Source organism: Carcharhinus amblyrhynchos, chromosome 6 (genome assembly GCF_965287045.1).
Source record: "Carcharhinus amblyrhynchos chromosome 6, sCarAmb.v2.hapA, whole genome shotgun sequence".
Classification (NCBI taxonomy): domain Eukaryota; kingdom Metazoa; phylum Chordata; class Chondrichthyes; order Carcharhiniformes; family Carcharhinidae; genus Carcharhinus; species Carcharhinus amblyrhynchos.
In genome coordinates, this window is record NC_137329.1 from 38,182,696 (window position 1) to 38,471,053 (window position 288,358).

The following is a 288,358-nucleotide window of genomic DNA, read 5'->3' on the forward strand; positions in this document are numbered from 1 at the left end:
CACATTTACACAAGTGAGAAAATGGAATGATCCTGCGCTATCAGAAATGATGGGCATGGTTTTACAAATAAAGACTTCAGGACTAATACCTAGCCTGAAACCCTAATATTCCAGGAGAATGGAGCTATTAGTTCAGTCAGGGCGTCTTCTATGAGGGCTCAGAGTGATTATTCTGCCACCATTGAGGAAACAGGTGTAAATGCAGCTACAGGAAGGTCACTGCAGAGTTGTAGGGAAATAGCAATAATTTTTTTATCCTGGCCCAGACTTGGTGTTGAGATTGAAGTAACAGTTAGAACATTTTCTTCCTGTGCAAAAGTAAGAAACCGACAGGTTTCTTACTTTTTTCTTTTTTGTCTTTTTTTCTGACATTTAGCACCCCTTCATCCATTGGAATGGCCTGAAGAGACTTGGCACTGAATGCATGCGAATTTTGCAGGATCTTTTATCTGTCCTGGTGTTTCATTTCCTTTATTTACATTAGCAATAATAGCATTCAGCAGCAGCCACCTGTAATGCAGTACAGCTGCCCTTTTAACAGGAACAAATCATCTTTAAGAACAGAAGGCGAGCTGCATCACATGCTCTTGGTATGCAATGCTTGGCTTACTAACAGCCACCAGTGCCTGACTCACTCAGCATTGTCAGGTGAATGATTTGGCAGCACTAAATTTGGGCATTGCCTACATCCATTTCAATCCTCAAGATTCAAGATTGTGCCAGAGAGTGGTGACTTCTTGCAAGCTGTGCCCAGCGTACCCTCTAATTCTATCTTTAAGCCTCTTTCTATGCTTTTTAAACTCTTTTCTACATTCTAGCTATGACTGTAACACTACATTCTGCACTGTCTCCTTTCCTTCTTTATGAATGGTATGCTTTGTCTGTACAGCTTGCAAGAAACTATATTTTTCACTGTTTACTAATACATGTGACAATGATACTCAAATCAAAAATCTTGGAAAGTACAGGGAAGTCTTGAGTGGAATCAAAGCAGAAAGGAAAGTAGTCAGTAAAGATTTTTGAGTTTAAAGAGTAAGGGTTTACAAAATCCAATGTTATATTAATAGTATTTGTTTTTATTTAATCCTTGTTTCATAAGAGACTTGGTTTAAAATATCAAATCTTGTGGTGTAGTTCTATCAGCTGATAATTAGGAGTTCAAATTTCTTTTATGGTTAGTAGTCTCCCTTGAGATCATAACACTTTTTCTACCATTTCTTTAGCTCTTCTTTCTTTCTCTCCTCTGGGTGTGAAATGATGACATGGAATAGTGCAGTATTAGCCACAGCACATAGTTTTATGGATAGGAATCAAACTACTTGTCTAGTTTTTCACTGATCGCGCTCTGATTTCAAGAAAGCAAAGCAATTATACTTTGCCGCCTTGGAGAGAGACGTAACGGCACTCTAACATCAAAATAAAACATTGTACTTGACATGCTTTATGACCTTATAAAATAGCATATCCTCTAATTTAAAGTGAAAAATACCGATGTGATCCATCGTGCATTTATAAAAATTGTAAAAAAAATCTTTGTCACCCATCTGGCATCATGGTTCCTGTGTCACATCTCAGATGTCACCTACAACGTGCAAATTATGTACCAACTATACATCACATTTGGTCAATTTCTTATTCATGAGATAGATCAGAATTCGACAGATGTGAATTTAAATGAGAAAAGTAGTCAGTTAAACCTCCAATCAGGAATCTTTACACAAAGATCTAACAGAAACACACCTAGAAATCAAAAGATAGTAAAGAGAAGGACGTACTTGAACAACCTTCTGGAATTCTTTAAGGAGCACCAGGAAGAGTGGACAAGAGAAATATACCAGATAAAATGCATGAGAATTTCAAAAGGTCTTTAATAAGGTACTGAATGATAACTAGTAATTCAGGTCAGAACTCGTGAGGTCAGGGGGCAAGTAGAAGAATGGATAACAACTGGTTACAAAACAGAAAGCAGGGAATAAAGGATTAAAGGCAGTCACTTAGACTGGTGGAATACAAGAATTTGTGTTCCACAGAGATCAATGTTGCAACCATTGCTGTTTATCACACACATGAATGACTTGGGCTCGGGAATCAGAAATCCATGATTAAAATTAACACCAAATCACGGGTTTAGTTATTATAGAGGAAAACTATGACAAAATACACAAAGACATTAACGACTTTCAAAATGGATGCCTAAATTGGAAATTTAGCCATGGTAGCGCAGGGAGGTGGGTTCAATTCCGGCCTCAGGTGACTATTTGTGTGGAGTTTGCACATTCTCCCCCATGTCTGCCTGGGTTTCCTCTGGGTCCTCCGGTTTCATCCCACAGTCCAAAGACATGCAGGTTAGGGGGATTGGCCATTCTAAGTTGCCCCTTAGTGTCCCAAGCTGTGTAGGTTAGAGAGTTTAGTGGGGTAAATACTTAGGATAACAGGGAACAGGTCTGGGTGGGATTTCCCCTTAGTGTCAGGGGGATTACGTAGACTTACAAGGACAGGGCAGTCAAGCCTGGGGGTGAGGAAGGGAGTTGGACGTGGCCATGGTGGGAGGGGTGGGGGGCTGGGAGGAGGGTGGTCAGTAGTCAGACATGGCAGCCAGGTAGGGGTCAGCAGTCGGCTGTGGGTTTGGGTGGAGGATTGGCAGTCAGGCCATGGTGTGGTGGGAGGTCGGGGGTCAGACCTTGGGGAAGGAAGGTGATGTCAAGTGCCGGCCTGGAGAGGGGAGGAGATTAGTTTCTATGGGAAAGGTAGTCGGGGTTGAGGGATTATGGTCATGTGGGAATCCTGTGGGAGAAAGAGGTAGTCGGGGGAAGTGGGTGGAAATCCTGTGGGGGTATGGATAGTTGGGGTAGGGGGTATCAAAGTGGGGGTGTCATGAGTACTGTTGGTAGGGATGTGAGGGAGAGAGTCCAGAGAGGGGTAGGGAGTCCTGATGGGGGGATGTGGAGAAGGAGAGACTCCAGGGAAGGGTATGGGACTCCTTGGAGTGAGGGGGCGGGATTGGTATAGATTTACAAGAATTATCCAGAAGTAGAAGTGGTTTTAGTTCCTCTAGCTTTTTCTAAGTAACTATTCATATAAGACAGCCAGAGGTTTATGATTTAAATCACATTTTGGCGAGTTCCCAGTGTAGGGCAATTATACTTCCTGGGTAATTGCCATGCAATTCTTCCTGAGAATGTCTGGAGCATGGGAAGAGAATGTTCCCCATTGCATCATTGCAATATCCTTGAGTTAGACTGTCCTGTAGCTCAGAAGTAATGGCCCTAGGATATAAATCATAGTTCTGGTCTCTGCATTATATGTGGGATACAGAATCAATTGAAAAAATGCAATGAAAATTTACAAGGAGGGCGACTAAGGGACCTATTTTACCGTTTTAATTCTAAGTGCTGGGCAGACTGGAAACCGGGAGCGTTTCAGATCCGATTTTTAGACCCGTTCTCAGGTGCCCCCATATGCACTCTGCCTGCAAAAATATCAGCGAGTCAGAATTGTGCTGCACAAGCCTGTGGGTGGGGCTTAACGCGCCCAAAACCCTACAGCTCCGACTGGCATCTCCAACTGCGCGTGCGCAGAAAAAAATGATAGAAAGCTACTTTCCTGCCACATCCCTCCCGGGTCAGATAATGCCTCCCCCTGGTTCCCACAGACATTGCCCAACCCCCACAATATTACTGACCCCCTCTTTCTCCCATCAATCTCAGGCAGATTGACCCCCCCCCCCCCCACCGCCACTGATCTCGGCAGAGTGGCAGTGGACACCCCATTTCCCCCGCACTGATCTCAGGCAGAGTGGCAGTGGACACCCCATTCCCACCGCACTGATCTCAGGCAGAGTGGCAGTGGACACCCCATTCCCACCGCACTGATCTCAGGCAGAGTGGCAGTGGACACCCCATTTCCCCCGCACTGATCTCAGGCAGAGTGGCAGTGGACACCCCATTCCCACCGCACTGATCTCAGGCAGAGTGGCAGTGGACACCCCATTCCCACCGCACTGATCTCAGGCAGTGTGGCAGTGGACACCCCATTCCCCCCGCACTGATCTCAGGCAGAGTGGCAGTGGACACCCCATTCCCCCCGCACTGATCTCAGGCAGAGTGGCAGTGGACACCCCATTCCCCCCGCACTGATCTCAGGCAGAGTGGCAGTGGACACCCCATTCCCCCCGCACTGATCTCAGGCAGAGTGGCAGTGGACACCACATTCCCCCCGCACTGATCTCAGGCAGAGTGGCAGTGGACACTCCATTCCCCCCAACTGATCTCAGGCAGAGTGACAGCGGTCATCCCATTCCCCCCACACTGATCTCAGGCAGAATAGCAGTGGACACCCTATTCCCCCCGCACTGATCTCAGTGGAGTGTCCCAGGGGTCGGTGCTGGGGCCTCAGCTATTCACCATTTATATAGATGATCTGGAGGAGGGAACCGAGTGTATGGTGTCGAAATTTGCTGATGACACCAAGGTTCGTGGAACGGCAAATTGTGCGGAGGGTGTGGAGAGTCTGCAGAAGGATCTAGATAGGCTGGGCGAATGGGCCCGGAAATGGCAAATGGAATTTAATGTTGGCAAATGTGAGGTTGTCCACTTTGGTAGGAATAATGGGAGGAAGGACTATTACTTGCGTGGCAAAAAACTGCAGCAGGCGACGGTGCAGAGGGACCTCGGGGTCCTTGTGCAAGAGTCGCAAAAGCCCAGCCTGCAGGTGCAGCAGGTGGTCAGGAAGGCGAATGGGATGCTGGCCTTCATAGCGAGGGGGATTGAATATAAAAGTAGGGAGGTCTTGCTGCAGCTGTATAGGGCATTGGTGAGGCCGCAGCTGGAGTACTGTGTGCAGTTTTGGTCGCCGCACTTACGCAAGGATATTTTGGCCTTGGAGGGAGTGCAGAGGAGGTTTACTAGGCTGATGCCGGAGTTGAGGGGGTTGAACTATGAGGAGAGGCTGAATAAACTAGGCTTGTACTCGTTAGAGTTTAGAAGAATGAGGGGAGATCTCATTGAGACGTATGAGATGATGAAAGGGATGGATAGGATAGAGGTGGAGAGGCTCTTCCCGCTCAAAAAGGACAGTAGGACTAGAGGGCACAGCCTCAGGATAAAGGGGGGGCGGTTTAGAACGGAGTTGAGGAGGAACTTCTTCACTCAAAGGGTGGTGAATCTCTGGAATTCTCTGCCCGTTGAAGTGGTGGAGGCTGCCTCACTAAATATATTTAAGATGTGGGTTGATAGGTTTTTGATAGGCAAGGGGATTAAGGGTTATGGGGAGAGGGCGGGAAAGTGGAACTGAGCCACGACAGATCAGCCATGATCTTATTGAATGGCGGGGCAGGCTCGAAGGGCTAGATGGCCTACTCCTGCTCCTATTTCTTATGTTCTTATGACACCCTGTTCCCCCCGCACTGATCTCAGGCAGAATGGCAGCGGAGCCCCTCACCAATGTCAAGCAGACTGGCACCAGACCCACCTCCTCCCTCCCCCTACCGATCTCAAGCAGAGAGCTGTCAGATGCTCGGCCCTTACCTCCTCACTAACTGGATTGCCCGTTTGGATTTATGTGGAGCATGTCTGCTTCGTGCCAATTCTGGACGGGTGAATACAGTGATAAAGGGGGAAGTGCCAGTAAAGTTGGGCATGCAGCCCATTAAGTCAATCTAAATGAATGCAAATTTTAATACATGCCCGACTTTACCAAGTCTTCGCGCCTAACATGCATGCCCAACTTTACCAAGTTTTTGCACCCAAATCGGACGCAACACAATGATAAAATTAGGCCTTAAGAGTGAACAAATGGCAAGAAAAATTCATAGGCTTAGGATTTTTCTCTTGAAGATTGAAAGATGACTTGACAGAATTCTTTAAGATTATGAAGGGGTTCAAAAAGGGAGCTTTCTACTTGTGGGGGTGGGGCAACTCCAAAACCAGGACTAATATATACAAAAATTGATACTAATAACTTCAGTAAGGAATTCAGGAGACACTTCTTTTCCCAGAGCAGAATTTAAACCAGTACAGGTGGAAGAGAACATATATTGATATGGTGAGGTGAAATGAGGTGGGAGAATGCCAGCATAGACCTGTTGCACTCGATAGCCTATTTCTGTGCTAAAAGAACCTTTGTTACTTTGACGCACAGCTTACTTTGACTTAATTGAGGCATACAAGATGATCAGAGGATTAGATAGCGTGGACAATGAGAGCCTTTTTCCTCGGATGGTAATGGCTAACATGAGGGGACATAGCTTTAAATTGAGGGGTGATAAATATAGAATGGATGTCAGAGATAGGTTCTTTACTCAGAGGGTAGTAAGGGTGTGAATGCCCTGCCTGCAGCAATAGTGGACTCGCCAACTTTAAGAGCGTTCAAATGGTCAGTGGATAGGCATATGGATAATATTGGAATAGTTTAGGTTAGAGGGTCATTAGATTGGTTCCACTGGTCGGCGCAACATTGAGGGCCGAAGGGCCTGTACTGCGCTGTAATGTTCTATGTTCTAGCTCATTATATGATTGTGATGACACACATGCATCAGGCAGTTGCAGAACATGTGAGTTTTTTTGTTGTATGCAAGTATGGAAAAAGGAATAAAGAAGCAATTTCTGGTAAGATTGGGATAAAAAGGGCACCATGCTACCTTGTGAGCATGGATGGTAAGCAATTCCAAAACATTGTAGGAGAAAGGTCAGTGAGTGTTGTGAATATAATTGCCACAACATATTCATTGAAAGTGCTTGAACCCTGAACACAATTTATATCTTTATTTTGCTGAATCTTACCCGCACCTAAACCTTGGAGCTCACCATGTGTCAAAACTTGTAGTTATCTCCTGCATGCTGAGCACGATTGCCAGGATGAGGGGCAGCCCCTGCAACTAGCTATGTGATCAGCTGAGGAGCAGGAGGAGGAGGAAGTGGAGGATGAGTAGGAAGTAAGGAGGCAACCTCGACAGCCCTTTTCTGCCAGGGCCATCCATGAAGAAATAATTCACATACCATACCAGTAAGCACATTTTACTTCCCCTCTGCCCACTGACTATCACAGCATCCATTTGGCCACAATGCTAAAATAGAAACTATCCCAAAATAAACAATCCGACCTATTTTATAAATGAAGTCATGTTTTATTGGGTACAAGCAGAAACTAAATATTCTTGTGTATTCTCTTCATGCCTGTCTTCCATGTCCTTTGCCTGCCCTGTTGCTCCTATGCAGTATTACCCCAATGGCTGCAGCATAGCTAATGGAAGGCTGTTGGTTTTCAGTGGAACAGACTGCGGATGACCTTGGAAGACAGCTTTGAACAGGGTTTTGTCTCGGAGGCCCAACTGCAGATGGAACCATCTCAGTGAGGGCAGCAGCAGCTTAGAGTGGGTAAATGACAGGCCTGGAGTTCTGTCATCCTGAGATTTGTGTTCCATGGAGCCATTTCCCAGAGGTGCTTCAGCAATCCCCGTAATTTGTTCTATAGCTATGACACCCTGAAAGCTGGAAATTCCTTTCGCAGAATCCCTTTCACAGAATCCCTACAATGCAGAAGGAGGCCATTCAGCCCATTCAGCCTGCACCGACAACAATCCCACCAAGACCCTATCCCTGTAACCCCAGATATTTACCCTGCTAATCCTCCTGACACTAAAGGTCAATTTTAGCACAGTCAATCAACATAACCTGCACATCTTTGGACTGTGGGTGGAAACCAGAGCACCTTGAGGAAGCACATGCCTTTTTTTAAAGGGGACGGCAGCCTAAGATCATTTGAAACACTGGAACCTACTGTTATGATGGCAGTAATCCGAGCTGGCATGGCATCAAACTGATGTTTCATGACACCAGCCTAAGGCCAGAATGTTATGGCCATTCACCGTGGCAGATTTTCCCATCCTGTTGCAGGTGAATGGTGATTTGGCTGGCACCAAATTCTCCGATTTGGCTGTAGCATGAATGGCCAGTAAAATCATGCCCTAAGTTTCCAGTGCAGCACTCAGACATTGGGTAGTTAATATTTGTATTGCAGTGAAAGTTGTGACATAGGCCATCAGGTGCTGCATTCTGCTTAGATGCATAAATGTGCTGATGGAATTGGTTAGTAGTTACAAGGTGGAAAGCATGGGCCCCAAGCTGTGCTAGTGCTTGAATCCTCTGTGCTCCTTAACATTAACTGCAGACTTTCTGGCAGGCTTCCCAATGCATTTTGTCGTGCATATCTATCAGCATTCCTCTGTAGGCTGACCCTTCAAAGTCCTCATCTGAGTCTTCTTAGCCTAATCTGTGTACTATGTCACCATCCAACCACATGTGCTATCCTTGTCCCCTGCCCTGGCTGCAATGCACTCAGACATGAAACTCACCACGTGCAGATCCTACCCCTAAATTCCTCTCTAAAATACATGCACAGTCAGTTGTGGAATTATTAACAGAGCTATATTTTCATCATCACTGTCTTCTTGGTGCTCCCCCACTGTATGATCAGATTTTATCTCTTGTCTTCTGTAATGCTGTGTTGCTGAGTCCTCACTTTCTTTGGTCTTGGTGAACAATTCTGTATTCAGCTGTAATTCACAAGATACAGAGAGACTAAGGTGGGGGTTTTCTGGCCCTGCCGTGATAGGACCACCATGTGAAATGCCATGGGCCAGCCAGGGGATGGGGGCAAAAAATCCCAACACAGAAAGTCTGAAAGGAAAAAGGTACAAAGTAAGGTTATGGCACAGGATGTGGGAGAAAGTAAGAGACACAGGCTTATACCATATGCTGCTTGTAAATCAAAAGAAATTGAAGAGGGAATGAGGAATGTGAGAAAGGATGAAGTAGAAATGGGATGTAAAAATTAAGCATGAGGGTTCCATCTTGTGAGATGTGGGTGTGAAGTTTACAGTAATACTAACTGTGCAGAGGTATTGTGTTGTGAGGCATATAAATGTTAGGTCTGAGCTGTGATTAATAGAGATTATTGGTCGGTGAGTTGAGGATTAGCTGAGGCTAGTGGTGCAGTTGGTAGAATATGTCATTTGAAGATGTATTCACTGACTTTGGCCACTCCTGTGAAGTCATTGTGATATTGCATGTCCTAGGAACTTTAATCTAGGAACTCAATGGCTATCTGCTCCCACTACCTTTCGATAATGTAACTGGTGCACCTTCTCTCCTAGATTTTCTTTGCTCTTTTTCACCTCCTCTATCAAGGTCTCTAATACAATATCTGATAATCATGGAATTTGCTCAGTTCCATGTTACATCATTCCTTTCTCAGGACAGATTTACTTCCTACATGACTTCCAGGACCTACTCCAGCTAAAATGCACCTCCCCTTTAAGAAGTGCAGGCTAGTTTTAAGTGGTTCTAGGAAGTTATGATTTTGGCTCTGGGCTGGTTGCACAGAGAAAGCATGATAATGAAATGGCTACATGAAGTTGGCAAGCTGCCAACATTTCAATCACCAGGCTCAGGTTAATTGAGCATTGCAGTCCATGCATCCATTTAAAGGGCTACCCAATTTAGCCTCCCATGATCAAAGATGATTTGAATGGCTTTTTGTGTTGGGATTTTCTGCCTCCACCCTCTGGCTGGCCCAAGGCATTTCTCACGGTGGCCCCATCACGGCAGGACCAGAAAATCCCCACCTTAGTCTCTCTGTATCTTGTGAATTACAGCTGAATACAGAATTGTTCACTAAGAGCGAAGAAAGTGAGGACTCAGTAACACAGCATTACAGGAGACAATCTGACAATCAAGTAATGTAATTGCTTAAAGAATGAAGATAAAGGAGTGAGACCTTTTTTCATACATTTGCAGGACATGCACATTTATTGCCCATCCATGGATATCCTTTAGAAGACAGTGGTGAGTTTTCTTTTTGAATTGCTACAGCCCATGTAATGTAGGAACAGCTACAATGCAGTCAAATAGGGAATTCTATAATTTTGATCCAGCAATGATAACCCAACAGTGATATTCTCTGTTTCGAAATCAGGATACTTTGTGACTTGAAAGGAACTTAAAGGAAAGTCTTGTTCCTATGCACCTGTTACCTTGGTCTTTCTCAGTGGTGGAAGTTGTGGGTTTGAAAGGTACTGTTGATGGAAGCTTGGCAGGCTGCTGCCGTGTTAGTTGAGATGATATACACAGTCACATTGTATTGGTGATGGTCAGCAAGAATGTTCAAGTGCATGAGGGGTGCCAACTAAGCGAACTGCAGTGGAGGATCTTTAAGGAGATCTTTCTTGGTGCTCAACGGAAATTTATTCCGATGGTCAAAAAGGATAGTAGGAGGAGAGGTAATAAGCCGTGGATAACGAAGGAGGTGAAGGAAAGTGTTAAACTAAAAGCAGAGGAATTTAGAGTAGCTAAGAGTAGTGGGCGAGAAGGGGATTGGGAGAGGTTTAAATGTCAACAAAGATTGACAAAGAAGTTGATAAAGAAGGGTAGGACAAACTATGAAGCTGGGCTAGCGCTTAATATAAAAAAGGATAGCAAGAGTTTTTATAAATATATAAAAAGGAAGAGGCTGGCTAGGGTGAATGTTGGTCCTTTAGAGGATGAGAAAGGGGGCCTAGTGGTAGGGGATGGGGATATGGCTAAGGTATTGAATAACTTTTTTGTTTCTGTCTTCACGGAGGAGGACGTGAATAATTTGCCGGGTGTTAGCGATGGAAAGGTGGTAGGACTGGAGGGTCTTAATGACATTACTGTTACTAGAGAGGCGGTGCTCGACAGACTGGAGGGGCTGATTGTGGACAAGTCCCCAGGACCGGATGGAATGCATCCGAGGGTTCTGAAAGAAATGGCGGAGGTGATAGTGGATGCCTTGGTGGTTATTTTCCAGACGTCGCTGGATTCCGGGGAAGTGCCGGATGATTGGAAAACGGCTAATGTTACGCCGTTGTTTAAGAAGGGTGCCAGGCAAAAGGCGGGGAATTATAGGCCGGTTAGTTTAACGTCTGTAGTAGGTAAAATGTTAGAATCTGTCATTAAGGAGGAAATTGCGAGGCATCTTGAAGGGAATTGCTTGATAGAGCAGACGCAGCATGGTTTCATTAAAGGGAAGTCGTGTCTGATAAATTTACTGGAGTTCTATGAGGATGTGTCTAGGGCGGTGGATAGAGGAGAGCCGGTGGATGTGGTCTTTCTGGATTTTCAGAAGGCGTTTGACAAAGTACCTCACAAGAGGTTATTGCGGAAGGTTGAGGGACATGGAGTTGGGGGTAGGGTGTTAGCGTGGATAGAGGATTGGTTGTCAAATAGGAGGCAGAGAGTGGGGGTCAACGGGTGCTATTCGGATTGGCGGATGGTGACTAGTGGAGTGCCCCAGGGGTCGGTGCTGGGGCCTCAGCTTTTTACCATTTATATAGATGATCTGGAGGAGGGAACCGAGTGTAGGGTGTCGAAATTTGCTGATGGCACCAAGATTGGGGGAACGGCAAATTGCGCGGAGGGCGTGGAGAGTCTACAGAAGGATCTAGATAGGCTGGGCGAATGGGCCAGGAAATGGCAAATGGAATTTAATGTTGGCAAGTGTGAGGTGGTCCACTTTGGTAGGAAGAACGGGGCGAAAAACTGCAACAGGCGACGGTGCAGAGGGACCTCGGGGTCCTTGTGCAAGAGTCGCAAAAACCCAGCTTGCAGGTGCAGCAGGTGGTCAGGAAGGCGAATGGGATGCTGGCCTTCATAGCGAGGGGGATTGAATATAAAAGTAGGGAGGTCTTGCTGCAGCTGTATAGGGCATTGGTGAGGCCGCAGCTGGAGTACTGTGTGCAGTTTTGGGCGCCGCACCTGCGCAAAGATATTTTGGCCTTGGAGGGAGTGCAGAGGAGGTTTACTAGGCTGATACCGGAGTTGAGGGGGTTGAGCTATGAGGAGAGGCTGAATAAACTGGGCTTGTACTTGTTAGAGTTTAGAAGAATGAGGGGAGATCTCATTGAGACGTATAAGATGATGAATGGGATGGATAGGATAGAGGTGGAAAGACTCTTCCCGCTCAAAAAAAACAGTAGGACTAGGGGGCACAGCCTCAAGATAAAAGGGGGGCGGTTTAGAACGGAGTTGAGGAGGAACTTCTTCACTCAAAGGGTGGTGAATCTCTGGAATTCTCTGCCCGTTGAAGTGGTGGAGGCTGCCTTGCTAAATATTTTTAAGACGCGGGTTGATGGGTTTTTGATAGGAGAGGGGATTAAGGGTTATGGGGAGAGGGCGGGAAAGTGGAACTGAGCAGCGACAGATCAGCCATGATCTTATTGAATGGCAGGGCAGGCTCGAAGGGCTGGATGGCCTACTCCTGCTCCTATTTCTTATGTTCTTATGTTCTTATGTTCTTATGCTTTGTTCTGAATGTTGTCAAGTTGCTTGAATGATGGAGCTTTGCTCATTCAGGGAAGTGAGCAGTGTTATATCTCACTCCTAACTTGTGCCTTGTGGGTGATGAAAAAGCTTTGGGGAGTGAGGAGATGAGTCAGAAACTGCAGCCTTAAACCTGCTTCTGTGGCCACTGTAATTGTAGCTGGTACAATTATGTCTTTGGTCAATTGTGACAACCAACATGCTGATGGTGGGGGACTCAGTAACATTAATGCTGCTGAATTATCAAGAAGAGATGGTTGTATTTGCTTTTGTTTCAGATGGTCATAGCCTGATACTTGTGTAGTGTGAATGTTACTTGCCATATAGGGGGTGGCATGGTGGCACAGCAGTTAGCACTGCTGTCTCTCATCACCAGGGACCTGGGTTCAATTCTGGCCTCAGGTGACTGTCTATGTAGAGTTTGCTCGTTCTCCCCATCTCTGCGTGTGTTTCCTCCAGGCTCACCAGTTTCCCAGGTGCACCAGTTTCTTCCCACAATCCAAAAATGTGCAGGTTAGGTGGATTGACCATGCTAAATTACCCCCTAGTGTACTATGATGTGTAGGTTAAGGAGATAAGTGGGATAAATGTGTGCGGTTCTGGGGTTAGTGCAGAGGGATGGGCCTAGGTAAGATGCTCTGTCGAACAGTTGATACAGTCTGCATGGACCAAATGTCCTCCTTCTGCACTGTGGGATTCTTTGTTCTATTCTATATCAACCCAAACTTGTATGTTGTCCAGGTCTTGATAGAAGTGAATCAAGCTGCATTATAAGAACATAAGAACATAAGAAATAGGAGCAGGAGTAGGCCATCCAGCCCTTCGAGTTATCGCAAATGGAACTGATCACTGTGTAATGATCAAACATCTCCACTCCTGATTTTATAAAGGAGGGAAGGGCATTAGTAAAGCAGCTGGAGATTGGGCCTAGAACACTATCCTGAGAAATCCCTGCACTGATGTTGTGGGGCTGAGATGATTGATCTGCAACATTTATCTTCCTTTGTATCAGGTCTGACTCCAACCAGGGAAGAGCTTTCCCTCTGATCCCCATTGACTTCAATTTTACTGGTGCTCCTTGTTGCAATTTTCAGTCAAATAGTTGGGGGGGGTGGAGGGAGTGGGTAGTACAAGTATAGTGGTTTTGCTAATTGACTGGTAATCCAGAGGCCTGGACTAATAATCCAGAGAGGTGGGTCCAAATCTCACCATGGCAGCTGAGGAATTCACATTTAATTAATGAAATAATTCTGGAAGTTAAAAGCTAGCATCAATAATGGTGACCATGGACCAACCAGATTGTCATAAAGGAAAACTACCTGGTTCAATAATGTCCTCCAGGGAAGGAAATTTGGTGCCCTTATCTGTTCTGACCTGTAAGTGACTCCAGGCCTGCAGAAATATGATTGACACTTAACTGCCCAGGAAGTGAGTTGTATTCAAGAAGAAGGCCTTACCTATTCCCGAACAAATAGTGTTGGGCAATAAGTGCTTGTCAATGACACCAACAACATGTAAATTAATTTTTAAAATGCCCACCTCAAATATTGCTGATGCCAATATGCATTTGTCTTCTTGCTGTCAGGGAATGTTGTCTCCTGGTACCAGTTATCTGCTACTTCGCCACTAGAAAATACTGCAGAAGCAGAATGCAGAGGGGCAGTAAAAGGGTTACTGATGCACACACAGTATATCAGGGGACTCTTCACTTCCATTCAGCATCCAGTCAAGGACTTGTCCTTCAAATCTAAATTAGAATCCCTAAAATCATTCCCATCCTAAGCCAACTGAGTTGTAGCAGTAATCGCTGTACTGTAGAAAAATATTGAGGGATAAACACCTCAATACAAAAGTGGCACTCTTTATAGCGTCAGAAACAAATTCTGGGAGCAAAATATCACAAAATGTCAATGTTTCTTCAACCTCACAGTTTTAACAGTCCAGATTTTGCAGGCCAACCTTCTGTGTAATTTTGGACATTTAGTTGATGAAGCATCGAATGGCTCTCCTCTTTTCCCTCTCCCCATTCACTATGAGAAGATTTTTGTTTTGGATAAGGATCTTTGCCATTTTAATGTGTACTTAACAATTTACATGCTGTGATCATAAAGAACTAGTCAGACAGGTTTTTTTGAGTTTAACAAAAGAAGTCACAGTCTTAAAGTTCACACACAAATAAAATAAATAAAAGAAACCCACAATTCATTGCTTGGAGTATCTGCTGGCTACATGTGAATTGGTGGTCTCATTTTCAGTGTCAAGGCAGTTTGATGCTGTAGCTGGGCTTCTTGTCCTTTTGCAGATTCTTCTGGGGAATTGAATTCTTTCTTTAAAGAAATCCCTACTTATGCAGAATGGTGGAATTTTCTCAGAAAAACTCTAAGTGTCGAATGGTGAGAAAACAAGAGGTTTTCTCACTCGGTTGTCTAGTGAGGTAAGTGTAGTAATTTAAGGCACTCTGTGCAAGACAGACGCCATAATGTAAGTCCTGCCAGTAAGGAGGGTGGAGTCTATTCACATGGGAAGCCAGCTGCGGACTGCTATATGCGCTACTGCACAGGCACCCCAATTTCGCAGGGGCCCTCAATGTCCTCCAGTGTCAGTGGTGAGGCCATCACATGGATCAGCTATGATTCTCATCGGAGAGGACTTCTACTGGCGAGGTAGGAAAGGTAAGTGAGCCCAAGCTCACTAATTATATTAAAATAAATTAATAAATATTTAAATCAGCCTTGTGCCCTTCCCAGGCATGAGCCGATTTCACTGGTAGAATGGGGCCAGCAATATTGGGAGAGGCGAGAAATCAGGCGCTGACTGTGGCAAGTTTTGCAGACTTGCCATCTCCCCTCCATAGAATTGGAAATATATAGTAATGTAAATTGGAAATAATTTTAGACTGTCTCAAAAAAAATGTTTTTTTAGAGGTCCAATTTATGTTTCTAGTCAACTAATTAAAACAATATTTGATATAAACACACCTTCATAACAATATGTACTCAGTTAATATTGACAAAGCCAGCAGTGGGAATGGAGTTTAATTGAAGAACAGGAAATCTGACATGAGATCTGATTCGCAGTTAAAACTTGCAAGTGAAATGCAGCATGCTTAGATACTTGCGCACCTTCCATTTCCCTGCTCATCTCCTTTGTCATGCTGTAAAGTATCAAAAGTATCAGAACAAAAAAGATAAAGCTCAATCACTCTCACTGATCTGCCTCTGACTTTAATAAATTTTCCGGACTTCATTTTGTAAAATTTTCTTGACTACATTTCTGGGAACTCACCAACACACCCTGCAGCAGCTTACAGACTCAGGAAGCATTGTCTCCAAGAATGAAAAAAAAATCAATAAGGATATTTGCCTTGATCCTCTGTCCCTTGATTCATGTGGCTGCCATAACTAAAAGTCCTTTCTTTTGGATTGCTCTTTTGTCCAGTAACATTGATATTTGTCCTATACATAATCAAATGATGTGTACTGTTACTGAACCAATAAGAACATAAACATAAGAACATAAGAAATAGGAGCAGGAGTAGGCCATTTAGCCCTTCGAGCCTGCCCCACCATTCAATAAGATCATGGCTGATCTGAAGTGGATCAGTTCCACTTTCCCGCTTTCTCCCCATAACCCTTAATTCCCCTGTCTATCAAAAACCTATCTACCCGTGACTTAAATATATTTAGCGAGGTAGCCTCCACCACTTCAACGGGCAGAGAATTCCAGAGATTCACCACCCTTTGAGTGAAGAAGTTCGTCCTCAACTCTGATCTAAGCTGCGCCACCCTTAACTTGAGACTGTGTCCTCTAGTCCTGCTATCCTTTCTAAGCGGGAAGAATCTCTCTACCTCTACCCTATCCATCCCCTTCATTATCTTATATGTCTCTATAAGATCCCCCCTCATCCTTCTAAACTCCAACGAGCACAGACCCAGTCCATTTAGTCTCTCTTCATAGCCCAACCCCCTCATCTCCGGTATATGCCTGGTGAACCTCCTGTGCACTCCCTCCAAGGCCAATATATCCTTGCGCAAGTGCGGCAACCAAAACTGCACACAGTACTCCAGCTGCGGTCTCACCAGTATCCTGTACAGTTGCAGCAAGACCTCCCTGCTTTTATATTCTATCCCCCTCACTATAAAGGTCAACATTCCATTCGCCTTCTTGATCACCTGCTGCACTTGCAGGCTGGGTTTTTGCGGCCCGTGCACAAGGACCCCCAGGTCCCTCTGCACTGTAGGATGCTGCAGCTTTTCACCTTTTAAATAATAATCCCTCCTACTATTATTTCTGCCAAAGTGGATAACCTCACACTTGCTAACATTGTACTCCATCTGCCAGGTTCTCGCCCACTCGCTCAGCCTATCCAGATCTCTCTGCAGACTTTCCACACCCTCCACGCAACTTGCTTTTCCACTCATCTTCGTGTCATCAGCAAATTTCGTCACCCTACACTCAGCCCCCTCCTCCAGATCATCTATATAAATGGTAAATAGTTGAGACCCCAGCACCGATCCCTGCGGCACTCCACTAGTCACCAACCACCAACCGGAATAGCACCCATTGATACCAACTCTCTGCTTCCTATTAGACAGTCAATCTTCTATCCGCGCTAACACCTTACCCCCAACTCCGTGCACCCAAACCTTCTGTAGCAACTTTTTATGAGGCACCTTATCAAATGCCTTTTGGAAATTTGCAATAATAATGCATATATCTGACATAGAACATCACAGATTATTACCTCTTTTAAATTTGTCCTCACATTTTGGGGAATGTGATGGAATATTCTCCACTTGCCTAAATGAGTGCAACTCCAACAACACTGTGGAGGAGATGGCGGCACAGTAGTAGTGTCACAGGTCTAGTAACCCTAGGACCTAGCCTAATGCACTAGGGACAAGTGTTCAAATTCCACCATGGCAGCTGGTAGAATTTAATTCAATCAATAAATTTAGAAATTGAAAGCTAGTCTCTGTAATGGTGACGATGATAGCTGTTATAGTGGCCATGAAGGATATGGGGGATCATCAATAGACCTGCTTGTGGGCTTTGTGGAGTATGAGTTTCCCTATTAAGTCCAATGAGAAACAAGCAGCAGGAGGTTAAAACCTATGCTCACAGCTTGGACTGGGATATTGTAGGTCTGGCGCTAAAGACTTATGTTGCTGTAAACTGCGGATGTGACTTTTTCTTTATGTTAAATAAAGCAGTATGACACTAGAAGACTAGCCTTTGACAGGGTTATTCCACTGGCAACAAGAGTAGACCGGACTATTTTTTATCTCCTCCTGGCAACCTTCACTGTTGAGCCTGAACAGCCTTCTTCTCTGGTAAGAAACAAAATGCCTCTCCTCAGTAAACATGAATCCTATGACGTAAATGGAGAAAACTGGGCCCAATATACAGAAGGCATGTGTTTCTTCTTCTGGACAAATTAAATTGTGGGAGATGAAAAACAGAAAGCAATCTTACTGACAACATGTGGGGCCTTGACATTCAGTGTGAATAAAAGCCTGACCTACCCACCCTGATCTCATAGACCCGGTTAAAAACCATTATGGTTCAAAGAAAAGCAGTTGAGGCTACCCCATTGAATGTTTCTAAGGCAAGGGTAGATGAATTTTTGAACAGTAAAGGAATTAAACGTTATGATGAGCAGGTGGGTAAGTGAAGCTGAGTCCACAAAAAGATCAGCCATGATTTTATTGAACGGCTGAGCAGTATCGAGGGGTCAGATCACCTACTCATGCTCCTAGTTCTTATGTTCTTATGTAAAGACCTCTGTAATACTCCAGAGATATTGCTTCAATACAACAGAGACAACCACTGGGGAGCCTGTTACCAGATTTTTGGCTAGATTATGAAAATTGACAGAATATTGTGAACTCAATTCATCCCTGAACAAAATGTTGTGTGGAATAAACAACTTAATAATACAAAAACAGAATATTGGCAGAATCTGATTTGAACTAAAAGAAAGCTATTGAAATACCTTTATCATTGGAAAATGCAGAAAAAGGGGCTCAAGAACTACAAGGAAAAATAATATTCTCCAGTTAGAGAGAGGGGCCTCAAATAACAGCAACCATTCCTCAACTGAGGGCATCTGTTCAAGTACAATCTCTGAGTTTCTATTGCAATACTAGAGCTCAGCTTGTGTCATCAGGCAATCAGTTATAAATATGGTGGGGAACATATTCTGGAAGGTTATAAATGCCAGGTAATAGACTGTTGTAGGCACAGCCAAATGGCTCAGCCAAGGCACGGTTACAGGAGCAGACAAAATGTGTGTTACTCTGGGAAGGGGCCAAGACCAATACCAGCTCATATCTTACAAGTACATCCACTGCCAGAACAAGAAACATGCAACTAAACCACATTATTAGGACCAAGGTCATCCCAATAATGGTGGAATAGTTAATGGACACCCATTAAAAATGGAGGTGGACATGGGAGCTGAAGATTCCATCATGGGCAGCTGACATATGATTATTTTCAAGCCTGTATTCAACTTCTGACTTAGAGCACACAAAGGCCCACTAGCCACTTCCAGGAGGAGACCACCGAGAATCTGGGGCACTACAGCGACCCCAGTGACCTACGGATAACAATCAACCTGACTCCTACTCGTTATTGTGTGTGACATGGACCAAGTCTAATGGGGAGAGATTGCTCCAGCAACTGCTTGGAGATCATCTGGCGAGGTGTGGGAGGGCTGAATGAAATCATCAGCAGACACCCTGAAGTTTTTCAGGAAGGACTTGGGAAAATAAGAGGCTCCCAAGTCAAAATTTATGTTGACCCAGATGCCACACCTAAGTATTATAGAGCAATACCTGTTCCTTACTCTCTACTCAAAAAACTGGAGACTGAACTCAGATATCTGGAAGACCTAGGTAGAACCAGGCCCTTGCGGTTCACAGAGTGTGCCATGCCCATTGTTGTTGTCCTTACGCCAGAAAAGTCGGTCCTCATATGTGGAGATTATAAGTTAGTGATGAATCGAGTCTCTAAGTTGGATGGATACCCATGCCCAGGATCAGGAATCTGCATGACAAATTAATAAGTGGCCAAGTGTTCACTAAGCTGGATATGAGCCATCTGTATCTTCACTTTGAATGAGATGAGGCATCCTGGAAGTATGTTATGATCAATACGCTCAAAGACTTATATGATTGTACTCGTTTGCCCTTCGGGGTCTCATCAGCATGTGCTATATTCTAATGGATGATGGAAAACATGCTCCAGGGGTACCCAAAATGGCAGTATATACCGAGAAGATAACCTGGTCACGGGGATATGAGAAAAAGAACACTTGGCAAACCTGGAAGAGGTCTTGGGGAGATTTTTGAGAGCTGGGGTGTGTGTAAAGAGGGAAAAATATATCTTCCAGGCAACTGAAGTGACCTACTTGGATTATTGGTAGATGTGAAAGGGTTCCATCCGATAGAAGACAAAATAAAGTCCATTAAGGAGGCACCGATTCCAAAATGTACCACAGAGTTAAAATCTTTTCCTGGATTAATAAACTGCTATGGGAAATACATCCTGTACTTAGCCATCTTACTGATGCCTTTGCACACCCTGCTGCAGATGTATCAAAAATGGTCTTGGGAGGTTCATCAGGCAGAGGCCTTTAATAAGTCTAAATAACAATCTGTTGGCCCATTTTGACCTAAAGAAGAAATTCGTCTTGATGTGTGATGTTTCTCCTTACAGGATTGGAGTGGTACTTTTACATTACTGGAAAAATATGCACATGCATCCAGGATCCTCTCAGATGCTGAGTGAAGGTACTCACAAATTGAGAAATAGGGATTGGTGGTCATTTTTGGTGTAAAAAAGTTCCATCAATACATCTATGGCAGATGCTTCATAATAATGACCAACCGCAAACACTTACTAGGGTTTTTTAAAGAGAATAAGGCCATCCCTTCTAGCGCCTCCACCTGGATACAGAGTTGAGCCCTGTTACTTGCAGCTTGTGAACCTTTTAGAACACCGCTCTGGAACCTGAATAGCAAATGTCAATGTGTCGAGCTGCCTTCCACTCCCCATAAGTTCAGCTGCTCTGCCAACATTGGAGTAAGTCGAAATGACTTTGAAATTTTTTAGAGACCCTACTGGTGTGCACAAAATAAATTAGGATTTGGACACAAATAGATCCAACCTTATCCAAAATAAAGCAAATGATGCAGAATGGTGGCTTCCAAAGATGTTCGCCACATGAGATGAAGCCTTATTTGACTAACAAAGACTAGCTAGGGGCTGAGGACAGTATAATTCTCTGGAGATCTTGAGCAGTTGCCCCTTATCCAGGGCAGTACTCGATACTTCTGAAACCATATAATGGCCACCCTAGGATATCAAAAATGAAAATGTTGGCCAGGAGCTACTTCTGGTGGCCTAGCCTTGTCTTGGACATTACAGACCTGGTAAGACAGTGTGACGTATGCCAGGAGAACTAAAAGCTCCCTCCCTCAGCCTCTTTGCACCCATAGCAGTGGCTTGGCAGGCCAGGATGCGGGTGCACATGGACTTTGCTGGGCCTTTTATGGGCTCCATGTTTTTGATCCTGATAGATGCACACTCAAAATGGTTAGAGATGCATCACATGAGCTCCACTATTACCCATGCTGTGATCAAGAGCTATGGCAAAGTTTCTGTGCACACAGGGTCCAGAAATCCTGGTGTTCAACAATGGCACTGCCTTCAGCAGTAGTGAATTCCAAAACTTCATGCTTTCCAATGGCATCAAACATTTCAAATCAGCACCCTTTGTTGAATGGGCTGGCCAAATGGGCAGCGCAAACATTTAAAATTAGCATCAAAAAACAACCAGGAGCATTTATAGAGATCACATTGGCACATTTTTTATTTAATTATAGAATCACCCAGCATACAATGACAGAAGTCACTCCAGTGGAACTGTTAATGAGACATCTCTTCATACCATAAAAATCTACCATTCCCAAGCTTGGGTGGAGGCTGGAGACCAGACAAGAGGATCAGAAAATAAATTATGACTCCATAAGAGCGGAGAGGACATTTGGGATGAGTGATCAGGTTTACGGGAAGAGCTTTGGGGGTAGTTTCAGCTAGCTCCCTGGGAGCAAAATGCAAAAAATGGGGCAAGTGTCCTATAAGAAGCAAGTCCAGGGTAGCACAGTGCAACAGCTCAAAGCTGACCTGGTGTTCATTCCATTGGACAATAAAGAAACAGAATCAGAGATGGAAGCTGAAGAAGCAGGAGTCCTGGGTGAGACAAACTCCAAAGAGTAACCTGCGTCAGTGACTCTTGGGCACTCCCTCCAGAAACAAAGGTCACCATTCCCAGCTGACCTTAGACAGGTCACTAAGCAACAGAAAGAACTCCTTTGCAGTGAGGTTACTGGAGGAGCTATGAGTCTGAGAGAGGAGGGATGTTATGGTGGCCACAAAGGACATGGAGGTATTATCAATTTATCTCCCTGTGAACGTTGTAGAGTATGAGTTTCCCTATTAAGAGAGCAGTAGCTCTCCCAGTGAGAAGTGAGCAGTGGGAGTTTAAAAGCCACATTCACAGCCTGGACCAGGGAATTGTAGAACCAGAGCTTAGCACTTGTGTTGCTGTAAACCATGGGTGTGGTCTTTTCTTTATGTAAAGTAAAACAATGTGATCCCTGAAGACTGGCCCTGGCTATCATCAATTGTTGTAAAAAAAACCCCTCTGGTTCACTAATATCCTTTTAGGAAGGAAATTTGGCATTCTTCCCTGGTCTTGCCTACTTGTGACTCTAGACGTACAACATTGTGGTTGAGACTTAACTGCCCTTGAAATGGCCTAGCCATTGAATCACTTGATTCAAGGCAATTAGGGATGGGCAACAATTACTGGACTTGCCAGAGATGCCCACATTTCATGAAAGAATAAAGAAAAATGCTGGCCTTGCCACCGATGCTCCTATCCCAAAAATGGACGGCAAATTTCACTCTAATTACTGCACAAATACTTAAGCAAGGCAATGTCACTTCTTGCTTTTCTGTGGTCGACAAAAGCATCAACTTCCTGCAACATTTCACCACGGTATTTCCGCCAGCTTTGCCTGAGTACAGGTCAAAGGCATTGCAGCTGAAACTTACTCAGTGACCCTTTAAACAACCCGAGGACACAGCCAATCTTGCTTTCTAAAGCTTTTTGTTTCTGGAGTGAATAAGGAGGATATTATCTGCACATTCATTAATGAATTTGATATTTTGTTGCATCAGCCTGTTGCTTTAGAAACATAGAAGATAAGAGGAGGCCATTTGGCCCTTCGAGCCTGCTCCACCATTCATTACAATCATGGCTCATCGCCCAACTCAACAGCCTAATCCTGCTTTCTCCCCATAAGCTTTGATCCCATTCACTGCAAGTGCTATTTCCAGCCACCTCTTGAATACATTCAATGTTTTGGCATCAACGACTTCCTGTGGTAATGAATTCCACACACTCACCACTCTTCGGGTGAAGAAATGTCTCCTCACCTCTGACTTAAATGGTCTACCCTGAATTTTCAGACCATGACCCCCTGGTTCTGGGGTCATGCACACTCAGCAACTTATAATGCACACAGGGGATGTACCTGTGAGTGCCAGTATGCACTGATCACATGGGAACACCCACTGACACCTCATCCACTACAAATCTTCAGGCAGACACTACGCAAATGAGTTTTGCACTCATACTTTTTAAGGCCTGAAATAAACAAGATAAAAGCTGCTGCTCTTATCTGGCAAAATCAGCTCCCAGTAATCAATGAAACATCTGCACTTTCATCTTTCCTCAGAAATGATGAGGTTTCTTTCGTATGAAATTTCTTTTTAGAAATATCCTGTTACTAAATCTAAATAATCTTCTCATCAAGGACAGTGGTTACGAACTCCAAGTGCTGACAGACTTCAGAGTTTTCTTGCATGCACAGACCAGGTGTGGGGTTTATGTATAATTCCGTGTACTAAATTCTTTGGGCTGAGGACAGGTCCAGTGCACCTGTGCAAAAACAAAACGAAGTGTGAAAATCTGGATGATGTGACTGGGAGCGGGGAGTGCCATTGTAGAGAATTGTCCCAGGCAGGGGACAGGGAGAGGTCCCAAAGGGAGAGTCCCAGCCAAATTGAAAAAAAGAGGAGCACCGAAAGAGGCTCTAAACAAAAAAGGGTTGCGGTTAGCAGACTTTAAGTGGTGAGGGCTCAGGAGGAGATTAAAGGAGGTGCACCCAAAGTGCTGCTTTGAATATTTGGCCCTAGGACCATGTCTGAGCTATCTCCCATACTTCTCCTTTCACCCCTTCCCTTCCCTCCCAGAACCAGGAGTGGTTCCCCCTTGTCCTCACTTTCCATCTCTCCAGCTTACACAATTTTCGCCAACTCCAAAATGATGCCACCACCAAACACATCTTCCCCTCATGACCCCTGTCAGCATTCTGCAGGGACCGTTCCCTCTGGAACATCCTGGTCCATTCCTCTGTCATGCCCAGCGCCTCACATATGCTACCACCCACAGCACCTTCACATGCAATTGTAGAAGATGTGACACATTCCCCTTTGCCTCCTCCCTGCTCACCATCCTGGGGCCCAAGGAGGACCCTTGTCAGGTGAAGCAGTGCTTCATGTGCACCTCCTTTAATCTGGTCTATTGCATTCGCTGCTCCCATTGCGGTCTACTCTACATTGGAGAGACCAAAGGCAGGCTGGGTGACCACTTTGCAGAACACATTTGGTCTGTCCGCAAGCAGAACCCAGAACCTCCTGTTACTTACCATTTCAACACAGCACCCTGCTCTCCTATCCACATGTCCATCCTTGGCCTGTTGCAATGTTCCAGTGAAGCCCAATGCAAACTGGAGGAAAGGCCCCTGATCTTCCGATTAGGCACTTTACTGCCTTCCGGGTGGAATATTAACTTCAACAACTTCAGAGCATGAAATCTCTCCTACGCCTCCACTCCATTTATTTTATTTTATTTCATTTCTTCTTATCTTATTAATTTATTTTTATTATTTTATATTACTTTTAATTTTCATTACTTTGATCCTCTCATTGCCCACTTCATAAAAATCTCCCCCCCGCCCCCACCTCCTGCCACTCCGCTAGGGCCATGTGTCACATGCCCCACATTATCTGCGCCTTTATTCTGCCATTTATACCATCTGATCTCTTAATGGATGTTATCCCTTCTTAGCCATGATGATTCCCTTTGTCCTTTGTCAATTATAGTGCCCCCCATCCCACCCTTACAGTATAAATCTCATCCTATTTTCTTTGTCTTCAACTCTAATGAATGGTCTTGACATGTTGACTCTATTCTCTCTCCACAGATGCTGTCATACTGCTGAGATTATCTAGCATTTTCTGTTTTAGTTTCAGATTCCAGCATTCACAGTAATTTGCATTTATATGATATTGAACATAACCTCCATGCACCTATTTACAAAGCCCAAGATCTCATATGCTGCATTTGTCAATCTGCCCTGCTACCTTGAATGATTTGCGCACAGATATCCACCCAGGTCCTTCTATTCCTGCACCCTTTTAAAATTGTACCCATTATTTTGTATTACCTCTCCCTGCTCTTTCTACCAAACTGAATCACATCACACTTCTCTACATTAAATTTTATCTGCCACTTGTCCAACCATTCCACCATTCTATCCGTGTTCTTTTGAAGTTTAACACCGTTCTCCTCACAGTTCACAATACTTCAGCAAGCTTTGAAATTATGCCCAGTATGCCAGAGTCTCAGTCAGAAGAGCAGGGGTTCAACACTTTTCCCTGGGGAATACCCTGTAAATCTATCTCCATTCCAAAATAAGCTGTTCACAACTACCCTTTATTTCCTGTCACTCAGCCAATCTTGTATCCATATCCCTTTTATTCCACAAGCTCTAACTTTGCTCACATGTCTGTGGTGTGGCTCTTTATTAATAGGGAAAGATTGTACAGGTGGGAGAAAGAGCAGAACAATGGGAGTAATTGGATAACTCAAAAATCTGGAAGAGATATGATGGACTTAATAATCTCCTTTTTGCCTTCTAATTCTATATATCACCACACTTACATTAATGCAAAACGTTTGTATGTGTGTACTGTTATTAAAGTAGCAATATAATAGTTGGGTGATATTCTAAGTGCACAAATCAAGATGTGCATGATCATCTTCAAAAGATCTAGGCATTGCTTGGTAGTGCAGTTGATGTAATTTAAATGGATTTTAGCAAAGGCTTTGACAAGGGAAACTGATAAAGAAAATAAAAGTACATGGGATCCAGGATAACATGGCAAGATGAATCTAAAACTGGCTTAGTGGTAGGGGACAGAGGGTAGTGATAGAAGGCTGTTTGTGTGACAGAGGACAGTGCACAGTGGCTAGATCCCTTATTGTTTGTGACATATGTAAATGATGAAAGTGAGAATGTGGGGGTGGGGGATGATAAGAAAGTTTGCAGATGACAAGGGAGACTGATAAAGAAAATAAAAGTACATGGGATCCAGGATAACATGGCAAGGTGGATCTAAAACTGGCTTAGTGGTAGGATGATGTGGGTATGCCGGCGTTGGACTGGCGTAAACACAGTAAAAAGTCTGATGTTAAAAAACCTGGTGTTGTCAGACTTTTTAGTGGTAGGAGACAGAGGGTAGTGATAGAAGGCTGTTTGTATGACAGAGGACAGTGTCCAGTGGCGAGATCCGTTATTGTTTGTGACATATGTAAACATTTGTTGTTAGTCCCTAACTGTCCTTGAAATGGTGCTGAGCTGCCATCGATGTGCTCTAGGTACACGCACAATGCTGTTAGATAGCGAGTTCTAGGATTTTGATTTAGTAATAATGAAGAAATTGAATCATAGTCATAGGCCTTGATTTTACTGGCACGCCCACCCCAGAATCGAAGCAGGTGAGGCTCTCAAAATGGCATTATCCGTTGGCCTTGGGCATGATCTTCTGAATCTCGGGTGGGCATGCCGGTAAAATTCTGGCCATAGAGTTATATAGTACAGAAGAGGCCCTTTGGCCCATCGACAACACTAAACCTACATTAATCACACTTTCCAGCACTTGGCCCATAGCCTTGTATGTTACGACATTTCAAATGTTCATCCACGTACTTTTTAAAGGTCGAGTTTTTTCACATCTACCACCCTCTCAGGCAGCGCATTCTAGATTCCCACCACCCTCTGGGTGAAAAAACATTTCCTCAGATCCCCTTAAATCGCCTGCCCCTCATCTTAAAATTTTTCCCCCTCTTTGTTGAGCCTTCAACTAAGAAGAACAGCTGCTTCCTATCCACCTTATCCAGACCCTCTTAATCTTATATCCCTCAATCAGGCGCCCCTAAAGAAAACAACCTGAGCCTATCCAGCCTCTCTTCATAGCACAAATGCTCCATCCCAGACAACATCCTGGTGAATCTCCTCTGCACCCTCGCCAGTGTAATCACATCCTTCCGAAATTGAAGCGACCAGAACTGAATATAGTTGTGGCCGAACCAAAGTTTTGAACATCTCCAACATAACTTCCTTGCCCTTATAAATCTATGCCAGAACTGAGAAAGGCAAGTGTCCTGTATGCCTTCTTAACCACCATATTAACCTGTCCTGCTGCCTTTAAGGATCTGTAGATAAACACTCCTGGATTCCTCTGTTCCTCAGAGCTTCCAAATGTCCTGCCATTCATTGAGTATTTCTTTGTTTTGTTAATCCTTCCAAAATACATCTCCTCACATTTTTCAAAGGTTAGGTTCCATATGCCACCGATCTGTCCACCTGACCAAACTATCTACATCTTCCTGCAACTTAAGATCTTCTTTCTCATTGTTAACTACCCTGAGAATCTTCATGTCATCTGCAAACTCTCTTATCATCCCCCACCCCCACATTCTCACTTTCATCATTTACATATGTCACAAACAATAAGGGATCTAGCCACTGGACACTGTCCTCTGTCATACAAACAGCCTTCTATCACTACCCTCTGTCTCCTACCACTAAGCCAGTTTTAGATCCATCTTGCCATGTTATCCTGGATCCCATGTACTTTTATTTTCTTTATCAGTCTCCCTTGTTAAAACCTTTGCTAAAATCCATTTAAATTACATCAACTGCACTACCCTCATCTACACACCCAATTATCTCCTTGAAAAATTCAATCAAATTTGTTAGTCATGACTGCCCTCTAACGAAGCCGTGCTGACTATCCCTTGCTTTTCCAAGTGGAGATTATTTTCCTCCCACAGAATTTCTTCAATAGTTTTCCCATCATTGATGAGATTTGTAATTCCCTAGTTTATCTCGATCACCCATCTTGAAAAGTGGAACCACAATAGCTGTCTTCCAATCCTCTGGCACCACCCTGTGGGCAGAGAAGAATGAAAAGTTTGGGTTTCCTTTCTTGCCTCCCACAGCAGTCTGAGGTACAACTCATCCAGACCTGGGGATTTGTCCACTTGTTGGGCCCCACTCTTTCCCTGGTTAACCTCTTTCTCTTAATATACTTATAAAATATTTTGGGATTCTCCCTAATCATATCCACCAATGTTTTCTCATGCCTCCTCTTTGCTTTCCTAATCGCTTTCTTAAGTTCCCCGCTGCACCAATAAGGCCTGCACTTATTTGCTCCCTTTGTATCTGCTAAAAGCCTCTCTTTTCTTTCTTAGCCAGTCCTGAATATTCCTAGATATCCAGGGTTCTCTGGGCTTGTTGCTCCTACATTTCACCCCTAAGGGAACATGCTGGGTCTATACTCTCCCCATTTTCTTTTTGAATGCTCTCCACTCCAACCACTACTCTGTTGTCCCACAGGAAGCTTTTCCTAATCTACTCTGACCAGAGCCTGCCTTATTTTAATAAAAGCTGCCTTCCCCTAATCCAAAACCAGTTTTTGCAGAAAATCCTTTTCCTTTTCCATAACAAACTTAAATTGTACTGTGTTGTGGTCGCTATTACTAAAATTCTCCACTTCTGCCACATCGAATGACTTCATTCCTCAGAATTAGATCCAGCATTGTGCTGTCCCTTGTTGGACCTTCTACAGATTGACATACAAAGCTCTCCTGAATACATTTCAAGAAATCCAGCCCCTCTAACTCCTTAACACCATGACTTTCCCAATTAATGTTGGGGAAATTGAAATCCCCTAATATATCAATATATAAATGGTAGTCTAAATTTTCATTATGCTCTAACGTAGACACAGTCCTGATGACATTTTGTGTTATGTACCAGAGGCTTGACAATCTTGGACTGCATGAAAATATAAGAAACTAAAAACCGGGAATGATGCTAAATTAAGAGTAGACACACTGTTGCCTATTTTATTACTCTTTCAAAATCTAGTAATTAAATCCTCATTTGTTGCTAAGAGATTGCTTAAAGAAGCGTTTTACCTCTGCTCCATCAGTTCACCCCCATCCTGTGTTGTCCTGTTTAGAATGTAGTTATAATGTAGGAGTAAATACTTCTGGGAGGAGGATTCCCCATCATCCATAGAAATTCATAGAAACCCTACAATACAGAAAGAGGCCATTCAGCCCATCAAGTCTGCACTGACCACAATCCCACCCAGGCTCTACCCCCATATCCATACATACTTTACCCATTAATCCTCTAACCAGTGCATCTACGGTCAATTTAGCATGGCCAATCAACCTAATCACACATCTTTGATCTGCGGTAGGAAACCCACGCAGACAAAAGGAGAACGTGCAAACTCCACACAGACAGCAACCCAAGCTGGGAATTGAACCCAGGACCCTGGAGCTGTGTAGCAGCAGTGCTAACCGCTGTGCTACCGTGCCGCCCAGCCACTGTAGATTTGGTAGAAAAAATCCGTTGAAATCCCAGAGAAACAGCACAAAGGGCTTTTACCATTAAAGGCCTTTATAGAAACTCAATTCTTTGACTTAAGAGCTTCTGGAAATCATTTCTCTGAAGGTATTGCTGTCACTTTTTTTTTTGCTATTGTGGTTTCTTACTTATTAAATGAATTTTTTACATTTTAGGCTCTAAATTCTCTGCGCACAACACAATTTGTATCACAGCTTCTGGGGAAAGGGAAGACAAACGAGTTCTTGAGTTAAGTCTGCAGGGAATTTCTGCACCATGCAATAGCTTTCTCTGAAAAATTCAGATCAATAATTCAATCTACATTTTTCCTGAGCTGCTGGTAGATGTCTGATTGACAAAACCTGGAGATACCAGCATAAAAGGAGCATATGCCATTTATGGTATACTATGGATCGGCACAAGAGAAGTCAGAACAGTAAGGTTGTAATAGATACAGCATTGGATTGTTTTATAAATGTAGTGATTTATTTGTAGCTACTTTCCTAACATCAGTTGACTGATCTGTGGTTCATTTTCCTCAGAGAATCAGTATCGCGCCTCCAATTTTACCATTGTTACAGTTACACTACTTACTGATTTGATTTAATTTGCTTTATTACTGTCACATGTATTGGTGCAGAAAAAAGTGTTGTTTCTTGCGTGTTATACAGACAAAGCATATCATTCATAGTGAAGGAAAGGGGATGATGCAGATTGCAGTGTTACAGTTATAGCTTGGACATAGAGAAAGATTAACCTAATATAAGGTATGTCCATTCAAAGGTATGATGGAACAGGGAAGTCTTGAGTTGGTTGGTATGTGACCTCAGATTTCTGTATCTTTTAGCTGACAGAAGAAGGTGGAAGAGAATATGTCCAGGATACATGGGGTCCTTTATTATTCTGAGGTCGTGAGAAGTGTAGACAGAGTCAATGGATGGGAGGCCGATTTGTGTGATGAACTGGGTTTCATTCACAGTCCTTTGTAGTTTCTTGTGGTCTTGGTCGGAACAGGAGCCATACCTGAGATATATCCAGAAAGAATACTTTCCATGGTGCATCTGTAAAAGTTGTTGAGAATTGTAGCAGACAAGATGTATTTCCTTAGCCTTCAGAGAAAGTAGAGGTGTTGGTGGGTTTTCTTAACTATAGCGTCGGCATGGAGGGACCAAGACAAGTTGTTGGTGATCTGGATGTCTAGAAACTTGAAGCTCTCTACCATTTCCATTTCTTCCATGTTGGTATAGTTAGGGGCATGTGCTTCACTGCGCTTCCTGAAGTCAATGACTATCTGTATACAGCTGTAATGAAAGAAAGGCAAAACTTACATTTAAACAACACCTTTCATGATGTCCTAAATTCCTTTACAGCCAATGAAAAGCTTTTACGTTGTAGTCATTGGTATAATGTAGGCAATGTTATCAAATGGCAATACAGGCTAAAGGGGCTGAATGTCTTACCCTTTCTCTTAATATGTTAAATATTTTGGATGGGTGAGATGAGCTGGGATAGATGACCTTTGTCATTCATAATTATCTTGTGAATAGAGTGGAATCATAGTTGGAATTCTGTTTATTTTGTTATGAACAGGTTTTGTGTGGTGGAATTGCCAGTACAGGAGTGGGCAATGGTCTCATAGTGAATCAGTAACCTGTTTTACTCTACACATGATTCTAAGCTTCTTTTCCATTGACTTTAATCTTATCCCTTTGTACATCTACTTATTCTCCAACTCTATCTTGGTGCTTTCATGAGTTTTTGACAAATGAAATATTGTGTTGTGTAGTAGTTATGGAAAATATATTGTAGTGAAAAGCAGCAATCAGCAAAGTCTTCAAATGACAAACACCAAAGGCCCATAATTTTTCTCCCTGGCCCTGGGCATAGGTAAGGCTGCACCTAAAGCACTGCGTGAAGTTTTGATCTCCTCACTTGAGGAGGAATTTATTTGCATTGGAAGCAGTTCAGAGGAAGTTTTTGAGTCTGATTCCTGGGATGAAGGAGCATCTTACGAGTTAAGGTTCAGAAAAGTGAGCCAATACTCGTTGGCATTTATTAGAATGAGAATGTAATCTTATTGAAACATACAAGATTCTGAGAGGGCTTGACAGGGAAGGTGCTGAGAGGATGTTTCCCCTCATGCAGGAATCTAGCACTTGGGGGCACAGTTTAAGTTAGAGGTGTGGAGGAATTTCTTCTCTCAGAGTATTGTTAGTCTTTGGGATTCCCTTCCACAGAAAGCGGTGGAGGTTGGGTCATTGAATATATTCAAGGCTGAGTTAGACATTTTATGGATCTACAAAGGAGTCAAGGGTTCTGCAGGGTAGGCAGGAAAATGGAGTTAAGGCCACAGTGAGATCAGCCATTATCTTATTAAATGGTAGAGAAGCTTTAATGGGTTGAATGGCCTACTCCTGCTCTTATTTGTTATGATTTTATGGTCACTTGAATGTTGTTCAGGTCTGGTTGCATAGGGGCAATGTAGTATCTACGTTGACAACAGTACTAAACACTGTGCAATCTTCAGCAAGCTTCCTCACTTATGGCATTAAGTTAAAGTGGGTTTATTAATGAAGTAGTTGGAGATGGTTGAGTTGAAAACATTGCCCTTAGGAGCTCCTGCAGAGATGTCCTAGGGCTCAAGTGATTGGCCTCAGCAACCACAACCACATCTTCCATTGTGCTAGGTATGACTCCAGCAGTGTAAAGTCCCTCATCCCCCTCATCGATTCCATTGACTTCAATTTTACTAGCTGGTTGTAAATGTTTCAGCATTGTCATCATTGAGAATGGGGATCTTTGCAGAGCCTACTCCTCTGTTGGTTGCTTGTGTTAAACCAGAGAAATGTGTCAGGATCATAAATGCAGTTTATGACATTTGCACTGCTGCCCAAGGCCAGTAGTTGTGGGTTAATATCAGCCTAAACTCATTGAAAATGTAACCTGGATACTTTTGCCCTGCAGGACACTACACTACACTTACAGCACAGAATGTCACTGGATGGAAGTGTAAAATGGAGAATTAGATAGTATAATCAGGACAACTTATTTGCATTGCTTATGGTTTTCCAGTTGTCATATATTTTAAAAAATTAGGGATGCCAAATTTGCACATTGACCTTTTATAGTCAAGCTGGTTGATACTCAACTTGACATGCAACAGAGTCAGTTTCCTGTTTTCAAAGGAAATTGAACAAATTTTACATCAAATTCTGCCATCTAGTGGTTTCATTCTGTCAGCAATATTCTGTAAAATGGTATCTTTTCCAGTCTTAAACCTTACTTAATGCACAGAAACTATTTTTCATACTTAATACATTTTTTATGTAATGCATAGGTTGGCCCTAATGCACTTCCTTCATAATAGGCAAGATACATCGAAAAATATTTGCACGTATATTTGTTATAGCTCTTTCTCCTTAATTTGTTGCTAAAAATGTCAATGGATCAAAACTGAATATGGGCATGTTATGCTTTATTTAACTCATAAGGCAGCATTACAGATGACACCTGTAATAAAACCAATAAATTAACAGTTAAATATTTGTTCAGTATATTCTTAAATAAGCATGGGTTTCCCCTGCATTCCCCTCCCACAAAGATGTGTGGGTTAGGTGCACTTGCCATGCTAAATTGCCCCTTGGTGTCCAGAGATATGGTGGTTAGAGAGATTAATGGGATAAATATGTGGGGTTATGGGGATAGGGCCTGGGTAGGATTGCTGTTGGTGCACACTTAATGGGCCGAATGGTCTCTTTCTGCACTGTAGGGATTCTGTTCTATTCTAAGTTAACTAAATTCTAAATCAGAGAATGCCTAATATCTTCCTTATAAAGTAAAGTCACCATGGTCACTGATGACCAAAGGCTGCTCTCCTATGAGAGTTAGCTGATGGTGATTTAACCTGAGGATCACCGCAACTCTGGCAAGGTTGAGAAGGCGGGGCCTTCATGAATAACCTCGGTTGGTACAGTGAATTGAACTAATGCTGTTGGCATCACTCTGCATCACAAGCCAGCCGTCCAACCAACAGAGCTAACTGACTTTGCTTTATACCCCATGTTTGTATTAACTACATTTTCCTGAATGACAAATACGTAAAAATGAAAAATAACAATAAAGAATTGAGGAAAACTATGATTAAAAAATGAAATTGGGATAGAATAAAGGGGATTGTTAAGTGCAGCTGTCTGAAGGAGTGTTTTGCAATGTGTATTAGCATATCAATGGGAAAAACAAGTGTCTACCTATGTGACCAGGGGAAAAATAATGATGTATAGAATAGGTGACTTCAAAGTGGAGAGATAAGGGAACTGGCACTTATAATGCCAAAAGCCAGATCCATGGGTGGGTAACATCAAAGGGAACATTTATATATCCAAAGCCAGATAAATGGGGAAAGGGTCACAGTAGAATCATAGCCACAACCAGCTATAGAAAGCAGGCTCTCCCAAAAACAAGCCATTGCTAAAAGGCTGCTGTTTAAAATCCAAAACTTGAACAGAGAAGATTATTCCTTTTCTCAGACTGAAGACAGCTTTCCCAAACATGGACAAATAACTTGTGCGTGGTAACTACCTGCTGGATTGAATTCATACGAGTAATATAATGGAACAGAAACAGAAAATGCTGGAAAATCTCAGCAGGTCTGTAGAGAGAGAGAGCAGAGCTAATATTTCAAGTCTGGATGGCTTTTCATCGGAGCTGGAAAGTATTGGATGTTGTTTGGGAAATAGGGGCATTTCTCAGACCTCAGGAAATGTAGGTAGTTAGAAACAAAGGGGAAACTTCATGAGATATTATGTGTATTGCCATCAGTGTAGTTAAGTGTACTGTTGTCATATATTATAGTCTTGTCATATTCTTTTGAGCTAATAAACATTCCTTATTAATTGCTCACAAAATGACTGGACTGTTCCTCACTCGTTTGCATATGTTTTGTCATATTATAACAAATTGAAAATATACACCACTATGAACCATTGTTCCAAGTTACACTTCTGGGTTTTGGGATACTCTTGCGTTTAACATCAGTGTAGTTTAAAACACAATCATTTTCCTCAGATTTTAGAACAGATTGGAACTATATTCAATATGTTACCTCTGTTGATAATCCATACTATTTGAGTCACGTTGTAGGATATTTGTCAGCAGATTTGGGGTTGGGGCATGAAACATGAAGTAGGAGTGGAGTAGAGGAACTTTTTATTTTATTATTTACAGTACATGTCTTGGGGTCAGGGAGGAGATGAGCTCATAGATGAGTGGGTCTTGAAGCTGCTGTCATGAATGTGAAATAAACAAATCCAATTGATATTACATCAGTGGTCTTGAGATTACAATTGATTAATGAAAATAAATTTGTGGCGAGGGAGAGCAACAACAGAAAGATTTTGTGATCTTGTGAAATGGTTCCTGTGGATCATCAAGTTGCTAGAAAATGACATTGGATTTATTTGTATCGCTGTAATCCATTGGTTTTTTACTAGTCTCGATGATCAGTTTGTTTCCCTTTTAAGAAAATCATGGATTGCTATTGAACAGCTGCTTTTTTCTGAGCCACACTGAGGGGCCCGTTTTATGAGAAAAATTCTAAGTGCCTAGCTAGTGTGAAAACAGGAACCTTTCAGATCTGTTTTTATGGGCAAGTCCAAATTGCATTTTTTATGAATTTAGAGAAGGAAAGAATGGACTAGATGATTTCTAGCAAATAGATGGAAGAATGGGACTTAACTTGCAATGGCAGAGAGAACCATGGTGCATGCGCAATGGCAATCAGCAAAGAGCTGACAGGTCTGAGAAAGATCTGTCAGGCCTCTGTTGCTGCAGCTGGCCTCAATGAACGCCCCCCTCCAGCTATCCTGGGGGCCCGCTGCCGATCGCTAGCTGCCCCTGCCCGGAAATGTTGCCCAACCACTGCATAGGCTAATTGTTCTTGCCCCTGCCTCCAGACCAATCACAACCCCCTCTCCACTGGCTGTATTGCAGAGTGGCAGAGGGGCCTCCTCCCCCTAATGCAGAGTGGGAATGGACCCCCCTCAACTTCCCCCCATGATCATGCTGCAGAGTGGTAGCATCCCTCCCCAAACGATCACAATGCAGGGTGGCAGCAAGTACCCTCTACTCTCCCAATCAGCCTCACCCATTCAGGTCCTGCCCCAGCCTGGCCCTGCCATTTCAGGCCCCTCCCCTGTAGACTCTGCCCACTCAGGCTCTGTTCTGCCTGGCATTGCACAACAGGCAGTGCCAGGGTGCCTAGTGGGCAGTGAAAGGGTGCCAGACTGGCACTGCCCAAGTGGCATCCCCCTTACCTTCAACTCCTGGGATCTTCAATGGCCTCCACTTCTACCAGTGAGGCTATCATGGTGGTCCCCATTCGTGGGAACCATATGTGATCCTCGTCGGAGAGAACCTCTCCTGAAAAAGCCACAAAAGCAAATGAGCCCGGATGATTGCATCCCAGGCTCATTAATTCTATTCAAATGAAGATTTAAATATATTTAAATATATATTCAGCCCCTTGCCAGAAATAGATGGGAGGCTGAATGCACTGGATATCCGATGCTGGTAAGATCGCGAGAGGCGACCACCTGATTTCTTGCCTCTTGTACGATTTTGCCAGCTTGCCCCGCAACATTGCCCCCAAGAAAGACAAGGCAGATTCTGTTATATGGTGAAGCAATGAAGGCAGTACTGAGAGAAGGCTTATAATACAAATCCCACAGGAAAGCCATAAACCAAAACATCCAAATCTACTGAATGATCTCAAAATGAAGAAATTATCAACAAGATTATACATTCTGTAGCTTTTACTTCAACGTGAATCAGAACCAATGCAAATTACACTTGAATTAACATGTAAATTATACTTTAAATAAAAGGGTAACTTTTATTTTAAATAGTCAATACAACAAAGACACATAGTTTGTAAAGAGAAGCACCTGCAACACCTCACAAAAATCTGGCATCATGTGCAATCTCAGTCTTTCCTTATGGGATTGTATTGAAATCCTGCTCACAGAGCAGTATTTCCGTTGTTTCTTTTATTTTATTTCCATTCTCTCGATGTATTTTAGAAAGAAGCAGCTGTCCATTTCCAATCCTGTGGTATGTCAATCTCTCACTTTCCCACACAATTGCCTCAACCATTACACATGTCTACGATCCAATCAGATCATGACAGTTGTGATGATGTAATTCTCCAGGGTTTCTTTTCAATCAGCCAACCAGTAACAACCCAGTTCATGGTTTGGCCATTTCTGATGAAACACCCAGCTCTTAAGTGTCTCTAAGCTGTTCACAGTGCTTTTACGATTCAATTCCTTTTAGTTCTGTCATTTATCGCTTCCCCTAGAGTTTCAGCAATTCCATTTTTCTTCATATTACCAAAGAGAAAACAGACCTTCGGGTAGTGGTTGTTCTATTGTTGATTTTAGTTGTTTGTTGTAGCAGAAGTCTGAAAATGTGAAATCTTATTGTTTGGTTCTGTGGGAAATTAATCTGTTTTTAAATTATTTATGGGCCTTAAAGTCTCTTCAGGCTTTGTAACACAACTGTATGGACATTTTCAGTGATATTCCCTTGCTGTTGGTATTGGGTTCACTGTTCTTTTGCTATCCATTAATGATTTTTATTAAGGAATGAGACTGGTACCATTGATATCAACTAACATTGACCTTGCACCAGAAATCTCAATCGCACACCCAGCTCCATCAACCCTGTAAAGTCCTTCTTACCGCATCGGGATGTTTATGGCAAAATTAGGAGAGCTGTCTCACTGGCTAGTCAAGCAACAGCTTAACATAGTCATTCTTATGGAATCATACCTTACAGATGTCCAAGATGCCCGCATCACCATCCCTGGTTATATCCTGTCCCACTGGCAGCAGAGACTCACCAGAATGGTGGAACAGTGGTATGCAGTTAGGAGGGTTTTGCTGTAGGAGTCCTCAGAATTGATTCTGAACTGCATGATGTTTCATGGCATTGAGTCAAAACATGGGCAAAGAAATCTTCTGCTGATGACTACCGACCTCACCACCCTCTCACCCCACTTGATGAATAAATACTCCTCCATGTTGAACACCACTTGAAGGAAGCACTGGAGCAGAAAGTACTCTGGGAGGGGAATTCAATGTTCATCACCAAGTATGACTTGGTAGCATTCCTACTGACAGAATAAGAGCAAATTACTGCAAATGCTGGAATCTGAAACCAAAAGAAAAAATGCTGGAAAATCTCAGCAGGTCTGGCAACATCTGTAAGGAGATAAAAGAGTTGACGTTTCGAGTCCAGATGACCCTTTGTCAAATCTTTATTTGTATCTGTAAATGATACAATTTGCTGCTGCTGTGTGGTGGTGGCAGGGACAGTGAATGTTTATGGTGTAGGTTGGGGTACTGATCAAGTGGCTTGCTTTGTTCTGTTGGGAATTGAATTAAAGCTATGTTGGAGCTGTACTTATCCAAGCAAGTGGAGAATATTTCATTGCATGCCTGACCTGTGCCTTGAGATGGTGAACAGGTTTTGGGGAGTTAGGAGATAAATTACTCATTGCAGAATTCTCAGCCTCCGATCTACTCTTGCAGCCACAGTATTTAAATAGAAAATTCAATTATATTTCTGGTCAATGGTAAGCGATGATTAGATTGCCTCTTGTTGGGCATGGTAATTGCCCAGCACTTGTGTAGTTTGAATATTATTTGCCAGTTATCAGTCTATGACTAAATATTGTCCAGTTCTTGCTGTATTTGAGTTTTCAACTACTTCAGTACCTGAGGAGTTGCAAATGACACTGAACACTGTGCAATCATCAATTAACATCCGTACTTCTGAACTAAAGGAGGTAGGAAGGCCATTGATAAAGGCCATTGATGAAGTAGTGGGAGATGGCTGGGCCCATGGCACTGCCATGAAGAACTCCTGCAGTATTGCCCTGGGGCTGAGATTGATTGACCTCTAAGAAATGCAACCATCTTCCTTTGTGCTAGATATGACTCCAAACAATGGAGAGTCCTATTGACTTCAGTTTTGTTAGGGCTCCTTAATTCCACACTGGCCCAATGCTGCCTTGATGTCAAGGGCAATTAGTCTCACCTCACCTCTGGAATTCAGTTCTTTAGTCCATGTTTGGAATAAGGCTATATTGGGTTTGGAGACAAGTAGCCCTGGCAGAGTACAAATTGAGCAATGATGGGCAGATTGTTCTCAGATAATGTTGCTTGATAGCTTCATCACTGACACCTTTTATCAAATTGCTGATGATTGAAAATAGACAGATGGTCTGGTAATTGGTAGGATTGTCTTTTTCTACTTTTTGTGGAGCGGACTTGCTTTGGTAATTTCCTGCAGTAGGGTAGATGTCACTTTATAGTTATATTGGTACAGTTTAGCACAGGATGTGACTACTTCTGCATCACAAACCTTCAGATCAGTCAGGATGTTGTCAGGATCCACAATCTTTGCTAAATCACAGCAAGCAGAAGACCATTAGGGTAATGGTATTGAGTTCTCTCTGGTGAAGGATCAAAGTTATGGAGAGATTGCAAAAGCTAGGGTTGTCTCCTTACAGCAGACAAAGTTGTGGAGATTTGAGGGAGGTGTCCAAAATCATGAAAGATGATAAATAAGGAGAAAACTTTTAATTTGACAGATGGGTCAATAGCCTGAGGTTGACAGTTTAGTCACAGAATGGTTACACCACAGTAGGAGATCACTTTGGTCCATTATGTCTGATGCAGCCCCTCAGTGAGAAACTCACCTCACCCCACTCCAACTTTCTCCATAGGCCAGCAATTTTTAATTTTTTTTCTCTAAGTTTGAAAGCTATGATTGAATTTGCCTTCATCACGCTTTTAGACGGTGCATTCCAGATCTTAAACACTTGCTGTGTAAAAAGGTGTTGTACCTGTTAATTCTCAGATACTTTTGACCAGTTTGCTTACTCCAAGGTTTTACCCCGGTGCCCTTATTTGCAAGATGGACAAAGGACAAACAAAAGGAAAGATTCAACAAGTTTATTAATAATACTGTTAACCCTTAAATTACCCACATAAAACAAGAAGATACCCCACATTCAAGTATACTGCCCGCAATGATGGTTTAATTAAAACTGCAGGCTCGATTCTCTGAGTCCCTCTGGCCCATCATCATGAAGCTGAGTCTTGATGGCAGCTTCTCCCTTCCTTCCTTCTCTGGTCAGTCTTCCGAATGGTCAAGGCCACCTCCCTCGTTGAGTCTTCGCTGCTGGTGTCTGAAAATGTGTCCCTTTATTCCCCTGCCTGCCTGCCTTTCCAGAAACTTCTCTGGCTTATGGCCAATGAGGTCCCAGGAGGGGGTTCCAATACCCAGTGGGTTTCTTGATGTCTGCTTGACAGGACACCAGGGTCCGCCCCCCAGGGGTCCATCTCTATGCTGTTGCTTACATGTAACCTGTTATCAGATAAGCCAACTGCAGGAACTCTTGGTGACAGCAAGTCTGGCCCGATCTGGGCTTCTAACAATAGACTGGTGCACTTCAATGGGGTGTAATGGTCTCCTACTAAATATCAGTAGGGTGCAATAATCTTTGATGGGTGATTGATAGATCAGGCCCAGACATGTTTGTATATTTGTACAATTGGCCTGCCCAAGGTTTGACTGTGTTTGATTTTAATATGCCCAACTCTTTAATTTACGATACCCAATTTTTTCAGCCTTAAAACTAGGCCCTGTTTATATTACATTCCCTCCTCTTGATCCAGGGAGTGTCAGCAAACCGGATCACACAATTCTCACCAAACCATCTCAGCAAGCAAGTACCCTGAATCTGGGGTTGATAGTATCATCCCTAACCCACAATAGTACCAACAAATTTAAATGAAGTAAAATAATTTAAAAATTCATCAATTAGGTACATACAAAACAAAACAATAAACAGTGCAAAATGATGAGTGACCGTACATATTAAATATAGATGGGAGAGTATCAAGGCTCTTGATTGTAGAGCCTCTCCCAATGTCAGATGGCCCTGGCCGAGTCCAAGTTTTGCAGAAATTCCTTCTTCCATTGGGTGAATTTGAATGTGAGGATGGTTAGGTACACTACCATAAGTAGGATTCCTATTTCTGCCAGGTATGACAGAATGTGGACCCATGGGTGGATTTGGACTTTTAAACCCCAATCCCAGAGGTCCTCCCACCATGTAGTCACACTAATTTCACTAATGTTCTTTTCTATTTCCCCTGTTTGTTGCACCACTTTGACAAAGGTCTTGTGTGCTGTGATCAATTGTGTCCAAATTTGTTGAAGGTTCTCGGCGAGAAGTGTTATCCCGGTATCAAATTTTTCAAAATAGTCTCCCAAGCTTTGTCTCAATTTCTTGCTAGCATTTATTAGTATTTTCTCTCTTCTGTGTATGTCTATCATCTCAATTAATCCTATCCTAGGAGGAATCTGTGGTTTAAAGCAAGAGGTAGTATTGTGGATGTTACAAATGGCTGTCCCATACTGGTCATTTTCTAGTGAGGTTGTAATACAATATTTTCCCTCTGCCCTGTAAGCCACCCGGGTGACATCTCTTTCCAAATTTCGGATTTCCAATGTACAATTTAGGTCAGTGGTTGTTCTGAATCCACACAGTGCATGTTCATTTTCATACACTGGATATGGACACACAACCATTTTGATTGTGTTCACATTTCTCCAGACCGGTGCCTATGAGCTTCCCTCCTTTCTCAACCACATATGATAGAGTCCCCTGGTATCCCACCCACATCCCTCCTTTAATGATCCCTGTATTTTTGGCTTCAAAAAGTCTCAATCTGACCTTATCTTTTAAAATTACTGGGATCCCCAACACCATTCCTAGTGCAGGCCCCGGGGTTCCTCTACAAATATTGTTAGACCAGATCTTAGTCAGTTGCCATAATTGGCAGTTAGTGACATTGGGATGTCTTTTTCCCCGGTACAGGTATTCAATCTGTTCATCACTGTTCCAGGACGGAACTTTCCCCCGCTAACCTGATTGAGATTCTCTCTTAACTGCTCAACCATCCATTGCCCATAGATGCTACGTAGGATTTGGTTCCGTTGCCTGGCATCATCTTCCACCCTCTCTCCGGCGATCTGATTAATAGTTTGGGCATGTCCTTCTAATACAGTAACCATAATGCTACTAGCCCTGTTCTCAGCCAAATCTCCCTCGGCATCTTGCTGAGGATTTTCATTTAAGCTGTCCAAGGTCTGTTTAACTTGTCAGAGCTTATTATCCAAATCAGCCAGATCCAGTGCATTAATGGTGGATACCCCTGCTCCATATGTAGTCGCGAGATCATTTAGGATTTCCCTCCTTTTGCGCCCCTTTGACCTGGGTGTCTCTTACCCCGCGTGTGTCCCAGTTTTTCAGCTTAGCAGCCTCTGGGTCAAGTGGAGTATAATTTTCTAAGTGGGGAGGGACACCAGTCTGGTAATTGTGTTCCGGCTAAATCCACCACTACTGGTACTAATTCATAGTGTGTGTTGTCAAATAACATTTTTCCTTTATGTTTTAGTATCAACCCATTTTGGGGCCCTGGAGTGGATTCGGGACAAGTGGGGATGGGTGTGCTAACAGATGGTCTTAACCCATTCTTAATTTTGTAGTACGTATACTCGTTCTGAATAATCTTACTGGGGCACTTCTTTCCTAACTCCAGCCCTTTTTCTGGACCATGGGCTAGACAGGCTAGCTCCACGCACCCATGGTTAGTGTACACCCACCAAATGTATGACCACCGGGTCATTCTTAGGGAGCAGTAAGCAGAGCTCCCGTTATCTTTCCTGTACACCACTCTTTGGTTATTCCACCCATAGGTCATACTCTTATTGGGTGTACCTATAGGATGCCACCCTCACATTTGCCTGCATCTGGTGGGATGAACAACATATATCCAGGTATCGTTGGCTGCTCTTCTGGTCTTTGGTTGATGTGATGTCTGTGGTTCGGTCTGAGACGAGGAGTCCCAGAGAAGGATGTAGTTTATTCTGGGAGAGATCAATTAATAATTCTTATTAATACCTGATTCTCTTTTCGATTTCATTACAAGAATGTCGTATGACCCTCCTTTCTTAAGAAAAAATAATGAAATAAGTAAATGAATTATAAAGGCCCAATAGAGTCATACAAAGACTTGGTCGGCAATCAACGTTTAATGGGGTAAGGAGTTTACAGAGCGTGAAAATAAAATGTTGGTATATGGTATGTGTCTTTGTTGTTGGAGGACTATGGCACAATATAACATTAGATTCTTCATCCCACAACCAAATGTGTGTTGGAAGATTATGGTGTAGTATAACATGGGCAGATAAGAAGCCCTTTTCAATCGGAGGTGTGGAGTGGATGGATAAAGCTAGTTACAATCTGGACTGTGATGTCCTGGTTCTTCCTTAGTGAAGGGAACATATGTGGATAGGCTTTGGCTGCCAGGTACTCACTGCATTACCACCTCTGGTAGTGAGTGCCGGATCAAACAATTCTGGGAGTCCCGGTACCAGGGGCACCATAGGGGGTAAGGTTTGTGGGTTCCCCATCCTTTTCGTTGGGGTCCACTGGGCTGGGGTTTTATTCCTGAAGCCTTGTAAATTGGGGCGGGAGCCAAAGATACGTGTGCTGGTCCTGAGGATACTGGTTGGGGGTTGATAGCCTGGGGTACAGGTTGTAGATCGTAGTTTAAGTCCAGTGCTTTGGGGTAAGGGTTGGGGGCTCCTTGTGACTCAAAGACTCCTTCCAGGGTGACATGGTATTGATGAAAATTTTGCTGGAGCCGAATGCCTTCATTTGGTTAACATAAGAACATAAGAACATAAGAAATAGGAGCAGGAGTAGGCCATCCAGCCCTTCGAGCCTGCCCCGCCATTCAATAAGATCATGGCTGATCTGTCGCTGCTCAGTTCCACTTTCCCGCCCTCTCCCCATAACCCTTAATCCCCTCTCCTATCAAAAACCCATCAATCCGTGTCTTAAAAATATTTAGCGAGGCAGCCTCCACCACTTCAACGGGCAGAGAATTCCAGAGATTCACCACCCTTTGAGTGACGAAGTTCCTCCTCAACTCTGTTCTAAACCGCCCCCCTTTTATCTTGAGGCTGTGCCCCCTAGTCCTATTGTCTTTTTTGAGCGGGAAGAGTCTTTCCACCTCTATCCTATCCATCCCATTCATCATCTTATACGTCTCAATGAGATCTCCTCTCATTCTTCTAAACTCTAACGAGTACAAGCCCAGTTTATTCAGCCTCTCCTCATAGCTCAACCCCCTCAACTCCGGTATCAGCCTAGTAAACCTCCTCTGCACTCCCTCCAAGGCCAAAATATCTTTGCGCAGGTGCGGCGCCCAAAAATGCACACAGTACTCCAGTTGCGGCCTCACCAATGCCCTATACAGCTGCAGCAAGACCTCCCTACTTTTATATTCAATCCCCTTCGCTATGAAGGCCAGCATCCCATTCGCCTTCCTGACCACCTGCTGCACCTGCAAGCTGGGTTTTTGCGACTCATGCACAAGGACCCCGAGGTCCCTCTGCACCGTCGCCTGCTGCAGTTTTTCGCCTCGTAAGTAATAGTCCTTCCTACCATTCTTCCTACCAAAGTGGACCACCTCACACTTGCCAACATTAAATTCCATTTGCCATTTCCTGGCCCATTCGCCCAGCCTATCTAGATCCTTCTGCAGACTCTCCACACCCTCCGCACAATTTGCCGTTCCCCCAATCTTGGTGTCATCAGCAAATTTCGACACTCTACACTCGGTTCCCTCCTCCAGATCATCTATATAAATGGTAAAAAGCTGAGGCCCCAGCACCGACCCCTGGGGCACTCCACTAGTCACCATCTGCCAATCCGAATAGCACCCGTTGACCCCCACTCTCTGCCTCCTATTTGACAACCAATCTTCTATCCACGCTAACACCTTACCCCCAACTCCATGTCCCTCGACCTTCTGCAATAACCTCTTGTGAGGCACTTTGTCAAACGCTTTCTGAAAATCTAGAAAGACCACATCCACCGGCTCTCCTCTATCCACTGCCCTAGACACATCCTCATAGAACTCCAGTAAATTTGTCAGACACGACTTCCCTTTAATGAAACCGTGCTGCGTCTGCTCTATCAAGCAATTCCCTTCAAGATGCCTCGCAATTTCCTCCTTGATGACAGATTCTAACATTTTACCTACCACAGATGTTAAACTAACCGGCCTATAATTCCCCGCCTTTTGCCTGGCACCCTTCTTAAACAACGGCGTAACATTAGCCGTTTTCCAATCATCCGGCACTTCCCCGGAATCCAGCGACGTTTGGAAAATAACCACCAAGGCATCCACTATCACCTCCGCCATTTCTTTCAGAACCCTCGGATGCATTCCATCCGGTCCTGGGGACTTGTCCACAATCAGCCCCTCCAGTCTGTCGAGCACCGCCTTTCTAGTAACAGTAATGTCATTAAGACCCTCCAGTCCTACCACCTTTCTATCGCTAACACCCGGCAAATTATTCACGTCCTCCTCCGTGAAGACAGAAACAAAAAAATTATTCAATACCTTAGCCATATCCCCATCCCCTACCACTAGGTCCCCTTTCTCATCCTCTAAAGGACCAACATTCACCCTAGCCAGCCTCTTCCTTTTTATATATTTATAAAAACTCTTGCTATCCTTTTTTATATTAAGCGCTAGCCCAGCTTCACAGTTTCTCCTACCCTTCCTTATCAACTTCTTTGTCAATCTTTGTTGACATTTAAACCTCTCCCAATCCTCTTCTCGCCCACTACTCTTAGCTACTCTAAATTCCTCCGCTTTTAGTTTAACACTTTCCTTCACCTCCTTTGTTATCCACGGCTTATTACCTCTCCTCCTACTATCCTTTTTGACCATCGGAATAAATTTCCGTTGAGCACCAAGAAAGATCTCCTTAAAGATCCTCCACTGCTCCTTAACAGACCCTCCCTCCAACGCGCTCTCCCAGTCCACATTCGCCAATTAACATGATACCACCTGGCCTACCATGACCTTGTATACCAAGGGGCTGGCCTTATCTACCACTCGATAGGGTCTGGTATATTTGGGGGACAAGAACATTCCTGGCTGGAAGACTTTGAGCATTATCTGTTGCCAACCTCACATGCAATGGGTTTTACCTTACCATTAAAATAGACCTTATGTTGCTGCCTCCGTTTGTCTACCTTAATGGCTACAGCCTGTTGTGCTGCCTGTATATTTTCTAGGATGGCTCTCATGGCATTTTCATGGGTGAGGGCTATGACTTCAGGCCCGGACACATCCAGCCCGAGTATTCAATTCCTCTCATAGGCTGCCCAGTCATGAGGACGTGGAGGGTGAATCCAGTGGAACTAGATGTGGAATTGCGCACTATCATTAATGTGAAGGGGAGGACTTTGTTCCAGGAGTGATTGTTCTGCTGAATGGTCTTACAGATCTTACTTGAGGGTACGGTTCATCCTGTCCACTGCGCCACTAGACTGGGGTTGTTAAGCACTGTGGAATTGCTGCTGTATCGCCAACAATTCCATTATGCATTGCATTACCTGGGCAGTGAAGTGAGTGCCCTGGTTCGAGTTGATGCTGCGTGGAAGGCCCCACCCCTAGTGAATATGCGCTGCACTAGGATGTCAGCCGTGACCTTGGCTGTGTTACTGCGGGTTGGAAAAGCTTCCACCCATTTATTAAAAGTGTCTACGATGACCTGGATGTATTTGTAACCTCCCACACCGGGCTGTAGGAGACCAATTCGGTCAATCTGGAGATTTGTCCAGGAACTTTCCACAGGGCGAGTATGCCTCAGTTCCCCTTTGGGGGCATATTTATCAGGATTGTTCTGTGCACAGATAATACAATTATCAATGTAATGCCGCACATCCTGTTGTAGGTTTGGCCACCAGCACAATCCTTTGATTCGCTCACTTGTGGTTTCTGCCTCTTGATGGTTCTGGACATCGTGGTTCTGAAAAATGATTTGTTTATGGTCCCTGGTTGGGACCACATATAAGCTGTCCTTAAGGACAAGCCCATTCTGTACTGATATTGCGTCTCGCCATTTTTCAAAGGAGATGGGGTTTGCCCTTTCCTGAATTTGTTTCAGGTCCTGGTCACTGCTCTGTGCTTGTTTTAGGTCTTCAATCTTGGTCTGGCTAACAGTCACAGCTTCGATTCGCTCTGTAAGTATCGGTTGCCAAAATTCCCCCTCTCTAGCACCCTGTTTGGCTAATTCATCCACCCTTATGTTCCCAAGTGCAGAGATGCAGTGGTAGCTTTACTTTAATTATGCCATACTCCCCGTCTTGGGCAGCCTGGAAAATAAATCTTAAGTGGGGCTGATGGTAGAGGTTTCCCATCTGCTGATATGAATACCCTGGCTTCCCATTGGGGCATGAAGTCTTTAAACTATTGCAGACATACAAACTCTCGGAGTGTATGTCTGCGGGTGTGGGGAACAAGTCAGGATGGCTGACTGCATATGCTATCGCTGCCAGTTCTGTAACTTGTGTGCTGAAAGTTTTAAGGCTATCTCCCTCAGGGGCTTGCCTTATCAAATGTCTTTTGGAAGTCTATGCACAACACAGCAACTGCAGAGAATTATATCATCATTAACCCTCTCTGATAGCTCATCAAAAAGCTCAAGCAAGTTAGTTAAACGTGCCCATAACAAATCTTTTGCAATTCTCCATTTCTCTGGACCATCCTGTATCTAAGAAAAATTGGATTATTATGGCCAGACCCTTCACAAATTCTACTTTTAGTTCACTCAGGATCCTTGGATACATTTCATTTGGTCCTGGTAATGTATCAATTTTAAGCACAGCCAACCTTTCTAATCCATCATCTTTATCAGTTTTTACCCAGGTGGTGTCTCAACTACCTCCTCTTTCACAATGACTTTGCCAGCGTTGTTCTCTTTGATAAAGGAATGCAAAGTACTAATTTAATGCCTCAGCTTTGTCCCTTATTCAAATCCCTTTCTCGATCTTCAATTGGCCCTTTTTGCTATTTACATGCCAATAGAAGACCTTTGGATTCTCTTACATCAGTTGCCAGTCTTCTCAAACTTTGCTTCTGTTTGTTACTGAGCCTTCAATAGTCAGCTTGGTTATAATAGCATTATCCACCTGACATCATTCATGTAAACCGACCTAGATTTTGGACTTTTATTTAATAAGATTTCATGTTCTTGATTAACTTGATCATTTTATCTTAAAGATCATTTTATTTTAGCAGAAAAGGAGCTATGTTAACGTTGCTAACCTTTTACCACAAGTTTACCTCATACAGTACAATGAATTAGTCACCAACTGGCAATAAATGATTGGATTAGAAGGAAGTACCTCAACCTTGTAATTGAAGGATGAGTAATTAATCAAATAATAAGAGATGGGTTATATTTATTATTTGTATTTTCATAGAATCTCTACAGTGCAAAAAGGGGTAATTGAGTCTGCGCCGACAACAATCACACCCGGGCCCCGTTCCCACTACTCCACCAATCTCTTTAACGTTTGCATCCCAGGACACTAAGGAGCAATTTAACAGGGCCAATCAACCTAACCTGCACATCTTTGGAGAAACCGGAGACCCAGAGGAAACCCAGAGGACGTGCAAACTCCACACAGACAGTGCCTCAAGCCGGGAATTGAACCCAGGTCCCTGGAGACGTAAGGCAGCAGTGTTAACCACTGTGCCGCCCCTTTTCTAATGATATTCCTGAGTTTGGATTTAATTTAAAAGTAATGGATCTGAAGCTGTGAGAAAGAAATTTACACTATCCAATATTGGCCTGTCAAGAACTCACTGACCTTGACTGGCTCAGTGTTAGTCCGATGACTGGGATGTTTGTGACGGCATTAAGTTAAAGAGTGCATCCTGAAGCAACCTTAAATATAAGGCAATGTGCCCATTAGGCAGAACCACTGAAATTAACCCTTTCAACATTACTGAACAATTAACCATTTCCAACAACATAGGCTAAGGTTGGGTGACATGTTTTTTCAGGTAAAAAGAGGAGTTATGGGAACCATTTTGTTGTGTATACCAAGTGAAGAGGGACATATTACTGACAGTATAGAGATCATTTTAGTTGTACTGGATCAGGGACAGAGGCAAATTTCTGTCACCTTGGTGTTAGAATCCTAGCTAATGTTACTGCTGAACAAGTCAGATTCCAGAGTCCAGCTTGATAAATCCTAACTTTCTTTAAATCGACGAAACTTACTGGACAAATTCACAGGAGTCTGCTGATGAACGTTTAACACAAAGAATAAAACATTTATTAAACAAACAAAAAATTACACCACATGAAAAGGTTAGAAAGATCTCAATACAAGTTCTATAATATGAATCAAATATTCACTATTCCTTCACCGCAGTTATATCTTTACATCAGTGATGGGCAACCTAGGCTGGTAAATGATTTATGAATGGCCCTCTTTCACCTTAGGGGCCTTATATTTAATATTTTACAATGATCAGTTCTGGTGTTCTTTCGTTCGTTCCCCGAGCCGGCAGCCGGGGTGACTGGAGTCCTTTTTACCCTTTCCTTTTCTCGGGGCCTTTTGGCTGAGTATATTGCATATATGTAGAGATACACCATTATTCAATTGGAAACATTTACAAACTATCCTTATACAGACTTAAGCTTACAGACTTAAACTTATTCAAAACTGAAGCTAGATTCGGAACGTGTAATCCGATTGAAAGTTGGACTTGTTCACCAACCATAACTCCCATGAATAAGATTAAGATTAAATACATTTAATGCATACCAAATATTTCAAAAGATTTGGAAAATGCTTAATCATTTATATATTAATAGAACTTTTATCAACTTCAAAAACAAAATACTTTGTTTCAACTTGGACACATGGCTTTCAGTCAATGTTGTGTGCTATCAGCATGCACCTCATTTCACTTACTCTTGCTTTACATGCATATCAGTCATGTCATACCGACAGGAAATAAACTGCACGGATGACAATCAGCGAAATGTGGTAATGTTGCATATGGGCAGCAGTCAACAAAACTGTCATGGGGCACACTCAGAATTCAGATAGATAGCATGTGGCCCCTGGACAGCAGGTTACCCACCATTTTACAGACACATATAAATTCAGAAAGATAAAACCATATACCATAAATCTATCTTGTATTCTTACATCCAAGGTAAGTATGTGGTACAGGTTAACCAACTGGCCAACTGTGGCAAACACCACACTCCAAAGTAAATGGCAAATGCAACCAAAGCAGATTCTATGGATTGCTCAACGACCCATCCAGACACTTGTCACATCATGTGCCAACTGGTCACACAGTCCACGTGGAGTTTGCAAGTTTTCCCCGTCTGCATGGGTTTCCACCGGGTGTTCTGGTTTCCTCGCAGGAGTCCAAGGATGCGCAGGTTAATGTGGGTTGGCCGTGCTAAATTGCCCCTTAGTGTCCAACGATATGTACATTAGGGGCATTAGCTCAGTAAATACATGGGGCTATGTGGATAGAGTGGGGGGTGGGGGGTGGAGGGGTGGAGTGGTGGAGTGGGGGGGAAAGATGCTCTGTTGGAAAGTTGGTAGACTTGATGGGCTGAATAGCCACCTTTTGTATTGTAGGGATTATATGTATTGCAAACAAAGATTTCCAATGTCCAAATGTTGGTGGCACTTGAACAGCTTAAACAAGGATCCACTTCCAGGGTTTAATCTCACTGCCTGAGTTTCCTTTCCTCTGAATCTTCAAGGACACTCCATCTTTCACAATTTCAGATTCTCATCAATGTCAAACAGAACACCAGTGCTCCAAAGAGCTTGGAGCAAGGAGTCACCATCCTTCAGTTATCTGCTCTGACTTACAGGGCTTTTCTCAAGCCTGCTTTGCTTCAAATCTGCTCTTTGCAAGTTAAAGTTAAAGGTTCTTTAACTTAGAACCTTTTTATTCTGCTCTTGTCATTTATCTTGGCTCAATGGTATCTATCTCTATGGAGTAGGGAATGAGACGAATTGGATAACTTTGTCGATTGATCTCCCTCTGATCCTATAACTTTATTAATATAGCTGCATAGGAATAAAAAACTATTACGACAGAGATGTGATTCTTAGAATGCAAAAACGGGTAGATTTATAAATTTGCAAGAGGCAGGCTTGTTTACAAAACACACCCACAAAGACACGGCATCTTTAAAGCCTATTCGAAATTTGAAAATCGGTTATTTATAACGCTCTCCTGTTTCATTTGCTCTCTGGTCGACGAATTGGTTACATTTGGAAGGCTTCCGTCACTTCTCTTTTGAAATATCACACTTTTTCCCTCCCCCCACAACCCTGCCTCAACCGGAATAAACTCACAGCGAACGATTTCCTGACTGACATTTTACTCCACCTCCTCCTCAGCACTCACCACCCACCTCCCCGCGCCGCCATATTAGCCGACAGAGGAAACGCTGAAGGGGGAGGGAGGGGGGTCGCTTCTTCGTCGAGGACGCGGTAGACGTCAACGCTGCTACCCGCCGATTGGTCACCTTTCTCGAGGGGGGGGCGTGGTTTTTTTGTCAGCGGAGCCCTTCTGGTTTCCTGTTTTGGGGGGACCTGGCGGGGAGGGGAGGAGGAAGGCGGATCCAATACTTGGGGGGGGGGGGGGAAATGATTGACAAGTCCGGCGCAAAGGTTGCTGGGATTGTCAAAACAAGCCGCATCCGTCCGCTCGAAGGCTTGAACCCACACAAGAGGCGAAGCAGCCATCTTGAAAAGTCAGGCTTGTTGCTGTTCTTTCCCGCCGAGCTTTCGGCAATACACACACATCCATTTTTTAAAACTAAAGTAAATACTTTACAGCCACCGTTCTCATTTCAGATTACTCGCAACAAATACCTTCTCCCGTTTTAATAACTGCGCATAATAGATTTATGAAACCGCTGGGTACGTATCAGTATATTTTTTTCTCTCTCTGTTTTATTTCTCAGATGAGGAAGGAGTGAGTTTGTACTGCGGCCGGGCCCTCTTACTGTGTTCTATAACTGGCAGAGCGGGGGAGGGAGGGGGGTGGTGGGTGTTGTTGTTGTTGCTGTCCTACTAATGTTCCCAACCTCCCTGTTTCCTATTGGGAAACCCCAATATAGGCAGGAGCTTCCTTTATAAGTTGAACCCTTCAGTGTTTTATTTTTGGAAGTATCTTTCTGATTAGACGCGTCTAATATATTAGTCGGGAAGTGACAGATTGATTCATTTCTGAGTTTTCAGAGGGAAGGTTCAGGTTGTCAAAACACAGCCTGTTCTTGTGACAACAGTGCAGGGTTTGACACCACACAAATTTTACATCTGAGCAGCTACTTCTATTTTAATAAATGTCTTTACTTAGCCGTGTATTTTGTTTTGATTTTTAAGTTGCAGCCAACTGAAATGATTTGAATATTTTGGTTTTCTGGAATAACTAGTTTCGCATTTAGGAAATTGTCATTTTCCCGGCAAGTTTGTGTGTGCTGGTGTAAAATGCACCTCATTGGAAATTAAATTGTGGGCTGATCTAGATTTGCTGTGTCATGCTGCTAGTTTAAAGTTTACAGTTTGGAATTTTGAATGGAACCATGACTTGAGAAAATGTTTTCTTGCCTGGCCAACTGTTACCAATTCCTAACTTATATTTAATATTTTAAAATGATCAGTCCTGGAAGTATGGTGCATATCGAGAGAGACACCATTATTCAAATGAAAATATTTACAAACTATCCTTATACAGATTTAATCAGTAATTTATTCAAAACTGAAGCTAGATTAGGAATGCGTAATCAAATTGATCTTGTTGGAGAAAATAAGATCTGAAGCCTACAGTTGTTTTGTAGTAGAACATCATGATGATATTACTTGTTACAAGTTTCAGCTTGTAATAAAAGTATTTTAGGGAATAATGCATGGCTCCCAAATGTTTACAGTCTTGGAATCCATAGAATCCTACAGTGCAAAAGTAGGCCATTTGACTCATTGAGTCTGCACCAAACACAATCCCATCCAGGCCCTATCACCATAACCCCATGTATTTACCCTAGCTAGTCCCCCTGACACTAAGGGGAAATTTAGCATTGCCAATCCACGTTATGACTTTGGAGTGTGGAAGGAAACCAGAGCACCCAGAGGAAACCCACTCAGACTTTGTACAGACAGTGACCCAAGCCAGGAATCAAACCTGGGTCCTTTGCACTGTGAAGCAGCAGTGCTAGCCACCGTGCCGCACACTAAATTTAATGTGAGCTAAATCCTGGATTTTGACTGAGTATTTTATGCTGTATTTGCACTTTGAGTAAAATTCAGTACAAGATTAGCTAGAGCCGAAGCAATGCCAACTGTTCTGTGACCTATCCATAACAATATGGTCTAGTTAGATCACATGTCTGGTTTGTATGGCTCCTAGAATGAGGCCATTTGTACCATCAAGTCTGTGCTGGCTTGCTGTGATAGCATTTTTGCTCATCCCACTTCTATTCCATCTCCCTGTAGCTCTGCAATTTTTTTCCCTTCAGCTGCTTATTCAATTCCCTTTTGAAAATCATGATTGAATCCATTTCCACTATCCTTTCAGCTGTACATTCCAGATTGTATCCACTTGCTGTATTTTTTTTAAAGAGTAAGGTTTTCCTCATGAAAGTGGACCTGGTTCAGAACCCAGTGCGTTGGACTATATTTCCATGGGTTTACTGGAGTTTGACTTTCCAAATTCCTCTTTGTTCTCTTTGATACAAATAATAATTAATATGACAGGTTTTTGTCTAAGATACATTGAACCAGGTTAAAATTCATCGCTATAACCATCTTTAAATTGTGAGCAGACTGTAGGAATTATTTGATGTGTACTTTGGAATCTGAGTGGTTGCTATAATCTGACATTGCAATTATAGTTAATACTCTTATTAATGCTGGTGGGAGAGATATTGCAAGTGGATCAAACTTGAGCAAATTATTTAAGCACTACTATTATTGCCAGCTACAAAAATTAAGTATCAGGTCTTGCATCATAATTAATCTTAATATCGCTTGCCTCCTGTTGCCTTAACTATAGTGAAGCATAATGGTTGGAAGAGCATATTTCTACAAAATTTAACAAGAAAAACAATGTGAGCTTATGTTCCTCTTTTTAAATCAAAGATATTCTGATTATTCTGTTCTGACCTTCCATCATGCTTTATATTTCTCAGATTTCAACTTTAAACTGTGGATTGGTTACAAACAAATTAATGCTTTGACATGCTGACCTTAGAACTTGCAGCCTTATTATTGGAAATTAACATGTGTCTTATCTTGGTTCACAAACATCTGTGCATCTAAAATAATAGATTTTTCCAAATGTCTTGCTTAATTTCTATATTTGTGTTTAATGAGAAATATTTTTTAGGAAATATGCTTAAGTTTGTTTGCTTACTTCAAAAATGGAGTCTGAAAACATTGTAATGATCTGTAATTGCTGAGCCTTGCTACTTGCTGCATGTGCACATTTGGAATACCATAGGATTGTTTTAAACTAATACTGTTTAAATTTGGTTGTTTGGATTTCCAAAAAAGGTTAATTTATTATTTGATAGTTAATAAAATAGATTTTTAGCTTCTGTTCTAAAGTTAAGTTCCTGATCTTTACTGACAAACTCCTCTCGCACAAAATATTATTGGCCATGAGCTTGAATAAGTCAACTTTATTTTCAGCGCTTCATTACTCGAGAAAATTCTGCCTGTTGCTTTGTTTAAATCCATTTGTAGTGTGAAAATATTGATGTAAAGTTGTTTACACTGAATCAGTCGATTGGTTGCAATGTAGATCTGGTGAAGGACAGTATTTGCTGCACCGGTTAGTGGAAAGTTTATTGATTTTTTTTAAAAGTAAAACTTTTACCAGTAATAGGACACTTTTAAAACAGTCAAGATTTGTGTTTAGAAAGGTGACCTTAGAATAATTTTTCATACAAATTAGTGTTTTTACAATTTTTGTGTGGCATTTCAAAATTATTCCTAATCGTTGATTTCATATTCAACTTTGAAAGGTTTCACTTTTGTAGGGTTTGGTCTCCAAATCTAATCTGTATAGTAGAAGGATGGAAAATTGGAAAGTAACTAGTTATGTTACGCTTGTCTTATAATAATCTCTCTATTCTGAACCTTTACTTCTAAAGTTGGGTAAGGTGTACAACTTTGTGTGTTGATGAATATTTTACAGCACAGGGCAGGTGATCTGCACACTTTCCCAAAGAGGTATCAATTTTCTTTTAAAATATTCCTTCCATTGCTTTCTGTAGGTTCAAACAAAACTTTTTGTATCTCGTTTGTACTTTTGATCTCCAAGGAAACAGTCCTAACTTCTCTATTCTGTATATGAAACTGAAATTCCTTATCCCTGAAATCAATCATGACAATATAGATGGGCTGGTTAGATGAGCAGAACAATGGAAAGTGGAATCTAACCCTGAAAAGTGTGAGGTAACGCATTTTAGGAGGAATAACAAGGTAAGGGAATATACAATGAATGGTCAGACCAGAGGAAGTGTGGAAAATAGAGAGGGACCTTGGTGTGTATGTTCATAGATCTCTTAAGACAGCAGGACAGGTAGATAAGGTGGTTTAAAAAGCATATGGCATATTTGCCTTTAGTAACTGAGACATTGAATACATGGAGCAGTCTCAAGCGCTGCTTAGGTCATAGCTGGAGTACTATGTGCAGTTCCGGGCACCAACTAAAGGAAGGAAGTGATTGCACTAGAGAAAGTGCAGAAGATATTCACCCAGGATGCTGCCTGGGTTGCACTATTTTGGCTATCGAGAGACTGGATAGGCTGGGTAGTTTTCCTTGGAGAGGAGAAGGCTGAGGGGGGACCTGATAGAGGTGTATAAAATTGAGGAGCATAGTTGGGGTGAATAGAAAGGAATGTTTTCCCCTTAGCAGAGGGGGCATAGATTTAAGATAAAGAGCAGGAGGTTTATAGGAGAAGATAAATTGTATCACCCAGAGGTGGTGGGAACCTAGAATACTCTGAAAGGGTGGTAGAGGTGGGAAGCCTCCGAAAAGCAATCATTAACCACTACTCTCTGTTTCCTGTCATTTGGTCAATTTCACGTTGCTACTGTCCTTTTTTATTCCTTAAATTCTAACTTTGCTTTTAAGTTTGTTTATCAACTACTTTTGGAAGTCCATGTACAGCACATCAGCATTAACCTCATCAAACCCTTCTGGTACGTCTTCAACCAAAAATGATTAGTTAACCATGATTTGCCATTAGCAAATCCATGCTGGCTTGCCTAAACTATATTTGCCCAGTAATTTTTATCCCAGATTATAATTTCTACAAGCTTCCTTGCCACTAAGATTGACTGGTCTGTCATTGCAGGGCTTACCTTTACACCTTTTTTTGAATAAAGGTAAAACAGTTGCGATTCTCTTCATCTGGTGCCTTTGAACTTGAGGAAAGTGAAAAATTATGTCCAGTGTCTCTGCAATTTCCACCCTCGCTTCCCTTTAAAGCCTTGGATGTATCACGTTTGGCCTTGGTGCTTTATCAACTTTTAATTGAAGACAGTCAATCCAATAGCACTTCTGCACCAATTCTAAACCATTTGAGCATCTGAATTACCTCCTCTTTCACCATGACCTGTGCAACAGTATCTTCCTTGATAAAAGACTGATGCAAAGTATAAATTTAATATCTCAACTATGCTTCCAGCATCCGTGCATAAATCCCCTTTTTGGTCCCTGATTGGCACCACTTTTCCTTCTGCCATTCTCATGCTATTCATATGTCAGCAGAAGACTTTTGTTTTATCTTTTATGTTAGCTGCTAGTCTCTTCTCATACTTCATCTTTGCTTTGCTTATTTGCTGATTGACTTCACCTCTGAACCATCTATATTCTGCACAGTTCTTGGTTTTGTTATCACCTGACATCTGTCATTGGCACACTTCTTTCCGAATCTCTGACCCATCATCTGGATTTGTTTGCTGTACCTTTTTATCTTGATTGTGCTGGAACTATCTCCACTTTAGGGATAGCTCACGTTACAGTTTTGTCTGCCAACCTTTGATTCCACCTTACCTGAATCAGATCAATTCTTACCCATTGAAGTTGGTTTCCCCTCAGTTAATTAATACCCCATCCCCTTTTGAGTCAGGTTTCCATTATAGCCACAACATATATTTCCACATGACTGTACATCTGCAGCTCACTAATCTGCTTTATCCTCAGTTCTTGTATTTTATTTTGGTGCCAGGAATAGTCTGGAGATTACTACTTTGAGGTTCTGATTGTTAACTTCCTACCTAACCCCTAAATTTTGATTGCAGGACTTCAACCCTCTTTTTGACAATGTTGTTTGTACCAATGTGGACAACAACTGATAGCTATTTGCCATGCCTCCTCAAGGTGGTCTGCAACAGTTCAGTGACACGCTTGATCCTTGCACCAGGGAGGCCACATGCCATTATTAATTCCCATCTGCGGCTGTAGAAACATTTCGTTTCTCCAACTATTGACTCTCCAATAACTATTGTTCTTCCAATCTTCTTTATGCCCCTTTGTATAGCTAAGCCACTTGTGGTGCTAGTGATTTGGTTCTAGTTGCACTCCTGATATAACTATAATTTTCATTAGTATTTGAAGCTGAATTCTGGTTGGGAGCGAGATGTGTTCTAGGCCTGCCTCTTTCTTGACGACCTGGTGGTCACGTCATCCAGCATTTCCAAAGCGCTCAACGTCATGGATGTGCCACAATTACAGTAATAGCTGCTCAAGTTCCAAAATCTGAAGCTTGAACAACTACAATTGGTTTGGAGGCAAGGCTGGTGTTGACCATAAAATGTAATTTTTGTTTTTGTCATGCATTTACTCTCTCCCTGATGAGTGAGGAACTGGCATTAAAACCTTTTTTTTGTTTTCCCCTACATATATAGCAAAGGCAATAGAATTAGGACAGGGATGCGTGGAATAAGATAGTAATAAATTCTTCACCTTCAATGTTGACAAAATATGGTGAAGATCTTGATGCTGAGATTTATGATTTACTAAACTTTATCATTCAGAAGTAAATTGCATATCTTGAGAAATGAGCAGTAGGCAGATTGCAAGGACTGAGCATTGTTTCACACCTCTGCTGTCTAGCAATGGGAGTATGGATGGGTGTTTCCAGGGTAATCTCCCCAAATTTTAAAAGTGTCCCAATTGTTCAACAGTTGATGTTTTATTGTTCAGTAACCCTGAATTATAATTCCATGATGCCTATGAGCAGTATTAATTGGAGACATGGTAGCGTTATATCCACTTTGATATGGGCGACTAAAAATGACAGTGAAAGATGCATTTGTCCATCCAACTTGTCCTACGTGGTTGTGATTCCTACTGCATCATCAATAAATTCATCAGCTGTTAGAATCCTTGAAAAGGCAAAAAATATACACACAAATCCAGGCCAATTCACAGGGAAAAAATCTTTTGAAATTCCTCCTCAATCTATGTGAGCAGTTTAAAAATAGTCCAGAAGATCACAGCGTCTAATTTAGATTACAGGATAAATATCCCTTATCAAAAGTGCTGGCTGCCCCAACTAGAAACCAGTTCAGGTCTCTTTAAAGAATACAACAAATCGGGGAATTATAGTCATCCCTTACAACGTGATTTAGTATGAACATCTGCAGACAGAAAAACAGATTTAACATTTCAGTGATCTTTTGTCAGAGTTGTTCCTTTTTCACAGATATTGCCTGATCCGCTCAGTGTTTTCAATGTTTGCTGTTTTTATTTGAGCATTCTACCACCTTGGTTACAAAAGATGAGTAGATTTTTGCGCTGGTAGAAAATCTTAACTGCATGTAATAAATGCACTGAAAGCTTCTCTACAAACTTAAAAAAATGTTGAATGTTATTGGACAGAAATAGGCCCTTTTAGCATATCAAATGCTGTTGCTTGAGAGCAGAACAAAACTGTCTTTATTCTGTTTGTCTTCACCTTCACAATAAAGCAATGCCTACTTGTGTAATTTTCTTTCTTATTCTAGTCACTGTGGTCTTTGAGAAAAATGACATTTTTATGTCCATTGAGATCGTTGCATCTTCGTTTGTATAAATTCCTTGTATTTGACATAATTCCATTCATCTGGTTTTGTCTCAAATCCAAGCTCTGGAGTTGAAAATATGGTGCATTCATGTTTAAAGTTTATTTTATTTATTGGTGTCACAAGTAGCTTACATTAACACTGCAATGAAGTTACTATGAAAATTCCCTAATCGCCACACTCCGTTCGGATATACTGAGGGAGAATGTAGCATGGAGTTTCTGGTGCAGATGGAGGAGGAGAAAGTGGGTTCCCGGACATGCGTCCTTTGTTTGAATAGAGGGAAATACGGTAGGATGAGAGAAGAATTGGCGAATGTGGACTGGGAGAGCGCGTTGGAGGGAGGGTCTGTTGAGGAGCAGTGGAGGATCTTTAAGGAGATCTTTCTTGGTGCTCAACGGAAATTTATTCCGATGGTCAAAAAGGATAGTAGGAGGAGAGGTAATAAGCCGTGGATAACGAAGGAGGTGAAGGAAAGTGTTAAACTAAAAGCGGAGGAATTTAGAGTAGCTAAGAGTAGTGGGCGAGAAGAGGATTGGGAGAGGTTTAAATGTCAACAAAGATTGACAAAGAAGTTGATAAGGAAGGGTAGGAGAAACTATGAAGCTGGGCTAGCGCTTAATATAAAGAAGGATAGCAAGAGTTTTTATAAATATATAAAAAGGAAGAGGCTGGCTAGGGTGAATGTTGGTCCTTTAGAGGATGAGAAAGGGGACCTAGTGGTAGGGGATGGGGATATGGCTAAGGTATTGAATAACTTTTTTGTTTCTGTCTTCACGGAGGAGGACGTGAATAATTTGCTGGGTGTTAGCGATAGAAAGGTGGTAGGACTGGAGGGTCTTAATGACATTACTGTTACTAGAAAGGCGGTGCTCGACAGACTGGAGGGGCTGATTGTGGACAAGTCCTCAGGACCGGATGGAATGCATCCGAGGGTTCTGAAAGAAATGGCGGAGGTGATAGTGGATGCCTTGGTGGTTATTTTCCAAACGTCGCTGGATTCCGGGGAAGTGCCGGATGATTGGAAAACGGCTAATGTTACGCCGTTGTTTAAGAAGGGTGCCAGGCAAAAGGCGGGGAATTATAGGCCGGTTAGTTTAACGTCTGTGGTAGGTAAAATGTCAGAATCTGTCATTAAGGAGGAAATTGCAAGGCATATTGAAGGGAATTGCTTGATAGAGCAGACGCAGCACGGTTTCATTAAAGGGAAGTCGTGTCTGACAAATTTACTGGAGTTCTATGAGGACGTGTCTAGGGCGGTGGATAGAGGAGAGCCGGTGGATGTAGTCTTTCTAGATTTTCAGAAGGCGCTTGACAAAGTGCCTCACAAAAGGTTATTGCAGAAGGTCGAGGGACATGGAGTTGGGGGTAGGGTGTTAGTGTGGATAGAGGATTGGTTGTCAAATAGGAGGCAGAGAGTGGGGGTCAACGGGTGCTATTGGGATTGGCGGATGGTGACTAGTGGAGTGCCCCAGGGGTCGATGCTGGGGCCTCAGCTTTTTACCATTAATATAGATGATCTGGAGGAGGGAACCGAGTGTAGAGTGTCGAAATTTGCTGATGACACCAAGATTGGGGGAAAGGCAAATTGTGCGGAGGGTGTGGAGAGTCTGCAGAAGGATCTAGATAGGCTGGGCGAATGGGCCAGGAAATGGCAAATGGAATTTAATGTTGGCAAGTGTGAGGTGGTCCACTTTGGTAGGAAAAATGGTAGGAAGGACTATTACTTACGTGGCGAAAAACTGCAGCAGGCGACGGTGCAGAGGGACCTCGGGGTCCTTGTGCATGAGTCGCAAAAACCCAGCTTGCAGGTGCAGCAGGTGGTCAGGAACGCGAATGGGATGCTGGCCTTCATAGCGAGGGGGATTGAATATAAAAGTAGGGAGGTCTTGCTGCAGCTGTATAGGGCATTGGTGAGGCCGCAACTGGAGTACTGTGTGCATTTTTGGGCGCCGCACCTGCGCAAAGATATTTTGGCCTTGGAGGGAGTGCAGAGGAGGTTTACTAGGCTGATACCGGAGTTGAGGGGATTGAGCTATGAGGAGAGGCTGAATAAACTGGGCTTGTACTCGTTAGAGTTTAGAAGAATGAGGGGAGATCTCATTGAGATGTATAAGATGTTGAAAGGGATGGATAGGATAGAGGTGGAGAGACTCTTCCCGCTCAGAAAGGACAGTAGGACTAGGGGGCACAGCCTCAAGATAAAGGGGGAGCGGTTTAGAACGGAGTTGAGGAGGAACTTCTTCACTCAAAGGGTGGTGAATCTCTGGAATTCTCTGCCCGTTGAAGTGGTGGAGGCTGCCTCGCTAAATATATTTAAGACGCGGGTTGATGGGTTTTTGATAAGCGAGGGGATTAAGGGTTATGGGGAGAGGGCGGGAAAGTGGAACTGAGCAGCGACAGATCAGCCATGATCTTATTGAATGGCGGGGCAGGCTCGAAGGGCTGGATGGCCTACTCCTGCTCCTATTTCTTATGTTCTTATGTTCTTATGACCAATGCACCTAACCAGCACATCTTTCAGACTCTGGGAGGAAACCCATGCAGACATGGGGAAAACATGCAAACTCCACACAGACAGTGACCTAATCTGCAAATTGAACCAGGTCAATTTCTGAGGCAGCAGTGCTAACCACTGCCACCATGTTGCCCACGTACCATGTCACTGTGTTTTCTGCTTCTTCCTGAAGAAACGTTTTAATGGGAATTGTGGACTTAAAATGCAAAGTGTGCATGTGAGTTCATATTCTTTATCAAGTTTGACTGGATAATTTGTGACATTTATCTAGTATAGTATAGGACGGCACGGTGACACAATGGTTAGCACTGGTGTCTCACAGTGCCAAGGACCCAGATTCGATTCCTGGCTTAGATCACTGCCTGTGTGGAATTTGCACATTCTTCTGGTGTCTGTGTGGGTTTTCTCCAGGCACTCTGCTTTTCTCTCACCATCCAAAGATGTGCAGGTTAGGTGAATTGGCCATGCTAAATTCTCCGTCAGTATACGCGAAAAGGCACCGGAGTGTGACGGCTAGCGGATTTTTCATAATAACTGCATTGCAGTGTGAATATAAGCCTACTTGTGACTAATAAATAAACTTTATGCAAGGACTGATGAGTTGAATGGAGCTTATAACTTAGGCTAACAGGAAAAAAGCAGGTAAACATTTGATGAAATACTATAATCAATATAAATAATAATTACTTGGCTTTTGGACCTGTGCTGCATTTACAGTAAAGCCACAAGAAAGTGATTGAGGTTGGCAGAACTAGTTTTGAATAAGCTTAGAAAAAAAACTTGAAATACATAGTGATTTTTTTTGTTTTGTGAGTTAAGCTTTGAGGAAAATATGACACGCACATCTGCATGTCTTAAGGTCAAATTTTTATACTCATGTTTGGGTGTGGCACTTGTCCATTTTGGAAAATAAGCAGACTAAAGTGTGTGATTGCTTCATTTTCAATCTCCTTTTTGAATGTCCCCAACATGAAATCTGAGGTAGAGAAATAGTTGAATTTTGTTGATTTGTTTTTCTGGGAATTACTCATTCTGGCAAATTAGTCCTTTTGTATTTTTGGAACTAGTTACTTGCCCAGGCACTAATTTGTTTATTTTTTGCTTGCAGTGTCTTGTTTCATTAAATCTTATGGATTCATCTCCTTAACCTTGCTAGAACTGCCATTGTGAAACTGTGTTTCCAGAACAGGTGAGTTACCTCATTTTCCCTCCAATGTAGGACTGCAGTAACCTATATTTTTAAAAAGGAAATGATTTATGCATTTACTGAAGATTCTCTTTCTTGAAAATACTTGTACTCCAGTGCTCCCTTTAACCCAAAAAAAAGTGCCTGAAGGTGATTTGCTTTTAATGCAATCTTTCTGGTTTCCCACTTTACCTTTTATGTATACTCTTTGCCATTTTCATTGAATGCTTGATTCTCCAGGCGTTGAGTGGCAAGAATTGAAGTCTTGAAATCTGAATTGCTTTAGAAATCTTTGTTCTATTTTCAAATCTGGACTTTATAGAAAATAATGACACATTCTTGGCAAAATACAACTGATATAGAAAATAGAAAATGCAGGAAATACAAAGCAAGTCAAGTAGCATCTGTGGAGTTGAAAATAGAGTTAATGTTTCAAGGGGGCAACTTTTCATCAGAGCTGGAAAATGTAAGAGATGCATTGGGTATTAAGCAAGTACAGCACCAAGGAAAGGGATGGGTGGAGAGGCTGTGGTCAGAAGAGATTAAATGATAAAAATGATTGTGATACAAGTTTAAAGGAGATGGTAATGGGACAAGTGAAGCAACAAAAGATGGTTCCAGAGGTGTGAATGCTGAATTATCAGGAGCAGGTAGTGTAAAAAAACTGATGGGGGTGTGGAGAGGGCTGATCTGAAATCACTGAGAGTTGGGAAGGCTATGAAGTGCCTAAATTGAATGGTGAGGGGACTGTTCCTCACTTGGTGTTGAGCTTTGGAGGGAGTGCAGAGGAGGTTTACTAGGCTGATTCCGGAGTTGAGGGGGCTGAACTATGAGGAGAGGCTGAATAAACTAGGCTTGTACTTGTTAAAGTTTAGAAGAATGAGGGGAGATCTCATTGCGACATATAAGATGTTGAATGGGATGGATAGGATAGAGGTGGAGAGGCTCTTCCTGCTCAGAAAGGACAGTAGGACTAGAGGGCACAGCCTCAAGATAAAGGGGGGGGCGGTTTAGAACGGAGTTGAGGAGAAACTTCTTCACTCAAAGGGTGGTGAATCTCTGGAATTCTCTGCCTGTTGAAGTGGTGGAGGCTGCCTCGCTCAATATTTTTAAGACGCGGGTTGATAGGTTTTTGATAGGTAAGGGGATTAAGGGTTATGGGGAGAGGGCGGGAATGTGGAACTGAGCCACGACAGATCAGCCATGATCTTATTGAATAGCGGGGCAGGCTCGAAGGGCTAGATGGCCTACTCCTGCTCCTATTTCTTATGTTCTTATGAGCTTCAATGGAGCAATATTGGAGGCTGAACAGTGAGGGTGGGGTAGAGAAGTAAAAGTCAAACAGCTGGAATCTTGCGATTGTGCTTGCAGTCTGAGTGGGCATGTTCTGCAAAGCAGTCTCCAATATGGAATAGACTGCATCATGAGCAGCAAATACAGTATGCTGAGTCTTAATACTAATAATATGGAGTAGCAAGCCACAGGCTGAACAGTTTAATCCTTTTCATTCTTCACTTTGGAATGACTTACCACTGGAAGATCCTCCAGTTGATGGACATGTAACCTGACACATCTTAATCTCAGGTTGCATGCAACCTAAATACGAGAACATGCGGAACCAAGGAGCAAGCAGCTGGTTACAAAACAGTCATCAGACTAGAGGTTAAAGCATGGATAAGAAATTTCTGCCTTTGGTAGAATTGAGTTTTGATTATCAAATTCTGCTTTTTGAGGTGGTTTTCCCAACCTTTATCGCCTACTCCCTCCGTTGAAGTTGTGGGAGCGGTATATTTGAAATATATTGCACTTTAAAGAGTTTTCAAAAGAGCACAATGTGATTCTGAGCTTACTAATGCAACACAGAAAGGGAGGAAAGTCTGTACAATATGTTGACATGTTGCTTTGTTGGATCTCGCGCCACAGGGGTCAAACGTGGGATGTAAATGTCACAAAGTGCAAATTCTGGGGCCAGTTCCAAAACAGAATGTGGCCTCATGCATGAGGCAGATGGATGCGACATCCCTGAGCATGGCTGTTGACTGGGAGGGAAGTTCTGAATTGGTTAGGATTCTAGGCTATAATCCTTCCAGAAAGTGGTGCAAAGGTACAACTGTACAACTCTTATTTCCCTTTTTCTTCTGTTGATAGCGTTTGCTTTTCAAGTCAGATATGTCTCGGGCAAACTTCTTCTCCCTTTCCCCAACTACCCCTCTGTAGATAATGAATGGCGAGAACTCCTTTCCAGACTATTGTACAGTCTTGGCCTGAAAGTCTCTGCCTTGCTCTCTTGGACCAGTTCTTCTGAACTTTTGTGTGCCAAACTCATTTTCTTGGATATAAAGCACTGGGCAGTAGACCTTTTACTGTACTTATTCTCTAATCTTGGTATTCTGTAAAGCTACTTAGCTTTATTGACCAGCAAGGAAAGTTGAACATGACTGGATTGTTGAAAATTAGCATAAACAGTTGCCTTGACAGAAAGCATGAAATGTTCAACTTATAATTTTCTTCTGCTTTTCTGTTAAAATGAAGCAAAAATTTGAATTTTAAAAATGTTTAGAGATTGTTGCTACCACACTATTTTGGAGAAATCAGAAGGTTATAGAGATAAGGAGGGGTGGGATCATGAAGGAATTTTAAGCTAAGGTGAGAATTTTGAAATGGGGATGTTATGTAACCAGAAGCCAGTGTACATCAGCAAGTGCAGGGATGATAGGTGAACAGGCCTTGATGTGATTAAGGATACTGGCAGTTTGGGATGACCTGGATGAATAGTCAAATCTAAAGGCAACAGAAGTTGTGAATGATTATTTCAGCAGCAGATGAGCTGAGTCAGGGATCGAGATGGGCAGCGTTAGAAATAAAAATAGGTGAACTTAGTGATGACACAGACTTATGTTTGGAGGAAGTCCATCTTGGGGTCAGAACCATCTGGTGCAGCCTCAAAGATGGGTGAAATCAGTGGCTAAGAAGTGCAGTTTATCATGGAAACTGAAGATAATAGTTTTAGTCTTCCAATATTTAATTGGAGGAAATTTCTACTCATCCAGTATTGGATGTTAATTTGATTTATTATAGTCACATGTATTAGTATACAGTGAAAATTATTGTTTCTTGCATGCTATACAGACAAAGCATACTGTACGAAGAAAAGAAAAGGAGTGCAGAATGCAGTGTTACAGTCACAGCTAGGGTATAGAGAAAGATTAACTTAGTGCGCGTTAAGTCCATTCAAGAGTCTGATGGCAGCAAGGAAGAAGCTTATCTTGAGTTGGTTGGTACATGATCTCAGACTTTTGTATCTTTTCCCTTATGGATGAAGGTGGAAGAGAGTATGTCCGGGGTGCATTAGGTCCTTGATTATGCTTTTCTAAGGCAGCGGTAGATAGAGTCACTGGATGGGAGGCTGGTTTGTGTGATGGACTGGGCTATGTTCACAATCCTTTGTTGTTTCTTGCAGTCTTAGGGCAGGTACCATACTAAGCTATGATGCATCCAGCGAGGATGTTTTCTAGGGATGTTGAACAAGTGGTCTGTGAAGTTATAGACAGTGGATGGTTGAGAGCTGGGCATTGTCAGTGTACATGTAGATACTGACATGTTAATAATATACTACAATTGATGTTAAAAAAAACTCATTTATGTTTATGATTTATATCAGCCTTTGGAACTAGAGTATATTCAACTGTAAGAAGAGCTACAAAGTAAATAAAAAATGTTGGATCATGACCTGGAATTCCTCTATGGACACAATTGGAAAATTAGATCTGAAAATTCCTCCAAATGACTCCTTGTCGTAAAATAAGTACACACCTTTTCTGTTTTTACCATCCATCCTATTAAATATAGTTACTCAAATTGGCAAATGGTGGGAAATGGAAATTCATGACCATTGGGAGCGCTGTTCACCATTTAACATAAGTGGTTTGGATTCTGAAATTGATAGTACAATCTCAAAATTTGCTGCTGACCAAATGGAGAGTGCAATTAATAGGAGGATTAAGATAGAAGGAAACAAACTCGCAGAATAGATGTACAGTTGGAAAATGACTTTCAGTAACGAGGTCACATACTCCTTGGAAAATAAGTGATCAAACAGAATAGAGGTGCAGAAGGATTACGAGCAGTAGAAGTACAAATACACAAATCGCTGAAAATAGTGAGGCAGGTTAACGAAACCCTGAAAAGGCAAACTGAATTCATTTTTAGAAGAATAGAATTGAAAAACAGAGAAATTGTGTTAAATTCGAATAGAGCTTTACTTAGACCATATTTGGAGGGCTGTGAACAGTATAGTTTCAGTTGCTAAAGAAGAGACAAGACAAGATTTACAGGAATGGTACCTGATCCAAGAAGTTATATCTATCTGGAAAGATTGAACTGGCTGGGCTTTTCTGGAAAGAAAATACTCTTGAGGGATGACTTGATGGGAGGTTCTAATAGAAACTAGAAGCAGCCGTAGGCCATTCAGCCCTTTTGAGCCTGTTCTGCCATTCGTTTTGATGACAGCTGATCATCAAATTCAATATCCTGATTTTCCCCCCCACTTTCTCCCCTCCATCCATATCCCTTGGTCTCTTTAGCCCCAAGAACTATTTCTAATTTCTTCTTGAAGTCAGACAGTGTTTTCGCCTCAACTACATTCTGTGGTAGTGAATTCCACACATTCACCACCCTCTGGGTGAAGACATTTTTCCTTACCTCAGTTCTAAAAGGTTTACCCCTTATCCTCAAACTATGACTCCTAGTTCTGGACACCCCCACCATTAGGAACATTCATAGAAGCCCAACAGTGCAGAAGGAGGCCATTTGGCCCATCAAGTCTGCACTAACCACAATCCCACCCCAGGTTCTATCCTCTCAACCCCACACATTTACCCCGCTAATCCCTCTAACCTAAACATCCTGGGACACTATGGGCACTTTAGCATGGCTAATTAACATAATGTGCACCTCTTTGGACTGTGGGAGGGAACAGGAGCACCTGGAGGAGAATGTGCAAACTCCACGCAGACAGGTACCCTAGTCGAGAATTGAATCCAGGTCCCTGGAGTTGTGAGGCAGCAATGCTAACTACTGTACCACCCATCCTTTCTGAATCTACCCTGTCTAACCATGTTCGAATTTTATAAGTTTCTATGAGATCCTTCCCACCTCACTCTTTTAAACTCCACTGAATGTATTCCTGGCTGACTTAGTCTCTCATCATATGACAAACCTGCCATCCCAGGAATCAGCCTGGTAAACCTTTGCTGTACTCCCTCTGTAGCAAGGACATCCCTCCTCAGATAAGAACACCAAAACTGTACACACTACTCCAGATGTGGCCTCACCAACACCCTGTACAATTGCAGCAAAACATCCTTATCCCTATACTCAAATCCTCTTGCTGTGATGACCAACGTATCATTTGCCTTCTTTATTGCCAGCTGTACCTCTGTATTTTCAGCGACTGATGCTTGAGGACCAACGTATCATTGAGTATCCACGTCTCTCAATTTACACTCATTCAAGTAATAATCTCTTTCTACTGTAGCTACCAAAGTGAATAAGCTCGCATTTATCCACATACTGCATCCACCATACAGATGCCCACACATACAGCCCTCAACAGGTTCAACATTATGAAATGATTTAATGGGATTGATATAGAAAAGGCTGTTTCCTTTTGAGGAATATCAGAGCTAGAGGTTTTAAGTATACAATATTCACAAGTAATGCCAATAGGCAATTCAGGAGAAACATCTTCACCAGAAAGTGGTTAGAATATGGAACTTGTATACCAGATGGAGTAGTTGAGACTATTAACAGAGATGCATTTGAAGGAGAAGCTAAGTAAGCACGTAAGGGAGAAAGGATAGGTTCACGGGGTTAGATTAAGGCGGCTGGGAGAAAACTCATGTTGCACAAGTGCTGGCATTGATCAGTGAGGCTGAATGGCCTGTTGCGGTGCTGTAGGTACTTTGTCATATGTAATAAAATAAAACTGAAACCAGATTTTGCAATTTCTCATTCAACTTTGTATTTCTTGCCTGACAAAAGGCCAATTTATAATTCTGTGCATTTTAAGAACATAAGAACATAAGAAATAGGAGCAGGAGTAGGCCATCTAGCCCTTCGAGCCTGCCCCGCCATTCAATAAGATCATGGCTGATCTGTCGTGGCTCAGTTCCACTTTCCCGCCCTCTCCCCATAACCCTTAATCCCCTCTCTTATCAAGAACCCATCAACCCGCTTCTTAAAAATATTTAGCGAGGCAGCCTCCACCACTTCAACGGGCAGAGAATTCCAGAGATTCACCACCCTTTGAGTGAAGAAGTTCCTCCTCAACTCCGTTCTAAACCGCCTCCCCCTTATCTTGAGGCTGTGCCCCCGAGTCCTACTGTCTTTTTTGAGCGGGAAGAGTCTCTCCACCTCTATCCTATCCATCCCATTCATCATCTTATACGTCTCAATGAGATCTCCCCTCATTCTTCTAAACTCTAACGAGTACAAGCCTAGTTTATTCAGCCTCTCCTCATAGCTCAATCCCCTCAACTCCGGTATCAGCCTAGTAAACCTCCTCTGCACTCCCTCCAGGGCCAAAATATCCTTGCGCAGGTGCGGCGCCCAAAACTGCACACAGTACTCCAGTTGCGGCCTCACCAATGCCCTATACAGCTGCAGCAAGACCTCCCTACTTTTATATTCAATCCCCCTCGCTATGAAGGCCAGCATCCCATTCGCGTTCCTGACCACCTGCTGCACCTGCAAGCTGGGTTTTTGCGACTCATGCACAAGGACCCCGAGGTCCCTCTGCACCGTCGCCTGCTGCAGTTTTTCGCCACGTAAGTAATAGTCCTTCCTACCATTCTTCCTACCAAAGTGGACCACCTCACACTTGCCAACATTAAATTCCATTTGCCATTTCCTGGCCCATTCGCCCAGCCTATCTAGATCCTTCTGCAGACTCTCCACACCCTCCGCACAATTTGCCTTTCCCCCAATCTTGGTGTCATCAGCAAATTTTGACACCCTGCACTCGGTTCCCTCCTCCAGATCATCTATATAAATGGTAAATAGCTGAGGCCCCAGCACCGACCCCTGGGGCACCCCACTAGTCACCAACCGCCAATCCGAATAGCACCCATTGACCCCCACTCTCTGCCTCCTATTTGACAACCAATCCTCTATCCACGCTAACACCCTACCCCCAACTCCATGTCCCCTGACCTTCTGCAGTAACCTCTTGTGAGGTACCTTGTCAAACGCCTTCTGAAAATCCAGAAAGACCACATCCACCGGCTCTCCTCTATCCACCGCCCTAGACACATCCTCATAGAACTCCAGTAAATTTGTCAGACACGACTTCCCTTTAATGAAACCGTGTTGCGTCTGCCCTATCAAGCAATTCCCTTCAAGATGCCTCGCAATTTCCTCCTTAATGACGGATTCTAACATTTTACCTACCACAGACGTTAAACTAACCGGCCTATAATTCCCCGCCTTTTGCCTGGCACCCTTCTTAAACAACGGCGTAACATTAGCCGTTTTCCAATCTTCCGGCACTTCCCCGGAATCCAGCGACGTCTGGAAAATAACCACCAAGGCATCCACTATAACCTCCGCCATTTCTTTCAGAACCCTCGGATGCATTCCATCCGGTCCTGGCGACTTGTCCACAATCAGCCCCTCCAGTCTGTCGAGCACCACCTCTCTAGTAACAGTAATGTCATTAAGACCCTCCAGTCCTACCACCTTTCCATCGCTAACACCCGGCAAATTATTCACGTCCTCCTCCGTGAAGACAGAAACAAAAAAGTTATTCAAGACCTTAGCCATTTCCCCATCCCCTACCACTAGGTCCCCTTTCTCATCCTCTAAAGGACCAACGTTCACCCTAGCCAGCCTCTTCCTTTTTATATATTTATAAAAACTCTTGCTATCCTTTTTTATATTAAGTGCTAGCCCAGCTTCATAGCTTCTCCTACCCTCCTTTATCAACTTCTTTGTCAATCTTTGTTGACATTTAAACCTTTCCCAATCCTCTTCTCGCCCACTGCTCTTAGCTACTCTAAATTCCTCCGCTTTTAATTTAACACTTTCCTTCACCTCCTTCGTTATCCACGGCTTATTACCTCTCCTCCTACTGTCCTTTTTGACCATCGGAATAAATTTCTGCTGAACACCAAGAAAGATCTCCTTAAAGATCCTCCACTGCTCCTCAGCAGACCTACCTTCCAACGTGCTCCCCCAGTCCACATTCGCCAATTCTTCTCTCATCCTACCATACTCCCCTCTATTCAAACAAAGGACGCGTGTCCAGGAACCCACTTTCTCCTCCTCCATCTGCAACAGAAACTCCACCATGCAATGATCACTCTCTCCAAGAGGATCCTTCACCGCAAAGTCCCTAATTCTACCCAGCTCATTACATAGCACCAGATCCAAGATAGCTCGCTCCCTCGTCGGCTCCAACACACACTGTTCAAGGAAATTATCCCGGCAGCATTCCAAGAACAACTCCTCGAGCCCACCTCGTCCAACATGGGTCGACCAATCAATATGCAGATTGAAATCTCCCATAACTACTGCCGTCCCATTCCTGCACGCCGCACTTATTTGCGCGTTAACAGCCCGCCCCACCTCCAGATCATTATTTGGTGGCCTATAGACGACACCCACCAGCGTCTTCCTCCCTTTGCTGTTCCTAATCTCCACCCACAACGATTCCACTTTCTGCTCTTTGGCTCCGATATCATCCCTTGCTACCACCTTGATACTATCCTTAATCAGCAGAGCTACGCCACCCCCTCTTTCCTCCTGCCTATCCTTCCTAAACACTTGATATTTTGAACAATGTATGTCCTAATGGTCTGCTAACGAATGTTACCAAAGTTTGTTAGCGTTTTCTCATTTGGTTTGAAATCCAAGCGTGATGAAGGGTAAATTTTTATTCTAGTTATTCAATAATTAGTGCAAAAATATTCATGTATCTGGCTGGTTTTATTGGTGCATTCTTTGCAATCGGGTCACAATTGATTTCCGATCTTGTGGAATGGCCAATACCATTTTCTGGACAGCCAAGAATTTCTAAAATAGGCAACTGCAAAATCATGGTGTCCTTGGGACTTACAAAAGTGGAAGGTAATTTGCTTACAGCAAAGTTCCAGAAATTGCAACGATCAGACAATCTGTTTTACTGATTCTAATTGATTGATGAATATTGGCTGGAAGATCACAGAGCTCTGCTGCTTTCCTTTGAATAGTGCCATGACATCTTTTTCCACTGTATATGGAGAGTAGGGGATTTGTTTAAAATCTCGTACGGAAGATGGCACCTCCAGAAGCGCAGCACTCCTGTCCTGCACTGAAGTCTTAGCTTGGATTCATAGAATTCCTACGGTGCAGAGGGAGGCCATTTGCCCATTAAATCTGCACCGACTCAATATCTTACCCAGATCCACACTGAGTGAAATCCTTCTGTTCTCAGAATCGTTGTTTACCATTTATGCAATTGCAGGCATAAAGCTTTTAATCCAGTATAACCATTTGATGTATCCTCCAAGTTAATGAGTGGGGCTTTGAAATCCCATTCCAGTTTGAAGTTCTTCCAGGATGGAATTAATCGTGATAGCTTAGTCTCTAAAGTATTGGGTCCTTGCAAATGCAGTGAACTGATTTCATTACTTCCCCAAAATGTTTGTAACTATTAGCCTATCAAAGGAAGGTATCCTGATTTATAATTCTGTGAAGTAAGCTTCAAATTTGCTGTCAAAATAATGGCAAGACTGATGATGCTCACTGTTTATGGGTAAATGGTACAGTACAGCAGCTTCAAGCAAGGAACAGATGCATGGTTACATGTAAACACGTAGAAGGTGCTATCTGAACAAAGAACAACCCAGCACGGGAAACAGGCCCTTCGGCCCAACAAGCCCGCGCCGCCGCATCACCTTACACCTATTCTACCCTGCGTGTCTACGAATAGAACCCCTGACTTAGCCAGATTCAGGGGAGAATAGTGTCAATTTGGTAAAACCAATCAGCCTAAGAGCATATCTTTGGGGTGTGGGAGGAAACCGGAGCGCCCGGAGGAAACCCACGCATCCACAGGGAGAATGCACAAACTCCCACAGACACAGGCCCAAATCCATGTATCTGCACAGCTAGCAGTGCTAGTCACCGAGCTGTTGCGGCGCCCGTCCACCGGTCCAGGATCAAGCACACACACCGACACGAAGTACTAGGCCACTCCCGGAACCTCCAAGAGTAGCCCACGCACGACCCACCGTGTGCATGCCCCTCGTTTGACAACGAGGTGGACCTCCACCTGCGGAATAAAGACAAAAACGTTAATCACAAGCCTGCCTTTCCGGTGTCTCCCGAGGTTCTAACCCTTATTTAATAACCCCTACCATAACCCTCCATCCTCGTTTCACTCATGTGTCTATCTAACCGAACCTTAAACGAGTCCAACGTTCCCGCCTCCACCACCCTACTCGGTAGCGCGTTCCATACCCCCACAACTCTCTGCGTAAAGAACCTTCCTCTCATATCCAAATTATATCTCTCCCCCCTCACCCTTAAATCATGTCCTCTTGTATTTGTAACCAATCTAGGGAGCAGTCTCTCACTATTGACTCTGTCTATTCCCTTCAGTATCTTATATACCTCTATCATGTCCCCCCTCAATCTCCGTCTTTCCAAGGAGAACAGTCCCAGTTTCTCCAACCTTTCCTCGTAACCCAGTCCCTCCATGCCAGGCAACATCCTGGTAAACCTCCTCTGCACCCTTTCCAGAGCCTCCACGTCCTTCCGGTAGTAAGGTGACCAGAACTGGACGCAGTACTCCAAATGCGGTCTAACCAACGTTCTATACAACTGAAGCATTAGACGGCAGCTTTTATACTCTATACCCCTTCCTATAAAGGCTAGCATTCCATAAGCCTTCCTGACAACATTCTCCACTTGTGTCGCAACCTTCATGGATTTGTGAACCTGCACTCCCAGGTCCCTCTGTGTTTCTATACTCCTAATTTGTCTACCTTTAATCACATAACTCCTCTCTACATTATTCCTTCCAAAATGCATCACCTCGCATTTGTCAGGATTAAATTCCATCTGCCACCTATCTGCCCAATGCACCAACCTATCTATATCCTGTTGTATCACCTCACAATCCACTTCGGTACCCGCCAACCCTGCCATCTTGGTGTCATCAGCAAACTTGCTGATCACACCACCTACGCTCTCTTCCAAGTCATTTATGTAGACTACAAAGAGGAGAGGTCCCAGTACTGAGCCCTGCGGCACACCACTGGTCACTGGCCTCCAGCCGGACAAAGTCCCCTCCACAACTACCCTCTGTCTCCTATTACCCAGCCAGTTCTCAATCCACCTAGCTACCTGACCTCGTATCCCATGCGCCTTAACCTTTTCTACCAGCCTACCATGAGGGACTTTGTCAAACGCCTTACTGAAATCCATATAGATGACATCAACGGCTCTCCCATCGTCAACCGTTTTTGTCACCTCCTCAAAGAATTCCACCAGATTCGTAAGGCAAGACCTCCCTCTAACAAAGCCATGTTGCGTATCCCCAATCAGACCGCAACGCTCCAAATGCACATACATCCTACCCCTAAGTACTTTTTCCATTAATTTCCCTACCACCGATGTCAAACTCGCCGGCCTATAATTTCCAGGGTTATCCCTGCTACCTTTTTTGAACAGCGGTACCACATTTGCTACCCTCCAGTCTTCTGGGACCTCACCTGTGTCCAAAGAAGAGACAAAGATTTGCGCCAGAGGCCCAGCAATTTCATCTTTCATCTCCCTAAGCAGCCTGGGATAAATACCATCAGGCCCCGGAACTTTATCCGTCCTTACGCTACCTAAAAGCCCTAGCACTTCCTCCCTCGTAATAGATATTTCCTGCAGCTGATCCTCAGCTCCCTCTAACAGACCGCACGATTCCGAACCCCTCTCCTTCGTGAATACCGACGCAAAGCATTCATTCAGGAGCTCCCCCATTCCCTCCGACTCAATACGTATCTCCCCACTTTTGTCCCTAAGAGGACCAATTTTCCCTCTAACTACTCTCTTGCTCCTAATATAGGAATAAAATGCCTTCGGATTTTCCTTAATCCTACCAGCCAAAGCCATTTCATGCCCTCTCTTCGCCCTTCTAATTCCCCTTTTTAGCTCCCTCCTACTCTCTCTATATTCCTCCAGCGCACTCTCCGTACCCAGTCGTTTCGACCTAACATACGCCTCCCTCTTCTTCCTGACCAAGTCTTCAATACCCCCTGTAATCCACGGCTCTCTAATCCTACCTTTCCCATCCTTCCGCTTAACCGGAACATACCTCCCCTGCAGCCATTTCATTTTGCCCTTAAAAGCCTCCCACTTGCCAACCGTGGACTTGCCAGCTAACAGTCCCTCCCAATCAGTGTCCTGCAGCTCCCTCCTAATCCTGCCATAGTTCGCCTTTCCCCAGTTCAGCACACTCCCGTTCGGCCGGCACTCGTCCCTTTCCATTTTTATCCTAAAGTAGATGGACTTGTGGTCACTATTAGCCGCATGTTCGCCTACCTCTACCTCTCCCACCTGCCCCGGCTCATTACCCAACACTAAATCCAGTATAGCCCCTGCCCTAGTCGGACTAGTTACATACTGCTCTAGAGACCCTTCCAAAACACATTTCACAAACTCCTCTCCCTCCGTACCCCCAGCTCTAGGCCCCCTCCAATTCACTCCAGGAAGATTAAAGTCACCCACTACAACCACCCTATTCTTCCTGCACCTATCCAAAATGCCCCTGCAAATGCCTTCCTCCACTGACCTCGGGCTGTTGGGTGGCCTATAATACACCCCTAGCAACGTAATCTCTCCCTTTTTATTCCTCAACTCCACCCACAGTGACTCAATCCCTATCTCTTCTATATTGTCCTCCCTCTGCACTACTGTGATGCTTTCCTTGACTAACAGTGCCACCCCTCCACCTCTCTTCAACCCTCCTCTGTCACACCTAAAACACTTGTACCCAGGAACATTCAGCTGCCAGTCCTGCCCTTCCCTTAACCATGCCTCTGTTACAGCCACCACATCTAACTGCCTCACAAACATCAAGGCCCTAAGCTCATCCGTTTTCCCTGCCACACTCCTAGCATTGAAACAGACACAGTTCAACCCACAAGTGTCCCCCGGAACCCCCTTCTCCCTGATACTTTTCCTTTCACCCGACTCTCTTCCAGCCGCCTCCCCACCCCCCATCTGAGTGGCACTGCTTGGTCATTAACTTGATGTTTTGCAATTGATGTGAGTTTAATGTTGAATCCTATTTTAGTAATGAGACCTAAGTGAAAAATGACACCAGTTATCTAGCTTGAAGTATTAATGTTGCACTATATTTGTACTAATTACATGATATCCTTATAATTTACCTATCCTTGCCTTAAAAACATTCAATGAGGTAGCCTCAACTGCTTCACCTATAACAAAATGGCTGAAATTTTTAAAAATTCTTTGAGAAATGGGTGTCGTTGGCAAGGCCAGCATTTGTTGCCCAATCCTAGTGCTGGTTATTTTTCAGAAAGTATTAGTTTGGCTGTATCAAATTGGAGAATGTTTGAACTCCTTGGAGAGTTGTGATCAGGTCGGATGTCTTCTGCAGGGAGGGAGAAAAGGATTAAAAGTGCTTTATACTATATAAACGCATTGAACAAAAGGACATGGCTTTAATTTATATGTTACCATTTATATCTTCACATCTCATGCCTCATGAGTATTGCTTAAATAATTTAGAAGCGTTCAAAGATGGCAGCCAAAATGTGTACTGAATGACCTCACAAAAGTATGATAAGAAATTTGAAAACTGCAATCCTTAACTTTGGTGGAAAAGAAACACATTTTTGTAGATGCTGAACTTGTTTAAATACCTTTACTTTGCTCAATGTTATGGATGGTCTTGTTCCTTGGTGCAGATAGGCTGCTATCTGTAGCGTTGCTGGCAATGACATGTTTGCTAAATGCACCCCTACAGTTGATTGGAAGCAAATGCAACCTAGAATTGAAGAAAGTTAGAGCTGGAACAAGTGGTTACAAAGAGAATTATGGAATTATTCCCTGCAAAGTTATTTGTGGGTGAACTGAACCCTCACATTGACTCACTATTAATACACTTTCTTCCACCCCCGTGCCCCCAATTTAATAGTGTTTTATATCATTTTCATTTTCTTGCTTGCATTGTTTCTCATATTCTTCTCATTCCTTTCATTTGGTAACAGCTGAAGAGCAATTTTGAATCCCAAATTTTTTTTCCTCCAAAAATAGAACTACCAAACTTTCCTTAGCATCAGGAAAGCTTGAACGCAACAGAGCAGGTTTCATCATCAGATGAATATTATAGGCACATTTATGCCAGACATACATTAACTGATCCTGTAAAATTGTGAACTCATCATTTGATCACCAATCGCTTTGTAGTCATTGTTAAAATACTTCCAATTCCACTGTCACGTAAACCTTTGGTTCCCTGTTCACCGAGATTCGGTATGCCATATTCCTTGTCTCAGATTTTTTTCCACTTTTAGGTAGGTCTCTCAAGTGCACTCTGCATATATTAGAGATTGACCTTTATGTATGATCTTATCTTTTGTGATACATTAACCATTGAGCTACCAAGAGAAACTGATCACACCCTGTTTTCTGATGTAAATAGAACAGATTTTTTCTTGTTCAGCTATAGCTGCACTCCGAATGACCTTGCTTTTTTTTCTTTCAAATCAGTGCATCATGTTTTGGAAGTTTGATCTTCACACGTCGTCCCATATAGATACACTCCTGGAGAAGGAAGATGTGACCCTTACTGAACTAATGGATGAGGAAGATGTTTTGCAGGAATGTAAAGCTCAGAACCGCAAATTGTTGGACTTTCTGGTCCGACCACAGAGCATGGAAGATCTAGTCACGTATATCACCCAGGAACCCCCAGATGATATGGATGAGAAGATGAAATACAAGTAAGGAAGTGTTATTGTGGGCAATGACTTCCAAATGAAAGCTTCCATACAAGAGTGAAGTATGTTTTGCTTGACTTGATTTTTGAACATGGAGGTTTGCTAAGTGGCATTATCTGGAGGCTAGAAATAACTATTGCCTTTTAATTTTTTGTTAAAAATGGGAAATGTAAGGTGCTTATCCTATTGGGTATTTGTTTTAAAGAAGAAAATTTATGACGTGCTAATGTGAGAAGATGTCATTATTAGATTTATTAAGTATGTGTTGTGTCTAAGGTCTTTAAGGAAATGTCCTCAAATCCTGACTGTTGTGCTTTATTAGCTATTTGCTTGTGACAACATAATACATTAGTTCTGTAACAGGTATGAATTTGTTAATGGTCCACATGACAATGTAGCACCAGTGCTCTGACTGTCTTTGCATTTAACTGCTCTTTCCCGACCTAAAATAGTAAGCTGTTTGATCCCTGGGCACTTTACTGGGATACTTGTGTTATCTAGTTAAGTAGTTGCATAATTGCTTTAAGAGCCAGTCACATGATTTGATGGTGATTTCTTTGGGGTGTTTCACAGGCTGATGTTTGGTTTATGTTCTGTGCAGAGCACATCTCTTTCAATAAACTATTGTGTATTATTTTGAATCTACATGTGTAAACCACTTTGTTTAAAACTCACAAGCTCTAACATAGGACATTACAAATTGTGACTACGTTCTTTGGAACTTATGGATTGAAGGCTCATGTTACAGGAGTAGTCAAATTCTGAATCTTAAAAAAAAAGTCTGTAGAAAGTGAACTGTTCGCTCACAATGTAGCCGCTGAACAGATTGAATGAAAGTAAACTGTTCGCTCACAATGTAGCCGCTGAACAGATTGAATGAAATATCACTGATCAGGAGTGAAACCACGGTGGATTTTTCCCCATGAGGGGCTAGTGCAGTCGATTGCTATAGCCTAACAAAGATCAATTAACTTGCCACAAAGGAGAAATTGAATTTGGATTGCCTTCTGTTTTGCTTGGCTTCATGTTTCTTTAGTCAATTGGCCATCGGGAAAAAAATGTTATTTTGACATAGTCAAAAACGCGACATACTTGTACTGAATGGTCATTACAAATGTGCATTATTGTGAAAATTTAGCCTATTTTACATTATTCAAGATAAATAAGTGGTTATTACAGAGGGCAAGTATTTGATTTGTTGGAATTTTGGTTGTTTACAATTACTGTTTATTTCATATTGAATAATTTGTAAGTTGACGTTTTGCTGGTTGGTTAAATAATGCTTGTAACTTTAAGGCCATTGTATTAAAACTAAAAGACAATTAGACTGCCATAGAAACTTACCTCGAAAAAACACTTTCTAAAATGCACCAAGAAACTACTTGATGGTTTAGTATGTTAGTAACACTTGATAGACAACATGGATCAAAAAATTTAAGAATCTTGCTTGCTCTGATAATTTCAGTACTATTAACACTTGCTGGGAAGTTCGGAAATACTGGGAATTAGAACCAATAGATTAGGGCAGTGGTTCCCAAGCATTTCAGTAACATGGCAAACGCACCCATTCTTTATTCCAGTTGAATTGATTGCTTATAAACATCACATTTACTTATATTTAATGTGGATTGTTGACATGATGTGAATGCATCAAGAAAATTATCCACTTGTTGACAGCATTAACCAAGTGAAGGATTTCGGAAGGATTGTGATTAGCCACAGATGTCTAATTAACTAGGGGTTAGATGTGGAGAGGGAGTGCATGAATATGAAAGGGATTCCACTGGCAATAGGAATAAAGAAGATCCTTCAAGATGCAGCTGGGCTGGGCAAAGGGAGTGGGGTTTAGATCAGAGAGTGAAGTCAGCTTTCTGAAGAGGCAAGGCAAGCTGATCTGTTAAAGCTGGAATAGGAGCTCAGTGCAGAGGGCATGCTGAGCACAAATTTGCACACAGTCTCCATTTCGAAATAAGTGAAAAATGTCAAAACAGAAGTCTGAGATTTCTGCTAGTGACAAGTTCATCTTCCCAGGCTTGCTTAAGCACCGCTTGTAACTTGCAAGGCACGGGCTGTCCTTGCATTTAAACAAAACAACTACTCATTTTCTTTCCAATTCCCCTTCGAACAAAATACTCTTTAAAAAAAAATATTGTAGAGGTAAGGTTGATGACCAATGATGGTCATCCCGAATGAAGTAATTTGTTTTTTTAAAATTCCTATGATATATGGGGGTGTATGTGTGTGTGGGGAGCATAGTACCTGACTCCCTAGGAATGATAGGGTTGAAGCAACAATTTGGGGATTAAAACGGGCTTAAAAAGAAATTAAAGGAACCAGAAGGAACCTGCATTATCACCTCTACCTATCTGAACCTGGTTTGGCCTAGCTATTTGGTTAGTTGAATTTAACGCGCCCTACAAAGTTTTTAGTCACTTGTCTATTCAGTATTTGGATTGCGAAGTGTTAGCCTTAGCTGGAGGGATGATCTTGGACAGGCCAACCGCATTTTGGGGTCGGTGGGGGAGCTGGTCCAGCAGATTCAACAAGCTGGCTCTCGGACAAAATCCACAAGTGGACGTTTCTGGCAATCTTCGCAGCAAGAGATGCTAGTGGGCCTGGCCCAGCCATCAACAGATGCTCCTTGCCCTTCTCAACACAATGTCTTCGTTTATTCAAAGATATCTTAGAAAGTGCCACATACGGAGAGGGAGAGATGCAGCACATCTAATTTCTTAGAGTCTAGAGTGCCTTGGGTGGGGTATAAATTCAAACTAATTTATAGTAGCAAAATTTTAGTTGTCTTTAAATTGTAGGCAGTTCTGTGATGTCTCCCTGAATGGGGAGAAATAACCAGTGTGACTACATCCCCAGTAGAAGGGGACCTGCAGTGACATATGGGGCTTTTTGGATTGCTTGTACATGGGAGTGCCAGTGGCTCTGGCACAGAGCCACTGGATTAGGTGATTTTTGTCAATAATTAGAAATAAAAAGGTAAATCACTGGGCTTCACATTTTTTTAAACATTTTGGGGATCAAAATGTTCTGCAATTGCAATGTTGAACTGATTTCCACCCCACCCACCCCCCAGTAGTGTCCCAACCATTAATGCAATATTGGTTCGAACATTGGTCATATAACTGGGTCATCAAAAAATTTTGAATGCAAGGAGATTTGCAATGTAATGAATAATGTAGCAGAATCATTGTACGTTGAAGCAGCTGATGAGGAATGTGATAAAATGGGGGGGGGGGGGGGGGCGGTGTGGTGATTTGATTTTGAGTAATGGAGGGGATAAAACATATACCTGTTTGATCTAAAACCAGAGATTGTTGTTCTAAGATGACATGTTCAAAATTTGGAGAAAATTACAATCTTTGTGAGGTTTGCATTTCATTTGCATTGCATTGTGGGGTGGCGGAGTGGTCAGCACTGCTGTCTCTCAGTACCAGGGACATGGGATTGATTCCCAGCTTCTGCATGTTCTCCCCGTGTCTGCGTGGGTTTCCTGAGTTTTATTTCCTCCCACAGTCCGAAAGACGTGCTGGTTAGGTTCATTGGTCGTGCTAAATTCTTCCTCAGTGTTCCTGAACAGGTGCCAAAGTGTGGTGACTAGGAGATTTTCACAGCAACTTCATTGCAGTGTTAATGTAAGCCTATTTAAGACACTAATAAATAATCTATATAAACGTTTGATAGAGTCTTACAATTGAATCTACCTGTCCATCTGATATCTGTAGCCCAGACTGTATAATGAGCTACACAAATGGTGAGATCAATTTTCTAAGTTAAGTATGTATTTAAATTTAAAGTTTTGAGATGTGTTGTGCAGACATTTTTAGCTGGTTTCTTCATTCCTGCAATTGAAGTTGAGCTTTTTCAATGAGTGATGTTAACACTGCAAGTGACCTCAGGCAGATACAACTATTAGACTTCGTGGATTTAAGTAATATGTTGTTACATCTTAGCGTTACATAACAGTACAATATATTGTATGTTATTGGTATATTGTTTCTGCCCTTACAAAACATAGCTACTTGGCAACAAAAGACTTGGAGTACTTCATTTTCACACAGCTGAGGACATCAAATTGAACAAGACTTAGTAGTCTGAGCTATACTTAAAATTCTTGCAAAAATTTATTTAGAAGTGAACTTTTTTTTTGTTAAAAACATAGCTTCGGTTGTCTTTGGAACTCTTGGAAGTTTTTAAAAAAAGATCAGTTTATGATCCAGAATTTTTTCTTTACGATCAGTTATTTCCATTTTAACTACGTAAATTTCAGCTTTTAACAAATCAAAATTATTTTGAGTTTTAAATAAACCAGAAAAGAAAATTTGAGAACCTGAAGCTATAAATGTCTAACCTTGCAGTCTTTTATCCCCAGTGCATAAACTTAATGAGTTGTTGAGTGAATCCTGTAGCGATAGTAAAATGGATGGATAGTGAGGCACTGCTTTAATCTAGTTGGTGTTAGAGGTGGCTATGGCCATCCAGAAGAGTGGTGAATATTATCACACTCCTGACTTAACCTTACAGGTTACAAAAGGTGTAAGCCACATGCCAGTGCCCAGACCTCTGCCCTGATCTTAAAGCTCAATTTTTGATATGAATATTCAGTTTCTCATCAAAGGTCACCTCCTCCAAACTATTTGCCATTGCCAAATATTGTACAAATATTTTCACTTGTCAGCTGTAACCCAAATGTTATCCTGGTCATGAATAAGACTAGTGTGGGCTGCTGCATTTTCACAGAAATTATGAATAGTTAGCCAGGCTTGGGCTGGCAAGTAGCATTCATGCCATATATGCCAGGCAATGACCATCTCCAGCAAGAGAGAATCTAACCTTGACATTCAGTATCACTGCTGAATCCCCCACTATCAACATCCGTAGAGTTATCGTTGATAAGAAACTGAACTTTTATGAATGGGCGGCATGGTAGCACAGTGGTTAGCACTGCTGCTTAACAGCTCCAGGACCTGGGTTCGATTCTTGGCTTGGGTCACTGTGTGGCGTTTGCACATTCTCCTCGTGTGTGTGGGTTTTCCCGAGTGCTCCGGTTTCCCCTCACAGTCCAAAGATGTGCGGGTTAGGTTGATTGGCCATGCTAAAAATTGCCTCTTAGTATTCTGAGATGTGTAGGTTGGAGGAAATAGTGGGTTACATATGTAGGGATATGGGAGTAGGGCCTGGGTGGGATTGTGGTAGGTGCAGACTCGATGGGCTGAATGGCCTCTTTCTGTACTGTAGTGTTTCTATGATTTCTATGAACTGGACTTGCCATTATGTGACTACAAGAGCAGGTTGGAGGCTAGGAATCCTTGCAGTGAGTAACGTGCTTCCTGACTTCACAAAGCTTATTCACCATCTACAAGACACAAGTCAGGAATGTAACGGAGTAGTCTCTCCTTGTCGGGATGCGTGCAGCTCCAACAGCACTGGAGAACATTGACACTCTAGAGGACAAAGCAGCCTGCTTGACTGGTAGCCCATCCACAAACTTTCACACTCTAACCATCAATGCACAGAAGAAACAGTGTGTACCATCTACAAGATGCACTATAGGAACTCAACAAGGCTGCTTCTTCAGCACCTTTCAAACCTTTGGCTACCATCTAGAAGGACCAGGGACAGCAACCCATGGGAACACAACCACCTGCAAATTCCCTTCCAAGTCTCTCGCCATCCTGACTTGAAATCTGTAGGTTGCTGAGGACATAGTATGGTAGGGTACTCCTTCCCGTTGGTCCCTTTATTACTTAATGCAGGCCCTGACAGGTGTATGCTTCTTGTACAACTGACCCATTCTTGGATGTCAAAATGATCCCAAACAAAGTTTCCTTTTACCATTGTTCCCCTTGGATCACCTCCAGGTGTTGAGTACTGATTTGACAGGTGAAACAAAGATGGTAAATAATCAGGAAGAGGTTTCCTTGGCCTTGTTTATCTGAAGCTTTGAAACTTCACTGAGTCTAAGTGAGATGTTGTGTGGGACAAGATGTGGGTGGGAGTCGTTTCAACAAGGTGGAATTGACACGGGAAGGAATTCAAGCAGCTGGTAAAGATTCACTTTTAAAGGCATTGGTTTCGTGCTGGAATATAATGTTACAGATACTATCACATGACCAATTCTTGTCCATGTCAAGATTGAATATTTACCATCATTTCTACCCTGGCTGGGGGAGAAGGAAAAGAGTCAAAGTGAAGTATGATCCTAGTGCCCATGTGTGGATTTTCTCAAGGGGCTGTTTGACAATTAGAAACATGAACCCAAAGCTATGTATTTCTTTCTCCTCACCATTCATCAAATGCTGTTTTGAATGAAATCACTGATAATTAACTGGGCCAAATCTGGAATCTTCAGGGAGGTCTTGCTGCAACTGTACAAGGTACTGGTGAGGCCGCAGCTGGAGTATTGTGTGCAGTTTTGGTCGCCGCACTTGTGCAAGGATATATTGGCCTCGGAGGGAGTGCAGAGGAGGTTCACTAGGCTGATACCGGAGATGAGGGGGTTGGCCTATGAAGAGAGACTAAATAGACTGGGTCTGTACTCGTTGGAGTTTAGAAAGCTGAGGGGGGGATCTTACAGAGACGTATAAGGTAATGAAGAGGATGGATAGGGTAGAGGTAGAGAGATTCTTCCCGCTTAGAAAGGATAGCAGGACTAGAGGACACAGCCTCAAAATAAGCGGGGGGGAGTGCGCAGTTTAGATCAGAGCTGAGGAGGAACTTCTTCACTCAAAGGGTGGTGAATCTCTGGAATTTTCTGCCCGTTGAAGTGGTGGAGGCTACCTCGCTAAATATATTTAAGTCAGGGGTAGATAGGTTTCTGATAGACAGGGGAATTAAGGGTTATGGGGAGAAAGCGGGAAAGTGGAACTGATCCACTTCAGATCAGCCATGATCTTATTGAATGGCGGGGCAGGCTCGATGGGCTAAATGGTCTACTCCTGCTCCTATTTCTTATGTTCTTGCTTTGTATGCTGTAGATTCTCGCTGCTTTAATTTGTTGAACCATCAGTGAGCGGCTTGGATTTTCACGAAATATATGTTAGACTTCTAGGAAATGAAGAGAGAAAATTCAGCTTAAAAGTTCTTTCTCCACCTTCTCCCCACTCATACTTATAAATCTAGTTTTAAAATAGCTCACAAAGCTGCTTAACTGCTTTGAATTTTCTCACCATTCCAAATGTAATTCATAAAGGGAAAAGAAAGAACTTGCATTGATATAATATCTTCCATGTACTCTGGGCATCTCAAAATAGTAAAAAGATAATTAGGTTTGAAATGTTGTTAATTATAGAAACAAATGGAGCAACTATTATGCACAGCACAATTCCATGAATTATAAATGAGAAAAATTATTATTTTAACTATTTTCATGATGGTAAGAACATAGGAACAACAGTAAGCTATTTAACTCCTTAAGTCTGTTTCACCATTAAATGAGACCATTCATTGTCCAGTATCCCTTAATACCTTTGGTTAACAAAAATCTATCAATCTCAGATTTGAGATTAATAATTGACTTAGCATGCAGAACTCCCACAATAGTCTTAAATTTTCTCTTTTTCATTTCTATTCATATCCACTGAGCCAAACTGGCGTGAAGTGATTGCTGATTAATAATTTCCAAAAAACATTACTTGCTGAGACCCTGTGGTGAACCTATTTTGTGTGGCAAGAAACCAAAAATGGCAAATGTCTGTGCAGGAAAGTATTTTGGCAGGCGACTTAATGCTTTAAAATACAAGTAGGACTGGTGTTGAAATGATGGTGTATTGTTATGAATATAATTTCAGGCTATTGCAAAAGGCCAACTGGGAATTATTTGATTAAACTTGATACCTAATGTTTTAAAATTATTTTCATTCCAGGTATCCCAACATATCATGTGAACTACTTACTTCAGATGTAGCACAGCTGAATGATCGACTGGCAGAAGATGAACCTTTGCTGATGCGACTTTACGGTTTTCTGCAGAACGAGCCACCGCTTAACCCTTTGCTTGCCAGTTTCTTTAGTAAGGTGCTAAGCATTCTTATCAGCAGGAAACCTGACCAGGTAGGCACATGAGTCTAGATTGTATGATGTGTATACTTAAGCAAACTGTTTAATAAAGACTTGATTGGTTTTGTTTGATAAACCCCTGCTTCTCTTGGAGTATTTTGGCATGTATATGAATGAGAAAAAAAATGCTTGATGCTGAACGTTCATAGATCTCTGCTATCTTTCTTTAAAGAAGACATTAGATCGTTTCTTTATTTTAGACCATACAGTGGCATAGCTGTAAGCATCACTGAAAGAACAAAGCAGTTTTGACCCTCATTTTCACTGACTTGAGGTGCCTTCATGATTTCTGTTGTCCTTTAATATCGGTGCTATTCCTCCTCCTTTTCCATTCTATCTTTTCAAAATGTGGTGTTACCCTGGAATATTTATTTGACAGTTTTGCTCAACTTGTCACCTTCTAAATCTGAGCCCTTCTTTCTCTTAATTGTATGCTTAAATCCAATTAGGTTTCTATCCCTTCTGTGTTCTAATCAATGTCATAAATGCAACACTGTATGACTGTGGTATATAACATCCTCCTGGACCGTTCTGCAGCTTTTGACAATTGACTAAGGGATGAGAAATTTCTGCCAAATGGTGGATTTCTGATATAGGGGTTTTGGAAGTCCACCATTGGCTTCATCCTTTGTAACTTTTAGACCTAAAAGACTGGCTTAAAAAATTGGAATGGTCAGTTCAACTGACCTGAAGGATGTCTCCAGCAGTAGTGAGGACGGAACAGACCTAGGGTACTCTGGCTTCAGTTATGGTTTTTGGAGAACTCTTGCTGGTCAAATCAGTGAAAAAATTGTTTAGAGATTTGACTTCATTTACTCTTCCTGGTGTCAAGCCTGACCTAGCTTAGCCTATTCGGAACCTGGCACTACCCTCGCTGCTCCTCCAATCACATGTTCTTTCCATCCCTATAGGAGCACAAATCACATTTACAAACCCAATTATTGTTGGATGGTTTTCAAATTTTAAGTGATGTGAAGACTTATTTCATAGAATCCCTACATTGCAGAAGGAGGCCATTTGGCTCATTGAGTCTGCACTGACCACAAACCCAGTCGGGCCTTATTCCCATATCCCACATATTTACCTTGCTAATTCCCTGACACTAGGGTCAATTTAGGATGGCCAATCAACCTACCCTGCACATCTTTGGAGTGTGGGAGGAAACTGGACCACTTGGAGAAAACCCATGCATACATGAGGAGAATATGCAAACTCTACACAGACAGTGACCCAAGCCAGGAATCAAACTCAGGTCCCTGGAGCTGTGAAGCAGCAATGCTTGCCACTGTGCCGCCTCACGAACTGCTCCAGTAATAACATGGGAGTCTTTCTCTAGTTTTTCTTTTTACAATACAGATGATTTCCATTATTGGCTCTATTTACTTTGGTTTGAACTTTTAGCATAAAGGTGGCAGTGGAGTCGTAATCACCACTCTCTGATCATCAGGTCTTTCATGCAAACTGACACTCTTATCAAAAACTGCAATCCATCCTTCCACGCACTTGCAACAGAAAACTGGTCATTTCTGGCACAACCTCGTATCTCCTGGCCTGCTTGGATCTGAGCCATTGGGACTAAGCAGTTTCTCCCAAAGGAGTGGCTCACCTTTTACAACAGCTGGTGCTTCCAGCTGAAGCAGCTGCAGCAACCCTACTGAAAAAGCCATCAGCAGTGGTGGAGGAATTGAGTCCCAGCAAGGTGGAGAAATCTATGTGGTGTAGAAATTTAGATGGAAAAAGAGGGATGAGTGAGTGTATCTGGGTGGGCAGGGGGAGCGGGGTTGAATGGGGAGATTGGTGTTAGTGAGGGTTTGTTGAGAGGAGCTGCTGAATGAGTGGGTGGGGGATGAAGGAGGGAATAGGGTCTGCATAGTGTATAGGGGAGGCACAATGGGAAGAAGGATGTGTGTACATGTGGCTTCACCTTCTACAATCATGGAATTTGGTGAGCTTTGCAGAACCCTACATGATTACTTAAAGTGATAACGTTTTTATCAAGTAATGACAAATTTTCAATATGTGAACTTTATTGTTACTATATTGCTTTATTGATGTTTTGCTTCTGCTGACATCTGGAGTCACATTCATTCTCAAGAATTATTTTTATATTATCTTGTATTTGTTTATGGTATATGGGCATTGCTGGCATGGCCAGGCTTTGTTGCTCATCCTGAAGTACCCTTGAGAAGGTTGGTGCTTCTGTTACTGTAGGTTTGTCTCCGGATTCTTTGGTTTCTTACACTAGAAGAGATCTTGCTGGAGGCAATTGTCTTTTGCTCAAAATCATTTATTTGCATATTAGTTATTTACAAAGGTTAAATAAGACCAAGACACAGCTGGTGGTACTGTCTCAGATGCTTTAATCATCTCTCCATAAGCAACATCACTGTGACATAGATACTGAGCATGTGCATAGGGAACTATCATTAGAGTTAATCCTTTATGCTGCGTTTTCGCTCTGCCTCCCCCACCACCAAACCAAACCTTATCCTCAGTCTTTATCTCCATGCTATTGTATACATGTTCTGCACCTCCCTACAAACTCTCTTCCCTTAAAGGAAACATCTCTTTGGTTTCACTTGACTTCTTGAATGATTGTGGAGCTTCTTCTGAGGTAGCTTGGAATGCTATAGCTCTGAGTTCAGTTTGTGGGGATTGCCACTCCTGATTCCCCTTGTTTGTGGTTCTTGCATTGTGACATTCTTTCAAGGTTCAGGGAACTCTGCCCATTCTGTACATTTTTTCTATCCATTAAAATTAGGGCAGAGGTGTTCTTTCAAAATGATGTCGGACTGTTTGATGAGGGGCAATCTTGATTTTTGCAGTTTCTCAATTATGGCAGTTGCAATTGTGGCCTTTGGTTAAACATATGAGCTTAACTCATTGGAAGACCACAATCAAGCTAGTAAGAAGCCTACCCACTGTGACATTTGGTAGTAAAGTGTTGGACAAAAAAAGGAAATTTGGTCATTAGCCTGCGACCCATCAGAAGTTCACACAGGATAAACCCATTATGTAATGGTATGCAATGATAACTAAGCAAAGTGCGCTCAAAGTTATCAGTCTTCATTAGGGCTTTAATAGTGTGCTGTCCTTGCTCAGCTGGTGCATTAGACCAAGATATTTTGGGGAGCATGTGACATGGACAAATCCATATGCTGCAAAGGATTGGAAGCGCTTGTTGGAGAATTGGGGTCCAATACCCAATGACAATGTCTGGATGTCATGTATAGTGAATATTTTCTTCAGTGAGGTAAAATTGCTTCTGAAGTGCGGCTGTGCAACATATGCATCTCCATTCAGCAGGAACAAGAAAATAAATATTTCTCTTTATCGTCAAACAGTTCCATGTCAAGGCATTCCCAAAGCCTGGATGGGAGGAAGGAGGGCATCAGTGATTCTTGCTGTTCCTTCTGTGAATGACTTCAGCTTACTCAATGAACTTTTTTTGTTTCAGCTCGTTGACTTGATCAACTTTTACGAACATATTCAGAGCTATGCGGGCTTTTCTGCACTTGATTCTTGATAATATACAATGTTTCAGAAAATTGCTCTAAATTTCAGTATTTTTATCTTGAAAGCCTTGAATGTTAAATTGATCCCCTCTGGACCCAAGAGTTGAAAGGGGAATGAATGTCTTGTCAGTTTTTTTCAGACATGAAACTCTGTTAGATAACTCTGGGACATCAGCTCCTTGTCCAGCTTGAATTGGGTCAGATGCCCAGAGTGGTTAGCACTGCTGCCTTACAGTGCCAGGGACCAATATTCAGCCAGCAGTGGTTTGCTCCAGTGGGGTTTATAATAGCTCCCCACTTGAGGGGAGCTGGCAGTCCAACCCTGCAGTAGTGAAGGGATGCCATTGAATCTCCTCAGGAGGTAGGGGGTAAAGGGGGCTGCCCTCTGGGTGTTGCCAGCTTGGCAGCACCAGCCTGGCCCCTTGGCATTGCCCATGGGGCACAGTGACAATGGCTGGGGGCAGTGCCAATGGTGGAATCTAATGGGGGGCAGGGCCTAATTTGGGGAGGGGGGGGCAGGTGAGGATCAGTGGAAGGCCAGAAGCGTGGGGCTATTGCACTGATCTCGGCATTGACAGATCGATGCATGCGCAGCAGCCTGCTCAGCACTATGCTGTCGCGCTTCCAGCAGGAATAGGCCCTGCCCACACATTTATATCATTCACTGTGCAGTGCACAGAGTGTGGGAGGTTCATTTCAAAAATCCCACTAAAAAGAACAGCGGGATTTACTCCAGTTTTTATGCAAATTCAGCACTTTGAATATTTTGGGAGAATCTCTTCCCTTGAATGGAGTTTTTTTTAACAGGTTTCTACTACTTTTGATGTAACCCACAAATTGAATAATTAAATGACTTCATCCTTGGGGAAATCTCCTTCGCATCTCTGGCAAAATGCTTAATCTGTCCCAGCTCTCCAGCCTGTATGGCCAGTTGTAAAACTTTGTGGAAATTTAAATCTTCCCAAGATTGTAAGAACTTAGAGATTCTCATCTAAAATATCAATGATTTCTATCTCTGATCAGATTGGCTTTTAGTGTTCTGCGCTCAATTGATCAAGATCCCATTGCAATTAGAGATAACTTTCTTCACTGTCCACTATGCCACTGATCTTAGTGTCATCTGCATACATACTAACCATGCCTCCTATATTCTCATCCAAATCATTAATGTAAATGACAAATAACAGTAGACCCAGCACTGATCCTTGAGGCGCACCGCTGGTCACAGGCCTCCAGTTCGAAAAACAACTCTACAACCATCCTCTGGCTTCTGTCAAGAAAGCAATTTTGTATCCATTTAGATACCTCACCCTGAATCCCGTGAGATTTAACCTTATGCAACAACCTATCATGCGGTACCTTGTCAAAGGCCTTGCTAAAGTCCATGTAGACAGCATCAACTGCACTGCCCTCATCTACCTTCTTGGTTACTTCTTCAAAAAACTCAAATTTGTGAGACATGATTTTCCACTCACAAAGCTATGCTGACAGCCCCTATTCAGTCCTTGTGTCTCTAAATGCCTGTAGGTCCTGTCACTCAAAATACCTTCCAACAATTTACCCACCACAGATGAGGCTCACTGGCCTATAGGTCCCAGGCTTTTCCCTGCAGCCCTTTTTAAACAAAGGCACAACATTTGTCGCTCTCCAGTCTTCAGGCACCTCATCCATGACTATCGATGATTCAAATACCTCGTCTAGGGGACCCACAATTTCCTCCTTGGCCTCCCACAATGTCCTGGGATACACTTCTTCAGGTATGTAATTATACAAGGTCATGTTCTTTGCTAATATGGATTTCACCCTGTAATTACATGCATTGAATAGTGAAATGTTGAGCTCAATTTTGATGATTTTGTATAATTGCATTGGTCTACAGTTCTGATGGTAATGAAAGGTATGCAAAGGAAAATCTAATCCATTTGAAAGCCTAGAAGCATTTGCATTTCACTGCAGATCACGAAAAGTCATAAAAGCGTTTCTGACCTTTGTCTTCAGTCACTAGCCTTGACTTTTGTGTCACTGAACCCTGCAAGTGCACCATTTTCCTTCAATGCTGTCCCTCCATTTCCAGCAATAGTTTTCTTCCTGCCTCCTTGGGTTCTTCTCATTGATCTTTCTTTGCTACCTTTCTCATCTATATGCTGCACTTTGATGCCATTTTAAACATAGGTTAGCTTATGTCTGTACGTGTATAATATTCAGCTCTCCCTCTCCACTTCTCTGTGGTCAGTCTGATTGTCCAACATGCAATCCTGGGTAAAGTTCAATTTACACATCTAAAAATTGAGAAGACTAAGGCCATTATCTTTGGTCCCAGCCATAAAGCACCCTTGTCTCCAATTCCACTCCACTTCTGGATCATCCCCTCCCTTGCCATTGTCTCAACCTGATTCAGAATGCTTACCTCTTCAATCAACATCCTGTGGATTACCATTAACCAGAAACTGAACTGGACTAATCATATGGAGACTGTAGCAAGTCAAAGGCTTGGAGTCCTGCGGTGAGCCTCCTGACCCTCTCAAAACCTGTCCATCCCAAGAATAGGATAAAGCAGCATATTTGATTGAATCTCCCACACCCTTCCACAAACATTCAATCCCTCCACAATCGATGAACAGTGTCCACTGCGTGTATCATCTCCCAAGATATACTGTGGAAACTCACCAAGGTTACATAAGAACATAAGAAATAGGAGCAGGAGTAGGCCATCTAGCCCTTCGAGCCTGCCCCGCCGTTCAATAAGATCATGGCTGATCTGTCGTGGCTCAGTTCCACATTCCCGCCCTCTCCCCATAACCCTTAATCCCCTCTCTTATCAAAAACCCATCAACCCGCGTCTTAAAAATATTATGGAAGTAGCCTCCACCACTTCAAGGGGCAGAGAATTCCAGAGATTCACCACCCTTTGAGTGAAGAAGTTCCTCCTCAACTCCGTTCTAAACCGCCCCCCCTTTATCTTGAGGCTGTGCCCCCTAGTCCTACTATCTTTTCTGAGCGGGAAGAGTCTCTCCACCTCTATCCTATCCATCCCATTCATCATCTTATACGTCTCAATGAGATCTCGCCTCATTCTTCTAAACTCTAACGAGTACAAGCCTAGTTTATTCAGCCTCTCCTCATAGCTCAACCCCCTCAACTCCGGTATCAGCCTAGTAAACCTCCTCTGCACTCCCTCCAAGGCCAAAATATCCTTGCGTAAGTACGGCGCCTAAAACTGCACACTGTACTCCAGCTGCGGCCTCACCAATGCCCTATACAGCCGCAGCAAGACCTCCCTACTTTTATATTCAATCCCCCTTGCTATGAAGGCCAGCATCCCATTTGCCTTCCTGACCACCTGCTGCACCTGCAAGCTGGGTTTTTGCGACTCATGCACAAGGACCCCGAGGTCCCTCTGCACCGTCGCCTGCTGCAGTTTTTCGCCACGTAAGTAATAAGGTTCCTTAGACAGCACCAACACTGCTACCACCTGGAAGAATAAGAGCAGTAATCACCTTGGAACACCTGGGTGTTTCCCTTGGGGTCCCTCACCTCTTGATTTGGAACCATATCGCCTTTCCTTCATTGTCGCTGGGTCAGAATCCTGGAATTCCCTCTCTAACAGCACTGAGTGTATCTATACCTTGGACTACAGTGGTTCAAGAAGGCAGTTGGGGATGGGCAATACGAACATAAGAACATAAGAAATAGGAGCAGGAGTAGGCCATCTACCCCTTCGAGCCTGCCCTGCCATTCAGTAAGATCATGGCTGATCTGAAGAGGATCAGTTCCACTTTCCTGCTTTCTCCCCATAACCCTTAATTCCCTTGCCTATCAGAAATCTTTCTACCCGTGACTTAAATATATTCAGCAAGGTAGCCTCCACCACTTCAATGGGCAGAGAATTCCAGAGATTTGCCACCCTTTGAGTGAAGAAGTTCCTCCTCAACTCCGTTTTAAAGTGTCCCCCCCCTTTCAGTTTTGAGGCTGTGCCCTCTAGTTCTGCTATCCTTTCTAAGCGGAAAGAATCTCTCTACCTCTACCCTATCTTGCCCCCTTCATTATCTTGTAAGTCTCTATAAGATCCCCCCTCAGCCTTCTAAACTCTAACGAGTACAGACCTAGTCTATTCAATCTCGCTTCATAAGCTAACCCCCTCATAAGAACATAAGAAATAGGAGCAGGAGTAGGCCATCCAGCCCTTCGAGCCTGCCCCGCCATTCAATAAGATCATGGCTGATCTGTCGCTGCTCAGTTCCACTTTCCCGCCCTCTCCCCATAACCCTTAATCCCCTCTCCTATCAAAAACCCATCAACCCGCGTCTTAAAAATATTTAGCGAGGCAGCCTCCACCACTTCAACGGGATAATATAATATAATAAGAGCAATAACCTCTTGTGAGGCACTTTGTCAAACGCCTTCTGAAAATCTAGGAAGACCACATCCACCGGCTCTCCTCTATCCACCGCCCTAGACACATCCTCATAGAACTCCAGTAAATTTATCAGACACGAATCTCCTGGTATCAACCTGGTGAACCTTCTCTGCACTCCATCCAAGGCCAGTATATCCTTTTGCAAATGCAGGGACCAAAACTGAACACAGTACTCCAGTTGCGGCCTCACCAGTGCCCTGTACAGTTGCAGCAAGACCTCCCTGCTTTTATGTTCTATCCCCCTCGCTATAAAGGCCAACATTACATTTGCCTTCTTGATCACCTGCAGACTGGGTTTTTGTGATTCGTGCACAAGGACCCCCAGGTCCCTCTGCACTGTAGCACGCTGTAGCTTTTCACCGTTTAAATAATAATCCCTCCTACTATTATTTCTACCAAAGTGGATAACCTCATATTTGCTAACGTTATACTCCATCTGCCAGGTCCTCGCCCACTCACAATAAATGCTGGCCAGGCCAGTGATGCCCACATCCTCTAATTTAAAAGAAAACTGCCTATGATTTAAAATAGTTAGCCTCATGTTTAAATCTTTTAATGACTTTTCCCCTGCCAATGACAGTAATCTTTAGTTTTGCTTTATAGCAACCCCTCCTTGGTCTTCTGTGCAAATCCCCTCCTGCATCCCACCCTTCATAGCTGTGCTTTGACCTATTAAGATTGAGGCCAATCATTTTTATTTGTGTAAGGGTATCGAGGGATATGAAACTAAGATGGGTAAATAAAAATGTGGTGCAGATCAACCGTAATTAAGGGGCCATGACGGCCGAGTGATATTATTGCTGGACTGTTAATCTTGAAACTCCGCTAATGTTCTGGGGACCTGTGTTCGAATCCCGCCACGGCAACTAGTGGGATTTGAATTCAATAAAAACAACTCTGGAATTAAGACTCTACTGATGACCATGAAACCATTGTTGATTGTCAGAAAAATCCATCTGTTTCACTAGTGTCCTTTAGGGGAGGAAATCTGCCATCCATATCTGGTCTGGCCTACATGTGACTGCAGAGCCACAGCAATGTGATTGACTTTCAACTGCCTTCAGGCAACTAGGGATGGGCAATAAATGCTGGCCAGCAAGTGACATCTGTGCCCAATGAATGAGTGAATGAGTAAATAAATTCAGTCAGATTGCAATGGAAGTTCTTGAGAATAAATGGCCTGTTCCTATATTCTGGAAGTTCACTCTTAGATCCTCCACCTCTCTTTTCTTTAAGACTGTCCACTCTATACTAAAAATGTTTCCAAATGAAAATTGAAATTTAATTGATCATATTCAAAATGGATGCTTGGCTTTGGCAGTGGATAGTTAAGGGAAGGAGAGATTTTGATAATTTCTGCTTGTAGGTATCACAGCTGATTTTCAATATTACCTTTTTCATCTGCAGATTATCACATTTTTACGAAAGAGGGATGCTTTTGTAAGCCTAATGTTGAAACATATAGGGACCTCAGCCCTCATGGATTTGCTGCTAAGGCTGTTGACATGCATTGAACCACCACAGCTGAGGCAGGATGTTTTAAATGTAAGTCAAATTTTTTGTATATGGTGCATAAAGCAGATAGACATTATTATTTTGACATAAGTAATTTGCATTTCTAAACTACTTACATGATGAATAATCTTGGAGCACTCTGTAGAAAGATAGAATTGGGGAAGGTTGGAGGAGAGGTTGGGGCAGGTGTGAAACCATGGCCAAAGAATGACTCCAAAGGAAGCTTTTGAAAGCACAGATGTGGCTTGACAGTGATTTTTCATTGTGTGAAAGTGATGGCAGTAATCAAGTTTGCAGAAAAACAAGCTGCATGTGGAAACAGAAGTATAAACACTAATTCAGTAATTAAGTAATGAGCAGTGAATTATGGAAATAGATAGAGATGTGAATTTTGGAGCACATTTGAGTATATTTTTATCCTGGGCTACTGCTTACGGTTCAAGTATGGTAATGAGGTTAAATTATAAGTGAAGGCATTTTAATTTAGCATTGACTTCAGCTTTATTTTTCAATTATCATTTATCTTTACTGATTTATTCTATTTTTGCAGTGGTTGAATGATGAAAAGATTATTCAGCAACTAATAGAAATGGTACATCCATCCCAGGATGAAGATGTAAGTAGATGTTCTTAAAACCCAACAAATCAACACTGCTTCAGTATACAGCTGTCCACACAGTCCCATATTAAACATGGTCTGTACAGTTGTCAGATCACACCAGATAAATGGGTATTAAGACTGTAACTGTACTTGAGTGTAAAATTTAAGCTCGAGGAGATTTCCATTGTCAGATGAAATTAAAATTAACTAAAGCACCACCACCACACACAGGCCACCCCCCCGCCCCCCCCCCCCAACTCCTGATGGAAGCTTTATATTTGTCATCCATGAAGAATATGATATCAGTTAGACTTTCCAATTGATAACCTGTTCAGCACAGAAGCCCTCTGGTTCGCTTGTTTTCTACCAGGATCTGGAATTAGTACTCTGCTTGGTTTCCTTTGGATCACTGATTAAACAGATGTCTTTTATTATATTTAAATTTATGACCATTTCCCTTACTGCCCTTTATCCCTTGCTCCAATATTTTTAAAGCTGAAGGACAGTATAATGGTCAGAAATGAAGATGACTATCTGGTTCCAAGTACTTGCCCAAATGGCGTTTGATCTGCCTGCTTGGAGATTCCCAGTGGTGTCCTGGATTAGCATTGCCACTGTTTTTCTCCACTTGGTGATCCTCTGTTAATCCTGATGGCACACTTGATAAGGCAGTTGGAGGGTGAACAGCGTGTTGCAGGTTTTTCTGAATTGAGATGCATATTCAACAAATCCAGGAGAAGTTTATACAGTTCTCTTTATTTTTTGCTGTAGATTATAGTTGTCTCCCACTGCATAGGTGATAGGAGTGTATCCTGCAAGGTATATGCATTTGGCATAGCAGAAGTAATAAATGACCAACTGATAGACTGCTAAGATGACTTTAAGAAATGTAGGGGAATAATTATGCACTTTGAGTCTTGCAGCAGATATTGATTAGAAGCATGCTGGATAGATTAAAAGTCCCTGTCTTTTGCTATTGTCATACGCCATTGGTTCATCCTCCATATATAAATAGGATATTGCTTCCCTTGTCATAAGAACATAATAAGAACATAAGAAATAGGAGCAGGAGTAGGCCATCTAGCCCTTCGAGCCTGCCCCGCCATTCAATAAGATCATGGCTGATCTGTTGTGGCTCAGTTCCACTTTCCCGCCCTCTCCCCATAACCCTTAATCCCCTCTCTTATCAAGAACCCATCAACCCGCTTCTTAAAAATATTTAGCGAGGCAGCCTCCACCACTTCAACGGGCAGAGAATTCCAGAGATTCACCACCCTTTGAGTGAAGAAGTTCCTCCTCAACTCCGTTCTAAACCGCCTCCCCTTTATCTTGAGGCTGTGCCCCCTAGTCCTACTGTCTTTTTTGAGCGGGAAGAGTCTCTCCACCTCTATCCTATCCATCCCATTCATCATCTTATACGTCTCAATGAGATCTCCCCTCATTCTTCTAAACTCTAACGAGTACAAGCCTAGTTTATTCAGCCTCTCCTCATAGCTCAATCCCCTCAACTCCGGTATCAGCCTAGTAAACCTCCTCTGCACTCCCTCCAGGGCCAAAATATCCTTGCGCAGGTGCGGCGCCCAAAACTGCACACAGTACTCCAGCTGCGGCCTCACCAATGTCCTATACAGTCATGGAGTTGGGGGTAGCTGTTCTAAGTGTTCAGATGATTTTCCATTCTGAATAAGTCTGTTTCTCACCTTGACGGAAGATTTCTGTCTTCCACACAAGAAAATCTTTGCATTCCAAAGGTCATCCTTGGTGTAAAAATTGTGTATACTTTATGGAAAGATTTTATTTATGGTCTGCTTGTGAAGTTCATACACCATTTTTTATTAATGATATCTTTAGCTGTGGCTTAGTCTGATTGGGGTGTACGTTCCATTTTCTGGTTCAAAATGTGTGGAGTTCCATTGATCTTGTTAGTGCTGCACTTAAACCATACTGCTCATTGCTGTTTTCCATAATCCATTGCATTTCAATATTGATCTGGTATGGCTAACCTTTGGGGAGATACTGATGGTAATTCAGCAGGTTCTAGTTTGGGATTGTTGAGCAATGAGACAAATTGCAATTGCATCTAAACTGGAGATCATTATTCAGAGAAGTTCGATTGCAGATGATAAAGGATACCTTCTAGGATTTACCATTATTTTGCACATTGTTAATACAGAATGTTATCTCTATATTCTGAGATAATAGAAAAAACAAAAACAAACATTAATTCAGACTAATTTGGCAGTTTCAAAAAAAAAGATTCCCCTGATGGAATCAATAGCATTTTATACCAAATATTTTTTAAAAAAAGGAGTGGGACATCACACCACCTTCTGTGAAAAAATTGCTCCTTTGGAACCTTTTGTATCTCTTCTCTCTCACCTTAAACCTATGCTGTCTAGTTTTAGACTCCCCTACCTTTGGGAAAAGATGTTGATAAGAGAGGGGATTAAGGGTTATGGGGAGAGGGCGGGAAAGTGGAACTGAGCCACGACAGATCAGCCATGATCTTATTGAATGGCGGGGCAGGCTCAAAGGGCTAGATGGCCTGCTCCTGCTCCTATTTCTTATGTTCTTATGTTTCTTATTGCAAAACGCAAGGTTATTCATTTAAATAATGCAAGTGAGTTTCTTGTATATCTGTCCTCCTCAATATCTCTGTTGTAGGTTGATGTGTGTTTGGTACACTTTAGCAGTGATCTTGACTGTTGTGGTTATATATTCTGATCAGTGCTTCTTTTTGTAGGCAGTTGGAGAGTCTTCTGAATTGAATTGCATATGCAACAGATCTTTGTGGCAGGAGAAGTTTATACAGTTATCTTGATTTATAATGAATTTTGTTACACCTTGTGCATATTACCAATTCAGCTTTGATCATTAACAAGCCTCTGCCTTCTTTAGAATAAGCATCGATGTTGTGAAAATATAGCAGTCACATGACCATTGTCAAATACATAATAAGCAATTTTTCATCCTGATGCCATATAGATATGGTAATTAATGCAATCCAATGTATGGATTGGAAGTGGTACAGAACAAGACAACCTAGGCCCTTTGGGAGATCATTTTGATTTTTGACCAAAGGAATTATCTAGACATGAGCTCCATTGCCACATTTCAGAACAAAAGTCTGATTTCTCCTACAAGTCCTGAGATATCTTGTTAGTGGCTATTGATCTCCTGGCAAGAAAGATTTCTGTACATGTTTCTCCTCCCCCTCCAGATTATTCTCACTATTTAATTGACTGAAGAAGACATAGTCCTTGGGTATCGATCAACTTATAAGTATGCTGACTTATTTGACTAGTCAAATCTAACAAAGCACCGGAAGCCTCAGAGCTGCTTGAAAGGGTTGGCTTAAAGGAACTGAGAGTACAGCAGTTATGAGTTGTAAGTTGCTTTTCTTGGAGGGATGATGGCAATATCATATTTGTATGTGGAGTTAAAAATTTCCCTTGAAAAAGATCGAACTGAAGGAACTAATCGATCAATCTATTCAATATTTTTAATTTTCTACACTTTGTTTTTTCTATTTTGTTTTTAAGAAAAAAGGTGATACTCTTAATAAAATGGTGAAATAAAAACAAAATGCTGAAAATGTTCAGCAGGTCAGGAAGCATTTGTGAACAGAGAAAGATTTCAGGTCAATGAAACTAGGAACTTGGTGAATTTGGTCCTCTGGATGGTCTTCTGTTAAAATCATTCACCCAGTTTGCATTTCAGGCTTGTAGGTGAAAACGTATCTGCTTGGCTCTCTCTGAATATAACTGAATTTTTGGGTTTTAAACTAAATGACTTCAAATAGCTAACATTTTATTTTTGTAGAGGCACTCAAATGCATCGCAATCATTGTGTGAAATCATCCGCCTCAGCAGAGACCAGATGATCCAAATGCAGAATTCTCCAGAACCAGATCCACTTCTGTCAACAATAGAGAAGTATGTCATTTGATAGAAATTGTTTGAAAGCCACTCCATTAAGCTAAAATTTGATTTTATTGTGGACTTGTGAAGGGGACAAATTGTGTTAGAAGAAAATTACTTGAGTTCAAACTTTACTCAAGTTGGATAAGAAAGCAATTTTATTCTTTGAGCGAATGAGAGCAGTTCATTTTGTATTTAATTATTTTAAGTTGATCAGTAATCCAATTTTATAAATTCTGTAAAGCATTTTGGTTTTGAAATGATTTATCACTTACATATCAAAAGCAGTAGTGATTTGAACATCTATACAAAATGGATATTGGTTGAGTTCACAACACATTATGTACCAAACTTTGAAGAAAAAGGCCCTGACAGTAGATCACCGAGTGTGTTTAGTTTTTTATCATAGTACCTTCCTTTGTATTCTTGTGAATAAGCTTGGGTACCAAAAGGAAAATTATAAGGAATTGCTGATTTGGATAATCTTGTAAATCTCTTGGATGTTTGTCTTTTCACTACTTGCTATTTTGGCTTTCAGCTCCCTTGGTCCTTACATTCTCAGTGTTCCTGTGGTGGTAGGCCAACATTGCAAGTCTGTTTAGAGTAGTTCCATTTACTTCAATGACAGCTTCAGACAGGCCTGGGGCTAAAATCATGGTAATTTTATCTTAGGGCTAGGTGAATACTTGTGTTACTCAACTTCAAATTGGTTCTACTTTTAATGGAAGCCTTTGAATCTACACTTGTAGAGTAACACTGGAGTTGCAAAGTGTTTTGATTTTGTATTGTTAGAAGGTAACAACATATACACAGAGTATATAGCTCAGAAACAGGTCTGATCATTTCATGCTGTATTTAGAGCCTCCTCCCAAATGTCCTTTTTCTAAATCTAATATTATAGCCCTTTATTCCCTTCTCCCTCAAATGTTTGTCTAGCTTCCCCTTAAGTGCATCTATGATATTCGCTTCAAACGCTCTGTGGTGTCAAGTTCCACATTCTCACAATTCTTATGTATTTCTTGTTGGATTTCTTCATGATGTTTATTTTGATAGCTTCTAATCCTCTCTTCCCCACAACAGGAAACATTCTGTCAATATCCACTCCATCAAATCTTTTCAGAATTTGATAGATCTCTATTAGGCGCTGCCTTGTTTTCAACAAGGCAATCAATAATGAGTATAAATTTGAAGGGAGTAAAGTATTTTGAATCAAAAGAACTATTCCATACAACTTTGTTTTTATGCTTTGATTTGAGACCTGTGACTCGTTCTTTTCTGACATGACGTTATCTTAGATGTAATCCATAATACTTCAGTTTCTAGGCTTAGGCCCATTTCTCCTCAATATCTTCAAAATTATTGCTCCCCCCCCCCTCCAAAAGCTGTGTTAATCTTTCTTGCAATGCCACATTTGAATTTCTCCAATTAGATTTCAAATGCTGCTGCAGCACTGAAGAAGCCTAATCAAATTCATAAATGACATCTCCTATGATTTTGGTGCATTATTTCTCCTTGTCTTTCTCACCTTCTATGCAACTGTTGATGTGATCATCCTCCAATTCCTGTCTCCATTGTCCATCTGGGCAGTCTGCACTCACCTTGTTCCACTTTTGCATTTTCAATCATATTACACATTTTCCTGCTCCTGCAAAGTAACTTGGAATTTCTCAAGGGTCTCTATCTGGCCCAGATTTCTAGCTGATCCAAATACTGCCCCTTGACAATGACATGGCATTTCATGTGAGTTTGGATGACATCAGCTCTTGTATTCCATCATCTTCATGATTCTTTCATTGCCTCTTTGCTGCCAGACTAGTGGTTCGTCCAGGACTGGATGGCTGACAAGTTCCTTCAGTTAAACATTCAAAAGGACCTAAGCTATTGTAAATACTGCACCCCTTTCACCATCTTCATCCATCACCTGAGCCAGACTCAGGCTGAACCTAACAGATAGCAATCTACCACCTTATATGTGACCCAAAGGTGAGCTTCTGACACCCAGATGTGGAGGGATTGAAATTAATGAGGATTAAGGGATAGGGAAGAAGGTAGAGGATCAAGATTAGGGAAGTAGAGGGAGGTAAGAGGCAAGAGAATTGGAGGTCGCTGTGGAAAAAGAGAAGAATTTTACAATTACTTCCAAACGTCAGTGATTATATATCCATTTATGAGCTTTATTTCACAATACCTGCAGAAGCCTCGGAATTGTATCCCAACATAGTCTGAATATCTTTTGAGATTTGAAAAGTGAACTTATTCCTGATCCCTCTTAATAAAAAAAAGCCTATTATGTAAATTAAATGAGTCATAGAAACAATCACCTTGTACTGAGTGCAATGCATCAATAAAACTGCTAGAGTTGGTGAATGACTTGTAGCATACTGTATCTTAAAGCTCAACACAAAATCGATGAGTACAGGCAAGCCACAATATGAAGATGTAATGTTTCTGTATGCTCTAAAAGACGTTAGTGAACCTGATGGGTTTGATGAAAATCCTGTAGCTTCATAGTCACCATTACTGATAGCTTTTCATTATCATAACTTTCCTCTGCTATTACAGCCCTTCTTCATATCAGGTTTATCTTAATCATTTGTCACAATACTAGTAAGCAGATAGCCCTATCCACACTTGGCAGTCGCACCCTAGTACCTTGTTCTCAGTCCTCTCACATACCAAGATCCATCTACCCAATAATCTCGCCCCACAGCTTTTACCCAGCACTGCCACAGCCACCCCTTCTGTTTGCATGCTCTGAAATGTTTATATCCACCATTGCTGATTCATCTTTGTACAACTGACCAGCACTCCCCCTACTCAACCTCTCTCCAAGTGCTTTGAGATCCCAGCAATGCTCTCTGAAACTCTACTCAGAGTTTAAAGGCTCTGTATGATCCCTGCAATCTAACCTAGACCATTTTCCATCCTATCTTTCTCTTTCCATATTTTGAAAAGGTGAAATAAGCTCCATGTTTAAATGAATATGTAATCAAGGTAATTGGTTTATGTTTTGCACAAATGTGCATAATTATGAAATGATCCCAACATACCACTGAAATATCCACAATTTAGTCATTTGCTTCACAGTATATAACCTCGACTTCTATGCAAGCGTTGGGTTTAATGTCTAATCAGAAAGAGAGCACCTTTGACAGTGCAATAATCCCTCTCAGTGCACTGGAGTGTCAGCCCTTAATAGTATTAGCATTAACAGAGACATACAAACCCTATTCAAATCCACTGTGGAGATTTCTGGTGACTCGTCTGATCACAGAATTCTTTACACCACTGTATCAAGTTTCTTTGCATGGTTGAATTTATCTCCTTGGCCATCCAGTCGTCTTTGATGGAAAAATCACTCCTTTCAATTATGGGATTTAAATTTTAGTTGGCATTCAACTGAGGTTCCAGTGAGTGATGTAAGAGGAGGGTGCATTAAGATATTTCAAAATCTAAGAACTGAGATCAGATCAATGAAAAAAATCCTTTGGCACCCTTGAAGAGCAGGGCAGCTATCTTTGGTGTTCTGACCAATACTTATCCCTCAATCACAAACAGATTAACTGGACATAATCACATTGTTTGGAAGTTTACTGAATGTGAAATAGCTGCTGTGTCTGAAGACATATGGTGATTGTGAATGTGCCGATTAAATGCAAGCCTGCCTTTTGTTTCTTTTAATGCTAATAGAAGTGATGAAAATAGTAGCTTGTTTAATCTTAACTGCCAATCCTGTTTTTTCAGGCAAGAAACTTTAGAATACTTGCTTGCAAATGTCCTCGATAAGGAAAAGACTGAATCAGCAATTGTAAATTGTATCCAAATATTATTGACATTACTGGAGACTCGAAGACCAGCGTAAGTTAAAGTTACTTCTACATATAATTCAGAGCTCTAACGTAATACTTTGTATCTTGTTTAATAATTGTGCTTTAATTATATTGTACAAAGGCATTGCTCTCTGGATCGATGCCGTGTGATTCATTGGGGTTTGGGAAACTTCAAGCATGTCTGCAATGCAGTAACCAACTTGGGACAAGCATAAAGGATTACCTGCTAAAGGTTCTGCTTCAAGAGTGGGATGTGAGATCATTGTGACTAAATTATTGACGGTCAACAAGCAGTGTGATAAAGAATTGGAAAAGCATTGAATGTGGGGTGCTAGGCATGGTTAGATTGTGTATTGATAAAATATAAAACAAAAAATCCTGTACGGAGTATTGTATCTGGCTTTGACCAGCATATGGAATGAGGGATATTGAGGCCTTGGAAAAACTTTAGAGAACAACAGTTAAAATGATGGCTAGTTTGGCCATTTGCTAATGATACAAAGATGGGTATAAAACAATTGAAATATTGTGTGCCGTTCTGATCGCCATATAACAAGAAGGACATAATTGCTCTGGAGAGATTGTAGAAGAGGTTTACAAGAACGTTGCCAGGGCTAGAAAAGTATAGCTGTTAGGAGAGATTGGGTTATTTTCCTTAGAACAAAGATGACTGATGGGTGACTTGATAGGGATGTACCAAATTATATGGGGAAGAGATAGAGTTGTCAAGATATAAAAATTGATGGGAAGAGATAGAGTGGACAGGATTGTTTCCCTCAGTGGAGAGTTCTAGAACCGGGGGCATAGTTTCAAGATAAATGACAGTAGGTGTGGAGGGGACTTGAGGAAGAACGTTTTTGCACAAAAGATGGTGAGTATGCCCAAGTTGGTGGCGGAGGCAGAGACTCTAGACTTTTTCTAAAAGGTATCTGGATCTGCACCTTAAGTGCTGTAAGTAACAGTGCTATGGGCCGGGTCAGGAATTAGAATGGAGTTAGAAAGGGCTTCTGGTGTCCTTAGGCCACCATGGGCAAGATGGGCCGAATGGTCTTTTTATGCTGTAACTTTTCTGTGGGTAGAAACTCTAATTGTAGAAAGGATACAAAGAACCTACAAATATATAGGCAGGTTTGGTGAGTGGGTGAAAATTGCCATATAAGAGTTTTTAGCATGGGGAAATGTAAATTTGTCTATTTTGGCAAGAAGAATGGAAAAGCAGAATATTGTTTAAATGAAAGGGGTTGTCTTATGTGGTCAGGTTAAACAGATTTATTGTCATTTTTAAAATGGGAAGTAATCTTTTGAAACATGAGGCAGCTTGACAGAATAGATGCTGAGCAATGTTTTCCTTTGTGGGGGAAATCTAGAACTAGATGGCATAGTTTCAAGATAAGAGGTTTCTCATTTAAGCTAGAGAAGGTTCATTAGTCTTCCGGGTTTGCTTCCAGAGAGGAGTGGAGGTTGGATTTTTGAGTATATTCAAGGTTGAGTTTGGCAGGTCCTTGATCGTTAAGAGAATTGGGGGTTGGGGTTGAGGGGAAGAAGAAGAAAGAGTTTAAGGCTTAAATAAGTCATGATTTTATTGAATGACAGGGCAGGGTTGATGGGCCAAATGCTCCTGCTCTGTTAAATTCTTATCAAATTGGCATTAGAAAAAGGTAGATTTCAGAGGACTTGTGATTGTGGTTTTTGTAGGCCAGAAGATCCCTTTGCTTGTTTTTTTTCTGTAATTACGATTATACTGTTTTCCTGTTCTTATCCATTTTAGATAAGGCATTCCTCCTCCTTTTCAGAGTGCCACCACATACTAGATTAGATTTTCAAAACATGGTGACTATAGGCTCAGTACAAGCTTTCAAAAGTGAAGTAGATGAGTTTCTGAGAGGGGGACATGCAAGTTATTAAATATGCTGTACAATAATAGTTTGTGTTTTGAATTAGTGTAGACTACAAAAATTTGCTTGATTTGTCATCAGGGATTATGGTACATAGGCGTATTGTCCTAAATTGGTTACAGGTTTTTATACCGTTTTCAGGAAACAAATGAAGGCTTGCGGATGTAGGTGAATTTGCAGCTCCATGTTTAGTTGGGATAGTCTTAATTGCTTGAGTGATCTTTCCCATTTTCCTTTTGTATTATACAGCAATAAGGCAAAACTTATTTTCACTTGTTTTTCAAGTTTTGAAGGTCAGCTAGAGATCTGCCCAACTGGTATGAACCATGCAGCCTTTTCTGTGAGTAATAGCACATTACAGGCCATTAGACAAAGACTTAAAGACTTCCATCAAATACTGCTTGAGCCTCCTAAGGTAAAATGGATTTAATGGCTTTTGATACTTTGATGAATGCTAATTTATTTACCATTAAAACTGAGAGCTTCACTAATGTTACGAAACTAATCAGAAATATTTTGTTCCCTGTTCTGTAAGGATTCCAATTTTTCTTAGTAATTTGGCTACCATATGCCACTCGTGCACTAGCATGCAGATTTAGAGTCATAGAACCCTACAGTGCAGAAAGAGGCCCTTCGGCCCAGTGAGTCTGCACCGACCACAATCCCACCCAGGCCCTATCCCCATATTTTACCCGCTAATCCCTCTGACCTAACCATCCTAGTACACTTTAGGGGCAACTTTAACATGGCCAGTCAACCTAACCTGCACATCTTTGGACTGTGGGAGGAAACCGGAGCACCTGGAGGAAACCCACGTAGACACAAGGAGAATGTGCAAACTCTACACAGACAGTGACCCAAGCAGGGAATCGAATCCAGGTCTCTGGAGCTGTGAAGCAGCAGTGCTAACCGCTGTGCTACCGTGCCACCCTTTTCATGTCACAAAGATCATGCTAGTGCTAGGGATGCATATTTGTTACAATTAAGCACATTGTTAGGCAAATGTAAGAATTAAGCATCAGCAGCACCACTGCTGAGTTTACTTCAGATACTGTCATGGAGAGCACAGCAGCTTTATTTAAAAAATGAGCGGAAACTGCTCAATATGAAATCAAGGTTTTGATTTTGGATTTTCTCTGTTTTGGGGTAATATTGAATAAATTAATTTGCAATATCTTAAAATTGAAGAGAAGGAAAGCGAGAAGTGGCTTTGCTACTAATGTTACCAGTCAGAACTACACACTATAAAATGTTTAACACGGAATGTGTTAAATTTTTAAACTTCTAAAACCCAATTTTGGAAGTAACTAGTTGATAGCAATGCAACCAAAGGAATATGTAGAGAAAGGTGAAAACTTAAGAGGCAAACAATTGCATGAAAAGGTAGTAAGGTATTCAGTTGCGTTGTATTTCATTAAAGAACTTGACATAAAAATGTGGCCATTTTGATTTCATTTGATAACGTGTTTGATCTGTCTTCACCATGTCCCTTTTATTTGTAGAAAAGTGCAATGAAAACTACCTGGGGAGTATTAGATACACCAGTGGGAAATACGCGCCTGAATGTGGTCAGACTTATAGCCAGCCTTCTGCAAACAAACACACACAGCATCAATGCAGAGCTTGTAAAACTTAACACAATGGATGTGTTATTGGTGAGGATCCATTGAGTGCTGGTGTTTTATGTTTCATTTATGGATGCTGAATTAATAGTTTAAACAATGGGAATGGATTATATTGTTAATCATTTATTTCTTGTGACAACCTATTGAGCTAACCTTGTAGATCTGTTAGGAGTTAGAAAACTGTATGTGGATAGGATATAAAGGAGACTGAGGATGTCAGAGTTGTGGAAAAGTGGGATTGTTCTCTCTGTTTAGAACAGAGTAGGTTAAGGGAGATTTAATGGACATGTTCAAAATTCTTAAGAGTTTTGATAAAGTGTTACGTAAAAAGTTACTGCACAAATATGGGCTCATGGTGTTGGGCTAATATAGCGAGAGGATTGGCTAACTTGCAGAAAATAGGAATTGGGATAAATGAGTAATTTTCAGATTGGAAAACTAACTTAATGGGTGCCACAGGGATCCGTGCTGGGGTTCAACTATTTGCATCTATGTTGATGACTGATGAAGGAACCAAGTGCATTAAAGCTAAAATTTCTGACTATACAAAGATAGGTGGAAAGCAAGTTTGTGAGGGGCACATAGTCCGTAAAGGCATATAAATAGGTTAAGTGAGTGGTCTGTTGGAGCATAATGCAGGGCGGCACGGTAGCACAGTGGTTAGCACTGCTGCTTCACAGCTCCAGGGACCTGGGTTCGATTGCCAGCTCGGGTCACTGTCTGTGTGGAGTTTGCACGTTCTCCTCGTGTCGGAGTGGGTTCCCTCTGGGTGTTCCAGTTTCCTCCCACAGTCCAAAGATGTGCGGGTTAGGTTGATTGGCCATGCTAAAATTGCCCCTTAGTGTCCTGTGATGTGTAGGTTAGAGGATTAGTGGGTAAATGTGTAGGGATGTGGGGATAAGGCCTGGTCCTAGGGCCTGCAGACTCGATAGGCCAAAGGGCCTCTTTCTGCACTGTAGGGTTCTATATTCTATGTTCTACTATCCACTTTGTAGAAGTTATTTAGATGGTGAGAAACTGCAGAATACTTTGGGCACAGAAGGATCTTGTGTATGATTCACAAGTTAGCATGCAGATAGAGTAACTAATTGGGAAGGCAAATGTAATGTTAGCTTTATTTGCAAGCATTTGGGGAGGGCGGGCTGGAATACTACAGGATGTTGGTGAGACCACACCTGAGGACCTGCATACAGTTTATGGTCTGCTTAATTAAGGAGAGATAGATTTGCATTGAAGGCAGTACAGAGACGGTCTACAAGGTTGATTCCTGGGATGAAGGAGTTGTCTAAAGAGGTAAAGTTAAGTATATTGGTTCCTATAAAAATTTGTAATGTAAGAATGACCTTATTGAAATATAGAGGGGCTTCAATGGGATAGATACTGAGATTCCCTCATAGGGGAATCTAGAACTAGGAATATAGTTTCAGAATATGAGGCCACCTGTTTAAAACAGAGGTCCGGAGAAAATTCTTCTCACAGGGGATTTTGAAATTCTCTATTCCAAAAAGTTGGGTAGGCTGTCATTGAATGTATTCAAGGCTGAGTTGAGACAGATTTTTGAATTGCAGCAGAGTTAAGGGTTGTGGGGAACAGGCTGAAAAGAGGAGCTGAGGCAAAATCTGATTAGCCTTCATCTTTTGATTGGCAAAGTAAGCAGGAGATCTACTCCTACCTCTATTTCTTATGTTTTATATAAATGGAAAAATAGTTTCTACTCAAAAGATGGCTGGTAACCAAAGGATGCAGATTAAAGTTAATTGATTAAAAAAAAGGGAGGGAAAGGGAAAGATAATTTTGTTATGCACCTAGTTGCAACGCATGCCTGAGAGAATGGTGGAACAGATTAAGCAAGTAGTAATTTCAGAAAGAAGTTGGACAGGTAAATGAAAGGAAAAATTTGCAGTGCTATGAAGAGCAGGAAAGTGGACAGATTGGATACTCTGCCAAAGCCAGCAGTTATAGTGGGCCAAGTGGCCAACTCCTTTGTATTGTTTGATGATTTACTTGTGTAAACAATTGTGTAATTATTTTGCTGGAATATTTTAAGAACTTAACAGATTCTTTATTAAAATTAATTTTCATCATGCACTGAAACCAGAAATTTAATTTTTTTAAATTCAGGGTATGTACTTCAGATATGTTTGGAATAATTTTCTTCATGTACAAGTAGAAATTTGCATTGCAACAATCTTAGGAAGCCCTCCACCCCATGATGCCAGCACAGAAAACAACATTGAGGATAATTCCAACACTGCCAGAGAAAATATATTAATAAAACATGTAAGAGTCTCCACTTTATGTAATTGGGTGTTGCATTGTTAAAATTGCATTATGAATGTTGGTTGGTCAGCTATACTGGTGCCTGTTTTCCCTGATCTGATGTGATTCGAGTAAAATTATTTGTTACTATTGTACTTTGAGATATCTTGAGCACGCTTTACCATAGGTTCATATTTGTACTTTGGCTCACCATTGTGAAACGAACAATTGGATACCAATTCAGGAAGAAAATTCAGTCCCACTTGTTCATTTAGTCAATGTTGTTTCTTTTCCCTATTGTGAAAACTCAATCATGCTACAAACAAAATTTCAGTACACTTTCAGCTCATAGTTTTCCTGTTTAAAATCCAAGAGACAGATAATAGTTTACCTGTCAGTATTATATTGACCCCCGTCACTCATATATTCCGTGTAACCAGAACTGTTGGCAGCTTCTACCTTCTATTTTTCTACAATTGCTACTTGATGAAGCATTATTTTTGTGTTATTCCCTCTGCTTTTAGCTTAGAATTTACTGCCCACTCCCAGTTGCTCTCGAATCTTTGCTCCTCATTCTGAGGGCAATTTTATAACACATTTTATATGTCATTGTTATCAGTTTGTAGAATTATCCGGTTCATGATTCTGCCTTTTTTAATCAATGTTTTTGCGGGGGAGGGAATTTTGTGACTTATCATTTTTACATGATTTTGTTTGTTTGTGGACAATATACCCTCAGGAATTCTGAATTAAAACTAGAAATTATGTTTTAGACTAATGGGGTTGGACTGTCTTAAGGTCTGGGTAGACTTGACCATTTTTGCAGTAAAGATGTTTTACTGTTTGGGGGAAAAGAAGGAATCTTCATAAAACATTTCTTGTCAACTTTTATTTAAAAACTTGATATTTGTATTAAAACTGTTCTGGTTCAAAAATACTGTTTTACATTTTCATCTTAGTTGCTTGCTTACAAACTACTTTCAACAGACCTTTCAGGGTATCTGCTGTCACATAACAGCTGAGTCTGAAATGGCGTAAACTGACCCATTGTCCCAAAAGTTAGTAAATGTGTGAAAAGAAGTTTGGATCACTGTATCTGTTAACTCAGTTTTTTTGTTATCCAGCTGTTTACGAAGTGCCGATTAATTCAGAGAATACTCGATGCATGGGAAAATAATGAAAAAGAACAGTAAGTAACTTAAGTCCATATAGAGCTCAAATCAACAGTAATATTTTAAAAATAACTTTTAAAATTATCAGTAATGTTTTTAAAAATTATAATCTTAGGAGAAGCAATGTTATTTGGAGATTAGGAAACTTGAAAGGGGCTAGGACTTGTGGTGCCTTACTCCCTAGTGGGATTTGGGTTTGAATTCAACCTGGTCTGATGAAGTGAAGATTTCTCTTTCTAAAGGATTTTACATAAAATAAGGCTGGAAAATCCTCATGCAGTGCTAGTTATTATAGCCAATTGCATCGAGCAGCACTTTCCTTGAGAAACCATTGGGATGATTGATGTGAGAAGTGTCTGTGGGGAGTGAAAGATGCACTTATCAGGATGTGATAGTGGCAAGTAGTTGGGGCATAGAAGGAGATTTACTCAGGATCTTGTATATCATTGCAAAATGTTTAGTTTCATTCATGATTCACATGTTTTGGGAGTATAGCTTTTAGTTTGGACATTTTTAAATGCAAGAAAAATTAGAATACCTGGTGAAAAACTAAAATATTTGCAATTCAAAGGGTGGTCTATATTTAATAAGGCTGAATTGGATGTGAAAATATAATAAACAATATATGCAGCCTGTATACTTGAGTCTGGTAATATGGCTGTCGTCCCCATTAGAGATATAAATTATCCAGAATCAGGAGATATTTTAAAGGTAAAGTTATAGGGATGATAGAATGCTGTGGGGATGCATTGCGCACAAGTTTTTTTTTGTTTTCAATCAATCAGTGTCATTCTCACAGAAGCAGAAATTTGTAGTTGGTGACTGGAGGAAACTTTAAAATGTTTTAGGAATAGTGAACCAGTGGAATAGAATTATCAGAAACCAATAGTGTTTTCTTATTTGAAATCACCAAGTAAGAAAGCAGCGAGCCCGTGCTTGAGTTGGGGTGTACATCCAGATATTAATGGAAGCATCCTAAGGAATCTCATCCTTGGAGAATAGCACGAACACAGAAGAGAATCAAACTGAATTCCTGAGAGCCATGGCACATTTTAGTTTGGTCCCAGGAGAAATGAAGGGACATTCCAGTCCTTCAAAGTATAGAGAGACTCTTGGGTCTTTGGCAGATAAAAGCAGAATAGAAAATGTCCTGTTGGGATTTTGGAGTTTAAAGAGTAAGTATTTACAAAATATAGCGTTGTTAGTAGTATTTGCTTTGTTTAACTTCTGTGCAACGAAAGTTTCTTTTGTGTTGTAACATGTGAAACTTTGTGGCATAATTCTTTCAGTTAATAAGTGGGAGTTGCTAGTCTCTCTCAAGAGTATAATAAAATATCTCACGTGGAAGTGATTGCTTTTATCAAATAGAAATGCCCTTACTGGATTGGAATTTATTTCCAGTAATATCTAGGTTGTAACTTCTGTTGGTATATTTGATGATGCAACTATTCAATTAGACGTACACCACCTATATATAAGAACATAAGAAATAGGAGCAGGAGTAGGCCATCTAGCCCCTCAAGCCTGCCCCGCCATTCAGTAAGATCATGGCTGATCTGTCGTGGCTCAGTTCCACTTTCCTGCCCTCTCCCCATAACCCTTAATCCCCTTGCCTATCAAAAACCTATCTACCCGCGTCTTAAATATATTTAGCGAGGCAGCCTCCACCACTTCAACGGGCAGAGAATTCCAGAGATTCACCACCCTTTGAGTGAAGAAGCTCCTCCTCAACTCCGTTCTAAACTGCCCCCCCCCCCCCGCCTTGAGGCTGTGCCCTCTAGTCCTGGTTAGTTGCCAAAAATCATTATCTTTAGCACTGACATTGCATACCTGGATATACATAAAATGTGTTCAAAACAACTCTATTTAAACTTTGTCTTTTTAATGTTGCCTTAATACACATAAAGCTTGATGTGACCAGTGTTGTCATGTGCAGTTCCAATTCTTGGTAAAACGACAACATGCAAACAAGTTGTCTATTTTGCACATAGCTCAAAATATGCAGCTGTGCAAACAGCCTGTTGCTCTTCATAATAAAGTAACAGAATTATTTTCTTTTAGTTTAAATGACTCGATTTATGAAGTAAGTTTAAAGTGCTTGCTATTATGAAATGGGCGAGGGGGAAACATCTTAATTGTTCCTCCTGCAGCCAGACAATGATGTGAAGTTCTTAAAACTGCTTTGAATATCTAAGCTAGGAATGCAACTCTAACCCACGTTATTTTCTGGTTGTGTGTGGTTACAGGGTTTGATGCTATGGCTCTTGCTTTTAGAATAGTAAGCTGAATGACCATATCTTTCACCTTAATTTTAGTATATTTTCAGTCTGGAAGCTGTCTAAACATTAGTCCTAGATTGTGTGTGTCTGTTGGTATTTTTGTTTCTGTAGATTATCATGTTACATTTTTAAATGCTCTCTTGCTGCCTAATGCGTTTCGGGTCTGTGTTACAACATTTACAAAATTGTGAGCTGTATGCTGTATTGGACACAAACATTAGTTTCCAGGCTGTAACTTTGAGTTATTTGCGTGGTTAACTCAGTGGCTACATGCTGATGTAAAATCTAGGTCGAATTGCTGGTGTTGTTTATCCCTTGACTTTCAATTGTTGTTCAGTTTCCTGATACTATTTTAGAAGCTATTTTGGTACATCAGAGACTCAAACTGTTAAAAGTTATAGTCACAAATATAGATTAGTGTTATTGTGTTTCAGAACTGAAAAAGTGTTTTTGAAGAGCTGTAATTTAATTGTGGAGTTTACGATTTTGACAAATGGCTATAGTTGGTGCAGATTTTAAAGCTTAAAAATCTTCATCGTTATAAGCTTCTTTCATAACTCAACTGACTTGTTTACATGGCTTCTTGTTAACCATACGCTGCACTTTAAGATATTCATGTTTTTGTGAACTATTTTTTGGTTCAATGTCACCAGGTTTCAGATGAAACTCTACAGAGTGATTTACATGTCTTATGAAAGTGGTTATAATTCAGACAGTACAAATTTTCTAATGCTGAAATGTGTAAATGTCCTTAAATACACTCAAATTGTCACTCGGTTACTTTTTGGTCTTGGAGGGAGTGCAGAGGAGATTTACCAGGCTGATACCGGTGTTGAGGGGGTTGAACTATGAGGAGAGGCTGAATAAACTAGGCTTGTACTCGTTAGAGTTTAGAAGAATGAGGGGAGATCTCATTGAGACATGTAAGATGATGAATGGGATGGATAGGATAGAGGTGGAGAGGCTCTTCCCGCTCAGAAAGGACAGCAGGACTAGAGGGCACAGCCTCAAGATAAGTGGGGGGGGCAGTTTAGAATGGAGTTGAGGAGGAACTTCTTCACTCAAAGGGTGGTGAATCTCTGGAATTCTCTGCCCGTTGAAGTGGTGGAGGCTGCCTCGCTAAATATATTTAAGACGCGGGTTGATAGGTTTTTGATAGGCAAGGGGATTAAGGGTTATGGGGAGAGGGCGGGAATGTGGAACTGAGCCACGACAGATCAGCCATGATCTTACTGAATGGCGGGGCAGGCTCGAGGGGCTAGATGGCCTACTCCTCCTCCTACTTCTTATGTTCTTATATATAGGTGGTGTACGTCTGATTGAATAGTTGCATCATCAAATATACCAACAGAAGTTACAACCTAGATATTACTGGAAATAAATTCCAATCCAGTAAGGGCATTTCTGTTGATAAAAGCAAAATATTGTGAATATTTCTTTTTGAAATAAGAACAGAACATTTTGGAAAAATGCAGCAAGTCTGGCAGCAACCGTGGAGAGAGAAGCAGAATTAATGGATGGAATTCTCCCAGTTTGAGATTGAGTGCTATGGTGGGTGCAGGAACATGGAGTGTTTGCCACTGTGGGGGCTAGAGGAAAAAAAACACCAAATCTTCCAGCCCTGATCTCATTAACTAGGCAACTGGATGTTTTATGCCACATCTGGTGGCGGGACAGTCCTTGGATGGCGTGTAGTCCACCATCAGTTTGGAGTAACTATATTATGGTAGTCTGTAGCATGGTATTCTATTTTTCCCTTTTTACTTGTACCAGTTAAACCAAAATTTCGCAAGTCATAGTGCAGAAAAGGAGACCAACCTTCAACCCCAAGTAGCAATGGTATCTATTTTTAATTGAACTTTGATCTTTTTGAAGAGAGCATTAATAAAGTTTGTAGTTCTATAACTTTGTCTGATTATTGGATCAAATTTCACTTGGAAGTTTATGTCCCCTGAAAATTCTTGAAAACATTGAATGACGTTTTCTGCCCAATCTTCTTAAATTGGTAACTTTAGTTTTGCTAGAAACATTTCTTGAAATATTATCTCTCTTTCCCTCCCGCCTTTAGTTAGGCTATCTTAGTTTGGAATAAAGGGAGAATCTTGTTCAGTGGATCAAATTGGATTGTGTTTTTCAGATCAGCAGGTGGAAGACGGAGAGGGTACATGGGTCACTTAACACGGATAGCTAATGCTATCGTGCACAATACTGAAAAAGGGCCAAACAGCGTGCTAATGAATCAGCTGCTTAAAGGTAAAATGTTTTACGTATTTATTTCTGTGGATAATGCATATTTCAGTACAGCCACTACTCATCCTATACTATTTCGTAAAAGCACAATTTTATTTGGACATTTTAGAGTACTGAAATGAATTAAACCCTTGCATAGAAATTTAAATTCCCTGACTGTTTCTTTTGAGAAGAGTAGAAAGAACAAAATGAGCTGTATCTGCATGATGTATAACAGTTGTTATGGATTGGGTTCAATCCTTTTTCCTTCTCCCCGTTTAAAAAAAAAACTTGACAACAGATTCCTTAAGCAGGCTGTGTCAGTTATGACCTGAAAGCTGTGGCTTTTTAGCCTCTGATGCATTTTAGCTTAGGTCTACCAAATTTTAACTGAGGTGTGCTGAATAGATTTACGCTCACTGACCTGGTGTTCAATTTGTGTTCCAAGCTTACTGCGATGGCTGAACTACAGATGTACTTTATTTACAGTTAACAATCATTTGCAGAAATGAAAGTGAATACAGACAAAAATACTAAATAAAGTGCTGACCAGTCTACAAAGGGTTGACCTGATATTTAAAAAATACTGCTCTTGTCTTTTTAGTTTCAGGTCCCTTAAGTAAGATAATGCAGTCAAAATTTTAACATTTGCACACCGTGATAAACGGGGATATAGTGACTGGTGACACTTAAAATTCCATTTTATCCTTACAATTGTCAACTAAACAATTTCAATATGGCAGTATTTGGAAATATCAGATGTTAACCTTTAGTTATGATGTTTCCTTTTAAAGAAACTGATCTTTAATGTTTGATTTTGTATAAATAAACCAAGAAAAAATATTTTTTTTGATGGTGTTGATTATGTGGCAGTTGGCAGTTAGTGCAGTTCTAAAATTTTGTGCCTCATGGATAATCCTGATAATGGATTTTTTAAAACAATGCTTCTAACACTAATTACTTTTTCAGATCTTAGTGAGGACTACCGGGAAAAATGGGAGACATTCATCACAGGTTCATTGGCAGAAACCAATAAGAAGAATACGATAGATCTGGTAGGTGCTGAAAAACAAAGTGAACATTGAAAGATAAAGATGACATACAATTTAAGCAATTTGAATGAACATGAAGCTGTGGTATTGCAGAGATAAAAGTAGGTAATCTTTTGATGAAGTTAAGTTAGAAGCTCAGGGTCAATGAGACACTTGAAACATGCAGAATGTTGGCTGTAGCATGAAACAGTGGTCAGGGAGGAGAGTAGAGTCAAGTTTACAGAGTTTGTAGCAGGATTGAAGACTGACTTTAGTCATAATGTTTTTCAATGCTATTTCAATTAAAATTATAGTTCAGGGATGTTGCATTAGATGGGGTTGCATGTATGTGGAAATTATCACAAAATTGAGTATTGTGCATAGATTAATATCAGCTCAACAAACTTGGCCCTTATTCTAAATGAGGTCAGGAAGAGTATTCCCACCCTTTGAATTGGGAATGGGCTTTTAGGTCTCCTGCAGTGTTCTATGTACGTGAAGGTCTTGTCTTCAAATTATTCTGAAAAATCAGTTGGTTGTTATTCATTTCTTAGAACTGGGTTCTGATGTGTCTTGTTTTTGCATAAAAGACAGCTTGATTTTCCTGTACAAAGTGAGATTTATAGTTTACAGTCTTGAAATATGGAGTAGCAATTGAGAAAAGTGTATGTTTGCCTGAGCTAACTTTTACAAAATAACACTTTTTTTCCTGGAGGAATGGAGGTGGTTTATGAGGAAAGGAAGAAAAGTTTATGCTCTGTTGTGCACATTTTGATTATTGTACTTGAAAGAAACTTTGGAATTAAATTGTAAATTATATTTTAACAGTGAAATCATTGCATGAAGATGTAATCTGAAAATGAGATTGTCATGGAATGAATAGGGTTTGTAGTGGAATCATTTTATCCTATAAATTATATTCCAGGTTAGCACACACAATATACATTCATCAAGTGATGATGAAGTTGATTTTAAAGAACCAGGATTTGCTCCAGACTCAGGGTTACAGCAAGTAAGTATTTTCCTTACTGAGTGGCAATTTTTTGTTTGAATTAGGCAAATACCTGGTTTGCATGAGTAGAAATATAAATGAAAAATCTTCCAAAATTATCCTCTCCCAAATATACTAAATATTTAAGATACAGTGCTTTATAAGAGATTTCTCATTGCTGAGTAACCAAATTATTGCTCAAGAATTTTCATTTAAGGTTGCAATATATTCTCTGCTCTTATTACTTGGAAACAAAGTAGAATCAAAATAGATTTGAGTTTGTCAGAGCCATGATTGCTTATTATGTATCAAGATCCTATGTATGCACTTTGCTTCATCTTCATTAAAGATTTGAGGGTGGAGGTTCTTCAGTTGTGGGGTGGGGAAGATTTTCAAGTAAAATGCCTAGTTTGGGGAAGTGGAGGAAAAATACCCCTTCAACTGAAAGAGCTTTAATTCTTGGAAATTGTGATCAAAGTTTTTGAACAAATGAAGTTTACTTTTTTTTGACATAAAATCAGTGAGGGGGTGGGGGGGGGGTGGTGGGTAGAATAAAACCAGTAACTTCTGGTAAAGCACAAACTGTTGAAAAAGTGGTCAATCCACTGATTAGTTTTCATTGTTACTGTGTAAAGCCTAATTTCACTGAATGTTTACAAATAGCATTGTTCACTTTAATTAAAAAACAATTGCTGTATTTTTAAAATAAATACTTAAGAGAACTCAAACTTGATCGAAAATTGTTTTACAAAAAGATCTGTGGCTGTAAATGTTGAGAATATCAAATTTTAAATACCAGACCAGCTTAGTTGCCATAGAAGTTTGGGAAACTGAATATTTTCACAATGGAGAGGGGAAGGTGCATGGAATGAAGCTAGTTGAATGCATGCACAGATGAATAGATACAATGCAGAAACACTTAACTAGTGCATTGTTGCCAGCTTGGCCTGGCAAGGAAGCCATGATTGTTCTCTCTTTCCCACCTCCTGTCCTAGCTCAGGCCTCAAGTTAAAATTGCAGTTGGACTTTGTTGCCGTCATTGGAACCTATTCTACATACTTGGAGAAGGGCAATGCAACATTCCAGCAGATTTCCCCCTCGTGCTCCAACGAGCAGCATTAAGATGAAAGAAAGAATTGCATTTAATATTGTGCTTTTCGTGAGCACTGATGTCTCAAGAACTTTACAAACATTAATACAGAAAATGTGCAAGCCAATTTGCGCATTATAATGTGATAATGATCAGGTAATTTTTTTTGTGATGCTGATTGAGAGATAAATATTGGCCAGAACACTGGGGTAACTCCCCTGTTCTCTTTCAAAATAGTGCCATGGGATATTTTACATCACCCAAGCAGGCAGATGGGGCCTCGATTTAAAGTCTGTTCTGAAAGATAGTATCTCCGACAGTGCAATACTCCATCAATACTGCACTGGAGTGTGAGTAGATTTTTTTTTCTCAAGTCCTGGAGTGGGACTTGAACCTGGAACTTTGTGACTCAGCTGTAAAAGTGATACCAACTGAGCCACAATTGATATCAGTTACAACTCAAGAAAAGGCAGCAGATGGAAGGATGTAAGTTGTCATAGGCATTTTAACTGACTACCTACTGTCAAGCAAGCAGTTTTTAAATCAACCCTGCTAGATTTAACCTCCTTTGCCCAGTCTGAAAATCTCACAGACGTTCAAGAAAGAAAGACTTGTATTTACATAGCACCTTTTACAACCTCAGGATGTCCTAAAACACTTGAATAAGTATGTATGAAGTTTAGTCATTGTTGTAATGTAGGAAATATGCTGCCAATTTCTGAACAGCAAGATCCTGCAAACACTAATAGAGAAATGATCAAATGTTGAATTTTATGTTGGTTGAAAGGTAAATATTGGCCACGACACCGTAGAAGCCTTCTTGTATCAGAATTAAAATAGTACCATGAGATATTTAATGTCCATCTGAGAAGGCCCTCACTTCAATGCTCATCCAGAAGATAGCATCTTCTACAGTGTAGCAGTTCCCCTCGAAAATCTGACTAAGAGGTTAAGTAATATTCTGGCATGATTCTCTTCTGATTACAGAGATTAATAGTAAACAAAAGTAATCAACTGATCCAAGTGAGTGTCATGGGAATGTGACTAATTAGCTAGCTTTCTCTATTGGCTACTTGCCCAGCAAAACAAGAGAATACTATTCTTAGATATAACTTAAAATTATTTTTATATTTATTTCTCTAAATAAAATCATATCTAAGAACGATGCATGGCATTTATTCTTTGTAACGTTGCTACAACTGCTCACAGTTCTTTCTCCCTTCACAAGTTTGCCTATTCAAACTAGTGAGTAAAATGTAATATACTCTTAGGTGATCCCCTTTACAGCAGTGTTATTTTTGAACAGGCGCAGGTATTAATTTTGTAAATGCCGAAGATGTGACTTTTGAAGTAGCTCCTTACAATGCTACGCAATACCTCATTGATAAAGACATTTAAGTAGAATGGATAACCTTGTTTTAAGATAGATGTTTAGAGAATTATCCTCCCATTTATATTTGGCACACAAACCTCTTTTCACGAGTTACCATCAAAAGTCATCTAAAGGGATAACCTATTCATCACAATTTGATTTGATGGTCAGAATCCTCTTGTCTGTCACTTCAGGTCCTGCTGACGGTGCATCCCCACCTCAGGTTTTCCAGGATCCAGACAATGGGAAATACTATTGACGCAGTGGGATCAGAAGATTCCACTGCTGGTCTCCTGCCACCAAGAAACATGCAGCTAGGAGACCCAAGGTTTGCGTCCTATGACATTTTTATGGATGTAACAAACCAGTAACTAGAATCTGAGATTGGAAGTATTCCAGCACAGCGGTCCTCAATCAAGTGTTCAAAGAAATTTTCCAGGGGTCTGTAAAACAATGTAAACATGCAGGCAGGGAGAGGGGGGAGTGGAGTGTGGATGCCGCTTATACAGCAAAAGGTGGGCTGGCTGTCCCATCTTGAAAAGGATTGCTGAGAAGGGCACAAATGTTAATATCTGTTTTAGTGTTGTATGGTATAATTCAGATGGGGGAGATCGATGAATACTAATCCATTTTCAAAGGAATCTTTCAGCTAAGAAGGACTTAGCTACTTGCAACCATCAACATAAACTAAAGTTACCATTAGATAAGAATGTACTGTGTTTTATACTATTTAAGCCTCTTGTGTATCCACTGGTATCACCCTTACCATTAAATCAGACATGTTCTGGGTTCCTAGACTGGGGCTTGAACACACAATCACTGCAGTAGTGAAGGATTGCATTGTCTGGAGAATTATTCTCCAAATTAATTATAAAAAGCTTTCTATGTTTGCCTGCTTTGGTGAATCAGATGGATGTTGAAGATTCCCACAACACTGTTTGAGTTTGCGACTGGTGCAATTTTAGCATTTCTTCCCTGATGAGCACCACCAAAATTAGTAACTGGTCATTTTATCTAATTATTGTTTGTAAAATGTTTGAGAGATGTGACAGAATGTTACATATGTGCAAGTCTCCCTTTTACAGTGGCAGAATTTATTTTATCTAGAACATCAGTTGGCCCTGTAACTGGGAAATGAAGGCAGGGGCAGGATCAGCTTCCTGATTGCTATCCAGTGTTTACCAAAGGAAACTGAAAATGTGGACATAGGATGAGGGCATTCCTAAACTCCAGTGAAGTGTTTACTCATGGTTTGGATTCTTTGTTAGCTCTTGGAGTTAAAGGTCACACAAGAAGGATAGTCACTTGACATAAGGTACTGCCTTCAAGAGGCTTTTATAAAAATTGTAAACATGATTCTTTGTAATTCTCAAATTTACAGCTATGGAGATTTGTTAAAATGTAGCTTTTTGAAATCTGGTAGTTGCTGTTTCTACTCGAAGGTTTGGGTCCCCCTTAAGTGCATTTCCCTATATGATTGAGTATCAAGATTATATCCCTGTCATTGGTCCTGGGTTTGCCAGGCCTTTTCTGATTATCAGATGCAACAAATGACGTCCAATTTTATTGACCAGTTCGGCTTCAACGATGAGGAGTTTGCTGATCAGGAGGACATAGTGAAGTAAGTATGACTTATTTGAAACTGGTTTTAAAATCTTGATTTGGGTAGCTAGCTGTAGATCTTTACATGGTAGCATGCAATTTCTTGAAATGAAAGTATGTAACTAATTGGGGTGAGATTGGTGCTCTTTCTGTTTTCCTTTCCTATTTTACTGCTTGGGCAGCAATCTTTTATTGAGTATATTAAATCTTTATTTTATTTTAAGTCCCATATATTTTTAAGCTGCTTTGGTGCTTCGGGCTTTTTTCCCTTTGGGTGTCGAACTTGGTTCTGTCCAGCATGCAATACACAACTGATATGTTTTTATCTTGTGCTTGAAGCTTTAAATCATGAATCCCTGGTTATACATTTAGTTTACTATGCTAACAAGAATACAGCACTAGGGTTTTCAACCTTTCAGAACTGGAATGAATGTATTCAAACGAGTGAATAGGCTACATTGATTGGACAGAAATGTAAGCCCCTCTCACATTGAAAATGGGAACATCTCAATATGCAAATATTCCCATCCTTACAGAATTGTGATACATTTTCTTCTTCTTCCCCCTGCCAAACAAAATGTTCAAGGCTGTCTTTTTCTTCCACCCATGCTCCACTTTCCCATGAGCCTGAAAACTCGGAATCTCTTCTATCTAGTCTGTTTACTCCCCCAAGCTGGAGGATTGCTAATGGTTATTTCTAGTTGGTAGGAAAAGGTTGCTTCTTAATAGATTTAGATTTTGAAGAATCTCAGGCCTCATGTTTGAGAGGCTAGGACTGAAGTTGAAATTACTTTTGCACAAAGATCAAAAGAACTAGCAGAGTCTTTCTGGGTTGGTTAAAGGAGTGTGTTTGTTGGATACCCTTGCTGTCTGCTCAGTTAAAGGACTCTGGTCATCATTATTGATTAATGAGTTGTAAAAATCTGATCTCAATTTATCCAAAAGATAATATTGCTGAGCTATTTATGAGATGTGGCTGATTAACTAATGCCCTCCTCTAATTTTCACAGTATCCTTAAAACTACGTAAAATGTAAGATGTGCCTAATGCTTTTTTGGCTCAAATGTCAACCATGTAAAACCATGATAAAGGTTCAACTACGAACCTTTATCTTCACCTGATGGAAATAATTTCCATTTTTACTGTTTAAATAGGATATAGCTCATCCCATATGTGGAGGAAATAGTCTGATGCATGGCCCCTCTCAGAGAACTGGATCTTGGGCAGTGACTTCATTTTCCTTTTCTCCACTTTATAGTATTCAGCTTTATATTGCATCTTTGTTTTTTCTGTACCAACAAAAAACTCCTCATCTACCAAGGCAAAAGTTGTAATTGTAGTTGGACATATCCATGTTTCTACTCCTCCCTGTGGTCACTGCATTTCCACAGAGGAGGTGTAATTGAGGCTTTTTTAGCTTTGCGTCAACTAAATCCATCTGTAAGCTTCTGGTACCATATTTCAACATTTTATGTAACATTTCTACTGAGGCCAGATCCTTTCAAACAAATCCAATGATAACTACTGATTTAAGGCTCATTACTGGCATTAACCTATTGCATGGCTACTGTTCTTTTCAACTACTTGACTCCCATGATAATTCTTGCTTTTTATCAGATGCGTGATAAATGTGGGGTGAGGGCATAGTAAATTTTCCATTTGCCTCTCCCGATAGTTAGCTGACCACTGATGCTTGGAGTTCATTTAAAAAGAAATGTCGAAGAGTTCCCTTTGCCTTTTGTAGCGTGCCCTAATGATTGTTGGGTTTAAAATAAGAGTAAAGCATTGGAAGTAAATTTTAAATGGAATAAAATCATGATTCAACGCATGAGACCCTGTCTCATTTCTGTTTTGGTGTGCAACTGTGATAGATTTCCTGCATATTGCACAGTTTCGTCATCCAATTTCAAAGTTATAATTTATTGTGTAATTATTGCCAATGACATTTTACAATAGATGTATTTTTATTGACTGTCCATCAGTAGTGCTCAATATAGCTGAATGCTTTATTTTCTTTCTCCTGCCTTGTGGATAAATATTGCAGCCGATTGCCTATGTTTGGAGTCTTCCTGTGTGATATGTTAGTGAGTTAATGTGTTAAACCTTAATCATCATCCCATTCAGCAATAAGTTGCATTATTGCTAGAGTGTGGTACCACTTTAACCTTGCTTGACTTATGTTCCTGCACTATTAACTGTTAGCCCCAGAAGGCTGATCTTTCCAGATTTCTCTTGCTGCTACTCTTGAATCTGTAACAACATATGCAAAATCTTCAATAGGAGATAAACTTCTTCCTTATAATAACATGCTTCCTTCTGAAATATTTCTAAAATGGAGAAAAATGGACAGCTGACTATGTGAAAAGCTACATGAAGATGTCTATCATTTTGGAAAATTTGGGGAATTTATCATCCAAACATTTGCGTTCAAAAACTATTTAACTTGTTCTTTAAATCTAGTGTAGATGAGTGCCTTTTATACAAATCTGATTTTTGTTTCAATTAAAATGTACAGTTAATTAGATGCTGCTCCAGATTTAGTAATGCAGGAATTTGTTCTCCATGGTTTATCTTGACACGGAAAATTATCTGCAATTTTGTCCTTTCTGATCTTCCAAGTGACTATGAAGGCCAGGAGCGGAAAGCTTGAAATTATGGTCTACAAACTATGATGTCAATGGGAATGCCCCCTCTAATTAACTTGCAAGGATAAATTGCACCAATAAAAGGAGGAAATTTTAATGTTTTAAGTAGTTTCAAGTTAAAATTCCATTAAAGCTAGCTGGCCATAATCTTACAACATCTGCTTGATATGTGACCTCTAAAACCCTGGCTGCATAGAATCTTGAGCATCAACTGCAACAAACACATTTTTACTGTGGTCCTGAGTTAAAGTGCCTATTTAAGTAATAACTCTCAAATGACCTGGAACTGGAATTGACTAGATGGCTCATTGGTGAGGATTCTGTCTCCTCTTCCTCACTGAAATCTTTCTTCATGGAAGCAGTTGTCTTGAAAAAATTATAACTGGCATTATTCATAACTGTTTTAACCCAATTTAGAGAAACCATTGGGTTTGGACTTGCTTTTTGGGGTGTTTATTGAATAGTCTTGGTCAGTGTCTAGCTTTGATGTTGGCACTCTTTGGTACCGAGCCTAATTTATTCCTTTATTCAGGCAATTTGGAAGTCTTGAGCCTCTTGCTGAATTTTAAGTGAAGTACTAAACATTGGGAAGACAAGGGTGACAATATACTGCATTTTGCATCTCTACAATATGTATCAGTTTATCAAAGAATGTTCATATGACATTCTTTTTGGATGTGTCCTTTTTGTTGCTGTTCCTGAAGCTTCGTTTTGTACTCTTCTTTGGATATATGGAAGTTACTTGTTTCCAGATCTTTCCTGTATTCAACATCCATCTGCCCTGCGGTCTGTCATGGACTCTGCTCGGAAGACCCCAAATAGACTTCTTACAGTAGTAGACTTTAGAACCCTTTTTATTTTTGTTGCAGATTTCTCAATCCGAATACAAAATATATGTTCCCTTTAAAGGGATGACCATAATACCATAGAGGAACAGGAAGGTATACTTTCACTGGGCATAAATATGTTCACTGTCTTCAGAATCTAAGCCCTTGTGAAAAGATGTTTCCTCTGCTGGATAATATATAAATTGCTGAACTATTTCAACAATGTACTGTTGATTCTTGTTATGGTTCAGGCCTTTAAAGTATAATTTTCTCTTCCCACAGTTGTACAGTGCTTCCTGTGAATGGAAGGGTACATCTTGGGTCTTCTGCCCATGCAGAGGTTTAACGCAGCCTGGGTCTAACAATTAGCTCAATTGAGGTAAATTCCATATTGCACTTTACGTGGACTTGTTCTACGATTTTTTTTCTATCTCCTCATAAAATGGGATATTGCCTACAAATTCAAATGCTTGCAAACTAAAATATTTGCAAATTCAAAAATGAGCTATCTTAATTGAATAAATAGTATGCGTATGAATTTTTTTAAAAGACCTGGATTCAGATTTTTTTACAACATATTGGAAGTTACTGTATCTTTCCACAAGTCTACACCTAAAAAGCTTGGGGAATTGTCCCCAACATTTAATTTACCAGGGAGTCTGAAGGAGTCCTTCTTAAGTTTTAATGAATATCCACGTTAATTTGAATATGCAGCATTTTGCCAATTTTTGTTTAATTTGAATTCAGCAGTTCAAATAAACTGGTACATGAGCTGATTTTTATGCAATTTCAAATTGAATTGAAATTATTAAAGTCATTGACAATAACTTATTAAGTTACAGATCAAGCAAATCTTGTGTTCTGATTAGATTTTATCCAGTGTAACAACAGTGCTTACAGTAACCTATTCCAAACCTCTAGCCTCAAAATTCATTTGAAGTAAACCAGCAAATGTGAATTCAAGCGCAAAAAAGGATACATTTGTCTGTTTTCAAGGACAGAAATGGTCATAGTTTGAGATGTCGTGGCTTTCAGAATGTCTTGCTTTGACTCGCTCATATCAAAATACCTTGCGTTACAATCTGGTTGGTAAGCACTGATCTTACCCCTGCAGCGAGAAAACATCCATTTTATAGATCTAATTTTCTTAAATTCTTTGAAGATGAGCTATGAGTTAAACTTCTGTCAATATCAATACTAATTAACAAAATTAGTTGATAGAAAAATATATAAATTAGTTTCAGGATATGGTCGTTAATAATTGTTAATAGCGGCAGAATATATGTGCTATTAAAAAGGATGCACTAGAAAACTGTAGAAGAATTGTACACGTCTTCTGAAATTGAAAGGCATGGTGCGTTTTTATGGATGTAGTGCCACCAAAATTTTGACTCATCTATAGGCATTAATCCCACTAGAGTTGCTGTCAACTCCAGTAATGTATATCATAATATTTCTTTGGTTTCTCAAGTCAGATCTCTCATCTTTATTGTGCTCACCTTGTCATCAATCTTTCTCTTGTGGGTTAAGTGCTTATTTCTTTTTTGAATTGACTATATCTACTTCCATTGTTCCATGTGTCCAACAATTTCCACAGTTTAACATTTTTTTCCACTTGAAAAGATCTACAGAATCACATTCCAAAGAAAAAAAATCCAAGTTTCAGTCAGAATGAGTTTTTCTCCCATGTAATTTTATTCCCACTATAGTAAATTAAATACGTGCATTTACCTTTAGTCCTTCCACAAGCTGCCAGGGTAACCAAGTGATCTGCTACAGTATTATCACCATCTGACCAGCTAACTATCCAGTTTCCAAGACCTAAAACAAATGTGCTAGACCCTTTCAATTTTTTTAAAGTTACAGTTCCCAAGAGTCTTGTGTAAGCTTGTTAATATTACCAGTGAAGAAAATGCTGCTATTCAATCAGTCAAAATGTGAGAGAAGAGTCTGCTGGATAAATTTGCTCAGTGGTAACATCACTTGCTCATGTTATCTATGTCGGTGTGGTGTTCTAAGGCTTATTTCTCTACTGATGGTCAATAGACTTCAAGCAAAAAATGACAAATTTCAGCAGGGGTTTAGTACTCTGCAAAGAAATTGCAATAGCAGTGCAAGTAAATAACCAGAAGCAAAAACTGCTGACACAGGAAGATATAGTAAAAATATTGAAGAAGACAAATAGAGGAAAAAGATGACGTACTCTGAATTGTTAAGTGATATAAAAGTAAAAACTGGAGGGAAACTTTATTTACTAGATTTGCCAATATTGGCATTTGCTGTTGGGATGTGTGAACCTGAAAATATTGGAACTGGCCCAAAGATTTGGCAGCCACTAAAAATTTACATCAATCCTAATTTTCAGAAATATGTTTCTGATGGATAAGTTTATTTCTTTAATGCTACTTGATTATAGAGAGAAAAGAGGGAGACATATTTTTGGGGGAAGGAATAAGGAGAGATACTCAGGAAGTCGAGTGAACTTGAAGAAGGAAATAGATGGTCTTTAAAGAAAGGAATTCTTGAGTTGCTGAATAAGAGGAGACAGAATTTGTTATCGAAGAGATCTTATCCAGTGGAACAAAAAGGATGGAGGTTTGCTAAGGTCAAGAAAATCAACAATGAGATGTGATGAATGGGTGGAATTCAGGGGTAGGAGAGAAAATTTACGAATGGAGGAAAGTGTGCTGAGTTGTAAGGATGGAAGAGCATCTCAGGCTATGTCCAGAACAGTTGTACCTCCTGTGTGTGTTCCATTAGGTTTATTGACCATACTTTAATTTCATATTGTGTCGTACTTTGTGAATGCTGAACTATATTGAGATGTGTATTCTGTATTTCATCACAAAGATCTTGATGTGTGATGCACGGTACACATAGGATCCTGTTCTGCTGACACATCTGATTATATTTTGTCCTAACTTAATTTGAGTTTGTCTATTTGGTTTGACCTTGAAAGAGGACAAGCCCTCCTAAGGTCTAACAGGACTCCTTTCAGAGTAACTGTTACTGTTACTTGAGTCATTAATTATATCATAATTTAACTTTCAACCAAAGCTTTCCATGAAACGACATCTCTGTAGGAACAGTTTACTTCTTGAAGCAAAGCATTTATTTTAGAACCAGAAAGATCATTCTAAGCCCAGGCCTAGATAATCTAAAACAGGTAAAAGGCTGTTCATCACACCTTCCAAAGGAAATCTGTAATTGCTTAATTCCAAATAAGTCAGAGTAACTAACTACTCCATGACGATTTAATTCCTCAGCTTTTTTAGAACTAGATCCATTGACTGAGTTGCCCACTGTTTTTGAAGGACAGCACAGTTTCTTTCTGGGCTTTCTATAGGTGATGTTTTTGAGAGGGCAGACTTTTAATTAAAGCGCTTTGATCTTCAGTAGTGGATATCTTTTCATATTGAAATATTCACACAAGGCATGTGAACAAATGGCCTTTGTAATAGTTTAAAGGCATCACCTGTAAAATTACTTATTGTGACAGTCTTGGTTTAGTTTAATTTGTTTGCAATCAAAACATGAACTTCATAGGAATGCATCCAGCAATGACAACCTTCCGCCTGCACTTAATGACCAGTGTGACAGAGTGTGCTTTGATTCTTCTGAGATTCAAACTCTAGTGTTAAAGCCGCCATCTTTCACGTTATACTTGGATTAAACCATTCTTTGGAGTAAAAAATTAAATTCAGTTTATTTAAAGTTCATTTTCTTGCTAGAATTGAAATACATAAAACTGAATTTTAACGATGAAACCTCATGATTCAGTAACACATTGAGCCAGATGAGCGATAGAATATCTTGCACACTGGCAAATTGGTAATAAAAGTCAGTGAGAAATTGTTTCATTCTTGTTTCGTGCATCTTACAACTCCATATCTCATCACTGTAGGCCAATTTTTACTTGTGTAGATCAATTCTAATACTATTTTGAGCACTTTTCTGGAGATAGCTTTCAAATAAATATTTTTCGGTCAGCCCTTCAATGGACCTAATTTGCAAAAGACTTGTAGTACACTTTTTGTGTCATTAATATAATGCTGAAGTACGTGGAAAATAAGTGATCATTTTAGATTTCCTTCGGTTGACCTCTTTGTCTTTTATGTCAAGGATAAGCTGTGTTCAACTTCTTGCCCTCCTTCATCACCGTTTCTGACTGGGAGTCATTTTGATATCTTTAGTTTGATAACTTAGCTTGATGGCTGCTTTGACTTCCTCCCTGTCTCCATCCTATTCATGCTTTGGTCTGACCTTGACTCTGAAGTCTCTTGGTATGTTTACCCAAATTAGCACTACATAAATGGAGATATTCTGTAAGAGTAAATTCCACTTTAGGATGCTTCTTCTGGTAGGCCTTCTATGCTTTGACAACAAAAGAGAAGACATCTGGGGATTTAAAATCCTTGAAGAATGTTGTCCACACCCTAATATGTGGTCAGTAGGCCCATCCTATCATATGTGATAAACTACATTCAAAGAATGAGGTTGATCATACAGAAGGTAGGTAATTTGTTTAGATATAGTATTTCCTTTTCCATCAGCTCAAATATTTGTTATTAAGTAATATTTGTTTAAGTCTTTTTATTTGCTGTTGAAGCCTGAAATGTGTTCCAGAAATAGGTTACTTAGTTTTCTCATATACTTCATACACATTGTGAATCTTAGTAAAGAATTATTTTATAATATTTGCATAAACTGACATGAATTAATTAAGGATTTTCTTCCCAAATTAACTTAAAACTTGTTAACTTCTCAAATAGCATTTGAAAAATGAGCTGTGCTGAAACAGATAATTAGTATATGATAACCATAATCTTTATAAAACCACTTAGTTCACATTGCTTAAAGTAAGTTTATAACTTACCGTATTGTAACCCTAGAAAACATTTTGAATCATTTGCAGTGTTCCCTTCGAAAGAATTGCTGATATCAACTTCTCATTGAATACAAATGAGAGTGTAAGTATTTTGTTTCTATTATACTTGGGAGGGTATTGTGAACAAATATCTGAAAACCAGTTAGGCAAGAAGAAATTACAGAACTTGACACCAATTTCCTAATACCTCCTGATATCCAGTGAATAGCTGAGCTGTAAAAACCAGAAAGATCCCAAATTTGATTTTTTTTTGCAGCAGATGATTATATTCAGCTTGGCTGTAGCAATGCTGTAATCGACATTAACTTAGTAGAACTGGGATGGTATAGTTTTATCAAATGAAATACAGAATTTTGCAAAAATATTTCAAATGTGGCTGTATTACAGAATCGCAGAATTGTACTGCACAGGGAGAGGCAAGTGCCTCTCAGCCTTCTCCCTGTAGCCCTGCACATTCACCCATTTCAGATAATGATCCAATTCCCACTTAAATAGCTTGATTGGACCTGCCTTCATACACCCTCAGGCAGTACAATCCACACCCCAACCACTCGTTGCATAAAATAGTTTTACTCATGTTGCCATTGCTTCTTTTGTCAATTACCTTCAATCTAGGCCCTCTTGTTTGCAATCCTTCTGCCAATGGGAATCTGCTAATATTTGATTCAAAATTATCTGGTCCCAGGTCCATTCTTGCCCCATTGAAGTTTACTTTCCCACATTAAATTATTCTTACTCTGGACATTGTTCCTTGTCCTTTTCTATAGCTAAGCTAAACTTTGTGATACAATGTTTTCTGTCCGTTAAATCTTCCCCTACTGACACTTGTTCCATCTTATTCCCAAGAACCAGCTCTAGCATTGCCTCCTTTCTCATTGGATTAGAAACGCTCTTAGAAAAAAATTCTCTTGAGCGCACTCCAGAAATTCTTGCCCTTTTTGCCATTTGTACTGCTACTAAACTAGTCTATGCCACTTGTAATTGTGCTATAATTCTTGTACTTTTTTATACTTCCATTGTTGATTTGTTTAGAACATAGAACATTACAGCGCAGTGCAGGCCCTTCGGCCCTCGATGTTGCGCCGACCAGTGGAACAAATCTAATGACCCTCTAACCTAAACTTTTGTTTCTCTGTATCTTTACCACTAGTTGGTGACCTATAGATGACAAATGTAATTGAATTTTTTTTTCTTTCTTGGCTCTAGCTGTATAGATGCTGTCCCTGATCCCTCTGGGGCAGCCTCTCTCTGGCACTGCAATGTTCTCCTTCATCAATGATGCTACCCCTCCCCAAGAATATTTAATCACCACTCCTACCTGTCTTTGAGCTAGGAATCTTATAGACACAACATAATATTTCCACAAGGCAATCTGTGCCTGTAACTTATCAGTATTTATCAGATTCTGCAAAATCAGAAACATGTACAGTAACCCTAATTAAGACTGTATTATTTTTCTCCTGACTCTGAACCCACCCAATGCCCCACTATTTCCTACTCTAGTGCTATCTGTTTCTTCCAGTATTCTGTACAGTTTGGCATTCCTTTTTGATATTATCTCTTGATTTGCACAAGTTAGTTTTAAACCTTCCCCAAAAGCAATAACAAATTGTCTAGTGAAGAAATCAGTCCTGGCTCTGTTTAGCCACAACACATCTGGCATGTGCAGGTTCCACCTCCCCCCAGTGTTGCAGGATTCTGAAGCGCCCCACCCCACCCACCTGCATCATCCTTCCGGAGAACATTCATCTACTTTATCTTCCTATTTCTGTACTTATGCATGGGACTACTTAATCCAGAAAACACCACTTGTGCAGTTACGCTTGCTAATTTTCTATCTAATTTTTTGATCCTGTTTTCTAATTTGCTTATTCTGACTTTGGGACTACACCTCCCTAGCTGTGTAGCTGGTAGCAATGTGAACCATGTTAGCTTGGCTTATTATTGACTCTCTCAGCCCCCACCACGCATTCACATGTCAGAACCCCCTGCATTTGCTCAGTGACATCCTTGACCCTGGCACCAAAAAGGCAACACACTGTCTTGGATTCATGTCTGCATTCCACAGAAATGCCTGTCTATTCACCTAACTTCCAGATCTTCTATCCCTGTTTTCCAGTTTTCTTTGTGCCCTCTTGTACAGCTGAGCCACCTGTTGTGCTTTGAGCTTGGTTCCGACTGCACTCCCCAGATGAACCATCACTTCTATCTCCAGCTTTCTCCAATGTAACATTGTACACTAGTAGGTAGCCTAACATTGTTAATAGAACAGCATGGAATAGAAGGAGGCTTTTCAGCATATTGGATTTGAGCTGGTATTTCAAAAAGCAGTTGATTTATTCCTGCCACCCTGCTCTTGCCCACATTCATGCAGTGTTTTCTTAAAGTCCAATTTGTTTTGAAAGTTACTACTAAATCAAATTGTAATCCCCCCCCCCCCAATCAGGTAGTAAATTCTAAATCCTAATTACTGATTACATTTAAAAAAAAATTAACACCTCTGCCTTTTAAACAATGGTTAGTCTGTGTCCTCTGATTATTGACCTTTCAGCCATTTGTTCCATAGCTTCGACAAAGTCCTCTTCCTTGTTAGACATAAATGCTAAGTGTTCATTTAGTTCCTCAGCCGTACCTTCTGTTTCCACCAGTGTATCTTCATTTTGGTCCCAAATGGCCCCACTGCTCTTCGGACTATTTTATTGTTCATGTACCAACCGAAGACTTCTGGTTCCTTCTTATGTTAATTAATATATGTTGTACTGTCTCTTTGCCCTGCTTTTTTCCTTTTGACTCTTCTCTGTACTATATTTAACCTGATTATCCTTTTTGTCAAGCTGCTTTTTTTCAGCTTCATCCTACTCATTAATTTATTGCTTATTTTTGGTTCCCCTCCCTTTCCTCTCTGTGGGAATATATATAGCCAGTACCCAAGCCATCTCCTCTTCCAAGGCTGCAATTGCATCATTACATTTGTGTAAAGTCTTTGGCTTCAACTTATCTGTGTCAGATCCCTCCTTGATTTGTTATAGTTAGCTTTCCTCCAATGGAATGCTTTTAATCTTGATTGCTGCTTGTTCCTCTCTAAACATAATCATTGGCTATGTTTTTAAATTGACCAAGCACATTTAGTTTGATAGCAGTGCATTTTAGACACATAATTCAATGTTGCAATCTGGTAGGATGCAGGATTTTGGTTGTGAGATTCAACTAAATCATTAGTGAAAGTGAAGTGTATCTCGAGTGAGGCCACTCTGAATGTTTTCCCTGCTTCAGTCACTGTGTGACAGATAACTGGATGTCTGCAAGCAATGTGGGAATATTCAAGGCCACAAAAAAAGACATGCAGAAGTTAGTTCTCTTTCTCCTCACCACCGCCATTTTACTCATGAAATGAGGAAGACTGTTGAGAGTTAAGTATGGGGGTTATCTCATGAGGAAAGGTTGGACGGTTTGGGCTTGTACCTATTGCCGTTTAGAAGAATGAAAACTGATCTTATTAAAACATGTAAGATCTTGATGTGGTGGATGCTAAAAGGATGTTTCCTCTTGTGGGAGAGATTAGAACTAGGGTGCAACCTTAAAAATAAAGGGTCTCTCATTTAAGATGGAGATGAGGAGAATTTTTTGTCTGGGTTATGAGTGTGGAACTCACTTTCCCAGAATGGTGGAGGCAGAGTTATATAGATTCTTGACTAACAAGGCAATCAAAGGTTGTTGGCGATAGGTGGGAATGTGGCCTTGAGGGCACAATCAGGTCAGCCATGATCATATTCGATGGTGCGGCTGTTTTGAGAGATCAAATAGTTTAGTCCTCTTCCTGTCTTGTATTTTCATGTGTTCTGAGTGAAAAAATAATGCTTCCAAGAGATATGTATGTTGGATGCAATGTGTGATAGACAATTGGCCTAAATAAATATTTTGAGAAATTATCTATTGAATCATTAACTTTATTTTACATTTCTCAAACTGTTCACTGGATATTATAGGCATTTAACCATTGCACCATTTAACTCCAACTCTATTTGTTGCCACCAAGAAAAATTGCTTTTGAGGTATCCATAGAAGGAGCGTATTTTTGGCAGAAGTACCTCCTCCTTTTATAATGTTAGAAATACAGTGCATTGTTGCTGTATGAATATTACTTGTGCCATATGTCAGTGATGTGCTTAAAGCTAGATCCCTTAACTGTAATAGAACATTTATCCTACTTGGCTGGGCTCACAACTTGCAAGAGAATGCCTTCATATGTTGTTCTGTGAACCAGAGAGAACACCACAGCAATTAAAATTTTGTATCATTATTCTGTATTTGTTAACTTGTCCATTGTATTGATCGTCCTATACTGATGTGTTCTCTGAAATTGAAGCACATTTCTCTTCTGGAAGTTCGGGGTTTCGACGAGTGTGTTAGTATTTGCTGTTGTCCACCACACACAGTGTTCTGATGATGGTGATTTCCCAGTATTTCCTAACATGTCTTATCCCCTCAGCAAAACCATCCAGTTAAGTCAGCACGTTTTTATGCATTTTCTTTTCCTGTTCACTTATCCGTGTTGAGAATTTAGTTTGAAATTTTCTTGGGAACTGAAGTGTAAGGGTATTTATTACTCCTGAGAAATAGAGGCAGCTTTATAGCTAATTGCAGCCAGACATTAAATGTGCTGAATTTTATCTTGTTGCAAACTTGTGACATTTTATATTCTGGGTTCAGGCCAATGTAGCTCTGTTTGAGACATGCTGTAAAGAGAGGATTCAACAATTTGATGACAGCGGTTCCGATGAGGAAGATATTTGGGATGAGAAAGATATAACTTTCGCAGAAGATGCACAAAATCGACATAGGTAAGTTTACAGAGATAGGCACGCGTTAATTTTATCTCTGTACACTGCCCTACCCCCTCCATCCCCAAGCACCACTCTTTTTCACCCCTCCATGCCCCGCACTCTCCCAAAGCACCATTCTTTTTCTCTCCTCCCCACCCCATAATTTAGTTACCAAAAAAAAATTTTAACAGTCATGATCTAATTGACAGACTATTTTCTATTTTGTACAGAAGTTCAGGGAGCACAGACAGTGAAGAAAGCACAGATTCTGAAGATGAAGATGTGGATAAACGGAATAATTCTTTTGTACCCAGTGCCAGTCCAGATGATAGAATGGAAGTGGATACAAATGATGGCAAGTAGTGATTGTATCCAACTTAATTAATTTTGGTTTATCCTAAAATGATGTGGTTATGATCATCATGAAGCTTAAATATTTGAGAAAACGTTTTGTGAAGTAAGAAATCAGTCTTATAATTCTTAAATCAAGTTCTCACTTTGTGCCATGGCATTGCTTTAATATAAAATTTTATTTGCATAAAAAGACCTTGCTATGGAATAAATTGATTTTCTTTCTCGCATTATAAAAGCTCTTCATTGGTTCAGGGAAGTGTGTCCTTCTTGCCAAATGTCAGTAGCTATCATTCCCTGGGAACTAATAATACACTTTGGGGCGCTAGGTAAATGCTTTCAGTTAGCCTCAATAATGAATCTCGTTTTCTTTATGTTGGATCTCTAATGTTTGGTGTCCAATATTCTAAATTTCTGTGCATTGGGATAGCCTGTTACTTTCTAAGCTTATTTCTGTTAAGTTCTCACAATAGGAAAGAACATAATGAATACATGATCCGTACCACAATAGCAGATCTAGTCAGGATTTTTTTATTGTTTCAGGGGATATGGTCATCCCATCCCTAATTCTTCTTGAACTGATTGATTTGTTAGGCAATTTCAGATGGCATTTAAAAATTGACCATGTTGCTGTGGCTCTGGAGTCGCATGTAGGCCAGATTTTTTTTTTATTTGTTGATTGGGCCAGCATTTATTGCCCTTGAACTGAGTGGCTTGCTAGGCCATTTGTGAACCAAATGGATTTGAATGACAATTGTTTCATGCTTGTCATTAGACTTTTAATTCCAGATTCAAATTTCACCATCTGTTGTGGTTAGATTTGAACCCGGGTCCCAGAGGATTGCCCTAGTTCTCTGGATTACTTGTCCAGTGACAATACCAATACACCACCACTTCCCTTCTATGAAGATGATGATGGAGGCTGATGGATTCAATGTTATTCATTCTGATTGGTATCCTATGCCCTTTGTTGGAAATTATATATATACTTGCATATTATATGTAAGGTTAAATTTGACCGTGATGGTTCCTATAATCATAAATGTGCTAAACCACATGATTTTGTTGGCACTTAGGCAGAGTAGTAGAGATTATCATGTCCTTTACCTCTGCCAGAAAAGAGAATTAAGTGAATTGACTATTTGTGTCAACATAGCATTGACAAAGACCTCTGACATGGTTACCTATCTCTTTGTTAAGCAGTGGTATGTGAGGGTAAGTTTGAAGAGCAGTCAGGAAAATAAATTTCAAAATAGGAAGCTAATGAATTAATAATTAGATAATGTCTAATACATTAATTATAATAGTACTAGGTATTTTGCCGTAACTATGGTGACAAATATGTGGTTTTTTTTGAGATGATGGCTCCTTTTAAGACCTAGGTTTCTGAGAGGAGCTTACTGGTAAAGCAACTCCCTTCTAGTGACTGACCATTTTTTTATTCATTCATGAGACATGGGCGTCGCTGGCTGGCCATCATTTATTGTCCATCTCTAGTTGCCCTTGAAAAGTTGGTGGTGAACTGCCTTCCCGAGATGCAATGTGATCAAGCTGTTGGGAAGATGAACAATAGAAACGGGGTCAACCAAAAGTTAATTATGGGGAAAATACGAGTGTACTAAGTTGTTTCCTTATCGGTTTAAACAAGCTGAGTGCAGGGAGCATCTCTTCAAATAGAATTCAGTTGAAATTCTGTGTGCTGGTTGTAAGAGCATAGAAACCCTCGTCATTGAAACACAGAGTTGAACTTTTGGGATAGCTATACAGAGAAGAGAGAGAGACAGACAGATTTATATACAAGATTCCAGAGTTATAGAACTCATAGAACTCTACAGTACAGAAAGAGGCCCTTTGGCCCATCGAGTCTGCACCGAACACAATCCCACCCAGGCCCTACCCCTGTATCCCTACATATTATACCCACTAATCCCTCTAATCTACGCATCCCTGGACATTAAGGGGCAATTTCTTAGCATGGCCAATCAACCTAACCCACACATCTTTGGACTGTGAGGGGAAACCCACACAGACACGAGGAGAACATGCAAACTCCACACAGACAGTGACCTGAGCCAGGAATCGAATCCAGGACTCTGGAGCTGTGAAGCAGCAGTGCTAACCACTGTGCTACCGTACAGTGCTAGAATTGTAGAACTAGTAAAATTCTAACCTGAGGTGGTGGCACTTAAGACCTAAGCGATACCTATATTGAACTGACAGTCTCCAGCTACAGGATGGTTGGATGAGATTTGAAGGAACAACCTTACCAAAAGTAAACCAAAAGCTTCATTTGAATCGTTGAAACAGTAGTCAGACCATGTGGTTAATCTTCTGTTTTCTGACTTGAGTTATTGGGGGTATAAGTCAAATCAGTATAAAGGAAATTTGAGTTAATAACTTTGGTTTATATTATAATTGTGTTCATTGTACTTGTGATATATTTAACATGGCTGATTATATAAGGTAGAATGTAGTTATTAGTGTTTTTGCTCTTTTATTTTGGTGTAGTAAAATTATTTTTGTTGTGAACCATGAAGCTGCATTTTTTAATACATCTCTGGGTTTTTGGATTCTTAAAATAAAATTCAACATCAGTGGTATCAATTTAGATCAAAACACTACCCTCCCCTCTCCCCAAAAGAAAAGCTTTCATTGAGATTAAGTGCAATAATTGTCATGGATTGTTTGGTTGCAGTAAAGTTTGCTAATTGCAGAAAATATTTTTATAGCCCCAGGATGGACAGCAAACTTTGAAGTGCCTATGGAAACTGCAAATATAACTGCAGCAAATTCTAATGAACCTACTTTGTGGAGTTCAGGAGACTCAGTACCGCAGGAAACTGGATGGGCTACTTTTTCTGACTTTTCATCTCCGTTAAGGTAATACTTATTCTCGCTCTCCAAAAAAAATTTAATGAGTTCTATTGATGTTTCCATTTAATTTATTGTGAGAGGCCAATCGTTGATTGCTAGTTTTTTCGAACTTACTTCCAGTATTGTTTTACCACATTACTTTTCATGCTTGTATGATCTTTGCTAAAGCCCTATCTCTTGATTTAGCTTTGAGTCTCTTGCACACCAATTCACCCTCTTTTAGTATATGATGTAGCATTTATTGAAAGAAGTTCGACCTCATGTAAGATTTTATCCAGTCTACCTTATGCTGCTAATGTAAATATATTTTGTGTTACATTGCTTACATTTTCACTTGGAATCTCTGCTACTTCTGGTGAAGAAAGCTTCAAAATGTTTCTTGAAAATGTTGGAGTAAGGGAAAGTTCCTGACCAAATTAACTACATAAAGATGTTTGAAAGCACTTGAGCTCCAGTTACTGATCCAAGACCAGTTGTTAAATAATCTGTCCCCTAATTGGGCAGCACAATGGTTAGCACTACTGTCTCATCGCGCCAGGGACCTGGATTCAATTCCCGGCTTGGGTCACTGTCTGTGCAGAGTCTGTACGTACTCCCCATGTCTGTATGGGTTTCCTCCGTGTGCTCCGGTTTCCTTCCACAGTCCAAAAGATTGGTTAGGTGCATTGGCCATGCTAAATTCTTTGTGTACCTAAACAGATGCCAGAGTATGGCAACTGGGGGATTTTCACAATGCCTTCATTGCAGTGTTCATGTAAAGTCCCTTGCAACACAAATAAATAAGCTTTAAACTTTAAGGCTGCACTTTTCCTTTTGTGAGTCAGGTTATGAAGCAAAAACAGTAGCATAAATGCCATTTTAAGTAGTCTGCAGCACTTAATGCCTTTCTCTCTCCTCTCCTTGCCCTACTGTCCTTCCTCAAATGCACAGATATTTAAGCCTGATGTAGCACGATCACTGCAGCTCCATGGGTAATATGCTCTATGTTGAGTGAGCAGAGTGTGAACCTGAAATCTTTTACGCTACAGTGCAGATTCAGAGGCATTATGGCACATTGGGAGGCAGTGGTGCAATGGTACTGTCAATGAATTAGCAATCCAGAGACCCACGACAAGATCTGGGGACCTGGATTCAAATCCTACTAGATGGTGAAATTTGAATTCAATTTTAAAAATCTGGAATTAAAATCTGAAATTTATTGACCATGCAACCATTGTTGTAAAAACCCATCTGGTTCACTAATGTCACTAATAAATTAGGGAAGGAAATCTGCCATCCTCACCTGGTCTGATCTACATATAACTCCAGATCCACAGTATTATGGTTGACTCTCAAATGCCCTCTTAAATGGGATGACTATTAAATGCTGTCTAGCCAAGAACACCCGCATCCTGAAAAGCATTAAATTTGCAAACTAAGCATTGCAGGGCAAACATAAACACTTCTAAACACGTTCAATACTTTTCTTCAGTTAAAACACGTTTCCCCATGTTCAAACACGTTCTCCTGACTCCAGAGATGATTTTGCAGTAATAATGACAGTTTTGTCAGCATTCACTATCATTACTACTTTGAAATTGGCAGCAACAATGTTAAATACAGAAATTCAGAAGTTATTAGTGATTCTGTGCTTATCCATGGGGTGTGGTATTGAAGTCCTGTCTCAGACGCCAATCAATTAGAAACCATTAACCTGATGAGAATTTGGAATATTGGTATCCTTGTGAATCTGCCTTGATAAAAGCCAGATGAAAAGTTTTGACAGCATGCCTTTTTCAGCAATTTATACTGCATGAAAAGAGTGTGCTAATTGGTTGGCAAGTAGGCTCTACTAGAGGAGTTGCCATGGATAATGCACCAGTGAGCCATTAACTGCAAAATTTTTAATTCAAGGCAAGGGGTAGACTCTGGTCAAGGCATTGCCATGGGAATTGAACCAGGAAACGGCAGTTATTTCATTGAAAAGGAACAACGTGTGGACATGTTCTTTTGGTTTGTAAAGCTCTTTTTGTAAATGTGTGTAACTTCCTGAACACACATGAGCCACACTGCAAGCCTAACTGATCATTTTAAATTGTCAGTATAATTCTAAGCACACTCAGGATTGTTTAGCAAATGTTGTCCAATTGCAGAATCACATCTAATGTTGGATGCTATGTTCAGAGTTTTGCAAGCATGACTTGAGTGCAGACAGTGTTGTGCCTGTTGAAAGCAGCTGAAGGGGCATGCAGTTTGATACAATCCAACAGTTGTTGGGGCATATGACCGACACAACTGGTATCACGTGGGTTCTGAAATTCATATACACATTACTCATTTGTGTGATGGGCAGAATGCCTTTTTGATTAAACGGCAACATCTTGTTGTGGAGAATGCTGAAAATAGCAGAGTGAAATTTAGAACTTCACCTGTTGCATTAAACACATAAAGGACAAAAGAGTAACAAAGGAGAGAGTAGGGTCTCTTAAGGATTGACAAGATCATCTATGTGCAGATCCACAAGAGATGGGTGCGATCCTAAATGAATGTTTCTCATCAGTATTTACTGAAGAGAAAAGCATGAATGTTGCAGAACTTGGGGAAATAAATAATGATGTCTTGAGGAGTGTACATATTACAGAGAAGGAGGTGCTGGAAGTCTTGAAGCGCATCAAGGCAGATAAATCTCCGGGACCTGATGAAGTATATCCCAGGACATTGTGGGAGGCTAGGGAGGAAATTGCGGGTCCCCCAGTCGAGATATTTGAATCAATCGTCACGGGTGAGGTGCCTGAAGATTGGAGACTGGCAAATAGAACATAGAACACTACAGCACAAACAGGCCCTTTGGCCCACAAGTTGCGCCGATCACATCTATACCTACTAAGCCATAGACCTATCTATAACCCCCAATCCCATTAGATCCCATATACTCATCCAGAAGTCTTTTAAAAGACCCCAGCGAGTTTGCCTCCACCACCACCGACGGCAGCCGATTCCATTCACTCACCACCCTCCGAGTGAAAAACTTACCCCTAACGTCTCCTCTGTACTTGCTTCCCTGCACCTTAAATCTGTGTCCTCTCGTAGCGACCATTTCAGCCCGGGGAAATAGCCTCTGAGAATCCACCCTATCTATTCCTCTCAACATCTTATAAACCTCTATCAGGTCGCCTCTCAACCTTCGTCTCTCCAGGGAGAAGAGTCCCAGCTCCCTCAACCTATCTTCATAAGGCATGCCTCCCAATCCAGGCAACATCCTTGTAAATCTCCTCTGCACCCTTTCAATAGCTTCCACGTCCTTCCTATAGTGAGGCGACCAGAACTGCGCACAGTACTCCAAGTGGGGTCTGACAAGGGTCTTATAAAGTTGCAGCATTACCTCCCGATTCCTAAACTCAATCCCTCGATTAATGAAGGCCAGTACACCATACATCTTCTTGACCACATCCTCCACCTGCGAGGCCGATTTAAGAGTCCTATGGACCCGGACTCCAAGATCCTTCTGCTCTTCAACACAGCTAAGACTCCTACCCTTGATATTGTATTCCTTCATCCCATTGGTCCTGCCAGAATGGACCACTACACATTTATCTGCATTGAAGTCCATCTGCCACTTCTCCGCCCAGTCTTGCATCCTATCTATGTCACGCTGCAACTTCTGACATCCCTTCAGACCATCCACAACACCACCAACCTTCATATCGTCGGCGAACTTACTAACCCATCCCTCCACTTCCTCATTCAGGTCATTTATGAAAATGACAAACAGCAAGGATCCTAGAACAGATCCCTGGGGCACTCCACTGGTGACCGACCTCCATGCAGAAAAAGACCCATCCACAACCACTCTCTGCCTTCTTCAGGCAAGCCAGTTCTGGATCCACAAGGCCAAAGCCCCTTGGATCCCATGCCCTCTCACCTTCTCAAGAAGTCTTGCAGGAGGGACCTTATCAAATGCCTTGCTGAAGTCCATGTAAACCACATCTACTGCTCTTCCTTCGTCAATGTGCTCAGTCACATTTTCAAAGGACTCAACTAGGCTCGTAAGGCACAACCTGCCCTTGACGAAACCGTGTTGACTATTTCTGATCATTTTAAACTTCTCCAAATGCTCATAAATCTTGTCCGTCAGAAGCCTCTCCATCAGCTTACCAACCACTGAGGTCAGACTCACCGGTCGGTAATTTCTCGGGCTATCCCTGTTCTCTTTCTTGAAAATAGGAACCACATCCGCAATCCTCCAATCTTTCGGAACCTCTCCCGTCTCCATCGACAACGCAAAGATCATTGCCAGGGGCTCTGCAATCACTTCCCTCACCTCCCACAGTAACCTGGGGTACATCCCATCTGGTCCCGGCGATTTGTCTATCTTGATAGAGTTTAAAAGTTCTAACACATCCTCTTCCTTAACATCCACATACTCAATCTTTTCAGACTGCCGCAAACCTGTAGTACAACCTCCCAGATCACTTTCCACCGTGAATACCGAGGCAAAGTACTCATTAAGCACCTCTGCCATTTCTTCCGGTTCCACACAGATTTTTCCCCCTTCACCTTTTATAGGTCCTATCCCTTCTCTTCTCATCCTTTTACTTTTCACATATTTGTAGAAGGCCTTGGGATTCTCCTTAATCTTACCTGCCAAGGCCTTCTCATGACCCCTTCTGGTTCTCCTAATTTCCTTTTTAAGCTCCTTTCTACAAGCCTTATACTCCTCTAGATCCTTAACATCTCCTAGCTCTCTGAACCTTTTATATACCTTTCTTTTCTTCCTGACTAGGTTCACCACAACCTTCGTGCACCACGGTTCCCGCGCCCTACTAAAACCTCCTTGTCTCATCGGAAAGTTATCGTGCAGAGCTCCAGTCAAACATTCCTTGAATATCCGCCACCTTCCTTCTGTACTTTTCCCCAAGAACGCCTCCTTCCAGTTTATTCGTCCAATTATCTGCCTGATGTCTTCATATTTCCCCTTACTCCAGACAAACACCTTCCTAGCATGCCTGATCCTATCTCTTTCAAATGCTATCGTGAAGGAGATAGAATTATGATCTCCATCCCCAAGATGCTCTCCTACCGAGAGATCCCACACCTGTCCTGGTTCATTAGCCAGCACCAGGTCAAGTACAGCCTCTCCTTTTGTAGGCTTATCCACGTACTGTGTCAGGAAACTCTCCTGAACACATCTAACAAACTCCTCCCCATCCAAACCCCTTACCCTGGGGATATTCCAGTTGATGTTTGGGAAATTAAAGTCTCCTATCACGACAATTCTGTTATTTCTACATCTCTCTAGGATCTGTTTCCCTATCTGCACCTCAACTTCCCTGTCACTATTGGGCGGCGTATAGAAAACACCCAGCAAAGTTATCGACCCTTTGCTGTTCCTAACTTCCACCCACAGAGACTCTGTAGACAGTCCCTCCACGGCATCCTCCTTCTCTGCAGCCATGACGCTGTCCCTGATCAACAGTGCCACTCCACCACCTCTTTTGCCCCCAACCCTGTCCTTCCTGAAGCATCTGAATCCTGGCACCTGAAGTACCCAGTCCTGTCCCTGAGATATCCAAGTCTCTGTAATGGCCACCACATCACATTCCCAAGCAGCAATCCACGCCCTAAGCTCATCTACTTTATTTACTACACTCCTGGTGTTAAAATAGACACACCTCAGCCCCTCAGTCTGGACATTTCTCTTCTCCACCACCCGTCTAACCTCCCTCTCATACTGTCTACAGTCCTTCCCTACCCGGGAGCTAACCTCCTCGGTCTCAGTCTCCTCATCTCTGTTCCCTCCCCCCAACCTTTCTAGTTTAAAGTCCCCCCAGTAGCCCTAGCCAGTCTTCCCCTGGGATTCAAGTGCCACCCGTCTTTACTGTACAGGTCACACCTGCCCCTAAAGAGGTCCCAGTGATCCAGGAACCAGAATCCCTGCCCCCTGCTCCAGTCCCTCAGCCACGCATTCACCCTCCACCTCATTCCATTCCTGCTCTCATTCTCCCGTGGCGCAAGGCAGCAATCCTGAGATTACTACCTTCGCTGCCTACCCAGTTCCCTATAATCCCTTTTCATGACTGCTTCCCTCTTCCTGCCTATGTCAGCAGTACCTATATGAACCACAACCTGCGGTTCCTCACCCTCCCCTTTCAGGATGTCTGGGACGCGTCCAGAGACATCCCAGATCCCAGCTCCAGGGAGACAAACGACCATCCGCGACTCCCGTCTGCGTCTGCAAAAACGCCTGTCTGATCCCCTCACTATGGAGTCCCCTATTAGTACTGTCTTGCTGCTCTCTTTCTTAGTTTTTTTGAAATACTGGCTCAGCTCCAGTGAGCTGGCCACCGCTTCCTCCTCCAGATGAGCTGTCCCCCCCCAGTGGTACTCAGGCAGGAGTACTTATTTTGAAGGGGGACATCCACCGGCGTGCTCTCCATCACCTGAGGTTTCCCCTTCCTAATAGTTACCCACGTGCCTTCTTCCCGTTGCCCTGGTGTGACCACTTGCCGATAGCTCCTATCAATTATCTCCTCATTCTCTCTAATGAAACGAATGTCCTCAAGCTGCATTTCCAGTTCCTTTACCAGGTCCCGTACGGACTGCAGCTCCACACACCGAACACAGGTATGGATGTCTGGGAGACCAGGAGCCTCCAAGACCTCCCATATATTGCATCAGCAACAACATTCTGGCCTCACACTCATACTTGCCCTTTATAGAAACCCAGAGGAAAAAAAGTAATAAAAACTTATAACTTATCATGCCTCACCCTTTTCGCTTTGGCCCTGTGAACCAAAGCCCTTACAGCTCACACAAAAACAAAAACAAACTTACCTGCTCTCACTCAAAGCCCTTCTCTCTCTTTCTCTTTTTTAGGTTAGAGGAGGAGGGAGGGGTGGGATACTCAGCTTTCCAATTTATGGGGGTCCAGAGGAAAAAAAAACTACTTCCCAGACCTCACTAAGACCACTTCCTGTATCCGGTTTAAAATTTTTAAAAAAGCTAGAGACGTTAGTTTAAGAAAAAACCCAGTAACTTACTCACAAGCTCTCCTCTCACCAGCCTCTCCCTCTGATGTGCTCCCAAGGAACAATGAGCAACAAATGTTGTGCCTTTGTTTAAAAAGGCTGCAGGGAAAAGCCTGGGAACTACAAGCCAATGAGCCTCACATCTGTGGTGGGTAAATTGTTGGAAGGTATTTTGAGAGACAGGATCTACTGGCATTTAGAGATGCAAGGACAGTCATCATGGCTTTGTGAGTGGAAAATCATGTCTCACAAATTTAATTGAGTTTTTTGAAGGAGTAACCAGGAAGTAGGTGAGGACAGTGCAGTTGATGTTGTCTACATGGACTTTAGCAAGGCCTTTGACAAGGTACCGCATAGTAAATTATTGCATAAAGTTAAATCTCACGGGATCCAGGGTAAGGGATCTAAATGGATGCAAAATTGGCTTCTTGATAGAAGCCAGGGGGTGGTTATAGAGAGTTGTTATTCAAACTGGAGGCTTGTAACCAGCAGTGTGCCTCGGATCAGTGCTGGGTCCACTGTTATTTGTCATTTATATTAATGATTTGAATGCAAATATAGGGGACAAGGTTAATAAATTTGCAGATGACACCAAGATTGGTGGCATGGTGGACAGTGAAGAAAGTTATCTCCAATTGCAATGGGATCTTGATCAATTGGGCCAGTGGGCTGACGAATGACAGATGGAGTTTAATTTAGACAAATGAGAGGTGATGGATTTTGGTAGATTGAACCAGGGCAGTACTTAAGTTGTTGGGGAGAGTTACAGAATAAAGAGATCTAGGGGTACATGTTCATAGCTGCTTGAAAGTGGAGTCACAGGTGGACAGAGTGGCGAAGAAGGCATTCGGCATGCTTGGTTTCATCGGTCAGAACATTGAATACAGGAGTTGGGACGTCTTGTTGAAGTTGTACAAGACATTGATAAGGCCACACTTGGAATACTGTGTGCAAATCTGGTCACCCTATTATAGAAAGGATATTATTAAACTAGAAAGAGTGCAGAAAAGATTTACCAGGATGCTACCGGGACTTGATGGATTGAGTTATATGGAGAGGCTGAATAGACTGGGACTTTTTTCCCTGGAGTGTAGGAGACTGAGTGAGGGGTGACCTTATAGAGCTCCATAAAATAATGAGAGGCTAGACAAGGTAAATAGTCAATATCTTTTCCCAGAGGTAGGGGAGTCTAAACTAGAGGGCATAGGTTTAAGGTGAGAGGGGAGAGATCCAAAAGTGTCCAGATGGGCAGTTTTTTCACAGAGGGTGGTGAATGTCTGGAACAAGTTGCCAGAGGTAGTAGTAGAGGTGGGTACAGTTTTTTCTTTCAAAAAGTATTTAGATAGTTACATGGGTACAGAGGGATATGGGCCAAATGCAGGCAATTCAGATTAACTTAGGGATTTAAAGGTTGGCATGGACAAGTTGGGCCGAAGGGCCTGTTTCCATGCTGTAAAGCTCTGACTCTATTTCTTTGCCTACTCAGTCCCACTTTTCTGGAGCAGTCTGTGAATTTTTTTGCTGGTGGACATTTTGGGTGAGAAGATAAAAATTGTGCTCTCCATAAAGAAAGAGGACCAAAGACTATCTAGCAGCACAGTATGGATTCCCAAGGCATGCAGTTCCAAATGATATCGAACCCAATGTATGATAACAGATGCATGTTCATAATGTTATGTAAAGGTGCAAGAAATATGTAAATATTGCACTACAGTACCAGTAAGTTGCAAACTAAATATTTTTTGATTCAGCTCAAAGGATCCTTTGAGAAGTAGCTCGCCTGTTGAAATGGAAACCAGTGCTGACCCAGTGGATCCCCATCACAATAATATAATAGCACATCCTGAAGGTAATCGTTGTCCTCACTGGTTCAGATGTTGAATTGCTAAGATTTTTTTAATATTGGGAAGTTAGATATGTTGCACACTATTTTCTCCATAAACAAAAAAAAGTGTTAGCAAATAAAAAATAATGGTTACAACACAGGAGACCATTCAGCCTCTGCCAGCTCTGTGGGGGTAACTTATCTAGTCCTACAGCTCTTTTCCAAGTAGCCCTGAAAGTCTTCTCTCTTCAGATAATTATCTAATTCTCTTTTGAAGGCTTCAGTTGAATCTGCCTCTACCACACTCCCTTTTAGGTCATTCTAGATTCTAACCATTTGCAGTGTAAAAACTTTTATCCTTCATGTTCCTTTGATTTAAAGTATTTGACAAATGTCCTTTTGCCAATGGAAGCAGTTTCTCCCCATTTACTCTGTCCAAGTCCCTGATGACTTTTGACATCTTTATTAAATATCCTCCTAACCTTCCCTTGTTCAAGGAGAATAGCCTGGGCTTCTCCAATCTGTCTGCCTAACTGTGGTTCTTTATCCTTAAAGCCATACTTCTGAATCTTTTCCACACCTCTTAATGTCTTCACTTCCTCCCTACAAAGTGTGCTGCCCAGAATTGGGCACAAAACTTTGGTTGAGAACAAACTAGTCTTTTGTACAGGTTTAATTACAACTTCCTTGCTTTTGTACTCTTTGCCCCTATTTATGAAACCCAGGATCCTTCATGCTTTATCACCACTCTCTCAGCCTGTCATTACCATATTCTACGAGTTGCGCACATATACTCTGAAGTCCCTGTATTCCTACACCCACTTTAGTATTGTATCCTTTGTTTTGTGTTGTGTCTCCTCACTCTTCCTACCTAAATGAATCACTTAAGTCTCTGCATTAAATTTCATCTGCTATTTGCCCATTCCACCCATGTCCTTTTAAAGTTTAACCATATCTCCTCAAGTTTCACAATATTTCCAGGTATTGTGACAACTGCACATTTTGAAATTTTGCCCTATACATACTTGAGTCCACTCACTAATGTATATATCAAGAAAAGCAGTTGTCCAAACACTGTCTCCTGAAAAATCCTACTGAATACCTTTCTACCAGTCTGGAAAAACAACTGTTCACCAGTAATCTGTTTCCTGTGACTCAGCCAACTTTGTATCCATGCTGCTACTGTCTGTCTTATTCAGTGAGCTCTAAGCTTGCTCACGAACCTGTTCTGTGGATTTTATTAAAACACCTTATGGAAGTCCATGTGTGCCCCATCAACCACATTTTATCCTCATCCACCTTCTGTTATGTCATCAAAAACTCAATCAAGTTAATTCTGTCCTTTAAAAAAATCACAGCTGGATTTCCTTAAATTTCCCCAGCACTGAGATTACACTGACTAGCCCTTAGTTGCTGGGCTACCCCTTGAATCTTTTTGAGAACAACAATGTAGTATTTGCAATTCTCCAGTATCTGGCACCACCCTGTATCTAAGGAGGATTGAAAGATTATAGCCAGTGCTTCCACAATTACCACCCTCCCCTCAAATGGGTGCATCACATATAGTTCTTCTGATTTATCAGCCTTTAAATGCAGACAGACAAGCTAACACCTCATCTGTATCAAGTTTTAGTCTGTCAGGTGTCTCAACTGTCTCCTTTTTTGGAATGATTTGGGCAGCACCTCTCTTGATAAAAATAGATGCAAAAAACTCATTTGATACCTTAAACTTGCTCTCTGTCCTCCATGCATAAATCCCCTTTTGGGTCGATCATCTGCCCCACATTGCCTTTCTATTTTTTTTAATTTATGAAGGCTTTTAGATTTGTTTTTATGTCGGTTGAAATTTTTTTCCCTTAAAATCTATATTGAACCTGGTTCTCAATTGTATTATCCACCTGACATACGCAGCCCTTTTCTGCTTTATCTCGTTCTTTCTCTCGTTATTCATGGAATTCTGGATTTGTTTGCCCTACTTTTCCCTCATGGGAATATACTGCGACTGTACTCAAACAACCTCTTGAAAGCAGCTGGTTTGTGCCATTACGGATTTGCCTGCCAGCCTTGGATTCCAGTTTATCTGAGCCAGATCTGTTCTCACCCCACTGAAGCGGGCCCATGCCCAATTAATTACTCTTTGTATGGGTTGTTCCTAAAAGGGCTTTCACAAGTTTAGTCTTACCATGAGGGACCTGTGCAACTCGCTGCTTCCAGTTCTAAGTCCATGCTGTATTGTATTTCGATATATTTGGAAGTAAAGAAGATTGGTTGAACACATTGTGATGTTCAATCTTTTTGTGGCCAAGTTACCACAACATCTATATACTGTTCATCTCACCCATTGTTCCCTCTACACTGTGGCTGAACAGCAATCCAGAAATTTCTGCATAGACCACGCACATATAAAATTCTAGCAGGACCATACAGGGTAGATACAAGAAGGATGTTCCTGATTAGGGGTTGTCCAGAACCAGGAAAGAATACAGGGTTAACTGTTTAGGTTCCAGCCACTTGATGCATAAAATGTTTTTCCTCATGTTGTTTTTGTTTTTATCCAGTTGCCTTAAATCTGGTCCTTCCCTTCTGACTGTGAGAACATTTTCTTTCTACTTGGTCCAAATTCCCCGTGATTCTGAACACTTCTATTAGATCTTCTCTCATGCTCAAGGGGAACAACCCCAATGAAACTAGCGCTCTCCCAGTTAGTTATTTTTCACTTAAGATTGTTTCTTTTCCATAGTTAACCTAAACCTTGAGGTGCTACAATCACTGTTTCCACAATGTTTTCCTTGTGACACTTGATCCACTGACCCACTCATTCTCCAGATCCAGCAGTTCCACCTTCCTTGTTGGGTTGGATATACACTGACTGTGAAAATTTTCCTGAACATTCAGAGAATCTTCCTTGTCTCTGCCCTTTACACTATTCCAATCCAATTTATTTTATAATTAAAGTCTCCCATTATCATTATAGTTTCTGTACCTCTGTAACTTCCCTGCAATTTTGCTCTGTCCTGCTAGTTGGTGGCCCATTGAATACACCAAGTCAGGTAATACTAACTGTTGTTTGCATTTTTTATGGCATTGTGAACCTGCTGCAATAATTTTTGTCACTTGTGTGTAATACCCTTTTGGTGAACATGCCAATTACTCTTATATTTTCAGTTTCTAGACGTTTTTCTATTACATTTAGTAAAGATTCTATTATCATTCCTATTAACCAGTATTAAGCTAATTCTGTATTGTTCTGGAACTTGTTCTCTTTTTTAAAAAACATGGGAGCTACATTGAATATCTGCCATTCCCCTAGGATGATTCCCTTTTCCATTTATAAACTTAAATATGTGATAGTGTCTCTGCTATGTCTTCCCTAACTACTTTTAATACGCATAGGTATAATCCATCCAGACCAGTGTTTTATCTTTTAAGTTTGATTAATTTATTAATTATTTCCTATTTTGCTTTTTAAAATTCTTTCTACCTTTTGTCTTACTGAATAAGCTTAGGAAATTTCAAGGTTTAGTTTTTTCAGAGGTTGAAAATAAATTTGATTATTTGAAATAATTTGCATTATATATTCTAATTTTTACTCTTCATTCTAAAAAGAGGAATATGGCTCCTCTGACAACATAAATACAATGTAACTGATATATGAAGTCAAATGAATTACAGCATTGTACATTGTCTGAGCTATTAGTCAATTAAGTTTTCAAAAGTAATCTCCATCTAACATTCCTAGTTGTGGAAGTCTACAGATCTTTAATCCTGTCTTCAAACTACAGATTTTGTTGCAACCTCACAGCTTGCTTGCAAGGAACAAAGAGCAGTGTCAACCACAGTAAATGTAGAAGCCAATCTGTCTGATGGAGAGGATGAAGAGGTGGCTACAGACCAAATAACAGAGACAGTTACAAATGGCTCCATGAAAGAGACGGTCAGCCTTACTGTAGATGCCAAAACTGAAACTGCTGTGTTTAAAAGGTAGGATGAGTGTTCTAAAAATTCCTCAGATTCAATCTTGGATATAGCTTCTTTTTTGAATATGTAGTGAACATTCTTTTATCCCTAATGCTATTGATTTAGGCTAGTTAGTCTAACATCAGTTGTTGGGAAAATGCTGGAATCTTTTATCAAAAAAGTCTTAGCAATGCATTTGGAAAAGCATAGTATGATTAGAACAAATAAACATGATTTTAGAACATAGAAAAACTACAGCACAAACAGGCCCTTCGGCCCACAAGTTGCGCCGATTATATCGCTATCTACTAGGCTTACCTATAGCCCTCAATCCTATTAAGTCCCATGTACTCATCCAGAAGTCTCTTAAAAGACCCTATTGAATTTGCCTCCATCACCACTGACGGCAGCCGATTCCACTCGCCCACCACCATCTGAGTGAAAAGCTTACCCCTGACATCTCCTCTGTATCTACTCCCCAGCACCTTAAACCTGTGTCCTCTTGTAGCAACCATTTCAGCCCTGGGAAAAAGCCTCTGAGAATCCACCCGATCAATACCTCTCAACATTTTATACATCTCTATCAGGTCATCTCTCATCCTTTGTCTCTCCAAGGAGAAAAGACTGAGCTCCCTAAACCTAGCCTCATAAGGCATGCCACCCAATCCAGGCAACATCCTTGTAAATCTCCTCTGCACCCTTTCAATAGCTTCCACATCCCTCCTGTAATGTGGTGACCAGAACTGAGCAGTACTCCAAGTGGGGTCTGACTAGGTTCTTATCAAGCTGCAGCATTATCTCCCGACTCTTAAACTCAATCCCTCGATTGATGAAGGCCAGTGCACCGTACGCCGCCTTAACCACATCCTCTACCTGTGAGGCCAATTTAAGAGTCCTATGGACCTGGACCCCAAGCTCCTTCTGATCCTCTACACTGCTAAGAGTCTTACCCTTGATATTATACTCCTTCATCCCATTTGACCTGCCAAAATGGACCACTACACATTTATCCGTGTTGAAGCCCACTTCCCTGCCCAGTCTTGCATCCTATCTGTGTCAGGCTGCAACTTCTGACTTGCCTCCAAACTATCCACAACACCACCAACTTCGTGTCATCGGCAAACTTACTAATCCATCCCTCCACTTCCTCATCCAGGTCATTTATGAAAATTACAAACAGCAAGGGTCCCAGAACAGATCCCTGGGGCACTCCACTGGTGACCGACTCCATGCAGAAAAAGACCCATATACCACCAGTCTCTGCCTTCTGTGGGGAAGCCAGTTCTGGATCCACAAGGCAACAGCCCCTTGGATCTCATGCCCTCTCACTTTCTCAAGAAGTCTTGAAGACTCAAGAAGACCTTATCGAACACCTTGCTGAAGTCCATATACACCACATCTACTGCTCTTCCTTCGTCAATGTATTTAGCCACGTTTTCAAAGAACTCAACCAGGCTCATAAGGCACAATCTGCCTTTGACAAAGCTGTGCTGACTTCTTTTGAGCATACTAAACTTCTCTAAATGTTCACAAATTCTGTCCCTCAGGATCTTCTCCATCAACTTACCAACCGCTGAGGTTAGAGTCACCGGTTGGTAATTTCCTGGGCTATCCCTATTCCCTTTCTTGAATATAGGAACCACACCCGCAATCCTTCGGAACCTCTCCCATCTCCATCGATGACACAAAGATCATCGCCAGAGGCTCTGCAATCTCATCCCTCGCCTTCCACAATAACCTGGGGTACATCCCATCCTGTCCTGGAGACTTATCTATCTTGATGCTATTCAAAAGTTCCAACACATCCTCTTTCTTAATGTCCACGTACTCAATCTTTTCAGTCTGCCGCAAGCCTGCAGTACAACCACCCAGATCTTTTTCCACCGTGAATTACTAAGGGGAAATCCTGTTTGACAAATTTATTGGAATCTTTTGAGCATGCAACTAGTAGAGTACATAAATGGGAGCCAATAGATGATTATACCTTGATTTCCAAAGCGCATTTGATAAGGTGCCACACAAATAGTTAAGCAAAATAAGTGCCCATGAAATTGAGGGATTATTTTGGCATGTCAAGTTCATTAATGGATAGAAAGCAGAGTGCGGATAAATGGGGCATTTTCAAGTTGACAGCTGGTCAATAGTGGAATGCTACAAGCTTTGGTAGTGGAGTCTCAGATATTTAGCATCTATGTTAATAACTTAGACTCATTGTAAGTCAGCTTTCTGTTTCTCCAACTAAACAAATTTATGTTCTCTGGCGTTTAGAAGAATGACAGAAGATGTAATTGAAACATGCAAAATTCTGAGGGGTTTGATAGGATAGATGCTGAGAGACTGTTTCTGCCAGTTGGGAAATCTACACATAAGCACGGTTTCTGGACAAGGGACGGTTCGTTTAGGACTGAGATGAGAAATTATTTTACTCAGTTATGAATCTTTGGAATTCTCCATCGCAGAGAATTTTGGATAATCCGTTGTGAATACATTGCCAGCTGGGATAGACAGATATTTTGCCTCACAGGTGAGAAATAGAATTGAAGCATAAGATCAGCCATAATCTTATTGAATGGCAGAACAGGCTCACAACAGGCCACATGGTCCACTCCTGCTCATATTTCTTGTGTCTTTGTGGGGCATTTCATGATTTAGTCAGACTCTCACAATGAAGATTAATGTATGTCAGTGATTGTTCATATGTGGACTCCAATGTACTGACAGCATAATGCCAGTCCATTCTATTCTAGATTTATTTTGATTTGCATTTTGACTGAAAATGGGGTTGAGAATTATTCAGAGAGGTTAGAAGATTTAAATGATATAAATGTTTCAGAAATGTCTGTCAAAAGTAGAGTAGAAAATTTTGGTGATGATGCTTTTACAGTCTTAAAGATTTATTTGTCTTACATTTTCTTGATATCCTCTTCTTCAGGTATTGCAACTTATTGTTAAATAGACATTTGTTACATGCTTCACCCAACTGTTCTCAGTGCCTAGATTTTTTCATAAGTAAAGCTTTTAATATATGCATAAGAATATAAGCCTTCACTGAGCTAGACTGCATGGAAATACATGCCGGAATTTTAATGTCCTGTCCACCATGGGAATTGGAGCGGGCGAGGGGTGGACCATGGAAAGATCCATTGACCTTGGGCGGGATTTTACGTTATTGGGACGAGCAAGGCTGTAAAATCCCATCCGTAGAATCTACAGCAGAAAAATAAGCCCTTTAGTCAATATGATCTCAGGATCATAGAAATAGAGGACTAGGAGTAGGAATTGGCCATTCACCCTTTCGAGCCTGCTCTGCCATTTGGTAGCATCTTGGCTGATCTGGTCGAAGTCTCAATTTTGCCTACGTTTAGGTTTCACTGAAGCCGCTTCTCATCTTAATTACTACCTCTTAGCCAGCCCACACATTCCTCCATCTCCTCGCCCTCATTTATATCAGCACCCCCCCCACCCTATTTGGCAGTGGGTTCCATATTTTTCCTATGTGGTGGAAAGAAGTTTTTAAATTCTTTATTTAATCTATTAGTTGCTATCTTATATTTATGTTTCCTTGTTCTGCACTTCTGACATCCACCTAATTGAACCACTTCCTAATTGTAAAACAAAGAACAAAACAGCCCAGGAAACAGGCCCTTCGGCCCAACAAGCCCACGCCGCCATTTTGACATTGAGTCCTCTCTTCACCCATGACCCTTGTCTATGCTTCTGGCATTCCACATTGAGGGAAGACTAATTTAGGGACAACTTGTTACACCAATCAGCCTAATAGCACATCTTTGGGGTGTGGGAGGAAACCGGAGCACCGAAGAAAACTCATGCAAGCACTGGGAGAATGCGCAAACTCCCACAGACACTGGCCCAAATCCATGTATCTGCACAGATAGTCACTGAGCTGTCGTTTTGCCCAGCATCTGGTCCACTTTAAGTGTACACTAACGACGTGAAGTACTAGGCTATTCTCGAAACAACCAAGAGCAGCCCTCGTACGACCCATCGCGTGTATACCCCTTGTTGGACAGCAAGGCGGACTGAAACACCTGTGGATTAAAAGAGAAAAATTTTGAAGTTCTCTGGTCAGAACTTGCTCTGTCTTCTGTTTTCCAGGGAATGAAAAACCACGATCCTCTCAATTCGTAAACATTTATCATTTTCTGCCGTTCTTGAATGCTTGAATTATTTTTGTTGTCTAGCAATCAGATTACTGTGCAGTGTTCCCAAAAATGATCTAACCAAGTTTTTGTGTAAATTTAATATCACCTCCCTGTTTCTGGATGTGCCTTGAGTCTTAAAGGAAAGTTTAAATGTACGCATTTTATTCAGACAATATGCCTTGTGTGTGGCAAATCTGTTGTACATGTTCTGTTTGATGTAATTTCTAGCAAACCTAAAATATAATATTTGTCAAAGCATAAACCAGTAAATTCAACGTCTGGTAACCTTTTGGTGCTGGAAGTTCAACATAATGACAGTCAGTTCAGCGCACCAATAGCTCAGTTCTTTTAATATCAGCTACAATGCACTCCGTTTACTTTTTCAAGAACACTTTGCCAACATCCAAACTTCTCGTTCTCTTACCTGCTGATTTTAAGATTGATGGAATAGCAAGTTTTTTTTTTCAAATCCATATAAGATTACTACCAATGCAGGAAATTCAAAAACTTTATCCATGTGTTTGGCTATATTAAAGCCTCTAGAATAGCTACATTCACCCCACTGCAGAAATGATGTGAGAAATGTGGTAATGCAAGTACAATGTTGGCATTTAGGAAAGAATGCTGAATTTGAGATTGAGGTCTTTATCCTACTTAACCTTGTTCACTCGTGTCTTATTTAATTTTTAGAGCTGCTTTTATGTACACATAGACTTGAGCTGAATGTTTTGTAGGAATAGCTTTAAGTTTCACATTTACAGGTTTCTCTTGTGTACATATAGTTTCTGAAACTAATGCTATTGAGGCAAACACTGATGACATAATCATTACATTGAAGTAGAGAAAGCATCCCTTCCACACATTAATTACTGGAATAGTTCTTTTAAAATATTGCTGATATTTATTTGGATGAGGTGGGTGGACTTTGAGATGTGCTTTAGTATACAGATTTCAAAAATGAAAACCTGCAGTTGGATCTTTGTGACGCTGCATAATATTTAAATATCTGCTCCTTCTTTACCAATTATCTTTCTTTCTGATATAAAACTAAAGTTTTTTCTTTGCAGCAAATATTCTATTCTGCTTGCCATGAGACTTTTGGGATGGGATTTTCTAGCCATGCTCGTCTTGAAACCTGAAAATTCTGCCCAAAATCAATGGACACTTGCATAGTCCATGTCCCGCCAGCTATAATTTCCGTAGTGGGCAGGACAAGAAAATTCCACCCATGATTTATTGTTTTCTTCAACTTAATTGTGGTTGGTGGAAACATTTAGGTAGTAAATTCTTACAGTATAAGTATGCTAGATATTATAAAGCAGCATTTGAATGTGATACTTGAATATCATAAACTAGATCATATTAATTTAGTTCAGTGTTTCACAATTTAAGCTTCCTTTCTCTTTCTTTCGTGCTTGTGGCTTCAGAGTGTTGAAATCCTATTGGTATGTATTATAATTAAGTGTAAATTAATTCAGTGCTGCAAACAAATGATTCATTGATGGATGTTCAATGTGCAAACACACAGCCTCATGTGATCTTAGATTTCTTTTCATATTATGGCATGATTTTGAGATGTCACCCAAAATACTATGTTAAAGTTTAATATGCCTGCAAGCTGAACCTCATTTATTCATGCTTTCCTTCCATTTGCATGTGAAGATTTTCATAAACTGCATGATTGGAGAATGAATTTCATAACCATTTTGTAATAGGATATGTATTTTGTTATTTTGAAAACATTATAGATATTTGATAACTTGCCTTTTCTGTTTAGTGAGGAAGTAAAGTTGTCTACCTCTGAAGATGTTTCTTCAAAATATGTGTTACCAGAAAGCTTAGAAACTTCAAAACTGACTCCAACATCACAGTCGAATGATTATCGACCAGATGGGTATGTACATTTAGGTTATGATAAGTATTGCTAGTCTTTCAGGTGTTAACTTGTCATTTACTAGTTTGCTTACACAGAATGGAAATGCTTGCGAATGGAATGTGCAAGTAGGCTTAAATCTCGGGCTATATTTGTTACATCGGCTTTGTTTCTGCTATGTAGACAATTTTAGTTTAAAATTGTTATTGGCATTTTAATTAAACATGCTTAGTGTGTGAAATTCAAATATCCTGCTACGTGAAAAATGAAAAGGATTTCTATTTCTGATCTAATGATACAGACTGCTGCGCATAAATCATGTTTTATCTGGGACAATATTTTTGTGTGGGGCGGGGTGGTGGTAAGTAAAGCCAAAGTTTTTCCGAGCTAACCAGTCACAGTTGACATAACTGCAGCTGCAAAGAAAGAAAGACTACTACAGGGCTTTTGATTTAGATAATGCAGTGTGACTACTAATTATACCATAGCATGAATTGTACCATTTCACTTCTTTCTCCACTCAATTTTGACATTGGAATGATTCATGGTTTATATTTGAGTCAGTAAGTGATACCCGACATGTACGCTTCTGTCAGTACCAACAGCTAATGGTTTTCAGTTTGAGTAAAAAAAGGTTTACGTCAGAATATGTATGTGTAACCTAGAATACGTTTCCATCATTAACACAAACTATTTTATCAACAGCTTGAAGCATTCTGAAGGGAATATAAAATCTTGCACAAAAGACACCTTGAATGGGCCTATTGATGACGTAAGATCAATGGAAGAAATCAAGTAAGCCTCTATTGCAGTCCGTATATTATCCAGTTATACACCATGCAGTATATAATTTTAGTTCTCACTATTTCCTGATAGGTCCATGTCACAGTTTTTATAGGGAATGCATTTGGCACGTGTTATTTAAAGGACTGGCTGACCAGGGCGTTATCTCACTTCATCTCTAGTAACAAGTTTAAATAGTAGGGTTATGTATTATGAAACCAGAGTTACGTACATTCTTAACATTGAAGTTTAAACGATTTAAGAGCAAGACATTGCCTCTATTCATAAGTGTTACAATCTCCCGTAGAGACCAATAACTTATAAAAAAGATACTTGAATTCCCAGTGATCTCCTTGAAGGAATTGCATGACAAAATTTCAAGTTTTAACACTTACTGTAACAAACAAAAAGCAACAGAAATAAGAACAATTGTAGACCACACCATGCTCTTCCATTCAATACGATCATGGTGGTCAAGGGATTTGAAGAGCAGGCAGGAAAATGAAGTTGAAGCTTGATGCCCACTCCTCAAATCTCTTGATTCTCTGTGAGATTTAAAAATCTTATCTAAAATATATTCAATGTTGACATATCCACAACTGTGTGTGATAAAGCATTCCAAAGATTCGCAACTCTTTCAGTGAAGAAATTTCTCATCTCAATTCTGAATTATCTGTCCATAACATTCATTGGCATTACCATCATTGAATCCCCTATTATCAATATCCTGGGGGATACCATTTACCAGAAACTGAACAGGATTAGTTATATAATGGCTAATAAAGAGCAGTTTAGAGGCTGAAAATTCTGTGGTGAGAAATGTGCCTCCTTATTCCCCAAGCCTGATCACGATGTACAAGGCACAAGTCAGGAATGTGATATAATATTCTCCACTGGCGGATGGAGTATAATGTTAGCAAGTGTGAGGTTATCCACTTTGGCAGGACTAATAGTAGGAGGGACTATTATATGTAGGGCGAAAAGCTGCAGCATGCAACGGTGCAGAGGGACCTGGGGGGTGCAGCAGGTGATCAAGAAGGCGAATGGAACACTGGCCTTTATAGCGAGGGGGATAGAATATAAAAGCAGGGAGGTCTTGCTGCAACTGTACAGGGTACTGGTGAGGCCGCAGCTGGAGTACCGTGTGCAGTTTTGGTCGCTGCACTTGCGCAAGGATATATTGGCCTTGGAGGGAGTGCAGAGGAGGTTCACTAGGCTGATACCGAAGATGAGGGGGTTGGACTATGATGAGAGACTAAATAGACTGGGTCTGTACTTGTTGGAGTGTAGAAGGATATGGGGGGAATCTTGTAGAGACGTATAAGGTAATGAAGGGGATAGATAGGGTAGAGGTAGAGACATTCTTCCCGCTTAGAAAGGATAGCAGGACTGGAGGACACAGCCTCAAGATAAGGTGGGGGTAGTTTAGATCGGAGTTGAGGAGGAACTTCTTCACTCAAAGCGTGGTAAATCTCTGGAATTCTCTGCCCGTTGAAGTGGTGGAGGCTACCTCGCTAAATATATTTAAGTCACGGGTAGATAGGTTTTTGACAGACAAGGGAATTAAGTGTTACAGGGAGAAAGTGGGAAAGTGGAACTGATCCACTTCAGATCAGCCATGATCTTATTGAATGGTGGAGCAGGCTCAAAGGGCTAGATGACCTACTCCTGCTCCTATTTCTTATGTTCTTACTTGCTAGGATGAGTGCAGCTCCAACAACACTCAATAAACTCAGCATCATCTAAGACAAAACAGCCTGCTTGATTGGCACCCCATCCAACATTTATTCCCTCCTATATTGGCGCACAGTGGCAGCAGTCTGCGATACCATCTGCAAAATGCACTGCAGCAACTTACCAAGTTTCCCTCAACAGCATCTTCCAAACCCACAACCTGCACCTCCTAGAAGGACAAGGGCAGCAGATGCATGGCAACATAACCACCTGCAAGTTCCTTTCCAAGTCACACACCATCCTGACTTGGAAATACATTGTTGCTTCTTGACTGCTGCTGCTTCAAAATCCTGGAACTCTTTTCCTAACTGCACCATACGGACTGCAGCACTTTAAGAATGTGGCTTACCACCACCTTCTCGAGGGTAATAAATGCTGGCCTCGTCAACGAAACCCGAATCATAGAATCCCTACAGTGCAGAAGGAGGTCATTTGGCTCACTGAGCCTGCACCGACAGCAATCCCACCTAGGCCCTCTCCCTGTAACCCCAGGCATTAATGCTGCCAGTCCCCCTGACACTAGGGGGCTATTTACCATGGCCAATCAACAAAACCTGTACATTCTCACATTTCTTGAAAGCGTTTAAAAATGTTAACTATATGAAGTTTTCTACTTTGTTCTAACTAAAAATGTTTGTTTATAATAGTTGAAAAGAGATGTGACTGCATTTTTGCCAGTGTATAAAATTTCAACTTGTATTGTCTTTTTTCTTTAAGGACTACTCAACAAGTCCTGCTACCCGAAGCTTCGGTTAATGGCCCTGCATGATTAATTCTGTCTGCTATTGTCTACTCCAGCCTGAGCAGCTACTATCCAGGGGTATCAGTGGGGTTCACTGGAGGCACTGGGCTTCGGCCTATCAAAGCCAGTCACTGCTGCACTAAATTCACATGGGATCAGGACCAGCAATATTATCAGATTTTTTAAGATGGATGTGCAAAGAAGAGTTTGAATGAAATGTATAAGTGAGGGTATTACATGTTGGCAGATACAAAGAACTCTTGCGTGCATTTGTATCAAATACATGTTCTTCTAAATGGGGATGATCAGTCCATTAAATATCTTGCCACTCACGTGATAATTAGTATTGTTGCCATAGTCAAATGGTTATAAGAGTAGAGTATTTTATAAAAATGTGTATACTTAAACCCGACATATATAATTGAAGTATACCAATTGGAACACATAGTGTGACCAAAGTGTTTAGAAATTTTCATACTTTTTTTCATCTTGTATAAAATTTTAACTTTCAGTGTTTCTTCCAAGTGGGCAGAGTAAATTGTAGAAGTGAAATGCAAATGTAAAAGTGTTATTTTGATTGAGTTGCCTATATTAAACCAATTGCTAGAGAAAATTCTAATTGTAAATGTTCAATAGTGGCTCTTTGCTTCAGGTTTTATTTGTAAACATTTCTTGAATTCTAGAACATTAGTATTGAAAACTCTTTGATATGGAGTTTAAACATATTTGTTACTGAAGACTAGTTGATCATTTGGTATGTCACTGAACAGCCATAAGCTTGTTCATCCCTTTGTATTTTACATTTTCAAACCAAGAAATTGTTCAAATCAAAGGTGAAGAACACTTAAGATTAGCCTTGAATTGCATGTGACTTCTGTGTTTCTCTTTGCTAGAGGCCTGCATCAGTGCATTGCCTGAATGATTTAAACTATCTTTTAACTTTTTAAACTTCTATTGAACCAACTAACTGATTTGTTTTTAAATATAGCCCCTTTATTTCAGTTGCCAAGGCAATGGAACTTAATCAGGGTGAACTGATAACTGAGCACTTAATGTAACAATGGTTGGCTAAAAGTAGCTCTATTGGCAGAAACTTCTAAGGAGTGGCGGAAAGCCCTACTTTGATGAAGTATGACAATAATTAAAGAGTTAACTCTAACTTTTAAATTCAGGGATTTGAAGTGTTATGACAGGTTGACCCTTATTCATTGGGACCTTACTGTACTGTTAATGGAAGTGGCAGCTAGTATTGGATTAAACTAAGACAGTTTTGGAAAAAGTGTCATTTGACAAAGTGCCTATGGTACTGGTTTAAGTCAGAAAGGAGATGATGGTGATGCATGATGAATTTGTGGAAGAATTCTTTCACATTAGAAAATAGTGTCTGTTCCAGAAAAGTAAAATGAGATGTGCACTCATCTTTTTGTGTGGCTTGTTCTTTGCAGCATCTACAGTAACTATACTGTTGGACTCTCCAAGCACCTTAATACATTCTAAGTCAATGAAATATTTTTTGTCAATTTCATCACTGGTTTAAAAAAGTTGACAGTTTGAGTTTAGACTTCTCCGCATCTGTATTTGAAGAAAAATAACCAAACCTAGCAATGCAATTTTCTGTGATCTTCCTAAACTGCTTTGGGGCAGTTCAATTCAGCTGCCAATGCTTGATTCACCACTTAAACTTCTGAAATAACCGATCACAGATACTTGAAGGCTGGGATGTTGAGACAGCCCTATCAGTAGCAATCAATTAAAACTGATAGGATTATAGTATACATTTTAAGTATTGTAAAAGATGGGAGAGGGATGGAGAAGAAATGTTTCTGAATCAAAATATTGAGAATAGTGGTGTTATTTGGCTGTGGCTGCTAAATAGGAAAAAAAATAACCTGTTCTGTCTTGACAATCTTCATTTGCAATGTTTGTGTGTTTAGTTGCATGAAAACATGGCAACTATTTTTTTAATAATGCATTAAGATGGACATTAACCACTCACGCAAGCAAATACAAAATGTAAAAAGTATTGGATTCTTACTGTCAGATTATTCTGGTTGTATGATACATTTTTCATTTGTCCTCTTTCAAATGTACATCCAATATACAATGTAAATATACCTTGTTAAAATTAATATGCCATTAGTTAAAAGTTTGCAATAAAGTGAATTGCTTAAGTTGTACAAAAGTGAATTGCTTAAGTTATATGAGCATGGTGGCCCAATAATTATTGGTCACATGCTCAGTGGTACCAATTATTGCCAAAAACTTCCTCAATGCTTGGATGTACAAAAATCTCTCCCACAAAAAGTTATAAAAGTAAGAATCTGAGGATGCTGGATATCTGAAATAAAACAGAAAATGCTGGAAATGCTCAGCAAGTCTGCCAGCACTTGTGACAAGAGAAACAGAATTAATGTTTTGAGTTGAATATGACTCTTCAGAACTGCAAAACTCCCATAATTGACTTGCAACACCAATCTTGAACTTACTATTTGAAATTTATTCACAAAAGTTGTAATCCTGTCTTTGTTTTAAAACTAAAATAAACTAAAGCTTTAGTAAGGTTTCCCTCTTTTAAAAGATGTATCATGGTTTGATTAAAATGTTGGGTTGCTGAATAAAAAGGGTTGCTTACAAGTTGCTTTGAACTGTATTACTTAAAAATGGAATACATTTGATTGCTCAAAGGATCTGATCACATTTGGTTTTCATATAAAGACCTGAGATTATCAACATGGCATTCCATGCAGTTATTTTTATAAATCTATATACTTTGGAGTAGGTCCAGCTCCAGTTGGAATGAACTGATGCAGGTTAATTAATTGCTGTAATAAAGTTATTTTTGCATGGCAACTAGGCCACTTTATAAGTTAAATAACTTTAAGTTAAAATAGTCTTGAGCAACTAGAGGCTAGTCAGGTGTAAAAGGGTACAAGTGTTGAGTTTAGTATGGGTATAAGTTTAGATTTGGAGGGAGTGGGCCTGAAGTTAAATTTGATGGGTTGAATCACTTATTTGAGAAATGGTTTAGTTCCAACATCAGATGTCAACTGTCTGGGAAAACCATGTTTACTGTCTGACTACTTGAGAGCTTAAGGAGATACCCCATAATATTGGCAGGTTGTAGAGTTCTTTGTACGTACTTTGTTATAGATGGATCATCTCAGTAGTTTTCATAGAGGAAGAAAAGAGGATAATCCACTATGGCTACCTTGAGTGCTTATTTAGCGTAGTTCTTCAGTATGGAATATATGACAGATACAACTCTGAGGAGGATGACAAAGACACAACCATGGGCTAAAACTCAGGAAGGAGTGATTGCAATGGATTTGTGCTGTGCAAGGAATGCATTTGTAACAGGAATTTCTATCGTTTGCGAATGGATGGGTTGCCTACAAAGTTTAAGAATGAGATAATAGAATGGATGTAAAAGATTTTGCAGTGGAAACGGAAACAGCTAGAAGTTGTAATCAAGTTGTAATACTGGAGGCCCACAAAGAAAGTTTCAGCAGTTAGTGGCACAGTGTAAAGCACTGCTGCCTCACAGCTCCAGGGACCCGAGTTCAATTCTTGCTGTGGGTGACCGTCTCTTTGGAGTTTGCATGTTTTCCATGTCTGTGTGGGTTTCCTTCGGGTGCTCTGGTTTCCTCCCACAATGCAAAGATGTGCATGCTAAATTGCCCCTTAATGTCCCAAAATGTGTAGGATACTTGGATGAACCATGGTAAATGTGTGAGGTTGCAGGAATCAGGTGGGAAGAGGACCTGGGGTAAAATACTCTTGAGAGTCCATGCAGATTGCTGGGCTGAATGGCCTGTTCTGCGCTGTAGGAATTCTATGATTAGAAGACACATTAGTGCAAGGTTGCATGTAATAATCTCAGGATTACTCTTAATGATGCATACTAATTTGAATTGGAGAATAAATGAGTTAAATGCAAGGCTGGGAGGTGGATTCTGATTCATTGGATTAGTTGGGGGACCTGAGTGGTCTGTGCAGGTTTAATGCTGGCCCAAGTAACTAATGCTACGGTGGCAGATATAAACAATTACAGCAGAGATGGTGAAAGCAAAACATGGTGTATAGGATAATTATAATAGATCAAAAGGAGGGATTAAAACAAAACTGTGTTTGGTCACATAATTCAAATATGACTTTCGAAGTATTATGGCTGATATAAGTGACAGCAAAATGAAAAGGAAAGCTGCAAATGATGGTCATCAAGAATAAACATAAAATGCTTAAACCCAGATCTGGAAGGATGCAAGCAGCCCAGCTTTTCTCTTTAAACAGAGGCACAAATTGAATTGAGGATAATATATAATTAGCAGTAGACAGGACTTGAGAGACAAATATTCAGGAGAGACAGAGTATCAGAAAAGGGACAAAAGGTGACTTGATCAAAAATCCTACTACAGAACAAATAAGGTGGTCCTGAGGTTGAATCTATTTACTTAGCATTAAGGAAGAATGAAAAAGTTACTCTGGGAGTATATTAGAGACTTTTGAATAATAGAAAAAAAGTAGACATCTACATGATCCAATTTGTCTGTTCCTGAATTTTGTGGTAAAGGTAAACTAAGGTAAAATGAACGTCAACAGCAAAATGAAAAGGTGTAAATAATGGCTGTCAAAACAAAATGCTGAAACCTAGTTCTGAAAGTATGCACAATCAAAATATCAGTCTAGCTTTACACTGTGAACATGCTTACATGCTTTGTAGTGTCAGTTTTTTTTATTTTGGGTGTTTTGACAATGTGTCTAGAAATAAATATATGTAAAATATCTACACAATAGCAACCATAATATAATTCAATTTGAAATACAAACTGAAAAGGAGAGCAGTCAAAAATGAAGATACTCAGGAATAGCAAATTCCAATGAAGATAAAGGCAACTTGCTGGATAAATTGGGCTTGGGTCGGTGTGGAGTTTTCATGTTCCCCACCATGGGTTTCCTCCGCGTACTCCGGTTTCCTCCCATAGTTTGAAAAATGTGCTGGTTAGGTGCACTGGCCATGCAAAATTTTCGCTCAGTGTACCTGCACAGGTGGTGGAGTATGATGGCTGGGGGATTTTCATTGTAACTTCATTGCAGTGTTAATGTAAGCCTACTTTATGACACTGATAAATAAGCTTCAAAATTGAAATTAAAAACTGAAATATGAGACCTTACACAAATGAGCCATGTTTTCAAATGAGGAAAACAATGCAGCAAATATTAGTGTTCCTTCTATTAATACTTGTATTAGAATGAGTTACGCATGTATTTATGACGAATGCAAAAGAAACTGAACAATAGGGAAAATATGGAGCAGAAAATATGGAAAAGCAAAAAATAATAGGTTAAAAGCAGGCATGAAGCTCAGCAGGTGCTGAAGTGATATAGTGAAGAATTTAATAATTATTAAATTCTTTAATAATCAGTGAAGTATTGTTGAAAGGTAGACTGAACTCGATTTGAGATAAATCTTGTTGATATATTTATTGTGTTACCTATCTTGATCTTCAGTGATCGTGAGAATGCAATGGTGCAACAAAAGAAGATACAACAAATAGACGAGAGCACTTAAGAAAATGGTGGTAAAAGCCAGTGGGTTCTGAAGGTATATTTATGGAATTCCCTGAGTCAGAGAAGTTAGGAAGAAACCCTTTTGAACATGGAAGTTGTCAGTAGATGGAGGGCTGCCATTGGAGCAGGGAGCAATTATGGTGGCACAATGGTTAACACTGCTGCCTCACAGTGCCAGGGACCTAGGATCAATTCCTGGCTTGGGTCACTGTGTGTAGATCATAGATCATAGAACCCTACAGTGCAGAAGGAGGCCCTTCAGCCCATCGAGTCAGCGCTGAACACAATCCTACCCAGGCCCTACCCCCATATCCCCACATATTATTCCCACTAATCCCCTCTAACCTACGCATCCCTGGACACTAAGGAGTAATTTCTTTGGACTGTGGGAGGAAACCAGAATACCTGGAGGAAACCCACGCAGACATGAGGAGAACATGCAAACTCCACTCAGACAGAGACCCAAGCCAGGAATCGAACCTAGGAGCTATGAAGTAGCAGTGCTAACCATTGTGCTACCATGCCGCCCTGAGTAGTTTGCACATTCTCCCTATGTTTGGGTAAGTTTCCTCCAAGTGCTCCGGTTTTCTCCTATAGTCTAAAGATGTGTTTAAGGGTGCCAGGCAAAAGGCGGGGAATTATAGGCCTGTTAGTTTAACGTCTGTTGTAGGTAAAATGTTAGAATCCGTCATCAAGGAGGAAATAGCGAGGCATCTTGAGGGGAACTGCTTGATAGAGCAGACGCAGCACGGTTTCCTTAAAGGGAAGTCGTGTCTGACAAATTTACTGGAGTTCTATGAGGATGTGTCTAGGGCGGTGGATAGAGGAGAGCCGGTGGATGTGGTCTTTCTGGATTTTCAGAAGGCATTTGACAAGGGACCTCACAAGAGGTTATTACAAAAGGTCAGGGGGCATGGAGTTGGGGGTAGGGTGTTAGCGTGGATAGAGGACTGGTTGTCAAATAGGAGGCAGAGAGTGGGGGTCAATGGGTGCTATTCGGATTGGCTGATGGTGACTAGTGGAGTGCCCCAGGGGTCGGTGCTGGGGCCTCAGCTATTTACCATTTATATAGATGATCTGGAGGAGGGAACCGAGTGCAGGGTGTCGAAATTTGCTGATGACACCAAAATTGGTGGAAAGGCAAATTGTGCGGAGGGTGGGGAGAGTCTACAGAAGGATCTAGATAGGCTGGGCGAATGGGCCAGGAAATGGCAAATGGAATTTAATGTTGGCAAGTGCGAGGTGGTCCACTTTGGTAGGAATAATGGTAGGAAGGATTATTACTTACGTGTAGAGAAACTGCAGCAGGCGACAGTGCAGAGGGACCTCGGGGTCCTTGTGCATGAGTCGCAAAAACCCAGCTTGCAGGTGCAGCAGGTGGTCAGGAAGGCGAATGGGATGCTGGCCTTCATCGCAAGGGGGATTGAATATAAAAGTAGGGAGGTCTTGCTGCGGCTGTATAGGGCGTTGGTGAGGCCGCAGCTGGAGTACTGTGTGCAGTTTTGGGCGCCGTACTTACGCAAGGATATTTTAGCCTTGGAGGGAGTGCAGAGGAGGTTTACTAGGCTGATGCTGGAGTTGAGGGGGTTGAGCTATGAGGAGAGGCTGAATAAATTAGGCTTGTACTCGTTAGAGTTTAGAAGAATGAGGGGAGATCTCATTGAGACGTATAAGATGATGAATGGAATGGATAGGATAGAGGTGGAGAGACTCTTCCCGCTCAGAAAGGATAGTAGGACTAGGGGGCACAGCCTCAAGATAAAGGGGGGGTGGTTTAGAACAGAGTTGAGGAGGACCTTCTTCACTCAAAGGGTGGTGAATCTCTGGAATTCTCTGCCCGTTGAAGTGGTGGAGGCTGCCTCGCTAAATATTTTTAAGACGCGGGTTGATGGGTTTTTGATGAGAGAGGGGATTAAGGGTTATGGGGAGAGGGCGGGAATGTGGAACTGAGCCACGACAGATCAGCCATGATCTTATTGAATGGTGGGGCAGGCTCGAAGGGCTAGTTGGCCTACTCCTGCTCCTATTTCTTATGTTCTTACGTGCAGGTTAGGTATATTGGCCATGCTAAATTGCCCCTTAATGTCAGGGGAGGGTAGTTAGGGTAAATGCATGGGGTTATGGGATAGAGCTTGGGTGGGATTTGTGGTCGGTGCAGACATGATGGACCGAATGGCCTCCTTCTCTACTATCATAACTTAGCATTCAAATCAATTGTCTGAATTGGGTGGCTGATTTGTAGATCCATGTCTTTGACCTTTTTGAGTAAAGATCACTTTCCCAATGTTTTGGTTTACATCATGAACTATTATTTTGAGTTTGCTTTCTCTGTAATTAGTACTTCATATAATTAAATGATATTGCCCTTCAACTCTATATTCTCTAATTCTTTGATATCTCTAAATCATCCTCATTAAACCTAGTTTTCTGCCCAAAGGCAGGTCCGTGGCAATTACTCACTGAACTTTAGGAAAGTGCAGGGAGGACACAGAGGCAGGCACCAAATTTGACTCAGAACACAAAGTGAACCCTGTGCTGTTGACATTAATCTGATCCAACTGAACCAACCAACCCTCTCACCATTCTTATGAATGCCTGAATGCACTCATTATTACATGCATACTCCTTTTGAAATGCAAGCACAATTACTTGTAATCAGTGCATTAGAATTTTCCAGAGATTCTGATAACTCTGACGTCCAATGCTCTACTGTCTCATATTTTCCAATATTTTTAAAATTCCCCTGGTCATTTGGTAATACAGAAAGTGAGTATTGCTGAAAAAAAGACTTGCTATCGCAGCTTTTCATCTTGCACCCAATGGACAGATATAAGACTGCCAAATTTTAAAGAGAGCACCAATTTACACTGCATGAGAAAAGGTGCTGATTGGTTGGCATGCCAATTTTGATCGCCATAGGGAATGCTATCAGGAAGCTATTGTCCCCTCCATGTTTTATTTCAATAAAGGAGCAATGTCTGGACGTGTTCCTTTTTCCAGTGAGTCACATTGCCATCTTGACTTGATAATCTTAAAATGGTTATTCATGTAATACTCAGCATTGTTCAACAAGTACTGTCCAATCACAGAATCAGTTTTGCAAGCATCGGCTGGCTGAGTTAAGTCAGTATTCTGCCAGTTGCAAACAGCCAAAGGCATACGCTGTCTAATATGATCCACCAGTTATTGGGATATACAGCCAAGCTACTGCCATTGAAATTCATACACCACATTATTTTTGTCTATACTAATGTGTTTATGCAATATGAATAGAAACAAGAGCAGATCATTTACCTCTCAACCTGTTCTATCAGTAAATGGTATGACTGATCTGCAACCTCTCTATATTATTGCATTTGCTTCATATCACTTAATATCTTTGACTAACAATTTTTTTCAATCATGGTTTTAAAATTACCAATTGATCTAGCATCAATTGCCATTTGCAGAAGAGCAATCAAAATTTCTACCATCCTTAACATATGTGTTTCTGAATTTTATTCCTGAAAGGCCTTTCTGTAATTTTTACACTAAGACTCCTTATTAAGTTGCAAATCACCCCTGACTTAATAAGAGAACACAATACTAGGTTTATGTGGCTGCTCTGTATATAATTTAACCATTATTTAATAAATCCAGGTATTCTGGTAATTTTACATTGCACTCCCTTCAAGGCCAATATATTCTCCCCAAGATGTGGTACCCAGATAGTCATCGAGGTGTGCACTAAGCAGGACTTTGTATATCTTAAGTTAATTGCTTTCAATTTGTGGTACTCCATTAAACAGCTGATTATTTTACCCAGATTAAATTTTCTTCGTTTGTATAAAGATGCCTTTAAATGGTTTCAATCTTTCTAGTACTGACATTGACACAGAAGAGGTCGGAGAAGTACCTTGACTGCCTAGGGGGTGAGATCATGGAACCTTTTGCAGCAGTTAAGCTGTCCTGGAGGTTAGGGAGCTGGGAGCTGCCTATCTTGATGGCATGTGTATTAAGCACTGATTCTCTTCAACTTTTCTCAAACTATGCTTTTAAAGGGTGTGCAGTGGTTTTCAGGCCACTTGGGTGCATTACACTAGTGACAAACCAATGGGGATGCAAACACGGCTATCTAAAAACATATGAAATTTGCTAGTGGCCACAGGCAGCCTCAGTACTTTAAAGGGACAACAATTTCATGGCTCAGCTACAATTAATGACAAAGGATTGGAATGGCTAATGTAATATCAATTAGTAAGTCAAGGCAGTACTGACCCAGCCAATTAAAAACTGATAAGGAAAATTTCAGGACCTTTGAAACAGAGATAAAATTATTAGATGCCTGGAGAGGAAGACTTGCCATTACATAAGGCTTTTCATGACCATCAACCAACACTTGCTTTTGAAGCGTAAAAGGTAATATAAGAAACACAATAGCTAATTTACCTTCAGCAAAAACAAGATTGTAATAATGACCAAGCAATGCTTTGTGATGTGAGAGATACATATTAGCCAGGCATCACTTCCCCTACATTTCCAAATAGTGCGTAGGATATTTTACATCCACCCAAGCGGAATGGGGCCTCAGTTTAACATTTCATCCAAAAGACAAGCAGATGACTAGAAAATAATTAGAAGCTGCCAGCATGTTTCAGAAAAGATCTTGCTTAACGTAAGTAGTAATTGTGAGTGGAATGATCGAGATCGAATGGATGTGATGTGCAGGATTTCAGAAATGTTTTGATATCCCACAGGAGATCACTGAAAAAGATTATGGTGTATGGAACTAGGGGAAGGGTAGAAAATGAGAGAACTTATCAGAAGGGAGAAAGGAGTCGGAATTCAGGACAGTCTTCTCAAGTAATTGGAAAGGTAGTTCACACCGTCCTGTTTTGGCTCCCTTTCTGTGTACATCAGTTATTTGGAGGGAACAGCACCCAAATTCAGAAATTATACTTATAAAAATGAAAGTAATCATTCTATTTTGGAAGCGGTTGGGGGGGGGGGGGGTAAGGCTAGAATGGTTGGAAAAGCACAGGGATTCAGAGGCTGAGGTTCACAAAACATTAAATACAGCACCTAAAGTGGCATAAGGAAATTAAACATGCTGTAATTGGTGGCAGGAATGGAATATAAAAATTTACGTAATGACATCTAGATAGTCATTTTATATAAGACCACTGTGGGCGTACTTTGTACAGTTATAGATCGTGGATTCTGTTGGAAGTATGTTGATGCAACAGAGAACATATTTGTTTCACTGTGGCTTGAAAGACTATAACTATGAAGAAAAACTTCAAAAACTGGATTTTTTTGTAGAATCCAGATTTATCAGCTGATTTGATCAAGGTGTTTATAATTTAAGAAGTGATGAATCAGACTTGATAGAAGAACCAACCTGTATTCATATAGTCCCTTTCCACAGTAAAAAAAACCCTTAAAATATTTCATAGCTGTGACATGGAATAGAATCCTGACAGTACATAAAGAGGCCATTCAGCCCATCAAGTCTGTACCAACTACAATCCCCCATAACTCCACATATTTAGACTGCTAAGCCCCCCCTGACACGAGGGTAAATTTATCATGGCCAGTCAACCTAACCTGCACATCTTTGGACTGTGAGAAGACACTGAAGTAACTGGAGGAAACCCATGCAGACATGGAGAGAAAGTACAAACTCCACACTGTCCTGAAGCCGGAATTGAAACTTGGTCCCTGGTGCTGTGAGGCAGTAGTGCTCGCCATTGTGCCACCAAGCCACCCAAACCAAGTCAGGACAGGTGGTCAAAAACTAAGTGAAAGGGGTAGGTTTTCAGGAGTGCCTTAAAAAAGAGGTAGAGGTGTAAAGTTCTAGGTATTATTTGAACTTACGTTCTAATTATGTTCCTTTTTTTAATTCCAATTCAATCAATTCAAGTCCAATTCAGAGGCTCAACAAGTTGAGACATTCCAGATCCAAGCTGACGAGACGGGGGCTCTCACCTCCTGTCTTTGCCTTGATCTACATGATCCAAGCTGATTGGAATAGTCATAGCTCCTCCTCCTAGGCTTGATCTCATTTCCATCTTAGTCAAAAGGCCCAGATGCTGCTTTAAAAATTGCTTCAGATGAAACTGAAATGTAACTTAATGACTTCAACAAAGCACAGCATGTCCATACTACACTTGATCTTAGCCAAAAGGCTGAGAAGCGATGTTCCTTTGATATTTTTAATCATATAGGCAATAGGAGACCGTTTGGTGAAGTAACTAGGAAATCTTTGATAAATTGTAAATTAACCCTTATTAAAGATGGGGTAGCACTTTACTACCATACCAAGGGTTCTTGTTTTTCATTTCAGCTTTAGGCACAGGTCTCTGTTCTTTCTCCATAACTCCTGCTTTCCTGTAGACAGCAGGTACTTGCTGTGTAACTTGCTCAGTGAAAGCTTCTGCTTATTAACTCATTCCAATCCACAAGCCACAGCATGATCCAAGATGTTATTACATTACAATTGTCCTAAATAAGGACAGGCTAATTCTTAATTGGCTTTAAGAGATGCACTATTGTTCTCAGTGCACATGATCAGTTTCTAATTGGCTTCTTGAAGGGGCTGGTCATTGATGTCATTTCCCATTGTCCTGTGACTGGCTCTTTAAGATGTCAATAACCTGTGGGACCATCCATCACATTAAGCGTGTTACATTACATACTAGATTAAACAATATTTCATGATATATTCTTTACCTAGTTGTTCAGAATGGAGGAAATATGCTGTCATACTCTAATGATCAATATCTTGTGCTCATCATCTCAAATTTTCATTTAATTGGTATTAAAACAGATCCCTTTCAGTTACTATACTTTAGAGGTTATTTAAAGGTTGACTTTACTTCTCTCAGTGGTTACTTGGAATTAGTTACTTCTCTTTTGAAACGAAGGATTGAGTGGTAAAGTTTCAAATAGCCTTAAAACTAATGAAGTTTACAAACTATTAACAAAATATCAATAGAATATATGTGAGAATGCTTTTGATATCTGTTTTCACATAAGACAGCATGCAATATCAGGGGACATGGATTCATTGGATGTCTAACTGTATCAATAGATAACATACATCCTGCAGAACTTCTTTAAAACTGACACTCATCTATGCATTTTTGCTGAGAGAAATTTGTTGTAACTGTCAATGCTTGGTACAAGTTGATTAAACTTACAGATTAGCTTTACAAAACTTAAGGTTACAGCAATTACACAGTCTACATAAAATACAAACAAAATTAATGTTTGAAAGTGATCAATGTTTTGAAGTAATATTCAATTAACATTTAAATTTAAAGCTATAGTGTTACAAAAGCTAATTACAGAACTTAATCCTAAACTTTAAAAAATCAAAAATGGTTACATACTTTGAAATAGTGACTTCCCCTGAACATCAGAAGTTAAATTGCACTAATTTAATGCGCAAGGCTGAATGTTTTAACACTTGGTTTTCCTTACACAGTAGGACTTTGTTCTCTATCTTCAATGCTGATAATTTTAATTGTGAGGGAGGTTGGTGGCTGCATTTGTTCAACCTTGACATTTTGTATCACTGGCTTAAGGGTCATATATCGTTCCTCACATCAATATTGAATGTGATATGAAAACCAAGTCATGTGATGAGCTAGTGTCCCAGAATTCAGCATAAAATTATAGCAGGTTGATATACTCTGTGATTTGACTAATACCGTTACTAAACCACAAACTAATTGAAAATAATCATCAAGATTAAACTTTCATACAGAGAGATGCAAGGAGGGAATTCCAAAACTTAGGGTCTAAGTAGCTGACAGTGCTGCCATCAATGATGAAGCAATACAAATCTTGGGCTAGGTTCTGTGTTTCAGAGAATGATGAGGACCGGGAAAAGTTTAAACTTGGAACATCTTAAAATCTAGATTTTGCCAGGAGAGGGTAAAGGTAGGTCAGTGGCCTCTGGGATGATGGGAAACAGAACAGGGTGCAAGTTAGGATATGGGTGGAAAAGTTTTGCATGAACAAGTTCACAGAACAGGAAGCTGACCAGGAAAACGTTGAAGAAGCAGGTGAGAGGGGTTGGGCCAATCTCAATGACCTTCTCTACATCATTAAGTCAGGAATGTTCACTGATCATTGCGCAATGTTCGGTGCCATTTATGGCTCTTCAAACTGAAGCAGTCTATCCCCATTTGCTGCATTCAGGCTTGGTCTAATAAGTGGCAGTATTTACACCATACAAGTACCAGGCAATGACCATCTCCAATCAGAATCTAACCATCTTCCCTTAACATTCAATGACATTATCTTTACTCAATCCCATATCAGCATCCAGGGGATTACCATTTACTAAAAGCAGAACTGGACCACTCATAAATACTATGATAACAACAGCAGAGGCTGTGAATTCTGTGGCAAGAAATTTACCTCCTTATTCCCCGAAATCTGTCCATGTAAAGACAGAAGTCAGAGGTGTGATGGAATACCATACACATGCCTGGATGAGAAGCTTGACTTCATCCAGGACAAAGCAACCCATTTGATTAGAATGCCACCCACCATGAACATTCATTTCCTCCTTCAAAACACAGTTGCAGCAGTGTGTACTGTCTACAAGATGCACTACAGCAACTCTAAGGCTCCTTTGACAGCACAATACAAACCAATGACCTCTCCCACTTACAACAGGGGGCAGCAGATGCAAGGAGACAACATCACCTCGAAGTTCCCCTCCAAGCCATGCACCACCCAGACTTGGAACTATATTGCCATCCCTTCACTGTTGCTGGGTCAAAATCCTGGAACTCTCTCCCTCAAAGCAGTGTGTGTGTATGTACACATGGGCAATAGCAATTTAAAATGGCAGCTCACCATCTCAAAAGCAATTAGGGATGGGCAAGAAATGCTGGTCTAGCTAGCACTACCCACATGCTAGGAAAGTGTTCTTGATGACTGATGAAATCTATAAGACAGCAGGATTGCAAATAGACTGGCTGACCAAAGTTTGTGTGGTAATACTGAATGTCACTTTTTTGTGTCATGTGATGACATATCTATGGTTGTGTTTTACAATAGGAACAAGATTGTAAAATGTGAGTCATTATTTCTTCAGTACATAATTTCAAAATTAGAGTAAAACCAACAGCAAAATTCCAATTAATATACATTTTTAATAAACTCTAAGAAATAAGACAATTCTCAAAGCACTTGACAGGTGGACAATCAGCATTAAATGCTGCTGAATGCACAATAGACATACTTCAAAGACATAAGCATCAAGTTTAACCAAGCTCAGTGGGGCAACTCTTGGTATATGATAACCACGAGATATGAATTTAATTAGCCTTTCTGAACTTAAGCATATGCACTTGGATTATGGAATGCTCTTTTATATTTAATACAGTTACAAACTTTATACAATGTGCTGTTTACCGGACACGTGCATTCATAAACAAGAAAGATCGGCAGAGAGAAAGCTCGAAGTCTTTGATGCAGAGATACACCGGTTATAATGGGGCCTTGGCAATATTAACAGTGACTGCACATATTCCTAGGAGTCCTCGTTGATCTGGAGCAAAGAATTAATTGCTGCATCCTTATTGCCTCTCTGTGCCTCCAGCACTGAGCGGATCACTTCTCTGTCCATGTTAGGGAACATATCTTGGATGGATTTGAGATCTTCCTCACTGTACAGATTTTGTGGAGCAGATATCTGTGTTGGTGCTGCAACTGGAATCATTCCTTGTGTATAGACAGTTGGCACTCCTGGAAAATCAAATATATTATTATGAAGTGATATTCCAGAAGTCAAGACAGGTATAAACTTAAGCAATGATATGAAAAATGGCTTAGCATGTGACTTTTAAGCGATAAGCAGTAATGTTTCAAAATATATTTGTATATAGGTAGTTTACCAAATGCTAAAACCTGAAGGAGAAATAATTCATTAAGGGATGTCAGACTGGATTTAATTTACTACAGGCCAGTACCTATACTTATGTATCATAAGCACATAAGTAATCTGTACTTTATGATACTGTAACTGTTAGAATAATATGTTATTAATGGAGCATTAATGCTTACAATTCCAGTCTTAGCCCAGTTTATGAATTAGAAAAATTCAACACAAATGGTGATACTTAATAGCAAGTGTAATTTTCATCTATATTCCAATATCATTTACTGAAGATTAAGGCTTCTTTTTAAGGGGGGGCGGGGGCAGCGGCGTTGTCAGGAAAAGTAACTGTCAGTGTGACACTGTAGTATTTCCTGCTAGCCGTACAATATAATTTGTACAAAACAGTGCACTTTAAGAAAGTCACAATATTACTCAGGATAAATGTAATTCCAACACAATTTATGAAAAATTCTAAAGCCAGTTGTAAACTGGCTGGAAGTCAATTCATACAGGTTTGGTTGTACAATAGATATTGTGAGGTGTATAAAATAGGATCTGTACTTGATTATTGCAACAACTGAGTGGAAGACAACTTTAAAGAATGGTAAAAGTGAATGTGAATTGTCTATGGTGCGGTTGATGCAAATGCCACTGGACACACTAATACATTTTCTGGAACTACCAGCTAACAGGCTTATACAGAAACTTCCAGAAAAAGGGGCTTTCAGTGCAGATCAGTTAACATGCCACTTTTACCTGACAAGAGTACATTTCGAAGCACAGAACTGCATTTTTACAGTCTGCTGAACCCACTGAACATAGCATCTGTGACTTATTTGCAGGTGATGTAGATTTAGTATGCAAAGCACATTATCAAGTCAGTTAAACTTTAAGCCATCATTTACTGATACCTTATAAACAAATGCTTAAGCGGCAGCCACTTTAAAATACACAAGCAAATGGCATACTCATGTGTTCATGCATAGATTTAGCCTGTGAGGAAAGGCAGTAAATGTCTCTCAAAACTTACCCAATGCAAAATACTCAAGCCCTGAATTGGGTAATAAGGAAATTAAAGCAGCAAAACACCAAGAAGCAACATTAATAACATGTCAGAAAACGTAGAATTAGTTAGAAAGCAAGTTACACTCAAGTTTTTTTTTGCACAAAAGAATTTACTACAGGCCATAGCTACCCATTATCCCATACATTGCACACATTAACCATCAGCTCAGATTTTTATAACAGGAAATTTTGCAGTTTTTAAATTGCCAAATTAACAAATCATCCAAGTCATCAAAGCAGGAAAACATTGTCATTAACAGTGCAGCACTTGACAATGTTCCTATTAACTGCCATAGGCAACTAATATATTTCAAGCAGTGATTGAATGACACTCAAATGAATGGTAGGTTATATGTAATATCAATCTGTTCCCCCAAAAAGAAATGAATCAGATCAATATCTTACAGAAAGCAGACTTTAAAATCACAGCTTCATTTAGGTGGTTTTGCTCTGTAACCTGGCATCGGTCTTGAACAGGTTAATCAGCTCTGATCCTTGGCAAAAAGCATTTATGAGAAATCTACTGCATACTGGATTGTGGGCATAGCAGAAGTACAGAATCAAGCCTTTAACTGGTAAGAATTTTTAGGAACTGGCTCGATTGCTTGTTGCCTCTGCTGTTGGAGGTGCTCTTGACATACTAAAAAGTTCATGGGAGATGAAATTTCTTGAAGTTGGGTTCCTTTATGGTTTGAAATGAATGCCCCGCATAGAAAGTGCGCCCCAACTAGCAGGCCCAAGTCCATCCTGAAATTTAACGTTAATTGTGTGGGTTGCCAGCATCCATCACACTGCCAATTTATTTCATTAACTAGCAGTGTAAAATAATTGTCATATTTCAGCAATATTTATCAGAAAGTTTACTCTATTGTTAATGTAAAGACCAAGTTAGATCATGGTTAGCAAGAAGGTGACAATCACATCTTTTTCAGCCATCCACAACAATCAATACTATTCCATTTTTATTTGGGTAGGAGTACAGAAAGAATCACCAAGAAACTCCCTCCTCACCTTAAGAAATTTATAAATGTTTAACCACTTCCATGTATAGCAACTTGATGCTTGTTTTAGGCAATTGTTTGGGATGACACTGACTGCTCAAAACACCACAGACTTTAGGTTTCAGAGGTCTCTACCATCAGACATGAAGGCCCAAGGCCTGCACATCTGCTGTAGCAGAGCATACTGCACTTGGTAGCTAACATTTAGAGTGTGCATTTTGAATGAAATCTGTTTAAAAAAATTTATAATAGGCCACCCTGCCTCTATTCAGCTTGTGTTTTGGCCTTCAAAGGTCAAAAAGGTTAGTGCATCTTGGAACACATTTTCTGTTGAAGAAACCTAATGACTTTAAATATAGCCAACAGCCCTTAGATAGCTGCTAGTAGTTCCTCAATCTCCCAAGGATGGGCACAGGGAGTGTCACAAAGATATGTCAAGTCCAAAAGGCTGCAAAACAATCAGTACCCGATTCACAGCAGGCCCAGGACTGCTGCACCAGACCAACATTATCAACCTCATAGCTTTTCATTAAATAACAAGTGTAAAGTAGTTGTCATATTTCATCCATATTGAATATAAACCAAACTTTTCTTTAACATAAAAACCAAGTTAGATTGCGGCTATCTCATCACATCTCTTTTAGCCATCCACAACAATCAATATTATTCCACATTTTTATTTCGATAGGAGTAAGAAAAGAATCACCAAGGAATTCCCTCCACACCCTGAGGAAAATATATAAAGGTTTAATCATACCTGTAATAGGCACATATCCTAGCCCCTGCTGGTAAACAGTGGGCATTAGCACTACTGGCTGTGGCTGTACCAACATGTTTGGCGGCAGTGTCTGTTGAAATATATTGAAAAATTAATTATAGTATTTTCCTACAAAAATGTAGTAAGAATCAAGGTATTGAGAAATTGGACAAAGTTGATGGTCAAATTGTGTCATGCAGGAGTAGCCTTCAGGATATTAAAAATGGGTAAAAAAAATCCTCAAAGGAAATCCTGTGTTTGAACTCAAATATTTAGAGAACAAAGGTGGACAAGCATTGCAATTGAAATATCTAAACATTCTGAAGGTTTAAGAGTAGCCCAATTCAATATATTAATAAAATACTGCAGGCAGACCTCTACAACAGGCAGCTCAACATACCAGAAACACAGCAGCATTTATAGTCTTCAACATAAGAAATGTCGATCTATACTGGATGAAAACTCAAAAAGGAACTCCAAGTTTCTTAACATTCCACATTAATACAGCAAAAGGATTGAATCTTTTAGAGATTGAATGATTCTTTACGTTCATGCATATTGATTTTTACCAGAGCAGTTGCTAAATTAATGAATTTAATTTATATAAATTTAATTGAATAAATTAGGGTTGAAGTAATAATAAAATACGTTTTGCAAATGAAGCAAAATACTGTCGAACCGAATATTCTATTACAAAATATTTTGTCTACATGTCATCAATTTTCCTCAAAACAACATTGGCCACTGAAAACAGGCAAAGTTTGCTTAGTAGGCCATTTCCCTTAAGAGTCAAAAAAAAAACGCCGAGGCCACCCGACCAAATCTGCTCTGCCATTCTGTTTGCCATGAAGATTTTCTTCTTTTTAATTTTAAATTCCTATCCTTTCTCCCTGTTGTTTAATTGCACTACATCAAAAATGAGCACTCACCTCCAGAAAAATCAACTGGTTCAGCAAACACAGCCTTCTAGGGCAATGCATTTTGCACTTGCACAAACTAGTGTTTGACCATAACATATTCCCTTGTCTCAGGTAATGCCCCAGTGAACTAATGCTTAGTAAATCCTTCCCAAGTTGGGGAATCTCAAATGGAGTACAATACTCTACACGAGGTATGACTGGCATGCTGTTACAGCATCATCTCAACAAGAACTACACGCCTAGTGGTGAGGTGAATGCGTGCCTGATCTGAGAATTAAGGCTTTGCCAAAAAGTTACACGTAATAATGGTTTTTAGTATAACTTTTAGAAAACTCCTTCATGTGCAATTTAGACATGGAAGTGGAAGTTTAGTAAGCTTATGTTTCAATTTTTAAAAATTATTTAAAACCAATTTGATTCTGGCTTTAGTTACAAGATGAAAGTCTTTAAATGTCAACTATATATATCACTGTTCTTCTAAGTTATATTTTTAACCTGAAACTGCCGTGCTAATCTATTAACCAGTTCTTGAATTGCAACATCCCATTAAAACCTGGATATCAAAATGTTTTAAAAAATAAATAGTATCTAAATGTGTCACTTACTGCATAGGACATAACAAGGTTGATCATTCCTTCTTTATCATCACCCTGCCTCCCACTAAGGCTGTACCATTCATCCACTACTTTGCCCTCTTTTAATAATTCCGGGATAGTTATGTGAGTCCAAGCAATTCTATCATCCATGGAAAATGCTCGCTGCAAGCAATAAAACACAAGTTAGGATTCGATTGAAAATGTACAATGATGCAACAACAGGCAGTTCTAAAGATCTTTAAAGAGGAAGGTCCGAACTGAGATGACAACATGAAATTAAAATTTAAATGCATATAAACGCTGGGCACTATTAAACCTCAAGGGAGTCACAAAATAATTCAATATATTGAGTTGGAAGAAAAAAAATCTGCTTTACACAGAAAAACCGTGTCTCTTTGGCTTAGCATCACTCCTTCCCAACTGTGGACAACTTAGTGAATTCCTATTAGCAAACTTCAGACCAATAACCAAGACTTGCCTGTGAGCAAAATCAGATGTATTTGGGGATACATTTTTTACTAATTGAATATGATTTGTTAATTGAATTAAATGACTAGCCGCTGTGATGGGATTTGAACCCATGTACCCAGAGAGACCTGTGCCTCTGGAGTGGTAGTCTAGTGACATTACTACACCACCATTGCCCATAATGCTTCCTCGTTGCAGAATTAATTTTTTAGCCCTTTGCCTATGGTGTATATGATGCACAGGTTACAATATCAGAAATGGTTAAAAAAAAAGTTAACAATTGACAGCACAATTATAGATCTGTCTCAACTCAAAGTAGTAATCTAAAATTTGCTTGCTATGCTGAAAATCAACATATGAGTAATATACTTAAAAAACTCAGTTCAGAAACTCACCTCATCAAATATCTCCAAGTAAAATGAATCAACACCAGGTGGCACAGTGCACTGAATAACTTTGTTCCACCTTGGGTTTTTTGCCCCATTGTGTGCTGTAGGTGTCTCATATACTGCATATCCAAGGCGAATTCTGCAGTATGGGTCCATACGTGTCATTCCATAGTTTTTTGCCAATTTTGCCTAGACAGACAGAATTAGATAATTTATATGCAACACGGAAAGTACTAGAGGATTCCCAGATACCAGCTGAATAAACTGTTCTTATGGGACAGAGACAGACTGTATACAATCTATGTCCTCGAGCTTCACAAGCAATCCAAGTAATTCATTGTAAAAACGGGGCACAACGGGGCTAAAATTGAACTTCAATTTATCTTAATTGGTACAGACTTTTCTGCGTGGAATGAAACATATCCCAAATATGGTTTGGATTATAAGAGATTTTCAGGTAGTGATATATACAACGCATGTATTGGGACAACTACAGGTATACAAAACAAACCCATTTTTTCTATTAGTGTATAAACACCAATATTACAAAGCACTGAAGTAAATGTCACTTGATGCTATTATTAAGCTGCTGTTGATTCAAATTAATAGCAGAATTGGCAACGGTGTTTCTTTCCATTTGTGAATAGGGTGTCATCCATTTGCTGGAGGGAGGAAAGGGAAGAGAAAAAAAATGAGAGAGAGAGAGAGAAAATAATTAAATTTTCCAATGCAATATTTAAACTCAATTTGTTTAAAGACAAACATTTAGTGCTGCTGGAAGTCACATGTCACCACCTAAATGTAACTATCAGCATGAGGGATCCAGTTGGCAGCTTTCCTGAATCACCAAACACTAACAGCAATTTTGCACAAGAACATTCTCTTTTGTTGAATGTCAAAGCTTTTCTGTTTTATTTAGCAGGGTTAAGGGAGGGGGAGGTTGGTGTTGGAAGGCACAGTGGAGAACCTGAAGCTCTGGAACACTGAGTGAAGCAAACCTAATTCCAAATATGGATCTTTCTCAATGTCCATTGCTAACAATGTTCTGAAGTAATCACAGAAATTTAATTTTCTCAAAATTAAATGTTAAAGTGGAAAGAAAATCAAGATCACAAAATAACACAATTTTGGCTTGAAATGTCTGGACTCCTGAGACTTGTCCTTTTGGGAATAAAGTGCACAATTAATTAGAAGCCACAAAACATATTTCAGACATGCGGGTGAACAAACCAGAAGTGCAACACTGTCAGCTTACAGGTCTGTGTGCATTAAGCATGTCAAAATAGACATTGGAACAGTCAATGCCTGAAGTTAACTCTTCTCTATTGCTTGATTAAGCTTTGTCTCTAAAAATGTTGGTCTTGGTCAGAAGATTGGGTAGGAGCACTAACTATAAAAGGTTCTTGAAGAAATTAATCCAGAAATAGGGTTCCTCTGTCTCTCCACCACTGGACCTCCCACAACTACATTTCAAAGTTGAAAAGAGATTATTTTCATGCCCAGAAATCTATCAAACTCAGAATCTCCAAACCATTACATCTGTTTCCAGTAGTTTGTAATTAACTACAGACATAGCCACTACAAAGCCAAGTTCAGAGAATCTTGGCATAGAGAACCCAAGGTATTCACAAGGATACTGAAGATTAACCTGCTAAAATTGTACAATCTTATTGATCAAGATATCTGAACTATTGAAGGATCAGCTTGGAGTCACCTCAATCCCAAACAGAAATTGCTCATCATCTTTACCATCCTAGAATGATAGTCAGACAGTGATAACACACCATCTCTCTGAACCCCTACACTGCCTATATATTGTTAAACCGCTTGTCAACATCTAGTCCTGGATGAGGCACAATTTTAAATGGTTGGAAAACCAAAGCCAACACCTTATATCTTCAGCCCAGCCACAAGCCCATATCCTTGACCCCAATTTCATCGCCCTCCTTACAAGATTGTTCACAATTACAGCATCCTAATACTTCTCAAACACAAAGACAGCCTAAATCAACCTGCACAATGCTGCCTGTGTCTCCCACTAACTCTGCCCATTTGCTGCTGAAATCCTTATCCATGCTTTTGCTACCTCCAACTTCAACTATTAGTGCCAACCTCCTACCCTCCAAGTTGAGCCCATCTGAAACAATGCAGCCCGCATCCTATGCGACACCAAACTTGGTCACCCATCACTCTGGCCCTCACCTATTCATGTTGTCTCCTGGGCCCCAACTTTTAATTTTTAATCCTCACCCTCTCAATTTCTAATTTATTCCAATCTCTATTCTTCAGATCTTCCTCTTGTGCATCCCCAGCCTGTTAGCCTTCCAGGTGCCACACTTTGAAATTTCCTCTTTAAACTCCTATTCCTTTCCTCCCTTAAGCCCTTCTTTGAAACCCATCTCAATGAACAAGCTTTTGGTTTTCAGTCTCTCCTCCTATGTTTATGCCCATATTTCAGAACTGCCATTAAAATCAATTTGTCTACAAATTGCTGCTTATAACATAAATTGGAGAACATTCTTTTGGCATCTGATCCAGTACAACAAGAATCTTGACACATACGCATTCATTATCTGCAATGTGGTTTAACTTAAATAAGAGTCTAGCACCAATATGGAAAGATAGAACTACAGTTACAACGTGTGACCAAAGACCCAGATTAGAAGAGAGAACGGTGAAGACTAGTTAATTTGTAACTGTAACCAGCTCAGAAAGCACACATCCAGTCACTTCCTCCTCTGAATCTCACTGAAGCAGAGGCACTGAAACAGCATGTCATAACTTGTGTTTTTGTTGGGACGATAGCGACACAACTGTTTGGAGACACCAAAAATCCAGTGGTTGCAGTCACTCTTCTCTTTATATTCTGTGCAGATACCTTGAAGACATCTGTGACCTTAGTTATGTTAAAGGTTTGGATTTATAAATTATTAAATGCATCTTGAGACAACTAATGCAACCCAGCAGTTCAAAAACCAACTGCTCAAACATTTCATGTGATACCCTTAACAGCAAGGGCAGGTGTTCCTCAGTTATATGAACAAGCTTGATGGTTCTATCAGATCTAATGTCAGTCTGTCAAACTCATGGAACCAGATACAACGTCTTGCTAAATTTAAGTGAGCCCCTCCACTGTCAAGCATAGCTGTCTGTGAATGTATTAAAACATGAAAAATAGGAGAAGGCCATTCAGCCCCTTGAACATGCCCTGCCATTCAATAAGATCATGGCTGATCTGCCCCTGGCCTCAACCTTGCTTCCCTGCCTGCATCCCATAATCCTTGACTCTCTTGTAGATCAGAATCTATCTCATTAAAGTGTGAATATATTCAATGACTCAGCCTCCATTGCTCTCTGGGAATGAGAATTCTAAAGATTAACAACCCTCAAAAGAAATTCCTACTCATCTCCGCCGTAAATGGTAAACCACTTAATCTGAAACTACATCCCCTAGTTATGGATTCCCCGGAGGGGAAACATCTGCCTCCAATACAAGTGTAATAAGTAAGGAGACTTTCAGTATGGAGACCAAAACTGGGCTCTTGCTGTGATCTGACCAGTGCCCAATATTGTTTAACAAGAATGCTCAACTTTTAAACCCCAATCCTCTTGCAATAAAGATAATCATTCCACTTGCATTCCTAATTAACTGTTGCACCTGCATGCTAATTTTTGAAATTCATGTACAAATTCCTTCTGCACAACATTCTATAGCTTTGCCCCAAATATTCTGGTTCTTGTTCCTGCTTAAGTGGATAATTAACTTCAAATTTCCCCACATTATACTCCATCTGCCAATTTTTTGTCACTCAATCTATCTACCTTTGCAGACTGTATCCTCTTCATAATTTGCTTTCCTGTCTATCTATACAATTGCTAAAAAAATTTGGTTACAATACTGTCGGTCCCTTCACCCAAGTCACTGATGTAGGTCGTAAGTAGTTGAGATCTCAGTACTGATCCCTGTGGCACTTCATTACTTAGTTTGCCAACCTGAAAATTATCCATTATCTCAGCCCACTGTTTCCTTAGTTAGCCAACCCTTTATTTATGCTAACATATTATTCCAACACCATGCATCCTTATATTGTGTATTGATTTTGTTTATATGGCACCTTATTGAATATCTTTTGCAAATCCAAATATGCTAAATCTGCTGGCTCCACTTTATCCACCTTGAACTCTAATAAATTTGTCAAACACTATTTCCCTTTCATAAGGCCATGTTGTCAGCTGGTTGCATTGTGATTTTCTAAATTTCTTGTTATTTTCGTAGTAATGGATGCCAGCTCTTTCCTAATGACAAATGGTAGGCTAAACGGCCTAGTTTCCTGCTTTCTGCATCCTTTCTTTCTTGAATAGAGGGGCTACATTTACGATTTTCCACCAAAATTGGGACCGTTGCAAAATTTAGAGAATGTTAAAGATCACAACCAATTGGTCCACCATCTCTGTAGTCACTTCTTTAAAGACCCTAGCATACAGGCCATCAGGTCCAGGAGACTTGTCAGGTTTAAGTCCCATTGTTTTTTCTCTCATTACTTTGTGTTCGAAGTTCCTCTCTCCTATTTTCCCTTTGATTTTCAATTGTTATTGGGTCGCTTTTTGTCTTCCACCATTTCGATAGAAACAGAATACCTATTAAAAGTCACTTTAATTTACTTTACCATTAATTCCCCAAACTCAACCTGAAAGGACCAACATAGACTTTAGCTACTCTCTTCCTTTTTACATACTTGTAGAGTTCCAAATTTAGATATCACAGGCAATATAAACTATTTTTTGATTCACTTAACAATAATCAAGGGTAGAACAAGATTGAGTGGAGGTAATTTGGCCTGTCACAGAAGATAGTCTGCATCAGATCTTAGGAGCATAGACAAATACTTGACCATTTGCTTACTGCTTTTAACTGGCAAATAACCTTTTATCACTAGCAAATAATTGGATTTCCATATAGATGAGTTAGATAGATTTTGGATAGAACAAGGGAACCAAGGGTTATGGGGGAACAGACAGGAAGATAGAGTTGTTCCCACAACTAGATCAACCACGATCATTTTGAACGGCTGAGCTGGTTCAAAGGGCCAAATGGCAAGCTGCTCCCACAAAAGAGCAAGGTTTCTATGTTTATACAAATATTGAAGTAAATTCCATACCTGTACCACGGTGATGCTCAGTCTACCCATAGTAGCCACGCTTGTTCCAAACTGTAACTGTTGAGCTGCCTGTGCATCGAGCTGCACTTGCTGCTGTTGCTGAGTTGGTACAATGCGAAGAAAGTCCTGTGGTAATTCTCCAATGAACACCTTCCATGAGAAAGCAATATGTACATACTCCATTTTAGCTGCCTGTCGCATTTCATAGAACGAGCAGTAAAGCATCATAAATGTTATTTCATGACAATAGGCTGGTGCTATATGCTTAAATGCTAACCAATTACTCAGCCACATCCTTCACATCAATGACAAACTTCATGAGTAATTATCCAGAATGTCAACCCATTTCACTAGAATGGCAATGTCTACAAAAGTAATGTCGTCTTTCTAGGCTTTCTGCAATTCAAGTCTGCCCGCTTCTATTACAAAATTCACTGGTTCGTTTTTAACTAGGTCCTGGCTGTGGAGTTATATGGTACCTAGAAAATGTAATCAGTTTCTTGATGCACTGGTGAACAAGCATAGGACCGGCATACCCACATCAGAACAAGCATAGGACCAGTTTTGTTAACATCCAGTAGGGCAACTCCAAAGCTGAAATATGATGATGCATAAAGTATAGGAAATGTTAGAAAGCATTTTTTCTTTAATTTATTCTAGCCAATTTTGAAGCAATGCCTCAACACCTCAAGTGAGTTTGTTTTTAAATTAATACAACTTCCATCAGTATATACAGAATCAGAGGAGGTTAATGTTCTTATGTTACAGCCACCTCCCTTTAAAAGTGCTATTTTTAAAACTATATTTAAACCTTTATCATTTAAATCAAGATTTGAAGATAGCTTTGCAAGCATTATAAACAAGCGCAAGACCTGCTATAAAGTCCTAGAAGTTAGAATGCCACAACAAGTTCCGAATCTCAGCAACACCGTTTTGAGAAGAGTTGCTATGCAGATGTTAAGACAAAGGTGTAAAGAAAATTCAAGACATAATAGATTTCCTGAGGGCCCTTTAATGGATACAGAGGTATAGCATCTGTAGGTGCACTACCAGCACAGGGGAGCGGGATCAAGAAACAAGATGGCAAAATTTTCAACATTACTGATCGTTCTTCCTTGCTTCCTGATAGGCTCTTGCCATGTAATTGTGGATAGTTAGCATAGACAGTTCTGAAACAAAGACTGTTAAAACAAGCTCTAAAACTAACTTGAATTAACTGCCACACAAAATCAACTAGCATCCTTAAAAAGGAATGCACGTTCATCTTCAATAATCCCTTCTTTTAACTTCCTGATTATCAACTTGGTACAATCCCCATTCAGTATTGGTTATGCATGTAAACACTGTCAACTGTTGTATTATCATTTCAGAACTCTTAAGCCAGGGAATTCAAATCTCTGTCAAAGGGGAAATAAAATCAGAAATTATTTGCTACACTCTCAACGTAAATGGAAAACCGTACCAAAAAGTAAGCTATTAGATGAACAATTTAATGAATGAGGCAGAATGATAAATGTTTACTGTTCAAGCTAACTATCTTTTCTTCAAAAGGTGGTGATTGACAGATAAGCGAGTTGAACCCCCTCATTTTCTTTGCAGGATATATTAAAGTTTTGAGCCCTGGAATTTAAAGACAGATTGACTGGAACATGGTTGTAAAAAATCTGAGAAGAACTAGGCACACTGAAATAAAACAAGACTTTTGAATGGTTTTAAGTTTATTTATTAGTGTCACAAATAGGCTTCAAAGAAGTAACTGTGAAAACCTCTTAACTGCCACACTCCGATGCCTGTTCAGGTACACTAAGGGAGAATTTAGCATAGCCAATGCATAAGAACATATAAGAACATAAGAAATAGGAGCAGGAGTAGGCCATCTAGCCCTTCGAGCCTGCCCCGCCATTCAATAAGATCATGGCTGATCTGTCGCTGCTCAGTTCCACTTTCCCGCTTTCTCCCCATAACCCTTAATCCCCTCTCTTATCAAAAACCCATCAACCCGCGTCTTAAAAATATTTAGCGAGGCAGCCTCCACCACTTCAACGGGCAGAGAATTCCAGAGATTCACCACCCTTTGAGTGAAGAAGTTCCTCCTCAACTCCGTTCTAAACCGCCCCCCTTTTATCTTGAGGCTGTGCCCCCTAGTCCTACTGTCTTTTTTGAGCGGGAAGAGTCTCTCCGCCTCTATCCTATCCATCCCATTCATCATCTTATACGTCTCAATGAGATCTCCCCTCATTCTTCTAAACTCTAACGAGTACAAGCCTAGTTTATTCAGCCTCTCCTCATAGCTCAACCCCCTCAACTCCGGTACCAGCCTAGTAAACCTCCTCTGCATTCCCTCCAAGGCCAAAATATCTTTGCGCAGGTGCAGCGCCCAAAACTGCACACAGTACTCCAGCTGTGGCCTCACCAATACCCTATACAGCTGCAGCAAGACCTCCCTACTTTTATATTCAATCCCCCTCGCTATGAAGGCCAGCATCCCATTTGCCTTCCTGACCACCTGCTGCACCTGCAAGCTGGGTTTTTGCGACTCATGCACAAGGACCCCGAGGTCCCTCTGCACCGTCGCCTGCTGCAGTTTTTCGCCCCGTAAGTAATAGTCCTTCCTACCAAAGTGGACCACCTCACACTTGCAACATTAAATTCCATTTGCCATTTCCTGGCCCATTTGCCCAGCCTATCTAGATCCTTCTGCAGACTCTCCACACCCTCCGCACAATTTGCCGTTCCCCCAATCTTGGTGTCATCAGCAAATTTCGACACCCTACACTCGGTTCCCTCCTCCAGATCATCTATATAAATGGTAAAAAGCTGAGGCCCCAGCACCGACCCCTGGGGCACTCCACTAGTCACCATCCGCCAATCCGAATAGCACCCGTTGACCCCCACTCTCTGCCTCCTATTTGACAGCCAATCCTCTATCCACGCTAACACCCTACCCCCAACTCCATGTCCCTCGACCTTCTGCAATAACCTCTTGTGAGGTACTTTGTCAAACGCCTTCTGAAAATCTAGAAAGACCACATCCACCGGCTCTCCTCTATCCACCGCCCTAGACACATCCTCATAGAACTCCAGTAAATTTGTCAGACACGACTTCCCTTTAATGAAACCGTGCTACGTCTGCTCTATCAAGCAATTCCCTTCAAGATGCCTCGCAATTTCCTCCTTAATGACAGATTCTAACATTGATTCTAACATTGACAGATTCTAATGCATCTAACTGGCATGTCTTTTGGACTGTAGGAGGAAACCAGAGCATCTGGAGGAAACCAATGCAGACACAGGAAGAACGTGTAAACTCCACACTGCCAGTTACCCGAGCCAGGAATTGAACCCTGTTCCCTGGCACTTTGAGGCAGCAGTGCTAACCACTGTGCCACCTAATAGACCTAATATTATGATCTTTGTCAACACCCTAGATATGACATTACATTCTGCACCCTCTCCTTTCCTTCTCCCCTATGTACTCTATGAACGGTATATTTCATTTGTACTGCGTGCAAGAAACAATTCATGTGACGGCAATAAAATGCTGATTTGAAATTCTTTTATTCGTTATCAAAATACTGGAGGACTGACAATGAAGGATAATCCAGCCAGGTGATTAAAAATCTGCCTGGGAAGATGATGCATACGGCCAGGGTGAACATTTTGGGCAAGCAACGTCAGAAGCACGGGACAGAGATTGGTGAGAGGACTCGTGATGAAACCTCCAGGAATACATCCAAACAGGGCTGGCAACATTGCAGCTGATGCATTTTCAAAGTCCCATCCTTCAGTGTCTGACTGCGACGGCAAGCGGGTCGCGGCCCTTTCTCATTTACCCTTTTGTGTATGTTGTTAACGCTTATTTGTTGACACCGTTATTTAACAATTTCATGTGAAACGCAGAAGCTGCTTGTTGACATGTGGTAAAATTATTTAAAGGGCCATTAAATAAATGCTAGGGGGTGGGGGGGGAATTTTTTTTTTTTATAAAGAGGGTAGAATAAGGCAGGGGGGTGAGGAAAACTGGGCTGTCATCCAAACACATCCTAACTATGATGGAAATGTCTCCCCCAAATATTTATTTAGAGGATCTTTAAGCAATTTTACCACATTTTAGAAAGTCAAGCAGCTTCTGCGTCTACATTTCACAGGATTAATTCGTTAAATAATTGTAATTATAAATACCAAAACACACACAAAGCGTGAATGAGCCGGGGCCTCTGGCTGGGGGGTGTCAAAGTCTCCCGCAGCCAAGTCCACAAGCTGCCGCAGTGAACCCGGCGAGGGCCGGGGACTAGGTGCGGAGGAGGCAGAGGCTTCTCCAGCCGCTGACAAGGGAGGAAAGGGATCTTACCGGGCCCCTCTGGGTGGCGATGGTAGTGGCCGCCATGTCCGATCCTGCCGCTTGTCTGCCTCCTACTCGGCTCGGCCTCAATTCGACTCCGGGCCGCGAGCCTGGGCTGGGCTCCGGGCCGGTGGACTCCCCGCTCCCTGATTGGCTGCAGGGCTGGGCTCTGAGCTCTCCGATTGGCTGCAGGGCTGGGCTCTGAGCTCTCCGATTGGCTGCAGGGCTGGGCTCTGAGCTCTCCGATTGGCTGCAGGGCTGGGCTCTGAGCTCTCCGATTGGCTGCAGGGCTGGGCTCTGAGCTCTCCGATTGGCTGCAGGGCTGGGCTCTGAGCTCTCCGATTGGCTGCAGGGCTGGGCTCTGAGCTCTCCGATTGGCTGCAGGGCTGGGCTCTGAGCTCTCCGATTGGCTGCAGGGCTGGGCTCTGAGCTCTCCGATTGGCTGCAGGGCTGGGCTCTGAGCTCTCCGATTGGCTGCAGGGCTGGGCTCTGAGCTCTCCGATTGGCTGCAGGGCTGGGCTCTGAGCTCTCCGATTGGCTGCAGTGCTGGGCTCTGAGCCCGGTGATTGGCTGCAGGTCTGTGGTGTAAGCTCAGTGATTGGCCACAATGCTGGGGCCTGAGCTCCTGGTTGGTGCAGTAAGAAGTGCCACCACACCAGATTGAAGTCCGACAGGTTTATTTGGTAGCGAAAGCCACCAGCGTTCAGAGCACTGCTCCTTCATCAGATGAGTGGGAGTTCTGTTCACAAACAGGGTATATAAGAGGCGCCTTGACAAGTACATGAATAGGATGGGATACGGTCCCTGGAAGCGTAGGGGGTTTCAGTTAAGTCATGGTAGCATGGTTGGTGCAGGCTTGGAGGTCTGAAGAGCTTGTTCCTGTGCTGTAATTTTCTTTGTTCTTTGTTCTATAAAGTCATATACCCTGTTTGTGAACAGAACTCCCACTTACCTGATGAAAGAGCTCTGAAAGCTAGTGGCTTCAACCTGGTGTTGTGAGACTTCTTACTGTGCCTACCTCAGTCCAATGCCGGTAACTCCACATTATGTTTGAGGTCAGTTACAGCACCTTATAATCCCTCTGATTTCTGCGTCATCACCTGATAATGAAGGGGCAGCACTCCAAAAGTTTGTGCTACCAAATAAACCTGTTGGACTTTAACCTGGCGTTGTGAGACTTCTTACTGTGCCTACCCCAATCCAACACCGGCATCTCCACATCATCAGTGATTGGCTGCAGGACTGGATACCTGAGCTCTCTGATTGGCTGCATGCTATCAGCAGGGCTGGGGGTGGGTCTGCATTTCCTGAGTGGCTGCAGGGCTTGGCTCTGAGCTCAGTGATTGGCTGCAATGCTGGGGTCTGAGCTCAGTGATTGGATGTAGAGCTGAGGCCTGAGTTTACTAATTGGCTGTAGGACTGTGTCTGAGCTCAGTGATTGGCTGTAGGGCTGTGGTCTGAGTTCACTGATTGGCAATAGGTCTGGGGCCTGTGCTCAGTGATTGGCTGTTATTGGACGAGTGTTGACCAGTTTCAGCATTTTCCATGTTGAAGTCAGCAGACACCAGTTACTGCACTTTGTATTACTCAGATTCATGCTTCATCCCTGATTGGGGCTTTTGGGAGATTTGATTTATTATTGTCACATGTATTAGTATATAGTGAAAAGTATTGTTTCTTGTGCGCTATACAGACAAAGCATACAGTTCATAGAGAAGGAAAGGATAGAGTGCAGAATGTAGTGTTAATCATAGCTAGGGTGGAGAGAAAGATCAACTTAATATATGTTAGGTCCATTCAAAAGTCTGATGGCAGCAGGGAAGAAGCTGTTCTTGAATTAGTTGGTACTTGGGAGGGGTAGGAGTGGATACTTTTCTCTATTTAGCCATCTGGTTAATTTACAAAAGGTCCAAAGCTCTTCAGAGGAATGCAATCATAAAAAAAACAATGTTGAGTTAAAGAAAGAGACATGATGAAGGAATGAACTAAAACTTGGTTACAGAGGTAGCTTTTAAGGTGGGGTGACAGTGTTTTGTCAACTGATTCCAGAGACAAACAGATTAAAAACACAGCAGTGTGGCTAGGATGGAAAATCAGAATCACCGAATCTTTACAGTGCAGAAGGAGGCCATTCAGCCCATTGCATCTACACTAACTTCCTGAAAGGGCATTCTACCTATGTCCAGTCTTCTGCCGTAACCCCATAACCTTGTACGTTGTTTCTTTTCAAATAGGAATCCTGTTATGTATGTTGTGCACCTGTACAGGCAAAGTTTTTTTTTAGTAGCCTATATTTTAACAGTTAGATAAATGTGTTACTTATTTCAAAATAGGTGTAGTATGGGTGTATTGTCAGACTACTGAAGGACATTCAGACACTGTCTGTAAATAATACAATTCATTGCTTTTCACATCTATTATTCATATTGCCTAGGCTGTGTTGACTCAACTTTGCAAAGAAAATAGCTAATAGAACTTGCACTAGCACACTCTCTCTAAGACAGCATTATGTTTAGGGGTACCTTATACCTGCAGTGCAGAAGGAAGTCATTTGCATTGACTCTCCAACAGAGCATATTACCCAGGCCTGCCCCCTGCCCTATCCGTGTAACCCCATGCATTTACTCTGTTAATCCCCATAATTTACACATCATGGGACACTAAGGAGCAACTTGGTATGGCAAATCCACCTACCCTGCACATCTTTGGAGTGCAGGAGGAAACCGGAGCACCCAAAGGAAACTCACTCAGACACGGGGAGAATGAACAAACTCCACACAGACAATGACCCAAGGCTGGAATTGAACACACGTCACTAGCAATTGAGACTACAGTGCTAACCAATATGCCACTGTCCTGTTCAATGTTGAATATCAAATACAGATGTTGCTTTCTTATTTAGCCATGTATATGAAAAATCTATTTGATGTTGGTTGTTTCAGCAGTTGATGGCACCATTTTCACATTACTGCACATCAAATCTTGCGTCTCTTCCATGTCACCCACCATTCAATCAGTCTCATAGCAACTGAGTGAACTGTAATAGTGTTATTTTATCTATGTCATCGCTAATAGTAATAACAGAAATGACTGGATATTTCTTGCAAATACATTTATTATTTAGACATTTAGTAGCAAGGCAACTTGTTCTGTATACTCTGTGCATGGCCTCATTTATACTTCAAACATATTTCAACACAAGAAATTAAAAGACGGTGTTTGGGGATCAGTTTTGTGCATCAAGGATCTTATTTGCCTGGGGTCATGGTATTTTCATAGAATCATAGAATCCCAAATGTGCAGAAGGAGCCATTTGGCCCATCAAGTCTTGTACTGACCACAACCCTGCCCAGACCCTATTCTTGTAACCCCATGCATTTACACTGCTAATCCCCTGACACTAGGGTCAATTTAGCTATGCTTCAGGAGTTCCCAGTGGGGACCGCCTCACAGCCAGCTGTATGTTCTCTGTGTCCACCATGGTGAAGACGTGGCAACAGTTGGGAGCCTGTTGAGGATGGCGGATGGCACGAGGGATGGTTCCAGGTTGCTAGTGGTGACATGGTGACATGCATGACTGGGAGGAAGTGAGGGGTCCACTTCGGATAACTCTATGAACCATCTGTCTGTCTCTCTCTGTCTCTCTCCCCTTCCCTTCCTTGCCTCCACCTATCCCAAAGGAATAATGGATTTTTCATTGGAACCAGCAGAACTGGGCAGTTATACCTGTGGCTGCTGTTGTGGAGGAGGGAGGTGTCCAGCCATGGCACAGATGACCCGGACTAGAGGTTACAGCAGGAGGACAAGGGACCACCAGTCGGTGGCAGGATGTGGCCGCCCATCGAATTGCGGGATGGGGAAGAGGTTATTAGAGATGGAGACCTGCCTGTATAGGTCCCACATGTCCATAGATGGACTGCCAGATGCCACATGCTGACACTGCAGACTGCATCTCAGGAAGGAGATAATGTGGCACCTTGTGCCAGGTCCGTGAACCTGGCACCTCATGGTGGCAGTAAAGGTCACAGTAGCCCTCAGCTTCTACATCACCTGGTCCTTCCAGGCCTTGAACAGGAATCTCTGCAACATCTCCCAGTCCTCTATGCACAATGAGGTGACAGATGCCGTCTAGACTCAGGCAGGCCACTATATTAGAAGACATGGGTTGGAAAGTGCTGTCAAGGTAACCTTGGTAATTTGCTGCAGTACACCTTGTATGTGGGACATACTGCTGAGACTGTACGTCAATGGTGGAGAGAGTAAACATGTAAGGTGTTGGATGGGGTGCCAATTAAGTGAGCGGCTTCGTCCTCAATGGTGTTGAGCTTCTTAAAGGTTGTTAGAGCTACACTCCTTATTTATACAAAGAAATATCCCTATTTTTGTGCAACTAGCACAATTAAAATACAAGTATATTTTTTGGCTCATTCCTTGAGCCACAATCATTTTCTTCAAAAAGATTTGGATATAATGAGGGAGGAACAGGTCACCATTGTGCCAGGATTTGTGGGTGCATTGACAGGAACAACCTCCATATACAATTTGCTGCATCTGAATCTGTCTGGAAGTGGCAAAGTGGTGAGCACAATACAATATGTTTTGCTACAATCTGAACAAGTAGGAATTCATGGCAATGTGGAGTAGTCATATTTAGAGAAGATGAGGGCATATATCAACATGCCAACAGTTTTTTGGCTGAAGTTGAGTGGCAAATGTTGCCAAAGTGAGGATAACAATCTATGTTGTATAGAGTGTATTAGGTCTGAAGCTCACCATGATAAAATTTTTAACAGCGAAATTGTAGTCACGGAAGCGGTGAGATACTAATATGTGCCGAGTACAGATGAAACTGAGAATGAGCACAGAATAGTTAATATGGCCAATCAGTACTGATTGAAATACTTAACAAATATGTCAGGGATTAACAAAAATACAGCATGTAAATTTGAGGACTTTGATATAAGGTAGTTCATAATTAACACAATGGCCTTTAGTATTGTCTCAATGTAACTGAACTGGCAATATAACTGAACTGGCAAGAGTTCACTGGGCCCATCCTAGTGTAGCCTGAGAACATCTCTTGTATGCCCCAAAGCATTTCTAAGGCTGGCAGCTAGTTATTTAGACCCCATTCGTCTGCATTTGGGACACAGTGGAAATTGGGTGAAGATCCAGATTGCACTGCCAGTTCCCAACCTTTCTTTCAAAATCTCCTTGTTTGTCCTGACTCTATGCAGGCTATTGGCCCCCTTATGTACTGTGAGTAGATTTAAAGAAACAGTCACCAAACCAAAACTAGGGCAAAACAATCTTCATTTTCTTTTCATAAATGCCCAGAAGCAATTCAGAAACATCAGATAAATAAAAGGGACCTTTGGAGTATACAAGATATTAAACAGCAAAGGCAAGCTATATCTGGAGTGCTATTGCACAGTATATCAAGACACTAGAAATAGGAGGAATAGGTTAAAACTTAAGTAAAGTTATGACAGGTATCAGGAGAAAAATAGTTTTGCAAAGAATGATAAACACTTTGAAAGATCTGCTAGGTTGTGTAGTGGAGACAAAAATGTTAGATTCCTTCAGGAGATGATGTGTTGAGGTTGATGTAAACTTCAAAAACTCAGACCCTGTTTTTTGTGAATTAATTTAAGATAAATTGAGATACTTTGATTTTGCTCAATGATGCAGGATTCTACAGTTCTTGAAACAGGAATGTTCATATTTAGAAAGAGAATTTGAATTGCAGTTTTTATTAGCATTACAGGAATGGCGCTGTACTTTAGTTTCTATGCAAATGGAACAAGATTGAGGACAGAGACAATAATTATAAATAGGTGCGGGATATCAAATGCACCAGTTGCATCTGTGAAAACAATGGCTTCACGAAGACCTGAGCTGAGATATGTTGGTGCAAGCATTACATCTTTTTTGGACAATTAGGTAGTGAATTGCGATCAGGACATTAATGGATTGCTTCTGGTTCTAAGCCCTGTGCCTCTAGGGCACTTGAATGGTGACTCACCTAACATTGCTGTGTTTGGGATTGCAACATAAAACAAGTCTTAGGCTCATCATTCATTGAGGGATCTGCCACCTCGGTGAAATTGAGTGTCTGCTCTGCTAAATCATTCCAGACATGATTGCTTCCTTTGCAGATGGTTTTTAGATTTGTGGGGTCAGGAGAAGCAAGATGTTCCCCATGGCTCCATAGTGCTCCCTAGGACCCTGGCCAAATTCAGAAATTGTATTGTTAGGGGACTATTTTAAGTAAGCTAAGTTGTGCGTTGTTGGTAAAGTACAATTTCTTGACCTTATCTTGAAATTGGCCAATTTTCCTTTCTTTGCTTCCCCCAAGGGTTCACATCACCAGTAGTTTGGGAAGATGATGTGTTTTAATTGTATTTGAGTTAGATTTAATTATTTAATTGTGTGCGGGGCGTGGTGGAGAGTGAGATCACTCATGCCTTCGCTGCAGTGGTTGGGCAATGAGGTGTTTGTTTGTAATATGTATTCCTGTAAATGAAAGCAATAAAAGTTTACAAAGGAGTGCAAAGTTGACCCCAGTACTATCCTTCTTAATCTGGTTTTCTGGAATCTAACGGTGTGTGGAGTTACACTATCTAATAGGCTACATGGGCCTGCTTTGTTTGTGTTTATTTGCATATTGTGGCATAATAGAAAATATTTCTTATGTTATGTAAAATGTTTTTAGTACCTTTTTCTTTTTAGGACCAATGAAAATAGTTCCCGAGAATTACAGAAAATTCTTAATATCTGCTTATTTTCTCCATTTGGTAAATAGCTTTTCTCCCCATTCTTGTATTTTGTCATTTGACGTTAGATTTTTTTTTTGGTTACAGCTAAAACAAGCTTATGAAGCTCAGTCACAGGCAACAGGATTAATAATAGCAGAGACAATCAGTAATGTAATAATTCCACAGCATCAATATACATTTTGCTTTGGTTTCTAGGCATTGTAGAATGTGGTGACTTTCCAGGCTGGTATCCGAGTGATGCCATCAGCAATTAGTGTTGAACTAACTGTTCACCAGGGCAACAAATGAGTAGCTAAAATGACCATTATTCTTTGCAATATTGGCTTCAAAGGAGTACAGATGGTGAGAGTCTAAAAGATCAATCTTCAATTGGATGGAATTAGAGAATATCAGATTTTTTTTTCTCCTACAGAGCCAGAAAGGGCTCTCTCTGTCACTTTCTCTCTTACGTTAAGACTTTCTCACACTTTTATTTTTGCCCCTCTTCTGCAAGTCACCAACATCAAATGAATCCTTTCATCCTTTATCTGGAAGAATTTTTTTTTAGTTTGTTGTTTTCTAATTTTTCTTCATATTTTGGTAAAAAGCATGAAACACTTTTGATATGATTTATTATTTTCACATATATTAGTATACTGTGAAAAGTATTGTTTCTTGCATGCTAGACAGACAAAGCATACTGTACAAAGAGAAGGAAAGGAGAAGGTGCAAATGTAGTGCTACAGTCATAGCTAGGGTAAGAAAAATAGACAAAGTTGAAGAAATGTAATTATAATGGTGGTAACAATTGATTGAGTGCAATCTTCCCAAAATTGCAGTGTTGGATAAGGTGAGAAAAGCCATGTGAAACTCACTGACTTTACAGCCGTCTTTTCTCGTCTAATGCAATTTTAAGGTGTTGGCAAGGATCACAAAGCCAGCTGGAGGGATTGGGCCTAAACACGATGGCAACGCTGGGAATCTAAATTTAAGGTTCCCCTCCCAACCATGGATATAGGCACCCTCCCCCAACAGACATCAGGACCTCAGGCGGACAAGGGGAACACCCTACAACCCACACACATATAAAGGGAGCACCCATCCCCAAGTTCCCCCCCCACCTCCCCCCCATCTAATGGATAAGGAGCGAATGGGAGAAGTGGTCAGTGTATTATGGTAAATATTGATGCTGGGCTCAAATCCAGCTCTGACTGTCGTAATGAAAATCTTCTGCTGCTGCTAAGCCTATGGGAGATGGTTAGCAACTACAACACTGTTTATAATGGGTTTAGCCACATAGCCCATAACCACCTATAATTTAGCACAGTAAATTTCAAATGGTCTCAGAAGCCTCAAAGTTGGACTGTGTAATAGGAAGTCCTCCACAGATTATGGAGCCAGAGCAGATTGTTGAAAGGGAGCAGAGAAAAGATTTACTCGCCATCTGGCTTCGCATTACTGCGTCTGTGGGCATTATCTTTGAACTGTTTTAGTTTTGGCTCTGCATTTTACTCCCTCTAGTGGAAAAAACCTGAAGTTGGTGATTTTGGAACATGGTAGATGATATACAGTTAGAAATGTTAAATGAAGTTACATAAGAACATAAGAAATAGGAGCAGGAGTAGGCCATCTAGCCCTTCGAGCCTGCCCCACCATTCAATAAGATCATGGCTGATCTGTCGTGGCTCAGTTCCACTTTCCCGCCCTCTCCCCATAACCCTTAATCCCCTCTCTTATCAAGAACCCATCAACCCGCTTCTTAAAAATATTTAGCGAGGCAGCCTCCACCACTTCAACGGGCAGAGAATTCCAGAGATTCACCACCCTTTGAGTGAAGAAGTTCCTCCTCAACTCCGTTCTAAACCGCCTCCCCCTTATCTTGAGGCTGTGCCCCCTAGTCCTACTGTCTTTTTTGAGCGGGAAGAGTCTCTCCACCTCTATCCTATCCATCCCATTCATCATCTTATACGTCTCAATGAGATCTCCCCTCATTCTTCTAAACTCTAACAAGTACAAGCCTAGTTTATTCAGCCTCTCCTCATAGCTCAATCCCCTCAACTCTGGTATCAGCCTAGTAAACCTCCTCTGCACTCCCTCCAGGGCCAAAATATCCTTGCGCAGGTGCGGCGCCCAAAACTGCACACAGTACTCCAGCTGCGGCCTCACCAATGCCCTATACAGCTGCAGCAAGACCTCCCTACTTTTATATTCAATCCCCCTCGCTATGAAGGCCAGCATCCCATTCGCCTTCCTGACCACCTGCTGCACCTGCTTTTTATCATGACTCTGTTTTAGATGTCTTGCAAAACATGTAGGGACAATTATGTTTGAGTTTGAAATATTAATGTATTATAGAAGGAATGGACCTATCTTTTGGTGTTGGAAAAGGAATTAAACCAACAATTATGTTGAGTCATGTCCATATACATTCATTTTAGATTTAATCACTGCGCCTGTTTTAATAAAGAAAAAGATTTTCATGGAATCATAGAATTCCTACAGTGCAGAAGGAGGCCATTCAGTCCATCTGATCTGCACTGATTCTCTGACAGAGCATCCATTCAGGACCTTGCAACCCCACATATTTATCTTGCAAATTGCCCTAACCCACACATCTTGGGACACTAAAGGGCAATTTAGCATGACCAATCCACCTTACCTGGACATCTTTGGACTGCGGGAGGAAATCAGAGTGAAGGAAACCCACGTAGACAGGGGGAGAATATGCAAACTCCACACAGTCACCCAAGGCCGGGATATTACTACTTCATGAAAGTAGAATTTATTTTGCTCCTGTATAAAGAAAAAAGTTGATCCAATCCTGCCAATTACAGGATTACTAATAAGTTTGCAAAATGTTGTTTCAAGGGAATTTTAAAAAATACAGCAAAATCAATACAAAATAAGAACGTGTTTATTTTTGCCAGTACAATGCACTTTGCATCACTGGATGGAATCAAAAATACTGGGAACAAAAGCATTGTATACTTGTACACATATTATTTAACAACTGGAATTCAGCTTTTACCCTTCTATGCTACATTATGGACTATTATAGCACAGAGGAGGCCATTCATCATTATGTTTTTGTTGGCTCTTTGAAGGAACTATCCAATTAGTCCCATTTCTCAGCACTTGCCCCAGAGCACTAAAGTTTAAGGTTTATTTATTAGTCACAATTAAGGCTTACATTAACGCTTTCATGAAATTACTGTGAAATTCCCCTGGTCACCACAGTCCGGCACCTGTTTGGGTCAATGCATCTAACCAATGCATCTTTCAGAATGTGGGAGGAAACCCATGCAGACACGGAGAGAATGTGCAAACTCCACACAGACAGTGACCCAAGCTGGGATTGGAACCCAGGTCCCTGGTGCTGCAAGGCAGCAGTGCTACCCACTATGCTACTGTGCCACCCCTACAATTTCATTCCTTTGAGCGTACGTCCAAATTCTACTATAATCTGCTGTTGTGATGTGAAAAGTCCCCTCAAGTCAAAATGATTTATTGCTGCATTTTCAGTACGATTGGACTCTTCTACCAGATTGATGTGTGGCTTGTAAGTAATGCCTAATTTTAACTGGAGTTGGGAATTGCGCAGGATGTGGGAACTAAGTGGCAAAGCTTTCTAAGCTCAGGAGCAAGAGGCCCAGGAGAGTTTTATGGTCGCATTCTACTTCCTGTCTGAATCCATGGAAACACACTGTCAAGTGGAAGGAGCTAGCTCCCAGGTCAGTCTATCAGGAAAGGAGGAACTCAGGGACATGGATAACCTAAACTTTCCTCTGGGCACTTTGTCTCCCTCTGGCCACACGAAGAAGGATTAAAAAGGGTGAAAGAATGGTCTTTTTGGTTTTTTGTAGCTCTGACTACTGATTTCATTACATTAAAACAAAAGGTACTGGAGAAACTCATCAAGTCTGACAGCATCGTGGAGAGAGAATAAAGAAAACATTTTGAGTCAGGATGACCCTTTGTCAGAGCTGTTTTTATTAGCTTGGCCTAGTGGCGGCCACAAGCACTGCCACAATTCTTCTTAGGAGCCTGGCTGCGTGCTTAAAGAAAGATTCTCCTGATTTCCAACAGGAGTCCTCTATGCCTATGCAGGGGTGGAGGTCAACATCAGAGCCTAAGCCTTAAGGAACATCAGTGGGTGAGTCCCAAGAGTGACCTTTTCAAAACAAATCACTGCATTCTTAAAGTTACGAAGCCAATGTGTGGATTGAATTGGGCAAGCCCTTAATCCATCTCCTTGCTTGCTGCAAAAACCAGTTCAAATTCAAACCAATTCATGGTCCTCACAAAAGAGAGACATTCAGGATCCAAGCTGACAAGAAAACCTGGCCTTGGACCTGATCTGATGCTTGACCTTGCCAAAAGGCTGAGAAGCACACCCCTGCCAGAGTTTCTCCCCTCCTAGCTGTGTGTTCCCCCAGTTTCCACCACGTGGAAGGGATTACAACCAACCCTATAATTTGGGTTTTGGCACAGAAAACACAGGAAGGATTTTTTGCTGAAATAAATGAGTAAAGGGGATGGTATGGGTTTGATTCAGTAGACTTTTGGCTGTCTTGTACAGTTTTTAATTTAATAGAGCTGACAATTTTCCAATTATGCCATTTATAGTTAGCCTGGTTATCAAGAGGGCAGTTGTGATATTTGACACAAACATGCTCTTTTTTCAACAATTTCCTGTGCAGAAGTGATGCCCAAGGACAAATGTAGACACTTGTACATTTCTTGGTCCCACCCTAGTCCTCGTCCTTCGACAAGACCATATGTTCCTCCTCCATCATGTCACCCTACTGTGCTGCAAAGTTGTGAAGGGCACAGCATGCGACCACTAGCCACAAGAGTTTATGGGGGCTATATTTGTAGTGCTCCGTAGGAGCGGTCCAAGCAACAAAACCAAACCGCTGGTGAATGTTTCATTTTTGGGGTACTACTAAAGGAATCAAAGAGTGAAGTGAAGGTATAAATGGAAAAAGCAGCTGGAAGGATGGCAGGGTAGGATGAATGAGCTGATAGATATTGAGGATCAATGAAAGAGATGTAAAATTGGTAAATGTGCATTGATGAGGTAGGAAGGAGTCACGGAATGTAATGCTGTAGTGGAGAGAGTGCAGAGAAGCTAAATGAATGGAATGTGGCTAGTTAGTGTGCTGGGAGTAGATATATAGGTAAAAGGAATGTAGTGAATCAGAGTGCTGGGTATTTGTCAGTTCTTGCCTGTGTAATTTTGGGTGATGTCTATAGCTGTATTCAGAAATTGGGCAGGGAAGGAGAAATGTTACTCATGTGAAATTGCAGATATGCGATGGTTAGACAGAAATGTGACAATGTAAGAAGTGTTGGGATGGAATGGAGAGATAAACATGAGAGATGTAGGATGTGCTTATGGACCTTTAGGATGAAAAAAAATAAAAGGAGCAAAGATGAACCTAAGAAGGAGGGCTGGAAGAAAATTGAGGGCCCGGCTGTGTGTCAGCCTTATGCCGAATGGGCAATTGCATGAGTTAGGATAAACATTACATGTGTATTTCGGTACAACAGAAATATATTTATGCACAACAGAAATTTTTATTTGTATCAGTATTTTGATATTGGGTCAGAGACAATATGGCAGGCAGGTGGATCTTGATTTTTCATTAATTTGGTTAGTTTAGTATCTGTTTTTATCAGATCTTCTCATCGCTGGTAGGAGTGTTCTGATTTGTTGCTGTTGTATAAAGAAAGGCATGATTTGGCAACAAGGATCAAACACGTTGGGCAGGAGTTTCCGGCTACGCTCATCTCAAGACCGGAAAATCCTGCCTGAGGTTGATGGACCTTTCCGTGGTCTGTCCGCCTCCCCGCCCTCCCGCTGCTCAGATCCCCTTGGTGGGCAGGTCAGGAAATTCCCCCCATTGTATTTTTTACAGTGGGATTGCTTATACTATAATAAGGAAGAAAGGCTGCAGTGCGTCAATGAGAGAAAATGGGAAAAAAATAAGTTTACTGCTTTGAGAATGTAAAGCAAGTGTTTATTGACTGTTTTCTGAAAAGTAAGTAATTAGTGCTTCTCCTATCCACTGCAGCTAGATAAGTAGGTTGCACAGCTGCATAATTAAATATTTATGTAAAATTGACCTGCTTTTAAATTCTTTGTGTATACAGAAAAACATTCTCAGTAAATATAAAAGCGTTGATATTTTAATCCGCCCTCAATGCCTTTGCCATTGCCTTCTGGCTTTTCCTTCACGTGGTCTGATTTTTTTCATCCCACCACAGGATCAGATACAGAGGTGGGAGGGCGCTGAAAATAGTAACCCTGGCCAGTGAGTCAGTTTTCTGTTGTTGCTCCCACCACTGGGGCATGTCTGCCTTGAGAACTGCCCAATTCACAAAAGCCAGCTAAAGAGCTCATTGAGTAATGATGTAGGGCCAGCTCAGATTCTGGTGGGGGGCAGTGGGGGGAAAGGGCTGCACTCTGAGTCGGGGCAGATCAAGCACATTAAGGCAGCAACGCAGCGAGGAACAAGTCATGGCTGACTCAAGAAATTAGGTGCCCCCCCCCCCCAACCCACCCCCGTGAAAGGGTGAACAGATGAGATGGGCACTCGGGCATTGCTGGCAAGTGTGCCCAGGTTGCAGGGAGTGTAGTCAATACGTGTTGGGCAGTGCAAGGGGATGTCACCCTCCCGGTACTGTAGGGGGGAGAGGGGGAAGCGTAAGGGCTTCCAGACACATTTGGGAGGCAAACTGAGCAAAGAGAGGCAGCAGCCTGATTTTAAGCTTTCAGGTCCAGAAGTGATGAGAATGAACATCCTCCGCAGAAAGGGCAGAACCCTGGAAACGAGGAGGGAATGGTAGAGGTCAAGGGTCATGAATAACTGAGGCCATACCCCTGTGGGATCTACCAGCAAAGAAATAGCTACAAAGCCCTGATGGAGACCCAGAGCCGCAGACTGTGATTCTCTGTTAGATATTCACAGAGATTTGTGCCCTTATGGCAGAGGATCATGCACATTACACATCATGCCCTGCAGAAGCAGTCAAAGTCACTGTGGTCCTGAACGTCCTCACCTCTGGTTGTTCCAAGGTTCAGCTCTGAACTTCAGTGCCTCTTGTTCTTGTCTACAACACATTTTACTCTCACAGGTCACACTGATGTCCTCTTTGTGAGAGCTGGGCATTACATTCTTTTCCAGATGGAAGGAGTCTCACTGGCACAAAGCTAAAGTGGGTTTCACCTCCCATCACTGGATTCCCCAGGTGCAGGGTCTCATTGGTTGCATCCTTGTAGCATCCAATCACCTGGTCAGATTCATCAACAGGGGGAGATTCAACTCCCTCTACATTCAGTCAGTTTAAGACTGTAACAAGAGCTTCCTTTACATGTGTGCTTGGCATGGAAGCCTCAGGAGCCCAGGGATGTGGCTGCTCCCAGCCTAGGGCTTGGAAGTCTTATCGGGAGACTACGGCATGTTTCAGCAGAACCTTTCTAATCTAGGAGGATGTTATGGAATGGAGCACTTTGAGTTGCCTGTGAGCATACTTCTATTGGAGATGTAACCTGAACTAAGTCCACTCTCACCAGCAGTGAAAGATGCACAGCGTCCAGAGGTTTCACAAGAACCTTTGCTCCTCTTCAACACTTAGAATCATAGAATCACTACAGTACCACTCAGGCCATTCAGCCTGCACTGACAACAATCCCACCCAGGTCTTATCCCCATAACTCTGTGTATTTACTCTGCTAATCCCTCCTGGCACTAAAGGGCCAGTTCACCATGGCCAATAAACCTAACCAGCACATCTTGGACTGTGGGAGGAAACCAGAGCACCCAGAAAAAACTCACACAGACATGGGTAGAATGTGTAAACTTCACACAGACAATGACCAAGGCTGGAATTGAACCCGGGTCCCTGCAGTTGTGAGGCAGCAGTGCTAACCACTGTGCCATCGTACATCCCTTTTTACCTCCATTAGAGAATGGAGCTTACAGTTCTGGCCTTGTATCAATATTTATATGATGTTGAAAAATAGAAAAAGTGCATATTTACAGGTGAAAGAAACCCCAGTGATCCACTCAGTGTTCTGCCTGATGTGTTAACCTTCTTTCTCAGCAGGGACTTTCTCAATTCTCAGATAAAGTGTAGATAATCTGTTTACTGCCTCTGCTACTGGTTGAGATGCACATCATAGTCATCCTGATTGCAGAGGTGCTTGTCCTGTGGCTGCTGCATTGATATCATGGCAGGAGCAGCCTCCATCAGCGAACCCTACCATATAGGTATGACCTCTGTCAGAAGGGCCAACGATGTATGATGGTGCCCCATGAAGGGAGAACACCCTTAACCTCCTTGGTGACTGCCTTAGCCCTTAAATGGCTAATGAGACCCAGCAATTGGGCCACAAATGGCATCATCCATCAAACATCTCTGTCAGCAGTGCCATTGATCAGCCTGTGTTGGAGAGTGTGACATGCATTCTGTGAATGTCATTACAACGCTGTTCCTGCATGCACTCCAAGTGCTGCCACACGTATGGCTTTTCTTGAGGTTGGCCACAGGCTGAAATTTTACTGGCCCGTCTGCATGGGAATCGGAGCAGGCAAGGAGTGGACCATGGAAAGGTTTGTTGACCTCAGGTGGGATTTTACAGTTTTGGGGATGAGCGAGCCAATAAAATCCATCCACTGTCTCAATGGAGGAGTTCATGTGTTCAAAGCCTTGAGCCATCATAGTGCACTTAAGTTGAATGGACTCCTTTATTCTCAGTCCATTATCCCACACCACTTCAAGGAACACTGTGCAAGAACACCCATTGCTCCTGGTCAGTTAAAGCCTTCTTTCTTATAACTCCCACGTCCAGGCTCAGCTGATGATGGTTTTGCCTGCCTTCACAGGCATTTCCCTCCCGCAAGGATGAAAGAGAGAGAGAGAGATAAGGTACTATTGCCCTCTATAGCCAGTATCATTGATTCATTAACATAAGAAGCTACATGTGTCAGTGCTGGCAAGTCCTCAGCAAAACTATGGCTCTGAGCCTTGCTGAAGGTATCAGTAGATTTCTCTAGGAACACAATCCCCTCATGTTCAAGAACAAACCACGTCTCAGGCTTTTCAGCTGGTGTGTCTCCTCAAGGTTGAATGCCCAGCCGCTTGTTTTGAGGCCCTGATATTGTTATCACTTTACCAGAATGAAAAAGGTAATTGAAATTTTTCTTGCACTGCACCCAGTTCCTTGTGATCACATTTTGTCTGCTCACATTCTCAGCCAGTTCCAGCAATGCCTGCATGGTTTTGGATGAGGAAATTGTCCTTCGGAATGAAGACTTGCTTGCTCACCCTCACTGAGTCGAGAAGGGTCACCAAGTCTGCAGATGCGAAATGAGGGGCATCCCAGCCATGCTTTCTGGTCCTGCCAGAAATTAAAATGGGGAAATAAGAACACTGGTAAGAACTGTTCTTATGTCCTTTGAAATCAAGCACCAGTATAACTGGAAAACAAGAATATTGGTCCAAACTATTTTTCTTATTGGGTTTGGTGTTCCATGTCTGCTACTGTAATTGAATCAGCAAATCAGGAGCCACAGTAGTGATGGTTTAAATTAGGCCTTTAGGTGTTCAATCCCATCTCCATTTCATAGAATCCGTAGACTGCAGAAGCAGGCCACTGGTCCATCGAGTCTACACTGACCCTCGGATGGAGCAACCTAACTAGACCCTACCCTCGTAACCCCATATATTTACCCCACTAGTCCCTTCCCTAACCTACACATCCTAGGACACTAAGGAGAAATTTAGCGTGGCTAATCTACCTAACCTGCACATCTTTGGACTGTGGGACGAAACTGGAACATCTGGAGGAAACCCACGCAGACATGGGGAGAACGTGCAAACTCCAGGCAGGCAGCCACCCAAGGCCAGAATTGAACCCTGGTCCCTGGTGCTGTGAGGCAGCAGTGCTAACCATTGTGCCACCCAAATACAAGTGCCCTCTATGAGGTCCTTTCTGTCCCAAAAGGCATCCCCGTGGAAAATGGGGCTGGTGACTAAAACACTTTGCCACCTTCTTGCCCCGAGATGAGACTGGGATCCAGAAACTGTCCTGATGGCCAAGCTTCTGATGCCAGACTGAAATCAGGTCCAAGCTTTCTGTGATGGAAATAGCTTCTCTCAGGTTTTCCTGAGCAATGCTGCCACAAAGGTTCTGAATTTATTATCCAATTTCAAATTATTTGGAAAAAACATTAATACTGTTGTTAAGGTTCAGAATAGAAACTCCAAAATATTTTATGAAGCCCACCTGATTCATAAGTTTTGCGTCTTGAATTTGGCTAGGATAAGCATGAGATGTGTCACTTCAGGTATGATTCAAGTGACCAAGTAGGGAGTTTTAATCAAACAAAGTTTGTTTAAGAACATAGTTAACATGTATAGTAAGAAAAGTAGCAAGAACATTTTTCTATTACAAACAAGAGATAAAAAACCACAATAATGTATAGCCCTTAATTAAAAAGCTGTCCCAATCCAAAACCAAAACCTTCCATAGACAAAAGATCCTTTTCACAGGTTTAACACAGCACGGACTAATACTCACGTGATACTGGGATTGAGGCTGTTAGTTGAATTCTGCAGTCAAATGCTGTTGCGATCAGAAGATTTCAAAGACAAGACAGCTTCCCAAAACATCAGAGAAACTCTGGTGCAGCCTCCAATAACAGCAGATTTTCACCCTTCAGGAAAACAAGTTCTTGTTCGCAGCTAACCAACAGAACTTTCAAACCAACAGGAAGAGAGGGAAACACTTATTTTTAGCTGGTTGTCCTTTCTAAAAACTAAAAACTCCAACATGCTGCTCTGAACTGAAACTGAAAATGAAATCCCTGTCACCTGAACTGCAGACAGTTTTTTTCTTCTCCCAACAATGACATCACCTAAGGATGTGAGCATGAATTTTAAAAAATGACCCTTAAAGGTACACTAACATCACACAGTGTATTGAAGTGCTTGCGGTTAGACTGTAAGTTCTACAGTGCATGCTCAGAGACTCTCTGCGGCGTCACAATGAGATTTATAGGCACAGATGTAGATGGTAATCCTTTCAGCTGACACTACGGTAGCTCCTTGGAAGTTGCAACTCTTCTCAGGCTCATGTCTCCAAGTAAAATCATTAAGTACAGTCATGCAATAATGAGTTTTTAATATTCCAGTACCCTTTCTGTATCAACTTTTAAACAAAATAATTTCTTTCATTTTCTCCATTTCATTATTTTATATCACAGTGACTCACCTGACTCAACCCTGTAGGAATGAATAGGTGCATTGCAAACTCATCATGATATCTGTGCTACTCAATGCATTAGTCGGCAGAGACACATTTGTGTGCATCATAAAACAATTATCAATTTCATAGAATCATTATCATAGAATCTCTACAGTACAGAAGGAGGCCATTTGGCCCATTGAGTCTGTACCGACTGCAATCCCACCCAGGCCCTATTCCCCCCCCCGTAACCCCACACATTTATCTTGCTAATCCCCCTGACACTCAGGTCAATTTAGCATGGCCAATCAACTTAACCCGCACATCTTTGGACTGTGGGGGGAAAATAGAGCACCCGGAGGAAACCCACACACACACACGGGGAAAAAATGCAAGCTCCACACAGACAGTAACTGAGGCTGGAATTGAACCTTGGACCCTGGCGCTGTGTGGCAGCAACACTAACCACTATGCCATCATGCCATCAATTTGCTGTGCTTGTTCACTCTAGTGATAGAACTCATGCAATCATACGCTGACTAATGGGTTGGATGAATTGAGTCTGTGTTGACAGAAATCTTTACCCTATGGGCTCAATTTCATTGGGGCAGGTGGGGGGAGGGATGGGCTGCTTGCCTGAAAGAGAAATCCGTCCATTCAGGATAACACATTGTCAGTGGGCTACCCACCCTCAAAAGCTGCAGACCAATTTTGCTGGCTGGCAGCTCTTGCAGTGCCAGCAGTGCACAGCTCAGTTGAGGGCACTGCTGATCCTGCGAAGACACCTCAAGAAGAAAACCATGCAAGGCAACCAGAGGGAGAGGTACATTCTGGATTTTTTGGATAGACAAGGGTCAGAAAGCCTGTTGGGGCTGGGTTTGGAGGGTGCACAGGGAGGAACAAACTGTGTGGGGGGTGGAAGGGGTGCCACCTTGTCTTGCACTCCCTTTTATGACAGTCCCTTCAAAAACCTTTGCAATCTTGTCTATTTGTCACCGTCCAGACTTTTATGATATTGGAAGAGGCTTGAAGTCCTTAATTGGAAGTTAAAGGCTCAAATAGACCTAAGGGCAGGCAGCATATTGGATATCTTAAACATTCTCCCAAATTATGCAGAAAGATCAGGATGGGTGGGAAGGAGGTGAGCTGGGCACCTGATGTTAGGAATGGGTTAACTGCAACCTTCCACGTCAGCCCTCATTTGTATGTTAACTGTTTAATAGTACTCACCAGGACATATAAAGGCACTGGGTGTTAGGTGTGTGTGTACGTGGAATTTGAAAGAGAATGAAATGAGTTAGTGAAGAGGACGGACTTGCATCATCTTTTATTACTGGACTGAGAGGTTTAACACCCAACATATTTTAAATGCACCCACCATTTAAAACACGCACACGGGTGTCCACAAGATGCAATCCATTGTGTAAACTGTTAGACCAGCTGCTTGCTCCAATTGAGAACAGTGTCTCTGCATGAAGTTTAAATCTATACTAAACTTGCCTTGAAAAATGGGTTTTCAGTGCTTAATGCACTCTTTTACCTAATACTTCTTATTTATTTGACTGACAAATGATATCTCCATATTGACTTTTAGCATTATATTGAAAAGCGGTGTTTTATAAACTGGCAGAAAGGCTTTTAAATGGAAAGATCTATAGGGTAAGAGTGCTCATGTAAAAGTAATATTCCACTACTATTATTTTGACTTATTTTAATGTTTCCTTTAAAGCCATTTTCGTTGACTTCATCCTTTTCTCAATTGTATAATTGCCTTGTAAAATATTCTATCAAATGTTTTGGTCCCACTGCTGTATTCTCAGGGTTGTCTAAGGTGGCAATTTCATTGTAAAAATCCTAGATTATTATTTCACAACTATTGAGAAATAGAATAATGGTGAATGTGTTGAGAAAAAAATATAATGGCTAATGTTGTACATGGCAGTGCATTTGAGTAGGTTGAATATCTGTTAAGCCAGAGCTTCCCAAAAAAATTGAAGTACCGAACGAGCAAGAGAATGGAAGTATCATACCTGTTTTTTGGGAGAGTTTGAAAATGCAATCTTCTGACAGAAACATCTGGGGAAGCATTTGGATTCCACTTTTTTGGACAGAAGTACGATTCTTAACATTAAGTGGGTTTGTACCTAAGATCGCCGTGAGGCTGGCTATAAGTTGCCAGCAGCACCATTGTGCAGGTGCCCTGATATTCCCAATGAACTGGAAGACCTCCTGCCACGCCTCACTCTCCCCACAGACATCACCCCACCCCTCATTCGCCGCAGTGTAACTACCCCCTCACCATGACAACACAGGTTGTTGGCATTAGGGTCCCAATCATAACCTCTTCTGCAGTCCCCCGGTTCATCCCCCTCCCCCCTTCAATTGCTCCCCATCCTCAGAGTTCTCCCCAGCTCCCTCGCCATCAATCACTACCCCATTGGCAGTGTTCACCTACTGCAGAAATCCCTCCCTGATGGCAGAGAGTCAAGGAGCCCACCCCCTTGCCTCCCTGCCATCATTGCCCCAACCCCCACTCAGGACCCACCCCCTGGTCACTGCCCCTGACACAGTTATGGTGCCTGGTGGGCAGTGCCAGGCTGCCCGTTAGCACTGCCTGGCCATGCCTCTGCCAACCTGGGGGCTTCAATGGCCTCAGATCCCCCCCAATGTAGCCATCACATCTAGTGCCTATTGGTAGGGACCATGAGTGATTCTTGTTGGCATCCTTTTTAGGTGCAAAACTGATCGTGCCTATAGAACATGTCCAGGAGGATGGCTTTTGGCGCGGAAGCCTTGTGCGCTATCTTCCCAGCTTGCTGCGCCAATCAACTGGTGCAGTGGACCGAAGACATCACACTCATTCAGTTATTTGACATTTTGTTAAGAAAAAATTTATTTTCTGCCTCTTCCATTTGTTTGTTTACAACAAAAGCGTGTATTTTTATAATGCATATAACGTAAAAAAGTGCAAGGAAAATTGGATGCCAAACCGACCAAGGAAGGATGACCAATGGTTTGGTTGTCATAATCTTCTTTCGTGCGAAAGTGGTAAAAATGATTCAAATATTGATACTTTAATTCAGATGTCCAGACTAAACTTCAGTAAGTCAGCGAAGAGGAATAATGGTGAATGGTTATTTGTTCAGAATAGGATATGGTAGAAGTTTGATTAACTGGAAGTGTAGAAGTTAGTGGAAAGTTGAGCAAGAGAGCATTGGAATGTCTGAGTCTGGGGTGACAAAAACAATCATAAGGGGCTGAAGGCTGAGGTTATTATGTCGATGAACTTTGTGATGCAACATTAATGAGATTAGAAGCTCACCTTAAGGTTAGATAATTTGCTGCAGTTGTGAATGGTCTTGTTCAGCTTCAGGCAGGGACTGGGTGCAATCAGTACCAAGGGTAAAGTTCTTATGTTGTGGTGGAATGGGCAGAGGCATTTCTTCTGTTCTTTTAATGTCTAACTGAAATGAATTGTTGCTTAGACAAGCAATCATAACCTGGAGACAATAGAGAGAATGAACGATGGTGGAAAGGTCGTGCCTGATGTCATCATCATACATAATAATCCTGGTTACCTGTCCAACAATGCCTCAAATAATTCACATTCTTCTCTTCAAATCCCTCAATAGTCTCACCTGCTCCCCATCTATCTCATTCCCATTGATCCTACAACCTTGTTACTGGGGAGGCGATGGCGTAGTGGTATTATCGCTATACTCTTAATCCAGAAACTCCAACTAACGTTCTGGGGACCTGGATTCAAATTTATTGAATTTGAATTCAATTAAAAAAACCTAAATTAAAAATCTGCTGATGACCGTGAAACCACTGTTGATTGCCAGAAAAACCCATCTAGTCGACTAATTTATTTTAGGGAAGAATATCTGCCATCCTTACCTGGCCTGGTCTACATGGGACTTCACCATCTCAACCATCTCACTCGACAGTACATTCCAGGCCCACATCACTCTGTGTAAAAAACTTCCTCTGACCCTTTCCCTCCTTACCTTGAACTTGTGCCCCTTGTAATTGAGCTTCCAAATGCTCAACTTATCTATGCCCCTCATAATTTTATAAACTTCTATTAGGTCGCTCCTCAGCCTCTGTCTTTTCAGGGAGAACAATTCCAGTTTATTCAATCTCTCATAGCTCATACCCTCCATATCAGGCAATATCCTGGTAAACCTTTCTGTACTCCCTGTGTTTAGCACGGGTGAAAAGCCAGTTCAGCTTGGCACTAATGCCACATTTTTAGAGTGTGAACCCATTGTTAGTCTTTTATCAATCAAATTGAGATTCTCAATTTTAATAATTGTTTCAGTGAATATTTAAAACAGCTCTCTCAAAGGCTTCATTTCACTTAGTTCAAAAGAGAAATTTTATCCCGGTAATAAAAGTGCCATAGCCTTTGACAATCCCAGGATGAACTGGTAGGTGGTGCTAAAGTGCAATCTGAAATGAAAGATTGTTGATGTTCCTTCTTTCTAGTTAGCTGGGCTTCTCACCTCATTGTATAGCCTATGATAACTTAGGTGATGGTGATCTTGTGGTATGGTGAGTCGCCTCCCTACTTCTGAGCCAGAAGTCTTGTGTTCAAGTCTCACTCAATGGCCATATTCATGACGTGGCCAAACAGGTTGATCATTAATGCTGGGGAGAAATTCCTGGTAGAGTAGAGAAATTTCAAACAAACAGGGATTTAAAGCATTAACCAATCCACTGACACTAAGCAAAATAAGCTCACATCAGACTAGCAGTTTAACAGGGAAACTACCTGCATAAGGGCACAAAAGAATAACATTTGAACAAGCATTTCTGGTTTAAACATGCATTTTGATATTTTAAGTGTATTAACTGTATTTTATAAAGTAATTGTGCACTTTTAGCCAAGAGCAAACTGCTGTGAGAAGTGATAGGATGAAATATTAGCAGACTGAACCACATTCTTAGGAAACAATGAAACCTCAGAATGTGCAAGTTCTTATCGGCGGAAGTTGCCAGCAGAGCTACTTATGAGTAGAATTTTTCACTATCCAGATCAGACAGGTCCCTTCTTAGACATGAGAATGTAGATCTGTCTCGTTTGGACAGTGACATAGTGGGAATTGGTGGGAACCTCAACTTTGATCTTTGTAGCTAAGCATCAGGGAACAAAGAAAGAGGTAACAGCGATAGGGGAAGGAAGCATCCGGATTCCACAAACCAATGAAATCCTATGATGTCAGAGAGTAGAATGCAGTTGGTAAAGTATATGACAGGTGTTATTAATGTTTTATGTTTATTGAAGATGATTGATTCAAAACTAATGAAAGGCAGGAGAATTTGACAAGAGAAATGTATAATTGATCTACCCTAAGCTTTGAACATCAGAGTTATTGGAGAAATCAGGGTGCTCCTTGTCCAGAGATGCCTTGTACTATGCAATAATTTCTCCCTTTGATCATCGGTCAAATAAAAAGATATGTCTTTAAACTGAGACACCGGCTTTCTTGACTCTTTATATTGGCTGAAGTTTCAGAGATACCTGGTCTCCAGAGAACCCTGCTAACAATAAACTTGCAAATCTTTCCAAAATGCCTATGGCAGGAGGTAAGAGCAGGAAAATCTCCTGGTCAGCTGGAACTATGTGGTAGCTGCAACGCGACAGCCTCCACAGTTTAAAAAGACTCCACAAGCAAGTTCTTACCACAGGCTGTACGCTGCTGCAAGCATCCTCCTCACCTTGAGGGACTGTTAGAAGACGAATCTGTGAGATAATTGGTAGTATTCTGTCTATAGAAAGTCCAGCCACAAGTGCCAACTGACTCAAGTTTCGTTACCCAAGATTCCAGTTGACAGCTGAAGAACACAAAACACATTAAACTGATGTTGAATAATTCTTCTTACTGTAGATTTTTTATATGGACTTAAGTTGGAAGAGAATACTTTGGATCAATTGAACAAGTTCCTGATATATTGTTTAAAAAGGGCAAATCCTATTTTTACCTGCAAAAGTTTAGAGCTTTGAAAGATTTTATGATTGAAATTAGTGTCATATATACTAAATGGACTACCCACTAAATCTATGAGATCTACTTTTGTTGTATCTGGTATTTAAAGTGAAATTCATGGTTTACATTCAGTGCAATTTGCCTATTAATTATTCTTCAATTGTTGATTTTCTTTTGATTGTTAAAGTCAGAGTCATAGAAAGTGAAACCATGTCCAATTTTTTTTTGTTGGGGGCGTTTGACAAATTTGGTTCTTTTAGTTTGTTGGTTTCTATGGAAATCATAACAAAATATTTGAAATGTATAAAAATAATCACATTAACAGAAAAATTAGAAACTAATCCAGCAAAGGGATTTGGTGTCACGTTGGGCAGAATCTTACGACCATTCACGCCAATGGGATTTTCTGGTCCCGCTGCAGTGAACTGAAATTTGGCTGGGTGCCAAATTTTCCATTCTCACTGCAGCAGCAGCAGGGCGTGAGTGGCCAGTGAGATCGTGGCCTAATTAGTTTTGTGTGCACCCAAAGTTTTTAGATGCATAGAGGTTAACTATCTCTCTTAAAAGATTGAAGAAGCATCACTCAAAGCTCCTTCTCAAAAACGTTTCATGTCCTTAAGTTATAAAATTGCCTACAACAACATCAGACTCCCCACCTTAAGCAATATTTTATTTAGCAGGAAGTAAGCTTTACATAACAACTGTCAGTTTCCTGAACGGTATGTTGAAATAACCCAAAAAGAATCACTATTACACTTACTGCATTATATTGTTGATAATACTTATATTCTTGTAATACTTTCCTTCAATATAATATCCTTCAACTTAATGTGAACCATTCTAGGGAGATATGCGGGCCTATAAAATTAAAAGTGTTTCATCTTGCACACATCTCTTGCGTCACACCAATCAATAGCATCTAAAAGGGTAGATGCAGAAATTTGACACTTCAAAAGTATGCCCTGTCATAACACAAAACATAATGATTGGTTCATGTATCTATTTATTTGTTAAATTACCAAAGTGTGGAAAAAAGACAGAAAAGGGAAACATATGAGCTTCAGAAAGCTGAAGGTATAATTTTAATATCGACCACTCATAAACTAGTAAATTCTAAAAAATCAAACTGGAGCTCTTTTCTCTCAAAGAGAAGACTGAGAGGTGACCTGATAAATGCCTTTAAAATTATGAAGGGGTTCAATACGGTAGACGTAGCAAAGATGTTTTAATATGCATGGAAATCCAAAAATAGCAGCCATTCGTATACAATGTTACTAATAAATCCAAGAAGGGATTCAGGAAAAACATAGAAGCAACCTTTTACTTCCTCCCTTCCCAACGTTGAAGGCCCCAAATACTCTTCCCTGAAAAAAACCACAACTCACGAGTGATTCTTTCAATTTATTATACTGCATTTACTGCTTACAATGTAATGGAAAGACTATACAGTGATTAGGAGATCGCTTAGTGCAGCGTATCCATTCAATGTGCAAGCATGACAGTGAGTTTCCAGTCAATCGTCATTTTAATTCTCTGTCCTGCGCCCACTCTGACCTCTCTGTCTGTCCTCTGCCTCCTACATTGTTATAAATGAAGCTCTGAGGAAGCTCGGGGAACAACATCTCATTTGATTCGGCACTTTACAGCTTCAGGACACGACATTAAGTTCAACAATTTCAGATCATATCCACTGCTTCTATTTTTCCAGGCAGCAGCTGCTGGTAATGATTCTGCTTTTGTCATTTTTTTAGTTTCTCTGGACCTGTCTTTTGTCTGTTTATTGCCCCGTTACAGCATATCCTTGTGCCAGGTTCCTTGAACTTTTTTTCATTTTAATCACCCTAGCCTTTCACCCATCCCAGACTTTTCATTTTGTTCTTTCCTCCTGTTCATCCCCACTTCCCCTGCCTCGGTACTTGCTCAAAAGCCATTACATCTCTAATCCCCTTTAGTTCTTTTGGAAGGTCATTGACTCAAAATGTTCTGTCTTTACATTTGCTGCGTGATCTTCTGTTTTTATTTCAGGAGGAACCTCGTTACTCATTACTCGGGCAGTGATGAGAATGTGGAACTCACTAACACATAAGGAATAAGACCCGGAATACGACACTTGGCTCTTTGAGCCTGCTCCATCATTCAGCAAGATCATTGCTGATGTTCCACCCGAAACCCACCCTTTCACACTATCCCAATATCTCTGAGTTCTCTTAATAACCAAAAATCTACTGATCTGTCCTGAATATGGTAACAAATTGAGCATTTGCACCTCTTTGGGGTAGAGAATTCCAAAGATTCACAAGTGAAAACATGTCTCCTTATCTCAGCCCTTAGCCCCATAGAAAGTGAGTCTGGGGAATTAATAATGGAAAATAAAGAGATGACAGATGAATTGAGGAAGTGCCCCCTGGACATTAGCACTTTGCCCCTTAGGCAGTGTCAGGGGGGCCTAAGCTGGCACTACCAAGGTGCCAATGCCCAGGGGGCCCCTCCCCGCACCGCCCAATCCTCTGGGGAACCCCGATTGCCCCCCTTCACTCCAGCAGGGTCGGGTCACCAGCTTCCCACAAGCGAGGAGTTTGAGTCCATTTGGAATCAATGGGTGCTGTTCTGGTTGGCGGTTGGTGACTAGTGGAGTGCTGCAGGGATCGGTGCTGGGGCCTCAACTGTTTACCATTTACATAGACAATCTGGAGAAGGGGGCTGAGTGTAGGGTGACAAAATTTGCTGATGACATGAAGATGAGTGGAAAAGCAAATTGCGTGGAAGGCGCAGAAAGTCTGCAGAGAGATCTGGATAGGCTGAGCAAGTGGGCGAGGACCTGGCAGATGGAGTATAATGTTAGCAAATGTGAGGTTATCCACTTTAGTAGAAATAATAGTGGGAGGGATTATTATTTAAAAGGCGAAAAGCTGCAGCATGCTACGGTGCAGAGGGACCTCGGGGTCCTTGTGCACGAATCACAAAAACCCAGTCTGGAGGTGCAGCAGGTGATCAAGAAGGCGAATGGAATGTTGGCCTTTATAGCGAGGGGGATAGAATATAAAAGCAGGGAGGTCTTGCTGCAACTGTACAGGGTACTGGTGAGGCCCCAACTGGAGTACTGTGTGCAGTTTTGGTTGCCGCATTTGCGAAGGGATATATTGGCCTTGGAGGGAGTGCAGAGAAGGTACACCAGGCTGATACCAGAGATGAGGGGGTTAGCCTATGAAGAGAGATTGAATAGATTGGGTCTGTACTCGTTAGAGTTTAGAAAGCTGAGGGGGGATCTTATAGAGACATATAAGATAATGAACGGGCTAGATAGGGTAGAGGTAGAGAGATTCTTTCCGCTTAGAAAGGATAGCAGAACTAGAGGACACAGCCTCAAAATAAGGGGGGGGGTGCAGTTTAGAACAGAGTTGAGGAGGAACTTCTTCACTCAAAGGGTGGTGAATCTCTGGAATTCTCTGCCCATTGAAGTGGTGGAGGCTACCTCGCTGAATATATTTAAGTTACGGGTAGATAGGTTCCTGATAGACCAGGGAATTAAGGGTTATGGGGAGAAAGCAGGAAAGTGCAACTGATCCACTTCAGGTCAGCCATGATCTTATTGAATGATGGGGCAGGCTCAAAGGGCTAGATGGCCTACTCCTGCTCCTATTTCTTATGTTCTTATGAGGAGTTATAGTAACCCCTGCTGGAGTGAACCACTTTTGGCGGGGTGGGGGGGAGAGAAACTCAGAGATATCAGTCCCAGGCTCACTAATCTTAATTAAATTATATTACAATGAATCCTTGCATGCCTAATGCAGCTCTGTGCCTATTTACAGCATGCAGCTGATGGTGTTGGAAATCCGGCGCTGAGAGATGTGCTTGGGGCTGGACGCCTCGCACGGATCCTGCGAGTTGGCCGGCGCTAGAGTCTCCAATCCCACATGCTGAATTGCCCCCCATCATGTTTAACCAATTTATTGGAATTCTTTAAAAAAAATGTGCTGTGGATAAAGGGGAACCGGTGGATGTAGTGTACTTTGATGAGGCACCTTGTCAAATGCGTTCTGGAAATCTAAAGTTATTATGAAAACTAAAAGTTCATGGTGTAGGGGATAACATATTGGCATGAATGGAAGATTGGCTGGAGGACAGGAAACAGGGATTAGGCCTAAATGGATCATTTTCCAGTTGGCAAGACGTGGTCTGGTATTCTCTCATCCCACCTGCAGCTGGAATTCTAGTGGGCGGGGGGGACAGACCATGTACAGGTCTATTGAGGTCAGGTGGGAATCTCTGGTTTTCAGATGAGTCCGGCTGGAGAATCCCCGGGCAATCAGTAATAGGGCCTCAGCTTTTTACAATTTATACAAATAACTTGGATGAAGAGACCAAAGGTACGGTTGCTAATTTTCCTGATTACACAAAAGTTGGGAGTACAGTAAGATATGAAGATGACTTAAGAGTCTGCAAAAAATTCTAAATAGGCTAATTGAGTGGGCAATGAACTGACAAGTTGAGTATAATGTGGGAAAATGTGACATTTTCCATTTTGGCAGGAAGAATAAAAACGTTTATTCTGTGAATAGTGAGAAATCATAGAGCTCTGAAATTTAGAGGGATCTAGAGGTCTTAGTGCATGAATCACAAAACGTTCATATGCAAGTAATTAGGAAAGCTAATAGAATATTAAAATACATTGGAATCAGGTCAGAGAAGGTTTACAAGACTAATACCTGGAATGGATGAATAGTTTTATATGGAAAAGTTAGAGAGATTAAGCTTGTATCCGCTGGAGTTTAGAAGGGTAAGTGGCCACTTGATTGAAACATAAGATCCTGAGGTATCCTGACAAGATGGATGTGGAGAGGGTGTTTCCCCTTGTGGAAGAATCTAGAACTAGGGTTAACTGTTTAAAAAGAAGGGTCACCCAGTTAAGATTGAGATGAGGATAATTCTTTCTCTCAGAATGTCATGAGTCTTTGGAACTCTTTTCCTCAAAGGGCAGTGGAAGCAGAATCTCTGCATACTTTTAAGGCAGGTACATTCTTGACAAGCAAGGAGGAGAAAGGTTATGGAAGTATGTGGGAATGTGGACTTGAGATTATAATCAGATCAACTATGACCTTTTTAAATGGTGGAACAGGCTTGAAGGACTGAGTGGTTTATTCCTGATCCTAATTCCCATGTTTATATGCCCTAAATGATAATCCTCTTTTCTGAGACCCTGTTCTAGATTCTCCAGCCTCAGAAACATGCTCTGGAGAAGAGTCATACGGATATGGAACAATAATTTTGTTTCTCTTGCCACAGATGCTGCCATTCCTGTAGTTTTTCCAGCATTTTCTGTTTTTATTTCAGGGGAAACATTTTTTCAGCTAACCTGTCAAGGCCATTAAGATGTCTTTATGTTTTAGTAATGTTAACATTCTTCCAACTGCAGGCAACATAGGCCTAATCTACTTAATCTCTCTGCACAGAACAATCCCCTTATCCTAGGAACCAACCTAGTGAACCTTTGTTGAGCTCTCTTTGAAAAAAATATTAAGAACTCTGCTGATATCACCCACCAGAGTGTCTCAAAACCCCAAAGGATAACTTGAAATACTGTAATGTATATTTGTTTGGAATAATGTGAGGAACAATGTACAACCCAATGGGGAACCAGTCGAATCACAGTGTAAACAATTAATAAAGAGTATTTATTAAAATAACAGAAAAGAAAAAAACACATGACAAGAAAGACCAGTGTGCACAATGACACCTAACTACACTAATAACTAAAAACGCTGTTTTATCAGAAGTTACCTCTTGTTCCAAAAACATATCCTCATTCCCTGAGCTCACTGAAGCACCTGTTTTCACAAACAGTATCCGGTTTAGTAACTGTAAGTCAAATCCAGCTCCAAATTCAACTCCCCACCTTAAAGGACAAAATTTCATATAATATCCAGGTATGGTTGCATCAATGCTCTGTATAATTGCAATCAGACTTATTTCCTTTTATACCCTAACAAAGCTAATTTACAATTTGCCTTCCTAATTCCTTGCTGTACCTGCATGTTGTCTTTCTGTGATTCATTTACATGGGCACCCTGATCTCTCTGAATGCAAATATATCTCAATTTCTCACCACTGGAAAAAATTCTGCTTTTTTATTGTTCCCACCAAAGTGGATATCTTCGCATATTATATTCCACCTGCTATTTTTACTCACCAAACCTGTCTACATCTTTCTATGGCCTTTGTTTCCTCCTCATTTCTTACTTCTCCTTATAAATCTGTACCATCAATAAACATGGATACATTACACTCAGTCATTGAATCCCTAAAGTGCAGAAGGACCCCATTCGGCCCATTGAGTCTACACTGATCACAATCCCACCCTGGCCCTATCCCCATAGCGCCACGTAATTACCCCACTGATCCTCTTGACACTAAGGAGCAATTTAACATGGCCAACCAACTAAACCCGCACATCTTTGGACTGTGGGAGGAAACTGGAGTGCCTGGAAGAAATCCACGCAGACACGGGGAGAATGTGCAGGCTCCATACCAACAGTGACCTGAGGCTGGAAGTGAAGCCTCGTCCTTGGTGCTGTGAGGCAGCAGTGCTAACCAATGTGCCACCATGCCGTCCTCTCATCTAAGCCATCATTACAGAATGTAAATAGCTGGGACCAAAGTATTGATTCTTTTTGTACCCTGCTGATTATTGCCTGCCAATAAGCCCTTTATTCCTATTCTATGTTTCCTGTCCATTCTTCAATTCATGCAAGTATATTATCACTAAATCCATGGTTTTTGCTTCTCTGTAACAATTCCTTATGTTGTATTTTATTAAATGCTTTTTGAAAATCCAAATACACTACACTCTATGAATGTCCTTTATCTGTCTTACTATTTACATAGAATTGAATCATAGAATGGTTTTGTACTGAAGGAGGCCATTCATCGAGTCTATGTTGGGGCTCCTCAAAAGCTTATTCTACTCCCCTATCCTTTTCCCATAGCACTGCAAATTCCTTCTTCCGTCGAAACCATAGAATTCCTAGAATGCAGGAGGAGATTATTTGGCCCATCGAGTCTGCACCGAGAACAATCCCACCCAGGCCCTCCCTGTAACCCCTTATATTTACCCTGCTAATCTCCCTGATGTGAAGGGGCAATTTAGCATAACTAATCATCCAAACTTGCACACCTTTGGAGTGTTGGAGGAAACTGGAGTGTCACCAGCGAGGGAGGAAGTAGCTGTGAGGCTGGAAGCAGCCATGCCGAATGTGCTACTGCCATTTAAATGAAGGCATTACTATGCTAATAGGTTTCACACCCTTTCTGAGACCGCACTAGCAAAACTAGGCCTGGAAGGTACCAAACCGGTTCACGACTGGCACAAATCTGATTTTTACCCTTGCGTGCAATCTCCCCAGCTCGCCACATTGACCAACAGGAGCGGTGAGCCAGTAAGATCACACCCAACATATTAAGACATGAGTCCACCTTTGGACTCCACACCAGATTTTTTTTTAATCAAGACTTAATCCCTTAGTCTTTAACTCACAAAGATATCTACAAAGCAGAGAATGTATTCTCCCATTGCTGGGAATTTCATTCATGAGTACCAGGATCTGGCTGCATGTCAATGGGCCTGCCCACTGCATCACTGAGCCCCTCTGAAGATTTAGCCTGAGACCACAGGGGACCTAGTTTCCATGTGTCACCATGCGGCAGCACAGCTGATGGAGAGCATGTGAACTGGCAGGGAGAGACCTACACATTTGGCACTTTTTTTTGCATTGCTACCAGCCAGTCATGTAGGCTGAAAATGAGAAGCAAACTAATGTACAAAAATGGAAAGCATGCTAAATTTCTTCAGTCACACACTACACACTCACATGCAGCATGCATCTTTCGTACACACAATTTTGACTAGGCGTTTTCACACCTTGCCTCACAGAGTGCAGACTAGAATGGAACATACTTTAAGCTGCCATCTATAATACCACAATCTCAACACATGGAAAACAAAAGCAGCACAATGCTGACTGTTTTGAGGTTAACATCACTGTGATGGGACCTGTTATTGAAGCCAAGTAGTCCACTCTCATTAATTACAAGAAAGATCCTAGCAAGAAAACTCTGAATGCACTAACAGCCACTTGAAATAAAGTCCAACAGACTGCTAGGCAATGCGCCAATGACTACTGGTTACAACTTTGCCAGAATATTCAGATGTTATTTAGCATAGGGAATTCTAGGAGAGTGTATGAAGGGATCAAAAAGGCAACAGATCCATTAGCAAAGAAAATGGCTCAAATGAAACAAAGGTCAGGGTGACTAACACTGATTACAATAAACAGCTGGAGAGATGGGTGGAACACTACCTTGAGTTGTACTTGAGAGAAAACAATGTCACTGAGGAAGCTCTGGATACAACAGAACACCTGCCTGTCACGACAGAGCAGGATATCAAATCCATAGTACAGGAGCTTAGCAAAGCCACAGAGTCGCATGCCACGAGCTAAACTCCAGGTATTGATGCCATACCCCTTGAACTTGCCAAGCATGGGAAACTGGCATTCCTGCAGCATCTGCACAAATATCCCTATCTCTGCCAGAGGGAGGAGGCAGTATCCCTGGATGTGTGCAATTCAAAGATTGTGAATCTATACAAGAACAAGGGTGACCACAGCGATTGGAACAACTATTGAGTCATCTCCCTGTTGAGTATCATGGGCAAAGTTTTTACCTATGTTGTCCTTGTCAGATTGCAGATCCTGGCTAATGCATCTGTCCCAAAACCTAGTGTGGTTTCAGAACTAGAAGATCTACGCCTGAAATGGCCTCAGTCTGCCAACTGCAAGAGAAATGTGGTGAACAAAGGACACCTTTATATATTATCCTCATAAATTTTACCAAGATATTCAACCATGTGAACAGAGGCTGTCTCTTAAACTGCTGGAGAAAATTGGCTGCCCATTAAAGCTGCTATGTGCTCTCCTGTTTCCACGACAATATGATGGCTAAGGTCAGCTATGATGGGGCAATATTGGACCTGAGACCCACAGTGGGGTCAAACAAGGCTGTGCTCTGGCACCTACACTCTTTAGCGTATTCTTCACTTTGCTGGTGGCATATGCCTTCAGGTCATTTACAGAGGCTGTCTACTTACATACCAGAACTGATGGAAAGCTGTTAGCCTTGCTTGCCTGAGATCCAAGACAAAGGTGCACTAAGTCCTCATCAGAAAGTTGCACTATGCTAACTGTGCTGGAACAACATTCCACATTGGGGAAACCCTTCAGCAGCAAATTCTCTCCTGCCTGTATAGAGTTTGGGTTGACCATGAGGACCAGGAAGACAAATGTCATGGTCCAGCATGTTATCATACTACCTCTATCACATTGACAATGTGACACCAGAGGTTGCTAATATCAAAAGACTTTTATCAAATTAATTGAACATGAACTGCCTTTAATAAATCTGTATTTGTTTTCCTGAATTAATCCACACATCTCCAAGAGCCTCTTAATTTTGTCCTAGATTAATATTTCTATCGGCTGTCCCATACCGAGGTTGACATACTGAGGTTGACTAACTGTACAAAGAACAAAGAAAATTACAATATGGAACAGGGCCTTCAGTCCTCCAAGCCTGCACTGACCATGCTGCCCGACTGAATTAAAACCCCCTACCCTTCCAGGGATCATATCCCTCTATGCCCATCCTATTCATGTATTTGTCAAAGCACCCCTTAAAAGTCACTATTGTATCCACTTCCATTACCTCCCCTGGCAACGAGTTCCAGGCACCCACCACCCTCTGCGTAAAAAATCTGCTGGGTAGTTGTTGGATTTATCTTTGCATCCTTTTATGAACAAGGGTTTTGGTTTATAACTTGCTTTTACCACCGATTTGCAATTCTCCAATCATCTGGCACCACTCCCATGTCTAAGGCAGATTGGTAATTATGGTCACTTTGCTGCAATTCCCAGCTTTACTTTCTTCAGATCTTTGATCTGGTCCTGGTAACTTAACAATTACAGGTAAAGCCAGCCTTTCTAATACCTCACCTTGATCAATTTTTATTCATGCTGTGTTTCAAACCTTTCACTATGATTCTGGCAGCATCTTCTTTCTTGGTAAAGCCAGATGCAAATGTTTCCTTTAGTATCTAAGTCATGCTGTTTACTTCCGTGCATAAATCTTCTTTTTGGTCCATGACCTGCTTTTACCACCCTTTACTTTTTTATGTCAAAAGGAGACTTTTGGATTCCCTTTTATGTTGTCTGTCAGTCTTTACTCAATTTCTTCTTTCTCTTTTACTTTCTTACTTTCCCTCTGTACTTTCTATAATTCCAGGACATTGCTGTAAACAGTCCTGCACCCAGCTGTCTTCAGTTGTTTCATCAATGACCTTTCCTCCAACATGAGGTCTGATATGGGGATCTATGTTCATGATTACATAATGTTCAGCGTCATTTGCAATTCCTTTGATACTGAAGCAGTTCATGTTCACATGCAGCAACATTAGGCCTGATCTGATAACTAGCAAGGAGTATTCACGCCACACAAGTATTAGTCAATTACCATCTCCAAGAGGAGAGAATCTAACCATCTCCCCTTGACAGTTAACAGCATTACCATAGCTGGGTTTACCAATGACTTGATACTCAACTGGACCAGCTACAGCAATACTGTCAGCTGAGTTTCGCGTTAGTGACTGGTCCATATATCTAACAAGTCACAATGCATCTTTATCTGCCATTGTAGTTTGGCTTATTTGAATATATCACATCTTAGGCACAATACCTCACCTTCAATTGATGAATGAATATGTGGTGTAGTGGACTGAACTGAAGGTTCAGTCTATTGGCATCGGTTAGATATATTTTAACACTCAACAGGCAAATGGCAATAATCAGTGGAGACTATATGTCAAGTAAGCATAAACACCAATATGGTCTGAATTCTGTGCTTTATACCTTATGTAATATTCTGATAAGTCTTTGTTATTCACCTCAATATCAAAACAGTGAGGATTCTTCTGTAATGGTACCTCAACATGACATTGATTCTTGAAATACAATTAGTCATTTCCTATGTAGTAAAATAATTCCAAGGGCAGCTTAGGGCATAGCACAAAACACAAATGAGGTGGAGCAAAATGAATTGGCTGTAGGACAAATAGCCTACAGACTGAACGGCTATCCAAAGTCAAACCTCAGCAATTAGACTCATGGACTGACACATCATCAGATTTACACATGCACAAGGATACTCCTTTCTAAGAGTGTGAATCATCCTGTACTGTAAAATGACTACTACAGAATAAAATGCTAGCTGGTTTTGTGTAGTGATCTTTGACCATGTTATACAACTGCAATCCATCCTCAAGAATGTGAGAGTTTTAGCACCACCTGCAGGAAAGTTTAAATGGAGAGGTAGGGTTTCCCAAGAAAATTCAGATCGAGTTTATAGAGAACTTGACCTCTAGAATTGAAAAATCTGCCTTCTCTGAATAGAAACACAAATTGGGCTTTTGTGACTTCAGTGCAGTCTCTGTGCCCTGCTCCCATGCAGATCACTGGACATGCTGACGGAGTACCCTGCAGAAGAGGAATGATAAAACTGGACACTGATGAAGCAGCTATTTCCCAAGGCAGTGGCTTTGGATTAAAATGTGGCGATGCCAAAATTAGATAGAGGTTCGAGAGTTTTGGGAACCATCTTGTTTCTGATCATCAAGCAAAGGGAAACCAGTTATCTTCTGTCAATCTCAGTGGCAGAGATAGAATTCCTGTCAACGTGAACATGGATGGTGTAACACTGGGTCCATGGATAGAAGCAGAATTCTTGTCTGTGTGGACCCTGGATAGTGCAGTTTCTTTCCAACACAGAGGCAGATTTCTTGTTGGTGGAAAGAGTTGAGGTTGTTTCCACTTCTTCTGGACTGGTCATTCTTTTGAAGTCTACTGTATTGATCAGTATACCTTTTTGGTTTCTTTTGTTCCTTCAGTTAACTGATGGTTTCTGTCATTTCATTCTATCTTGTATTCCATAAATTTTGGTATCATTTGCGAACTCGGTGTCTGAGACTTTCACTGGTGTTTTTCTCTCTGTCAAACCAAAGCAGGTTAAAGGGTTAACTTGAGATCCAGTAATTAGACCATACACACCTAAATTAAATCCCTACATAAACTTATGGAATCATGGTAAGTTTTATGTTTGGCGGGTCAGCTACAATCATGGTCAGGAATGCTAAAGCATGGGAGCCTTCTCAATTCAACTAAAACTTCAGTTGATATTGAACTGCTGATAATATAATTTCTTCTTAGATATTTGTAGATTCTGAATTTATCGATTCTGAATCTCGTCATAAACTCTACCACCTACACATTGGAGGGGGGGTGGTTGATTCTCCCAAAAGTGCTGAGTTGGTGGGAAACTGTTCTCGATCACGACTTTTTTCTCAGTTCAACTTCACACTTGAATCTCCAAACTCTCTGCACCGCAGAAGTCCCAGTCGCGAATATCATTAAAAACTCAGGGAGCGCGGGGCCTATTTGCACAAGAGTCTGACAGCTCTAGAACTCTGTGCATGCACAGTGGCCCTGACTTATCAGTCTCAATTGCTAGCCAGCCTGGGACCCCCGCAGCACTGCCCCTCCAGCTCCCCCACCTCGTGGCCCGATTGTGCCCCCCACAACAATTCCCGGGATAGCCCTGACCACCCCCCCACCCACCCCAAGAGCACCGCGATGTCCAGGCCCCATCTCCTCTCAGCAGTGGCGATTCCCCCACTCCCTCACCCTGGCAGAACACTCCCCCCCCCCCACCCTCCTCAGGGTCAGCCCCCTCCCCAGAGGAGGCAGGCTTCTTACCTGCTGGGAGGGAGGCAGGCCCCCCCTCCCCCCCCCCCCACACCCCCCAGCAGACCACCCATCCGGCCCAGCCCACCCCAGTTGCTGCCTTCCCTCCATCGCAGACTGATTGCCATGCAGAGTGGCAGTGGGACCCCCACAGACCCACTGATCACTCCTAGGTCCTGTCTACAGTAGGCTTTGGCACTGTCTGTGCCCAACGGGCAGTGCCAAGGTGCCCCCTGGGCAGTGTCAGGAGGCACATGTTGGCACTGTCAGGGTGCCCAGGCCCAGGGGGTGCCACCCCCCCTGCAGCCTCACCCCCTGGGGAGCCCTGATTGCCCCCCCCCCCTTAATTCCGTCAGGGTCTCCTGCTAGTTCCCCAAACGTGGGGAGCTACTCTAAACCTTGCTGGAATGAAGTACTTCCGGCGGGGTGGGAGATTCAATCGTTCCCGAAAATCGCATGATAAACATATTTAAACCACATTAAGAAAAAATTCGAATGACTTACCTCTCTCCCTGCCGATTTCTAGTGTGGTCTGGATTCCAACTGTTCTCCAGCTCTGGGAGATGCGCATGCGTTCCTGGCGCATGCGCAAATCCTGGAAAAAGGCCGACAACACGCATCTCCCACCCCAACCCACCAGAAAAGTTGCGGGTTGTGATGGGAGAATCGCCCCCCCCAGGTTTGCATTTAATGTAACGAGACACCTTTAGATGCTTTGGTAAATGCTTTGCCCACAACAACTCTGGCAAACAAGCAGTCACAGTTGATATGATTGATACAAAGGGAAAAGTTGGATAGTCTACTTTGCCACCATATAGTTCAACTGCTGCAACTTAGATTATCCTCAACTCCAATGCATCGATATCAGAGCAAGTTATAGGCATGAATTATTTTAAGGACTCAATAATATAGGCCAACCAATGGACTGGAAGGTTAATTTCTTATTGACAAATCTATTATCCCAACTGGTCTTTATCCTTCCAAGATTCTATTTTTTTGTGTAGAGGCAATTGATATAGAGCCAAAAAAGTTGGATGGAAGTGGTATAGCTGAAAACGTGGATGGTAGTACTTTGGTTCTTGCCTCTACTAACCCACCCCAATTCCGAGAATTCCAATGATATATGATACATGATGTTGTGTCAATAAGCTTGCACAGCATGATGTTTCCCCCAGCCTGAGATTATCAAAGAGGCAAGTGAACTGTTTGTTTCCTCAAAAGTAGAACTGTAATCTTCATTTTAAACTGGAATATTTTCAAACAGGCTTTCTCTTTGATCTGAAATGTCTATTCACGTGAACAGCTGCTGGTTCTAACCACAATTTGTTTAAAAACAGGCTTTCTCTTTGATCTGAAGACCTTCCTAGAAAGATCACGTGCACAGTCTGACTGCTTCTTTTCCATAGTGAATCTTTTTCACCGTCTTATGTCCATGTTCAAGATGTGTGTGCCCACCTTCCTGACTTAATGAAAGAAAGTTGTTGACAATGTAATGAGAAATAATAAGTGATCCAAATTATTAACACAATATAAACTAGTTGCTGTCATTGCCTTTCATAGAGTTGATTCCACTTTAATTGCTTAAAGAGATCCCCATTAAATAACCATACAAGTAGGTTTCTTCAGAAAAATAATGGAATTGCTGGACTCTTAACATGTTATCTTACAATTATAGGCCGGAATTTTACCCCAGAACGGAAATCTCCATTGGCCTCGGGTGGGATATTATGATCTTGCCCGAGTGAGATTGTAAAACCCCTCCCATAGAATCCCTACGTCGCAGAAAGAGACCATTTGGCCCATTGAGCCTGCACAACAACAATCCCACCTAGGTCCAATTCCCACAACCCCACATATTTGCCGTGCTAATCTCGCTGATACTAAGGGTCAATTTAGCATGGCCAAACAACCTGACCCGCACATCTTCGGACTGTGGGAGGAAACTAGAGCTTCCGGAGGAAACCCAAGCAGACACTGGGAAAATGTGCAAACTCCACACAGACAGTTACCTGAGGCCAGAATCAAACCTCGGGTCCCTGGCACTGTGAGGCAGCCGAGACTCTGTGCCACCGTGCCGCCCAGTCATGAACACTAAACTTATTTTATGAAGTAAATAGTGTTACGATCCATAGGCAGAATCAAGAACTATCCACTTGAATTCTCATTTTCAAGTACCAAAAACCCTATTTTTCTTGGAGAACTTTGTTGTTTAAATGTTTGCTTGCCATCTGTTGATCTTAATGGAAAAAAGGGTTGCGTTGTTTTGAACCTGACACTAGAGGGAGAAAAAGCAGCTTTTGTTTAAACTGAACTGTGGTTCACACGCAACAATTAAGTCCTACCTCAGAAAACAATAACCACCCGGAGTTTGCTTCACCAAATCCCAGATACTCCATGGCCCTCGCCACACTGTTATTAGCTCACACTTTCAACAACCTAGGGAGAAAAAATTGTGTGCAGAAGGGTGAAACAAGGAGAGAAATTAACGGAGCATTCCTGCTCCAGTAAAATCTGTACGCATTGTTTTTATAAAGGTAAACAGAGGATATCCAAAGATGTTGTTACTGAAATGATAAAGATCACTCTCTCTTCCACACGCTTTGACTTGGCTGTTTATTTCATGAATCTTAGGTCATTTACAACTATTTGATCAGTTGTATTTTATTGAAAATCATGTAGCCTCCTATTTAGTCCAAATTAAATAAAAGGGCAATGAACAAGCTGACCTCACTCATCTGAGGATCTTCTTGTTATTTTACACATAATTAGATAGCCCCCTTAATAGTCTCATGAGGAGGCAGGGCACACAGGAGTACTAACCAATATATAGCAAAAATGTGCCATAATCGCTGCTCCACCTCTGACGGGTCTCGCTCTGGAAATTTATGCCATTTCTTCATACATATTAAAAAGTGTAGATTAAATCAATCCTTCCTAGTCATTGCCACGCTAATAGTTATTTACCCCTGCAGTTATGAGATTAAATTAAAATGTAATAGACTATCAGGAGCCCAGCAAAAGAAATGCACACGCATAGCCCTTCACCCTTGGGCTGTGTTAACCGAGTACAAAGACATGTGGCGTAAACTTGAAACCAGGATTAAAGGAGAGAAAAACGAACATCCTCAGGCAAAGCAATATCAATTCTGTTTCTGAGGCATTATCTATATAGCGCCGTTCCCGTGCACAATGTTATCACACACAACTTAGGCATGGGAAATAAATATCTTGCCAGCAGTACCCACAACCTGTCAATCAATAATTTAAAAAAAAATAATGATTCAAATTTCTGAGTGCCATTTTGCAGTTTCCCTGCTGATCAATAATTTTTCTATTGACACTTTCCACTTCTTCAAAGGTACAGAGGGATGTCAGGTAATTGCAGCATTGCAAGATAAATATCTCACAGTAGGTTTCCATTCACTTCCACGCTTGGCTCCTTGTTACGCAAAAATGCTAAAGAATCTTGAATTGTAGGGTGAATCTTTTTGGTTTTTTTTAAGGGATGTGGGCATGGCTGGCTGTGCCAGCATTCATCGCCCATCCCTAATTGCTCTTGAACTGAGTAGTTTGCTAGGCCATTTCAGAGGACACATTTCAGAGTTGATCACATTGCTGTGGGTCTGGAGTCATGTGTGGCCAGACCAAGAAAGAATGGAAGATTTCTTTCCCTAAAGGAATGGAACCAGATGGGCTTTTACGACCATTGTCAATGATTTCATGGTCATCGTTTGACTTTTAATCCCAGATTTTTATTGAATTCAAATTTCACCATCTGCTGTGGTAGGATTCGCTGGGTCTTTGGAAATCTCATTTGGAGCGCAGAAAAGTGGATTATTTTAGTTATTTATTTGTTAGTCACAAGTAAGGCTTACATTAACACCGCAATGAAGTTACCGTGAAATTCCCCTCATCGCCACACTTCGGCGCCTGTTCGGGTCAATGCACCTAACCAGCACGTCTTTCAAACTGTGGGAGGGAACCAGAGCACCCACAGGAAACCCACACAGACACGGGAGAATGTGCAAACTCCACACAGACAGTGACCCAAACTGGGAATGGAACCCGGATCCTGGCACTGTGAGCAGTGCTAACCATTGTGTCACTGTGCCGTCCATTGGATTGGCTTCGATTAGATTGGATTAGCCAATCGCATGAAGTAAAAAAAGACTAAATTAGTAACCATAAGAATGTAACAGACCTGAAAATATTATTCAAAGATCATCTGACCAACCTAAGAATGGCTCACAATTTATAGTCGTGTAATTTAGATGACTGATGTCAGTATTAATAATCTTCCTTGGCAGTCACTCCAAACATTCAGTATCTTCTGCATGAAGCAGTGACATCTTATTTGTTCCTGAGGTTCAACCCATGCCCTCACATTATTACTCTTAGGGCCACACTAAACAATTACTAAACAACTTGTCAATTCTCTTAAGAGAATTAAATGCCTGAAAACTCGCCCCTCCACCTTTTTGTAACACCACTTCGTTTATATTCCCAATGTCTGTTCTTCTTTTCGAGCCTTATCACGTTGCACTTGTTGACCTTGAATTTATTTTGGAAATTCACTTCTCAGTTGAATTTCCCAATCTATCTTATAGGAAGTTCTGAAAATTCTCAGAAGATCAGGCAGCATCCTTGGAGAGAAAAACATTAATGACTTTTCAGGTCACTGATCTTTCATCAGAACCGGAAGAAGTTAGAGATAAATAGTTTTTACACAAGGACAGAGGCAGAAAAGGGGTTGGGGAATGGGGGAATGGAGTGGAAAGCAAGAGCAAATAAATGATAAAAGGGAATGATGATGCACTGCCTTCCAGTTGCAACTGAAGGTCTGAAACATTGAGCGGCATTTTCCAGTCCTGCCAGTGGCAGGTATCACAGTGGCTGCTATAACTCAGGAAGCCTGACTGGAAAGGAATGGCACTTATTGTTAAATAAACCACTACTCCATGGTGTACATACGTAAGTGCCATCATGACAATAGTTCTGCAGAGTTTATCAGTGGATACCTTCTAAAGAGCTCAGGTAATGAGTTCCAACTCGGTCAGCCAATGGGTGTTCCAACTGAACTTGGATTCAATGAGACCCGAAGTGAGGTCAATTAGAGATTCCCCATGGATCTCAAGGGGATTATCACAGTGGGCAGGACAGGAAAACTTGGCCATCATTCAAAAATCACTTCCATGCCAACGCAAAAATAGATCTTGATTGTCCACGCCTGACTTTCATGACAGAACAGGTTGGCCACTGTATCATATCAGGAATTACATATGCATTCATTTAAATGTCATTGGAGGAGGCAATGGCCAAGTACTATTATCGTTAGACTATTAATCCAGAAACTCAGCGAATGTACTGGGGAACGCAGGTTCGAATCTTGCCACAGCAGTTGGTGGAATTTGAATTCAATAAACATATCTCTGGAATTAAGAATCTACCGATAATCATGAAACCATTGTCGATTGTTAGAAAAACCCATCAGGTTCACTAATATCTTTCAGGGAAGGAAATCTGCCGCCCTTACCTGGTCTGGCCTACATATAACTCCAGAGCCACACCAGTGTGGTTGACTCTCAACTGCCCTCTGAACAAGGCAACTAGGGATGGGCAATAAACGCTGGCCAACCAGCGATGCCCATGTCCCACAAATGAATAAAAAAACGCCAGCTCACCAGAATCACGCCCCCACTCCAGATGAAAAGGCCACACCCATGGCTAATGGATCAGCATGATTCATGACTGGATACAAGTGACATGCAACCACACTTCACTTGTCACTTTGAGGTGTATTTGCTTATCTTTCTATGTGCTGTGCTTGCAGCTGTTCCAACTCAGTGTCTGGCTCTGCAGGCAAGACCTGTAGGAGCTCAAGTGGAGGGTGGTTCAGAGCCTAGACTCTCCATTCCTGTTTGGTTGTAAGGCAGAGGGGGGCTAGAGGGTGGAAGGGGTTGGATTGCAAAGGCTTGACTGGCAGAGGGAGGGTGAGGGGGGTGTGGTGGGAGGGAAGACTGGAGAAGAATACACAGAGACACATGTCCAAGTGGGGAGAAATTATTTGGGGCCACAATGCACAGAGAATCTTGTGACTCACAATTTAGAGTGCGGTATTTGGAATGACTTTCCTTGTCCAAGTCCAGGAAGATGAAGGACCTGTCAGTCCTGTGTCAGTTGTGCCCACCTTGATGTGTGCAGGGCATGGTTAGTCCCTCATACACATCAGTACTGGGGGTTTCTGGCTTCATAAGATAGCACAGTTGCAGTTAGGGGAGGCATTCACACACAGCCTGTAGTTGGGAAAGAGGTAATGTAAGGATCAGCAATCAATGGCCTCTTGGGAGGAGGAGGGGTCTCTGTAGGTCACAGTGCAATAGGCCTCAAGGTGGGGAAGGGTCAGGTCTACTTGGGGCATCAGAACATCAACATCAAAGAGTTCAGGAGTTAGGGCATGGATATCCTTGACTATTACAATGGGATCAAGGATTGGAGATGGGGGAAGCAGCATGATTGGAGGGAATGAGCCTTGAATATCATGATCCTTCAGCGTGATGGGAGGAGTTTCATCAGTCAAGGGGGGAGTGTGGAAGCTGGTAGTAGAACTTCAGTACCACCATCTTCCAAGCTGAATCAATGATGCGGTGTGAAAAACTTGCCAGAAGGGCTCTTGAGGTTTGTGGGAAGAGCCGGCCACTGTACTTGTGGGCAGGTTGAAGGGGCACCCTCCCAATTTTTGATTTTCCTAATGGAGTGGAAGGCACAGATATGTATCAATTTCAAATTAAGGCAAACGTCAATTTTGGAGTTTAGAGTCGGAACTCAGCACACTCTTGCAAGAATATTATTCCACTTGGGGCCATTGTATGATTGTCTTGCAAAGAGCCTTTATCCCAGTGTTGGGAAATCATAAGTATCAGAAGGAAGCAATAGAGAAGGGGGGTACTAGAATCTGTACCCTGTTGAGATGGCCTCCATACTTTAGCAAAAATCTCCTGCATTTATACTAGAATTATTAATACCTGAGTCAGGCGTTGCTGTCCTGGGAACCCATTCTAAGTGGCCAACTAATTAACTAACCCTGCAGCTGCCACAAGCAGGCAAATCATTTACCATTGACTCAGACTAAAAGAAACTGCAAGTCAGTGTTAAAGTTAACTGCAAATGTGGCACTTTTTCAGAAAGGGATCAACCCCTAAAATAATTTGAATTTTTCGCTCATCAAATTGCTGAGTTCAGTACTCTGTCTAAGCTATACTCCATCGAGGTATCTTTTATCTGCTTTCACATTGTTATAGCATTGGTCTGAGTGTAGCCTGTTCTGCATTCTCACTGTTACAGCATTGGTCTGAATGTTGCCTGTTCTGCATTCGCACTGTTATAGCATTGGTCTGAGTGTGGTCTATTCTGCATTCGCACTGTTACAGTATTGGCCTGAGTGTGGTCTGTTCTGCATTCACACTGTTACAGAATTGGTTTGAGTGCAACCTGTTCTGCATTTGCACTGTTATAGCATTGGTCTGAATGTTGCCTGTTCTGCATTCGCACTGTTATAGCATTGGTCTGAGTGTGGTCTATTCTGCATTCACACTATTACAGTATTGATCTGAGTGTGGTCTGTCCTGCATTCGCACTGTTACAGTATTGGTCTGAGTGTGGTCTGTTCTGCATTTGCACTGTTACAGTATTGGTCTGAGTGTGGTCTGTTCTGCATTCACACTGTTACAGAATTGGTCTGAGTGTGGCCTGTTCCGCATTCAGACTGTTATAGCATTGGACTGAGATGGGCCCTGGTCTGCATTCGCACTGTTATAGCATTGGTCTGAGTGTGGCCTGCTCTGCATTCACGCTGTTACAGAATTGGTCTGAGTGTGGCCTGTTCCGCATTCAGACTGTTATAGCATTGGACTGAGATGGGCCCTGGTCAGCATTCGCACTGTTATAGAATTGGTCTGAATATGGTCTGTTCTGCATTCACACTGTTACAGAATTGGTTTGAGTGCAGCCTGTTCTGCATTTGCACTGTTATAGCATTGGTCTGAGTGTGGCCTGTTCTGCATTCACACTGTTACAGCATTGGTCTGAGTGTGGCCTGTTCTGCATTCACACTGTTCTAGAATTGGTCTGAGTGTGGCCTGTTCGGCATTCACACTGTTCTAGAATTGGTCTGAGCGTGGCCTGTTCAGCATTCACACTGTTACAGCATTGGTCTGAGTGTGGCCTGTTCTGCATTCACACTGTTACAGCATTGGTCTGAGTGTGGCCTGTTCTGCATTCACACTGTTCTAGAATTGGTCTGAGTGTGGCCTGTTCGGCATTCACGCTGTTCTAGAATTGGTCTGAGCGTGGCCTGTTCTGCATTCACACTGTTCTAGAATTGGTCTGAGTGTGGCCTGTTCGGCATTCACACTGTTCTAGAATTGGTCTGAGCGTGGCCTGTTCAGCATTCACACTGTTACAGCATTGGTCTGAGTGTGGCCTGTTCTGCATTCACACTGTTACAGCATTGGTCTGAGTGTGGCCTGTTCTGCATTCACACTGTTCTAGAATTGGTCTGAGTGTGGCCTGTTCGGCATTCACGCTGTTCTAGAATTGGTCTGAGCGTGGCCTGTTCTGCATTCACACTGTTCTAGAATTGGTCTGAGCGTGGCCTGTTCTGCATTCACACTGTTCTAGAATTGGTCTGAGCGTGGCCTGTTCTGCATTCACACTGTTCTAGAATTGGTCTGAGCGTGGCCTGTTCTGCATTCACACTGTTCTAGAATTGGTCTGAGTGTGGCCTGTTCTGCATTCACACTGTTGCAGCATTGGCTGAGAGTGATCTGTTCTGCATTCACACTGGTGTAGAATTAGTCTGAGCATGGCCTGTTCTGCATTCACACTGTTATAGCATTGGTCTCAGTGTGGTCTGTTCTGCATTCACGCTGTTATTGAATTGGTTTGAATGCAACCTGTTCTGCATTTGCAGTGTTACAGCATTGGTCTGAATGTTGCCTGTTCTGCATTCACACTGTTATAGCATTGGCCTGAGTGCATTTACACTTATATAGCATTCATCTGAGTGTGGCCTGTTCTGCATTCTCACTGCAAGAGCATTGGTCTCAGTGAGGACTGTTGTGCATTCACACTGGTATTGAATTGGTTTGAATGCAATTTGTCCTTCATTTGCATTATTACAGCGTTGGTCTGAATGTTGCCTGTTTTGCATTCACACTATTACAGCATTGGTCTGAGTGTGGTCCGTTCTCCATTTATGCTGATATAGCATTCATTTGAGAATGGCCTGTTCTGCATTCACACCTTTATAGAATTGCCCTGAGTGTGGCCTATTTTGCATTCACACTGTTATCACATTGGTCTAAGTGAGGCCTGTTCTGCATTCACACTGGCATAGCATTGGTCTGAGTGGCGTGATCTGCATTCACACAGTTATAGAATTGGTCTGAGTGTGGTCTACTCTGCATTTGTAATATTTTAGTATTGCGCTGAGTGACGCCTATTCTGCATTTACAGGGGTATAGAATTGGTCTGAGTATGGTCTGTTCTCCGTACACTCTGTTACAGCATTGGTCTGAGTACGGCCTGTTCTGCATTCACATTGTTACAGAATTCACCTGAGTGTGGCATGTTCTGTTTTGACACTGGTATAGTGCTGGTCTGAGTGTGGCTGTTCTGCATTTGCACTGTTATAGCATTTGTCTGAGTGTGGTCTGCCTTGCATTCGCACTGTTATAGCATTGGTCTGAGTGTTGCCTGTTCTGCATTTGCACTGTTACAGCAATGGTCTGAGTGTTGCCTGTTCTGCACTCACACTGGCATAGCATTGTTCTGAGCATGGCCTGTTCTGCATTCACACTGGCATAGCATTGGTCTGAGTGTGGTGTGTCCTGCATTCACACTGTTGCAGCATTGGTCGGAGTGTGGCCTATCCTGCATTTACAGGGGTATAGCATTCATCTGAGTGTGGTCTGTTCTGCATTCGTACAATCATAGAATTGGTCTGAGTGTGGCCTGTTCTGCATTTGCACTGTTTTAACATTGGACTGAGTGTGACCTGTTCTCCATACACTCTGTTACAGAAGAACTACTCTGCAGAAGTTAACTGCAGAATAGCAAAGGCAAGTTTCTGCTTTCGGTAGACTGCGCTCCACTGTATGGGAATGTCGAGGAATCAGCCCTGCAACAAAACTGAAGGTCGACAGTGCTGCGGTACTCACTACCCTCCTGTCTGCCTGTGAAACGTGGACTGTGTATCGAAGGCATGCAAGACAGCTCAATCATTTCCACATGACTTGTCTTTGCAGAATATTACACATCAGATGGCAAAACAAAGTACCAGACACTGAAGTTCTCTCTAGAGCAAGTCTACCATCAGTCCACACACTGCTGATGAGAGCGCAGACCCGGTGGGCAGGTCATGTCATCTGTATGTCAGACGAGCGCATACCCAAGCAGCTCCTTTTTGGGGAACTCTCTGCTGGAAGACGCTTGCATGGAGGGCAGAAGAAATGTTTCAAAGACACAGCCAAGGCCTCCCTGAAGTCGTTTGACCACCTGGGAAACGCTGGCACAAAACCACCCTACCTGGCGCTGCCTCATTTATACAGGCTGTCAAGCTTACGAAGCAAGGTGTATTGCTGAAGCACAACTTAAGCGCGAGCTGCGCAAGTCCAGAACCACCAGCGCAACAACTACAGTGTCTACACAAGTCTGTCCAATATGTGTCAGGACATTCCGTGCCCGAATTGGCCTGATCAGTCATCTTCAGACACATCGCAACCAGCCTCAAAATGACGAGTGGTGTTGTGGTCCTCATCGATGACAATGGATAAACAGCATTACAGCATTGGTCTGAATGTTGCCTTTTCTGCTTTCACACTGTTATAGAATTGGTCTGAATGTGGCCTGTTCTTCATTTGCACTGTTATAGAATTGGTCTAAGTTTGGCCTGTTCTGCATTTGCACTGTTATAGCATTGGCCTGAGTGTTGTCTCTCCTGCATTCCTACTGTTATAGAATTGGTCTGAGTTTGGAGGATTCGGCATTCATGCTGTTCTGGAATTGGTCTGGGTATGGCCTGTTCTGCAATCACACTGTTACAGTAGTGGTCTGAGTGTGGTCTGTTCTGCATTCGCACTGTTATAGAATTGGTTTGAGTGCAACCTGTTCTGCATTCGCACTGGTACAGCATTGGTCTGAGTATGGCCTGTTCTGCATTCACACTGCTATAGAATTGGTCTGAGTGTGGCCTATTCTTCATTCGCACTGTTATAGAATTGGCCTGAGTTTGCCCTGTTCTACATTCGGACTGTTCTAGAATTGGTCTGAGTGTGACCTGTTCTGCATTCACACTGTTATCGAATTGATCTAAGTGTGGCCTATTCCACGTTCAGATTGTTACAGCATTGGTCTGAGTGTGACCTGTTCTGCATTCATACTGTTATAGATTTGGTCTGAGCATGACCTGTCCTGAATTTGCACTGTTACAGTATTGGTCTGAGTGTGGTCTGTTCTCCATTTGTACAGTTATAGAATTGGTCTGAGCGTGACCTGTTCTGCATTTGCACAGTTGCAGCATTTGTCTGAGTGCAGTCTGTTCTGCAATCACATTGTCATAACATTGGTCTGAGTGTGGCCTGTTCTGCATTCACACTGTTACAGCACTGGGCTGAGTGTGGCCTATTCTGCATTTGTACTGTTATTGCATTGGTCTGAACATTGCCTGTCCTGCATTCGCGCTATTATAGCATTGGTCTGAGTGTGACTGTTCTGCATTCACATGGCTATAGAATTGGCCTGAGCGTAGGCTGTTCTGCATTCACATTGTTATCAAATTGGCCTAAGTGTGGCCTGTTTTACATTCACACTGTTACAGCATTGGTCTGAGTGTGGCCTGTTCTACATTCGCACTGTTGCAGCATTGACCTGAGTGCGATTTGTTCTGCATTCACACTGTTATAGAATTGGCCTGAGTGTAGCCTGTTCTGAATTCACACTGTTATAGAATTGGTCTGAATGTGGTCTGTTCTGCATTCGCACTGTTATAGAATTGGTCTGTATGTGGTGTGTTCTGCATTCGCACTGTTATAGAATTGGTCTGAATGTGGTCTGTCCTGCATTCACACTGTTACAGAATTGGTTTGAATGCAATCTGTTCTGCATTCGCACTGTTACAACATTAGACTGAATGTTGCCTTTTCTGTATTCACACTGGCATAGCATTGGTCTGAGTGTGGTCTGTTCTGCATTCACACTGTTCTAGAATTGGTCTGAGCGTGGCCTGTGCTGCATTTGCACTGTTGCAGCATTGGCCTGAGTACGAACTGTTCTACATTCACACTGGTATAGCATTGGTCTAAGGCTGGCCTGTTCTACATTCACACTGTTATAGCATTGGGCTAAGTGTTGCCTGTTCTGCATTCACACTGTTATCGCTTGGTCTGAGTGTGGTCTGTTCTGCATTCACATTGTTATTGAATTAGTTTGAATGTAACCTGTTCTACATTCGCACTGTTACAGCATAGGTCTGACGTTGCCTGTTCGGCATTCACTTTGTGATAGCATTGGTCTGAGTGTGGTCGGTTCTGCATTTGCACTATTATAGCTTTGGCCTGAGTGTGGCCTGTTCTGCATTCAGACTGTTACAGCATTGGGCTGAGCATGGCCTAGTCTGCATTCACGCTGTTATAGAATTGGTCTAAGTGTGGTTTGTTCTGTATTCACATTGTTATAGAATTCGTCTGTGTGGTCTGTTTGACATTTAAACTATTATTGCATTAGTCTGAGGGTGGCCTGTTCTGCGTTCACACTGTTATAGAATTGGTGTGAGTGTGGTTTGTTCTGCATTCACACTGTTATTGAATTGGCTTGAATGCAACCTGTTCTGTATTCGCAGTGTTACAGCATTGGTCTGAATGTTGCCTGTTTTGCATTCACATTGTCATAGCAGTGGTCTGAGTGTGGTCTGTTCTTCATTTACACTGATATAGCATTCATCTGAGTGTGGCCTGTTCTGCATTCTCACTGTAACAGCATTGGTCTGAGTGAGGCCTGTTCAGCATTCACACTGGCATAGCATTGGTCTGAGTGTGGCCTGTTCTGCATTCACACTGTTATGGAATTGGTCTGAGTGTGGTCTGTTTTGCATTTACATTGGTATTGCATTGGTCTGAGTGTGGTCTGTTCTGCATTTACACTGGTATTGCATTCATCTGAGTGTGGTCTGTTCTGCATTCACACTGTTATACAATTGGCTTGAATGCAACCTGTTGTGCATTTGCACTGTTACAGCATTGGACTGAATGTTGCCTTTTCTGCATTCTCACTGTAACAGCATTGGTCTGAGTGAAGCCTGTTTTGCATTCACACTGGCATAGCACTGATCTCTGTGTGGTCTGTTCTGCATTTACACTGATATAGCATTCACCTGAGAATGGCCTGTTCTGCGTTCTCAATGTAACAGCATTGGCCTGAGTGTGGCCTGTCCAGCATTCACACTGGCATAGCACTGGTCTGATTGTGGCCTGTTCAGCATTCACACTGGCTTAGCATTGGTCTGAGTGTGGCCTGTTCAGCATTCACACTGGCATAGCATTGGTCTGAGTGTGGCCTGTTCTGCATTTACACTGGTTATAGCATTCATCTGAGCGTGACTGTTCTGCATTCACACTGTTATAGAATTGGTCTGAGTGTAGCTTGTTCTGCATTTACACTATTATAGAATTGGTTGAGTGTGGCCTGTTCTGCATTTACACTGTTACAGTATTGGTCTGAGTGTGGCCTGTTCTGCATTTGCACTGTTATAGAATTTGTTTGAATGTAATCTGTTCTGCATTTGCACTGTTACAATATTGGACTGAATGTTGCTTTTCTGCATTCACACTGACATAGCATTGGTCTGAGTGTGGCCTGTGCTGTGTTCGCACTGTTGCAGTATTGGCCTGAGTGCGATCTTTTCTACATTCACACTGGTATAGCATTGGTCTGAATGTGGCCTGTTCTGCATTCTCACTGTAACAGCATCGGTCTGAGTGTGTCCTGTTCTACATTCACACTATTACAGCGTTGGGCTAAGTGTTGCCCGTTCTGCATTTGCACTTTCACAGTATTGGTCTGAGTGTGGCTGTTCTACATTCACACTGTTACAACATTGTGACGAGGGTGGTCTGTTCTGCATTCACACTGTTATAGCATTGGTCTGAGTGTGATCTGTTCTGCATTCACATTGTTATAGAATTGGTCCAAGTGTGGCCTGTTCTACATTCACACTGTTACAGCATTGGTCTGAGTGTGGCCTGTTCTGCATTCGCACTGTTGCAGCATTGGCCTGAGTGCAATCTGTTCTGCATTCACACTGTTATAGAATTGGTCTGAGTGTGACCTGTTCTGCATTTACAGTGGTTTAACATTCATCTGAGTGTGACCTGTTCTGCATTCACACTGTCATAGAATTGGCCTGAATGTTCCCTGTTATGCATTCACACTGTTGACTGCTGCAGCATTGGCCTGAGTATGATCTGGTCTGCTTTCACACTGATATAGCATTGGTCTGTGTGTGACCTGTTCTGCATTCGCACTGTTATAACATTGGACTGAATGTTGCCTTTTCTGCATTCACACTGGCATAGCATTGGTGTGAGTGTGGCCTGTTCTGCATTCTCACTGTTGAATGCTGCAGCATTGGCCTGAGTACGATCTGGTCTGCTTTCACACTGATATAGCATTGGTCTATGTGTGACCTGTTCTGCATTCTCACTGTCACAGCATTGGTCTGAGCGTGGTCTGTTCTGCATTCACACTGTTATTGAATTGGTTTGAATGCAACCTGTTACAGCATAGATCTAAACGTTCCCTGTTCTGTATTCACGTTGTGATAGCATTGGTCTGAGTGTGGCCTCTTCTGCGATTACATGGGTGTAGCACTCATCTAAGTATGGCCTGTTCTGCATTGTAGTCATGATGTGGATGTGCCGACGTTGGACTGGGGTAAACACAGTAAAAAGTCTGACAACACCAGGTTTTAGTCCAACCGATTTATTTGATAGTAAACGCACAAACTTTCGAGGTTTCCCTCTTCGTCAGGTGAATGGAGAGTTCTGGCCTCAGACAGAGCATATAAAGCAAAGTAATCTCTAAACTGTCTGTGCTTTATATGCTCTGTCTGAGGCCAGAACTCTCCATTCTCCTGACAAAGAGGGAAACCTCGAAAGCTTGGGCGTTTACTATCAAATAAATCGGTTGGACTAAAACCTGGTGTTGTCAGACATTTTACTGTTCTGCATTCACATTGTTAAAGCATTGGTCTGAGTGCAGTCTGTTCTGTATTCACACTGTTATAGAATTGGTCTGAGAGAGGCCTGTTCTGCATTCACACTGAACAATGAACAAAAAACAAACAAAATTGCAGCACAGGAACAGACCCCTCAGCCGTCCAAGCCTGCACCGACCATGCTGCCTGACTTAACTAAAACCTCCTATCCTTCCGGGGACCATATCCTTCTATTCCCATCCTATTCATGTACTTGTCAAGACGTCACTCCCACAACCTCTCCCTGCAACATGTCCCAGGCACCCACTATTCTCTGTGTAAAATATCTGACTTGTACATCTCTTTAAACCTTGCCCCTTACACCTTAAACCTATGCCCCGTAGTAATTGACTCTTCCACCCTGTGAAAATCCTTCTGACTATCCACTCTGTCCATGCCTCTCATAATCTTGTAGACTTCTATCAGATTTCCCTTCAACATCTTATGCTCCAATGAGAACAAGTCAACTTTCTCCAGCTTGTCCTCATAGCCATCGCCGTCCATACCAGACAACATCCTGGTAAATCTTTTTTGTACCCTCTCCAATGTCTCCACAACCTTTTCGTAGTGTGGTGACCAGAATTGAACTGCATATTCCAAGTGCGGCCTAACTAATTTTCTATAAACCTGCAAAATGACTTGCCAATTTTTAAACTCAATACCCCGGCCGATGAAGGCATGCATGCTGTATGTCTTCTTGGCTACCTTCTCCACCAGCATTCAGTGACCTGTGTAACTGTACACCCAGAACCCTTTGCCTATCAATGCTCTTAAGGGTTCTGCCACTTGCTATACATTTCCTATCTGTATTAGACCTTCCAAAATGCATTACCTCACATTTGTCTGGATTAAATTCTATCTGCCATCTCTCCACCCAAGTCTCCAACTGAACTACATCCTGCTATATCCTCTGATGGTCCTCATCGCTATCCGCAAATCCACCAACCTTTGTATCGTCTGCAAACTTACTGATCAATCCAGTTACATTTTCCTCCAAATTATTTATATATATTACAAACAGCAAAGGTCTTAGGACTGATCCCTGAGGAACACCACTTGTCACAGCCATCCATTCAGAAACACACCCTTCCACTGCTTCCCTCTGTTTTCTTTGACCAAGCCAGTTTTGTATCGACCTTGCCAGCTCACCTCTGATCCCATGCGACTTCACCTTCTGCCCCAGTCTGGCATGAGGGACCTTGTTAAAGGCCTTACTGAAGTCCATGTAGACAACATCCATTGCCCTACCCATATCAATCATCTTCATCACTTCCTCAAAAAACTCGATCAAGTTCATGAGACATGATCTCCCCTTCACAAAACCATGTTGCCTCTCACTCATACATCCACTAATACTGTCATGGCATTGGTATGAGTGTGGCCTGTTCTGCATTCGTACTGTTATACAATTGGTTTGAGTGTGGTCTGTTCTGCATTCACACTGTTATAGCATTGGTCTGAGTGTAGCCTGTTCCGCATTCACACTGTTATAGCATTGGTCTGAGTGTGGTCTGTTCTGCATTCACACTGTTATAGCACTGGTCTGAGTGTGGTCTGTTCTGCATTCACACTGTTATAGCATTGGTCTGAGTGTAGCCTGTTCCGCATTCACACTGCTGTAGCATTGGTCTGAGTGTAGCTTGTTCCGCATTCACACTGTTATAGCACTGGTCTGAGTGTGGTCTGTTCTGCATTCACACTGTTATAGCATTGGTTTGAGTGTGGCCTGTTCTGCATTCACACTGTTACAGCTTTGGTCTGAGTGTGGCCTGTTCTGCATTCACACTGTTACAGCATTGGTCTGAGTGTGGCCTGTTCTGCATTCACACTGTTACAGCATTGGTCTGAGTGCATCCCGTTCTGCTAGCTGCTTGAGAGCTCATGTGATGCAGTAAGTCTGTTCCCCTTAAAGACAGTCAGTCACTTTGAAAAGGGGGCTTCACTCAGTGGAAGGAAGCTGTCTGTGTTGATAGTAAGTTGCATGTTTTAGTTGTACAAATGGAGTATCAAGGAAGAGGGCTCCTGGATTTACAGACATGGAGGTGAACAGAAGGAAAGAGGCCATCTTTCTGTGGGGACGAGGAGGCTTTCAAGGACAGTCTTCCAAACAGAATAGCAGCCAGTGGCAAGGGAGGTCTGGCCCAGAGGAGCTAGTAGCATTGACACAGGTAGTTTAATTAATTCACTTGGATGGTCAAGGTCAGCAATAACATCTTCAAGGGATCTGCTACCCACCGCATCACCAACTTTTCACACTGCTCAATGCACCACATCCCCAACACTTATACACCAGCAGTTCCCAGAACTGAGCTCTCACACCCAACACTCAGTTACTCCATCCACCTTCACAAACACATCAATGTTTCAGCATCCCACATGCACCCCACATGTACCCAACTAATTCAGCTATTGCACGCACATTATTCAAACACAATCAATAATATTCTGCCTTCTCTGCTGCAGGGCAAGGTTTCCCATAATAGGCTGACGCAGAACACAACTGGTGTAGTCAAGCACATGTGCATTTCCTGAGCCCCACAGAGGAGATAGTTGTGTCGATCAGGTATGTCAGCAGCGAAAGAGCCCGTGGCAGCTGCATTGCTGAGAATATCAAGGAAAACTGTGTTCCTGTCTTATGACCTTCCACAATTCTCAATGCCATCCTGAAAGGATGCATGAGCAACATATGGTGTGACTGTGGATATCTTGCTTTTCACCCCACTGCCGCTCCCTCACCACAACCTTCTCGCTTCTGATTTTCTGCTTTCTTACCTCCAAGAACTGCAAGACATTTAGCTTCATCAGCTCCAGGAAGAAGAGAGAACATCCTCAGTATTGGTGAGAAGGCCTTGTCATTTGATCTGCCATAGCACCGTGCCTTAGAGGCTACCGTAGAGTTGGGATCTGGACATGGTGAGTGACCGGCCGTAGGGAAAGGATGGTTTTTACGCCAGCTCACTGGAGGGTGAGCTCACAGATAGGTCCAGCTATAGGAGCCTCAGATGAAAGCTTTGATGAGGCAGCCTGCAGGAGAACGCTGATGAAGATGCAAATCAAGGTGCCTGTCACTGGTAAAGAGTGTGGATATCATAGAATTAGAGGATTCTCATAGTGCAGAAGGAGGCCATTTGGCCCATTGAATCTGTATTGACCGCAATCCCGTCCAGGCCCTACCCAGTAACCCCACATATTCACCCTGCTGATCCCCTGAAAGTAGGGTCAATGTAACATGGCTGATCAACTTAATACACACATCTTTGTACTGTGGGAGGAAACTGGAGCACCCAGAGGAATCCCATGTAGACACGGGGAGAACATACAAAGTCTGCATAGACAGTGACCGGGGCTGGAATTGAAACTGGGTCCCTGGCGCTGTGAGGCAGAAGCACTAACCACTTGCCACCGTGCCGCTATATTGCACAGTATTTTCATAAACTTTGCAATTGCATAGGTTAGTCTAAATCATCTCACCTTCAGGGCTTGTGCATGAACGTTTAAATAATGCTGGTGTAGAGTCACTTCAGCGATCATATGAATATTCTTCTGTGAGTGACAAGTGAATAAACTGAGTTGACTTGCGTGGTCTAAGTTGGCAAATAATGCTTCAAATCAGTCGAAGTCATGATGTGGTCAGTTGGAAAGTTTCTGGGTGCAGCTACACTGCACCCATGTCAATACCCTTCTCAGCATGAGGCATCATACTGACTATTCTGGAAGGCTGGAAGTACTACATCTCTCAATTTGTGGGCCTCTTGCTTCCAGCACCGGCTCCAGCAACACTAAGGAAACACACTTTTCGATTTATATTTTTTTTTCAGCTTTGAACGTCGGGGCATTACCCAATTTTGTGTAGTTCCATTGATACCAGCCATGGTGATCTACTATGTTAAATGTTCCATTTATATCTTGACTAATCTAATCTAGTCTATTTTAGAAGTAATCTATATCTTTACTATCTTGCCCGTGCTGCATGGTGACAGTGATTTGATGTATTCCTCACTTTCAGTGTGACCCAAATCTGTGCACTATAGATCAACTAACTCACTTTGAGACTTCATACCACCCTATGTATTGATCCTGGCCCTTTCAAATTGACCCTGGTCAATGTATCTTTGCCCAGTGCAACCCTGTTCATTCACAACGTGCTATGACCTCTGATCGTCATGAACAGGCATCTAAGAATTATGGAATAAAAGGAGATTTTTAATCTGTTGGGTATGACTGTGTTGTTTTTTCATTACTTCAGATAATCTAAGAATTTACAATTTTCATTTTATTCCTCCTAATAAAGGAATAAGTGTTTTATTTCTTCTCATTTCCCGTTCTGATGTTTCAGCAGTCTAGCATCACAGAATATAATCCTAACATGTGTTTGGTAATAGAAAACATGGTCTCATACTGAAAAACACAAAAGGAAATTTAGTCCTCATGCAGCTAGCCTACTAAATCATGCTGTAGCAGACAGGAGTGTTATGAGTGGATTGCAGGCCAATGCATGCAGATGGAATACATGGTGCTTTCTTAATTGTTATGGGAAAATCAACATATGTAGCACAGCGACAGAACTGCAGTGATCAATTAGCTGCAAGTAAAAAATTATAACAATTTTGAGTGTGCCATCAGATGAAAATCTATTCGCTATATTCAATTTGTTAATGTTTTAAAGAAGATCACCAGGTTTTAACTTAATATTGGAGAGAAAAGAGCTGATGTTTCAAGTCCAGATGACCCTTTGTCAAAGCTCAAAGCTTTGACAAAGTGCCACCTGGACTCGAAACTCCTTGCAGATGCTGCCAGACCTGCTGAGATTTTCCAGCATTTCTGTTTTGGTTTTAGATTCTAGCATCTGCAGTAATTTTCTTTTATTCAGTTTATTATTTTTCATCTTATTCATTTACCGCAGGGATCAGTGCTGACGCCTCAACTGTTTACCATATACATAGATGATCTGGGGGAGGGGACCGAGTGTAGGGTGACAAAGTTTGCTGATGACACAAAGATGAGTGGGAAAGCGAATTGCGTGGAGAACACGGAAAGTCGGCAGAGAGATTTGGATAGGCTGAGTGAGTGTACGAGGATCTGGCAGATGAAGTATAACATTGGCAAGTGTGAGGTTATTCACTTTGGAAGGAATAATAGTAAAATGGACTACTATTTAAATGGTGATAAATTACAACATACTACTGTGCAGAGGGACCTGGGGGTCCTTGTGCATGAATCACAAAAACTCAGTCTGGAGGTGCAGCAGGTGATCAAGAAGGCGAATGGAATGTTGGCCTTTATCGCGAGGGGGATGGAATATAAAAGCAGGGAGGTCTTGCTGCAATTGTACAGGGTACTGGTGAGGCCGCAACTAGAGTACTGTGTGCAGTTTTGGTCTCCTTATTTGCAAAAGGATATATTGGCCTTAGAGGGGGTGCAGAGAAGGTTCACCAGGTTGATTCCGGAGATGAGGGGGTTAGCTTACGAGGGGAGATTGAGTAGATTGGGCCTGTACTCGTTGGAGTTTAGAAGGCTGAGAGGTGATCTTATAAAGACACATAAGATAATAAAGGGGCTAGATAGAGTGGAGGCAGAGAGATTCTTTCCATTTAGAAAGGAAACAAGAACTAGAGGACACAGCCTCAAAATAAGGGGGAGTCAGTTTAGAACAGAGTTGAGGAGGAACTTCTTCTCTCAAAAGGTAGTGAATCTCTGGAATTCTCTGCCCATTGAAGCAGTGGAGGCTACCTCATTGAGTATGTTTAAGTCACAGGTGAATAGATTTCTGATCAATAAGGGAATTAAGGGTTATGGGGAGCAGGCGGGTAAGCAGAACTGAACCGCTACAAGATCAGCCATGATCTTATTGAATGGCGGGGCAGGCTCGAGGGGCTAGGTGGCCTACTCCTGCTCCTATTTCTTATGTTCTTATGTATCAAGAACTATGTTAATTTTCTCATTTGGTTGCCTTGGGATCAACAATGTTAATCCTGTGGTCTCCTGTTCATTATGAATCATGCTCATGCAGGACAGCACAACTGAAGGCAGTTTAGGAATTTTCTTCTGCATTACAAAAAATTGGATATATTTTCTCTGCAAGAATTAATTTGTCAAAAGTTCAATGTAACAAACTGATCCTGCAGTGCAGCAAGCCTTTCAGAAATTGAATTTGTGAAGCAATTCTGATTCAGTCATTGACGCAGCACGGTGGCACAGTGGTTAGCACTGCTACCTCACAGCACCAGGGACCTGGGTTCAATCCCTGGCTTGGGTCACTATCTATGTAGAGTTTATGTGTTCCCTCTGTGTCTGCGGGGGTTTCCTGCGGGTGCTCTGGTTCCCTCCCACAGTCTGAAAGATGTGCAGGTTAGGTGTATTAGCCACGCTGAATTCTCCCTCAGTGTACCCAAACAGGCACTGGAGTGTGGTGACTAGGGGATTTTCACAGTAACTTCATTGCAGTATTAATGTAAGCCTACTTGTGAGTAATAAAAATAAATAAATAAACCTCCAGTTGTTCCGATAGGAGCCATTGCCTCTCTGGCTGCAAATGTACTGTCAGCCTGTGTTTGCCTGGCAGCTCTTGACACATGGGACCTTCTCAGGAAAGGTCCATGGGTTTTAATGCTGGCGAACCTTCCCAGAGGAGACAGTGCAGCTCTTTCACTGGCTCTTCAGCTGGCAGCTGAGAACCTCAAAGTCTCCATAAAACCCTCCCATTGTGGAGATATTAATGTCAGTGAGTATATAAAATTCTCATTTAATTGCCAAGCCCAAGGAATGTCAGGGTCAAACACTTACAAATCTTCTTGCAGTAGGTAAAGCAACTATTAGAATCATAGAATCCCTACAGCACAGAAGGAGGCCATTTGGTCCGTTGAGCCTACACCAACAACAATCCCACCCAGGCCCTATCCCTGTAGCCCCACATATTTACCCTACTAATTCCCCTGACCTAAGGAGCAATTTAGCATTACATTCATATCAGGTTACATGAAAACCAGAAGGTTAAAAGAGTTTATAAGTACCATTTATTTTGTTATATTTTGGTATGTTTGGAGTAGAGGTATTGTCCAATATTTCCATTAAGCTGTTGTGTGCATGGCTCTGCAGCAGCCTGGTAAGTACCATGCACATCTTGTTTTGTATCCATTGCTGTGCCTGTGTGGCCATGTAAAAAGGCAAGGGTACCACACATTGAACGAAAAAACTGGCTGTGCATTAGAACAATTTTTTTCAGGAATTGCTCATGTCTAAAACAATAATATGTGTAGTTTCAACTATAATGTTTGATGGAATACAACAGCTACAGTCCTATTTCACTTCTCAACATTGATTATAAAATATTGGTAAAATAGTGCCTAATTGCTTAGAGTGTATTCTCCCAGAGGTCATATATCTGTATGAGACAGGATTTATAGGCAACATTTTCAGCACATGTTATCTCTAGCCTGTAGGCTCTTTAACTTGATTATAAAATCCCAGCGGATGTTGAGAAGTCGCTTTGTTAGACTGGGTGACTATATTTATGGACACATGAAACAATTTGGTCTTCGCAAGAGCTTTGTACTAGAGTCAACTTTTGTATCATGGGCCTGCAGGGTTAGTCCATGCAAATGTCTCATTACCAGAAACTCCAAGAAGCAAACACTTAAGTTTATGTTGTTAAATTTGACAGTTACTTCAATGGTCATTCCTAGGGAACTAGATATCCAAGACATTATGGAGATAATTGCTGTTGTATATCATGTCTGCGTAACTCTGGAGGCATTTTCAGAGCATTTTCAGCTTCCTGTATCAAGCAAGGACCTATTTTCCCTTCTTGAATATGATTTAGATGTATGAGCATTGTCCAGTTAGAAAGCTGAAAGACATGAATTTGAAATATTTCCTTTCTTGCAAACACCTTTTGAAATTTAGTGTGTGCTCATGTCCATGGTGCAGGCTTGAGCACTATGCTGTCTTCTATTTTGGCTGGAATACAGACAAAGAGAAAGAGAAAGTTCACATCAAAGAGTTTGGTTTGCATTACACTTCAGCAGACCAACTCTTAAAGAGTTGGATACAGCAATCTGCTGTTGTAACTGGTCATCACGGTGATGCATGCAATTTCCACGGGTGATGATGCCATCTCCACCTGTTGTCAGCTGGTATCTCCCAGCTGGGAAAATCGATGGTTAAGACCTTCATCCTTGAAACAGAACTTTGGGCATCCTATTGGTCTTCTGGCTATAACTACTTTGCCAAACAGAAAATTCTTGGTTCACGGCTGTCTTCCATCCTGAAAACATGCCTGAGCCAGTGAAGCTGCCTTTGCTTGGTGAGTGCCAACATATTTGAAAGATTTGCCTTTGACAAGACTGCTACATTTATGATTTTGTCCATTCATGAGATCCCCAGAATGAACCGTAAACAGAGAAGATGAAAGTTGCTGATCTTCCTGTCTTGATAGCTGTAAGCTTAAAGTTTATTTATTAATTTCACAAGCATGTTCACGGTATACGAAGAAGACCTAGTCGCCACACTCTGGCGCCTGTTCGGGTACATTGAGGGAGAATTTAGCATGGCCAGTCCATCTAACTAGCACGTCTTTCGGACTGTGGAAGGAAACCAGTGCACCCAGAGGAAACCCACGCAGATAGAGGGAGAACGTGCAAACTCCTTACAGACATTGACCCAAATCGAGAATTGAACCTGGGCCCCTGGCGCTGCGAGACAGTGGTGCTAACCACTGTGCCACCATGTGTTGTCCATATTTCACAGTCTAACAAAAGAGAGAGATCTCACACTCTCTCTCTCTAGCAGTCCCGGAAACAAAGTGCACTCTTACTATGGTTACAGCCCATGGAAAGAGCTTTTGCAAGGAATCTTTTAACATGGGGAGACTGCAGCTATCACACGGTTCTGGCTGACCAGGAAACTCCCCCACTTTCACCACCTGCCATTGGCCTATCAGAAGAATTTACAGGTTGATAATCATGTTTTGAACACACTTTCTATGGTCATCAAGTCCTGAAGTGGGCCTTGAATCCAGAGTGTCAGTGCTTAGAAATAGGAAAACTATCCACTGCACCACACACCACAGAGCTGCGATCATAGGCCTCAAACCAACATCTTGGTCCTAAGACTCAGTTTGTCTATACATATTTTGTGAATTCGCCAAAGAAGGTAGTTTTTTCCCCCTATACATGTATCAAGTTCTGCAAGAGACAGATTGTTTGTCACCAGGGATCCCAGGTGGCAGAATTTATGAACTACTTCCAGCAGGGTGTTGTTTAGATCAAGGGTGGATATGTGACATTCTGTCCTGTACCTATGATTTTCTTGATGCTTATAGTGAGGAAGAGCAAGTTATGGGCATGGGAGAGTCAATCCATGAGTCTGTAGCTGAGTTTCCATGTAAGTGACTGGTAGTGTAGAGGAGTTCTCTGATCAAGATGTATTGTATTTTTGTTTTTGCTTTCAGCCTGCAGAGCTTGCCCAGAATCCAGGTAAAGCCCTTCAATATCTGCAGGGACTTCAAAGGTCAGGAGCATGGAGAAGGAAATACCATAAAGTGAGGGCTAGGACACAGACCTGTTTCACTTCATCTTTCACCATGAAGCTATAGGAAATCAAAGTGTATAGTATAATTCCTGTTGCTGCAAAAAGGAACAGTTGAGGTTGAGGAGTTTGGAATGCAGCTCAGTTTCCCCTAATCCTTGCCCTGCAAACAGTGTTGAAAACTTTAATGAGAACTTTGAAACTCAGGGAAAGACTTGTTCCCTACATTTTTGTAGCTGGCATCTGGAAAAGATGGTGGCTGGGATTTTCTGGAGGCCCTGTCAAAAGTCCATTGACTTTCATTGACATGGCGGCACAGTGGTTAGCACTGCTGCCTCACAGTTCCATGGACCCAGGTTCAGTTCCCGGTTTGGGTCACTGTGCGGAGTTTGAACATTCCACTGTGTCTGTGTGAGTTTCCTCTAGGTGGTCCAGTTTCCTCCCACAGTCCAAAATGTGCGTGTTAGGTTGATTGGCCATGCTAAATTGCTCTTAGTGTCCCAGGATGCGTAGGTTAGAGGGATTAGTGGGATAAATATGTCGAGTTATGGGGATAGGGCCTGAGTGAGATTGTTGTTAGTGCAGATTTGATGGGCTGAATGGCCTGATTCTGCATTGTAGGGTTTCTATGATTCTATGACTGGAAGATCCCAGTAGCTGGTGTGGCCAGAAAATCCCAGCCCATGTGTACTGTAGATCTGTCAGCAAGAAAAGTACACTGTGCTTCTAGATGCAGCCAGTCTGTATGCAGCAAGGATTTTTAAAGCACAATGCTAGCAAAGGCCTTCCGAGTAACACTGAAAAGTGAGATGCATGTGTAATTATTATAACAGCCTCCATTGCCTTTCCTTTTGTACAATGTGATGATTTTTATGTCTCACACAGATGCTGTGAAACAGGACCTCTGTGAGAAGGCAGAGAGTGGGGATAAAAGGGTCTTTTTCAGGACGGCAACCAGCGACTAGTGGCATGCCTCAGGGGTCAGTTCCAGGACCACAACTTTTCACAATATGCATTAACGACTTGGAAGAAGGAACTGAAGGCAATGTTGCTAAGTTTGTAGATGATACAAAGATAGGTAGAAGGACCTATTGAGGAAGCAGGGGTTGCTGCAGAAGGACCTGGACAGGTTAGGAGAGTGGGCAAAGAAGTGGCAGATGGAATACAATGTTGAAAAGTGTGAGGTTATGCACTTTGGAAGAGGAATAGAAGCATAGTCTATTTTCTGAGTGAGAAAATGCTTAGGAAATCAGAAACACAAAGGGACTTGGGAGTCATTGCTCAAGATTCTCTTAAGGTTAACATGCAGGTTCAGTAGGCAGTTAGGAAGGCAAATGAAATGTGAGTATTCATGTCGAGAGGGTTAGAATTTAAAGCAGCGATATACTTCTGAGGCTATATAAGGCTCTGGTCAGATGCCATTTGGAGTGTTGTGAGCAGTTTTGGGCCCCATATCTAAGGAAGGATGTGCTGGCCTTGGAAAGGGTCCAGAGGAGGTTCACAAGCATGATCCCTGGAATGAAGAGCTTGTCGTATGGGGAACAGTTGAAGACTCTGGGTCTATACTCGTTAGAGTTTAGAAGGATGAGGGAGGATCTTATTGAAACTTATAGGATACTGCAAAGCCTGGAAAGAGTGGACATAGAGAGGATGTTTCCATTAGTCAGGCACAACCTCAGGCTGAAGGGACAATCCTTTAACACAGAGGTGAGGAGGAATTTCTTCAGCCAGAGAATAGTGAATCTGTGGAGCTCTTTGCTGCAGAAGGTGTGGAGGCTAGATCACTGAATGTCTTTAAGACAGCAATAGATAGGTTCTTGATTAAAAAGGGGATGGGGGTTATGGGTAAAAGGCAGGACAATGGGGATGAGAAAAATATCAGCCATTATTGAATGGCGGAGCAGACTTGATGGGCCGAGTGGCCTAATTCTGCTCCTATGTCTTATGGTCTTAGGTTCTACCTTCCAACAGAGCAGGACGAGGCTAAGAGGGTGCGATAATATGTTGGGTTTTCCACGTTTGAGCAGTTCATCTTTGCCAAGTGCTTTCTCCTTGCTAAGCAATAAATGGCCATTTTGAGCTCAAATGTTAAGAGTTCTTCATCTACCTCAACCAAGTTGGAAAAGCGCCAAACATGGTCTGGGAAATGTCTGTTTCACGGGGGTACAGCTTACAGGAGCGTTCACCCCAGCGGGACATCTGTTTACTTCTGCCGGTGTGTATTTCATCACTGTCTCATTTCAGGGAGGCAACTTTGGTGGTGGTCGGACCAAACGCCGTCTCGATTCCATCATTGGTCTCAGATTTCCATTGTCACAGGCTGTTTGGATTTCTTGATACAGGTTGATCCCCTGGCTATCTTGGTTACTTTCAAGTATTTCAGTGTTCCGGTTGTTGGGTTTATAAGAACATAAGAACATAAGAAATAGGAGCAGGAGTAGGCCATCTAGCCCTTCGAGCCTGCCCCGCCATTCAATAAGATCATGGCTGATCTGTCGTGGCTCAGTTCCACTTTCCCGCCCTCTCCCCATAACCCTTAATCCCCTCTCTTATCAAGAACCCATCAACCTGCTTCTTAAAAATATTTAGCGAGGCAGCCTCCACCACTTCAACGGGCAGAGAATTCCAGAGATTCACCACCCTTTGAGTGAAGAAGTTCCTCCTCAACTCCGTTCTAAACCGCCTCCCCTTTATCTTGAGGCTGTGCCCCCTAGTCCTACTGTCTTTTTTGAGCGGGAAGAGTCTCTCCACCTCTATCCTATCCATCCCATTCATCATCTTATACGTCTCAATGAGATCTCCCCTCATTCTTCTAAACTCTAACGAGTACAAGCCTAGTTTATTCAGCCTCTCCTCATAGCTCAATCCCCTCAACTCCGGTATCAGCCTAGTAAACCTCCTTTGCACTCCCTCCAGGGCCAAAATATCCTTGCGTAAGTACGGCGCCCAAAACTGCACACAGTACTCCAGCTGCGGCCTCACCAATGCCCTATACAGCTGCAGCAAGACCTCCCTACTTTTATATTCAATCCCCCTCGCTATGAAGGCCAGCATCCCATTCGCCTTCCTGACCACCTGCTGCACCTGCAAGCTGGGTTTTTGCGACTCATGCACAAGGACCCCGAGGTCCCTCTGCACCGTCGCCTGCTGCAGTTTTTCGCCACGTAAGTAATAGTCCTTCCTACCATTCTTCCTACCAAAGTGGACCACCTCACACTTGCCAACATTAAATTCCATTTGCCATTTCCTGGCCCATTCGCCCAGCCTATCTAGATCCTTATGTTCTGCATCAGGTAGGCTTTGCTTTGTGTATCAGGCAGGCTATGTTCAACAACACATATTATTTCTGCTGAGTGGGTCTCAAACCAGTCTTTGTTGTAGATTCTGCTTTTACCAAATGTTGCCGCTGCTGTAACATAAATGATTGAAATCAACAACTTCCAAGCTTCGTGAATACGAACAGTAACATTTCTAATAAGCCGTTTTTGGCTGGGATTTGTCTGAGTGTCAATAAAAGTTCTGATGAATGTGAATCTATTATTAAAGACAATATAGCAGGGTACTTGGAAAAATTCAGGGTACTTGGAAAAATAGCAGAGTATTTAGAAAAATTCAGGGTAAAAAGGCCCAGGGTAAAGAGTCAATGTGGTTTTGTGGAAGGGAAATCATGTTTAGCCAATTTATTGGAATTCTTTGAAGAAGTAACTTAGGCTGTGCATAAAAAAGGACCACCATTAAGGCATTTGATAAGGTGCCACATCAAGGTTATTGTGAAAAATAAAAACCTTTGGTTGGGGGTGGCATGGGTAGAAGATTAGCTTGCTAACAGGAAACAGAGAGCTGGCATAAGTGGGTTTTCTTCTGGTTGACAAAATGTAATGGGTAATGCGCCACGGGGATCAGTACTGGGGTCTCAACTTCTTACAATTTATATAAATTAATTGGATGAAGACACCAAAGGTATGGTTGTTAAATTTGCTGCTGACACAAAGATTGGTAGGATAGTAGGATGTGAAGAAGACATAAGGAGGCTACAAAAGGGATATAGATACATTAAGTGAGTGGGCAAAGACCTAGCAAATAGAATATAATGTGGAAAGTGTAAAATTGTCTGTTTTGACAGGATTTCACTCCCAAGGTGAGAAGTCCATGTCAGAGAATTTCCTGGCATGAGTTGGCACAGGGATAGAGTGAGGGGGGCTAAAGTTGATATGGGGGGAGCATGAAGACCTTTTGAACTTATCTCTCAAAAGATTCCCAAATCCACTATAATTTATGACTCCTCTGAGGTCTGTGAACCATGAGTCCTGGTGAAGCTGGCCCCAACTACATAAAAATTGCAGGGAGCTAGGAGCTGGCCAAGTCAGGTGCACAGCATGGGTGAGGGCTCATTACAAGCACTATTATAGAATGATAGAATCCCTAGTAAAGAAGAACAAAGAGAACAAAGAACAACACAGCACGGGAAACAGGCCCTTCGGCCCAACGAGCCTGCGCCGCCGTCCCATTGTCTCAGTGACCTATTCATGATTTTAGTCTACGCCTAATGTGCGAGGATCAGGGAGGTCCAATATAGGGACAATTTGTTACCCAATCAGCCTAAAAGCTGGAGGCTATTCAGCCCATCAAACCTGCACCAAAAACAATCCCACCTTATCCCTGTTACCTCACATATTTACCCTGCTAATCTCCCTGAAACTAGGGTCAATTTAGCATGGCCAATCAACCTAACCCACTTATCTTTCGACTTTGGGAAGAAACCAGAGCATCCAGAGAAAACCCATGCAGATATGGGAAGAACATGCAAACTCCACACAGACAGTGACCCAAGCTGGGATCGAAACCTGGGTCCCTAGCGCTGTGAAGCAGCAGTGCTAACTACTGTGGCATGTGCCGCCCTTATTCCATGCTGTCAAAAGCTGAGGGTCTGGGAATTGGGGAAAGAATCTCAGACCCCAGATCCATTTTTATATGACTGTGGGGTCCTTCCAACACGACAAAACAATCAGGCCCTAGTTTCAACAACAAAGTATCAGGAGAGGTTGGAGAGTCTGAGATTGTTTACCCGTGGGGAAGGATGCTGAGCATTCAAGAGTGTTAAAGAAACCCCATTAATTTGGTTACGATTACCACTAACTAGACAGCCAGAGGAAAAAGTAGCAGAGAAAAGGTGCAGTCACCATGTAACTGTCCCCAACTACCAAGACTGGTGATTGTGTGCAATGGGTTGCTCAGAGTGTACTGGAGAAGACAGGATGGAAAAATTAAAGGGGAATTGGGCGTGGGTTTGACACAATGGGTGATTGAGAAGTTTTAACTTTTGGGGCAGAAAACTATTTTCCGGTCCTGCACTTTCTTATGTTTCTATAGAATATGAGAAGACATAGCAATTTGCCTTTATTTTGGAGATCATATACGAATACACTAAAAATTGTATATAACCTGGGCTTTTTTGAATCTTGTCTATTCCCATATGGGTAATAAGTCTGCCTTTCAACAAGTTGATGGGTTACGTACGACTTTCTGAGGGAGCACAAGAGTAACGTTATAAACTCAGCTAAACCGTGCAGCAGTACAGAAGTGGAAATGGTTAATGTAACTGACCACATGACTCAGTCGGGTCAGCTATCAGGTGAGAGATTTATGCATATGGATTTTCCAACCAAGATACCCAATAGTCGCAAGAGGCCATGTGGCATTTTGTTAAACTGTCAGCTGTATGTAGGTGTATGAACAGTCACACCAATTATTCCTAAAATGTAATACATTGTAAGTTTGAAGTGATAAATTCATTGATAATTTATGAACCTTGTTGCAGCTTGAAATTGTTCTTGGGGGCGATCACCTGGCCCTGTTCACCATGGGCGCAATTCCCATTGCAGCCGCTAACTTTCATGGATGTGCATTGGAAGATCTCATTCTGAAATCTTCCCCACCCCCTGCTGGCAAGGACGTGAACCTGATTACCATGAATTTAAATAGGTTAAAGATGCCTAAATGGCAGAATGCCTTAACCTCTGTGTTAGCCTTATGTCCCCCCCCCCACCACCTCCCCACCCCCGCTGGTGTGACATCATGCTGGTGGGAATTCAGTTTCCAATTGTGGTGACCTCACTAGGAATCAAAATTGAGTATAGTTCCTGAGTGTGGGGTGGGGAATGGGAGGGGTGTAGGGGGCGGAAGCATGCATTGCTGGTGGAACAGTTGAAGCCTGCATTATTGGGGATGGATTGGGGGTTGCAGCTTTCTGATGCCAGCAATGATGAGGGAATGTCTTTAACTTTAATTTGAGATTACGGCACCCTTTTAAAAAGGTGCCAGGTCTCTATGGAGCTGGTCTCTCTGATGTCTTAAGGCCCCACACCCTCAGGAATGATGCCGCAAAGCAGGCCCCCTACTTACAGCCAAAGTGTCAGAGGATCTGGAAAGAAAACCTGCCTGTTTCTCTGAGGAGGAACGTCAGGCGCAACCCTACCTCCCGTTCACGCTACAGTCTTGCTGCAGCAAAGATGGAGAATTTGGCACCCAGCCAAATCTCCATTCCCTGCAGTGGGATGGAAAAATCCTGCTGGCGTGAACAGTCAAAAAATTCCGACCATCAGTTTTCAGTTGGAAACTGACATTTTGCTATCTTGCTGGAAAATTTTGCCCCATTTTTAAGTCAGCTAATATGAAACAATCCATATAACATTTTTCTGTAGTGTCAGTGACAAAATTCTTCAACATTCACCTTCAACTCTCTTATCTAGTTATCTCATTGAATTAGTCTTTCTGATTGGCTTCTCCTTCCAGATGGTAGGAGTCATAGATTTGGAAGGTGCTGTAAGGGGTCTTGGTGAATTCCTGCAGTTCATCTTGTATACAAGAAAGAGTGCAGAAAAGATTTATTAGGATGCTCCCAGGACTTGATGGTTTGAGTTATAAGAGGAATAGGATTTTTTTTCCCCTGGAGTGTTGGAAGCTTAGTGGTGATCTTATTGAGGTCTGTAAAATAATGAGGGGCATAGATAAGGTAGATAGTCAACACCTTTTCCCAAAAGCAGGGGAGTCTAAAACTAGAGGGCATAGATTTAAGGTGAGAGGGGAGAGATACAAAAGTGTCCAGAGGGGCATTTTTTTCACTCAGAGGGTGGTGAGTATCTGAAACAAGTTACTAGAGGCAGTAGTAGAAACCCAACTTTAAAAAGCATTTAGACAGTTACACGGGTAAAATGCATACAACGGGATATGGGCTAAATGTGGGCAATTGGGACTAGCTTAATAGTAAAAACTGGGCGACATAGACAAGTTGGGCCAAATGGCCTATTTCCTTGCTGTAAACCTCTATGACTGTATGTATACATTTCTGCGACTGTGTTAGTGGTGGAGGGATTGAATGTTTGTGCATGGGGTGCCAATCAAATAGGCTGCTTTGTGTTGGATTGTGTCAAGCTTTTTGACTATTGTTGGAGCTGCACTCATCGAGGCAAGTGGAGACTATTCCATCAGACTCTGACTTGTGCCTTGTAGATTGTGGACAGGCTTTGGAGTTCCTCAATGCAGACTCCTAGCCTCGGACCATCTCTGAAGCCACAGAAGTTTTATGGTGAGTTCACCTTTGGTCAATGGTAATCCAAGGATGTTGATTGTGGGAGATTCAATGATGGTAAAACCATTGAATGTCAAGGGGCAATGGTTACATTCTCCCTTGTTGGAGATGATCATTGCTTGGCACTTGTGTGGCCGAATATTACTTGCCAGTTGTCAGCCCAAGCCTGGATATTGTCCAAGTCTTGCGGCATTTAGACATGAATTACTTCAGTATCAGAGAAGTGGGAATGGTGCTGAATGTTGTCAGTGAATCAGTGACTATACCCATTTTTGACCTAATTAAAGAAGGAAGGTCATTGATGAAGCATCTGAAGATGGTTGAGTCAAGACTATTATCTTGAGGAACTTCTGCAGTGATACCCTAGAGTTATGATGACTGGCCCCCAACACGCACAAACATCTTTTTTTGCACTGGTATGACTGCAACCAGCAGAGAATCTCCCCCGCCAATTCCTATTGACACCAGTTTTGCCAGGGCTCCTTGATGCCACACTTGGTCAATGACTCCTTTCTCCAGCTCTCCCGTTTTCTCTGCTCTTGTGTCTGCCACATGATCTTTGTACTTTAACTTCCTTCCTGTTGGCACTGCTTCCAGACCAAGGGTCTCCATGTCACATGGATCAGTACTTTTTATTATCCAAAAAATTATGCTTGTTTCCTTTGCAATTGGTACGAGTCCTTAAAAATCCTTTTGAAGCATAGAAAAGTGATAGATTCCTCAAACACTTTAAAGTAAATATAAATCTTCCTTACTGTTCCTGCTTCTGGGTCACAGGCCGTCACAGTATATAAATAGATATGCCATACTGCCTGAATATTTGTTCATGCAAGGATGCATAATTGTTCACATTCGTATTGGATATAGAGGCAATATTTTGGTTCAGTTTAGCAGATAGGATAGTGACAAATTTTTTTTGATATTTTGTTCAGTTCTTCAGAGGTCTAGTAAAGCAAACTGCTGAATTTTAAACTATCACCATTCTTGATTTGAGTGTTGCTTGCACAACAGAAAAAGAGATGCAATTTGCAAGATGGCCCTTATAAGATAAAAGCAAGCATGAAGTTTGGACAAATCTTCAAAACTCACAGGTGAAAGCAACAACTCAGTTGTGGTAGGAACAAAGAACACAGTTGCATCTGTCTGTCTCATTTGCTATTGATTTCATGGGGAAAAATACAACTCCCTGTTTTACCTCCCTGTGGGGAAAATGCCTAGTGACCTTGTATTTCCCTCCGGATATTTGTCGTATAATGTTGTAATACTGAGCTGACTTTTTTATTAGTAAATATGACAGAAGACAAGTAATCTTATGCCAATAAAAACTCACAACATTTTGTGACCTTATTACCTTCAAGAAGTTCCACACATCTTTTGCTTTTGTGCATTTTAACACTGTTCACCTAGAAACTTCTTACAATCTCTTGATCCTGAAATATATCTCTTCATTTTATAGTCCTAAACTTTACAATTTAAGGTTTTATTTGGTCTCTTTTCTTCTATATTTCCACTGTTGATCTTTGTCACTATCAGTGCCTTTTTGTGCAATGCGATGAGTTTAAAAGTTTATTTATTATTCGTCACAAGTAAGGCTTATATTAACACTGCACTGAAGTTACTGTGAAATTCCCCTAGTCGCCACAGTTCTGTGCCTATTTGGGTCAATCTACTTTACCAGCACGTCATTCAGAATATGGGAGGAAACCGGAGCACCCGGAGGAAACCCACACAGACACGGAGAGAAGGTGTAAACTCCACACAGGTAGTGACCCTTGCCAGGAATTGAATCTAGGTCTCTGGAGCAGTGAAGCAGCAATGCTAACCACTGTGCTACTATGCCATCATTATTGTGATCATTATCTGTGACTGTTGTTAATTTTCTGCACCATCTCTGTAACATTGGACTGGTCCTACCAGATTTAGTTAGATAATCTGCTGTCGGACACCATCTGCCAGCTGAATTCAGAATAGTTGTGTTCAAATAAAATAGAAGGTTAGAGTTCAAATCTCACTATTTTGGATTGGAGCTCAATACTGTTACTGTGCCATCGCCACCTGAGCTTCAATCTACAATGAGACTAAACTATGGGCCTGATTCTCTGACATCACTCGCAGCCGGGATTCCCCTGCCCCACTACAGTGAATGGAGATTTGGCTGAGCGCCAGATTCTCCGCCCTGCTGGCAGCAGTGGCAGAGCATGAACGGCTGGAGAATTCTGACCTATGATTTCCAGCAAATAGTCGAAAAATGTCACATGCTCATCACTTCCAGTTATATTTCAGTAGGATTCCTGGTTTAATATATACATTGCGAAACTGAAGCTTACTACACTATTTATTGTATTAATTCAAGGGATATGGGCTTCGCTGCATGGGCCAATATTTATTGCCCATTCCTAACTGCCCTTGCGAAGGAGGTAGTGAGCTGCCTTCTTGAACCACTGCAGTCCATTAAGTGTAGTTACACCCGTGGTGATTTTCGGGAGGGAGCTCCAGGATTTTGAAGCAACTGAATAAGTTAAATTCCTTTTTACTATGTTGACTTTTGATTTTTTTTAATTCATAATTCTATATTTACATTTTAAGAGCATGGAGTTCTATCTTAACTCAGTAGCATGAACACTATCTCAATATCAAAATGTAAGCCAATAACAACTATGTTTTTAGAATAAAATCACAATGTTAAAATTGATTACCCCTTTTATACCTTGTCTAAAGCATTCAATCCAACTGCATTGTAAGTGCTTGGTTTCATAAATATTACAATATCAAAATCTGATGTTAAGTGACTGAAATCTTGTGTCTGTCAGCATCATTGTTTATGTTGCATTTAGGAGGAAGGCAGGGTTTAGGGTGGCAAAATGACAGATATGTTTTCCCAGAGTAAAAACTGAGGTGGGGGGTAAGGTGGAGAAGTTTGTCGATTTTTCAAATCTACCAATTGCAGTCCAGTAATCCCTTAGTGCAGAGAAAAACAGAAAACACACAAAGTAAGAAGTATGGTACTCTGTATGATAGGGAAAAATAATTTGTAAACATTTTGCTTCAGAACATCGCGTGGATAAACATGCATAATTGAATGCATTCTAGGGTCAAGTCCATATCAAGTGAAGGCGCTCTGAGGGGCCAAAGTTCAAAATGGTATTTAAGAAACTGAAGAAACAGAAGTGGTTATAGGGAGATAAGTCAATAACAAAATAAAAAATAACTAGAAGACGGGATTGGCAAGTGACCACACAGACACTAAAGAGATTTTAGCACTAGTTCATTGATTTTGTTTGCATGATGGGAGGAGAGAGGAAGAACGAAGTTTGAATGCCACATTACAAACTTTAATTCTCCACACTGTTAATTGGATTTGGAGAGATGTTGTGTGGCACAGTGAGTAGCATTCAAAGATGTGCAGGTTAGGTTGATTGCCCATGTTAGATTGCCCTTTAGTATTGGGGGGATTAGCAGGGTAAATGGATAGGGTTACGGGGATAGGACCTGGGTAGGATTGTTGTCACTGCAGGCTCAGTGGGCCCAATGGTCTCCTTCTGCACTGTAGGGACTCTAGAATTCTATGATCTCTGCCTCTGAGCCAGAAGCTCAGGTTCAAGTCCCATTCCAGGATGTAATGCCCATTGAAAGTGTATTCATAACAGAGCCAAACCGGCTGATTGTTAACCTGCAAGTCCTTTTGACATGCTGATGGCGTGCATTTGGAGTGCTATGGTGAGCAGGAGAAATTCCTTGTCAGCATCTCTAGAATGGGAATGTTTGACTAGGTTTGGGTTTTAACTTAACAATGTTCCCCTTAGTTATGTTGGATTACCTCATTGAAACATAACGGCTGTAGACATGTCCTGAATGATCTCATGATTATTTGTCTATTCTGACAGATTCTAATATATTTTCTTGTTTAGAGTCATAGAGGTTTACAGCATGGAAACAGGCCCTTCGGCCCAACTTGTCCACGCCACCCTTTTTTTAAAAAAAACCCAAGCTAATCCCAATTGCCCGCATTTGGCCCATATCCCTCTATTCCCATTGTACTCAGGTAACTATCCAAATGCTTACTAAAAGACAAAATTGTACCCTCTACTACTACCTCTGACATCTTGTTCCAGACACTCACCACCCTCTGTGAAAAAATTGCCCCTCTGGACACTTCTGTATCTCTCCCCTTTCACCTTAAAACTATGCCCTCAAAGAACAAAGAACAAAGAGCAAAACAGCCCGGGAAACAGGCCCTTCGGCCCAACGAGCCCACGCCACCATTTTAACATTATGAGTCCCCCCTCCACCCATGACCCTTGTCTATGCTTATGGCTTTCCACATTCTAGTTTTAGACTCTCCTACCTTTGGGAAAAGCTATTGACTCTCTAGCTGATCCGTACCCCTCATTATTTTATAGACCTCTATAAGATCACCCCTCAGCCTCCTATGCTCCAGAGAAAAATGTCCCAATCTATCCAGCCTCTCCTTATAACTCAATCCATCAAGTCCTGGTAGCATCCTAGTAAATCTTAGTTTCTTAAGTGCTTTCAGTGTTTTGAATCTATTACTCTATCTTCAAGCTTAATTTACTTGTTGATCACTCTTTGTATGGAGAAAATTTCTGGCTGTATATCCACATCTCGACATGTACCTCCTTATTCCACTCTTGTGAGCTAAAGCAGTCTTGTGGATTAAATTTTCACTCCAACAATTTTACATCCCCCTCAGATGCTCACTGCAGCTTGAAAATCCCGTTTCTCTTATGTTTCAGATCCCTGACCCTGTGGATCAGCATCATAGTCCCTGTATCGGCTCTGGGATTGTTTTTGGGATTGGAATGAGGTGCAGTAGTCAATGTGCAGCATCATCACAATGCTAGAATTTACCTCTGCTGATGTATTCTATTGGTTTAACTACATTGTTCACCCCACTGATTTTTGTTAATTAACTCTAATGTGGTATCACCGGCAAATGTGACTATTTTCCATTGAGTTTCTGAGTCCAAGTTAATGATGTAAATTAAAAACACCGATTGAGTTAGCATAAAGCCATCAAACTCCGCTTTCAGTAATTCTCCTAATACTGGCATAACTCCTCCAACGAGTGCACACTGTTTTCCACACTTCAACCATTTTCTTATCCACATTTTAAGCCTTCCCTTGAATCCCGAGAGCTGAGTTTAGTCAATAGTCACCCATCCACAACCTTAAGAAAAGCCTCTCGAAAGTCCAGTTGGGTTGTCGTTTCCTCAAAGAGGAGGTTTGTCAGCAAGATCTTCCACTTCTGAATACTTGCTAACTATGAACATAACTAACCACAGAAAAAAATTAAATACTTATGGAGTGAGGCCTGTGCAAGCACCAGCAAACCTTGAAGCTGACCACCATATGGCTGGATAGGTTAGGATATGCAATTCAGTATTGTCCACAAAAGGTCACAAGGATCTTCAATGTTTGCACTTTGTGATACTAAGGGCTGGATTTTATGGGTTGTCATGTTCTCCACCTCCCCAATGAATAAGTCGATTGGAAGTCACTGACTTGGCTGACTTGTAGTGTTTCACCCTCAGCAGATCATTAATTAGCTCAGAATGAGAACCCTGGGGATGAAGTCCTTCCTTAAAACCTTGCAGTCTAAGGAGCATCAAGTTCAAGTGTGGCCACATATGGGCCTGTGGCCAGAACCCAACAAAGAGGAGGCAATGGAAGGTGGACTGAAGGAAGTCCTAGGTACTGGCAGGCCCCAGTGCGGGAGCTGGGGGCTAGGTTTGAAAGACACAGAAACTGGGGGGAATTGTTAAAGGCTAGGGTATGAGTTTGAGAGTGGATGCATCCTATGACCACAGGGAACCCTCCAAAGGAGATTCTCCCACTTCATGCCCAGCAGCTTACTCGGTAAAACCTGCCTAAGCCTCCCGCCTCTGCGAAGTAAATTAGCAGCAGGGCTGGGATGAGGCACTGTGTCCTGTAAATGTCACTTCAGGACTTTAGTAGGCCTAAGGGCATGTGGCCCACCCAGTGGCACAGTGGTTAGCATAGCTGTCTCACAGCACCAAAGAGCCACGTTCAGTTCCAGCCTCGGGTCACTGTCTGTGTGAAGTTTCTCCCCGTATCTGCGTGGGTTTCCCTTGGATGCTCTGGTTTCCTCCCACAGTCCAAAGATGTGCGGGTTAGTTGATTGGTCGTGCTAAATTGTCCCATAGTATCAGAGGGATTAGCAGGGTAAATGTGTGGGACTACGGGAGTACAGCCTGGATGGGATTGTGGTCGGTAAAGTCTTGATGGGCCAAATGGCCTTCTTCTGTACTGTAGGGATTCTATGGCCCCTGCCACCTCCATTGCCCTTCCAGATAATGGGAGACACATCAGGACTGGGTGAGAAGGCAGCGGTCAGTTCATGAGCTGGATTTGCGAGACCCCTGCCTTCAAACAGGCAGGTGGAGTGCTGTACAATCCAGTGCTAATCATACAGGAGGAAAGGACTATCAGGAATCAGTGTCAGAGCAGGAGGCTGTCAGTGACTGTGAGCATTTAGCTCCTGTTACACCGGTGCAACCAAGAATCATTTAGCCATATGCCTGAGCTGAACTTTATCTCTCCTGTCCACATATACAAATGTCTCTAAACACTATCTGAAACCCCATCATTTGCACTCCTTCAGTTCCCACGAATGCTGAGCTGATACCTTACCCTTCACAATCATAAATAAAATCTCAGCATTAGGTACAAATCAAGTGCACCAATTTATTTTCCTGTTTTCTTTTATGTATGAGGGATGTTGCCATTGTTTTGCCACAGTGCTACTTACTGTTGGTAGATTATGTGTTATATTTAACCCCCCAGCAGACTACTTTTAAGTGATTCCCCTAACTGTGAAACGAGTTAAGTGTGCCAGCTGGCTGCAGGGTTTCAGTAACAGCTGGTTGGGATTTGGATAGCCTTACACATCCTTGGGCTGTTTCATGTGATGGCCTTGCAATTGATTTAGCAATCTCCACTGCTGCTGGTTGGTTCAACGGGCTTGTTGGCACTTCTATCGTCGCTGTCACATAATTACTGATTGGGGCAGGATGGAGTTTCACCCAAGGGACAGTAATGCCATCCATATGCCTGGTTCAAGTCTGCCACTGCTGGTAGGCGGACAGCCCCTCCAACTGATTTGCATAAAAACAGATCTCCCAGCAACCTTACGTCTAATCGCCTTCAAAGCAGATGTGTCAGCATTGTACGAATGTACATTTGATGAATGGTGGGCAATGTGTGTCCACCTTTCCACGTGTTATGGTGGGCAAATGTTCCAGGTGGGAGTGCAGACTGGCAAATTAAACTTTAGTATGAGAAATTATTCATTCTGCAGGAAATCAGCTCTGCAAAGGCAGTGTACAGGAAAGCTGCAGCTTCCAATTTGTCAGGATCAGCTCCCATTTATGAGAACTGCTGCTGAAATGTTAAGAGAAAAGGAGATTCTGAAAGTCCAAACTGTTACATACACAAGGACATAAACCTGTATTTCCCTTTCCACTATCAAAACATTCTTTGCTTTTATCTCATTTAACCCCTAACCAAAAATTCAATGCTGTTTCATCTTGCTCTATTCTCACCTCCATGTTTGTGGGATAAATAATTTCCATAGAAATGTGATGCAAGATGGGAAATCAGGATCCACACTCTGGAGAAGTTTCCTGCAAGGACGCTGCATGATATTACAATAATCAAAAAATGTCAAACAATCAGTTACACAGTTGTACAAGGGAAACAAATGACTAAACCTGCGACTAAATGTCATTTTCCTAAAGAGATGTAAGGCATCGCACAGGCATGTACGTCGGTATCATCCCACAAGATGCAAGAGGGCAGCCGAAAACGAAAAAGCGAGGACAGGAAATAGGAATATCGCAAGCTGTATCACAATAGCAAATGGAAAACTGAGAGAAAAATCAAAGCAAGTTTACTCATTTTAAAAAGGGTTTGTTATGAGCATGACACAAGACTATCCCAATCTACAACGGACAATTAACAGTATAATGGAGCTGAGGGAGCTGCAAGAACTTGTTGTGAACTAAAATTGACTTCAGTTGTCTGAATCTGAATCCTTGTTTATTACCATCGTGTATCTTCGTGCGTCCTTTTGGAATTATTTTCAAAGAAGTAACTAACATTTGCAAAACAGGAATTGCCAACTTGCATTTTCCAATTAATGTGAAGTCAGTGGGATTGAAAATTGAGAGAGATTTATAATGGGCTGCTGATTTGCTTTAATCCCAGTCCCGACCTAATTTGCTGTTTCTCCGCTGCACTCTCAGTGGACTGATCCGAAAGATAATGTTGACTAAGTAGAGTGAATCACTGTTAACAAGTTTAACAGCATGGGATAAAATAAAATCACTGCTTATCAAACACAAATATCTCGGGATAGATGAACTCAGATCGGTGGACAAACTCCAATGTCTTGGAGCAGGAAATCATCAGTAACAATAGCAGCTGAGAACAGATCACAATCAGGAGAAGCTGGCACTTAATCAGCTCTGGAACACTCTGATGCTCCTATCAGTCAGTTCACATGCTCCGCTTGGTGAAGGCGCTTATCATACTAATCAATGTCAGTGGATGAGAGAAAGCCACGAGTATTTGAAATGGCCAGCTGGTCATACTGAACAATATGCACTGAAATAGAACCACTAATGAGTTGCCATAAATACTGCTTCATCTCCAGTGTGAAGGTGTTTTACGAGTAGTCTTACTAAAAGTAATCTATAGTTGTTACTGAATATGACAGAGATACATTAACAAAATGTACGTAACTGAAAGTAAGTGGCTGAAAGACGTACTGACTCTAACTGTGAGTTAGTAAAATTCAGAAACCCTGTAAACGTACAGAAAATGTTTGTGATGGTAGAATGTTGCTTATCCCCTATGGGGTATGGTAGCACCTTGTTCCTAAATTTATGATTAGAATTATTTTAAAATTACACCATGGTCTCAGAGGGATCTGGATAGGCTGAGCGAGTGGGCAAGGACCTGGCAGATGGAGTATAATGTTAGCAAGTGTGAGGTTATCCACTTTGACAGAAATAATAGTAGGAGGGATTATTATTTAAAAGGCGAAAAGCTGCAGCATGCTACGGTGCAGAGGGACCTGGGGGTCCTTGTGCGTGAGTCACAAAAACCCAGTCTGCAGGTGCAGAAGGTGATCAAGAAGGCGAATGGGATGCTGGCCTTCATAGCGAGGGGGATAGAATATAAAATCAGGGAGGTCTTGCTGCAACTGTACAAGGCACTGTTGAGGCCGCAGCTGGGGTACTGTGTGCAGTTTTGGTTGCCGCACTTGCGCAAGGATATTTTGGCCTTCGAGGGGGTGCAGGGGAGGTTGACTAGGCTGATACCGGAGATGAGGGGGTTGGCCGATGAAGAGAGACTAAATAGACTGGGTCTGTACTCGTTGGAGTTTAGAAGGATGAGGGGGGATCTTATAGCGACATATAAGATAATGAAGGGGATGGATAGGGTAGAGGTAGAGAGATTCTTCCCGCTTAGAAAGGATAACAGGACTAGAGGGCACAGCCTCAAGATAAGGGGAGGGGTGCAGTTTAGAACGGAGTTGAGGAGGAACTTCTTCACTCAAAGGGTGGTGAATCTCTGGAATTCTGTCCGTTGAAGTGGTGGAGGCTACCTCACTAAATATATTTAAGTCACGGGTAGATAGGTTTTTGATAGACAGGGGAATTAAGGGTTATGGGGAGAAAGTGGGAAAGTGGAACTGATCCACTTCAGATCAGCCATGATCTTATTGAATGGCGGGGCAGGCTCGAAGGGCTAGATGGCCTACTCCTGCTCCTATTTCTTATGTTCTTATTCCATCCCTGACAGCTCTTCCAGCCATACAACCCTCCAAGATCTCCTGTGCACCGTCAATTCTGGCTTCGTGCACATTGTAAGAAATCTCACAACACCAGGTTAAAGTCCGACAGGTTTATTTGGTAGCAAAAGCCACTTTTGGCTTTCGGAGCATTGCCCCTTTGTCAGGTGAGTGGGAGTTCTAGTCGCAAACAGGACATATAAAGACACAAACTCAATTTACAAAATAATGATTGGATTGCAAATCTTTATAGGTAATCAAGTCTGAAAGGTACAGACAACGTGAGTGGAGAGACCATTAAACACAGGTTAAAGAGATGTGCACATCCCCACTTTTAATTACTGCACTATCAACAGTCATTCCTTAAACTGCCAAAGTAACCGGAATTTCGTCCCTAAAACTCGCTGCTTCACCACCACTTATGATTAAGGCACTCCATAAAACATACCTTTTTGACCAAGCTTTGGTCATCTGTCCTAATATCTCCTTTGTGAAAAGGTTATTTAAATGTAGATTGTTTTGTTGCTCTCGTGTATGTTTTGCTATCATGCTGGTCTCTCGGCATCGCAATCTTTTGGCACTTAGTGCATTGAAAGAGCCCCCATGTGAATCATGGAGGTTCCAGGCATGTGACTGCCCAAAATGGCTGCAGCTGTGTGCCCTTTGCAAGGGAGAGCTGCATTTGAATGCCCCACTGCAGCCACAGTCAGTCACGCCAGGAAGATGGTGCCACACAGAACAGCTCCACGCTTCAGAGGTTGAGCTCAGACAGCTGCTAGAAGCTGTGGAGGAGGAGGATCTTCTTGTTCCATTGAGATATCTGGCTTGGCTTGGCATTGCAGCCTGAGGAGCAGTGGCAGGGACAGTCAGTGTCTGCACAATGGCATAGAGGACCAGCGGACAGTGCTGAAAGAAGATGAATGGCTTTGTTCAAGCAGCAAGTGTGAGTGTCCATCCTGTGCTGCCGTTCGTCCCGTCCATTGTGCTGGGATGTCCACATCAATCCACTCCCTGCCGTATGGTCTTCCAGCACCTCCAACCTCTCTTGCATCACCATTACAATCCCTGCCTGCTGAGGCATGGTGCTGACATATACCTGATTGCCCCAACTTCCAACATCCAGATACCCTGCAGCCTTTCAGCCGTCAGGCATTCAATCCGCTACCTTATGTTGCCTCAGGTGAAGTTAGTCCATATCACGACGGAATGAGAGAAAACCAGAGGTGGTGTCCCTGAACTACCCCTCCTGCCTCCCTTTAGAATAGTGCCATGGTTGGCATCACCACGAAGTGAGGAGCCACAAAACCTTCATCCATATATCCTTTCTGAAGTAAGTTGCAATCTGCCTAGATACTTGTCCATTCTTTGCACAGAACCAGGTGTGTTTAAAGTTTGTTTATTCATGTTAGAAGTAAGGCTTACATTAACACTGCAATGAATTTACTGTGGAATTCCCCTAGTCCGCCCGTTGGGCACCGCAAGGGCTGGGGTGCATTATCGACCCTAATAATCACATTTTAATTTGATGTTTTCAAGTTTCCTTTGTACTTTGATTTTGTTCGGGCTGTTCCCCTTCTGTTTGGGGAGCTGCCCTTTTTACTTTGTCCTGATTTAACTTGAGTTTGTTTATTTGACCTTTAAAAGAGGTCACACTCCGGTGCCTGTTTGGGTCAATGCACCTAACCAGCACGTCATTCAGACTGTGGGAGTAAATTGGAGCACCCGGAGGAAACCCATGCAGACACGAGGAGAATGTCCAAACTCCATAGAGACAGTGACCTAAGCCAGGAATTGAACCCTGTGGGGCAGCAGTGCTAACCCCTGTGCCACCCTGCTGCCCTCTGTCATCTTTTGCAGGGGATGACTAGGATGAGATCATGCTGTCAGGAATTAGTGTGCGTGCGGCAGCCCCCACCAACACGGGAAGGTTCTGAGGATAGCTCTGAGTACAGCTTCGAGAAAAGCATCTGCCAGTTGACACAGGCAACATCCCCATCATCCACCAGCACAAACACAGTCACCATGGTGGGATGTGTTAGTGGTAAGGCTTCTGGGACACTTTCTAGTATGCATAAGCCTGCCTTTGCACACTGCCAGTGTGCCAGGTGGGCATTGCCAGCTTTACACTGACCATGCCATGATCTCAGAGCCTGCCCAGCATAGCCATCGTGCCTGGTCTCCACTAGGGGAGACCAATAGTGATTCTCGCCAGACTCACATCGCACCCAAGGATGAGATTATTCCGGGAGCTGGGAAAATCCGGCGCTGAACAGGTTAAGCATATTTAAATGCTATTTTAAACATGCTATCTCGGTGCAGTCTGGTTTGCATCAGTAGAAAGGGAGCAGGACCTTTGCAAGCCATTTGGTGCTGAGCCCAATACTCGTTTTTAGAACCACCACAATTTTCCAGGATCAGTGCAATCCATGCCAGGTGCAGCAAGACCGGAAAATCATCCCTGTTTGACTTTCACGTCTGTTACATTTTACTATAGCCAGCAGGCTGACTCTTCATTCCAATTGAATTCAACTTAAAATATCTGCAAATAAAAAAAAAGCCTGATATCTGTAAAAACAATGGCAAACCTGCTGGGTTCTCCTAAAAAACAAATCAGTTCACTCATTTCCTTGAGGAAAAAAAACTTTGTCATCGTACATCTGGCCTATACTTCCCTGGGAATTATAGACCGGTGAGTCTTACTTCTGTTGTGGGCAAGGTTTTAGAAAAAATTATTAGGGATAGGATTTATAGTTATTTGGAGAGTAATGAATTGATTGGAGATAGTCAGCATGGTTTTGTAGCGGGTAGGTCGTGCCTTACTAACCTTATTGAGTTTTTTGAGAAAGTGACCAAAGAGGTGGATGGGGGTAAGGCAGTTGACGTGGTATATATGGATTTTAGTAAGGCGTTTGATAAGGTTCACCATGGTAGGCTTCTGCAGAAAATGCAGATGTATGGGATTGAGGGTAATCTAGGAAATTGGATCAGGAATTGGCTAGCAGATAGGAGACAGAGGGTGGTGGTTGATGGTAAATATTCGTCATGGAGTTCAGTTACGAGTGGTGTGCCTCAGGGATCTGTTTTGGGGCCACTGCTGTTTGTAATTTTTATTAATGATCTGGATGAGGGTATAGTTGGGTGGATTAGTAAATTTGCTGATGACACCAAAGTCGGAGGTGTGGTAGATTGTGAGGAAGGGTGTCATAGTTTGCAGGGTGACTTAGACAGGTTGCAGAGCTGGGCCGAGAGGTGGCGGATGGAGTTTAATGCGGAGAAGTGTGAGGTAATTCACTTTGGTAGGAATAACAGATGTGTCGAGTAGAGGGCTAATGGGAGGACTCTGAATAGTGTGGATGAACAGAGGGATCTAGGTGTATGTGTACATAGATCCCTGAAAGTAGGGAATCAAGTAAATAAGGTTGTTAAGAAGGCATACGGTGTCTTGGCGTTTATTGGTAGGGGGATTGAATTTAGGAGTCGCAGCGTCATGTTGCAACTGTACACAACTCTGGTGCGGCCGCACTTGGAGTATTGTGTGCAGTTCTGGTCCCCACATTATAGGAAGGATGTGGAGGCTTTGGAGAGGGTGCAGAGGAGGTTTACCAGGATGTTGCCTGGTATGGAGGGGAGGTCCTATGAGGAGAGACTGAGGGATTTGGGGTTGTTTTCGCTAGAAAGAAGGCGGCTAAGAGGGGATCTTATTGAAACATATAAGATGATTAGAGGTTTAGATAGGGTGGATAGTGATAGCCTTTTTCCTCGGATGGAGAAAGCTAGCACGAGGGGGCATGGCTTTAAATTAAGGGGAGGTAGTTATAGGACGGATGTCAGGGGTAGGTTCTTTACCCAGAGGGTGGTGAGGGATTGGAATGCCCTGCCTGCTGCGGTTGTAAATGCGCCTAGTTTGGGGGCGTTTAAGAGATCCGTGGATAGGTTTATGGATGAAAAGGGATTGGTTTAGGTTAGAGGGTCATAGTTTTTAAACTGGTCGGCGCAACATCGTGGGCCGAAGGGCCTGTTCTGCGCTGTAATGTTCTATGTTCTATACGTGACTCCTGTCCCACACCAATACAGTTAGCTCTCAACAGGTCATTCAGTTGACCCCATTGCCCAGCTATTGCTCACTCTGCCATTATCATTAAGCCAGGAGATTATCCCTGGCTCACTGACTAGCAGTGAAGGAGCAGCACCAGGCAAACAATTTTTTTTATTCATTCATGGCACATGGGCATCACTGGCTGGCCAGCATTTATTGGCCATCCCCAGTTGCCCATGAGAAGGTGATGGTGAGCTGCCATCTTGAATCACTGCAGTTCACGTGCTGTGGGTTGTCCCACAATGCCATTAAGGAGGAAGTTCCAGGATTTTGACACAGCGACTGTGATGGAATAGCGATATATTTCCAACAGAGAGAAATCCCACAACACCAGTTTAAAGTCCAAACAGGTTTATTTGTAGCAAAAGCCGCAAGCTTTCGGGACAGCCTGTCCCTTTGTCAGGTGGCTGGGAGTTCTGATCAGCCACCTGATGAAGGGACAGGCTGTCCCGAAAGCTTGTGGCTTTTGCTACAAATAAACCTGTTTGGACTTTAAACTGGTGTTGTGGGACTTTTTTCTGTTTTACCCCAGTCCAACGCCGACATCGCCACATCATGATATATTTCCAAGTCAGGATGGTGAGTGGCTTGTAGGGGAACTTGCACATGGTGGTGTTCCCATGTATGTGCTGCCCTCGTCCTTCTAGATGGAAGTGGTCATGGGTTTGGAAGGTGTTGTCCAAGGATCTTTGGTGAATTGCTGCAGTGCATCACGTAGATAGTACACACTGCTGCTACTGAGCTTCAGTTGTGGAGGGATTGAATGTTTGTGGATGTGGTGCCAATCAAGTGGGCTGCTTTGTCCTGGATAGTGTCAATGAGGTACCATCGTGGTGAAGCAACACCATAAGATTATATACCTGTGAAACAGCAGAAGCAGCATGTTAGAGAAAGAAATATATTTTTCCAATAGATCAGATCCAAGCTCTGCAGTCCTACATCCAGTCATGAATGATGATGGAGATTTAAGCAGCCAAACAGAAGGCTGAAACATTTGCAACCATGTTCACCTCGAAGTGCTGTGTGGATGATCCATCTTGGCCTTCTCCTGGATTCCCACCGTCACAAATACCAAATGTAAATTTAATTTACTCAGTGAAAGAGCTAAGCACACAGAGTGCTGCAAAGACCGTGTGCCTTGACAACATTCCGGCAGTAGTATTGAAGAATTAGTCCCCAAAAGGGTGGCATGGTGGCACATTAGTAAGCAGTACTGCCTCATAGTGCCAGGGAACCGGTTTCGATTCCCGGCTTGGGTCACACTCTATGTGGAATCTGCACATTCTCCCTGTGTCTGCATGGGTTTCCTTTGGATGTTCCAGTTGTGTCCCACAGTCCAAGACATGCAAGTTAGGTGCACTGGCCATGCTAAATTCTTCCTCACTGTACCCAAACAGACTTCAGAGTGTGGCAACCAGGGGATTTTCACAGTAACTTCATTGTAGTGTTAATGTAAGCCTACTTGTGACACTAATAACTAAACTTTAACTTTACTTTAGCTACACTCCCTCCCAAGCTGTTCCAGTATAGCTACAACACTGACATGCACAGACAATGTAGAAAATACCCACATATGTCTTATCAACAAATAATACGACAATCCAATCTGACCAGTTACAACCCCATCAATCTATTCTCAATCACTTGAAAAGTGATGGAAAGTGGCATTGACAGTGCTATCAAATGACATTCACACAATAATAACCTGCTCACCGATACTCCATTTGGGCTCTGCCAGGATGACTCGGCTCCAGACCTCATTACAACCTTAATCTGAACATGCAGAGCTGAATTTCACTAGTGTGGTGAGAGTGACTGTCTTTAGCTTCAAGGTAATATTTGACTGTATATGACATTAAGGAGCAAAGTGAAATCGAAGAAAATGGGCAGGATGGGAGAAAACTCTCCACTGGTTGGTCATACCTGGCACAAAGGAAGATGGTTGTGCTTGTTGGAGGTCAATTATCTCAGTCGCAGGACACCTCTGCAGGAGTTCCTCAGTGTAGTGTCCTAGGCTCAGCCATCTTCAGCAATGACCTTCCCTCCATCATAAGGTCAGAAGTGGGGATGTTTGCTAATGGTTGCCCAGTGTTCAATCTCATTCTTTATTTCTCAGATACTGCAACTGTTCATGCCAACATGCAGTTAGACCCAAGCAACATTAAGTCTTGAGTTGATAAGCGGCAAGTAACACTCATGCCTCAAAAGTTCAGGCAATGACTGTTTCCAACAAGAGAGAGTATAAGCTCATCCCCTTGACATTCCCATGTCCCACAAATGAATGGAAAAATTAAATTCAATGACATTACAGTCGCAGAAACCCTCACCATCAAGATCCTGGGAGTTACCATTAATCTGAAACTTATCTGCATCAGTCATAGGAATACTGTGGCTACAAGAACATGTCAGAGGCTGGAAATTCCATGGCAGGTAACTCACTAACAGACTCCCAAAGCCTGTCCACCATCTACAAGGCACAAAACAGGAATGTGATGGAAAATGCTCCACTTACCTCGAGGAGTGCAGTTCCAGTAAGACTCAAAAAGTTTGGCACCATCCAGGACAAAGCAACTCACGTGATTGGCAACCCATTCACCACTTTAATCATGAATTTGTCCATCACTGACACACAGTGGCAGCAATGAGAATGATCTATAAGATGCACTGCAGCAAATTGCCATGGTTCTTTTGGCACAGTGCACAATGGGTAGCACTGCTGCTACATATTGCCAGGGACCCTGCTTCGATGCTAAATTGCCCCTTAGTGTCTCAAAATATGTGGGTGACGTGGATTAGCCATGGTAAATATGTGGGGTTACAGGGATAGGGAGGGGGGGAGGGGAAGAGACACTCTTTCAGAGATTCAGTGCAGACTCAGTGAGCTGAATGGCATCTTTCTGCATTGTAGGGATTTTATGGATCACCTTCCAAGCCTATGACCTCTATCACCTAAAAGGACAAGAGCAGCAGACACGTAAGAATGCCAACACCTCCAAGTTATGCACTATTCTGAGTTGGAAATAAATTGCCGTTTCTTCACTTTTACCCAGTCAAAGTCCTGGAAATACATCTCTAACAGCATCGTGGGTGTAGCTACACCACACTGACTGCAGCAGTTCAAAGAAGGCAGGTCACCACCATCTTCTCAGGGGCAATTAGGAATGGGCAATAAATACTGGTCTTATCGGTAATGCCCACACACCTCAAATAGTTAACTTCATGCAGCATTTTGTTTATCAGTGTTGTTCAATTTAAAAAAATTATCAATAATATATGTAACCTTGGCTCAACGGTAGCACTCTTTCCTCTGAGCCAGATGGTTATGGGGTTAAATCCCACTCCAGCACTTTATTTCTGTTGACAGTCCAGGACACTCTGACAAAGTTTTGATTGTGAGATGTTAAACCCATCTGACCCCTTGGGTGGATGTAAATGATCCAATGATTCTGTTTGAAGATGAGCAGTGGAGTTGTCCTGGGTAACATTTAGCCCTTGAGCTGATGCCACTAAAACAGTTTAATTGGTCATTAAGTTCTTTGCTATTTGCAGGACCTTGCCATGTGCAAATTGGCTGCCATATTTTCAGAAATTGCAACATTGACAACATTTCAAAAGTAATTCATTGCCTGTCAAGCACTTTGGGACATTGTAACAGATGCTATATAAATGCAAGTTCTTATTAATGAAGGAAAACATGTTCAAAAGACTAACCACCAAGGGACTATTTAAGTCATTTTCCCACATTTTAATAGCCTGGTATTGTGCTTTTCATTAAACAATACATTTAATTAAGGCTGCATATACTATCAAATTAAAATGAAAACTTGTGTAGCATTATCATATGTATAAAAAAGCACTAACTACAGGAACTTATCCTAATGAGTATTTATTTGACAGTTTATAAGTGTCTTCCGAAAATCTTCTGAAAATATTTTTCTGAATATATATGTACTGTTTGCGTGTACCATTTATGAGATCTCATCACAAATCCAACTAATTAATCTTTTGAACCAAATATTTTAATTTCTTTATTTTATGTAAACATGAGCCTTACAAAAACACATGGGAGAAATAAAGCTCTGCAGATTATAAGTTTAAGTTAAGAGAGGAAAGAATTAATGGGAACCTGAGGAGCAACCTTTTTACACAAAGGCTTGTACATATGTGGAATGAGCTGCCAGAGGGAATGAGGCAGAGATATTGGCACAGATACATGGAAGGAAAGGTTAAATGCAGGCAAATGGAGCTTAGATGGGTTTGTTGGTCAGCATGGACCAGTTTGGGCCGAAAGGCCTGTCTCTGCACTGTAGATTCTATGGTTTTATTTACCTTTAGTGTATAGATACTTTGAATTTATATGCCACAATCTTCAGTAAATCAATCATGATCAAGAATTGAAATGATGAGTCCAGAAGAGATGTCACTGCTGGAGATTCTGTGGTTATGATCAGATAGGTAGAAGTAGAAGCAAGTGAGGGCAGTCCTACTCAACCAGACAGTAGAGTTGAGGGATTGTCATAGGCTGATGTGGAATAATTACGTCAAAAGCTGCAGTAAAGTTGAGAAATACAAGGGAGATAAAGCTGAACAGCACAATTTATAACTTTGGACATAACCGTAGAAGTTACAGCTCAGAAGGAGGCCATTCGACTGTCTATGACAGCCTGAGGACACCCAGGTGCCCTTTCTATCCCTACCTTCCTGCACCCAGCCCACAGTCCTGTGGCTTACAGCACTTAAGGTGCCGATCCAGGTACATCTTGAAATGCTTATTGAGTGCTGTTTCAATCTGTCCTAATTGGACAGACTGGAACAGGAAGATATATTTAAGATGAACTCAGGTTTAGGAGGTAGCCAGATGTTGTTGCTCTGCAGTTATTTTCAGCAGTGGAAGGGATAGGATGTAAGGGGATAAGGAGACAACTGGCAGTGGAGAAAAATAACTGAAGTTCTGTGAGTTCTCCTAGGAGTTTCTGGAATAGCAGGCAGTTTTAGCGGAGAGAGTTAACAAGGTTGGGCCCTCCGTCTTAGAATATTTTGACAGATCAGTTCAAAGGTCAGTGAACTATCAATTTGAGTCAATCAGTGAGTCAGTTTAATCTGAAGAGAGAGAAAAGAAAAGGAGGCAGAGAAAGGTCTAAAGAGAAAGTTCTGGGTAAGGGACAAATACAAAGGTCATGCTTGGAAGACTGTAAAGATTCTAATGTACGCAAAACAGCGGTTCTTTAAGAAGGAACCTTGAAAAATTGTTATCCCGAAATAACAATTCAGCTCAGAGCATATTGTTAGCTTATTGCAAAGAATTCGGTCCTTCAGAATGTTCATTGAATCAGAATGTATAAATACAGGGAATTTAAGAGAAATATGGAGTAAATTTTCATAGAGTAAATTTAAGTTGTGCTCTGATGAAGGGGCCTTGTATGGTTGGATTTGTTTCAAAATCATCTACTGCAAATGTAGACTTTATATTGGGCAACGATTTAGTCAGTAGAATAGTTTTTCCGCAACCTGGGAAAAAGTGTCATAGTTCCAAAGCCATTCCTATGAATAAAAGTCTCTTGCCCTATTGTGGCTCAGTTGGGTGCAGAACTGACCCAATTCACAGTATTCATGTATCAAGCTCAGTAATGCACAATTACTGAGGTTGATGCATCAATACTGAAGCAGTATAAGAACCTGTGGTCTTGAAAATTAAGAAACCTGAAGATGGTCAGAAAGCGTCAGACACTGAATTACAGTGCTGACATACAGGGTGCAGAAGCAGGAATCCAGGCAAGCAGACAATTTGCAAACAACAATTGGAAGGATGTGGTTTGTGAATTGTCTGAAAGATATAAATATGGCAAAGAAAAGTAAAAATGATTGGCGCTGCTCGAAGAGAATTAAATAACGGCCATTTGGAATGAAATCAGAAGAAAATACAAGGGGGGGGGTCGTCTTACCATTGCGCTCCACTGGCTGATGGGTGGAGTGAGCCAGCAAGATCGCGAGAGAGCTGAGAAATCAGATTTGCACCCAATTTCTTGCCTCTCACAATCTTATCGGCAGTGGGTATCAGGCGCGATCAACCTCACCTCCCTTTTCTGACATGAGGCTGAATAAATGATTTAAATTTAATTCAAATCTAATTTACATGGTATTAGTGAGCCTGGGGCACAATCATCCGGGCTCACTTGCCTGTGTGGCCTTGCCAAGGGAGGTTATCTCTCCAAGAATCACAGCTGGTCCCCAGCAGCATGGACCAGTTGTGATGGCCTCACCAATAGAACCAGAGGCCATTGAGGCTTCCCTAGGAGATGGGGGTCAGGGGTATTGCTACCCCTTGGGCAGTGCCAGCCAAACAGTGCCCAAGGAATGGGGCCTACTGGGGGAGGCATGGCCAGACTGAGGGTGGGATGATTGGGGGGAATTCTGCGCATTCTGCAGTTGCAATCTGTTGGGCAGGGCACCACTGCCACTCTGCACAGCATTTGGGTAGGGGTCAATCGGTCTGGCCAGTGATGGGGGGGGTCACAGGGATTGATTGGTCCAGCTAGAGGGGGCTCGTGATTGGCCAAAGGATCAGTGGAGGGGGCACCATGATTAGGCCATAGAGGCCAGCTGAAAGCGGCAAACGCTGAATGACAGGTTTCTCTGCTGACCAGAGCAGAGCGACCTGCACATGCATAATTATGCCCTCTGCTGCTATCAGCCAGCTTTTGGGTGATTTAAGCCTTGCCCCCTCCAACTACAGGCAGAAGTCAGATTTCAGGATTTTCTTATGCACTAAGTGGATTCGCTGAAAAAACAGATCTGAAATTCTCCTATTTTCACACTCATTCTGGACTTGCCCCGAGATCTTAAAATGTTGGAAGATCAATCCAGTCAGGAGTATGAAACACTTCTGTCCGAACGTAAAAAGCATGTCAATAAATACTTGAAACAGCTAAACGAGATTTTGATCAGTGGAGAAATGAATTATTGATGCATTAAGAAGCCATTTTCATCTTACTGGAAATGAGAATTTACAACTTTTCAGCAAATGAGCTTTAAAGTGGAATTAAATCTACATTGAATGAAAATAATGACAATTGGGCTGTGGACATCATTCTTTGATGAGCTATGGACCATCACGCCAGCTGATCAGCATAGCGAGCCGGTGGTATCAAGAGAGGCGAGAAACCGGATGCAAAGCCAATGCGATCTGTTACTCCAGCATAAACTCCCTCCAGCCTGGAAAGGGCAAAAGGCTATTAAGTTAATTTCCATTACTGAGCCTGAGACACAATGGTCTAGGATCACTTGCCTTAACAGCCTCTCTGGTAGAGGTCCTTACCACCAGGATTAGAGATGCGCCTGATGTGATGGCCTCACCAGTGATGTCAGATGCCATTGAAGCCTCTCTGGGTGGTCAGTGGCAGTGGCAGACACGGGACATCCTGGCACCCTGGCAGTGTCTACCAGGTAACAGCCAATGCCAAGGAGAGGGGCCTATGGGGAGGGGCGGGGTCTGAAGTGGAGCTGTGTACTCTGCATCGGGGATTGCTGGGACGGTGATTGGCCTGGGGAGTTGAACAGGGGCAACAATCAGCTGGAGAGAGAGGGCAAGATAAAGGGGGATGGTGACTGGCCAGGGGGGCGCGGGGTATGAAAGGTAGCGGTGATCATCTGGGAGGAGTGGGAGATCAGGGCGCCCTCTAGCAGTCAGCAGCCAGTTTCCTGACATGAATAGACTCTGTCCATTGGCAAGAATCACACTTTGTCCCTTCCTTTTCTAATTGCCATGAGATTGCACATGGGAGCACGCCCAGAAAATGGATGTAATTCTCTTCTGTTTTCATGCTCGTTCAGCATTTAGAATTTTTTTGGTAAGATCGCCCCTTAAGAATGAAAAGGAAAAAATTGCAAGCACTGATTTATGATAATTCTATGATGTTTAAGTTCTTCGAATCCCTATTTATTTTTGTTTTGGTTACACCTTTGTATCTTTATATTGCAATTTGTATACTTCTGCAACAAAATAGGTGTGTAATAAACTATTCATTAGCAGTTTATAATGTGAAGAACTTGTAAAGCCATAGTAAAGAAATCTTCACTGTAGTGAAACCTTTCTCTCAAGGGGAAAAATATTATGAGATCCATTCTTTCAATATCTGTGTGGTAAGTCAGCAGAAGGTGGAGATTGTAATATTTAAGTTACAGGATGTTCCACTGCTTGTTACTTTTGTTCCTGCCTGCTATCAAGGGTGGGACTCACTTACATAGAAACATAGAACACTACAGCACAAACAGGCCCTTCGGCCCACAAGCTGCGCTGATCATATCCCCATCTACCAGGCCTATCTATAACCCTCAATCCCATTAAATCCCATGTACTCATCCAGAAGCCTCTTAAAAGACCCCAACAAGTTCGCCTCCACCACCACCAACGGCAGCCGATTCCACTCACCCACCACTCTCTGAGTGGAAAACCTATCCCTGACATCTCCTCTGTACCTTCTCCCCAGCACCTTAAACTTGTGTCCTTGTTTTGGCAGGTCAGCAGATCGGTTCATAAGTCAGTGGCTAGTCAATTTGATTCAGTCAGTGAGTTTAATCTGAAGAGAAGTGTCCAAGAGAGCAAGGGTATGGGGTTAGGGTGAAGTCTCTAAAGAAGTCCCAGGTAAGTGACAAAGATGGTACAGAATCAGGTGCCAGTTAAATTAAGAAAGAAGAAAGGAGAAGAGAATCAGCCTCTAAGTTAGAGAAAGGGCTGTGGGGAGCAAATTTGAATTGAAGATCTTTGGAGGAAAGACACCCCTTTTGGAGCAGTGGTATTCTGCTTGGCATGGCTGGAGAGCTGAACTTGGTGTTTGGAAGCTGACGATTGGGTGTACTCAGGAATAAAGGGAAATTGGATCTCAGAAGGTGAGATTGAAACTCTGTGAGGTGGGCTGTCATTGAAACTGTCTGTGTTGGAGCGACATTTGGAGACAATTTCAAGGTGAGATCTTTGAAGATTAAGATTGAAAGCCCTCAGAGAGAGATGGAATGTCAGTGAGATTGGTTGATTCACAGAATGACTAATGCCTGGGAATCCCAACCCAGGTGGGAGGCTGGAGAATTTTGGCCAAGAAATCTATGGAATTAATTTTGATCATATCTGTCACTTATTGTGTAGCATTCAATCATGGCTTGTTAATTCGCATGTACCTCATACTTACCCTGAACATTAGGGTATAAGATAGGTAAATTGTTTTCTATTTTTGAACTTGTGTATAAAAAAGCTTCTTTTTGTTTATTCAAAACTTGTGGAAACTTGAGGTTAACAAGCCTCATGAATCTCAAAGTTGTCTACTTTGAACAAAATGTTATAGGTCCCTAAGCGGACCTCCCCCACAGTCAGAGTCTAGCCAAAGATCATAACATGCAGGGAAACGTTCAGAGAGAAAAACATGGTGGTGATATCACAAGTATAGGGGTTTGAGATAAAGATTGGAGTCTCCATGGATGAAAAGTGACACAGCACAGGAGTTACAAGAAAGGTGTTAGGCTGCTCAATGAAGGAGGAAGAGGAAACACACCAAAGTGTGACTTGTTAATATGCTTCACACTGCACCTCAGTATTTTAGGTTGAACAGGTGTTGGAAATATAACCAAGCAGGGGCTTTTTTGATTTGGGCAATATGTTAATGCCTTGAGCCAAACCTTCTCCACAATAAGGATGTGACAAAGAAGAGGAGGCATCTCTTCTCCTGAGGGTCATGTTTCTTTGGAATTCTCCACCTCAGAGAGCTATGGAGAGTGAGAGGGCAATCTTACCAAAGAAATTCTAAGTGCCAAGTGAACGTGAAAATGGGAGTGGAACATGCCAATTTTTTTGAGTGATTTAAAAATCAAATCTTACCACATTCTATGAAGCAAGATCTGTTTCCTGCTAACAGGGGGACGGCATGGGGCCTACGCTCACCCAAAAGCCAGCAGATTGCGGCAGAGGGCACCTTTGCACATACACAGATCTCTCTGTTTTGTGCAATTGCACAGAACAGAGAGATCTACCACTGCCTCCCCCCAGCTATTGTTGCCCTCTACAGCTGATTGACTTCTCCTCTACATGGACTGGCCAATTTCCCCATCCCCCCCAGCACGGACCAGCCAATCACACTTTCTCCCCTGCATTACTGGCCAATTGCCCTTCTAATCCCAATTGCAGAGTGCGCAGCAACCCTCAATCCCAATTACAGAGTGTACAGCATCCCCTCTGCCCGCTTCCATGCCCCACTCCTCTTAGTAGGCCTTGCCTCCTTAGGCTGTGCCCCTCGGAACTGCCTACTGCCAGGCTGGCACTGTGTGCTAGTCTGGCAATGCCAGAATGCCCAACAGGCAGTGCCAGGGTGTCAGGCTGGCACTGCCCAAGGGGCACCCCCCTGCCCCTGTTATCTCAAGGGGTCCTCAAGGGCCTCCAGTCCTACTGGCGAGGGCATCATGACAGGTCCTCATTGATGGAGACCATACGTGATCCTTGCATGTGAAGATCTTTACCGGCAAGGCTGCTAAGGAAAGTGAGACCAGACAATTGTGTCCCAGGCTCATTAATTCTATTAAAATGAGATTTGAAATATATTTAAATATGATAATCAGCTTCACGCCCTTTTTGGGCACGATGCTGATTAGGTGCCGGTAACATCACAAACCCAATTTTTTGACTCTTCCTTGATATTACCAGCTTGCCTTGCCCATTAACCAGCTGGACAAGAAGGTAAGATTCCCCCTTCAGTCATTGAGTATATTCAAGGTTAAGATTGACAAACCGTTTGAATGATTGTGGAGTCATGGGTTATGGGGAACAGACAGAAAAGTGTAGTTGATGCCATTGTCACATTAGTTATCATTTTATTAAAGGGCAAAGTAATCTTGAGGGACCCAGTTCTTATGTTCTTAAATTGTGGATGAAACAGCTGTTGTTTTCATGGGATCGGACATTCTGGAGGAACCACAGAGAAACTGTGTTCATCACCAGCAATGTTTAAGAGCTCTGTAGTTGGTGTGATCAGGAGGGTGTTGGTATGAATAGGCCCCAGTAGATGCTCTGAGTGGGAAAGTACGTAAAAAGTGGGGATAATTTAAACTGATCCTCATAAGAAGACATTGATGGTTCTTTAAAGAACACTTTGGAGGATTCCAAGCCGCACAGGGTAACCATTCGTTTATTCATGGTGAATTCTATACTATGATTGCTTTCAATCCCTCACCAATAAGCCTCAACTTAAATACTGGGCTGGGAGTTGGCCAGTGGGGAGAACTATATAGTGTAGCCTCAATTAAACATGGTATTTAAGATCACAATTTCTATTGCGGATCCACTGCTTGAACTCCTGTTATCAATTTGAAAAACAAATTCAGCTCCTCAAGAAATCAAAATTTGTTTTGCAATACATGCAAGCCACTCCTGATTTTCAGCTTTATCAACAAACTCGATAAAAACATGGGGGAATCCACAATTTTGCATTGTACAACCACTGTGAGAAAGCTTTCATTCAAAGGAGGGTCAAATATTAATCTTGTGACAAGGATTCTTTAACACATCCTAAGCAGCTAATGAGCCACTTGACCAATCTAAATGTCACCAACTTCATTAATCCAACTGTGCACTGCAGAATTGTTCTGTTAATTGACACAACAAGTAAGCAGAGGTACTGATTTGAGTGCACATGGCACTAGCAGACCTAACTGTAATTGATATTTCCCTACAGACACCATTCTAAAGAGAATTAAAAACTGTATTTAGACTTAGATAAATCATTTCATGGGTAGAATTGGCACTATTCCCTAGCTATTTCTTTAATGCGCCCGAAGATGAATGTTGAATGAAATTTCAATAAGTACTTTTAAGAAAAATATCCACAGAATGATATATCTCTGAAAACTGAATTTATTAACTCTGACAAATTGAAGGCTGTCCAACTTAACTTTTCTTTCCTTGGACTAATTTGTCTTTGGTGCCAATAATAATAATCTTATGGGTAAATTTGACCGAACACGCCAGGTGGGAAAGGGTCATTTTACATCAGTCTGACTTTACACTGAAATTGCTGCCATTAAAAAGCAGCTTATGAGGACTGTCATGTCTTGAAAAGGTGAGTTAATGATGTGCATTTTCATCACACAATATTATTTATATTCCTTGAAAGCAAATGGAGAGTTTCCTGTCTGGCAGGCTAGAATAAATTTACCCCTAGATGGGAAAGGTGAAAAATCACTGAGTTAGCTGACATTTTTAATACAAGACTAATGCTTGAAATCTCCTTTTAATGGCCAATGGAGGTATTCACACCATGGCCACTATGTTTATTCAAACAGTTTTTAGAAATGGGCCCTAAAATGTCTGTGCCCTGAGCTGGGCCTCCAGGGCTCAACCTGTTATAAAGATTTCAGCAGTTATGACCACAGCAGGTGTTTTTTGCTGAGCAAGTCAGATCACAGAGGGAAACCTGTCTTACTGATCACAAAACCATTTTTTTGTACTTTGAAAATGAGGAGGAAAAAATACTGACCCCAAAAGCATAGAACTTCAAAAATTCCCTTAGGAGTTTAAAAATTAGAAGTTAAATTGAAAGATTTATTGAGAAGAAAAAAACCTTAATCTTGTAAGATTAAAGTTACACAGTTAAAACAGCCTTACAGAATAACATCCAAAAAATGCACTTGGTCAGAACACACAAGTGAACTGCCTTCTTGGCAACAACCCTCTTATAGATTTATAACTGTAAAAATACAGTAATATTACTCGAGGCAAAAAACTGCTGTCACTTTAATGAAAGTATATCACAAAACTCCTTAAACACTTCTTCTCTGATGTGGAAATGCAAAAGAAAGATTCAGAAGCAGACTGCTTTTTGAAATCAAAGACTGTTCCGCCTTAAAAGCAGAAAGTGCTTGATGAACTTAGCAGGTTTGACAGCATCTGTGGATTCTGTATGACTTATTTTGTCATGACTGGATGGCTGCTTCAAATGTATAATTTTCATTCCTTCTGCCAGCACAGATCAAGGCTCAGGACATTTTCCCTACACAGCCACCACAACTCAGCTAAATATCTTTCCTTAAATATCCCTCTTCCCATTCCTCTTAGACTGCACTGTCCTTAAACACCTCTTTGAACTCAATTTTTTCAAATATAAGAATTTCTCATTTTCCTCTTGCCTTTACCTTTAGGTCAATAAAAGATAATATACCTACCCTGTTTACTTATGCAACCTTCATAAGAAATGTTTCTTGTCATTTTCGAATTTCCTTAAAATTCAAGTCCATACTTATCTCATAATGCAAAGTTTAAATCCAACCTATTTACTTGTAAGTTCATCTAACCATAACCTCTCATTAGCGGTGCATGAACCTAACATCTTTATCCCTTTTATCCCACAGCTCTCACAGACGGGCTATCTCAATTAATTTTCCCCCAGTTTATTTAATTAATCATACACACATGTGCACACACACATGCATGCATGCACACACTCTCACAGACACACACTAAATAATAATATTCATCATCACAGCAGTAGGCTGGAGTAATATCATGTGTGTGACTGACACATAATTGCCAGGAATTACCTTGGGATTTCTGCTCCACTTCTGTAACTTTGCTGCAAGTTCAGCATAAACCTCATATGTACACATATTTTCTATATAGAGGCTGTATCAGACTCTCAAAATAATCATTGTTCCACACCCTCATTAATGTTCACATATTCCCACAGGGAATTGTTGATAGATCAGAGTTGTCTCTGATCTATCAACAATTCTGTACATTTCATTTCACTCTCCTGCTTCGTCTGTAAGTATACCTTATAGATTCTGTTCCCATGTTGTCCATGTGGCATCCAAATTTCCCCTCTTTGTTTAACTCACTAACATTAGATGTGATGATTTTCAAAAAGCTTCTAATCTATTACAATGGAAAGGTTTATCAGAATTAACATTTAGCAGGCCCTTATGTACATTTTTGTTAAGGTTTGTCGGGCCAATAGTCGACTAATACTTTTCCCCCACCCATTCCAACACATCTTACAAACTTCTGTTTTTTTGCTGAATGTGATTGAAAGAAGAATTTCAGTTCTAGGTGTTCAATATGTTGTCAGAAACCATCCGTCTGTTGCTTCAGATCCCTCACCGATCAGCTACTTTGTTAATGGTGTTCTCTGATAGACTGATCAAATCCAGCCAATCTGATGGTTTAAATTTTTGCTCTTTGCACATTGGTATTACTGCGAGTTGAGATAAGGCTGACTAGAGGCTGGACTTACTCCTGCTGCTGCAGATAATGTCAGTTCCCTGGACACTTGTAGGTATGATTATGGTCTAATACTTTATCTTATCAAATTTAGCTGTACATTTGTCAGGAAGAAAAGCTAGCCAACAACAAAAGTTTTTTTTAAGTACTGTACAAAATTGCACATGTGTTTCCAGTAAAGCTAGACTGATTGTCTATTAACCATCAGTAGTGGATGGGGACAATTGTGGCCTGAATGTGCAAAGCCATATCGACAGATATTTAGAAAAAAAGGTTTGAGGGATCTTACCATTGGCCATTAGTGAATTTTACAGCCTACCTGTTCATAGTTGTTTAATTATCAATGTTGTGAGAGTCATCGCGTATTAAAACTTAGATGTTCATTTTATTTAATGATTTTGAATATATGCAGGGATTTTCTTCTTGTGTGCAGTAGCTTGATAAAATGAAATAATTATCTGGTGGATCAAAGCTATCCAAAGGAAAATTGTTTACAGCTGGTTAAAGCCACAAGACAGTGGTAGAATTTTATTTCACTCATGAAACAAAAAATCAACTGGAAATTTTGATGATATAAATATCAAAATGCCAAAATATTTATTTTTGCACATTTCAATAAATTCATATCAACAACTGATTTGAATTTGTCATTGTCTGTGCCAACTGATATTCCCTCTCATTTTCAGTTCTGGTCCATCCTCAGTGAATTCAGTGACAATTCCAAAGGTACTATCGGCCTTTTGGTAAATCATCCAAGCGGCATTTGTCTCATGTGAGTCCAGACAGTAAACTGGATCAGCATGATTTTTTTTTAAAGTTTCATTTATTAGTGTCACAAGTAGGTTTACATAAACAATGCAATGAAGTTACTGTGAAAATCCCCAAGTCGCCACATTCTGGCATCTGCTCGGGTACACTGAGGAAGAATTTAGCATTGTCTGCGGGAGTAAACCGGAGCACCTGGAGGAAACCCATGCAGACAGTGATGCAAGCCAGGAATTGAACCTGGCACTGTGAGGCAGCAGGGCTAACCGCTGTGCCACTGTGCCATGATTTGGACATCAAAGGTAGCCACTGTAATTTAAGTAACATAGTTGATAAACATAGACTTAATTGTTGGAAGAAGATTCAATAATGGAAACTATTAGAATAAAACTTAAAGTGTCTTCACTTTGGTATTCCTGCATAAGCATTTGGAGCAGATATTAGGCTGAAAATTGGTGCGCGTCAATTTTTGGTTTTAGGGGTTAGAATTCACAACCTGCCCATGATGGTTACTATGGTTATAGGCAATATGTAAATTTGGTGCCACCATCTCATTTACCTTGTTGCTAGCTACCTCTGTGCTTAGCAAGAAGCCATGCAATATTCGCTCATCCCATGTGGTGCAGCCAGTTTTCTAACCTTAAAGCCAGTCTGTCTCTCCTAAATTGAATCTGCATTGCATTACAGGAGGCTTCTGCTGAAAGCGATTGTTGCAATTCTAAAATAAAGAAAATGGGTCACCAGGAGAGAGTGTGGACTGCGAGGTCACAAATGCAGTGCTGATAGCTTTAGAGAAGGACAGTAGGAGAGATGCCATGGTTTCATGAAGGCAGGAGATCCTCAAGGACCAATCTCAGAAGAGGTCAGAAGCAGATGGTCAGGGAAGAAAATTTCTGACACCTGAATCGGGAGGACCCATGTTAGGGAGAAAAAAGTACAAATGTACAATGTACAATGTACTTCACTCTCTCACTCTCGAGAAATCCAAACGAAGATTCTTGGTGTTTCAGACAATGCCTTTAATACAAACTATAGTGCAGATTGACCCAAGTGCCCCAACTAGTGGTTCACCAGGGAAAGCCCTGATCCAGGAATTAAACAGTCATTTGTAAGTTAAAATCCAGTTATA

At 41.7% G+C, this 288,358-nt stretch overlaps 2 protein-coding genes and 1 pseudogene across 8 annotated transcripts; 1 reads left to right on the forward strand and 2 right to left on the reverse strand.

The window, feature by feature from the left end:
• The first annotated feature begins 50,886 nt into the window (after positions 1 to 50,886).
• Positions 50,887 to 159,486, forward strand: ppp6r3 (protein phosphatase 6, regulatory subunit 3). Of its 6 annotated transcripts, none has more exons than XM_080190246.1 (26): positions 50,887 to 51,101; positions 61,883 to 61,963; positions 76,733 to 76,965; positions 84,840 to 85,026; positions 94,372 to 94,509; positions 95,030 to 95,095; positions 98,903 to 99,015; positions 102,745 to 102,858; positions 105,011 to 105,140; positions 106,228 to 106,380; positions 108,472 to 108,630; positions 109,734 to 109,798; positions 114,198 to 114,313; positions 115,259 to 115,344; positions 116,246 to 116,332; positions 120,297 to 120,394; positions 128,763 to 128,817; positions 133,446 to 133,576; positions 133,789 to 133,913; positions 136,639 to 136,789; positions 145,542 to 145,639; positions 149,398 to 149,596; positions 155,163 to 155,180; positions 155,513 to 155,629; positions 156,314 to 156,403; positions 158,843 to 159,486. In XM_080190246.1, exons 3-26 carry the CDS (start codon positions 76,739 to 76,741, stop codon positions 158,892 to 158,894), a joined length of 2,775 nt encoding a protein of 924 aa, XP_080046372.1. In that variant the 5' UTR covers positions 50,887 to 51,101; positions 61,883 to 61,963; positions 76,733 to 76,738; the 3' UTR covers positions 158,895 to 159,486. The 6 variants fall into 6 exon arrangements, with proteins under 6 accessions (XP_080046372.1, XP_080046374.1, XP_080046375.1 ...); XM_080190248.1 differs by having other exon boundaries at positions 120,315 to 120,394; XM_080190249.1 differs by having other exon boundaries at positions 120,348 to 120,394.
• Positions 159,487 to 170,513: 11,027 nt separating this feature from the next.
• On the reverse strand, positions 170,514 to 170,614 carry LOC145344593 (U2 spliceosomal RNA; annotated as a pseudogene).
• Positions 170,615 to 173,567: 2,953 nt separating this feature from the next.
• Positions 173,568 to 189,162, reverse strand: tollip (toll interacting protein). Of its 2 annotated transcripts, XM_080190252.1 has the most exons (7): positions 189,022 to 189,162; positions 184,671 to 184,820; positions 179,518 to 179,700; positions 178,664 to 178,816; positions 177,139 to 177,229; positions 175,346 to 175,366; positions 173,568 to 174,182 (listed from the first exon to the last, which is right to left on the reverse strand). In XM_080190252.1, exons 1-7 carry the CDS (start codon positions 189,055 to 189,057, stop codon positions 173,968 to 173,970), a joined length of 849 nt encoding a protein of 282 aa, XP_080046378.1. In that variant the 5' UTR covers positions 189,058 to 189,162; the 3' UTR covers positions 173,568 to 173,967. The 2 variants fall into 2 exon arrangements, with proteins under 2 accessions (XP_080046378.1, XP_080046379.1); XM_080190253.1 differs by lacking the exon at positions 175,346 to 175,366 and having other exon boundaries at positions 189,022 to 189,160.
• Between the last annotated feature and the right edge of the window lie 99,196 nt (positions 189,163 to 288,358).

Coding starts and splice junctions, on each gene's coding strand:
- ppp6r3 (XM_080190246.1), top strand. CDS start 76,739: ATGTTTTGGAAGTTTGATCTTCACACGTCGTCCCATATAGATACACTC. Junction 136,790..145,541: donor GACTTTTCATCTCCGTTAAG/GTAATACTTATT, acceptor TTTTTGATTCAG/CTCAAAGGATCCTTTGAGAA. Junction 156,404..158,842: donor AGATCAATGGAAGAAATCAA/GTAAGCCTCTAT, acceptor TTTTTCTTTAAG/GACTACTCAACAAGTCCTGC.
- tollip (XM_080190252.1), bottom strand. CDS start 189,057: ATGGCGGCCACTACCATCGCCACCCAGAGGGGCCCG. Junction 184,821..189,021: donor TCGCCACCCAGAGGGGCCCG/GTAAGATCCCTT, acceptor TTCTCATGGAAG/GTGTTCATTGGAGAATTACC. Junction 179,701..184,670: donor TGAGCATCACCGTGGTACAG/GTATGGAATTTA, acceptor CTGTCTGTCTAG/GCAAAATTGGCAAAAAACTA.